Source organism: Macrotis lagotis, chromosome 1 (assembly GCF_037893015.1).
Source record: "Macrotis lagotis isolate mMagLag1 chromosome 1, bilby.v1.9.chrom.fasta, whole genome shotgun sequence".
Lineage (NCBI taxonomy): Eukaryota > Metazoa > Chordata > Mammalia > Peramelemorphia > Peramelidae > Macrotis > Macrotis lagotis.
Window position 1 is genome coordinate 817674533 of NC_133658.1, and position 288358 is coordinate 817962890.

Sequence of the window (288358 nt, forward strand, 5' to 3'; positions counted from 1 at the left end):
ACTTTGTTCAAACTCCACCGTTCTTTATCTGGATACAGATGGTATTCCCCACCACAGATAACCCCAAATTATCCCTGATTGTTGCACTGATGGAATGAGTGAGTCCATCAAGGTTGATCATCACCCCCATGGTGCTGTTAGGGTGTACAGTGTTTTTCTGGTTCTTATCTCACTCAGCATCAGTCTTAGAGTACTTTCTATCAAAAATTCTCCTCTCATATTTCAACCTTTTTTCTTTCATTTACTTTCCCCTTGCCTTACAGTGACATGATCTCCGCTGTCATCAGATGCTGAAAGATTGTCCCGCCGGGGAAAAAAGGTTTAAGATGTTTGTTTTACTTTTGGCTCCAGAAGGCAGAATTAAGAACAAAAGTTAACTCTGCAAAGGGGCAAATTTAAACTTGATGAAAAGAAAATTTTTAATAATTAAAAATGCTGTAATAAGATGCTTCAAGGGTTTGTACAGCAAAGAGGAACCAAGGGAGAATGAAAGCTGGTTGAAGACTTGGAATGTCAAATAATAGAACTTGCATTTTAGCTTATCGGCATCAGGGAGATAGCAAGTTCTGGAGGAGGAGAGCAACAGATCACATTCGTACTTTTGGAATATCAATCTGTCAGTCAAATGCAGCATGGTTTGGAAATGGGAAATAAAGGCATCAGGTAGTTAGCTGAGTGATAATTTTAATACTTAAGGCCAAAGTGATAAGATTTTGAATAATTGCTGAAGCAATGGTTGGAATATAATTGGAGAGAAGGGGCAAACTCAAGATCTTTTGTAGAAGTTAGAATTGAGAATGAAAGAGATTTATATGAATAAGAGTTGACAAAGTACACATCTGTAGTTATTTAGGGTTGAATTGTTGGTAAGGTAGGAATAGCAGGTCAAAAAAATCCCTGACTTTTATCAGTAAAGGCAAGTCTAGATAGATTCAGAGAGACTCATTATCAGAAAATGTAGATCAGCAATTGCTCTTTTTCAGAAGTAGACATGTATCAAACAAGTGAAATGTCAAAGACCAAAGAGAAGTATTAATAAGACTGCTGCTTAGGATTAATATATAGACTTAATAAAATACCATATATAATAATAACAAAGGCATTTAATGCCATATATAATCTCATAGACATATAGCATGATACGACTTTCACTATTTGTTTTCTTAGCCACCATCTCCTTGTGTGGAACCTCTGAGTATTCTTTACTTCTAACATACAAGAATTCTACTTATGTACTGTGACCATTGTAATCTAGTCACAAATGAATTTATAGCTATTAGAGAACAATAGGGTCAGACAAAGTTAGAACTAGAAGAGATTTTGAAGATCATGTTTTGGAGAATATTATTTGATACTGATGTTAGATTTTGGGACCACTGGTTCTTGGATTCTATATCCTTACCAATGCTTTAATGCACTATGTAATAGCATCGTACATATAGCAAGCATGCTGTAGCATTTTTCTCAGAGCCAATCTCTAAATTACCCTTCAGGTAATTCTAAGGGGTTGAAGTATCTTTTATCTAATGTCACAGATTCTCTATCATCTATCTATCTGTCTATCTGTCTATCTGTCTATCTATCTATCTATAATGGTAGGTAATTCTAGGGGTTGAAGTATCTTTAATGTCATAGATTCACTGTATATAATGGCATAGAGTCCCACCTACTTTTTTCCTTCCATTGTTAAGTACTAGTGAAAAATATCAGTTTTTTTATTACAATTGGCTTTTACAAAGGTATATTTACTACCAATATAGATTAAAAACAAATATCTCTCCCTATACTTCAGAGGTACACTCTCTGCTATACCATCTCAGTCTCTGGGGAGAGTAGGTTCAATTTACCTTTTTTCCTATATAGTCTTGATCCCACTAATTTCATGTCCAAAGGTGGCATCTCAGCTGGATGAATCTAAGCTGGGGTCCACAAGGTAACTCCAAAAAGTTACTTAATACTGTTCAGGGCAGCTATTTTCTTTTTTTTTCAATTTCTGATTTTAATATTTTCTTTTTATTTATTTATTTTCCTAATTATATGTTAAGATAACTTTCTTTTTTTTAAAGATAACTTTCTATACCTTTTTTAAAAGTTTTTTTTTTTTTGCAAGACAACGGGGTTAAGTGGATTGCCCAAGGTCACACAGCTAGGTAATTATTAAGTGTCTGAGACCGGATTTAAACTCAGGTCCTCCTGACTCCAGGGCTGGTGCTTTATCCACTACTTTATCCACTACACCTAGCTGCCCCTAAAGATAACTTTCAATATACATTTTTATAAAGTTTTCTCCCTTCCACTTTGCTTTTTACTACTCTAAGATAGCAAATAATCTGATATTGGTTATACATGTGCAATCCCATTACACATATTTCCTTATTAGCCATGCTATGAAAGAATCAGAGCAAATGGGAAAACCATGAGAAGCAAAAACAAAAAACAATAGAAAAAATGAAGATAGTAGCCTTTGGTCTGTATTCAGACTCCATAGTTCTTTCTCTGTATTTGGATGGCGTTTTCCATTGCAAGTCTTTTACAATTGTCTTTGTTCACTGTATTTTGGGAAAAAAAAACTAGCTATACCATAGTAGATCACTGCACAATATTGCTGTTAAAGTATAAAATGTTCTCTGGTTCTGCTCACTTCATTCAGCATCAGTTTATTTCAGTCTTTTGAAGTTTTTCTGAAATCTGCCTGCTTATGACTTCTTAATGAACAATAGTATCCAATTATATTCATATATCACAACTAGTTCAGAGGCATCTCCCAGTTTCCAATTCTTTATCACCACAAAAAAGAACTGCTATGAATGTTCTTGTTTTTGTGAGGCTTTTTCCTATTTTTTTTTTGTTTGTTTTTAGGTTTTTGCAAGGCAAATGGGGTTAAGTGGCTTGCCCAAGGCCACACAGCTAGGTAATTATTAAATGTCTGAGACCAGATTTGAACCCAGGTACTCCTGACTCCAGGGCCGGTGCTTTATCCACTACACCACCTAGCTGCCCCTCCTGCTTATTTTTTAATGATCTTTTTGGAATATAGACCTAGTAGTGCTTTTGCTGTTTTATTTCTATAGCCCTTTGGTTATAGTTCTAAATTAGGCAGCAGTGTTGTATTGATTCTAGGGGCCAGTAAGGTTTTAACCCTTCAAACTCACAAGGTCATAGGTTCTATTTTCACCTAAAAGGGAAAAAGGACAAACACAGAGGCCAAGTCCTCAGATCCTTTCACAGAACTTTATGATTTCAGAGAGGAGAAGGACCTTGGGTATCTTGCTTTACAGCATTGTCTCTTATCAAACTGTGTGAAGGAATCACCACATAAGACAATGAGGAAATGGATGGGGCCAATAGGACTTATTGAATTCTCTACAAGCAAAGAGTCTTATTTTTGACACATAATTAATTGACCAGAATCAGTTACAGAATAATCATGTGTACTTTATAATGTCCCCAAGATATTTTCATTTTGTGATATCATTTCTCTCCTCAAGATCCCAAATTTCCTTTACATGGAGGGTCACTATCTGAGATCCTTTGTGTATGTTACATATTTTTAAATATATGAATAAGTGTATGTATGAAAATATTAACATGATTTTGTGATTAAGTGAATGGGTAAGCCTTATACTGGTAGAAAGATGAGGAATAACTAATGAAGGAAAGGAAGGAGTTCTCAGGAATATCCCACAGAAAGTAATGAAGGAAGTTTTCTGTACCAAGACAGGATGGCACCATATCTAGGAGAAATGAGAGGTTAAGTGCTTTACCCAGCAAGCATGTGGCAGAGATAGGACAGATCAAGGTGTTCCTGATTTTGTAACCAATTCTCTATGGTTTTATTAGATCTACTATATCATTCTGCTAGCATAATGCTCTATTTTTAAAAAAGGTGAAAAATAGTTTTTTAGATGTGTAAAAATCCCCTTATGAATTAAAATAATTTCCAGATATAGAATTTATCCTCCCTACTCTCCTCACTCCTCTCCACTCTCCCTTATAACAAGGAAACCATTTAAAGTTGTATCATTGTCAAGTTTCTTTCCTTCTTTGTGAGACAAAGAAGGTCCATAGTTTCATACAATAGGAATAGCATTGGGTTAGGAATGAGGAGATAAGGGCTTTAATTCTAGTCCTACCATAACTACCTGTATGATATATGACTTAGTCTCTCATCTTAATTTTCTTTCCCATCAAATGAAAAGTTTGACAACAGATGCTCTTGAAGGCTGTCTTTAATAGCTGAGAAAACTTTTGTTGACCATTTTACTTCTACTAAAATTCTCCTTTTATCCCCAAAGTTCTTTAAAACATTGTTATAATTCGTCACTATTCATTTTCTCCTCAGCCTTTGGCAATCTAGTTTCCATCTCTCTAAGAGTGTTTACCCAGAGGTCATGAATGACCTTTTACTTAAAACCAATGATCTTATATTCTCAGTTCTCCCTTCCACTTCTCAAACAAGATGGAGCCTTCACTATTGTTCATAGTGCCCCTTTCTGCATACTCTCTTCTGGGACAAAACATCTTCTTGTTTTTCTCTCCTCCATATCTAAACATTTCTGTGATTCTTTGAAAGCTCTTAAGGTGAATATTTCCAAAGGTTTTGTTTCCAGTTTTCCTTCCTCTATAAATGTTGTCACTTGTCAACCTCATTCAATTACTGACTTTAACTGCTTCTCTCTCTCATATCTATTGCTACTTGGATATCTTATCAATACCTTTAAATCAGTCTGTTCAAAATAGGACTTACCTTGCCCTCATGCCTGTTCCTTCTTTTGATTTTACTATATCTGAATAACACCAACATACATTCTGTCCCCCATACTGAAAACTTTGATCTTATTTTTCTCTTTTTTCTCTTTCATATCTTGTAACCAACCAGTTATGAATTGTGACAATGCTGCACCCTGTTATCTCTCTTGCACACTCCTCAAGTATTTGTGAGGCAATTGGGGTTAAAAGACTTGCCTAGAACCTCATAATTCTTTTATTTTTTGCATTGAACAAACCCATATTTTTTTCTATCTTCCATGTCTCCCCCTACACAAAAACAAAATAAGAAAAGAAAAACAAAACTCTTGTAGCAAATATACATTATCAAGAGAACAAATTCCTACATTAGCTGTGTCCAAAAATGCATATCTTATTCTGCACATTACCTCTTTGTCAGGATATGGATAGCATTCTTTATTTGATTGGTCATTACCCTGAGTTCTTAATACTTTTAAGATTGTTCATTTTAGCTGTTGTAGTATAAATTGTTCTCCTGGTTCTGTTTTACTTCATTTTTCACTTCTATTCCTATATGCAGAACCCTAGAACAGGTCCTCATTACTGCCCACCAGATTTACTGCAATATTTCTCCAGTTTTCCAGTTTCTCTTACTGTTGTAAAACAGAATCAGTGATCCATGCCTATGTGCAGCTCAGCGACTTCAACTTGCTGAGAAATATACTTTTGGGGCTTACATGTCTAATTATCTTCCCCAATCAGAAAGATCAAATACCACTGAGCAAAAGTGCCCCATTTGTCAATGATGATTAGGTGTAGTATAATACTTCTGGAAGCTTTAGTCCATAATCTTCCATTACCTTGCAAGCAAGTCCCAGTTTCAAGTATATATTTTATCTTCTGTCTGAGCAAGTCCCAAGCTTGTCTAGATGAATGCTTGGTTCTCATTCGTCATTCCTCCCAAAGATTAATTTACTCTTTGGATCAATTACCAGCAAATTTATAGTACTATATTGATTTCTCTCTCCTTCACTTCAATATATATGTTCTTCATCAAGACTTCAGGAAGGAAAAGGCTGATACTCTCTTAAAAATGGTGCATCTTTTCTTCTTGATAGTAAGAATGTTTATTTTTCTCCGCCTTCTCTGTGTCCTTGTATAGACACATTTTTCAATATGATGTTGCAAAAATTTATTTTGTTCTTTCTATGTGCAAGACATTATGGGGGATAGTCGAGAAAAGAAGATACAGCCCCTCCTTTAAGAGGCTGAAAATCCAGTTGGAGAAGATGATATGAGAAAGGTATTAATAACTCACATTTCTATAAAACTTTAATTATGGAAAATTTCTTTTTGGTCAACAAACATTTATTTCTTTCTCTACTACTCCCTCGATAGGACAAAAAGAATAGGAAAACAAATGCATAATCAAATAAAACAAATTCCCTCTTGGTTATGCAAAAAAAATGAATGATTCTTATATTCACAGTTTCTCTGACAGGAGATGGATAACACAGTCATCTTGATCTTTTAAGCGACATTGTAATTACATTAATTAGAGTTTTTAAATCTTCCAGTATTTTTGGTTTTTACAAAATTGTTGTTATTTATATTAATTGTTCTGCTGGTTGTGCTCACTTCACCATGTAAATATTCTCCTAAGACTCCCCAGATCTTGTTGAAACCATCTTTTTTTTTTTTTTTTTTTTGCCATTTCTTTTGGCACAATAATGTTCTGTTACATTTATGCTTCAGATTTGATTGAACCTTTTCCCCGCTGATTGGTTCCTCATTTCTCATCTGATTGAACTACTCAGGGACTCCTCCGATGTAACCACCATATCTCAGGAAGCTAATTTTTGGGAAAAATTTCATCATATAAGGTCCCATTAGTTTTTGTACTCTATCTCATCACTACCTTCTGCCCCTCTGATTGAAGAATGGAGTCATGATCTCCAAAACATTCTTCCACTTAATGAAGGTGCTCTGACATCTCATTTTTCATTTGTTTGCACTATTACAGGACTTCTCTGAATTCTCCACCATCCCCCTGTTTTTTTAGTCTCCTTTAGTGTAATCTTCTTTTACTGGATTGTAAGCTCCTTGAGGTCAAGGGCTATCTTTCTTTCTTCTTTTTTTTCCTGTCCACTTTTATATCTTCAGCACTTAGAACAGAGCCTAGCATTGTTGACTAATTGGCATCCCTCTAATTTCCAGTTCTTTTGATGTGTTTCCTTTTTAAAATATTTACCATTTTATTTGCTTAATAAATAATAACAATAAGATAATTTATTCAATAAATAATCTTTCCCTATTATGTATTTAGTAGTAAAAATCACAAATTTATTGATGTATAAAGAACCAAAAAGAGGATTTTATATGAAATCATGAACTTCAGTGTAAAATAAGTATCTGAGACTGGATTTGAACTCATGATGAGTCTTCCTGATTACCAGTCTCATGTTCTATCTACTGTGCCTCTTAACTTTCCCTAATACATATCCTCCTCCTCCCCCAAAATTTGCTATTTCCTATTTCTCCCAAATAGAAGTCATCTCTTAATATCAAATAAGTATGTTCAAGTAAAATAAATTAATACATTTGTCAGTTCTGAAAATATTATATACACCTCTTGTTCTTTATGAGGACTGGGAGGCAGGCCTCATCAACTGTCTTAGCAAAGTCATGATTAATTTGCATATTTCCTGTATCATGGAATCATTAACTTCTTTTATTCTAATTTTTAAAGAATCTATTGAGTAAGGTTTTATACCTTTTGTGCTGTTATTTTCTTTTCAACTCCTTTTCCCCCATAGTTCTCATTTGTCTTTCAATTCTTTCCTCTCTTGTGCTTTCATTTAATATATAAAATATTTTAATATTGATTTTTTAACCTTGTTTCTAAGTGAACTTGTTTCTAAGCTGTGTTTTTCATTAAGGCTTTGTTTGTAGAAATTTCAGTCATTTTCTTTTTCTGAGTTTGTGTCTTAGGCATCCCTAAGATAACTATTATTTGTAGTGCAAATTTTTTGCCTATTTTATTTTTATTCATCATTCCAACTTTACTTCCTGGATTGGAAGGAGGGATTATCTAGATATTTCTTGTTTTTTTAAAAAATATTCTCTTAGGTCTTGTTGTTGTTTTATCTGTGTTTTGAGTACTGTATTCTAAAAGGATTACAGGGACAGCCCAAAGCCTGGGATTTGTAAATTTTCAGTGTGCCCAAAGCTGCCTTATCTAGATCAAAGTCTAATCACCTTTATGGGTGAAGGTGCAAACTTCTGACTAGCCCTTATTTCAGTAGTTGTGGAGAGATCTAGACTGTCATCTTGATTGGTCCTTGAAATAATGATTGGTAAGTATATTGATAGGTATACTGAATTCTTTCAAAATTGTTTTTCTTCAAATCATTATAGTAATAATATGAATCATGCTCCTGATTTTGCTAATTAAATTTTCTCTCAGTTTGGTTTTACAAATTTCTCTAAATACTTCATATTCCTTTAATTCAATAAAATTCTATTACATGTACTTGCCTTAATTTTTAGTCATTCTTTTATTTTAATTTAAAAATTCTTTGATTTATACCACTGTGGAGGTGGTACATAAAAATAAAATTAAACAAAATTAAAATAAATGTATATATTATTCACAAAAGATATAAATTTAATTTATGTAATTCTATTTATAGTCACTTGATAAATATTTATTAAGCCCCAAGACTTTATGCTAGGCGCTGAGGATACAAAAAAAAGGCAAAAGATAGTGCATGCCTTCAAGGAGTTTGCAGTTTAGGGAGGGAGGGAACATGAGATAAATTTATAGAAAACAAACTATTTACAGGATAAATAGGAAATAATTAGCAGAGAGGACATTAGACAAGAGGGATTGGGGAGGCTTCCTGTAAAAGATGAGATTTTAATTGGGACTTAAAGGAAGCAAGGTTAATATGTAGGCAATTGGTTATTATCTGTTATTGAAGAAAACAAATATGACATCACTATGTATTTGAGACACATAGTGTCTGATTGTGGCTGATCAGATCAATATGGGCCCTGAATGCTCTACCACAAGTCAGGCACAAATAATCCATGTGACACCTAGGATGGGTACTCTAAGTTTGTGATGTCATATTTCCTTTGAGTTAATTCTATTCTGTCTTACTTATAGAATGCCACACCCTCTCTGATGAGGGCACACTTTGTGGGCTGTCCTGTGCCAGAGTCTCCCAGGCTGCACAATCAATTCTAAAGTTTTTAAGAAAAACCTTCAGGGTGTCTCAGTATCACTTCTTCCTCTCTTGTGAGTGCTTGCTCTGTTGAATTCTCCCTAAAATAATGTTTTTGGCAACATAGGTCTGGCATTATCACAATATGATCAACCTATTGTAGTTGTGCTCTCTGTAGTGATGTAGTAAGGTTGAGCTTAGGAGGAGAGCATTCTAGGCATGAGGAACAGTCAGAGAAAATACCCAGATCTGAGAGATGTACCATCTTGTTCATGTATCAGACAGGAAACCAGTGTCCCTGGATCAAAGAATACATGATACAGAATGCCAAATAGAGAATTTTGTGTTTGATTATGGAAAGCAATAGGAAGTCATTGGCATTTATTGAGTAGGGCATGGTGGTAATCTGATCAAACCAGTTATCACTCTCATCATTCACTGTCTCCTAGGACAGAACTTTGACTAGGTTAGTAATTCAAGAGAAGAACACCATGTAGAGTTGAATTGGTTAACCAAGGGTTCAAGATGGAGAAAGAAGAAGAGTGGCAAGTGAAAGTGAAGATGGGAGGTTGCCAGATCAAGAGATTGGAGGGCATGGTATGTAAACTGAAGAGTAGGGTTTTGTGAGGTAAGGCAGAGAAGAGGTAAAAAGTCAATAGATTATGGTTGGATAAGAGGATTTAAAAATCCTTAAGCATTGAAGTAGTACATTGTTAGTTAATGGTCTGATCAAGTGTCTAACCATCTTTGTGTTTGGTTGAGGTAGATTAGAAGAGCAGGTTGTAAGAATTGAATAGGTTGGGGAACTGAGTGATTAGGGTATTTGTGAGAGTCAATACATTATATTGAAATCCCCATTATAAGATTAGAGTTGGGGAAGAAAAAAAAATTGTGAACCAGGTACTGAGCTCTAAGAGGAAGGAAGGAGATTGATCTGTGGGGGGTGGGGGGAGAGGAAGATCTATAGGCAACAGCTACCAGATTTTGCTTGGATGGTAGATATGAGTAGCATGCATCTCTAAGGAACCCTCAGTTATATGCTACAGCAGAAGATACTGCTATAAAAATATTTTGCACATGTCTGTCTTTTTTCTCCATTTTTGACCTCTTTGGGCTATATGACTGGTGGTGGTCTCACTAGGTCAAAAGATATTCAAAACTTAATGACAGTTTGGATCCCTAGATGAGGCTTATCACCACATTTATGAACTCCTGACTCCCTTCCATTCTCGCCTTATATGTGTTCATGTAGTCCTGACTCTTTCTAATATTAGTGCTGTGCTCTCATCTTTCAAAGAATTATTTTGTTGTTGTTGAATATATTTTTCATTTACTTATAAGTGCTGAAAAGTTCCATGAGGCAAGAATTTTTTTTTTTTTGGTGTTTTGTATCACCACCACAGTTCCTGACATGGGAGTAGCTATTAAATAAATGGGTGTTGTGTGAATAGGAGAATTAATGTCAGAAGAACTTTTCTTTCTTACCTAGACCAGGATTAAGGGAATATTCAGACACTTTAGAGGCTATAGTAGCCTGAAAACTAATAGAAGAGAAGGCAAAGGGGGCCATAATTGTCAGATCTCGGGTGTATGTCTGTTATACCATAAATAATTCTTCTCATATTGTGATTTAGGGCTTGACCATGAAACTGATTTCAGAATCACAGAATTTAAGAGTAGAAGTAGGCTCAGTGACCATGAGTTTCAATCTATCCCTGAATGGCACTCCTTTCTTTAACATCTATAAGTACTGGTCTTCCAATATCTGCTTAGACATCACCAGAGACTGGCAATTCATTTCCTTGCAAAAATGACCTACTTTGAGGCAGCTTTGGGGGAGTTAGGGTTTATTTACCACATTGAGCTAAAATATGCTTCTCTGAATGTATTGTCCCTACCCATTTTTTTTTTTCCTGGCTATACCTCTTTTCTCATCAGCGGCATTTCATTGTAACTTGTCATTGTTTAAGAGGCCATCTGACATTTTGGATCCCTAGATAAGGCTTATCACCACCCTTATGAACTCCTGACTTCCTTCTAAATTTAGCTTATATGTGTTAATGCAGTCCTTATTCTTTCAAATATTAGTGCTGTGCTCCCACCTCCAAAGAATTATTTTGTATTTGTTGTATATATTTTTCATTTACTTAAAAGTGTTGAAAACTTATTACTGAATAACTGATTGGAGGTTCTTGCTTGGACTAATTCTTTTTGTGAGGGCTGTTCTTTCAGCAAATCCTGTCTGTGGTTACCTGGAACTCTAGGGAAAGAGGACAGCTTCTGAGAGTATTATTCTAAAAACACAATTCCAATCGAGTAGAATCCTGGCCAATAGAAGAGCTTCCGGAATGATCAGGGGAAGTACATATGCTATTACAGTGGTGTGTTGAGACAGAGCCAAGTAATTAGCCTTGTAAATGGTTTGAAAGTTGCTTAGAGTCCTGCTGTTTCTGGAATTACCCTGGATCCTGTGCAATCACTGCACTGGGAGTTCCAAAGGGTTTGTTCTATAGTTCATCAGATACTGGCCAGGCTCCACATAATCTCATTCTTTTGAAGAGCCTCATAAAATAGTTCTCAATGGTTTTTCCACTGAATTTTTCTTGATTTCTTTCATCTTTCTTTTTCTTTTTCCAATTTAACTGAATGAGAAAACACAATAGAAAGTCAGAGGATTGTGAAATTGTTTGATATGACTTTAAAGCTCTTAAAATTTCCTTCTGTTCATTCATTCATCCATCCATCCATCCATCCAGCTAGCCAGTCAGCCATCTGTCCATTAATTTATCCATATAACTTCCCAGATCTGGGATTTCCTCACTTAAGAAACTGCTATTTTAGAAACTCCAAAGTAGAGGCATTGTCTCATCTGTAATTTATGGTCAAAGCACCATAGATCAAGAGTTAGAAGGGAACTCAGAGGCCAAATAGTCCTATCCCCTCATTTTATAGAGAAGGAAGCTGTTAATGGTTAAGTCATTTGCTCAAGGTCACATAGTTAATTAGTTTCAGAAAGAGGGTCTGAAGTCAGACCTTTCCTAATTTTGAATCAAGCATTCTTTCTTGTACCCAATTATACCTTTATAGTCTTAGAGACTTGCCTGGAAAATGGAGAGGTTAACTGGTCATTTTCTTAGGAATTATAAATAATTACTGAAAAATGTGGAATGGTATACTTACATGGAACAATACACTATGTATATTTGTTGTAAAGGCTTTATTTTATTTTTTAAAATGGGAATGTGTATTGTAGAAGAAAATTTAAAAAGAATTTCTATAAACCTGATAAGAGGGCAAGAAAACAAGCATTTGCTAAATATGTGCCACACACTATGCTAAGCATTGGGGATAAGAAAACAAGCAAAAAGAAAGCTAACTCCTGCTTTCAAGGAGCTTTCTTTCTAATGGAGGAAAATAGAACTTGAAAGGTTGGGGAAGTGGGGAAAGAAAAGGAGAAGGGAAGGGACCCACTTAAGGGAATGGTATAAGTTCAGAAAATTAGCTGGGAGAAGAATGAAAGTTGGTTAACTTAGCATCCTCTTCTCAACTCTAACTACCATTGCCTGCCAAATGGAACCTGGGAGGAGCTCACCAATGGGTGAAAAGAGAGCCAAGTTCTGGGATAAGAAGGGACCAGGAAAGATCCAGGGTAAAATACCAACTTAAGCATGTACTAAGATAGAAAAAAGAAGTCTATATTGACTTTGAAGAGGTCTGATAGAAGAGATGAGTTTTGATTTGGACATTGAAGGATCTAAGAAGTGATAAGTACATTGAGTTAGGAAATTCAAGTCACCAAGACCAGATGTACTCCCTCTAAGAGTACTGAAAGATAACTGTGATTGTTAATATAATATAAAAATTTTGAAAAATCATGGCCAGTTGGAGAGGTACTATAAAACTGAAGATAGCTAAGAATTTTAACAATTTTCCAAAAGGTTTCTCTCAGAAGGTTACTTCTTGGAAAAGTAGATTCCCCAAAGTATAGACTGCTGAGTAGGCTTTTGATTACTGGTAAAATTCTCTGATAGATTATTAAAGGGGGTGGTTGGTGAATAAATACATACAAAGCAAAATGACAGCATGATTTTATTATAATAAGTCAGGGAATAGTGTTTTCATTCCCCTTTGGAGTAACAATATTAGAATATTATATCAAAGGAATTCCATAGACAATTTATATTTTGTTTTCAGTGAGTCATTTCATGATACCATCATGGATGAGAGAGATACAGAAGGAATGATGTATAGTTAGGTGGGCTTAGAAATTGATTAAATGATCAGATCCACAGATCTTTGATTAATAGACCTGAATATCCACCAGGGAGTGGTTTCTAGTGGAATGCCACAAGGTTTTTATGCTTGACTTCACTTCTGTGCAGTACTTTTTACTAATATATTGAATAATAAAAATAACTAGCACATATTTGCATATTATATATCTATTCATACATATGCATATCATCTACCTGTCTGTATATATATGTGTGTGTGTGTGTGTGTGTGTGTGTGTGTGTGTGTGTGTGTGTGTAAAAGGTTTGCAAAGCCCTTTACAAATATTATTTCTTTTTTGTTCTCACAATAGCCCTGGGATGTCAGGGCTATTATTACTATTATTACTTCCATTGTACAGATGACAAAATTGAGTCATAGAGAAATTAAATGAGTTGTCTGGTGTTTCAACCTGGTAAGTGAGGTTGAATTTGAACTATGTCTTCCTGAAACTAAGTCCAGCACTATTTGTTGCACCTCCTCACTACCTTAAAGAAATCACTGATGGAATGATCACATAGATTTTAAAAATAAAGGTAGTGCAGGACAAGCTTTCAAAGAGGCAAAGAAGAACAGAAGGTTGTGAACACACATTTAAGGGTTTGAGAAATACATGAGCCTAGTCCTGCTGAGGCCAGGGACGAGGGTTGAGCCCTCATAGTCTAAAGTGGGTTTGGATCCAAGTATTACTTCACATTTTTGACTAGTTAGTGTGGGGGTGGGGTGGGGTGTGGAGAAGAGGATCTTTTGTAAGCGGGGTTTCTCCTAAAGTCCACAAAGAGTGTCAAGTGGACCAATGTTAGTGTAGACTATGGAACAATCTATGTACTATAAAATTTCCAGCTAATATAAAAGGAAAGTTCATTTATTGAATGACACCCACCTAAACAGAGGAATAAGGGACATGGTCAGAAAGTCATTTTTGTGATTGGACTTTTAAAGAGTACTTAAAACTTCAAATGAGTCAAAAAAGCTAATATGTCCTCAGGCTGCATTAACAGGTGTATTGTTTTTAGAGTGAAGGAAGCAAAGTTCTAATGTACTGTTCTCCTTCATTAGACCACTTATGGCAAGTTTAGGGCATCGCATTTTAGGAGGGATATTGACAAAATAGAATGAACCCAGACTAGGCGAATCCATATAGTAATAGGTATAGTGTATCTGGAGTTCTTTTTTTTAAAAAAAATTATTTATTTTTATCCATTTGTACATGCATATTTCCAAGTTACAAAATTTCCCTCTACCCTCCCTTCCTACCCCCCTCCTCTCAAGCAGGGAATGGTCAGGTTAGCATTTTACATACCTATTTTGTTAAATACATTTACAAATTAATAATTTTTGGCATGAGGAATTGGGATTAAGGGAAAGAGATATATAAAATAATTTTTTACCAGATTCAGAAGTGTTGCATTTTTTTCTGTGTTTTGCTTTTTCTTCCTCTGGTTGGGTTTAATCTAGTCCATAACCGGTCAAATACAGTTGTCTAAATCTGGAGTTCTTAACATTTTTTGGGTCATAGAAACTTTAGATAGGTTGAAAAGGCATATGATCCTTTTCCTGAGTAATGTTTTTAAACAATTGAAGAAAATGCTAAATTTCAATTAGAAATTCCCTTGTCAAAGTTCTTGAATTCTCTGAAATTTGAGAGATTCTAGCATAAGAAACTTTCTATAAATCATGCTTTCTGGAAATCAGCTAAAATACCTGGGGATGCTCAGCCAGAGAAAAGACAGATTTAAAAAAATCTTCAAATATTTTAGGGGTTTTAAGATAAAAAATGCATTAGATTGTTTTCTATTTTCTCTCATAGGGTAGAAGTAGAACTAGTGAGTGAAAGTTTCGGGGAACAGATTTTTGCCACAGCATAAATGGAGTTCTTAGTTGTTAAAAAATTGAATAATTACCTTGGTATGCAATAAGATCTATTTATATAGTTCATTAATGCAATGTGATGTTCATGAGAATTGTTGATTAAATGGAGTTTTCCCAATGTACTTCCAAATTACTAAAAAATAATCATTGGTTTTCTTCTGGATATATTCATTTCCATATGAAGCTGAGAATTGGGCAGCTGTCATTGAGTTTTATAAGCTTTGCTAGGCTTTCCCTTATGTCTTGGAAAAATATTTCTGGCAGACAGAATATCTCCTTGTTGTCTATATTTTGTCTGACTATAACTATTACTATACCAATGAATAAAAATAACTCATGACTACATCTGGTCATTATTTCCTGGAGTCAGTTATAGGTTTCAGCAAACTTGCAAGAATCCAGTGGTTCCATGGTGGGTGCCCAACATGTTGCTGCCTCTTTTTCATAAGGTCCAGATTCCATCTCCAAGGGGCAGGGGAATTAGGAGAGAGGGAAACTATTCACATGTATAGTTCTAATGGATGGCACAGACCTTCTTCACATTCTTCTTTAATCTTTATTTTTTCTTCTATGATACATTTTGCAACCAACTATTCTCTTGATAGTGATTTCAGTTCTGAGAATCACAGAGTCAGGGTGAAAAGAACTTAGAGGTCACCAAATTTAACCCAGATTTGAACAACACCCCCCCAGCAATCAGTAATTTGAAGACAAGTAAAAAGAAATTCACTATCTTTTCAAGCAGCTTATTCCATTTTTGCATTGTTCTAATTTTTAAGCAGTTTTTCTTCAAATCAATTTAAATTTGTTTCATTGCCACTTCTACTTAATGTTCCTAGTTCTATCTGCTGTCTTTTCCAGGGATGTACTGAATCTGGTTCTTCTTGATGCACGAGTCAATTGTTAAATTTTCCTTGTGAGCATTTATACATTGGCATTCAGCAATCACTACAAATCAGGACTTGATTCGTTATTTTATTTGTTGTTTAGACTTAACAAAATAATGGTGAAAATGTTAATTAAAAAATCTTAAACTTAAAGTACTGTGAATGCCTTCTGTCTACCCCATGATCTAATTGTTAAACATCTACCAAGACATGTTCATATACTTGAGGGCAGATATGACTTCCCATCATGAGTTTTCCCTTCAACCAATCCTCAAATAATAGGGACCCAAAGTCCTTCACTATCCTGCTTTTTCTTCTTTAGATACTTTTTAACTTGATAATTTTCCTAAAGTATGACTTCATGGCAGATTGCAGGAGGATTGTTTATTTCTATCTGTCTCTCCTTCCTTCCCTCTCTCCCTTTCTTTCTCTTTGTCTTTCCCTGTTCTCCCCAATTTCTGTCTTCTGTCCTCCATTTTCTTTTTCTTTCTCTGACTCTTTTTCTTTTTATCTCTCCCTACCAATCATCCCCAATGCCCTTTTGGATAGGTTTCTTGATGATATCAAAATTTTCACTCAAAATGAGATTGTTCTAAAAACTCATAGATCCTTTTCAGAAGACTTACTTATCTAGCTATGTCTCTCCCATTTTGTACTTGTGAAGATGATTTTTAAAAAATCAAATATAAGATTTTACCTTTTCACTACTAAATTCCTTATTAGATTTGGCCAATGCTCTAGCCTTGAATCTTGTTTCTATTAGTTATCCCTTAGAGATTCATAGCATCTACAAATATAATAAAACATAACATCCTTATTCCTTATGACATCTCAATATTTATACAAGCCACTGTCACAAGCCACAACAATGTGAAGGCATTGAAGCAGGGACTGAATTCCAATTTGACAATGAATTGATTATGAATGTTCTTTGACTCTAGTCCTTCAATCAGTTTACCTAACTGTGCCATCATGTATTCAAGTTAAGTTACAAACATTTATTAAGCACCTACTATGTGCTTAGTTCTAAGTTCTGAGAATACAAAGAAAGGCAAAAGCAGTTCCTATACTCAAGTAGCTTGCAATCTAACCTACATTTCTCAACATTTTCCATCTTCTCAGATTATTTTGCTCCCTTACTTCTTAGGAATTATTTATTCCTTTCTATTTAGGAACTCTTCATGATGTCTGAAGGTAAGACTAAAGAGTGTCTTTCCTCCACTTTTTTTCACTTTAGTTTAAAGCATGTCATTGACCAATGCCAGTATAGATGATGACTATCATGCAAACTATTTGTCACAAATGGTTTCTTTCTTCTATGTTCTTGACTCTTCTCATGTAAGTTCAGGATTTAGATAGAAGGGATAATATTGTCTAGCCTTCATCACTTTATAGATGAGGAGATTGAGACTCAGAAAGGTAATTGATTTGATCAAGGTCCCATGATCAAAGACTGAATTCCAATTTAGGTTCTTTGATTTTTAAATCCAACATTTCTCTCCTCCCCTTTACATGTGACTTACCTTAAGAACTTCATTAGATGAGCTAATTTTCTTCACAAATTGTTAATTTGCTTTGGGGATAATCTTTACTTTCTTCCCCAGGTTTTTTACCAGACCACACTTAGGTGTGATTAACCATCATTTTACTAATGGCTCTCACCAAGTTTTGCATGGACTACAGTTAAGTGGAGCAATAAATACAATGCAGGATTGGGAATCAGGGAGATCTGAATTTAAATCCAGCCTTGGATACTGACTTAGTTGTGTGACTCTGGGCTTTTTCATTTAAGCTCTCTCAGACTCTGTTTCTTGATCTGTTAAAATGGGGATATTAAGAGAACCTCCCCATAGAAATGCTGGCTATTCTTCCCCCCTAGGTAATTCCTGGATATAATCAACAACTCATAACAGACTGCTTAATCTAAATAACTGAAACTCTTTCCTTCTTTGCTTGATCTCTGTTACAAGGAGAAAAAAAAAGTCCAAATCCTTATAAAAGATGAGGGTCCTGTCTTTTCCCTCAGTTTTATTCCCCTGAACCTCAGACAAAAACACAGTGTGACAGAAGGAACATTGAATTTTGAATCAAAGAGGCTTGACTAAAATTTCTGGCTTTGCTACTTATTCTCTGTGTCTCTTTGGGCAAGTTACTTAGCCTCAGTTTCCTCATTAACTGACGTTTGTGAAATTTTGCAGAGCACCTTACAAAATTATTCTCTTTATTAAACCACATAAAAACCTTATGAGGTGTAGTCAACTTTATGAGGTGTACTCCAGTATCAGCATTCCATAGATAAAGAAACTGAGGAAGGTGGACTAGTTGATTTTTGAGCTCCTTTTCTCATTCCAATCATAAATAATTTCTTGGGGCTAAGCCTTTTGTTGGTCATTCATTTCAGTTTCATCTGACTCTTCATGACCCTAGTTGGGGTTGCTTGCCAAAGATACTGGAGTGGTTTGCCATTTCATTTTTCAGCTCGTTTTAAGAATGCTCAGAATCACACAGCCAGTAAGTGCCTGAAGTAAGATTTGAACTCAGGAATATGAATCTTACTGATTCCAGATCCTTTCTTCACTACGCCACTTAGTTGCCCCAGTTAAACCTAGTTATCTTATTTTAGGGCTAGTTACTATCTGAAGGATCAACTCAGGTCAATACTGTCTCCTCTTGACTATCTGCATATAGAAACAAACTGGTAGGAACCCCTTTCTTGGGCCAGAGCTTAAGAAGAAATTAGTTGTCCCAGATCCAGAAAAACACCACTAGAAATGTGTTGATAGGTGTGAAAAATACTAAAGACAATTAAAAGGACATTTATTTACTTATCCACCCATATCTTTGATTTTATTGCAACTCCTAGTGCAGATGTGTTTAACCAATGGTCTATGGGTCACATACAGCCCTCAAAGCCCATTCATACTTCTGCATACCATTACTGGAAAATGAAGGAACAGGTGAGCATATGCTCCAATGTTGAAACATCACAAACCAATTTAACCCTTAACTAATATGGCTTGAATTTTTCATTTCACTGACTTGAGGTCTCAGAGACTTATGAGCACTTTTTTTAACAAAAGATATGCAGATTGGAATTAGGATTTTTATTTTAAAACACTAAGAATGACATGTTCTTATTTTTTGTTTAAAAAGTAAATTTACTATTATATTAATTACTTTTTTATACCTTTGTACATTTTATTATGCTTTATTACATTATTACATTTTATAATTATACTCATTAGTTTACAGTAGGATTGCATTGTATTTATAAATATTAAATTCTCTATGTGATCCTTGACAAGCTTTTGTTGGGGGAAATGGCCCAGAAGAGCTAAAACCCTTGTCCTAGTGAGTTAATGCCTTTTCCCATTGCTGAGGACAACTGTCCTACCTTTTAGAGGAATAGAATTTAGACTCCTGAGAAGTTAAATAACTCATCCCAGAAAACAGAACCAATATTTATCAGAGTGGAGCTTAAATTCAGGTCTGCCTGAAATTGAGACCAGCTCCTTTCCCATTATACCAGTCTGCCTTCGATTGATTATTATATTTATTACCAAACTTATTACCTCAATTCTCTTAAGCCAAATGTCAACAGCAGTCACTTCAATAGTAAGTCCCTTTATATCTTCTCCTAAGAAAATAGCTTCCATAATAGTGGATTATTTCCCTAGAGGGATTTAGACTTAGTTCTGGATAAATATCTCTCTTATTACACTAGAGACTCTTTTAATACCCAACTCTGGTCTTTCATAGTGTCCTTTAGGCAAAATAATTGATCAAATTGCCAGTATTCATGTAAATCCACTGAGGGATGGAATCATTTTGTTTTTACTTCTTGGACAATATCTCTTGATTCCCCAGATTTTGTGGGACAGGGTAAAGTCACTGAAGCATTGATGGGGGTAAGGCAATGTGGGGCAAGAATGCTAAAAAAATGGCTTTAAAGTTATAATCAGGTCTCCATGGTTTAAATCAGCATTCTCAACGTATAACCTGAAAACTTTGAGGTCCCAAGATCCTTTCAGGGAATCTGTGAGGTCAAAGCTATTTTCATAATAATACTAAGAAATTATTTGCCTTATTAAAATACTACAATTTTCAACTATATTATCCACATGAGACCTTATTTTCTTCATATACTTCAACCAAAACAATGTAGTGCAACAGATTGAATGCAGAAGTGAATGTGAGAATCCAGATGTCTTCCATTATGCCAGAAATAAAGATTTGCAAAAAATATGTAAAACCCCACCACAGCTTTCCACTAAATTGTTTCATTTTGGAAAATAGAGTAATTTTCATAAAACTATGTCAGTTATGTTAGCATATAATAGGTTTATCATTATTATTCTGAAATAAAATAATCAATGTTTTAAAAACAACCATTTTAATACCTAATATGCTAAATATTGATGGACATAATTCACATAAACCAAAGCTCTTTGGGTTTCACAATACTTTTAAGAATATGATGGGGTGGATCATGAAACCAAAAAGTTTGAGAACTACTGGTTTAGATAATTTATTAGGTGGCACAACAAAGAACCAGCTGGACCATGACAAAGAGAATGGAAGGAGCTCACTGGCTGAGGTTGTCTGTATTTTTTAGGAGATGATGATTATAGCTAACCCATTGCAAATTAGGGAAGCTTTGTATTAGGGTCTAAGGTGAGGTTTGTAAGATTTTAAAGTATTATAGCAGCTGCTAAAATATTATAACCAGGTCTATAAATACTGACTTGTTCCCAATAAGACTTCTTATTGCCATGTCTGAAATATGTTTACTGTTCTCTATCCCTTTCCTGGGAGCTAAGCACATGATGTTAACAAAGAGTTGGCCTCTAAGGAGGATCAAATTTCCCAGTGAAATGTAGATTTCCTGTTAAAAGGGAAATGTTGATGATGAGAGAAAGAATTCCAGCTGGTCTCATTAGTAGTGGTGAAATTAGGCCAATCTAAGCACATTCTGACTTGGAGTTCACAGCACTTATGTGTGACTATCAATTGAATAAATCTCTTTTCTTCCTTCACATCCTTTTCTGTGAGATGCCATGCCAGCTTTGTTGTCCTCATGGGTACCACCTGCTTTATTTCAGAGAACTGTCCTGCTTGAGCCAGTGACAGGTGGTTTTATGCAGGCTGGTTCACTTTTTTAAAAAATAGTATTTTTTTCCCAATTACATGTAAAGAAAGTTTTCAACATTTATTTTTAATAAGATTTTAAGTTTCAATTTTTTTTCTCCCTCTCTCTCTTTTTCTATTCATCCTCTCCAAGATAGGAAGCAGTCTGAAGTAGGTTATACATGTGTAATCATGTAAACATATTTCCATATTAGTCATTTTGTGAAAGAAGAAATGGAACAAAAGGGAAAAGCCACAAAAAAAGAGAAAATAGTATGCTTTGATTTGCATTTAGACTCCATAGTTCTTTTTTTTGGATATGGATTGCATTTTCCATTATGAACCTTTGGGGATTATCTTGAATCATTGGATTGCTGAGAAGAGCTAAATAAATCATAGTTGACCATTGCACAATGTTGCTGTTACTATGTACAGCGTTTTTCTGGTTCTGATCACTTCATTTAGCATCAGTGCATTTCTTAGAGCTCAGTAATAATATTCCATTACATTCATATACCACTTATTTAGTCATTATCCAATTGATGGGCTCCCCTTCAATTTCCAACATAATCCATTTTGTATTTCAAAATTTTCTCTATCTCTTGTTTGGTCATAAATTCTTTTCTCCATAGATCTGACAGCTAAACTATATTCCTTGGTCATTTAATTTGCTTGTGGTGTCACCTTTTATGTCTAAATCATGTACTCATTTGGACATTATTTTGATAAATTGTGTGAGATGTTGGTCTATGCTCGAATTCTGCCAAACTATCTTCTAGTTTTCCCAGCAGTTTTGGTCAAATACTGAGTTCTTATCTCAGAAGCTGGAGTCTTTGGTTTTATTAAAGTGTAGATTACTTCAATCACTGACAACTGTCTTGTATACCTAATCTATTCCACTACTATTCTATTTCTTAGCCGGTACCAAATGGCTTTCGTGATTGCTCTTATAATAGAGTTTTTAGATCTGGTATGGCTAGGTCATCTTCCTTTGCATTTTTGTCCATTAATTCCCTTGATATTCTAGACCTTTTGTAATGCCACATGCTTTAGTTATAATTTTTTCTAGCTCTGTACAATAATTTTTTGGTTAAGGCTGATTTGCTTTCAATGGCTATAGTTCCTGGAATGTGACCTTGTATACAATATTTGAATGGAGTCACCATTGAAAGTCAGCTTGAAAGAGACCATTGTGAAACAAATAAAAGGAAGCATTGCTTTCAATGGTAGACAGTCAACATATGGGATTCATTAACTAAGAAACAGTACTTACTTTGATGATTCAAGGATCTGTGATTTTTCTCAAGGATTTGTGATTTTCTCAGTGTGAGTACTCTCTCTAATATTATAGATCACAAATCTACCATGATTTAGTAAAGAATATTTAAGAACTTATGCAACTTAAAAAAATAATGCTATGATGACTGACTTGAATATTTTGTGTATCATGCTACAATTAGTGAGGTTGGTTTTCAGACAGCAAATATAAAGGTCATTCCTGAGACCATTTCTTGAAGGCTTTCCATCTTGGTGAGCTGTCCCAAAGTCTGGCTTCACTCATATAACCTTTGAGTTCTAAGTGCACTTTTATACCATAATGATAAGTCAGAAAAGAGAGATAAAAGGAGGTTTTGTGTTGTAGTGGATTGAAGTTTCATTATTCAATCAGAAAAGTATGGATTCAAATCCTGCCTCTGTCACATCCTGGCTGACTGACCATAGGAAAGTCATTTAAATTCTTGGTTTCCTGGATAATTCTTTCAGACAATAAGCTATAGATTTGCTCTTGATCTATATCAGAGCTGTTTCCCTCCCTGGATTTTCCTAAACCAGTGAAATCAAAGTCAGGAGAAAAAACAAAATGAATCAAAAGCACTACAAGCTAGAATGTCAAGAATGTCATGACAAGGTTACATAAATAGATAAAGGTAAATTTCAAAAAGAAGGCTTAGAATGGACTTTGAATTTTACAGTTATGTCAGAGGCCATGTAACATTGAGGACTACATTCTGTAGGACCAGCCCGTGAGGACAGAATCCTAGGAACAACCTGGTTTTCTCCAGAGCAGTTGTGTTCTGGATATTTTTGCTGAGGAAACAAGCTGATTCTTATATTCAACAGAAAAATGGATCATGGCCCTAAACTGAGTGATGGTTCCTCTGTTCTATTATCATAAACATAACTCACAAATATATTTATATGCATATATTATATATTTATAGACTTATAAAGAACCTTTTTAATAATAGTGATCTCTCATTATGCCTTTTGAAAGTACCCTAGTACTCTGTTAGTAAATCATAGATTTAGGAGTTAGAGCTAGAAGGATTCTTAGTGATTTTATAGTTTACCCATGTCATCTTATATATAAGAAACCTACTATTTATCCTTTATTCTTGAAAAGGACTATGCCATCGAGAAGGTGATGTCAAGACCTGCAAGTGAATTGGATTTAAGTGAAGGAGGGCTGTACAAAGTCACCAGTCTCACTCTCTTCTCCAGAGTCATCTGGGTCCAGTGACCAGATATAGATTAGGATGACAGAAAACAACTCCAAATGCAGTAGGAATCCATTTTGACTTAATCTCTTTTCACATCTCAATTGACTGAGACAATGTTCATTCAATGATTAAGTCCCATATATCCAGAGAATGTAAGTGACTTCCTAAAAATTAGAACTCTCCAAAAGAGGAATATCTTGCTTCTGTAAGTAGCGAGTTTGCTTTCATATAAAGGCTTAATGACTCTATTTGTTGTATCTTTTTCAGCTATAGATTGAACTAAAATGGTTGCTGAGGATCCTTTCCAATTCAGAGTGTATTTATAAATGTTTAATAAGTGGCTTTCCCCTCTCTCATGGCACACTTTAAAGTTTAATCTATCTTTATCACTTTAAGTCCTAACAATCATACATAGAGTCTCACACCTTTACCTGAAAATATATATGAATTTTGATGCCCAAATCTGGCAAATTATCTTGGGGGTTATAGGTCTCAAATCACTCTGACTCTCATCAGTTGGCCAACAATAGGTTCAAGGTCAAGCCCCACTTAGTCATTGTTTGAGTCCTGATTGGCCGAGAATGAATGTAAATAAATTCAGAAACCCTGAGAATCCTCCCCAGATTTTTTTTTTTGACTAGGTTAAAGAGGACAATCTTTGCCTCATTTTTTTCTTACCTTAGCCTTAATCACTGAATAGGCATTTCCTCAAACAAACAGAACTGTTAAAGACCCAGATACTGTTGATGTTTGCCCTTCATTCCTGAAGAAGACCATGACACCAGGGCGGTGATACCATGACAAGTGTGAGGGAATGCTGAACTAAGCCCTCAGTCTCACTTTCTCATCTGGAATCATCTGGGTCCAGTGGCCAGATAAGAATCAGGATGACTGGAGATTGTCCTGAATGTGAGACAATCAGGATTAAGTGACTTGTCCAAGGTCACACAGCTAATAAGGGTCAAGTGTCTGAAAGGCAGATTTGAACTCTGGTCTTCTTGACTCCAGGGCTGGTGTTCTATCCTCTGCCCCACCTAGCTAATCCAGATGACTCTAGAGGAGAAAGTGAAACTGGTGACTTTTCAGTCTTCCTTCACTTAAATCCAATCTACTTTCATGTCAAGGCATCACATTCCTGATATCATGGTCTTCTTTGAGAATGAAGGCAAATAGCAAAACAAGTTCCAAAAATCAACAATATAGGTCCAAGCCAGATTTGTTGCATTTTTCAAGTTGCTAATGGTCATAGGGAAAAATTTAACCATCAGCTCTCTTAAACTGGTGTGGACTGACTCCAGCACACCTCTGCTTCTAACTCAGATTCTGGGATTCTGTGACCTTTCCCAGATCTCTTGGGGAGTAAACAGCAGAGCTGGGATTCAAATCCAAGGCTTCTGATACCAAATCCCTAACTCTTTCCAGTACATCTGTGCCTCTATGTTAAACATGTGTTACATGTTAAAAAAAAAAATCTTAACTTGGTTCTAACAGGTTGTTATACTCTTACATTTAAATGTTTAAAAACTGAATTAATATACATATATTTCTCTCACCCTGTTGCCTTGAAGGTCATGCTGAGTCTCTGAGTTCAGTCCTTGAGAGGTACCTGGGATTTCATTTTGTTCATAAACTTTTCTAATGAAACCCAGAACTTGGAATACATCCAGATATAGTCAGGTCTACAACCTAGACTTTGTCTCTCAATTCCCCTTTTCTTTCCTTGCCTTTCATTAACATGTGGAATCATTTAGGAATGTGAAAAGTGCACATGATTCCCAGGTTGCCTTTGGATTAAAAAAAGGCCACAGTTGGTCCTTGGGAAGACTTCCTGGGGAAGGAATAAATTCGTAGATGCATGGAATGTTAGGTCTAGATGGGGTCATTTAGGCTTGACAAAGCCTCTCATTTTCTAAATGAAGAAACTGAGGCCCAGGAAAGAGAAATACTTGCTGGAGGTCACAAAACTGGTTAGTTGTAGATCCAGGAATGGATCCTAGGATTCTTGACAGCTTGAGTTATTGAGACATTCTTTCATTTGAGTCTCAGAATGCCCTTTGAGGAGGGTAGAACAGTTACCATTCCTCTTTAAGGAACCCAAAGACCAATATATTTAAGGATAGAGAATATAGCTCACAGTCCAGCTCTTTAACCCTTGGCTCAGCTGTTTATCACTAGAATACTGATCCTAGAATCTGATCCTAGAAATAATGAGCAGCCACTGATGCTTGGGTTTAAAAAAAAGGATCCTCCCATAGATATACATCCATTCCCATGGTGCCCCAACAAAGTCTTTACTGTCCTTGTCCACATCCCCACTTCCATCTTCCTTGGCTGAAGGAAGTTGTCCAAGCCATGACTCTGAATTCAGGTCAAATGTCTGAACACTTTTGTACAAGTGACACAGATGCTCCTAGTTTGATACATATAAATGCTGAGGCAATGTCTAGAAAGGTAGCTACAAGAAACAGCAGACGTGCCACTCAATGAAACAACAATTTCTTTCTATTTATATTTAATCGATGACTGTTGTCAACTTTTTGACCCTGTTCATAGTTTTCAGTGTACTGGAATTTAAATGACCTCAAAGTCATTCCTTACAAGAATCTGGAGATGTCCTTGCTGGGAGGGGGGCAGGGAAAAAGATGAGTTAGGGGGGACAGGACAACCATCTTCCAGTATTTAAAAGGTTGTCATATTGAAAAAAGATTATACTTGGCCCCAGAGAGAGAGAGAACAATAGAAGACACAAAGAGGCAGATTTAGGGTCAATGTAAGGAAAAACTTCCTAGTAGAGCTAGCTAGAAGCAAAATTAGCTGACTTGCCTCAAGATGCACTGGTGTTCTTCCAAGAAAGGTTCTAAGACCACTTACAAGGAAATTGGAGAGGGGCTTATTTTTCTTTAAGCTATGTCAATCAATTACTCTATGATTCTTCTCCCCATGACTGTGACTTCCTTGATCTTAGAGGCTTCAAAAAGATCTTGGAGAATATTTAACTCAATACATTCAATTTTTAGTTGTGGAAACTGAGACTAAGAAGGGTTAAATAATAACAAAAGGTCAGTGAAAGTGTAAGCAGTAGAGTTTCAAGTTCAAGCCTTCTTATTTCTTACTGCCTCTGACAGCTTCACTGAAGAAATGGTTTAGTTGTCAAATGACTAAAAGAAGTCAAGGAAAAAAATTTTCTCTGTTAAAATCCTTCCTGTCTTCTAACTCAGACCCCATTCTTCTCTAAAACTATCCCTGAATGCCCCAGTTGAAAATGATCCCCCCTACACCATTTTCTCATAATAGTTTGTATCTTTCTGTTACCCTTATCTCCTTGCTCCAGACATACTTGTGTATATGTTGAATCCATTAACTGGATGGTGAGTTCATTACGGCAAGAACTTGTTTCATCCCAGTATTCCTAGCATAATGGCATGAACATAGAGAGGTACTTAATAAAAATTTGCTGCACTTGAATTGGAGAGGCTTTTAAAAACTAAGTAAAGATCATTCTATTTGACCAAAGGAGGTCACTGTTGACCCATTTTAGTGAAGTAACAAGTAAGTGAGAAAGTTGAGACCCAGGAGGCTAGAGCCATGACTCAGTAAAAGCAAAAGAGAGAACCCAAAATAAGGGACTTCTGGGTTCCTTAGAAAAAAAAATTGTGGTGTAAGGCACTAGGTTTAAACATTACAGATAAATGGAATTTTGGTGGAAACCTGGACCACAAGCTGGTTCTTTCATTCCTCTGTTCTGCCCATACAAGATGCCTCTTTAGCAGGAAACAGAGTTTAGAATTCTGGTACCTAACAAATGATTCTGTCATAACGAAGAAATTTTGTCGACCCTCTGGGGTGGAGGCAGGGGAATTGTAATAGGGTTTTCCAATGCCACCTCCTTGAATGATTGCAGGATGCAAAATAAAACAGAGTTGAAAGGGGGTCTCCAAGACATCTGGATCAGATTTTTCCCCTGATAATGACATGGCATGATAAAAGATATTTTGCCTGGATCTTTCTCTTTTTTCAAAAAAAATAATCCTTTGCTACCTTTACCACTCTTCATCACATTTCTTCATATAATTGAAAGCATGGAGTCCAAAAACATTAATCTTTACTCTGTTAGAACATTCTTTTAACAAGCATCTAAGAGGTGTTGACAACCAGAAATGAGCAGATCAGTGGTGAGAAGAGAAGAGAAAAATGACAATTGCTTCTATGTCACATAGGAGGAAAAAAGATGTCAGGATAGATCTGATACTTATTCATAGGCTGTTCATTTTTCTTTTAAACTTTCTGTGGCTCCTTGTATAAACCTATTCCTCTCCTTAGGATAGTAGGAGGAACCATGAATTGAGTTAAGCATCCTTGTTTTGTCTCTTATATTCAATGTGTTCTTTGACTTCCTTCTTCTGGAACTCTTTTTCCTTTGCTGTACAATGAGATTGTGATTAGACAATTTATAAAGCATCTTCCAGTTCTAATGTTCTATGATTTTATCTCTAATTTTTTAGTCAAGGTGGAATGAACTACATGAAAGCATTACTTCCATAACCTGAGGTGACTGATGGGATAGAACTCTCTTTCAAGCATTAACTCCAGTAGCATCTATCCCTTCCATCTCAGCTGTGATTCAGTCTGATTCCACCTCCAGGTCTCAATGGGTGGGTAGATGGGGAACATTGGGCTTGCCTAGTTCATTGATAGAAATTGTGAATAACTTGAGAGAGAGGCAAGCCATATAGAACTTCTCTTGAAGATAGGTGACAGACTTAATCTTAGATAGCTTCATCTGGCTACCATCCACTAGATACCCATAGTCCTTAGTCTGAGCATACTCTGAAGTCACCTACCCCTGCTGCTATGGACAAGAAAAAAGGTGAATTATAGTGGAAAATGTAGAGGCAAATTGCATTGGACATCTGACACAATGTTAATTGACTAGAAAAGAAAGGGTACTAGACAAGAAGGTTGAGATCAAAAGGTAAGAGATAACCCTAGCCTTTAAGCAGAAAATTAGTGGTAATAAAAATAAGAAAAAAAAGCAAAAAAAGTAAATGCATTGGGATGTACAGAATACAATTAATAAATATTATTAAGTGATAGAAGCTCAAAAAAAAATTTGTGTGAACTGATGCAGAATGAAGAAAAGAGAAATAGAACAATTTTTTGATGATCACAATTATCCAAAGGAAAATAATATCAAGAGAACATTGATAAAAGTTGCAACTAATCATGACTTCTGAAAACCAAAAACTATTGCATGGCTCCCATTTATCAGTAGAGGAGTTAAATTAGAGGTATGGGAAAAAGGAATATATTTTCAGACATAATGAATATGTTGATTTATTTTTACTTGATTATACTTATTTTTTACAGGGGGAGATTTTATAGGAGAGGAATCAGAAAGTGGATAGTAATCTAAAGAAAAAAGTCATCAATTAAACACTTAAAAAGTAATGCCAAAATCCTCATCAATAAAAAGGGATAATACATTCTATGATAGTCTCAGAAATAATGAAAAAAAAGGAAATTCCAGAATATCTCAAAATAGAAATAAACAACCAAAAAACTAAAGGAGAAATAAGAGTAAAAATCAGAGACCTCAAAAATGAAAAAAAAGAAATCAATGAGATAAATGATATTAGATAATTGGAAACAGGAGACTAATAATGTCTCCCAAATTGGAGAGGTTATATACATACATACATACATACATAGACATATACATATACAATACATATATATATATATATATTATATATACACACAGTACTAGATCGATTAGCAGTACTAGATCAATTGGCAATTATATTGGAAGAACGTTAGCCAAAGAACTGATCTTTTAAAAATATTTTTATTTCATTAAATATTTCCAAATTGCATGTAAAATTTTTAAACATCTTGTAAATTTTTTTTTGAACTCCAGATTCCTCCCTCATTCTCCCTCTCTCATTTATTGAGGCTAGCAATGAGTATTCATGTGAAGCCATACAAAATATATTAGCCAAGTTGCAAAAGAAAATGCATACTCCCTCCCTCCCACCAAGAGAAATAAAAAAAAAATTTAAAAAGCATGCTCCAATCTGCATTCAAAGTACATCAGTTCTCTCTCAATTTTTCATCATAGATCCTTTGGAATTTTCTTGGAAGATTGTTTTGTTCAAAGTAGATACATTTTTCATAGTTGATTATCCTTACATATTGCTATGGTTTTGCTCACTTCAGTTCATAACAGTTCATACAAATATTCCAAAATTTTTCTGAAACTATTCTTTTTGTCATGTCTTACAACACAATAGTGTCCCATTACAATGATATTCTACAACTTGATTAGTAATTTCCTAAAAAATGAGCATTCCATCAAGGTCCAGTTCTTTGACACCACAAAAGGAGCTGCTATAAATATTTTTGTTCAAATAAGTCCTTTTCCTTTTTCTCCGATCTCCTTGGAATATAGACCTAATAATGGTATTGCTGAAAAGTTATGCACTAAATTTTTCTCCAGAATTGTTGGAACAGTTCACAGCTCCACCATTGATGTCCCAATTTTTCCACCTTTCCAGCATTTGTCACTTTCTTGTTCTGTCATGTTAGCTAAATTCATAGATGTGAGGCAATACCTCAGAGTTGTTTTAATTGCCTTTCTCTAATCAATAGTAACAGTGCATTTTTCTGATTCCAGTGTGTTTCTTGTGAGCAACACATCATTAGATTCTGGTTTCTGATCCTTTCTCTTATTTTTCCTGCTTCTGACCTTCTTTTATGCTTGCTTTATTTACTCTCTCTTTTATTATTCCTTTTGTCATATCTCCTCCTCCTACCTTTTTTGTTGTGTAAGATAGATTCTTTGTTCATGAGTGTGTATATCTTTGTTTCCTATCTATCCATCTATCTATATCTATTTATCTATCTATTCCCTCTTTGAATCAATTTAGATGAGACAGATTCAAACATTTCCTCCCCCCACCCACTTATCTTTCTATTGTAAAAGCTTTTCTTTGCAAGCTTCTTTTATGTGAGATAATCTCCTTTCTTTTCCCTTCCTCCCAAGATACTCATCTTTCTTAACCATCAATTTTTTTTTTTAGAATTTTGCAAGGCAAATGGGGTTAAGTGCCATGCTCCAAAGCCACACAGCTAGGTAATTATTAAGTGTTTGAGACTGGATTTGAATTTCAGTACTCCTGACTCCAGGTCAGGTGCTCTATCCACTGCCCCACCTAGCTGCCCCATTAACCATCAATTTTTATTATCATTCTAACATAGTAGACTCATTCCTTTTCCCACTATCTATGTAGAATCCTTTTAACTGTCCTAATGATAAAACTTTTTGGAAGTTACAAGTTTCATCTTTCTGCATCCAGAAAATAACTGATAAAAAGAAGTATGTATAGAAAGATATATATATATATATATGTATATATAGATATATGTGTGTATATATATGTGTGTGTGTGTGTGTGTGTGTGTGTGTTTGTGCATGTATATGTGTATGTGTGTGTTTACATACAAACTTACAAAATGAAGGGTAAGGAATAGAAGCAAGCACAACAGGAACAAGGTGTATTTGAAAATCAAACTTTCTATTTAACTCTGGTCTTTTCATTAGGAATATTTGAAAGTCTCTATATCATTAAATATCTATTTTTTGAAGGATTATACCCACTTTTGCTTGGTACAGTATTCTTGAGTAATCCCAGTTCTTTTGACCCAGAATACCATATTTCATGTCCTTTGCTCCTTTAATGTGGCAGCTTTTTACATGACTGTAAATTTTGTGTGATCATGACTATAGTTCCATGATATTTGAATGAATTTTGAATTATTGAAATATTTTCTTTTTTAGCCGGGAGCTCTTGAATTTGGCTGTAGTATTCTTGGGAGTTTTCATTTTGGGATCTCTTTCAGGTGGTACTTAGGGAATGTTTTTTTCAATACCTATCTTACTCTCTGATTTTAGGATTATGGAATGGTTTTCCTTCATTATTTATTGAAATATAATGAATAAACTATTTCTTTCATCATAGTGTAGTCAAACAATTAAATTATTTCTCCTTGATCTATTTTCTGGTTCACTGGTTTTTCTGATATTTCATGTTTTCTTCGATTTTTTCATTCTTTTGATTTTGTTTTATTGTTTCTTGTTTTCTCATGTAGTCCATTAGTTTTCATTTGTCCAATTCTAATTTTTAAGGAAATATTTTCTTCAGTGAGCTTTTGTACCATTTTCCCATTTGGCTAGTTTTGCTTTTTAAGGAATTATTTTCTTCAGTGAAGTTTGATTCAACTTTTTCCATTTGGCCAATTTTGTCTTTTAAGGTGCTATTTTCTTTAGCATTTGTTGTGTATGTTTTTACCAACCTGTTATTTTTATTCTTTTTCTCTCATTTCTTTAACTATTTTTCTTTCTACCATTCTAATTTGATTTTTAAAATTATTTTTAACTTTTTCAAGAATTCTTTTTTCCTTTTTGATGCTATACTTATTTGTTTTGACTTCATTGTCTTTTTCTTCCCTGTCATTATAGTCGCTTTTTATTGTCAGGCTCTTTTTTCTATTGTTTTCTGATTTTTTTCCCATTCTATTTTTTGGATTTTGGATTTTATGCTAAAGCTGAGTTCTGTTCCTGGTGTGTGAGAGGAGAGGCACTGCTCTAAGCTCAGTTTTTATATTAGAGCTAATACTGGAGGTTTGGAAGTTTTTAAGACTTCTAAGGAGATGTGATCTGGCAGAGCTGTGGATACTATTCTCCTAGTCTGTACTCTGTTCTCTTGGTAGGGTCCCTGATTCCTTGGAATTACAAAGAATACTCATACTCAGGAGTCCTGATCCCTGGGAACTGGAAGTAAGATGGCTCCTTTGGATCTCTGCTCATTTAGGACCAAAAGTAATAATGCTCCTCAGGGTTCCTGATCTCTATTGACTTGAAATATGATCCAAAAATCCACATAGGCAATGAAGTTGCTAAATAACAACTAATTCTTCCTCCAGACTAGCACAGGAGTCTCCTGTAATCTTTCTGACATTTGCTAGGTACCCTTACCATCTCTGGTTTGAGAGCTCCTGAAGCAATTACTGTTGCTTTCCATTATTTTTGGTTCACCTAGATGGGGTCCAGGACAGTATCCATCCCTAAGTCACAGTTCTCTCTTCCTGATCTCATAAGTTGTCTTGGACTGGAAGAATGATTTATTCTGATCTTTTGTTTGCTCTGCCACTTCAGATTTCAACTGTTATTTTAAGTGTTATTTTAAAGTGTTTTTTAAAAGTTATTTGGAGGGGAATGTTGGGAGAGCTCAGCTGAGTACTTCTCTACTCCATATGTTATCATTGTATCCCAAAATAGCTTTTCTTCCAAAGTTGATCATAATCATTATTGAAAAATTGAATTTCAAGAAAATGAATGCATTTCAGTTAATCCTCCAAGAAAAATGACATTTACCTCAGGTAAAAGAAACACCAGGAAGATAAGTTCAGTTAACAAAATGAAACAGAATAATGAAATCAATACTCATAATTCTTAGGAAATATAATATTATGCTCTTTAAATTGGTGTCATCAAAATAAACTCAAGAACCTTAATACAATATTAATTTCCCAAGATACATAAGATCCAACTTAGAGATTTCTTAACAAATTCTAACTTCTGTAAACACAAATGCTAATTATTTTAAATAAACTTTTGATAAAACTAAAAGTGTTTCATTAAAATGTTCTGTTGAAAAGTATGTTTTTCTAGTCAAGCCTGAATGAGCTCTGTAATTCTAATTATATAAATTGTATCCCACATTGACTTCTAATTCCCCCCAGCTAAAGTTATTAATAAAGTCTAACAGTTTATCTTTTCAAATAACTTCCAGAAAATGAAGAAATAATTTAACACTCAAAGAAATCTCCAGGTTTCTATAAAGTACAAGAATTTGTTATTTCATCTCTGTCTCAAGACTCTTCCCGCAACAGTCCATTCTCCACTTGGCTAGCTAAGGGATCCTCCTAAAGTTCAAGACTGACCATGTCACTCCCCTATTCAATAAACACTAGTGGCTCCTTATATGACTACCAGATCAAATATAACATCCTTTATTTGACTTTTAAAGACCTCACATCCTGTTTGCTTGCTACTTTCCTAGTCTATATATTTTACTTCTCTTCATGTAAATTATGATCCATTGACATTGACCTTTTTACTGGTTTGGCACAGGTACTCCATCTCTCAACTGGGTGCCTTCCCAATCTTTACCATCGCCCATGCTTACGTACTCTCAATTTGTTTCTACCTCCTGCCTTCCATGTTTTTTTTTAAATTATTCCACTCAAATCCCTTCTGCATGAGACTTTTTCTCAATCCCCAACATTGCTTAGTGCCTTCCATTTGAGATTATTTCTGAATGACCCTGTATGTTTTGTATGTGCATGCTTTTTTGGTAATCTATCTCCCCTATTAGAATATGAGCTCCTTGGGGATAATGATAGTATTTGTTTTGTTCTGTATTAGCCTTCAGCAGGGTATTTGGCATCATAATATGTGCTTAATAAAAATCTGTAGATTAAATAAATAAAACATTCTTTAGCAATAACTGTTTTTCCTCACTGAGCCATAGCTTTGACTCAATGAAATCATTATCATTTGACTCAATAAATTCAATCTTAAAAGTCATGTGCCCATCACTTATACACATTTGTTTTTCAAACATCTACATTTTTTTTGTGTTGTGCAGATGCGAAGACTTTGAGACCTTGCAATTTCCTTCCTTTTGGTGACATTATCTTAGGAATCTCACTAAAATTTCCATTACAGGCAGATTGTAGAGGAGGAACAAGCTCACTTCAAAGACTGAAAGCAAAAATCTAGACTTGTTACATGAAACAGTGCCAAGGATGCCTTCCAGTTTGGTGACTTGGCCCTTGTTGCCATCTCGGTCTTTGCTCTAATTGAAGGATTAATAGAATTTTAGCTGCATATTTTTGTATTTTTCCCAAAGCAGGGCCAAAAAGATCTGGCTTTTATACATATTGGCTGACATTTGATTAATTTAATCTGCAGCTAATTCTAGATCATTTGCTAGATGGATGATGGAATTTGTCTTTCATTTTCCAAGAAGACCATGCCATTAAAAAATTGATATCATGGCAAGCACATGAACTGGATTTGAATGAGGGGGAACTGTGCTAAGTCACCAGACTCACTATCTGCTCCAGAGTCATATGGATCCAGTGACCAGATATGAATCAGGATGACCAGAGATGGCTGTGGATGTGAGGCAATCAGGGTGAAGTGACTTACCCAAGGTCACACAGCTAATAAGTGTCAAGTATCTAAAGCTGAATTTTGCCTCAGGTCCTGATTATAAGGCCAGTATTTTATCCACTGCATCACCTAGTTGACTGCTAGGCTGATAATAATAATGACAACAATAACAATAATAATAATAGCTAGCATTCATATTTTCTCATTTGATTCTCAGTTACCTTGGGGACAAAGGTACTATTATTTATCCATATTACACAATTGAGGAAATGGAGACAGAAAAAGGTTTAAAAACTTGTTTACAGATCCATAATTAATAAGTAATTGAGATCTGATGTGAATTCAGGCCTTTCTGACTTAGAGGCAGATAGTTGGTACAATGGATTGAATGCCAGGCCTGTACTAAGGGAGACCTGAGTTCATATCTGACCTCAGATTTTATTAAGTCTACTGTATTAAGTGTATGACCCTGGGCAAGTCTTTTATCCCTGTTTATCTCAGTTTCCTAATCTGTAAAATAAGTTGGAGAAGGCAATGGCAAACCATTCCTATATCTTTGCCACAAAGTCCCCCAATGGAGTCACAGAGTTGGACATGACCGAAAAGACTGACCAACAACAACAACAAATGGTCACATAATAAGTGTCTCAGGCTTCATCTGAATTCAGAATCCCTTGGTCTAAAGTATTTTCTGCATATCCCTTACACTCCCTGCCTATATAATATTCCAATTAGAAATCTTCTAGCATTTATTTGATTACCTCCAATGATGGAGAAAAGAAGAAAATACTTGTTGAATGCTCAATGAGTCTCTGCCCTGACCCTAACCTTTCTCAGACTCTCCCAGTCTACAGTAGTCTTTTTTTTCCTTTTAAGAATTTATAGAACTTAGGATAACAACACTTACAGCCCCCAAAGCATCTTTAAGATAATCTAGTGTGATCCCCCCATTTTATAGATAGGGAAACTGAGACCCATTGAGAGAAAATTATTTAATCAAGGGAACTGTATTTAATCAAGGGACCGTCTGATTCCAAAATCCATTGTACCTTTGTCACTATACCACTTGCAATCTTTGTGCTAAACACTATTTATGGCACAAGTGGGTAAAACATCTGGAATCTTTTTTGCCTTTCCTGGTTCATATTTTCCACCTAAAAAACATAAAAATTCCTGTAAGACACCACACAAGTATTGTCTTCAGTCATTGGACAGTTCTGGTTTGTTTGTTTTTTTTGACAAGGCAATAGAATTAAGTGACTTGCCCAAGGTTACATACCTATTAAGTGACTGAGGCAGGATTTGAATTCAAGTCTTCCTGACTCCAGGGCTGGTGTTCTCTATCCATTGTGCAACCTAGCTGCCCCTACTGCACAGTTCTTACAAGATCCTCCTCCCATCCCAGATTTTCCCTGAAACAGGACCTAACTTTTAATGCCAATGTTCTTATGAAGGTATTATGAAGTTGAAAGTCATGGAATTCTAGTCTCTCTTAACAAATGAAGATCTTTCAAAGATAAATGGAGATCCCCTTGATGGGTGTAAGTAGGGCATGATCCAGTGTAGGTGAAGAATTATGTGGGAGAAGTGTTATAAAAAATGTTATCAGAGACATGCATGACCCCTTTCCTCACCACCTCCAAAAGGTGATCCATTTGCATACAATGAAAGGGAGAGATAAATTCCTATTTATGAAAAATAAATTATGGTTTTTTTGATTCTGTGTTTATGCTTTGTTTCCTCAGATAGTTTATATTATCCATAAGGATATTATACTATGGAACACTATATTATACTATGGAAACAAAGTTCTGTATGTGCCAGGCAAGTCAAACTTCTTCCGTGACCTTGACAGTCAAATTTCCCCTCTAATGGAGGCAGCTCAGGACCCCAAGTCTAAGAGTTACTGGAATAACAGTATCCCTCCTCAAAAAAATCAACTTCCCCCAAAAAATACTCAAGCAGTTACCAATTATCAAATCATTTTTAGGTCAATCTGGGTAGTCATTTTTTAGGGGAGAAACCATTGTGGGAAAAGGGTCCAGCTTTCATACCACCATTAGCAACAATTGCTGATCAAATGCCACCATCAATCAATCAATCAGTAATTATTTATTAAATGTTTTCCATGTACCAGATGGTGTGCTAAGTGCCAGAGATACAAAAAGATAGAAGATAGTCCTAGTCTGCAAGAAATTTACAATCTAATGGAACAGCTTATAGATAAGTACAAGAATCCTACAAGGGTCAGGGACCTTCCACTCCTCAGAACACCAGTCTTATTTCTGGTCCAGTACTTCTAGGCAGCATCTATGGAAGTAACTTCTGTAGAAGAATTAGATGATCCCACCACCTACAAACCAATTGCTACTCTTAGTTCAGGCAAGTCAGTCTAGCTAAGTAGCAAGATATCCTGAGGTAGAGATGGGAGACATCATGTCTGGGCAAGTCATATCCCTAACACAGATGCCTTTGAGTATTATCTCCCCTCAAACCTCAATGTAGACAGCTCAGGACCCTGAAAGCAAAAGCGCATGGAAGAGCAATGCTTCCAAGACAATGCAGTCTGGCAACTGCTTCTGAAGGTGCCACAGCCACAGTCAACAAGCAGCCCAACAAAGAAAAATTCTTTTTTTTTTTTTAAGATTTTATTTATTTTGAATTTTACAATTTTCCCCCTAATCTTACTTCCCTCCCCCCACCCTTCACTGAAGGCAATTTGTCAGTCTTTGCATTGTTTCCATGGTATACATTAATCCAAATTGAGTGTGATGAGAGAGAAATCATATCCTTAAGGAAGAAACATAAAGTATAAGAGATAGCAAGATCAGACAATAAGATATCAGGTTTTTTTTCTAAATTAAAGGTAATAGTCCTTGGAACAAAGAAAATTCTTACCACCAAAGTCTTTGACAATGACAAATAATGCAGCAGTAGAAGCTGAGAGGATCTTATCAATGAAAATAACATTGAAGGAAAAAACATTACCATCTGCTTGGCCATTGTTTCCCAAGGACTGTGAAACTTTCCCATCCAATTTGCCCTTAAAACTTTTCATAAATGTTGTCTTCCCCATTAAAATACTAACTCCTTAAAAGCAGGGATCGTCTCATTTTTCTATTTATGTTCCCAGTATTTAGCATAGTGCTTTGCACAAAGCAAGTACTTAAAATATGCTTTTCTCCCTCATTCATTCATTCACATTTCTTTTTTTAGATAAGTCATTCATTTTATTTTTAAAATTTATTTATTTTCATCAATATGCACATGTATATTATTTATTTTTTAAATAAATTTATTTATTTATTTTTGAATTTTACAATTTTCCCCCAAATCTCACTTCCTTCCCCCCCAGAAGGCAGTCTATTAGTCTTTACATTGTTTCCATGCTATACATTGATCTAAAATGAATATGCTGAGAGAGAAACCATATCCTTAAAAAATATAAGAGATAGCAAAATTACAGAACAAGATAACAGGTTTTTTAAAAATTAAAAGTAATAGTCTTTGATCTTTATTCAAACTCCACAATTCTTTCTCTGAATACAGATGGTATTCTACATCACAGACACCCCAAAATTGTCCTTGATTGTTGCACTTATGAAATGAGCAAGTCCATTAAAATTAATCATCAATCCCATTTTGATGTTAGGGTGTACAATGTTCTTCTGGATCTGTTCATCTTTCTCAGTATCAGTTCATGCAAATCCCTCCAGGCTTCTCTGAATCACCATCCCTCCTGGTTTCTAATAGAACAATAGTGTTTCATAACATATATAAATCACAATTTGTTCAGCTATTCCCCAACTGATGAACATTCATTCAAGTTCCAATTCTTTGCCACCACAAATGGGGTTGCTATGAATATTTTTTGTACAAGTGATGTTTTTACCCTTTTTCCTCATCTCTTCAGGGTATATACCTAGTAATGGTATTGCTGGATCAAAGGGTATGCACATTTTTGTTGCCCTTTGGGTGTAATTCCAAATTGCTTTCCAAAAAGGTTGGATAAGTTCACTGCTCCACCAACAATGCATTAGTGTCCCAGATTTCTTGCATCCCTTCCAACACTGATCATTGTCCTTTCTGGTCATATTGACCAATCTGAGAGGTGTCAGGTGGTACCTTAGAGAAGCTTTAAATTGCATTTCTCTAATAAGTAATGATTTAGAGCAACTTTTCATATGACTATGGATCACTTTGATTTCCTCATCTGTAATTTGTCTTTGCATATCCTTTGACCAATTAGGTAATGGCTTTATTTATTAGGTAATGGCTTTATATAAAATTTTATATAAATTTGACTCAGTTCTCTATATATTTTGGAAATAAGTTCTTTGTCAGAATGCTAGTTGTAAAAATTGTACATGTATAATTTTAAGTTACAAAATTTCCTTCCACTCTTCCTTCCCACCCCCATCCCCTCAGCAGCAGTCAGGTTAGCATTGTACATACATATTTTGAGAAACATGTTTATTGATTAATAATTTTTGGTATGAGGATTTAGGATTAAGGGAATGAGTTACATAAGAGATAATTTTTATAGTCTTCATCAGATTCTGAAGGGTTGTTTTTTTGTGAATTTTGTTTTGTTTTTCTTCCTCTGGATGGGAATAATAAAGTTCATAGCCAATCTAATACAGTTGTTCTATCTCAATGGACTGCTGAGAGGAGCTGCTTCCATCAAGGTTGTTCATCTCACAATGTTGCTATTGATGTGTACATTGTTCTTTTGTTGGTACCCTCCCAACTACATCTCTTCTATTTATTATTTTCTGACCTAAGGGTTTCATGCAAATGACTTTTTTCAATAATTTAATGTCACTCTCTCTAAGTACCAAAACATTTTAAAATTAAAATCTTTGCTTTTTTTTTTTTTTTTGCAAGACAATAGGGTTAAGTAACTCTCCCAGGGCCATGTAGCTAGGTAATTATTAAATGTCTGAGGCTGGATTTGAACTGAGATCCTCCTGACTCCAGGGCTTGTGCTCTATCCATTGTGCACCTAGCTGCCCCTAAAATATTTCAAAAATAAATTCATATATTTCCTTGCTTTATTAAATTACATTAAAGATTATTTACATTTCTCTGAATTTCTTTATTTTATGTCTATAATATATTCTTTTCTATAATTCATTAACAGATGAATACATTAGATGGCACTAGAGAACAATGCAGGCTATTTCCAGGGCATTAGGGAAGAGCAGAAACTTCTTTTTTCCATGAAGTCTTGACTTCCTTTCAGTTTTCTCTCTTCTTGAGTGGGGACTCCTTTCTTTTAAGTCCAGCTGATCAAGAATGGTGACCTTGATTCAAAAATATTTCCCCACACTCTAGGTGAGGGGGCACAATGGTTAAAGCACTGACCCTGAAGTTAGGAGGACCTGAATTCAAATCCAACCTCGGACACTTGACATTTACTAGCTGTGCAACCTTGGACAAGTCACTTAATCCTGATTTCCTCAGATTCAGGACCATTTCCATTCAACCTGATTCATATCTGGTTATTTGACCCAGATGGTTCTAGAGGAAAAAGTGAGGCTTTTGACTTTGCAAAGCACCTGCCTCAATCAAAGCCAATTCACATGCATATTGTAGCATCATCTTCCTGATATCATGATCTTCTTTGAGAAGAAAGGAGAAAAAAAGCCTCCCACATTCCTTGCAGTCTTTTGTTCTCTCCAGCTCATGATATATTTCTGATACAATAATATTTTCCCCCTTCCAAGCACTCAGCTTAGTTTCTTCCCACTGATCAAATCTTTCATTTCCTTAGAACAGGGGTGGGGAACCTTTTTTGTGCCAAAACTCACATTAAAAAATTAGCCTACTATATTTGGTCAAACATTTAATTAATTCACTCCTAAAAAGCTCCAAGATTTCTTAGAGTTTGAGTCCTGAATGTGGTTGCCTTGGTAGCGCCAGTCCAAATGATTTCTCAGCTGGTGGGTGGAATGTTTCCTGCCCCAGCCCTAGAATGAGACATTCTCTCCTTTATCTTCTTCGTCTTTACAAACTTTAAATATCATCCACTCATAGCTTAGTATTTTTACTGGTCAATAAGGTTTTTTTAGAAGGTGACTCAGATCTTTATTGATGGAATAGATATAGAATAAAGGTGAGAATACTCAGATAGCCAAAAGAGGGTAAAACAACTGCAGTAGATGTCCTTCAATCTGTTTGGCCCCTTCTGGACTGGTTCTCACTATCCTAGAGCTAAAAGTTCTGGCTCATATTCCAGATGTGATCTATATAATATTATACAAGAACTGTTCATGTTTTTAAAAATGTTTTTCCTTTTGTGTAGTTTGGCACCTTATAAATACTTAACAGATGCAAGTAGATAGCTTGCTAGAAGATCTCCAAAGTAACTTCCACTTCCAAATCTATGATTGTAAGATCCTGTGTCATTATTATTAGTCACTGTCCTCAAGCATATGAAAATATGTCTTGTTTTCTACCAGGACTTGTCATATTGCTTCCCTTTAGGTCCCCTAGAAAGTTACACATTCGCTTCAGTGTTATCTATCAATACACATAACTGGTAGCCCTGGAAACTCCTCTGAATTAGGAAAGAGGTACTTAGGTTGCTTTTTTTTTCCCATTGATGTAATTCACTTAGGTTCCTTCTTCCCACTTTGTGTCTTGTCTTTGCTTCCTTTTGTTCTTAGCCAGACCAACCTATATTTCCTCCCTGTGACAATGGAGCCTAATTTCTTTGTAAAAGTGTAGTTTCTAACCAATAAATGCACACTACATATTTAGTTGATATATTCAAGTCCTCCTTAGGTGTCTTTGAAATTAAGCTTTCTGTGTTCCCACTAACCTAAAAATACTAGTTATTCTTTGAAATCATCATGCTATCATCTACCTCAATGAATTTGCACTGATAATTCCTTGTGCCTTGGAGTACATGCTTTAGCCATATCCACCTTTTTAGAATTCTTCAGTTCCTTACGATTCAACCTAACTCTTACTTTCTCTCTCTCTCTTAATTTCCTTAATCCTCCATTTTTAAAGAATTTTCTCCATTCACAAATATTCCCACATTAAAGTTTTTGATCATGTCTTTGTCCTATTCTTTCATTATACTATTATATTGCTCGAGTACTCAGGAACCACAATCATGTGCTTGTCGTAGCATCACCTCCCTAATGTCATAGTCTTCTTTGAGAATAAAGGACAAGCATCATATAATTTCCCTGAATGTCATAACCCTTTACTTCAGTAGCATGTAATCTCAAGACTTGAAATTTTTTTATTCTTATCACTAATATTTAATTCAGTGTTTTGAATTTAATAAATTCTGATTGAATTGGAAGTGGCAGATGTATATGGTGGAAGGACTAATGGGTCTGGCATCCTAGGACCTCAGTTCTGACTTTAGATCAGTCACTTAAAACCTAACCTTGAGAATATCACATTTGGGCTATGATTTCCTCATTTGTAAAATGCAGAGATTGAACTAGATGACCAATTGCCAATGAACTCAAAATCTAGGATTCCAAACTTCTCTGCAAAGGTAAAGTTATCAGTCAACAATTTTACTATCTTTCATATACTTCTCATTGAAAACCTCCTCCTATGTACCCCTCAGGGACTGTGATCGTTGAAGTCTCTCATTTCCAATTCATACACAAGTCAAGTCATCCCTCACATGATATCACTGGTCCTCTTTGAGAACAAAGGATGTACAATGACAACTACAAGAGTCACCTAACAGAAGTAAACAGTGAAAGTCTTGCTCTCCAATGACCACAACATTTATTATATACTGCTTTCAAAAACAACACAAAGGTGACTAGCAACATCTCTGCTATTTCTAAGAAATAGACATGCTTTCCTTTCCTAACAGCCAAGTCCCAGGGGTTTAGTTAGATTGAGTTTTTGTTTCGATCTGTAGACTTTATGGACTTGGGACAGAAATATCAACTCTTGATTGTCTCTGAGGACAAGACTATCTATCCTAAATCTATTTAAAGGGGAAATACTTCTGTTTTAAGTTAATTGAAAAATTTCTACTTTGTAGGTTTGATTTCCTTTTGATTGAGCTGGTTCACTTATAGAATTTCAAAAGAATTTGTCATTAGCTTTTAATTACATCCTGCAATGTAATTGCTTCTTTAATAAAAAAAAGGAAGAAACTTCTCTGCATATGAAATGGAGGTAGATGCAATTCAACAATTCCATTTAATTAAGCATTTCTATGCTCTAATAGCCAAATGACTGTAGGAGATTGCATTTCCATAAGGGTGTCATGCTTAGAATGTTGATGCAAGGGTTTTAACACTTGTTTTAGAATTGTCAGTTCCAAGAAGTTTTTCATTTTGGTCACAGATGTAAGCTGATTGTCATGATGTACAAACAAAGACTGCTACTCTATCTCCCATTCAAGTCATATTTGCTTTTTGAGCACCTTTGCCTAAGGATGTTCTCCTCTCTTCTCTTGGAATATCCTCCAAACTTCTCTTCCCCACCCTTTGTTGCAGGACCTAGTTAAAGTATCACAATTCCTGACTTCTTCAGGTCTCTTGTTCCCCTACTCTGAGTTTCTACAAGGTAATATGCACCATCTACAGTTTTAAGCACCGTCTTCTTTGGTTTTTATATATAGCAAATAGGCAACTTTCTGAGAAGTTGCAGAGTAGGTTCTTATATGTTTTGGTAGGGAAAGTCCTTCACTGAGACCTGAAATCACAGGATTGGTTAAAGAAGAAAGAAAGAAAAAAAGAAAGGAAGAAAGAAAGGAAGAAAAATAGAAAATAAAAGAAAGGAGCTAACAATAGCTACTCACATTTCTATAGCAGTGATCGTGGGAGGCAGGTAGTACCAATCTCCCTTCCATTTTATAGTCAGGAAAATTGAAACAGTGAGATGGGTTGAAGGGAGTTTTCCACAGTCACACAACTAGCAAATATCACCTAGCAAATGTTTGAGCCTGAATTTTGAATTCAGGTCTCTCCCAATTCAAGGTATGGTGCTTTTACTACTATATCATATCCTCAAGGCAATAATAATGTCTGTCCTTCATTTTCTTTTTAAAAATTTTTTATTTAAGGCAATGGGGTTAAGTGACTTGCCCAAGGTCACATAGCCAGGCAATTATTAAGTATCTGAGGTTCGATTTGAACTAAGCTACTCCTGGCTCCAGGGCTGGTGCTCTATCCACTGTGCCACCTAGCTGCCCCTCTGTCCTTCATTTTTGAAGATCATGACATCAAGGAGGTGATGTCATGACAAGCACATGAACTGGATTTGTGTGAGGGGGCTGTGCTAGGTCATCAGCCTCACTTTCTTCTCCAGAGCCATCTGGGTCCAGTCCAAATATGAAGCAAGATGACTTGGAAATGACCCAGGATGTGGGGCAATTGGGGTTATTTTCCCAAGGTCACACAGCTAATAAGTGTTAAAGACTGGATTTGAACTGCGGTACTCCTGATTCTAAGGTCAGTGCTTTATCCACTATGCCAAAAGGAAAAACTTTTAAGTGGGAACCTGAGGCATAAAAAAATATATATGAAGCCTTAAGAATGAACTGAATTTGTATAAAACAGATCTTGGGGTCACTTTTGTCCACCCAATAAATTCACAAGTTTCTCAAAGGAAGAAATTAGTTTTCTACTTCTTTTACATCCCTGATGACAACTGAAAAAAATCTTTTTTTTTGTTATGAACCTAAGACATCAATGATTAATATGCAAAGAATAAGAAGGGAGGCCATATGTAAAACCAGGAATCTATTACATGCTGAATATACTGCTAGTTTAAAAAATATCATAAATATATAATAAAAATAATATTTTTATTGTATATAAAATTTATATTATTTATCTACTCATTATGTATTTATATATTTCTCATATAAGTTATATATAAATTACATATATATTAAATATATAATAAAGTGTATCCTAAATATAACACAAGAGTTTCAAACCTGACCTGTTTACTTGTATCTTTCTGATCATCTTTCCGTCCTCTTTTCATGAGAGGTCTTTATAAGTAACAAAGTAAAGTAATTAATTAAAACTAATTATATTTTTGACTTCATTTGAAAGAACATGCAGTATGCCACATCTGTTGTATCATCCTCTTCACTCTTTAAACTACCACCATTTAAATATTTTATTGACTTTTTTTTGTTGGTATACTATCGTCACAATAACAGGTCTTTTGTTTAAGTTCCTATTAATTCCCATTAAGTTTCTATAACATATTTTTTTCAGTAATTTATGGGTGCCACATTTGTTTCCAATTATTTGCTACAACAAAAAGGTACTTCTATAATTTTTTTTGTGTGTGTAACATGGGACCTTATCCACTTTTCTTGATCTCTCAGGTACAGCAAGTAGTGATTTGTCCAGTTGATTTCAGTCAAGTCTGTCTCTTTGTGTCACCATATGGAGGTTTCTTGGCAAAGATAGTGGAATGGTTTGCAGTTTTTTCTTTAAATAATTGTACAGATGAGGAAACTGAGGCAAGCAGTTAAGTGACTTTCTCAGTCAGATTTGAACTCAAGAAGGTGACTCTTCCTACCTTCAGATTCAGAATTTTATCTGTTGTGCCACTGAACTTTGGAGAGAAAAATAGATAAACCCAAGACTGGTGGCAATGTGTGGGAAAGAGAAATATCTATTTCCCATTTTACATGTTGACTCTTGGTTTAGAAATAAAGTTTACAAAGTGCTTTCTTCTTGGCAATCTTGGGAGGCAGGTAGTATCGATCTTCCTTCCATTTTATAGATTTTCTGAAGCACTACCACTTTAGACATACTGAATTACTGAAATGATAGGATGCCTCCACTTCTCATCTAGTGTTGCTTATATGGACTGGCAGTGAAGGTTGATTTCAGAATTTTGTACCCATGAGCCTTATTTATAGAGCACACATACTTGAGAGAGAAAGGAAGACTAGAGAGAGTTACGAGGACTGTAGAGAACATGAATTTGATCCCATTAGTGTTATAGTGTATGAAACTGTGGCTCAGAGGGAGAGAGGAAATTACCTATCAAACATCACTAGTTAAGGCTAGTAGGGAGTAAAAACAAAAATAGAATACAGGTTTCCTGAATTCTAGTCCAATATATTCCCCATCCCACTATTTGATTTCTTGATGCTTTTAAAATGCTTTACTAACTCACATTTCAGGGAGGAAGTAGCATCTTGGAGAACTTCAGTGGAGCTCAGCTGTGTACCAAACTGTAAAGTAATTCTATTATTCTTGCTTCCTCCTGATGTTCTTGCTTAGGGCAATTTATGCCCATTTAAAATAGATTCACCTACTGATCATCCATTTTTCCAGAGATGTCACCATGGTGACCAACAAACCATTCTTTAATGCCACTGACACATTAGCAATTTGTCCTCTAAAGGACTTCTTGCTATCACTGTTTCCCTCTCTCCTTTCTGTGACTTCTGGAGACAAGACTGATGAGTCAGGATTTAATGTCAGCCAGTGAGTTGCCAGCATGAGAGCCGAGCACAATGGCTGGGAGAGCTATATGGGGAAGAGAAATATCTATTTCTCATTTTATTTTCTGACCCTTCCTTGGTGCAGGGACACTTTCTGAAGAGACACACCACTACTATGAGTTTTAATGAATGATTGTGCCTATTTGGCAGTCCTGCTAATGAAGAATGGTTTTCCTAAGCAAATTAAACCTGGAATCAGAAGCTCTTGAATACAGTTTAACCTAAAGACTCTTTTTAAAGTTTTCACCACATTTGTGTATATGCAAATTCATTTAGCTAATTACCAATGAATAATACCCATTCATTAAAGCAAGCCTGGCAGGAAGTCTACTTGGAAAAGGAATGGCAGAATGAGAGTCTCAGAAAGCCAGTCCCCTGATTTAGTTCAGAATAGTGAGAGCTTGAGACAGGAAGGAATTGTCTATCTCTCTATTTCTATGATATCCACCCTTAACAATGATTATTTTGGAAGTAGAGAGAAAAAAATAACAATTCAATTGAGGTCATTATTCAAGTGACCTTAAGCATTAAGTGATGGAGAGGTTAAGTGACTTGATTATGGTCTCTCCACTCATCAGAAGCAGAATTAATCTAAATAGTTCTGACTCCAGGTTCCTAACAATATCTGCTCTACCAAGCTTTCTTTCATAAACATATACACAAATATATACACACATATATTCATATATTAGATATAGATTTATTTATTTAAAATGAAAATTCGGACAAATGAATATTCAAGGAATAAGGCTTTCCCCACCCCCTTTCTTTCCATTTTGTTCCTCTCCTTCCTCCCCCTTAAACTATCCAACATCAAATGTTTTTTCAACCCTTTACTTTGTGCCAAACACTATGTTGAGTGATTCACTCTTTAGTCTTATGTTTGCTATCTGATTTTTTGTTTCTGGAATCTATTGATTAGGTGTGATAAACCCTACAGGATAGTTAGATAGAATGGATGGATAGAATACAGGATGCAGAATCAGGAAAATTTGAGATCAAATTCATCCTCAGACATTTAAGGATGAATGACTCTGGACAAATCACTTAATCCTGTTTACCTCAGTTTCTTTACTTGTAAAAACGAGCTAAAGGAGTTGGACAAGACTGAAATGACTCAACACAGTTAAATTCTAGAGAATACAATTTATTGGAAATGGAATTGACTAGATAAATAAAGTACTTATTCTTCTTACATCAAACTTCTATTTTGCACTCTTAGATCTAGAGATTCTGCCTTCTTGACTGTGTGACAAATAGGACACTCTATCTCTTGATTCTGAACATTCACTCTGGATGTCTCTCATGTCTGAGACATTTTCCTCCCTGGCTTCCTTCAAGTTTCAGCTAAGATCTCATCTTTTTAAAGTTTTTTTTTTTTACAATTGATACTTTATTTTATTTTTCCATTTACATGACATGAAAGCTTTTTAATATTCATCTACTTGCATATTTATGTTACATACTTTTCTTATACCTTCTCTTCTGTCTAGCGAAATTATACATTTGTATTTAACATTTGAATATTAGTCATTTTGTGTATGAGAAATTAAGACTAAAGAAAAAGAGAGAACTATAGGATAACATAAGAGAAATTTTTAAAAAGTGAACATAATGTTTATTGAGATTCTGTGTTTTTTTGTTGTTTTGTTTTGTTTTTTCGTCTGGATGACAATGGCATTGTCTATTACAGATCTCCCAGAGTTGACCTAGCTCTCTGAACTGTGGAGAGGAATTGCATCCATCATAGTTGATCAAGTCACATGTCTTGTTAATGTGTACAATGTTCTCTTGGTTCTCCTCCATTTGCTCAACATTAGTTGTGTAATTCTATCCATGCTTCTCTGGAGTTCGACCATTCATGGTTTCTTAAAAAAAAAAAAAGTACTCCATAACATTTATATACCATAACTTGTTCAGCCATTCCCCAATTGATGGGCATCCCCTAAATTTCCAGTTCTTTGCCACTATAAAAAGAACTACTATAAATATTTTGGAACAAGTGGAACTTTTACAATTTTTATAATTTCTTATGGATATAAGTCTAGTATTGGTATTGCTGGGTCGAAGGGTATGATTAGTTTTACAAACAGTACATTAATGTCCCGATCCTCCTACAACCTCTCCAGTGCTGATCATTTTCCCTTTTTGTCATCTTAGCCAACATGATAGGAGTGAGGTGGTATATCATAGTTGTTTTAATTTGCATGTCTTTAATCAATATTGATTTGGAGTATTTTTTTCATATGACTATTTATAGGTTTAATTTCTTCATTTAAAAACTGCCTGTTCATATATTTTGACCATTTATAAATTAAGGAATGACTTGTAACCTTATAAATTTGATTCAATTCTCTATATATTTTGGAAATGAGACCTTTACAGTACCCCTAGCTGTGAAAATAGTTTCTTTTTTCTTCTAATCTTGTCAATTTTGGTTTTATTAGTGCAAAACCTTTTTAATTTAACATAGTTACAATTATCTATTTTGCATTTTATAATATATTTTTTGTTTGGTCATAAATTTCTCCCCTTTCCATAGGTCTGACAGATAGAGTATTTCTTAATCTGTTAATTAGTCTATGGTAACACCCTTCATGTCTAAATTCTGTACCCATTTTCACCCTAATTTTTCCAGTTTTCTCAACAGGTTTTGTCAAATAGTGAATTAAGGTCTCATCTTCTACAGGTAGCTTTTCCTAATCCCACCTAATTCAAGTGCTCTTTTTCTGTTAATTATGTTCTATTTATTCTCCAAATAACTTGTTTGTATACATGTGTACCTATGTTGTCTTCTCCATTAGAATCTAAGTTCCTAGTTTCTTTTTTTGTATCTCTAGTGCTTAGCACAGCATTTGGCAAATAGGAGATTGTTAATAAATATTAATTGATTGGTTATTCTTTAAGACAGTGTTTAGTATCATTTCAAGAACACTATGCTTCTTCAAGATCTGCCCTGAGTGCAATATTATTTTTCCTTTTCTTAGCACTGATTTAAAAATTTTGAGTACCAACTTTTTTCTTCCCTTCCAGTTCCTCCCCACCCATTAAGAAGGCAAAAAATAAAATTCATATGAAGTTAGGCAATGAAAGTTTCAATACTAGGCATGTTGCCAAAAAAAACCCTAGGAAAATAAAATGGGAAAAATGTTTCAATTTGCACTTATAATTTATTAATTCTCTCTCAGGAGGTGGATAGAATTTTTTATTATTAATTCTTTGGAATTGTCTTGGGCCATTGTTTTGATCAGAGTGTCGCGTCTTTCCAATTGATTAGTATTACGATATGCTGTTACTGTGTACAATGTTCCCTAGTTCTGGTCACTTCACTTTGCCTCAGTTCAGTTAAGTCTTCTCAGGTTTTTCTGTAACCATCTCCTTTGTCATTTCTCCCAATATAATAGTATCCATCTATAACAATCATATTACACAATTTCTTCATCCATTCCTTAACTGATGAGTATCCCATCAATCACCAATTCTTTGCCTAGATGTGCAACTTTCAATAATCACAGATTTTGATTTGTAAGTGACCTAAGTGGTCATTCAATGTAATCTGTACACATAAGGAATCCCCTCTGTAATAAATCGATAAATGATTTTCCAGTTTGAAGACCTCTAAGAAGAGGAAACTTTCCACTTTGGGTTAGGTCTAGTTTATAGGGAGTTTTTCCTAATAACATGTCTAGATTTCTTCTTTGCCCAATGCCTTCTCTTTGCCATCTAGGGCTGAAAAGGAAAAATCCTTCCTTCCATTTGGTAACCTTTCAAAGACATGAAGGCAGTTATTTTGTTTCTCTTTGAGTTTTCTTTAATGTAATCTAAACATCCCCAAGAATTTTGACAGATACAAGCAATTTAACCTCTATGAATTTTCTCACCAGTAATACAGTGATGCTATAATAGTTGTATCAACTTCTTCAGAGAATTGGTGAATGTGTGCATGCAGGTGTGTGGGTGTCAATTGAGATAATATATGTAAAGTGCTTTTTAATTCTAAGTCCAATATAACTGTTAGCTACTACTATTTATTATCACCCTTAAATATCTCAGATAGTTACTTGGGATTCTACTGTTTTCATGAAAGTAAGTCTGAATACAAAGAGCTTTTTCTCCCATTTAAGCATTTTTATTGCTGTTTTGCCAAGATGTTTTGAATACAAATGTTTGAGAAATACATTCGTGTAGACATAAAATCTTTGTTGTTGTGTAGTTCATATTGTAGGTCTTTGAAAGACAGGCATACCTTGCCTGAGAATTCGGATTTCTAGGAAGATAAACCAATAAGGCATACATTTTTCTGCTCCCAACACCACCAACTCTCCATTTCTGTTCCCAAATAATATTTTCTTGAAGTTCTGAGATGTTAGACTTTTGGGAAGCTCAGTGGATAAAAGAAAAAAGGACAGGAGACAAGAGTCTTTGTTTCCCAGTTTTTCTTTCCCACTGATGAAGCAAATGAATTGCTATTGATATTGATACAGCATAGAAGTGCTATCTATCTGTACCTAGAAAGAGGGCTGGATTGAGTCAAAGGATTGGGATTGAATCCTGCCTTTGATACTACTGTTATGACTTTGGGTAAGTTACTTACTCTCTCTGGGCTTTAGTTTCCTTATTTTCAAAAAAAGATGGATTTTTAGGTACTTTCCAACTCTAAATCTATTATCCTTTGATCCTAGAATCTATGACAGTATTTTCAGTTATCCCATCTCATAGAAAACCATAGAATTCATTCTAGAGCAAGAATGAAGTCAGAGTCACAGACTTGCCTTTGGTGACTGATCACTCCTTTCATAGGACTCCCCTCCTTATCCATATTACTACTAGTTAGAATCAAGAAATGGAATGTGTAAACAGTGATGTTTCATTGGAAAATTAATTTGTTTTCCAGAGCAAATGGAACTCCTTTATCCATTCATCCTCTATAAGCATGGCAGAATACAGTGCATGGAACTGTGAAACTTGTAGTTCAGGAAAACATTCTTATAATTGCAGACCAAATTAGGATCAAAAAGATCCTAGATTATTAGAACTTTAAGAGGCCTTAGAAAGTTTCTATTCCAATACTTTCATTTTGTGAATTGAGCAAACTGAGGTCTAGTGGAGTGAAGTGTTCAAACAGGTAACAGAATTGGAATTCAGATTAGGGTTCTATGACTCTGAATCAAACTCTCCTCATACTATCACCATCTTCCTTCAAGATGGTTCTTCATTTAATCCATCTTTGTATTTACTCTTCTTTTCTTCCCTGGATCTCACTGAACCATTTCTAAGACATTCCTTATTCATACAGAAATAAGCATTCATTTATTAAGTATCTACTCTGTGCTCTGCACTGAGTTAGTTGCTGGGGATACAAAAACAAAACCCAAATTAACTGTCATAACATAGGGAATGTCTATAATAGAACTGTACTTTTGAAGGAAAATGAATGACTAATTGAACGTTCCCTCTTCTCTAATGGTCTAAATTTATTTCTGGCATATTTTGATTATTTTCTGTATGGCTCCTCTGACATATGCTGACACAGATGAAACTTTCTTAAAGAGTGTGTGAAAATTCTATATTCATAGAGGTTAAAAATGGAAATCAATAAAGTGAAAAGGAATAAATAAGCCTCTTTGGTTCCATAAAGAGTGATAAGAATGATAAGAGGATGCCAGTAATGAAAACCAACTTTGTAGTTTGGACATAAAATGATGAAATGTTAATGATATCATTACTTTTTTAGAACGTGAATCCCATCAAGGTTCTTCATGGCTCAGGGTGATGATTACTTTGTTTTCTAAATGAAGAAAAAGTCACAGAATTTAAAAAACTTTGCTGAAGTGCTAGTTATAATTCAGACTGGTTCAAAGGACATGAATCATTCAGTCTCATTTACTTACTAATTCCAAGTAGTTTTCTAGAATGTTTGGGTCATAACACTACTTCCCCAATATTGACTCAATGTGCCTATTTTCCATATTGCAAATCCAACACTGACCATTCTCAGTTTTTTTTTGCTATCTTTGCAAATTTTCATGGGAAGAGATAAAATGACAGAGTTGTTTAAATTACTTTCTTCATAGTGATTTGAAATATATTTTCATGTGGTAAACTCTACTCATTCATCTTTCAAGATCTAGCTCATTCCCCTCTCCTACTTATCCTCTGAAATCTTCCTTAATCAAATTTATAGAACTGAAAAAATTTTGTCATTTGAATTTGATTTTTAGATGACTCTATAGGATGATGTTTCTAATATATCTGATGTACATTCTTATTGATCCCCAATCTGTATGCATTAGCAATAACAAAGTACCAGTTTTTAAGGCCTGTCAATCATACTCTGTGTAATTGACTTTAAGTAGGTCCTTAGTTAGTTCTCTTTCTATTATTTTCCAAGTATTTTTCAAATCTAGAGACATCTAAGCTTCAGAGCACCCCAGCCTGGCCCCCAACCAGTTTGTTAATAGTTGCTGAGCCTTATGGTGTTACATGTTGGAAGATTAGCTTCCTGCCATAGTCCACTGATCTAATTCACCTGGGTATCATTGTTTAGTATGTCAGCCAACACTTCCTGAGCCCCCAAAGGAAGCTGAGACCTATTTTGTGGTCTCAAACAGAGGAAATAAGAAATAGTTTTTGCTTTCATTATACTTTGGGACTTTCTGGGGCTACATCTGGATAAGACTTTAGGAATGAAAGTACTCTACGGAAGTCACAAAGGTATTAGGTATTTCAGCTACAAGGGTTATTAGGGATCATCCAGTTGAACTTTGTCATTTCTCAAATGAGCAAACTGAGGTTTTGGAGTGTCTTAAACTACACAGGTATAAATACAAACAGATTTTCAATAGTTCAAAAAGTTATTTGAGACCTTGTTGACATAGGAATGCTTAGATTCTGGTCCATGGAGGGCAATGTTAAGTATTCCACCAGGGTATGCCAGCTACATAGCTACATAGGTTTGAATTTGGCCTTGGGTTCTAGAAGGTGATCTAGGAGAGAACATTTTCTGGTAGGTTCTACCAGGCTGAAAAGGTTTCAAGGCTTGATCTAGTGACATTTGTGTGCTATCATCTTAGGACAAAACTAAGTTCTTCACATGAAGGAGTTTGGCCATAGAATGATGAGTTTTTGGCCATAGCATCTCAAAAGAATACCATTTAAGGCACAGATGAGGGTTACTCTGTCAATGATCCCAGAATCTTAGAGTATGAAGAGAAATGAAAACAACTAGGACATATCTTTGATAGTGTTGGACAGTCATGAGGGCCTCAGTTCAAATCTTACTTCAGAAGTTTGCAAGCTATATGATCTGTACAAACCACCTAACTTCTCTGAACTTCAATTTTCCTGTAAAATGGAAATACCTCACAGAGTTGTGAGTGTTGAGTGAGCTAGTATATGTAAAGCACGTTGAAAACCTTAATTTGCTATATACAGACTAGTAATTATTATGAGAAGAATGGGACTTGCTTCAATAAAACCCATGTTTTAAATATTCAGTTTTACCAAATGTGGCAAGAAAGATAAAAACTTGGGCTCAAATAAAGGGCAAGCATCCTTAGGGCATTGAAAATTAGTCAAGTGACAAATATTCTATTCACAGGTAACTTTTTGAGTTGTTGGAGGAATGTCCCTGCTGCTTATGGCTCTGAATAAGTGGCTTTGGGGATAAGATGGGTCTGTCTTCTGACTGGTCTGAATAAGGGGTTCAGATATAAAAATTCTGTATTTCTAAATGCTTCCTTTTTTCCCCCCTTTCAGAAGTCATCACCAGAAGCACCAAGCCAGAAAGACCTTCAAAGGTGAAATCAGTATGGAAATGCTTACTTCTAGCTGTCCTCCCTGGTTGCCATGATAAATGGTAATTAAAAGACAGTCTCTGCTGATCATAGGGCTGGGAAGGTGTTTCCCTATTGTTAATCTCCTCATATTGTCATACAGTTATAACCTAGCTAAAACTAGACATAGGCTGTTATAATGGATAAAGTCATGATTCAAGTTATCTTTGACACATTGAATGTGTGATTTTTCCTAAGTCCTTTAACTTCTCATCCCTAACCCCACTCTAAGGTTATAAACTTCAGAGTAATTATTCTTTGTACTGGGATGGAGATTTTCCAATGAAATCACAGAACTGGACATATATACATATGAATATCCCAGTTCAAATACTCATACATGTCAAAAAAGTCTTAATTTCTCCAGATCTCTAAAGTGAAGCTTTTGCAAAAAAATAATTTCTAAGATCCTACAATAACATAAAAACATAATTAATTTTCTACTCTACATAAGGCATTGTGTTTTGGGCATATACTGGGGATTCAACACAAAAATAATACCATTAATTCTCTCAAGAAACACATTCAACCGAGGGAGCTACATAAAGCATTTATCAAGTACAAATTATGTTCAAAACCCTGTGTTAAGTTCTGACAACTCAAATTGAAAAGTGAGACAGTCCCTTCTCTCAAGGCACTCATCCTCTTTCTCCTCCTCCTTGTCTGCTTCTTCCTTCTTTTTTACCCTCCTTTCTTTTCTTTCATGTCATTATTTTCATTATTTTTTCCAATGAACAGCTCTGCTTGTGGTGGCTCTGAGAGTAGAACAAAGCTTTGATGGACTCATCTAGACTCAGACACTCTCTGTCTCTGTTACGTTTTTTTATTTTGAGGAGATAATATGTCTCTGTTGAAAAAATTCTGATCTTCTAGCACTCTGAATTAGGATCAAAGGAACTGAGTCCAAAGTCTGACTCTACTACTTATAAACTGTGTACTTTTAGGTGAGGCATTTAAACTCTCTGTGTCTCAATTTCTTCATCTATAAAACAAGGTGAAGGGAGGCTAGGTTGCGCAGTGGATAGAGCACTGGCCCTGGAGTCAGGAGTACCTGAGTTCAGGTCTGACCTCAGACACTTAATAATTGCCTAGCTGTGTGGCCTTGGGCAAGCCACTTAACCCCATTGCCTAGCAAAAACCTAAAAAAATATTGTTTTTATGAAACAAGGTGCTTGGACTTGGAGACCTGCCTAGTATAGCCTAAAGAGTCTTGCTATCTTTTCAGAATAAAAGACATACTAGAGGCAGAGAGTATGAATTTGGCCAGTTACATCAAAGTTTTATTTTGCTCACAGAGCCTCCTCAAGCAGAGTTATTCATTGGACATGTACTGGAAGCTGATAATTGGAAAAGTCTCCCACAACAATAAAGTGATGATGAAGACAACAATGATGATGCTCCTTTTAGCTTTAGGATTATGTTTTATTTCTCCTACTATTCTTAAATAAATATACCACTGAATAAATTAAATTCAACTGTCTCTGGGACACTCTAACTATGTGATTTCCTAAATTGTAAGACCTCCTTCCATGGGAAAAACAACAACAACAACAACAACAACTCACTACTCATAGACACAGACATCCTTTTGGTCACTGCTCCAATGACCTGCTTCCTTTTGAAGGTGTGCAACATTAATTCTTTTCAGGTAATTTAACAGTGAGATGTTGTTCCACAATCAACTACTACTTAATTTTCCAGTTTTATATCTGGTCCTGTTCTATTCATTCATCTTCTGATATGTGCCAGAAAGTTCACTAACACTTCTCCTCTCTGCCTGCTCCAGAATGCATTTCTGAGGAAACAGAAAAGATTACAAAAACTCCATGACTGAAATATAAAGAGTATAGGCTTGTAGCAAGAGTAGCATTAGGTTGATCAAGAAAAGCAAATTGACAGTAACATTGGATTTATTCTTCTTTTTCATGATTTCTTTTTGCTTATTCTCCTATATATTTTAAAATTCAACAGTTAAGAATTCCAACCACCAAAGAAAGTTAAAATAGTATTGCTCAGACTTTGGTCCTCTTATCTTCTTCCCTCATCACCCCCTCCCTCCAGTATATCTCTTATGGATATATCTAGTCATATGATTTATACTCTTACTAAAGATCAAGACTACACCAACTGGGTGCATATTTATACTTGACATCTGGGCTCTATAATATGTCTGTTATCTCCCTTAGTAAAGGTTCTGTCTTTACAACTGTATCTTCTAGACTGCTGAATGTTGGATCTTCTTGTGAAAAGGAAAAAAAAGGAAAAGGAAATCACTAGGAATGATCTAGAATTCCATCCTTAATGCATAATTGCCTTAAGATTGCAAAGGATTTCAAACTAATGAATGGTAGGATTGGGTGGAGCAGAAAGTTCAGAGGTCACCTAATCCTATTCCCTTAATGCATAGAAGAGGATATTTTCTTTAGAAAATAGAGCCTAGGAAAATAGATTTAGAGTTAGAAGAGATCTCAGACACAATCAAACCCATGACTGTTCAACCTTTTAGCTCTTCTGGGCTGTATCATCCAACAAAAACTTCTGAAGTGCTATGTAAAGAATTTATTATTTATTTATGACTACAATGTAATCTATATTATCAATGAGTAATGTAATGATGTAATAAAGTATAATGAAACATAATAAATATAACAATAAAGATAAGTCTAATGATAAAACATTTTCTTTTTAGACAAAAAATACGAGCATGTCATTTAAAAATTATTTACACATTATAAAATTGTCTTGTTGTAAGAGTAAACATAATCCCCCCCTTCCCCTATAAAAAAACAGAAAAATTTCATGAAAAATAAAGTGAGAGAAAAAGAAAAAAAATTGCACTTCCAGTTCTGTTTAGATAGCATCAGCTCTGTCTCTGGAATGGATCACGTTCTTTATCGCAAGTCCAACAGAGAATTTGCTCCAATATTTTTTCCCAGTTACTATTGCTAATTGTATTTCCCTCCATCCATTCCTCCCCACTCCCATTTATTCTATTCTCTCCTCTTTTCACTTCATCCCTTCTTAAAAGTATATTGTGGGGCAGCTGAGTGGTGCAGCAGAGAATTGACCCTGGAGCTAGGAGGACCCAAGCCGAAATCCTTCCCCAGATACCCAACAACCACAAAGCCAGGCAGGCCACCTAGCCCCACTACCTTGTAAAAAACAAAAAAGTGAGTTATATCTGACTATCCTCTCCCATGATCTTCCCTTCTAATCACCCATATCTCTCCCCTTCCATTCCCTTTCTCCCATTCACTTCCTCTCCTTTTCCCTCTAGGGTAAAATAGATTTCTATATCCTATTAAGTGTGTATGTTGTTTCCTCTCTGAGCCAATTTCAATGAGAACAAAAGCTCTCATTCCACCTCACCTCCCCCCCTTTCCACTCCATTGCAAAAGCTTTTTCTTAACTTTTTTTACATTAAAATACCTTAGCCCATTCTACCTCTCATTTCCCTTTCTCCCAGTACATTCCTTTTTCACGATTGACTTCATCTTTATAATATATTGTACCTTCATATTCAGTTCACTCCTGTCTTGTCTATATATGTTCCTTCTAGCTACTCTATTGACATAGTTCATTTGAGTTATCACTATCTTTTTCCCATGTGGGAATACAAGCAGTTCAACATCATTAAATCCCTCATAATTTGCTCTTCCCATCCATCTTCTCTATGCTTTGCCTGAGTCTTGTACTTGGAGATGAAACTTTCTGTTCTTTTCTGGTCATTTCAACAGGAAAGTTTCAAATTTCTGTATTTCACTGAATGTTCATCTTTTCTCCTGGAAAATCATGTTCAGTTTTACTGGGGAGTTGATTCTCAGTTGTGATACAAGTTTTTTTTGCTTTCTGGAGTATCATATTCCAAGCTTTATGAGCTCTTAATGTAGACACTTAATGTAGTTCTGTGTAATCCTGACTGTAGTGTCACAATATGTGAATTGTTTCTTTCTGGCTGTTTATAATATTTTCACTTTGACTTTGGAGTTCTGGAATTTGGCAGTAACATAGCCAAAGAGATCTGGGATCTCTTTCAGGAGGTGATCAGTGGATTCCCCCAATTTCTATTTTACCCTCTGCTTTTAGGATATCAATACAATTTTCCTGACTTTCAGGTAGCCCAATGATTTTTAAATTGTCTTCCTTGGATCTGTGTTCCAGGTCAGTTGTTTTTCCATCACATTTTTCTTCTAGTTTTCCATTCTTTTTGTTTTATTGTTTCTTGATTTATAGCAGAGTCATCAGCTTTGTTTAACTTCATTCTACATTTGAAGGAGTTTGTTTTCTTTTGAGAGCTGTCTTATCTTCTTTACCATTTGGCCAATTCTGCTTTTTAAGTCTTTATTCTACTAATGAGGAGAGTCTTTTGGATTGCTTTTTTCATTTGCTGTAACCTTGTTTTTAACATGTTATTTAATTTGGTATTCTTTGTATCTCCTTCACCAAACTGCTGACTTGGTTTTCATGATTTTCTTGCATCACTCTCATATCTCTTCCCAATTTTTCCTCTACCTTCCTCTACCTTGATTTTCAAAATCTTTTTTGATCCCTTCAATAGCCTGAAATCAATCCCAATTTTGCTTGGAGGTTTTGGATACAGAAGCTTTGAATTTGTCATTTTCTGAGTGTGTATTTTGATCCTCCTTTGGACCAAAATAATTATCTATGATCAGATTCTTTCTTTTTCTGCCTACTCATTTCCCCAACCTATGTCCTGGTTTTGAGGTGCTTCCCAAGCTTTTGAGTGTTATTGAGATGCCCCTACAAGGACATCAGTTCCTTCAAGGTCTTATGAGAGGTTTTGACTGTTCTCCTGATCTGTGCTCAGATCTGTGGATGACCATACTTCCTTCTGCCCTGGAGCTGTGAGGAGGATACCTGTTCTGATATGGCAATGGGAGGCCCTAGACTTGGTCCAGGGTTTAGACCATGCACCAGAGTCCTGTCCCAGGGATGGCAGAGAGATCTTGACAGTCTCCCAAGGCCCCTTTACTTTCTGTGAGCTGAACCCTCTGGAATTAGCTGCTAGGTGGCTCTGAGACCTGCTTCCATTTCCAGGGTCTGGAGATGCTCTGGTCTGGGCTCTGTGCTTACTCAGGCAGAGTTTTCCCATTGATCTTTCAAGTTGTGCTTGGTGATCCCTGGTTTGGGAGATCTACAAACCACTTCCACTGCCATGATCCTAGGCACCCCCAGGGACCCAGGCATCCTGAGGGCTGCTCCTGGAAGACTGGAGTTCATTTGCTCTAGAGCTGCATTACCCTAGCTACACTGCCATCCCTTCTGACCCAAGTGGAACAGAGTCTTCCCACAGATCTTCCAAGTTACCTTGGACTGAAGAATTGTTTCACTGGGTCTTTCTTTGAGTTTCTCTTCTCTTAAAAAATTGGTTTCAGTCATAATATTAAGGTTTCTGGAGTATTTTGGAAGACAGATTCTGGAAATCCCTGCCTTCATGCCACCATCTTGGTTCTACCCCACCCCCCTACACCAAAACTTGCTTTTTTGATACCAGTGCAACTACATCTGGTTTTATAGCAATGAAAAGAATATTTTCAAGATGTTTGTCTGAAATTTTTGTTTTATTTTTATTTTTTGTATGCTTCATGGAGAAAAAGCTGCTCATAAATATACGTACTTTTGAAAGAGATGTCATAAACAGGGCAAGATCAAGAAATGCTAGATATTTTTCTTTAGATAGGTACAACTTATAGGAGTCCAATAAATACATTTGAATAATTTTTTTTCTTTAAGTTGCATATCTGATTGCAACTCTAAGTATTCTATTTGCAAGTTTGCAGGCAATGTGCTGATGTCAACTGAAATGCTTCTAAAATCTTGAAATCTATTCTTAAAGTTCTGTGACAAATTTACCATTAATGCTGCATATAATAAAGTTGTAATTAAAATGTTATATGGAATTTAAAAATAAAGATCCTAATTCCTTTGTGCATAACTTTTGTCAAAAAAACAACCTCTTGCAGTCTACAAAACTGCATGTTAATTATGTGAAAAAGTCAATCAGTGTTAGTTAAGGGTTTAACTGATCTGTAATGTTGTAACATTGATGCATGTGCTCATCTGTTCCTTCATCTTTCTAGTTGCAGAATGTATGCTGCATTAATGGGTCTTGAGGTTACATTCTAATCCAATTCCCTCATTTTATAGTTGAGAAAACTAAAGCAAAAGTGATTTGCTCATGGTCACACAAATAAATATTAGAAAAAGGGTATTAGAACAAAATGCTTAAGTCAAAATGCTCTGTGTGCTGGATGGAAGAACTTGGGTATAATCTTTAGGATCGGGGTGGCTAGGTGGTGTAGTGGATAAAGCACCAGCCTTGGAGTCAGGAGTACCTGGGTTCAAATCCTGTCTCAGACACTTAATAATCACCTAGCTGTGTGGCCTTGGGCAAACCACTTAACCCCATCTGCTTTGCAAAAAAAAAAAAAAAGAAAAGAAAAAAAAGAAATAATCTTTAGGATCCATATTTAGGAAAGAAGCAACTTTAATAATAATTCCAGGATTTTTGTGTATTGAGATGACTAAATGTTGCTGTGAAATTCTTATTGTCTTTGTCAAAGTCCTTACCATTCCTATATTCAATGTGGCTTTTTGGTCATCAATTATTCAACTAACCCCCAGTCAATGCCAACTCTCTTGTGATTTTCCCTTGCAGAGATATTCAGAGAGAATTCATAGAAGCAAAATTTAGCACAAGACCAAATCCTTGATTGCTAAGAAACAAATAGTTTATACAACAAATTTTTTTTTGCAAGGCAATAGGGTTAAGTGACTGAGACTGGATTTGAACTCAGGTCCTCCTGACTTCCAGGCCAGTGTTCTATACTCTGCAGCACCTAGCTGCCCTTCTAAAATGAATTCTGAGAAATAAATGGTTATAAAATGTGCTGTAATCAGTAGTTTCATATCACTAGCCCCCAAAGTCAGGGAAATCTGGGAGGCACAGACACTGTATATTAATTACACAGCGATATTCCCAACAAACATGGCTAGATGAATAGATTTTGGGGTAGAGGTAAGAGATTTAGGAATTAAGTTTGGTGGAAAGAACATAAGAACATTGCAGTACCTTGGACAGTCTTAAATCATTGTTTCTCAGAGAAGGTTATCCCAAGTTTGTTACTCTATTTGCTCTAAAACCATAGTGCATAAGCCCTAATCCATGTGTTTTCTTTCAATATCCATGAGACACAATTAGTTCAAAGAAAAAAATGTTATAGGACAAAAAATAGAAATGAAATATTTCTCCTGTAAACTTTGATTACCTTTTCCCATTAAAAAACATTAAGAATGAAAATATTGCACACACATATGGGATATTTGTAGAGTACATATGAAAGGAATACATGTTTCTAAGGCATACAATAATATTAACTCACATTTATGTAGGGATTAGTTGTGCCAGACACTGTGCTAAACACTTTACAGTTATTATCTCATTTGGTCTTCATGATAATCCTAGAAGGTAAGCGTATTATTGTTGCCATTTTACAGATGAGGGAACTCAGACAAATAGGGATTAAGTAATTTACCCAGGGTCACACAAATGATAAGTGTTTGAGGCCCTCTTGATTCCAAGACTAGCAGAAATCACTGAACTATCTGCATGCCAAAAGGGGAAACATGCTTTTGATATGACAGGACCACCGATATCTTCCAATGATTTTCTTGAATTGTTCCTGCTGAACCTCTATTTTTCCATTTGTTTTGGATTGTATTGTACATGCAAGATGCTACTTTGCTGATACTAATTTGTATTATAGGTCCTTCCATGGATAAATTTATTTGTGCTTTGGGTTTTTACCTTTAGCTGAATTCCTTGGTTGTGTCGCTATTTCTTTCTTTCTTTTTTCTTTTTTTTTTAATTTATTTTTTATTCTCATTTTGTACAAATGTTTTTCTTTACATTAATAAAATATACTTGTTTACAAGTAAACAAAATACCCCTCCCCCCATGAATATAGATAGACTTGCTTGGGCAAAAAAGTAAAGGGGGGAGAAAAAAATTAAAATTAAAAAAAATAATAGTAATAATTGTAGCTATGGCCAGGTGACGCAATGGACGAAGCACCAGCCCTGGAGTCACTAGCACCCGAGTCCATATCCAGCCTCGTAAACCCAATAATCACCTAGCCATGTGACATGCAAGCCACCCGATCCCCACTGCCCTGCAAAACCAAAAAGAAGAAGGAAAAAAAAGACCCAAAATAAAATAAAATAGTAATAATAGTAGGGGTGGCTGGGTGGCAGACAGAGCATTGGCCCTTGAGCCAGGAGCACCTGGGTCTGAATCTGGCCCCAGACACCCAATGACCACCCTGCTATGTGGCCCCAAGCAGGCTACCCAGCCCCACTTGCCCTGTACCCTCCCCCAAATAATAATAACAAAAAATGTGTTTCACTCTTTGTTCCAACACCATCAACTCTGTCGTGAGTGGATCACATTCTTTATGATAAGTCCATCACAAAAGTTACTTCCATATTTTTCCAACATTGCCATTGCTGATCGCAACTCCCTCCTTTCTTATTTCTCCACTACCATGTACCATATTTTCTCTCTCCTTTCACTCTGACTCTGCTGTAGGGTTGCTGAGTGGCGCAGCAGACAGATCCCTGGACCTGGGGCCAAGAAGCCCTGAGCTCCCATACCACCCCTTAGGCCCAGAATCCACCTGGCCCTATGGTCCTGGACAGGCCTTCCAATCCCAGCCCTTTGCAAGAAGTAAAAAAAGAAAATGTGTTATATCTGACCACTATCCCCCCATGGTCCATCCTCTCCTCCTTTATTCACATCCCCACCCCTTCCCCCCTGTTCCCTCCTCCTTCTTACTCCAGTTGTCTATACCCCATTGAGTATATTTGCTGTTTCCTCTCCTAGCCATCTCTGATGAGAGCAAAGGTTCCCTCATTCCCCCTTGCCTCCCCCCTTCCATATCATTGCAATAGCTCATTGTAATAAAAAAATCTTATTATGTGAAATAGCTTGGACTATTCCTCCTCTCCTTTTTCTTTCTCCCATTCCATTTCCCTTTTTTTTCTATTGACTCCATTTTTACACCATATTTTATCTTCGAATTCAGCTTTCTCCTGTGCTTCAACTATAAAAGTTCCCTCTACCTTCTCTATTAACTGAGATGGTTCATATGAATATTATCAGTATCATTTTTCTATACATGCAGTTCATCCTCATTAAGTCCCTCATATTTCCCCCCTCTCCTCCAATCTCCATGCTTCACCTGAGTCCTGTATCTGAAGATCAAACCTTCTGTTCAGCTCTGGCCATTCCAAAAGGAACCTTTGAAATTCCCCTGGTTCATTGAAAGTCCATCTTTTTCCCTGGAAGAGGACATTCAGCTTTGCTGGGTAGTTCATTTTTGGCTGCATTTTAAGCTCTTTTGCCTTCCGGTATATTGTATTCCAAGCCCTACGAGCTTCCAATGTAGTTGCTGCTAAGTCCTGTGTGATCCTGCCTGCAGCTCCATGATATTTGAACTGTGTCCTTCTGGCTGCTTGTAATATTTTCTCTTTGACTTGGGAGTTCTGGAACTTGGCTATAATATTCCTAGGGGTTGGTTTTTTGGGATCTCTTTCTCAGGGGGATTGGTGGATTCTCTCCATTTCTATTTTGCCCTCTGCTTCTAGAATATCAGGGCAATTTTCCTGTAGTAATTCTTTGAAAATGATGTCAAGGCTCTTTTCCTGATCATGACTTTCAGGTATTCCAATAATTTTCAAATTATCTTTCCTAAGTCTGTTTTCCATATCAGTTATTTTTTCAATGAGATATTTCACATTTTCTTCTAATTTTTCATTTTTTTGGTTTTGAAGTATTGATTCCTGATTTCTGGTAAATTCATCAATCTCCCTGAATTCTATTCTTTGTCTGAAGGATTTGTTCTCCTCAGAGAGTTTTCTTATCTCTTTTTCCATCTGGCCAATTTTGCTTTTTTAAAGCATTCTTCTCCTCAATAACTTCTTGAACTATTTTATCCATTTGACCTAAGCTGTTTTTTAGCATGCTATTTTCTTCAGCATTTTTTTGGATTTCCTTGACTAAGCTGCTGACTTGATTTTCATGTTTTTCCTGCATCTCTCTCCTTTCTTTTCCCAGTTTTTCTTCTAACTCCCTCATTTGATTTTCAAAGTCTTTTTTGAGCTCTATCATAGCCTGAGCCCAATTTCTGTTTTTCTTGGAGTCTTTAGATGCAGGAGCTTGTGCTTCCTCATCTTCAGACTGAGTATTTTGATCCTTCTTGGGCTCATTTGCAAAATATTTCTCAATAGTCTTCCTCTTTGTTTGTTTGTTTGTTCATTTTCCCAGCCTGGGCCTGGTTTTGGGGTGCTTCTTGAGCTTTTAGGACACTCCCACAAGGGTCTCAGTGTGTGAGGTTCTGTCCTCCCTCCTGGTCTGTGAATGACCATATGCGCCCCCCCTCTGTCACGGGGCCGAGGTGGGGGGGGCCCTGCTGTTCTATGAGGGGGGCCTAGACTGTGATCAGGATCTGAATGTGGTCAGAGTCCCAGAGTCCTGTTCCAGGGGCAGAGGACAGAGCTTGCAGTTTCTCTTCATTCCCCTCCCTCAGCTCAATGGGTTCATGCCCTGGGGGCTCCTGCTTACAGGCTCCGTCTGCTTCTGGGTCTAGGCTGGGGAAAGACCAAGTTGCTGGCTGTGTGCCCTGAGGGCTGGGCTCCACGTGCTCGCTCTGGCAGAGGTTCCCCGCTGTTCCCCCACTTTGTGCCAGTGCTCCTCAGGGTGCAGCTCTGGAGACTTCCCCGCTGCTGTGAGCTGAGACCCCCAGCGCCCTGGGGCTGCCTCCAGGAGGCTGAAGTTCTTTGGCTCAGGTGGGCCACCCCTCTGGCGGGCCGCCCCTCAGACCCCAGGGAGCAGAGCCTTTCTGCTCTTTTCCAGGTTACCTTGAGTAGGAGAACTGCCTCACTGTGTCCCTTTGTGGGTTCTGTCTCTGGAAAGTTTAGTTAGAGTCCTTAGTTTATGAGTTTTTATCAGAAAGCTCCTAAGACTCGATCCCTTCATGTCGCCATCTTGGCCCCCCCCCCCCCCCATTTCTTAATCATGAACAAAGGGCTTTACAGAAAAGCAGCTGCTTTGGCTTTAGCCAAAGAGTAGGAACTTTCTCTCTAAGGTAGATCCCTCTCTCCTCTTTTCCTTTACCTGTTCCTTTCCAGAAGGTTTTCTAGAAGGTCTTTCATCTCTAGCAGGGCATTCTTTTAAGAAATTATTTATTTTAAGGCAAATGACTTGCCCAAGGTCATACAACTAGGTAATTATTAAATGTCTGAATCTAGATTTAAACGCAGGTCCTCCTGACTCCATGACCAGTATTCTATCCACTGTACCACCTAGCTGCCTCCCTACCAGTGCATTCTTTGCCACTGACAACAAACTTTTGAGAATTCAGAGAGGAGGGTCCTCCTAGCTAGCTCATTCTATTGGATTTATTCTTTCCTTTGGATTGAACTTCCCAGTACAGGGAGATTGGTTTCTTTCAGAGACTTCACTTTAGTCTATGGGAAATAATCTCTATACCTTGATTTTAATCTCTGAAGGTTAGACAGTACCAAAGCATTATTTATTTCACATTTAATAGCTCAGTACTGTCAAAATACTTTGGGGTTGTGTGGGCAGTCTGTTTTTCAGCTCCTTCCTATTAATTCTGCCATGTAAATGAGCTGTCAAGGAAAAGACAAAGAGAGAAAGCCTAAGTTCAAGAGGCAAGTATTGCCTTCTACCAAGGTCATTACTTCCTTTTACCTGTCTACCCCTTACTCCTGGGTTTTTCTTCTCTTCTATGTATGTCTATCTAAATCTCATCTATATCGTCATCTTTATTTATACATATATTGTGTGTATATATTTATACAATCATATACAAGTAAATATATAGATGTGTATATGCATCTGTACATACATACATATGCACATACGTACATATAAAGCATAGAAATGATAGAGTGGATAGACTACTGACCCTGGAATCAATAGGACCTGAGTTCAAATCCAGCCACAACCACTTCCTAGTTGTGTATACCTGGGCAAGTTGCTTAACACTCGTTTTTCTCCTCTTTAAAATAGGAATAAAAATAGCTACCTTCCAGGGTTGTTATGAGGCACAAATGAGACAATATTTGCAAAGTGTTTATTTAGCACAGCCTGTTACATTGGAGATACTACAGAATTTCATATTCCCTTCTCCCATCAATGCTTAGCCAAAATTCCAGAGACTCTGATTAACTTCTTTACTAGGAATCAGAAAACCTGGGGCCATGGTAACAGTTCTGCTATAGGCCAACTGACTGGCAAACCTTTCCCTTTGCTGGTTTTTGATTTTCTTGTCTAGGAAATAAAAAGTTGAATCAGATGATCACTAAGCATTCTTTAAGATCTAAATTTCTAAAGTTCTGAATTTGCTCTTAGGAAAGGAGGAGTGAAAAATAAATGCAAAAACTTTTCTATACCTTTGTAAGTTTTGTGAAATATTTTCCTTAGATAACTAGATGGGAGAATTGATCAACATTTTGTTAAGTCCCTATATTCAAGGAGCAGCCCTTCTAATGTGTCATTGAAGCTGTTTAGTTAATTCAGTCATGTCTGACACTCCATGACTTCATTTGAAATTTTCTTTGCATATATAATTGAAGTAGTTTTCCATTTCCTTCTCCAACTCACATTTTACAAATGAGGGAACTGAGGCAAAGAGGGTAAAGTGACTTGTTCAGGGTTACATAGTAAGTTGTCTGAGGTTGGATTTGAACTCAGGTCTTCCTGACTCCAGGTCTAGTGCTGTATCCACTATACCACCTAGGTGCCTTTCACATTCTAATAGGAGAAGATAAAACATAAAGAGGAGTTGGAAAGTAAAGGGTGTGTGTGTGTGTGTGTGGGGGGGGAAGTCAGCCAATGTGGAAGGGAGCAAATTCAGGCCATAGTGGGGCAGCTTGGAAGGTGAGCTGGAAGTGAAGAGTGAGAAGTGTGACTGAGACTCCTCATGTTCTGGCATGGTACCCCTTGAAGTAGTGAATAATAAAGAAGAAAGAAAATGTAAAAAAGCAAGAAAAGCCCCATCCCAGAAAGAAGACTCAGAGATGCCATTGGGAGAAGTCACATAGAACCAGTTCACTAGCATGAAGGTCCAGGGAAGTTAATTTGAGTGAAAGCAGTGGGTACTACAAATGCCAAAAGCATAATTTCTTTCTTAACGTGGACTTCGTAAACTTTTAGAAAAGATAAATTTTCCCATATAATTGGTTTTATTTCAAATCTATATATTTTATATTATACCTTTAAAATATTATTTTAGAAATGGATTCTAAGGCTTCACCAGATTGCTAGAGGGGGCCATGATACACAAAATGTTTAACTACCCTTTGCCTAAAACAAAAACGTACTGATCCCTAAGAGAGATGAATTAATGTAATTCGTTTTATGCCCCTAGAAAATACCTTGAAAGTATGTACTACTTGTAGGATCTCCTGTAAAGAAAGGTCACTTTATTAAGGACCATGATATTCTAAAAGTAAAAGTCCAAAGGAACTGCCCAATGAGCTCCAACTTATGGATTCTCATATGCTGAGGATTTGGTCTGGCAGAGCTTGTTGGTCACTGAAAGGAAAGAAATTTACTTGCCAAAAGATTCAGTATTTGAGAATTCCATCCATGTCTGGTCTCTCAGAGAACAGATGTCTATTTATCTTATCAATTAAGCAAGCATGGGCCCATGTGAACTGATGGAATTACCTAGCAGGCTTGTGGTGCCTGGAAGGAGAAAGCAAAAAACCAGAAGTCTCAGCTCAGTTTAAAGGCTGAGCTGAGCAGAGTGGGACAATGAACAGAGATGCAAACAGCGTGGGGAGTGCAATTCAATTTGCAGCTAAATTTAATCTTTATGTTTCTGGCTTCCGTTCTCCTTCCTCCACCTGCAGTGACATGATGAAAACGTTTGTGAGTGCATTGGTAGAATGGGCATTCTGCCAGGACAACTCCACATTTTTTCATCACTTTATATAAAAACCCTAATGACGCTGGCTTCAGCTGAAGTATTTTCTCATCTCTTCTTTCCACAGCTACAGATCTGCTTTTCTGAAGCAGACAGCATTATGAAAGCCAACTGCAAATGTAGGCTCTGGAGTCTGCCATTTGCAAAATATGAGGTTTCCCTCTCCCCTTTTCCTCATTTCTGGCCCTTTGCCATGATATGAGTTCTACAAGCCTAAGATTGGTCAGTGGGGAGTTGTTTTCCTTGCTATTTGCAATGAAAAACTATTATAGCTTTTTTAAAAAAATCTATTCTCCATCCTATCTCCAGAAATTGAAGGGCTGACCAACAATAGATACAGGATGATTTCACATAATACAAGAGGTAACCATATGAAGTAAAGTTGGGAATAGAGTGAGGAAGTTAAGCTAACTTGATCAGAAAGCTGAGCATAGAATATAACAATTAAAATTATATGGTTTTAGTATATTCATTCATTCTTCCAATATTGAGTAGCTAGTATTTATATGGGCAGCTAGGTGATGAGAGGGATAAAACAATCAGTTTGAGATCAGAAACACTCATCTTCTTGTGTTAAATTCTGGACTGAGAGGCTGTGTGACCCTGGACAAGTTACTTAACTCTGTGTGCCTCAGTTTCTTCATCTGTAAAATGAACTCAAGTAGGAAATGGGAAACCACTCTTGATCAAGGAAAACTCCAAAATGGGGTCACAAAAGTCAGACATAATTGAAAAGACTCAACAATAATAAACAATTATATAGTTTATGGTTTGCAAAACCTTAATAACAATAATAGTTAATATTAAAATAGAACCTACAGGGTACTCAAAAGTCATAAGTGCTTTACAATAATTATCTTATTTGCTCCTTACAATTACCTTGGGAAATAGGTGGTATTATTATCTCCATTTTTCAGTGAGGAAACTGAGGCAGACAGAAGGCAGGTAGGAAGCATTAGTCTGGATTTGGATTCAGGTTTTCTTACTCTGTGTCCAATTCACACTAGACAATGTGTACTTATTTATTCATCCAACAAACATTAACTTGATGGGAGTTTCAATTCTGGCTAGTTAGAATTTTGTTCTACATAAGTAGCATTGGTCAGTACAAATCTCAATTTCACTATCTATAAAGTGGTGATAACAATACATGTAAGACCTAAATCACAGTAAATTAAGAGGAAATCCTTTTGTAAACTTTGAAGCTCTCTATAAATAAAAGTAATATGGCATAGTGGGAAAAGTGCTGGCTCTGGAATCAGAGCATCTAGGTTTGAATTCTTTCTCGGTGAACTTTGGGTCATTTAATCTAAAATGAGTTATATCTGTAAAACAAGACCATATGGTCTCAGAGGTGTCTTCCAGTTCTAAATCTTTGATCTAATTATTAAGGTCCATTAGGGATAGGCTCTCATCTTTGAGTGAAACTAGCCCTGTCATCTGGAAGTTTTGATTCTACTTTAGCTATTTCCTAGTTATGGGACCCAGTTATGGGACCTCTTCTCTTCTTCTATCCTCTCACCCTTAGTGATATCATCACCTTCCAAGGATTTGATTATCATCTCTATGTGGATGATTTGCAGATTTATTTATCTGTCTCAAACCTCTCTGCAGACCTCCAGTCTCACATCTCTGTCTATTGAACACTTGGAATTGAGTATTTTGCAAACTTCTTAAACCAAGCATGTCTAAAACATAACTTATTACTTCTCCCTTCCCCTAGACTGCATTGTCTGAACTTCCCTGATGCTATCAAAGACACCACCATCCCTGCAATCACCCAAGTTCACAAATCTTAGTGTCATCCTTGACTCATTATGTGCAAGTAAGGACATCTGATCTGTTTGCTTAGAAGTCTCATCTTTGCTATTTTCATTTAACTTGCATGTTTCCTCTTCTCTCCACTCCCATAGTCACTGACCTGATGCAGGCCTTTATTGCCTCATAACTAGAAATAGCTTTCTGATTGGTCTTCTTGCCTCAGGTCTCTCTCTTCCCACTAGAGTGCATTCTTGCCCTCAGCTGCCAGTTATCTTCCTGATGTGGTGCAGGTCTGGCCATATAACCTTTTGTACTGTGCCCTCAATATAATCTGACAGCTCCCTGTTGTCCCCAGGATAAAATATGGAATACTCTGTTCAATTTTTAAAATCCTTTACCACCTGGCTCCTTTCTACCTTTCCAATTTTCTCACATCTTATTACCATCCATGAGTTCAATATAATTCAGTAACACTGGTTTACTTTAAGTTGCTCTAACAGGACACTGCTCTTTCTGACTCTTTGCTGTATCCTATACCTGGTATGACCTTCTTCTTCATTTCTGCTACCTGACTTTCTTGGTTTCCTTTCGAAGTCCCTCAAATCTCACCTTGTAAAATATTTCTTCCTTTCAATTTATCCTGCTATATATTGAAGCTGTGGCACAGTAGAAATAGGGCTAGAGTGAGAAAGACTAGAGTTCAAATCCAGTCTCAGACACTTCCTAGGTGTATAATCCTGTCACTTAACCTTATTTGCCTCAGTTTCTTCATCTATAAATGAACTGGAAAAGACAATGACAAACCATTCCAATATCTTTGCCAAGAAAACCCCAAATGGGGTCATGGAAGTTGGACACAATTTAAAAATGATTAAATGAATAAATTGCATAGTTGTTTATATCTTGATTCTCCCATTAGAATGAAATTTTCTTGAGTTGAGAGATTTTTCCTTTTTCTTTGTATTCCCAGCATTTCCTACATTGCCTGAAGCACAGTAAATACTTGGTGAATAGTTGACTTAATTAATCTCATTTCACTCTCTGTTTCCTTATCTATAAAATGAGGATGATAATAGAACCTCATTTTTTCTTTTGTTTTTAGGTTTTTTGCAAGGCAAATGGGGTTAAGTGGCTTGCCCAAGGCCACACAGCTAGGTAATTATTAAGTGTCTGAGACCGGATTTGAACCCAGGTCCTCCTGACTCCAAGGCCTGTGCTTTATCCACTACATCACCTAGCCGCCCCTAGAACCTCATTTTTGAGGAACAAATAAGTTAACATAAAAATGTGTTTACATACAATCCACATTCATACATGTCTTTTGTAAACCTTAAAGTGATATACAAGTTTTGCTGCAAGTTTGCCCAGTTTTAAGCCTACTAAAGCTTTCTTCTCAACAATCCTGTGGCATAAGTCCTATATTATCCTCCTCTTTTCCCCTCTAAGGAAAAAAAAAAGAAAGAAAAAAGTAAAAGAAAAAAAGAAAACCATCACCAACTATAACCTGAGCATTGTCCTAGGTCCTGAGGATGTGAAGCCGAAAATGAAGAAATTTCCTACCTAAAGGAGCCTTTAGTCCCCTGTGGAGAGCTATTGTGTATAAGACAGGTTTGTTCGAAAGGGGAGTCAGGTAGTCACTCTCCACTGGGGAGTGCCTGGGGTTTAGAGAGAGAAAGGAAAACATTCCAACATAAAATATTTTCCTGCAGATTTTTGAGATGAATAAGGAACATGCTCAGACAAAGGTCTGAGTAATCATTTTCATTTTTATAGCATAATAAAGTTTTCAAAGTCCTTTTCTGGAGACACCTCTAAAAGTGGCAATATAAATATTGTTATCCCACTTTTACAGATAAGGAACCTGAGGCTCCGAGGAGTCAAGAATTAAGTAAACAAGCCTTGTCTATGATGACACAGCCAGTGTGGGAGACATGATTTGGATCTAGGGCTCCTGATATCAAGTTTAATCCTTTATTCATTATATCATGCTGTCTTGCCATGGGCCTTAAGGTCATTGTTTTGATAACAGTCTGAGAGATAGGTAGAAAAGGAGAGAGGCTTGAGACCTAAAGATCATTAAAAGAGTCATACAGTAGTCTAGAAAGAAGTTATAAAGTCCTGAACTGGCATGGTAGTAGAAATAGATATGAAAAGGAGGATTCAGGAGTATGGAAATAAAAGATATTTAAGACATAATCTTTTGTATTGCTTTAATTTAAAAATTAGTTGATATCTTTTGCTTTGTTCTGATTTTTTAACATTTATTTTATTTTTAATTTTTGGAATAAAACAAGCATTTTCATGATAGTACAATAAAAAAAGATATTTTTCCTTTTTTCTTTCTTCTCTATCCATCCAGAGAAGATCACTTCCACAAAGATATATATAATATATATATAATGTATGTATATTTGCAAAATTATTATACTTTCTCTGGACACAGGTAACATTTTTCCTATGTACTTTATAGTTAATTTGAGTTTTTATAATAGATAAAATTACTTATTACTCAAAGTTGTGTACTTAAAACAATATTATTTGAGAATATATCCTGCCTTTTCCTCTCTCATGAACCTTCCCTTGTGAATAAAAATACATTGAACAAAACCAATCAATACATTGTCTAGTATTGATACTTTCTAATTCCAAATGCATAGGTAACATATATTTGGGGGAGTCTTTCTCATTCATTCATTTATCTGTTTATTTATAAAACAATATTTTATTTTCCCCAGTTACATATAAAGACAATTTTTAACATTCATTTAAAAGAAATTAGAATTTGAAAATTCCAAGTGTTCTTTCTACTCTTTCACTTCTCCCCTTCCTGAAATGGTAAGTTGATGTGGGTTTTACCTGTTCAATCATGGATTACATTGTTTTTATTTAGAACCTCATTAAATGAGACTTGAGTGAAGATTAAGAATCCAATATGACTTTGAGGTTATAGGTATAGGTAACTAGGAGTTCACTGATATCATTAATAGAAATAGTTAAGTGATTAGTATTGACAGCTTTATTGGGAAATAGAATTGAGTATGGAACTTGTTGAGTTTGACTAGGTCACTGAGTAGATGAAAATATGAGACTATAACTGAGGGCTGGAGATATATTTAAGTAGAGTCATGGCCATGAGTACTGCCAGGGGAATTAGTGTAGAGAGTAGCTGGAGGAGGAAGTGTAGACACAGAGAAGGGATGATTGCAGAAGCAGGAGACAAATTAGGATAGAGGATTGTCCAAAAACCAAAGAAAGATGCTGAAGGGTATCACAGTCTGAATTGTTGCCAAAAAGTCAAGGAAGAGGATGAACCCTGAGAAGAGTCAACTGAAGAGTAGATTTGGAGTCAGAGGGGTCTAGATTGATTCTGACTTTTTTACTCCTTCTATGACCTTAGGTAAGTGAGGAGTCCATTTTCATCTATAAAATGAGGAGATCATGATCTCTATAAGGTCCCCTTCAGTTTCTTTTTCTTTTTCCTTCCCTTCCCTTCCCTTCCCTTCCCTTCCCTTCCCTTCCCTTCCCTCTCTCTTTCTTTCTCCCTTTTTTAGTGAGGCAATTAGGGTTAAGTAATTTGCTCAGGGTCATACAGCTTGTTAGCATCAAGTGTCTGAGTTAGAATTTGAACTCAGATCCTCCTAATTCCAGGGCTGGTGCTCCCATTCAGTTTTGAATCTGTGATTAGCTACTTGAGTAGAGTGGTGGAGAATGATGATGTATTGTGGGGCTTTGAGAAGTAAATGAAAATAAATGTTGAATCTCATTTATTTATTTAACTTTTAAATTTAATTTTATTTTTCCAAATACATGCACAAATAGTTTTCAACATTCAACCTATTGCAAGCTTTTGAGTTCCAGATTTTTCTACCACTCTCTCTCTTCCTCTCCCTTCCCATGTTGTGAAAGAAGAATTAGAAATGGGGAGGGGGAATCATGAGAAAGAAAGAAAAAACATAAAAGAAATTTAAAAAATGAACATAATATGCCTTGCTCTGTATTCAGACTCCATGATTTTTTTTCTTTGGATGTTGAGGATTTCATTTTAAAAAAAGAAGTTTAGTAGTGACTAGAAGGAGGAAGAGAAGGAGAGAACAACTTAGAGGCGTAAGAAAGTCAAGGAAATTTTTGTTTGTTGCCTATAGGGAGGAAATCAGCACAGATAAATGAATTGAAGATGATAGAGAGGTAATAATAAGTGAAGCAAGATTCTTAAAGAGATGATGGAAAGAAAACCATTCACATTGGTACAATGGAAAGAGTACTGACTCAAGAGGCAGAGAAACAGAATTTGGTCCTGCTTCTGATTCTTAATTCCCATGTGATCTTAGATAAGGCTCTTTAAAGGTGGTACAGTGGATAAAACTCTGCATCTGGAATTAGGCAGACTTCAGTTCAAATATATCCTCAGATACTTGTAGCTAGGTGACTCTGGGTAAGTCACTAATGTCTGTTTCAGATTTCTCTACTGTAAGGTGGAAATAATTTTAGCACCTAATCTCACAGGATTGTTGTAAGAATCCAATGAGAGAATGTTAGCAAAAAACCCTTAACACATTGTAAATAGATGTTTATTCTCTTTAAACCTTCCTTCTCCCCCTTAACCTCCTTGATCCTCAGTTTCCTTGATATAAAAGGAAAGGGTTGACCTCTGAACTCTCTTCCAGCTCAGATAGATGATCTAATTCCAGGTAACCCAATGTTTCCAGTATTCTATAATGCAAAGAGTATTTGAGATCAGAAGACTAGAGTTCCAATGCTACCTCTTTCGCATCCTAGATGAATGACTATGAGAATTTGATTTTTGTTTATCTGCAAAATAATGAGATTAAAATAAAATACAACAAAGGAATGGACAAACGTCTTATCTACCTTATAGAACTGATTTTTAGAACAAATGAAATAATGAATTCAAATCCAGGCTTGGACTAGCCATGTGACTCTGGGTAGGTCACTTGTCCACTGCTTTTTCCTTTTCTGTAAAATGGGTATAATAGTCCTAAATTCTCAGGGTGTTGTGATGATCCAATGAGATAATATTTGGGAAGCACTTTACAAACTTAAGTCACTATATAAATGCTGTCAATTATTATTGAGTGATCACAGATAAGGAATGAAAGATCTTTGTAAAGTATAAAAAATTCTGTATCCATATTCATTATTATTGCTGTTAGTATTATTACATATGATGTTCTAAATGAAATGTTGAAATTTTGGTATACTTTGCTGATATGTTAACTCCCATGTCTATCTTTTGTTTTCATAAACTCCCTTTTGGTGGGATAATTTTCTGGGAGAGTCTACTGGGAAGGATATGGTCAATAGAACAACAATTTCTGCTGCCATACAACCGTACAAACTCAGCCCTCACAAACATGCAATCTGGATTTTCTTTATTAAAAACCAGCAGGTGTCACAATTTATCCAAGAAGAGTTCACTCCTGGCTCTCCCTGGAAACCACAATAATTCCCTAGATGCTGCTCCCACCCAACTAATATGCTAATTTCTCTCTCTTCATTGGTATTCTGTTCAGTCAAAGGTTAACCTTGGCACCTGGGTTTCATTGAGATTTTGATAGCCTAAGGACTTTCTGAGATGCTTTGACCTTGAACTTGTGCTCTCCTCAACTAAGGACATGCAGAGCTACCTTTAGATGCCTACTCTATCTGCTCTTCTTGCCTTCTGTGCTCTCTGTCCCCAGTTTTCCCTCTAGAAAAACTCCATAGGTTGCTCCATATTTTCCATATAAAATTTTGTGTGTGTGTGTGTGTGTGTGTGTGTGTGTGTGTATAATGACAGAGTTGATTTCTGAGCCTTCTTCCAGCTCAAGAAGGATGATTTAATGATCCATTTAGGTAGCCCATTGTCTTCAACTTCAGAAAAATTATCCAGTGTTGCTTCATATTCTGTATCTCATTTTTTCCTATTCATGCTTTGGGATGCCACCTTGCAAAAGTTTAGTCTCAAGGATAATTCACTATTGCACTCCCCTACTCTAGAGAGCTTTCTTCCCTCTCTTCCAATTATATATATATCATACATCTGTGCATACTATGATATATATATATATGACATATATATATATATATATATACAGTATATGCCTAGATAAAATGCATATTCAAAATCCTTTACTGTGGTGATTTTTAAAGAGATACTTTTTTTAAAAGTTTTTTCAAGGCAATGGGGTTAAGTGGCTTGCCCAAGGCCACACAGCTAGGTAATTATTGAGTGTCTGAGGTAGGATTTGAACCCAGGTAGTCCTGACTCCAGGGCCGGTGCTCTATCTACTATGTCACCTAGCCACCTCTTAAAGAGATACTTTTGCAGACTTTCACAAATGATCCTTTGCTAAAGGGAGGCAGTGTTAAGAGTCTGGCTGATTCTACATGAAAGTAGGATGTGACAAATGATTGAAGGAGTGAAAGGGTAGGTGTGCTCCACACTTTGGGGGATTCTTTGAAGGCAAAATCATTGACTTTGGAATCAGAAGACCTATATATGAATCCTTCCATTTCTGCTTACTGGCTGAGTGACTGTGGGCAATTTTCTCTATTCCCTGGGACTTTAATTTTCTCTTTTGCAAAGTAAGAGGATTGAATTAGGTGGGTTTCTAATGCCCTTTGAATGCTCTACATTCGGTGGCATTGTGAATTCTATTGCAGAGAAACGATTTACTAACATGAACAAGGAGAATAAAATCGGACAATATAGAACTAAGTGCTAAGGCAAATGCTTCTAAGTATTAGAGCAGTTAAGAGACAGAACTATAAGCTCCTTGAGGGAAAAGACTGTACCATTTCCAAGTTCTGTACCCTTAGCATAAAGCTTTACACATTTTTGTTGTTATTGAGTCATTTCAGGTGTGCTGGTGTAGTTTGTCATTTCCTTCTCCAGCCCATTTTACAGGTGAGGAACTGTTGCCTAGGGTCAAATGTCTAAAGTCATATTTGAACTCATGATGAGTCTTCCTGATTCCAAGTCTAGTTCTCTATCCAGCTGTAGTACCTGTTCTACACAAAGGAGACAACAAATATTGGTGGAATTGTCCACCATTAAATCTTACTAAGAGGGTGGCTAGGTGGCACAGTGGATAGAGCACCGGCCCTGGAGTCAGGAGTACCTGGGTTCAAATCCGGCCTTAGACACTTAATAATTACCTAGCCGTGTGGCCTTGGGCAAGCCACTTAACCCCATTTGCCTGCAAAAACCTAAAAAAAAAAGATAGTGAAATCTTACTAAGGGATCAGTTGAACTGGAGAAGAGGAGATCACCTGGAGTAGTTTTGAGATGGGACCTGGTGTAAGGGTGGATGGGATGTGCATAGATAAAGAAGAGAAGAGATAAATTTCCAGGTGGGAGAGGACAGCATGAGCTGTCTACCTTATAGGATTGATTTTTAGAACAAATGAATAATGAATTCAAATCCAGTCTTGGACTCCTACTAGTTGTGTGTCTCTGGGTAGGTCCAGTCAGTATGATTAGGGGTAGATTGTGATAGTTAAGGAACAGATATTCTTAATTGCATTTGAGTAGTATAACTCTATTCCAACTCATTTTCCTAAATTCAAATGTGGCCTCAGACATTTACTAGCTGTGTGAGCCTGAGAAAGCCACCCAATCCTGTTTGCCTCAGGTTCTTCATCTATAAAATGAACTGGAGAAGGAAATGGCAAACCCTTCCAGTATTTTTGCCAAGAATATCCAAATGCAGTCATGAAGAGTCAAATATGTCAGAAATGACTGAACAGCAACTAAATTTCTCCATCTTAGACTTTATTTCATCTAGTTCTGTGCTTAACTAATATCTAGAGACCCAGACTTTTTCTTCTTCTCTCTTGTTTTGTAATCTTCATATTTGTATCACCTCCACACCCTTTCTCATGAATCTGTCTGATTCAATGTCCATATCACTGCCTAATTTGGAACCTGTATAGATGAGAGAACTTCCCATGTTGATGACATTTCTTGAGATATTTTGGTAGATAGGATGCTAGATCTAGACTTAGGAGACATTTTTTTAAACTTTTAAATTTTATTTGCATTTAAAAGCATTTTTATAACATAATGTAATAAAAAGATAATTGTACATGAAGCTACAAATCTACTAAGCACAATTTGCTATTCCTTTGAAATATACTACAAAATTATCATGTAAACTTTTTTTCCTCCCTCCCTTAAATTTCTATTCATCAGTTCTTTCTATGGACACAAATAGTATTTTTTCTTCATCTGTCTTTTACAGGTAATTTGAGTATTTATAGTGGACAAAATAAGTTATTCACTCAAGGTCATTCTCAAACCAATATTGCTGTTACTGAACACAGTGTTCTCTTCATCCTGCTCATTTCACTCTTCAATATCGTGTGCAAGTTTTTCCACACTTTTCTAAAATTAGATAGCTCATAATTATATGTTCTAACATGCTTATGGCAACTTTTGTGGTGGCAAAAAATTGGAAATTGAACTGCACCTGATTTTGAATTCTACTTAAGCTGTCTGATGTGAGTAAATCACATCTCAGATGAGGAACACCTCAGTTTTATTTTCAGTAAAGTGAGGTTATGTTTGTATTGCTACTTTTTTACAGCTATGAGGAAAATGCTTTGCAGGTGGTAAGACATTGTATAAGGGTAGATATATATTTTTAAAGCCTTCCCTGTTAAGATTTTGCTCTGTCTCTCCCCTTACATTGCAGGTCACCCCAGAGAGAAGATATAAGGAAAGGAATGGTGATAGAAATGAACATCATGTGATTGGAGTATAAAAGGACACTGGCTCAACGTGTGAGTGATGTAGACTGATATTTGTCCTTCATCCTCAAAAAAGACTATGACATTAGGGAGGTGATGCCATGACAAACACATGAACTGGTTTTGAGTAAGAGGTGCTGTGCTAAATCACCAACCTCACTTTGAATTTCAGAAACAGTTGAATCTAGTGACCAGATGCAAATTGGGACTACTGGAGATGACCCTGGATGTGACGCAATCAGGCTTAAGTGATTTGCCCAAGGTCTCCCAGCTAGTGAGAGTCATGTCTAAGGCCGGATCTGAACTCCTGTCCTCCTAATTCCAAGGTCAGTGCTCTAACCACTGCAGCATCTAGTTGCAGATGATATAGATTATACAGACAAGAAGAAGAATAGAAGAAAGGAAGGAGGAAATGAAGGAAGGAAGAAATGAATGAAGAAAATAAGGGAGAAATGAAAGGAAGAGGAATGGAGGAAGCAAAGGGAGAAATGAAAGGAGAAAGAAAGAGGGAAAGATAAAACAAGGGAAGGAAGGAAGAATGAATAAAGGAGGAAAGATTACCAGGGATTTGAATGTGAATTTAACCTGATTAGAGTCTCCTTATTCTGTGAATAAATCTCACCCCAAATTTGAAGGACAAAATCAATGAAAGAATCTCAGACATCAAAAAAGTGCTCAGAGGCTATCTAATCCAAATTTCATCTACATAAGAATGTCCTCTACCACATACCTGCCAAATGGATATCCAATTTTGCCTGAAAACCTGTAGTGAATGGGAACTTACTAGCTCCCAAGGATACATAGGTGCAGGATGACTTTTTTGAAGAGATTCACTGCAAGCTTAGATTTCTAAGGTTCAGTCACTGGCCTTGCTTTTATGCAGTGTAAGAGCAGTTTTTTAATTGTATGACCTCAAGCATATCATTCCCCCTCTGTAAGTCTCAGTTTACTCATCTGTAAGACAAAGGGTTTAGAGAAAGTGTTCTCTACACCAATTTTAAATCTTGGATCCTACAGACCTTAATGCAAAGAGTGCAGTCAAATGCCTCTAATAGGAAGTAAGATTGAAAACTTGGATAATAGCTTGCTCAGTTAGATAGCCTGATGTTTCCATAGTGGAGGAGGAGGAGGAAATTTATTTTTCTTTTAAAAAGTTAAAACTTAAAGACTTCAAACTTCGTTCTGACTGACACATAAATAGGGCTGGAGAATCAGCTCTGAGAGGGGGTGTCTTATGTACAGAGCAAAAAGAAATCTCAAAATTTGATCATTTGGGGTGATGAAATTATTCTGAACATATAAATATATTCTGAACACATATATCTTTACACATACAGACACATACACACAAAAATATATTTTTTTTTATTTCCAAATACCATAGTAAGGTTGGAATGGACAGCTGACAGTCATTTAGCTGTTGGGTGTAGGAAACCTGGGGGATAAAAAGCTTGGTTAAGTTTGACTGAATGGCATTCCCCTTGGAGCGGCTGATGACAGGTGGTAATTTTTCACCAATCACACCTCCAGGTACCATTTGAAAAAAACGAGTCCCTACTGGTTTTAAAAACTTCCTGTGTGGGTTCTTGCTATTAGCTAGTCAGGATAATCTTTGAAAGACAGTAGGAAAGAAAATGGCAGGTTTTTGGAGTGAATTTAGGCAGAGGGGAAACTGATTGACAGTCATGTTTTATTCTGAGAGAGAACAAGGAAAACACCTGTATTTCTCAGTTCCAATGCATCAATTAAAGGTTGCCTCTTGATTCCAACATTCTGGTCACTTTGGCCAAAGTAATTTAAAAGTGTGTGTGTGGGGGGGTTATGGCAAGACGAAATTATGTACATGTGACTTAGGACTCTGGACCATTTAATTAGCTTGCTAGGAGGTCCACAATTCATTTCAGCCCCCCCACCCCTTGGTTCCTCAATCTCTCTGTGTGGGAGACTTGTTGGCTGTAGAAGCTGACAGATCTTGGAATGCTTTTCAATTCTCCTTCCTTCCTGTGTGTGGCATTAGATTTAATGAGCTCAGATTCCTCTGCCTCCATTCTGTTGAAATAGTTGGGTCTGTCAAATACTGTTCATTTTCAATTCTGGATGTATGTCTCAGAGCACCATAAAGGCAAGGAATTCTGGAGAGATGATTTTGAGGGAAAATATGACTCAGTCAAAGGGATCAACCTAAAAAAGACTATCTTAAATCTCCTAAGGAAGCAAGGAGAGATGCTCAATAAGAATTGTGAAATGAGACCAATATGTTACATAAAAGACAATTTGAAAAAAAAAGGAGGAAAAAGTAGTAATCACAAAAACAGGTTGAATCAAGGATAAGAGCAGGGAGAGATGGTACTCTGGGGTATTGATTTGAACTCATCCTCTTTCTTCTGACTGGACTGTAGCTTAATTCTCCCTTCTGTTTACTCTTGTATATAAATGAGATATTCAGATATATGAAGTCTATCTGCTGCCCAGTTCTCTTCATGCCCTTTAATGTCTCTCACTGTCAGACACTGTTCTTCTCTTGTTTATGAGATCATGTTTTATTTATTTTCTGTTTAGTTGATTGCTTGATACTTTTGCTCTCATTTATTTTATCTGTTGGGAGCCACTGCTTAAAATTCTAGAAAACAACTATGGGGAAAGTTGAGAATTAAGGGATGGCTTCCATTTAAAGGAATTTATTAGAGTGGTTAGGAAGGCTGTATCACATGTGAATGATTTAGTTGATCATTAATTTTCAAACCAAAAAATTAAAGTGAATTTAAAATCTTGGAACTTAGAGGTTATCTTCTCTTCACTTTTCCTTCCCTTACAAGATAAGATTTATCATACTTTAGAGGGGATCCTTCTGCTATCCTAATAGGCTTGGCCAACAATGGGGACTTTACTGAGGCAGATGTTTTTAATATTATCTGGGCATCTTAGGAATTTTCTGTCTCCCTTTACTCCCAATCACTCAGGAAAAGAGAGAAAATATCCCATGAACTTTCTGATTGGATATGAGATTTTGAACTTCAGTGACAGTCTAAAGGAATTTTTAATGGTTTTGAGAGCTTCCAGACCTCCTCTTGAAATAGCCAGCCACCCTCCATCACAAGCAGATTGAGATGGAGATCATTCAAATGAAAGCGAAGCTTGAGTGGAAGAGGATTTCTCCCCTTGGCTATAGAGCCAAGCAGCTAAGGAGCATATTTTTCTCCTCCACTATTTCCTCAACTTTACCATTCCAGAGAGAGATTTATTTTGTTCATTCATTTTTTTGCAGGGGTAATTGTTTTTTTTTAATTAAACTTTCATTGTTTGGTGAAGTTTTAAAAACTAAGTGTACATGAGAGAGATGCCTCTGAAGAGGTTTTGTGTCTCACATGATATTATTATTATCATTATTGTTATTTTATTAGCATTTAATTTACTTCATTTTGGAATTAGGAAGCTAAAAGTTCCCCAAGGAGGCTATTCAACTACAGTTTAGTTTATACAATAATTCTTCTTAATAGGCCCTAAAACTCAAACTCTATAGTCACAAACATTTCTCTTGGAAGAATAAGCTAATTTTAGACAGGGTGTTAGCTCTGGTTTCAGAGGTGAGACTGTTACTGCTGCTGGTGGTAGAATATATGATAGAAACTAGAGGAGAAATTGTCAGCTGTGAGGCAGCCCAGTTATCATAGTCTATGAGGATTTTGGTTTTATTGCTTATGAAGGAAAAGTGAGGAGAGCATAGATGCTCTTCTTCTCCTGTCCCTTGTCCCCCATGCTTTCCAGTTATAGCTAATATGACACTTTTACAGATGGGGTGGAAACATTGGGCTAGATGACTTCTCAGGTTTCTTCTAGCATTAAGACTTTTTATAGAGTCCCACTTCTGGACTCCCTTATCTTTCCCAGGTGAGTGTTGGAGGGCGGGAGACAAGGATGACAAACGAGACAATACTCCATCAAGATCTCCAAGTGCTCCATTTATTTACCAAAACATCAGTGCCTAAATACCTTTCCAGTCTCTAATCCACTCCCACTTCTGTGGCACTTCATAGAACAAGGCTCTGATGTTCAAAGACACCAGGTGAATATAATTTACAATGTTCCTATTCACAACAGTTCCCAACAACTTTGTGAATCTCTTATATTTTCTCCTCTTCTTTGCTTCCTTCTTAGAATCCCTTGGTCATTTCAAATGCCACCTCCCACAAGGCCTTTCAGAATCTTCCATGTTGTTCATCATATACTCCTTTCAGTATTTGTATTTTTTGTATTTGGTTTTTGTAAATCTATTATGGATTTACTTATTTATATCCATTTTTGATTCCCTTGTGTAGAATGTAAACTCCTGGAGGGCAGGAATTATTTTAATAGTGGCCAACACATAACAAACTTCATATAATACTTGTTGGTCATGCTACTCTATAAAATTCTCCAATTTCATTGTGCCAAAATATATCTTTCTCTTACTTTCATTTATTGCTCCTATTTCTTCCCTCTGGAACTATATTTAAAAAAAAAGCTCTAATCCATCTTTTATATCTCAGCCTTTCAGAAATTTGGAAACAACAAATGTGTCTCACCAAACCTCTATCCCAGCTTTCTCTTCTTTAAGATACACATTCTTACTTCCTTCAATATTACCTCACACATCATATTTTTCAACCCCACTACCATTATAGTCATCTTGCAGTGGTTCTGTTTGTTTAGTGTAATTCTTGAAATCTAATACTTAGATATTAATTTAATAGTCCAAAGATATGTTAATCAGGGCCTATGGAACCACTACCTTTATTGCTTTAGACATTATATTGTATTTCTGTCAACATAACCCAAGATGGTCTTTGTTTTTTGGGTCAGTAATGGATTACTGGTTCACAATGAACTTAAAATCCCCTAATAAATCCCTGTGTCTTTTTCCTACTATTAAACCATGCGTCCCTCATCTTGGCATATTTTTTCATTCTTAAATTTAGGAAATCATGTAGTTTCAAGTTCAGACAAAAATGTCCTTCTTGGGACATTGTAGCTCAGTCTTTCCCCAATATAAATGACCTTGTAGGTAGTAAAGAGGTCTTTAAAATTCATTGGGTATCTTGGTAATATTTCTCCTATAACTCTTACAGTCCTGAACAGAATGGAGAACAAAGATTTTGTATCACAAAATGCAGTCCAAGATTGTTGAGAACTATAGTCTGATGATAAGAAATGATATTTTTAACTGTAAGAAACAAGGTCAATGAAACAATCAATAAGCATACCCATGCCTCTCAATGTACTGCATTATATATATATATATCTTATTAAAACCATTTAGGGATCTGTGGTATTACTGGTAAGGCTATTGTTGTGGGCTCCTCTGCTACTGACCTAGAGCATATACAGCTTCTCCATCTTTAACTGATTTTCTTTGTTGTTTTCCAGTGGAGAAATTCATTCTCTATAGTTTCTCTATTAACTGAGATGATCCTTGGATGGAAGAAAACAAACATTTATTAAGTTATTACTAATTACTAAATTAATGAAAAAAATCCTAAAAAAACCAGAAATCACATTTCAGTCCCCCAGATCTCTTTATCTGGAGCAGTAACTTCTCTGTATTTGATGAGGAACCTGGAGCCATTAATAGATCATTTCAGTATATTTTTTTGAAAATCACAATTCTACTTGGGAAGATGTAACTCATTTTATTGGGACTTACATCAGGTTAAGTTCTTTTAATAAATTATCTCATTTGATTTTTACAATAATTATACAAGAAGTTGATGAAACTGGGGTAGACATAAGTTGAGAGACTTGCCCAGGGTCACACTACTAAACATCTGAGCTAGGAAATGTCTGAGGCCAAATTAATCAGGTCATCCTGATTTCAAATGTTCTATCCATTGTACCTCTTACCTGGAACAAATATGGTAAACATGCAATCCACTGCTGATCTGGTATGGGAAAACATCCCGACTTGATAAAACTCTATGAGTTTTTTCTTCATTTCAAAGATCTTGCTGCATTTTGAAATTCACAGTATCTAAGCAAAGTTAAAAATCCCCAGTCCATATTGATTCCCTCAGTTTTCGATTGCCTTCCTAGGCTTTAGCTAAGAGAATGGAGCCTGGTAACACTATAATGTATCAGTTCAGAGGAGAGCTTTAAGGGCAGACAAAGACCCGGGGGGAACAAAGACAAGGTTCAATGAGAAGCTATACTCACAAGAATTTTCCTTTATCTGAAGGGTGCTTTAAAGTTTACTCAGAATTCTCCTCTATGTTATTCCTTTTGGTCTTTGCAGCAACCCTGGGAGGTAGGCAAGAAAGAACTTATAAACCTTATTTTTAGCTATAGAGAGGTTAAATGAATACTTCATGCATAACTATGCAAGTATCAGAGAATGGAATAGATAATAACTCTTATGAGGTAGCTGGTGATACAGTGGATTGAATACTAGGCCTAGAGGCAGAAAGATCTGAATTCAAATTTTGGCCTCAAACATTTACAGGCTGTAGAACCCTAAGTGAAAGTCACTTAACTTCTGTTTGTCTCAGTTTTGCCAACTATAAAATAAGATTAATAATACCCCTTATCTCTCTGGGTTGTGGTGAGGATTAAATGAATTATTATTTGTAAATCAGTGTCAATGTCTAGCTCATCGTAGATAATATTTAAATGTACCCTTTTCCTCAACTGCACCCCAGTTCCAGAAAAGCCCTTCTTTTTTAAAGTCTGACTTTGAGTAACTGCCAAACTTCCTAGCACTGTTTGCTTTGACAAGAATAAGATCTTTTTCTCAAGTTGTTTTTCTGTCTTAGTTTATCAGAGATGGAGAGAACAGAGATCTTGTGAATCCCTGGGGAATCCAAGAAAGATTAAATAAAATATGTTTTAATAAAGGATTCTCAGCCTGATTCTGATTGTTATTAGTGACAATTATGATAATTTTCCCCCTCATGTGTTTCTGAGATCCCCAGAAGGCTGCCTGCTGCAATGCTTTTCAGCTATAAATCAGTCTGGAAATATGAAATCTATTAGATGTTTGTCTCCAACAAAAGTAAGATCATCATGTCCAGGAACAACTGAAACCAGTTCCTCACTCTACAAAGGGGGAAAGAATGTGAGCAAGACTGGAACCATGTATAGACCAAGCTGATGACTGGCTAAAAGATGTGATTTGAAGAAATGAACTGAGAAGATTACAGATTAAAAAAACCAAAAAACTAAAACTAAAACAAATAAAAAAGCATAAAAACCTCCCATGATGCCTGAAATGCAATGAAAAGATATCCCCAACACTTAGTATAGAGTTTGATGCCCTAATAGATGATTAAAAATATCTATTTATGTAAAAAATATATATTTATTAATGATGCCTTCTCCTATTGATGAGTTCTTCCTTGGACCTCCATTTGAGGACTAGCTATTCTTTGTCATTCATGTTTTATCATTATACTTCAGTTACTTTCTCCTTTCTCCACTAATCCTCCCTTCTCCTATTGCCTAGTTCTTAATTCCATTTTCCTTCATTTTGAGGGAGAGCCCAGCACAACCACCTTTCGCTTTGCTGACTTCGTCATTATCCCCTTTCCAAGTATCCCCCACATTCAACACACTTTCAGCTCCGTTTTAGACATTACATTGCCTTCTTCTGTTATCATATAAGCTCATTATGGGCAGCAACTGTCTCTTTTCCCACAGTGTTTGGAACATAAAAAGTGTTTAAGTCTGTAGCCTGGAGTCAGGAAACCTCTTAGAGCAAAAGTTTCCTCATCTATGAATATTATAATATTTGCCTTAATATGTTATAACTGTGACCATAGCCAAATCTCTCCCTGAACCATCTAGAACATGAGCCATAATAACCGATGTTCTAGGATTGTTGGGGAGAAAGTTCTGAATACATTTTAAAACATTATATAAATTTAAATTTATAGTTATGATCATCACAATCATCATAATTATTAGCATTATTGTTCAAGCACCTGTTGATATGCAAAACATTGTATGACTACTCAGGAAGATATGAAAATAAATAGCCCATAGGACATAATAAAGTACCCAAATACAGAGAAGAGAGAAAAAAGGGAAAAGAATAAGCATTTATTCATTTATTACTATGTGTGAGGCACTGGGCTAATTATTGACAAATATCATTTCATTTTGGGAGTCATGAAAAAAGATGTTACAAGACAGTTTGTAGGAGGAAGGAATTACTTCTGTTGGCACAATAAGGGAATATTGAGAAAATTGAACTACACAAACCATATTTGACCTGGGGAGAGAAGGAAGGATAATATTTCAACAAGTGGAGATGGTACAAAAAACACTCCCAACACCTTTAGGAATGATTTGTATGATGATATTCAGATCGGAAAGCTCAAGAACAGTTTGGGAAAAATTGAATAAATCATTTAAGGAAGAGTGTGGTAGTTATTAGAGTACTAGAAACAATTGAGGTGTGAGCAAAACTGAGAAACTTAGTTCCTAGTCCCAGTTCCCTGGACAGCTAGATAGTGCAGTGGATAGAGCATCAACTCTGAAGTCAGGAGGACCTGAGTTCAAATGTGTTCTCAGATACTTGATATTTATTAGCTATATGACCATGTTTGCCTTACATCCAGGGCCATCTCCAGATATCCTGATTCATATCTGGCCACTGGACCCAGATGACTCCGGAGGAGAAAGTGACTTGACATAGCACCCCCTCCCTCACTTAAATCCAATTCACCTACTTGTCAAGGCACTACCCCTCTGATATCATGAGCCTCTTTGAAAACAAAAGACATCATCATTGACCAGAGCTTAGAGAGACTTTACCACTGGTTCTAGTAAAAACACCACAACTATCATGAATGTTACTGTTAAGATAGATACCTTACCTTTCTTTTTTTTTTAAAGGTTTTTGCAAGGCAAATGGGGTTAAAGTGGCTTGCCCAAGGCCACACAGCTAGGTAATTATTAAGTGTCTGAGGCCAGCTAGGTAATTATTAAGTATCTGAGGCCAGATTTGAACCCAGGTACTCCTGACTCCAAGGCCAGTGCTTTATCCACTGTGCCACCTAGCCACCCCATACCTTATCTTTCAATCAGCTAGAGCTAGCAAAAAATTGTCAGCATATGGTTCAAGAAGGCTAAAGAGTATAATGTGACACATTGAGAGTTGGGTCTCTGGGAGGATGGGACCCAACTAACGACATAGTTTTGACCAAATTAAAAGTCAGCTCTATGGATACAGATTTGATGAATAAACTAATGGAGTGAGATTCCATTAGATGAAACAGGGATAAAGACATAGGTGCCTCAGGTGAAACAGCACAAAAAATGAACTTTTAGAGAAAAGTACATAGAAAGGAAGTTGTAATTTTAATCTAGAATAAATGCTGATATTATGTAATGCATTAGTTCTTCTTTACTTCTATTATTATTATGATTTATATGTATTAAATATGTATTTCAATTTTATATATCTATTCACTTATTATTATCAGGTTTCTGTTAAATTTTGTAAGCAATTATTATATGACAAAGTACCTGTAAATCTCTGCACTTTAAACACTAATTGACCAGAGGTAAAATATCTGAAGTAGTAGGAGGTCATGTTGGTCAAGAGAGTTGGAGTCAGAACAAATGGGACCTTGAATTTCAGACTGTATTGAGACTATTCAATAGGGAAGGGGGCAACTATTCAATGTTTTGAGGAAGAGAGTGATATGATTGGACTAGTGCAGTAGGAAGAGAAGCTTGGCACCTATGTGAAAGGAAAATTGGAGGAGGAGAGACTGGAGAATTAGATGTGCTTGTATTCTCTTTTCATAATCTAGGTTTCAGAAAAATAAAGGCCCAAATTGGGGTGGGAATAGTGAAAATTGAAAAACTTATTCTATTAAAATTCAAATGTCCTTGGAGGGGGATAATAACTTTAACCATCTTCAGAGAACACTTCTAGAGACTAGGAAGAAATGTCCAAGTTGAGCTAGAGTTAAAGGGGAAATGAGGCTGAAAATGGAGCTGGTTCGGCCAAAGTCAAATTCTCTCTCTTTTTTCCCATTTTTATATAAGACCTGCCCTGAGAGACAGGGAGTTTGGTGCATTGAAAGGATATTGGATTTAGATTCAGCAGATCTGGGTTAAAATTTTAATTCTGCTTATGACTTTATGATTTCCCTATAAAAATATGAGAAAAATTGAACTACACAGTCTAAGTCTCTTCCAATTTGAATTCTGTTATCACTTGGCATCTAAAAAAGATTCTAAAATCTTTTGATATGGTAGCCAAAAGGAGGCCTTTCAGATTCTATTCAGGTCAGGCTTATGTCGAAGATTTGCAGTTTAATGAGGAAGAGAGGTATAGTTTACCTGAAATTGGACAAAAGCAATTTTCCTGTCTGGAATGTCTCCAATCCTCAAAGAACCTGCTGGAATGAGCTTCAAACTTTGAAGTGAGCAGTGACAAAAAGCTTGCTGAGGCTGCTATGAATCATGCACCGAACCTTCAGGTCTGTCCTAGTCGTGGCACAGGTACAGAAATGAGCATTATTCTCAGTTAGAGCTGAGGATGAAACTGGACTGGGTCCCAGAATCTATCTCAGATTCTTTTGTTCACACACCTCCCTCTTTAGGATGCAGAGAAGTCCATTATCAAAGTGAGGATTGTATTTGATGCAAATAGGCCCTTCACTGCATTCCTATTTAAGAGCTAGATTACTTTAGTAACTGCATAGTGTAATGGAAGAATTTGTATTTGAAGGATCTGGGTTCAAACTTTGGTCCTACTCCTTACTATCAATGCAACCATGGACAAAATGTTTAACCTTTGGGCCTCAGTGTCCTCATCTGTAAAATCAAGGAATGGGAGCAAATATGAATTTCTCAACTTGTATCAGGACCTATGAATTCATAAGTGTTCATATTCTCTCCATCAATGCAAATTAGTAGCCTTCCTTGAATTAAATTATAATAAATCTTAATATGGGGGTTTATGAACTTATTTTTAAATATATTTGAATAACTATATTTCGATTATTTTGTTCTCTTTATAATCCTATGCATTTTATGTATTTAAAAACTTAATTCTGAGCTGGGATCCATAGGAGTCTTTAAACTTATCAAAGCTAAAATATTTCTGGTTTAGAAGATGGTCATCTTTGTTCTTTATCCTTCCCCACCTTCTACCACCTCAGTTATCTCCTGTTGATCTGTCTTCTCCAGAGCCTCTTTGAATTTAACTGGACTAGATTATATTAGATGAAAGACTTCCTGGAGTTATTTGCCAGATAGGACAAAGCTTGTGCTTTGCAAACATTGCAAGGCCATATACACCACTCTGAAACAACTGAGCAGGACTTAGATGGAAAAATGGGGGGAAAAGAAAGTAAAATACCCATTTGCAGGTTATTTCTTCACTTTTCATTTATTCAATTGTCTATTCATTCATACATATATTGAATACCTATCTATGCTAGATATTTAGAGGAAACATTAAGATAAGGGAGAATACTTTGTATTAAAGAGCCTTCGTAGTCATTGGAGCTGGAAGGGAGATCAGAGGTCAGCCATCGTACCCCATCTCAACAGAAATCACCTCTATATCCCCAACAAGTAATCATGCAAAGCCTGCTCAAAGATTGCTAGTCAAGCAGGAGCCACTACTTCTCAAGGCAGCCCATTCCATTTCTGAGCATACTTGATCATTAGGATGTTTTACTTGTGTGAAATCCGGGTTCCATAGTTCTATTCCTTTCAAAACCAACTAAGTTACAGGAACCAATATGGTATCACTCTGTACTGTTATCCTCCATATTCACCAGAGTTGGTTCTATGAATGACTTCTGGCAATTTCCAAAAATCAAATCCATCTACAGGATGGAGACTTTTCACCACTTGAGGATATTTTAGTTAACTTGTTCCTAAACAAGTATATAAAGCAAAACAATTAGTATTGAATTCCATGAGAGTACAAATCAAGTACCACAAGAGCTAGATATTGACCTGGAATTAGAAAGACTCCTTTTACTGAGTTCAAATCTAGCCTCAAAAATTTATTTCCTCTGTGACCCTGGGCAAGTCACTTAACCCTGTTTGTCTCAGTTTCCTTATCTGTAAATTGAGCTGGAGAAGGAAATGGCAAACCATTCCAGGATCCATGCCAAGAAAACATCAAAAGGAGTCATCACTAAAAAAACAGCTAAGCAATAAAAACAGCATCTTGCCTTCTCTTATCCTGGGTGAAAACAATGATAGTGTGTATGTGTGTGGGGTGGGGTGGGGTGGAGCAGAGCAATTCCTGATGATTTTAGCATAGAAAAAAAAATTGAGAATTCTTTTCCCATCTCCTAGAATCAGAGTGAGTCTTTGGCAAAAGGGAGAGGTCACTCAAGAGATAAAGGGACTTATCCTTTGTGGCACTGTCTTTTCCTTTCTTTGACCATGTTATTCAAAATCTGGAGAGATATAGGAGTAGCTGGTGTGTCTAGGAGCTACATTAAAAGACTAGGATACCATGACTAATACTTCTTAGAAACTGCAACATCATGAAATGAGGCAATCAGGGTGAAGTCAGTGCATATGGAAAACACTTCTGAGTGAGATGCAGAAGCTGTTGTATGGAATAATTTCATATAAGAAACAGTAAAAATAATACATTTTAGAAACCCTATGGCTGGCAATTTGGAAGGTTGGGGAAATTTTGTCCTTTCTGTTTTATTTCTTTTTTCTTTTTTTAATTTTTAAAAATTTATTTTATCTTGTCAACCACATGTAAAATTTTAAACATTTGGTTTAAAAAAATTGAATTCCATTTCTCTCTCCCTTTGATCCCTTCTCCTTGAGAAGGCAAACAATTTGAAATAGATTATATATGTGAAGTCATACAAAATATATTTCCACATTAGCCATGTTATAAAAGAAAATGAACCAAAAAAGAATATTAATAAAGTATGATTTGATTGCATTAAGGCTCCATCAACTCTTTCTCTGGAAGTAGAAAGAATTTTTCATCATATGTTCTTTAGAATTTTTTTGAATCATTGTATTGCTCAGAATGGTGAAGTCATTCACAGTTGCTATCATATGACATTGCTACTATTGTGTATTTTGTTCTCCTGAGTCTTCTCACTCTGCATTTCTTCATATAAGAGTTGCAAGGTCTTTCTGAAATCATACTGCTCATCCTATCTTATACCCCAAAAGTATACCATCACAATCACATAACATAATTTGTTTGGCCATTCCCAGCTTGACAGACATCCCCTATAGTTTCAATTCTTTGCCATCACAAAAAGAGCTATAAATTTTTTGCAGGTATGCATGTATATTTATACCTCTCTCTTTCTCTCTCTCTCTCTCTCTCTCTCTCTATATATATATATATATATATATATATATATATATATATGTATATATATATATGTATACAAACACACACACACAAATTGCTTTCCATAATGGTTAGATCAGTTCACAACTCCACCAACAATGTATTGTCCTAGTTTTTCCATATTCCCTCAAACGTTTGTCATTTTCTTTTCTCTTATGTTATCCAGTCTGATAGATTTGAAGTAGTACATTAGAGTTGCTTTGATTTGTATTGCTTTAATCAATAGTGATTTAGACCAATTTTTAAAGCTGTGATCTGTTTTTTGTTTTTTTAATTTATTTTGTGGGGTTTTTTTTGAGTCAATTGGGGTTTAAGGACTTACCCAGGGTCACATAGTAAGTATCTGAGGAAAGATTTGAATTCAGATCCTCCTGAATCCAAGACTGGTGTTGTATTCAATTCACAACCTAGTTACCCCTAGGGCATTTTACATATAACTAGAAATGGCTTTAATATCTTTTTCTCAAAACTCTCTGTCATATCCTTTACTATTTATGTATTGGAAAATGACTTGCATTCTTATATATTTGATAGATGAAGCCCATAAGTAACATAAAGCTACTTGAATATGCCTTTAAACCCAGATCACTCTGACTGTCATTGATTGTTCAATAATAAGTCCCAGTCCAAGCTCCACTTGTCTTTTTTTCTTTTTCTTTTTCTTTTTCTTTTTCTTTTTCATTTTCTTTTGCAAGACAAAGGGGTTAAGTGACTTGCTCAAGGTCACATGGCTAGGTAACTATTAAGTGTCTGAGGCTGGATTTGAACTCAGATCCTCCTGACTCCAGGGCCAGTGCTCTGTTCATTTCTCCACCTAGCTGCCCCAAAGGCCTTACTTGTGTATTGTTTGTAGGTTGATGGTTCAGAGTGAATGTAAATAGTAATTCTTTCTGTTCTATCCTGAAACTCTGAGGGTCTTTCTTTCATATATACACACACACACACACACACACATACACACACACACATATATATTTATGAAAACATCTTTGCTTTGCTTTAATTCTTACCTAGTCTTTATTCAATGAGTGGGTGTTTTCTCAGACAACCTGAGCCCTGGCAAAATCCCTAGGTTAAAAAGTCCTAGGTCTTCCACTGCATCCAGGGGGTCATCAACTATCTATGACTTGCCACTGGACTCTGATGACTTTGCACAGCCCTGTCTCACTTAAATCCATTCAATTGCAAGTCATGACATCATTCTCATGATGCACTGTCCCTTTTCAAGAACAAAGGACCAACCACAAAAAACAAAATTACAATTGTTTAGACTAGGGAGTAGGGGATAGGGCAACCAAATTATCTCTGGGCTAATAACCAGTAGAAATATTGAAAATTCTTTGAAAATGGCTGTTTCTCCTCTCATAGACCAGAAAGTATATGATAGATCTTGGGATGGTTGCCCAAACAGCATGCAATTTAGTAGGTAATCCAGATATACTTAGCTAACTAAATTTCCTTGCTGGATGATTAATACAACTAGCTATTGTTGGAGGAAAGTTCTTAAACCACTCCACTAAAGGGGCTCATGTCTTATAGAAAGTGCTTTGTAAACTGTAAAACACTAAGTAAATGTTCCTCCTTATTTATTCCCTTCTTTTTTCCAGTTCTGCCCATCAGCTCAGTCTTGTGTCTTTTGGCTGCCATCCTGGAGGACTATGAATGCCCTTATTTCTTTCCTCAAGTCTAAAATATATTGGCATACCTGAAAAAAAGTGCCTTTGGGCATGTCACTTAAACCTGATTGCCTCGTATCCAGGGCCATCTCCAGTTGTGCTGATTCATATCTGGCAACTGGATCTAGACGGCTCTGGAAGAAAAAGTGAGACTGGTGGCCTAGTACAGCCCCCCCCCTCCAATCCAATTCATGTGCTTGTCATGGTATAACCTCCTTGATTGATATGATTTTCTTGGAGAATGAAGGACAAATATTATTATTATTATTATTACAATAAGCATTTAAGTGCCTACCATTTATCAGTCACTGTACTAAGCACTGAAAATAACCCACAACAACATGCAATGTGTTTTCTTCCTTTTTTAACATTGCTGTTGTATTGATAATAAGAGAATTCTCATGAATAAAACCATTTGCCATTCATTCATTCATTCATTCATGCATTCATTCAATTAACAATCATTTAAGAACCTACTCTATGGAATTCACTGTATTAGGCACCAGGGAAGATTAAAAAAGTAAGATATATCCCTTACGCAGAAAGCACTTACCTGAAGCAACCCACTGCTGAAGGATGAGTGACTTTAATTTGTAATTTTGTTTTTTCTGTTTCCTGTTATTTTTCAAGTTATCATTATTACACTTTTTTTCTATACCATCTGGGAAACAACTGCTCATTCACACTTCATTCCCTACCACTGAGACAGACATGATGTCCTGATTCCCATGGAAATTCAAATCCTGGCTCAATCCTGCAGCAAACTCAATCTTACTTCCTTTGCCTCCATCATGATGACTTAAAATAAATTCTTGGGCATCCATATTTCTGGAGTTTTCCTAAGAATTCTAAAGCCTCATTGGGTGTTGGGTAGGTTGTGTATTTTTGCAAATTCCTTTGTCCTCTGTGGATCACATGATTCTCCTCAAAAACATATTAAAGGATATAAGAGTATAGGATTGGGGTACTCAGTAGACATGGCCTACTATTAGATAAATGTCAGACTCATAATAGGTTTTCAATTAATTTAAAGGTTACTATTTGAGAAAAAGGATTATACTTATTCAACTTGACTCTCTTAGGAAGTCAGTCAATCAATCAATGAGCATTTCATTACCTAGTAGCCAACTTTCCAGTTATAAGGCAGTTTTTAGCGAGTTATTTTTGGCAAGTAAATGGGGTTGCCCAAGGTCATACAGCTAGATAATTATTAAGTGTATGGAGACAGCATCTCCTCACTCAAATCCAGTTCATGTGCTTGTCAGGGTATCACCTTCCTGATGGTGGTTTTCTTCAAGAGTGAAGGACGAACATAATCATCATCATCATCTTTATTATTATTATTATTATTACAATAAGCATTTAAGTGCCTACCATTTGTCATCCACTGTACTAATCATTGAAGATATCCCACAACATTGAATCAACAGAGAATAAGCTATCTATAAAAGGTGAGATTTTAACTGGAATTGGAAGAAATTTCAGGAGAGACAAAGAAGGAAAACATGTAGGTATGGGATTCAGCAAGCAAAAATGCCCAAAATTGGGAGATGGAGCTTGTTTAAAGCACAAATAGACCAGTGTTACCAAGTGGCAGAGTACATAAGAGAGAGAAAGATGTAAAAAGACTGGAAAGGATGGGGTTGGAGCAGGTGATGAAGGATTTTGAATGTCAAAGAAATGAATAGCTAGGAAAGGCAGAGTGGCATAGTCAATAGAGAGTTGGCCATGGAATCAGGATGACTTGGTTTGGATGCTGCGTGAGAAATTTCTGTCCAACTCTGAGCATGTGCTTAACTTTTCTGGGCTTCACCTTCCTCCTGTGTAAAACAGAATGAGGGAGGGGGTGACTCCAGTGTTTCTTACAGCTCTAGGATCCTATGACTAATGGATAGAAGTTGAAGAAAATTAGATTTCAGCAATATATAAGGATAATTTCTTTATTTATTAGTGCTGTCCCCAAATAGAATGAATTTTCATGGTAAATTATGAGTTTCTTTTCACTGGATATATTCAAATAGGAGTTATGTGACAACTTGTCAAGTATAATGTAAAAGTAATTCATATATTGGTCAGAGAGTTGTACTAGATGATTTCTATGTATGCTTTCTAGATTTATAATTCTATATCTAAATCTCCTCTATCTCTGGAGAGTCCCTGAGACTTGGTAGTTTTCCCAACACTTGGAGGATAGGATTGAATTCCCTGTCCCAAATTGAATCAAGTGACTCATATGAAGATCAGTGTCTTGACTTCTGAGTTTGACCATAGCCTCCATTCTCTAGAGAATTCCCCAGGCTGAGTTCTTTAAACTTCATATTGAAATAATGGATTTGTACAACTCTTCTACAATGTATTATTAATGGAAATTTGATATGTTAAGAAAAATATTTCAACTAAATCTACAAAGGTTTTCATCAATAGAACATTCAAGGTAATATCTAATTTTTTTTATTTATTTAAGGCAATGGGCTTAAGTGACTTGCCCAGGGTCACACAGATAGGAAATTATTAAGTGTCTGAGACCAGATTTGAACTTAAGTCCTCTTGACTTCAGGACCAGTGCTCTATCCATCATGCTACCTACCTGGCCCCTTAAGATAATTTTAGAAAATAACAACTGACCAGTTTCTTTCCTGTGTACCTTAGGGCGGAGACTGGAGAACAAAAATGACAGTAAGGCATTGTAATGTCCATTCAAATTGACTTCATGATAAATATGTGTAATAGGTACATATTTCCTTAATTTTAATGAAAAGCACAATTGTTGTGATGAATTCAGTTTAAAAGCAATAATAGCTATCGTTGGGAATGTGAAACTATTATGAATGAATTGCTTTGCAATTATAAATTACCAAATATAGCAATTATTGTAGTAGGACCTCAATAATTAGTTTGTAGACACTAATCCTAGAATCTTGCAATATTTCCCAACCAGAAAATATCACCACCTCTATCCAGCCATGGACTGTTGGTTTTTCCTGAAGATCTATGTTCAATGTGACCTCTGACATTGCAGTCAACTTTGCCCACACTATGAGAGAGTTTCCAGGTTGTCTTTTACAGTTAATGCCAGAAATGTCCGGTTCAGGAAGATGAGATGATAACACATTGTGGACAAGCCTCTATAAAATAATTTGTTTGCTGAGTCTAGGATTTAGACATTTTAAATGAATGTAACGAAAGACAGTCTCTGCTAACATCCTCTTCTGATGGTTCAGAGGTGATACTATGTCATCATTGGCATTTCCCATCAAACTAGGAAGTCTTAGAGTACAAATCCAGGGATATAAATGTGTAATATCTCTGGAGCCGTCTTCTCACATCTATAGCTTCCATCATATCCTAAGCTAAGCAATCAGTAAGGGGTTGCCAATCACCAAAAATAAAAATGTTCCTTAAGATTCCACCACCTGCCTGATGTGTCTTTTTTGAGAATGAAAGACAAACATCATCACCATAATATAATTTTTTCTCTAGTCATCAGAAAAGATAGAACTAATTAATATATCTATTTCCAGATTTTTTTCACCTCAAGAAGCATAACTATGAATATTTTGGAATATATATTTTTGGAAGTGACTTTTTGCAGTTTTTATTGATATCTTTTTTTAAAAAGCCTACCTTTTTGAATATACTCCTCTTTCCATTTTGCTACCAGTGATCCTTCCCATGTAGCAAATTATTTAAAGGAGCAATTCCACAACAAATAACTGCCCATCAATTGAATCTGACATTATGTGCAATGTTCCATACTCACGGTTCCTCATTTCTTCGAAGAAAGGAGGTAGGTGCATTTTCTCATCTCTTTCCTGGGGGCAAGCTTGGTCAGCATAATTAGTTTTCAAATTAATTTTTTGTTTTTTTCATTTACAATATTGTAATCATTAGGTTTATTGTTTTCCTACTTTGACTTTTGTTCATATTTTCTTTTATTAATCCAATTCTATATATGCACCATTTCTTATAATGTAATATTATTACATTACATTCATATTTCCCATCTTGTTAAGCCATTCCCCAATCAACGAGTATCTACTTTATCTCAAGTTTCTACTACCACCAAAAATTGCCACTACAAATATTGTGGTATTTATAGAATCTTTCTATCATTGGCCTCCTTGTCATAAAAGTAGAATTTTCAACTCTAAGGATATGGAATTTTTCCAGAATTATTGGCCCAATTCACATTAATGTATTAGTAAGAATCTTTTTTTCTGTATTTGACCATCCTGATAGACATGAACAATACTGGCTTCTTTGGGATAAATGTTTTGAAATAATTATTCCAAATTGTTTTCTAGAATTGGGACAATTCATTGTGTATTAGTGTACTAATTTCCCCATAGCATTTTCAACTATGATAGTTTCATCTTTTGTAATTGTTTTAACCTTGTTTTTAAAATCACTTTTTCTCACCAAGAGAATCACACTGATTACCTATTAAGGAAAATTCCTATAAAAATGACTTAATTCACAGACTATTTTGTGAGCCCAGAGACATGGTTGATGCTCATATTTTATAAAAGATATTACATTTTCTTTGGTTTTTAAATCTCTATAGTTATGGAGATACATTGAGAAGTTTATTGGAAGCCCAAAAGAGATGAGATCTTTCATCCTAATTCCTTCTGTGCATAGAAAGATAGGTAAGAACTAAAAAACTGATAGATTAAAAAGGGTAGATTAATAGGACCTATGTATCTTTAAAGAAAGGCCTTTATATGTATTAAAGGCTGTAAGTGGAAGCATTAAATAATTGAATGAGAAGCACATCAATATCGGGGTGAGAATGTTTGAGTTTGAGTTCCAGCTCTATGAATTGCTTGTTTGAGCCTGGACAAGAAAGCCACTTAATGACTCTGTTCATCAGTTTTCAGATCTATGAATTAGAAATAATGATAATAATAGTACAGCTGATCTCAAGGAGATAATAAAGAAAATTATATAAACCTTAAAGCTCTCTAAAAATAGTAATATTATTGTTGTTATTGCTGCTATTATTATAGTTATTATTACTTTAGAGGAAAGTGGCTTAAGAATGAAGACTAGTCTTCCCATGACTCCCCAGATTACCTCTTGACCTCTTTCCCCAAAGCCCCCTCACTTGGGCAATGCTTCCATTCCCATGACCTCTGCTTCCAATTGATGAACTCTCTAGAAACTCCATTTGAGGAAACACCCACTATACCTATGCTCACTTCTAATCCAGGCCAATCCATGACTTGCTGGAACCCATCTCTAATTTAAACCACAATGTATACATTATAACATCCTTTTACTTTTAAGTTGTGCTATCCTCCCTCATATAATATGTATATAATATATATCACATAATATGTATAATATATAATACATATATAATGTATATCCATTAAGGGTAAGAACTGTCTTTCTTTTGGCTTATATTTATGTTCCCAGTGCTTAGCCTGGAACATAGCAATTGCTTAATTAAAGATTTATCTATCTTTCCCCATTCATCTGGTACATGACAATTTCTCAGTTTGCATCAGTTTTATTACTGAGGCAGATAGGGTTTTTTTGTGAGGATCAAATAAGATAATTTGTAAAGACTTTAGCACTGCTAAATTTATGTATTTATTTATTCATTGATTTATTTATATATTTGCTTATTTGGTGTTTTTTTTTTTTGCTTGACACCAAACTTAGTGAGTTTGGTGAGTACTTAATAGTAGGTGCTTAATAAATACTTCTTTTCTTCACCTAGGGAGAAAAAGTGAAAAAAAATAGGGAGAGAAAAGTGTTTTGCTTATAATTTGTGTTGATTTATTATTCCCCTTCAAATAACAATGAAAGAAACAAGGACAAAAACTTAACCAACCAACAAATTGAACTGGAAATAAAGTAATACCCACTGACTGGGAAATGACTGAAGAAATTTTGTTATATGAATATAATGAAAAATTTTTGCCTATAAAGCTATGGGAACATAAAGGATTCAGAGTTTTTCAGAGACAGAATGAAGTAAACAAAACCAAAGGAGCCATATGTCGAACGACTACACAAAAGAACATGAAACAGATCAGTGTTTCATCCTTTCTACAAATAACTCCCCACCTTTCTCCTTTGGGGAGAGAGAGTGTGGATTCTAGCTATGGTATAGGTATATGCTGCTGATCATAGTAAACTGATTTGTTTAAAAGGAAGAGTGTTTTGGGGAGGGAAAGTTATTATATATATATATATATATATTTACTATTATATGTTATATATTTACTACATATATTGTCATCTATATTTATTTTATAACATTATATATTTTTGTTATACATAATGGCTAATAACATAAGTACCACTATTAATAATATAAAAAGCATTAATTTTTTAAAAAAGATCTTTCCCAGTGTTTTTCTGTATTTGAGACCAAGGATCAGGCAGCTATACTGTTTCCTCCTAATAAATCTGGTTTCAGGCATATAAATTTGCAAATGATTGAACAAATAAATAATTAAATCAGTAAATGAATCAATGAATAAATATATGCATAGATAAATTAAAATATTTTCCTTAGTTTTGTCATCTGTCTTCTAGGGCATTTGTATCTCCAAGTATGAAGCCTTGATCATTCTATGGATAAATAAAATCATAGACTACAAGATTGAAGTAAGAGGACCTGGATTCAACCCTCATCTCATCTATGTGACTTTGGGCATGCCACTTAACCTTTAGGGGCCTCTGTTTCCTTATCTATAAAAGAAGAGGCTTGGAATAGGTAGTTTTTGAGGTTCCTTCTTGTCCTAAATCTATTGCTATTTTCCCAACTGACAATATATTTTATGTCTGTAAGAGGAAACTAAAAAAAAAATATGTTCACATTCCAGTGAATTTTTTTAAGATTTTTAAAATAGTAAACATTCTGTCACTGCTGTTTCTAAGGGAGTATATATATATATATATATATATATATATATATATATATATATATATATATATATAATTTTAAAAAAGGCATAGACAGTTGAAATCTATAGTTCTAGGAGTTATTGAAATGTCAGTCATGTCAGACAAATAGTTACTGCAGACAAGCTCAGTCCTCTTATGGTCCTGGAAAAGGCAATTTACTTCACATGAATACTTTATTCCCAAGATGGTGTTTGTCTAGAGTGGGTCTGACATAACCACAGGCCAAGAGGGACTACTTCCATGTTTAGTGCTTTCAGCAATGCTAACAAAGTGTTTTTTACGATTAAGGACAATTGAACCATCACACCTGACTTGTAATACCACAGTTCTAGATGTGGATATGAAGGAGATAGAAAAGCTCTAAAGAGAAAAAAGATGAGAAAAACAGTCAGATTGGACCAGTGGTATGCAGTAGAGTTTCATACTAGAATGAGATACAATTGTGGGAGTGTAGGGTTACTGATATTCAAGTTTTCTTAAGAAAATGAGAACAACAAAGGCATGGGGGGAAAAGACGGCACTTGAGAAAAGGGAAATGGACAAATACGAGCAATTATTATCTCTGTCTACTTTAGGATCTATATAAAATGTTTAGATTATAAGTAGGACCACTTATTTGTCATTTCACAACTGACTGATACATGTAGATAAAACAAAATCCTCTTATATTTGTTGTTTGCTATAAAAGCATTTGATTCAGTAGAGCTAAACACCTAAGAGGCTCTCTTTCAAAGTAGTGTTCTCCATCATCCATTACAATAATTCAAGATTCTTTGAAACATTAAATAACAAAAATATCTGATTCAATGACCTTCTGATTGTAAAATATAGGTAAAGCCACAAAGCAAGAGAGACAAAAGGTATTTTTCTCTGGACATCCCTGTGGATGGTGTGATCCTCTAAATATTCTTGTCTAAGGATGCCTTTGGGTTGATTGAATCAAAGTGAGAACATTATTGAGTTTCCTGGAAGAAATCTGTAATCAGTTTGATCTAACCATTCACATAGAAAAATTAAGTAGATGAAGAAAGTTTATTTCTATGTTATATGACATGCATTTGGATGTTTAGCTTTTAGAACTTGTTTATTTAACTAATGTATACATATATGCACACATCTATATCTAAAATAGACACATGTGGGTATGTATGTATGTATATATATCTTGTTTCTACAAAGATTTTAAATGTTCTCTCCTTTTAGACTGAAATTCTTAAGAGCAGGAACTGTTTTTTGCCTTTCTTTGTTTCCCTATTGCTTAACACAGTGTCCAGTACAATGATAGTGCAGATGGATGATGAATTGGGCCCATAGTTGAAGGGGGAGGGGAGTAGAGCAACCTAGATTGTTTTGGAAAGATGAAGTGCTCCCTGAATGACTACAAATTTCACCCAGGAACAAAGGCTCATTGTGAAAACCACAATTTCGTCATATGTTAGTGTGTGGTAGGCAAGGAATGAAATGTGACAACCTCAAAAGAATTAAAAATGAATATTACAGAATGGGAGATAGAGATGTAGATGATGAGTATGAACAGGACACAGTTTATAACATCTGAATTTCAAAGAAAAATAGCCATAAAAGATGCCATTATGAAAGGAACAGAGATGTTCACATTGTTCATGTTGAAAGTTCTAGGATTGATGGGTAGACTGAATTTTTCTCTGATATACTTTTGATATCAGGAGACATTAAAAAAACTTCTCTAGTATATTGGATGGACCTCTAGTATATTGGATTGAACTCAGGGATAAAAGTTGCTTAGAATGGATAGTGATCTTCATCTTCTGAGGGACCATCAATTCAGTTCACAGATCCCTGTGAATAATGAACTATATTCATAAGTGAAATTTGAGGCTAGCGATGTAGAAGCAGAAAGTGTGATTAGTTAATATGAGTCTGTTCAAGTAACAGGACTGTGAAACAATGTGTTATCAGTATGGTATAAGTAGTTTTACATGGTAATGGTTGCAAGTTGTAAGAGAGTGGAGGTATTAATTAGATGTGGATCAAGGGAGGCTTTGGGTTGTTTCCTCAAGCAAATTTCCATTTAGGATAAATGAGAAGTAAAAGTGCATCATGGCAGGTACTTCTTGTAACACTTGATAAGTGAGATTTCTAATGCCACTTTTTATAGGATAAGTCAACATTTGAGAGACTTTGACGTTGAAACCCTAGCAGATGGAAATGTTTGGTTGACACTGTTCTATTGTCTTGTATTTTATAAATGGGAAAATATATTTGAGAGAAAGAGAGACAGAGACAGAGAGAGGGTAGTCAAGAGTAAAGTCCCTCTTGACTTTACAGATTATCTTCTTCAGCTTGCTCATATTATAAATGAGGAAACTAGATGAACCAGAGAGGCAAGTTTTCCGTACCTAGGTCACACAGATAATAAAGAGCAGAGTTCAGATTTCCACCTTAGCTCCTCTAATCTCTAAATTCAAGGCTCTATCATTTTTTCACAAGATCACAGGCTCAAAGATTTAAGCATAGAAGGGAACTTGGGGGCTTTTGAGTCCAGTCCTCTTGGCGATTCTTTTATTTTGATGGAATCTGAGTCAGGGGGTAGTTCTTTGTTCTGAAGTGAGCCTAGCTCTAGCTGATGAAATTCTGGGATCACTGCTCTGCTAGAAATTTTATGAAAGTCCTCAAGAGGATGAGAAATAATCTCTCATTTTGCCTGAGCCCCTCGGACAACTAATATTCATTGCAGGGTCCAGTTTGAAAATTGTTGCAATAGGTCCTCAGGCTTAATTGATTTGCATCAATTATGCACTGTTTATTTGACTATATGGTTGGCCATATGAATTTGTTTATTTTTAAATCCTACTCTTTCTGAGTTCCTGAGAACCCTGAAGTTGCAAGGTTTTCTGGATCCAAGGTGGTCAAAGAAAGGATGTAATCACTTTCTGAAGAACCTCAAACTGAGCAGTAGGCAGATAATGTGGGACTCCAAGATGGAAAGTATGGTGTTTGGGCATATTGTATAAGTGTAGCCACTTTAATAAAAATCTGGTAGTTCCAATTTAATAACAACTTTTTAGATTGAAAAATAAAAGTCTGAAGAAAAAAGTGCTAATGTCCATTTTGGTTATAATTTATACTGGATAGTTTCAACCATAGAACTGATCTTTGGTCCAATCTTACTTTTCTTTTGGTTTGGAATTGCTTTCATATTGTCTCCTTATTAGATTGCAAACTCCTTAAGGGAAGGGACTCTGTTTTGCTTTTCTTTGCATCCCCAGTTCTAAGAACTTAGTATTCCTTGATGCCCAGTAGATGTTTAATAAAATGCTTATTGACCAATTTACAGATTAGAGATAGCAAAAATAAGAATGTGCTTCCCTTTGGAATAATAAATTTCCTCATTGCTGGAAATCTTAGAGTGGGGAAGGAGACAGGCAGCTAAGTGTGATGAACCTGAAATCAATATGGCCTTTATTCAAATTCTACCTGAGATACTTTGTGGCTATGTGACCTTGGTCAATTTAGTTAACAACCTCTACCTCAGTTTCCCTACCTGTAAAGTGGGAATACCAATAGGTCCTACACCCAGAGATATTGTGAGGATCAAATGAGATAATATTTATAAAGTATCTAGCACTTTACAGTGTTTTGTCTGACACATGGTAGGTACTTTATTATTATTATTACTTGTCATAGATGACTTAGCGGTTCTTTTATTTTAGGTTTTTTTTTTTTGGCAAGGCAATGGGGTTAAGTGACTTACCCAAGGTCACATAGCTAAGTAATAATTAAGTGTCTGAGGCCACATTTGAACTCAAATTCTCCTGACTCCAGGGCCAGTGCTTTAACCATTGTGCAACCTAGCTGCTGCTTAGAAGCAATTCTTGCCAAAATGTGAGTGGAATTAAATGATTGTGAAGTCCTTACCAACTCTGGTAATTCTGTAGTTGTTAGCCCATAGCCTATATTCAATGTCATCATGTGTATGAACTCTTTCCTGAATTTCTCAGTTGGAAATAATCTTCCTTTCTCAGACTTATTATAAAAATCACAACTGACAGCTTGGTAGTATCTGGATTTAGGGTCAAGAAATATCTGAATTTCAAGCCTACTTCTTTCTGACACAGTGCTGAAGTCACCTTAAATATAATAATTGATTGCTAGGTGGCATAGTGGGAGAAATATTAGATTTGGATACAGAAGGATCAAAGTTCAAATCTTTCCCCATATACTTATGACCCTGGCTAAATCAATTAATCTTAGATTATTTCAGATTATTTCAGTTTTCTCAGCTATAAAGTAGGGGATAATAACAATACCTACCTCTCAGAGCTGTGAGAATCAAATGAAAGAATATTTATAAAATTCTTAGTGCAGTATCTGGGGAATATTTGGTGTTTTATAAATGCTTATTCCTTTCCATTCCCTACCACCTTCCACTTCCCCTTAGCTTCATCTATAAAATAGGGATGATAGTATCTTCTAGGAATATTGTGAGCATCAAATGAGAATCTATATGACATGCTTGGTAAAACTTGAAATGCAATTTATGTTACTGCTATTAATAATTAATATTAGTAATCACAAATATCATATAATCACCATTATTATATATTTAATAATTATTATGTAATAAATTAATATTAATCATTAATACTATCAATATTATTTTAAAAAGTACTCTGTTAACTATTTTTATTATCATGCTTTAAATGTATAAAATTTAAATACTTCTTTTCTTTCAAGCCTCCCTGAATAAAATCCATAAGGAAGATACTATAGGAAGTATTATTCCTATTTTATAGATGAAGAAAGATAAAGAGACTTATCTTTGTCATATAGTTCACTAGTATTAGAGGTGAAATTTAAACTCATATATGAAACCTACTCCAAGTCCAGAACATTTCCTATTCTGTCACATGGTCTTAATAGAAAAACAGCAGAGCGCTTTTCATATATGCTAATCACATTCTATTTTGTATGATAATTTTTTTGTCACAGATTCTTTCCATCCCAATTGTATTAATTTACTTAAAGGCAAAGATCATGTCCTATTCCATCTTGTGTTTCTTTTAATGACTTGCAGTCATTAAATCATTCTGCTGGTAATGCTCAGCCAGTAACTGTTGCGTTGAACTAACCCAGGCAGTGACCCATTACTCGATGGCAACATACCTAACAGAAGGCTCTGGTTTTAATATGACTCAGTCGCTTGAGAGCTGAATTTGCAAACTAACAAAATAAAGTAATGCCAGTAAGTAACAACACAGGGAGTAAATAACTAGCCTTATACCTGATTAGTCAAATAAGAATTAAGTTGATGACAATGTTAAGAACAAAATCCTGGGAGAAGACTGGAGAATTATTTTTAAATTGTTCCCAAGGTTAACCTGTATTTTTTTAATTGATTTTTCAAGGTATTGGGGTTAAGTGATTTGTCCAAGGTCAAACAGCTAGGTAATTATTAAGTTTTTGAGTCAGGATTTGAACTCAGAGCCTCCTGACTCCAGGATCAGTGCTCTATTCATTGCATCACCTAGCTGCCCCAAACCTGTACTTTTAAAAAACTTATTATTTACTTTATGTACCAATTCATCCTTGAGTCTTCTTCCTGTCCTTGATCTAACTCAACTCTTCTTTTCTCTGGCTTTTACACATAGCACTCTATCCCTTGCCTTCAGACTTTTGCATCAGCTATCCTCTATGACTAGAATGCTCTTTTTCCTTAGCATAGAATGCACAGTCCTTTACAGCAAGGCTGATTTCATTCTTTGCTTTTTATTCATATGTCTTTTTAACTTTATTTTTTTCCATATTGTCTGGCATCTAGACACCTTATAAATGCTTATTCATTGATCAATAATAGATGCTTGATAAAGGAAATTTAAAAAAAATGTTTTTGAGTTTTATTGGAGGGAAAGGGCCTGGAATGCTATAGGACAGAAAGTTTGTCTTAACCAGAGATAGTAGACTGATAGACAGATAGACACTGATCCCCTTCTCCTAGGCTGAAGTGTTGTATCTTGAAAAGGGATTAATTCTCAGTCCCAATCATCCCACTTTTCATCTGCTCCCAGAAACACAAATGTGGCAGAATAAATTAGACACCAATAATACAGAAGTTGCCCTTTTCAGATTCAGAACTAGATGGCTACGTGGGCAGATTTCTTGCTTCTTAGTTCAGATAAAAGAAGTATCTTCCTGCTTTGCAGCTGGCAGGGCTTTTAGAAGCAACTAGGGTGGAGGAAGGTATCTTTCTTCTATCACCCAAGAAATCAATCAATTGTTCTGCAGCTTTCCTAGCAGCATGCAAAGTTTCTCTGTCTTTGTAGAGAGAGAAACATTATCTGCAACTAACCTTTATCATTACATATTTTACGTAGCCTCTTGTCTTTTGAAGTATTTTGTGTGCATATACATATACATATTTAAAAACTATTTCTCAAACCCAGACTCAGAACTATTGCTACATTAATTTAATGGAGGGACAGAGCAGCATCAAGATGAAGGGACAATTAAACTCAATTTCACAAACACTTATTAAGTTCCTATTTTGTACAGAGTACTGGACTAAAAATAGTTGGGTCTATAGTTTAGCTAAAACTAGGCTCCTGTACTCATGAAGTTTACATCTCCTTCCTTTAGGATACATGCACAAATTATTGTCATATAAAATAATGCATTATCAGTTTATTAATGAGGCATGTGCTAAACATAACTGTGACAGGGTATTGGGGTAAATTACTTGTTTGAAGAAATCAGAAATAGGTAGGGCTTGAATTTGGCTTCAGAAAATAGGATTCAACAGGTTATGGAGGAGGAAGGCATTCTAGGCAGAGGGAACAGCTCAAATAGAAACACATGTGTTATGTCATGAAGTCTATAATCTATTAATAAATACTCTTTAGTAGAGACAGGAAATTGAATTTTAAGATCAACAGTGAAATTCAGATAAAGCTTTCATCATTGTTTGCTCCTATACTTGGGTTCAAAGAGATAAACTTCAGCGATACAAAATGGAGCAGTGAGGTCTCTTGGCAACAGTTCATCTTAAAAACAGCTTGGCACTTTAATGCCTCAAGTTCAGTATAAACCAAAAGTATGATAGGTAGGTAAAAAAAAAAACTAAGGTGATTTTTAAAGTGCATTAAGAAGGACAAATTTTGCAAGTATGGCAAATGATCATTCCGATGAATTGGTTTCTATCCTGAACTTAGTCCACTAATAATCATCATATTATCTTTCTCATTTCCAAAAGTTACTGGTTTGCTCCAAGATATAATAACACTATCATGGCATGGTTTCTTATTTTTCTGCCATATTGGATAGTTTGGACAGTTGCTGATGTTGCTTCTGGAGAACAATTGCTTACAATGACTTCTCAGAGGCGGCTAGGTGGCGTAGTGGATAAAGCACCGGCCTTGGAGTCAGGAGTACCTGAGTTCAAATCTGGTCTCAGACACTTAATTACCTAGCTGTGTGGCCTTGCGCAAGCCACTTAACCCCATTTGCCTTGCAAAAACCTAAAAAAACAAACAAAAAACAAACAAACAAACAAACAATACAATGACTTCTCAGCAGGTAGATTCTTTACCTCTTTATATTGATTGAGTTTAGGAGGGATGGATAGGATTGGACTAAATCATAAGGAGTTAGATGCCTTAACTCTCAAGCATGTAGCTATGTTGGATCCACTTGTCCCGTGATTTAGTATGATAGTGTTAGCACAAAAAAGGAAGACTAAGGATGGCAATTGATTATAGACTAGGAAGGGGTAACTCTTACCAAAATCTGTCATCAATGAATCAGACTCTTTTAACTTCTGACTCTGCCCATACCCCACATACATGGCAATCTTGGATTTTGACAATAGTGTTTCTAAACTAGGACAGTAGAGATAACTATTTTTTGGAAGAACAAGAGTCAACTTAGGTATCAGTGCAGCAGAGCAAGGGAAGTTCAGGAAAGTCTGGTTTCTAGGTGACTCATAGGATGGGTCTGGATTAGGGTTCCACCCTGTTGTATGTATTCTCTGGGAATAGTCTGATGCACTGGGCTGTACTATAAACTGTTGGATGTCTGAAGGCACAGCATGCAGCCAAATGTTTGGGCAGTGATGAGGCTAAATCCTGTTCAAAATATTTCATACCTTGACATATGAAATCACTCTTTTGCTATGAATGCTGGAGGCTAACTCTGAAATAGACTATTAATTGCCTCCTTAAACTCTTGGAGTCAAAATTTTCTGAGAAAACTGAGTTCCCCATCCATAAAATCGGAATAATAGTAACACCTACCTCTTAGTGCTTTTGTGCAGATCAAAGGAGATAACATCCTTTGAAAAATCTTACATTGTTATATAAATGTGTGTTGTTGTAGTTCAGTCATTTTCAGTTGTTTTCAATGCTCTATGACCCCATTTGGGGCAAAGGTACTAGAGTGCTTTGCTATTTCCTTCTCTAGTTCATTTTACAGATGAGGAAACTGAGATAAACAGGGTTAAATGACTTGCCCAGGATAACACAGCTGTTATTTGAGATTGCATTTAAATTTGAGATTTTTTGACTCCAGGTTTAGCATTCTATCTACCTTACTATTTAGCTGCCAAGGTTTTGTATAGAAGGTTAATAATCATTGAACTGAATTTTGAATGGAGTTTGGGATTCACAGAAGTTGAGGTGATCAGGTATATCTGATACAAAGCAGTACCCAAATATGGAATATTATGAACAGGAAAGAGTAACTAAGTCTGTTTGAATGACACATATTTGAAACTACATTAGAGAACCCATGGTGGATTAGACAAGAACACTTGCTCTGCTTGCTCCCACAGGAAAGAATGAGGAACATAGCAGATTTCGGGTAGAAAGAGTTTCTTCATAATTAGGGTTGCTCAAAGGGAAAAGGACTCATATGCCCAAAAATATTTATAGTAGATTTTTTGTGGTGGCAAAACCTGGAATTTGAGGAGGATGCCCATCAATTGTGGAATGGCTAAACAAATTGTGTTATTTGATTGTGATGGAATACTACTGTGTAATAATAAATGATGATAACACAGATTTCTGAAACATTTGGAAAGATTCATATGAACTGATGCAAAATGAAGTGAGGAGAACCAGGATAACATTGTATATCATAGTAACAATATTGTATCATGATCAGTTATGAATAACTTAGCTCTTGTCAGCAAAGGAATGATTAAAGATAATTCCGAAGGACTCAGGATGGATATTTTTTTTCATTTTTGGTGTGTTTTCCCATTTGATCTATTTTTTCTTTCACAGCATGATTAATATGGAAATGTTATATATGATGGCACATGTAAAACTAATATCAAATTGTTGTTTTGGGGAGGGAGTTAAGAAGGAAAGAAGCAAGAAATTCGTAACTCAAAAATTTTTTAAATGAATGTTAAAGTTGTATTTTAAGGTAATTGGAAAAATAAAATACAATTTTAAAAAATATAATAGGATTGTCCCCTCATTAGCTGATGAGTATTGTGTCACTTGACATGAATAGGTAAAGCCTGGATGATCAGTGGTTGAGAATATCAGAGAGAGGATTTAATTTTTAGGGGATTGAATTAAATGACACCTGAAGTCATCTATAGCTCTGGTTTAGCTCTAGTTTCACTTGTGATATATGCACACATTGTCTTACCTGATAGAAAACAAATGTTGTTAAAGTAGGGATCAATTCAATCTTTTTTTCTTTGAATCTAGCATGGTGACTTTCAAAGAGAAGGTACTTAAAATTTTGTTTTTTAAATAATTTCTATGAATTTTTCCTCCACTAAGAAGAAAATGGGCAGTTAGGTGGCACAATGGATAGAGTGTTGGTCCTGGAGCTAGGAAGACATCTATCTCCCTGAGTTTAAGTATGGTCTCATACACTTACTAGTTCTGGGATGCTGGGCGAGTCACTTAACCCTATTTGTTTCAGTTTCCTCATTTGTAAAATGAGCTGAAAAAGGAAACAGAAAATCACTAGCTTTACTGAGAAAAACCCCAAACAGGGTCCCATGAAAAATGATTACCAATAATGATTAGCAGCAAGTAAATAGCATTTGTTGTAGTTGCTAAATGAGTGAGGCTAGATACACAATACTCATTCTCTCAAAAGCTTCCCCTAGATCTATGAAGTCTTTCTCTTATGAAAATATCAGTTTGCAACACAGATGATATCAATGTAATATTCTGTCACAGAATCATAACCAGTCACAAAACAGTGTGAGGGAGAAGCGATGTGAAGATAAATCTGCTTTTGAATCTTTGTCTTACCCACTACCACTATACAATACTCCCCCCTCCAACTTCGGGGTTCTCAAAAGCACTGAGGAAATAAACTCCCAAATATAGATAGTGAGACTGTCAATTTAGTGCTTAGAATCGGTCTAAATGTGTTTTAAATGGGCTCATGATAAATAATACTTACATTTAGGTTTTTTGGTGAAACCAGCATTCTGCAACTGGGTTGACATTCCCTTCCCTGTCATCCACTAGTTGTCAATTCTGAACTCTGAAAGGTGATGGCGCAGCCCTGGTCCTCTTGCCAACCTAATATGTAGGTTAAGTTTAAGCAAAACAACCTGCCCTCAACTCTCACCAAATTCAAACCCTAATGGTTTAAAAAACTCCAATAATAATAATACTCTCTTTATTGGGCCTCTCTATTAGTTGGAAAAAGTTGGAGATCATTTTGACAAGATCTGGGCTAAGACTTACCTTTCCTTAGTAAAGGCTTCCTTCCTTAAATGCAAATGAAGAAAGTAAACAGTTTTGTCAGAGAGAATGTGAACCAAGTGGAAGATAAAATCTAGATAGTTTTCAAGTGCTCTTTAGGTCATGAACTCTGTTACTGCGATTTAAAAAAATATCACAATTGGATTTTGTGGTAGATCAGACCATACAAATCATCAATCATCTAATTTTGCAGATAAGAAAACCCATTTCAGAAAGGTACAAGAGTCCTTACAAGCCTTTAAAAGCTGGAGGGGGAACTCAAAGACTATCTAATCCAATCCCTTTATTTTACAGATGAAAAATAGGTCCATAGAGTTGAAGTGACTTGCTCAGGATCACATAGGTCCTTGTTTTCTTACAATTAGGCAACCTCCCTGAAAAGATTTCTCCATGACCATTTTGGTAATTAGTGACAGAGCCAGAATTATATTCTGAAACTCATGAAGGGGTGTGTGTGTGTGTGTGTGTGTGTGTGTGTGTGTGTGTGTGTGTGTGTGTTTTAATCACACCATGTTACTTCTTTTTATCAATTCATTAAAGCTGCTTTACCAGATAGAACTTTGTTGGTCTATTGTGAGAATTACATGTTCTACCTTTTTGTTAAGGCTAGACTTTTCATAATGTCTGGCATGAACTTGATAGATTTCTCTTTTTTGATCTATTCTCCTAGAACTTCTATCTATTGTTCCATGAGACCTTCTCACTCTGGAACGTATCTTGCTAGTCCTTTTCCTCCATTGATGAGTCCCTCATGGGACTCCCATTTTGGGGAGGAGACCAGTTATTTGACTTTTGATTTGACTTCTTGTTTTTCGGGCTTTGCTAGCATGCTGTACTGCCATCTCACTCTATAATCCTGAAATGGCCCACCAGGCCCTCTCCCCCCATTGACAAGTTCTTCTATTTTATAGGGGTCCAAGCCAGTCATATTTTATTCCTTTTTTGGTTCTTCAAACTGTCCTTGGACTTTGTTATGATGGCCTTTCCCCTTCTCCCGTTTCAGCTCCATATTGTGTACTATCTTCTGCCATTCGAATGATAACTCTCTGAGTGCAGGGATAATTTTTTTTATGCTTGCATTTATATCTCTATCACTTAGGATAGTTCTTTGTACATAGTTTGCACTTAAATAATGCTTATTGTTCTACTTTTCCTTGCCTAAGGACATGTCTCACTAGAAGTGGTTTTAGAGCATCCTTAATTCTTTAGGAAATGCTCTAATCCAACCTCCTCCTCCTCCTCCTAATTCACATATTTGAATATGTAATCCAGAATCACCTGACCACCATACTCTTATTGATCTGAATTGGTAAAACTTTACAGAATTCTCAATGAACCTTTATTTAGGCATTTTCTGCACTCTAGAAATTGAATTTAAGATTTAGCAAGTTTAGTGAGATGGGAGGCATTGAAGCAGTTGTTTGTGAAAAATGATGAACAAGTTTCATTATCAGCATCATCTTCTTGGTACATCAAAAGGAAGATATTTCATCAATATTATTTGCCATGTGATGGTAATTGATGTACATAAGGATGACTGAATTATTAGAATCCTCTGAAATATCTTCTGAAAAGGAGTAAAATGGTGGCCAGTGTAGTTATATCTTGGCATTTTAGACACATTGTTTGGATGCTAGTCCTACTGGTCTGAAGACTTGTGTTGGGAAATTGAGGGAAATAGAATGGTAACTACAGAGGATTGATCAGGGTTTTACTCCAAGGCAGATAATTGATAGGGTTACTGGACACTTTTAGGAAGAAGGCAGGGAAAGACTTTTAAGGGATAATTGGGGCAGAACTAGACAAGGCAGAATGGATATCAGAAGCATACATCAGGATAGAAGCAGGTTCTGGCTAGGGTAAGCAGTTCATTTACCTCTTAGGGTAACTTAGGAGAGGGGGAGAAAAGATTGAATCTGAGGCAGGCAGGACCAGCCTAGGAATAAGGAGGGAAACTCAAGTTCTCTCCTAGGGCTGCTAGTAATAGGTCTTCAGCAGTTACCTTGCAGTTTATGAACCACCTGAAAACGAGTGGTGGCTTATAATTGGTACCTTTATCCACAAATGTCCTAGAAAGTAAGAGATAAGGTGGGGGGGGAGGCAGCAGTGCTTCAACTACTCTGGAAGGTTATGTTTTCCTAGGAATGCTTCTGCCTCCCTAAATCCTGGGGATCTCTTCTTTTCCTTCAAATTTCAGGCTCTTTTTAAAAAAAAAATTTGTTTAAGACAATGGGATTAAGTGACTTACCCAAGGTCACACAGCTAGGTAATTATTAATTGTCTGAGGCCTCATTTGAACTCAGGTCCTCCTAACTCCAGGGCCTGTGCTCTATCCATTGTGCCACCCTGCTGCCCACAAAGTTCAGACTCTTAAAGTGTTTGTATTTTTTCTTTTATTACTGCTGGAGGGTGAGGGACTGAAAGAAACAATATTGAGCTTCAGTTCAAGCTACACATGGATGGAATAATACTTCTTCCTCACATCTTGCTCAGATTTCTTTCCTGGGATATGAAACTAGAGGCTGCTGCTCCCCAAAATGCTACTGTTTTATTCTCCAAGGGAAGCTAAATTTTGGCAACTGGCTAAATAACATAGACTAGAAGTCAGGAGCCCTGTGTCATTGGCCCTGCCCTAAATACTATTCCTTTTGTAAAATGGGAGAATGGATTAGGAGGTTCCTGAGGTTCCTTCCAGCTATGAAAGTCTATAATTATAATATGGGGGGGGAGGGGAAACAAGATTAGGAGAAAAATTGTAAAATTCAAAGTAAATAAAATCTTTCTAAAAAAGAAGCTTATATTCTATAAGGGGAGATGTAGATATAAGAAGAATTTAATATAACCTAATATGTCATACATATAATATGTATAATATACAATATGATTTATGTATATATAACATGTAATTTGCAATAAATTAATTATTAAATTAAACTAAAAATTCAATAAATAATATAGTCTATGATGATATAATATGTAATAAATTAAAGCTAATTTGAGAAGAGAAGAATTGGTAGCTGGGGGGAGTCATCAAATAGGCAGTAGTTGGGGAAGATATTTTACTTGAACTTTGAAAGATATTAGGAATTCCAGGAAGCAGAAAAGAGAGGAAGGACCTTCTAAGCAGGAGGAATAGTTTTTACAAAGGCGCACATGTGGGTGGGAGGTAGAATGTTCCATGTTGTGAATTTTTGATTGGACCACAGATTATGTAAAAAATAACAATGTTTCATTAGTTTGGTAACATAAATTGGAGTTAGGTTGTGAGACCTTGGGCAAGTCCTTTAATCTCTCTAAGTCTCAGTTTATGTCATCTACCTCCAAATTTATGATTCCTGGGATTTGGGATCCCTCGTTCTAGATCCATCTTTGTTCCTGATTTTGTTAAGGTAAAATCATAGAATTTAGATCTGGAGAGGATTTTAGAGATTATCTGGCTAAACCTCTTTATTTGACAGATAAGGTCAACTGAGTTCCACAATGGGGACATGACTCATCCATGGTCATTTGAACAGTTTGTGACAAAGGAATAGGTAATTTAGGACTCTCTCCATCCACTATGTACCCAATATTTTAAATTCTTGTCTCAAATCTATTGGTTTGCTAGGAATTCATGTCATTTCTCTGCTGATTTACAAAGGCAGGTAGGATGGGGAAGTAACCTTTCTGGGAGTTGTGTTTTTGTTAGCTAATTAGTGATTATAAAGAATATTTAAATTATGAGGAGGAGACAGCAGTGCCAAGTTTATCATCCTCTCTTAAGACGATATTTAAATGCTGCTAAATTTCTGGGCCCAAATCAAAACTGATCTCTAAGAGCATAAATTATTGTGACTCAGAGAAGGCTAGAAACCTTCAACTGAATTAAATTACTTTTTTTCACGAAGTCTGGGCCATCTCAGTGTAATAAAAGTTTATTCTTTTGACAAGCCCTTTATTAAGTATGAGGTTGGCTGTGGCATCATGAAAGGTTTTAGTTTTTCCACAAGCTTACAGTATGCAGGAAAAAATGTATTCAATTTCTAGACTTGAAAAGGCTGGGTAATAATCAGCTTGGAGATGAAAAAGAGAGAAGAAGGCTCACAAAATGAGATGGTGGGTTTTGAAAGCAAGTCTTAGCTACTTCAGTATTTGGCTTCAGTCTGACCTAATACACAATGAGGAGATCTGGGTAGTAGTTCAAGTTTTGCCATGAACTGAGTAACCTTAGGCAAGTCATTTCCCTTGAATCTAGTGTTTATTTACCTCCTCTGCAAAGGGTGGTTTGGATGATCTTTAAGATCTCCTCTAGCTCAACATCTGTGATTCTAAGACAGCACCATACGTAAAAGTTGATGAAGGCAGGTTGAATTGCCCAGACATATTTGTAGAAATACAAAGTGCATAAAAGATTCCTGGTTCTACCCCCGGTTAGAGAGAAGAAACTTTAACAACAGGATCTCAGCCCTTAGCTAGGAAAGGTCACTCTTCCCTACGTAGTTTCCAGAATTGCCCTGTACACTCATGCTGTGGGGGAAAAAATACAGACCCAAGAAATACAAAAAACAAATGTAGGTGAAAATGGGATTATATTTCTCAGATTCAATCTTTAACAGAATGAAAGACCACACTTAGAAATAATTGGCAGTGACATATAACTGAAGTGAAAGAAACAACTTTCCCTCATCCAATTGCACCCTCTTCCCAGGCTCCAATCACCTGAGTGAATGCTAACATTAAAAAACAAAATCAAGTCTTTTATCTTACTTGCCCATTTAGTTTTCACCTGACCAGTTTCTCTGGAGGCAGGGGGTTTTGTGAAATATCAGAAATAGTATTGTATTGGAGTCAAAGAACTAAATTTAAAGTCAAATTCTGTCATTCATTACCTGAATGATCTTGGGGAACTTCTCACAATAATGATTTAAAAATTCATAAAAGTGAATGCATAGGAGTATAGTCATCAGAGAAATATAGTCATCATAATATTGAAAAGCAAAAACAAATGAATGGATACCAGATTAAGAATACTTGAAAAAAATTGCCACTTTAAAATTTACACATGTAGTTATTCAGGCTCTTCTATCAGACTTCCAGTGATGGGCCATCTACTAGCCCCTGAAATAGTCTTATACATTTTTGCCCTCATATTTAAGGGTTTTTAAACATGAGGCCTGAATTGGCAGAATTCTCTGCTAATATCACTTACTGTGATTCTTATTGTGTTCTGACTTCTGGTCATGTGAAAACTAAATGGGCAAACAATATAGAGGATTTGTTGAGAGTCCTATACATAACAGTTAATAGAAATTTCCATAATCTATAATAGGAAAAGAAGTTGCTTTCCTCTCAAACCAATGTGAGTGGGGAATCCCTCACCATCCTTTGTTTCTTTTTGTTCCATTTTGCCATTGGTATAAAATAGTTTTATAGATTTTGAATTCCCAAGGTCTACATTAGACACAGTTAATGTGTCAAGTGCCTGTATCTCCATTAAATGATGGCACCATTTTTCACAGTGCCTCCTCAGCTGAAACAAGTTTTCTCTGCAGCACATTTGAGGAGCTCCACTGATTAATCTTGCCATGGTGGTTGTATTCTTAGATCCCACTCAGCAACCTAAAGTGATTGTCTTTGACAGTAAAGAAGATGTTTTTGAAAAATATCTTTTGTAAGTTTAGAGACTGAAATGATATTCAGAGAAACCTTTGGGGAAGGAAGAAGAGTTAGATCTGAAATCTGATTCCTGGTGTCATGTTGCCATGGGCATCCTTCCCTGTCCTAATGGTTCTCTAACCATTAGACTAGATTAGTAAGTCATTAGACTAGGAGATGAGAAAGGAATTCCACCCCCATCCTCTATATACCATTCCCTACTTCCTCTAATTATATCCCAGTAAATTTATTAGAGAATCTTACTTCAATATTTTAAAGGATCCATCATTTCATCATTGTGATTACTCAAATGAGTGGAATGTCTGGCGGTCTTACCTCATTGCTTAGAAGATACTACAGTATAGCCCACAGATGTGGATTCAGTTGATAATAGACTATATGCTGCCCTCCCTTTTAATAACTGATTAAAGCTCTTGGTAGTAAGATTTACTTGCTAGTAAAGTCAACAAGCTTTTTATAAAGCATCTACTACATTACAGATCCTGTGCTAAGTACTAGAGATGCAAAGAAAGGCCAAATAAAAGGGAGTCCCTTCTCAGAAGGGGGTCATCGTCTAATGGAGAGACAAGGAAACAACTATATACATACAGAACAACTATATGTATTTATGTCTCTGTCTATGTCTATATTAAGGCATGTATTAGAGCCAGCCTGAATGGCTTCATGAGAGATAATTGTGAAGTATAAAATGTGAATATTTATATTATAGAAAGTAGCCATCAAGTCTTGGGTTATTGTTTTGTTGATTGTCTAATCCAGACTTAAGAAAGTAATGAAGAAAATATTAATAACTCAAAATTAAATGTGTTTCCTGAATGTTTTCTTTGGAGATGAGCAACAGAGGGAGGGCACCAGTGTTAAAGGGTTCTCCTTTTTTATTTTTCATTTTAAAAATTCATTCATTAATTAATTAGTTTAAAAGGATTCTTGAAGAAGGCAGGATTTAGTTGGAACTTGAAGGAAGTAGACCAGGAGGAGGAGGAGATAAAGATTGAGAAAATTCCAGATATGGGGAACAACCAGTGAAAATTCTCATTGTTTAGGGATGGAGTATTATACATGAGGAATAGTCAGGAGGCCACAGACATTGGATCACATCATATGTGTGGAAGAGAGTGAAGCATAAGAAATCTGGAAAGATAGTAAGAGATCAATTTATAAAGGGCTTTCAAAGTCAAACAGAGGATTTTGTATTTCATTTTAGAGTTAATAGAAGGCCTCTGGAGTCTATTGGATAGGGAGGTGACCTTTAGGTCAGATGTGACCTTTAATATGAACACTTTGGTAGCTGATCCATACCATGTTATATCTCTTAAGTCTTCTTTAGACTCTGAATCCTTGATTTTTTTTCTGAAAAAAGGCTCATCTTTTATTGACAGGTGTCTACAATCTCTTTTTTCTCCCTCCCAAAAATCTTTTCCTAGATTTATTTAATCTCTTTGATCTCACTTTCTTCTTTGCCCTGATGAGATTAATAATGGTTATTCCCAATCCTATGCATAGGATAGTGGAGGTTGTGAGCATTCTTGCCCCTTTTAGTCAGTGTGGTCCTGTTGAAAGAGCACTATGCTTTGTCTATGGGATAATGAGATTTAGATTAGCCCCATCCTCACTAAGGTGGGCAAATTACTCCAATCGCTAATCCTCAATTTTCTCATTTGTAACATGAGAACCTCATCTACTCACTGGCAGGTTCATTAGTTAGTCTCAAAAGTGATAATGTATGTAACATTTTCATAATTATAAAGGATTTTGCAAATGGAATCTACCTTTATTATTATCTTAGACAAACTTGTGAAGTCCTTATCTAGGTTTCTGTGATGGGAAAGAATAGAACATGAAACTCTAAAGGGGGGAAGGTGATTATAATCTTCATTTCTATCACAGGCCTGAACATTCAATCCTTTCCAACTGATTTTTGCTTTAAAGATGGCAGGGAATCATAAGAATGTTAAGGTTGGGATGAGAGAATTTTCAGAGGTGAAAGTCTGGCTTTGATTTTGAGTGTTACTTCTTTAAAGGCTTTGCAGAAAGGGTGAAATGATTTGGGATGTGATTGTACTCTGTTGCCTCTCTAGATGCTGAGCAATTAACTCTGCTTTATGCTTATCTGCTTTTAATGTCAGATTATGGCTATAGATGACAGTAATGCTTATTTCTCTAAGAAAAATCACTAACACCATTTCCTGCATCATCAGAATGGGACAAAAACTTTGGATACAGGAAAGGAAAACAGCTTGATTAAAAATGAACAAAAAATTGTGCAATCATCCTAATATGTGGTCTCTAAAACAGAGCAGCTGGGCATTGCATTGCCTTCAAATAGAAACAGAGAATTAAGGGAGTAAAAGATACCATCATCATCATCATCATCATTATCAACAGCAAAAACAACAACAAGAAGCATTTATAAGTTACCATTAAGTTACCATTGGGGATATGTTAGAGACCAGCTGATCACTAATCCAGTCTTCTGGTGGATGAATTAATCTTTTCGAGAAATATTCCAGACCAGTGGTTGTCTAGTCAGTCAATTAATAAGTACGAATTAAGTAGCTATTCTGTACCAAGCACTGTTCCATGGACTCAAATGCAAGTCCTTACCCTCAATTCAGGTGTAATATCTTAAGAGAGAGGCAGCTCACTACCTTACCAGGTGCCCCATTTCATTTTCAGATGACTACAATTGATTGATGTTTTTTCTTCAATTGAGCTGAAAGTGTCCTCCATGAAACTCTCACTCTCTGGCCTTAGTTCACTCCATAAAAAGGAAAATTCTTCTTTCATATCATAGTATTTAAAATACTGAAGACAGCCATTTTGTCCCTGTCAAAGTATTTTCTCCTTTAGGCTAAATGTAGCCAATGACTCCAACAAATAACTTCATATATGATGAGATTTTGATTCTCGTCATCATCAAAGTCACCATCCTTTGGAAACATTCCGGTTTGTAATTATCGCTCCAAAATGTTTCCACAAATAAACAAAATACTTTTCTGGTTAGAGAAAAGAAAGAATATTGCCTCCAATGTCCTGGGCACTATATTTCTATTAGTTTTGGTTTAAGACTTCATCTTTCCAGTAGCAATGTATGATTGATTGTGATAAAAGGAAAGTTGAGCTCTCCAGAATCGATGCTTTCAAATTGTAGTGCTAGAGAAAGCTTTTGAGAGTCCCTTGGACAGCAAGAAGATCAGACTATTCCCTGGAAGGTCAAATACTGAAGATGAAGCTTAAATACTTTGATTATATAATGATTATATAATACTTTATTTATATAAAGAAGATGGGACTCATTGAAAAAGATCCTGATATTGGGAAAGATTGAAGGCAAAAGGAAAGGGGGATGATTACCTAGTATCATGGATACAATGAAGATGAACTTGGACAGACTTTGAGAGATAGTGGAGGATAGAAGAAGGACCTGGCATGCTATAGTCATAGGAACATGAATACTGGAACATGACTAAAGGACTGAACAACCAAAAACAACCAAGAAAATTTCATTTTGGTGTATGATTATCAAGAAAAGAAACAAAACATATTAGTGCAATTAATGGATCATTTATTAAGTACCATTGAGGTAGGTTCTGGGGACACAAAGAAAGCCAGGCTGACCTTGAAAGTCAGATTTATATTTTACTGGAGGGATATAGTATATATAGTATGTATATAGTAAGCAATTAATTTTAAAGTCTATATGAATTTCAATAAGCAGAGTGTTAGTGTCTGGGGAAGTGAATGGGCATATTAGGGTAGATAAGGAAAGTCCTCATGCAAGAGATGATCCTTGAACTGTGCTTAGAAGGAAGTAAGCGATTGTGCTCTCCAGAGTTGGAGGATCACTTGGGAGGATCACTGTGCAAAGATATGGAGGTAGGAGAAAATCAAATGTCTGTCATGTATGGGGAGAGCTAGCAGGCTAGTTTAGTTTAAATAGGGGGAAAAGGTAGGGGAATGGAATAAAATATGAAATAATCCTAGAAAGGTAGGTGGGAAGTAGATTGTGGAGGATTTAACATAACAGATTGAGGATTTTGTATTTTCTCCCATAGACCACAGGGAGTCAATTTGCAAGAGGGAGATTTTTGAAGTTTAAAGGAATAAGAGTTATAAATAAATAGAAATAATAGAAATATATAAAAATATACATAATATAAATATATAAATAAAACAAATAAAAAATAAAATAATGAAAGCAATAGAATGAACCTTACAAAATTAAATTTAGGTTGACGAACAAATCAGAGAAGGTTTTAAAATGGATCTCTGCTTGAATTGGTTTTATGTGGGTCTTTTATATGAACAGAATCTTTGAAACCATATCTTTTCTTAAATTGGCCTTAAAATGGGTCCTATGGGAATGTTATCAGTTATGGAGACCCTATAAAGAAGGAATCAGATGGACTCCCAGGATCATGAATGTAGAGCTGGAAGGGACTTCAGAGACCAGCTCATCTAACCCCTTCATTTTAGAGAAGAGAAAGCTAAGTCTTTAAAGAAGTGAATTGCTTGTTCACGGACACAACGGAGTAACTATCAGAAGCTAGGAAGGAATGTGGGCCTATTATGTAGCTAGATCAAGGCAAAAATTCTTGATAGTTCATACATATTTTCTATGTACTCCCGATAATATAAAATATTAAAAGAGGGATGTCTCTAATACATGGATGCATGTATGGAAGAATTATGCAGGATGAGAATTCATAAATTTGCTGTAATCTTCATCAATTGAGTGAGCCTGCCCATTAATGATATTACATATGAATGAAAATATTGAAGCAAAGCTGTTCTTCTTGGTAATATTAACTCTTTACTTAACTGAAAACAACATGATTGTTGGAATCTTACTTATAATGAGAAGTACTAGGAGAATCCTGGACTTCCCTAAATTAGTCAAGTCACCAAGTATGGACAAACACCTGTCACAAGATACTGAATAAATTGATGAGTTAGATTATTGAATCACTGACCATCATTTTTGAAAGATCTTAAAGACACCAGAGAAATGTAACCGGAGACTACAAATGTGCCGATTTTCCAAAAAAGCAAAGACTATAGACTTTTATGTCTTGTGAGGGCAGGTGAGTTTGATTTGTGTTCTTACCAAAGTTCAAGAATTATATATATAAAAAGGATGGCTTGTAGCCCCTTGGAAAGGAAAAAGTGATTCTGAGGAGACAATGGCTTCATCAAGAACATGTAATGGTTTATCAGTCTCATTTACTTTTTAGCAAGATTTCTAGGTACATATATTAGAAGAATGCTGCAGGTGTACTTGATGTATATTTCATCAAAACATTTGACAATGTTCATACTGTCTTTATAGAGAAGATGAAAATATATATGAAAGATTAGGTAGTTGCTAATGAATCAACTTTTTCTTAGAGTGAAAGTTTTCAATGAATTGACCCAGGAATAAATATGTTCTTATGTTCTTATATTGTCCAACACAATAAAATTATATAAAGAAATGAAAGGACCTTAGAGATTTTCTAAGCTAAACTGTTCATTTTACAAATGAGACAATGTGACTTGTTTAGCATTATAAAAGTTTATGGGGGCAGCTAGATGGCACAGTGGATAGAGCACTGACCCTGGAATCAGGAGGACCTGAGTTCAAATGTGACCTCAGGTACTTAATAATTACCTAGTTGTGTGACCTTGGGCAAGTCACTTAACCCCACTGCATTTTAAAAAACTAAGAAAAAAAGTTTATGACAAAATTAGGGTTAAAACTCAACTTGTATGACACAAAATTTTGCTTTTTCCCAACATCTCTTCCTCCAGCCTCCCAAAGATGGAAAGCTGACAATGGATCCAAAATTATAAATAAATCTATAAATAAATAAATAAATCTATAAATCTATCAACAAATAAATAAATAAAAAATAAAATAATGAAAGCGATAGAATGAACCTTACAAAATTAAATTTAGGTTGACTATCAATCTTAATAGGTTGAATCAAATAATATTCAATTAAATACATATAAATGAAAAGTCTTATACTTTGTATTGGCTAGAATTAAAGGATGGATGAAAGAAAAAATGAAATACATTGCCAACTCATAGTTACAGAATCATAGAGAATGAGAGTTGGAAGCAACCAGGTAATTCATTCCATATATGAAAAAAGATCTCTACTAAAATATACCCCCAAGTTGCCCATACAGCCTCTACTTGAAAACTTGCCTTAAAGGGGGAACCTATTGTTTCTTTTTTTTTTGAGTTGATTTCCATTTATTTATTTGCTTGTTTGTTTATTTTTAAACATATGCACATATATATTTTCAAGTTACAAAAATTTCTTCCACCCTCTCTTCCCATCCACATATTAGAGACATTCCTCTTTTAATATTTTATACTATTGGGAGTACATAGAAAATATGTATGAACTATCAAGAATTTTTGCCTTGATCTAGCTACATAATAGGTTCACATTCCTTCCTAGCTTCTGATACTTACTCCCCTAGGTCTATTCTCAGCTGAGAACAGTTAGGTTAGCATTGTATATACATATTTTCGATAAATATGTTTACAGATTAGTTATTTTTTGTTATGAGGAATTAGGATTTAGGGGAAAAGATATGTAGGAGATAATTTTTATAAAGAGTTCATCAGATTCTGAAGGGTTGGTTTTTTTTGTTTTGATTTTTTGAGTGTGTGTGTTTTGTTTTGTTTTTCCTTGCTCTGGATGGGGATAACATTGTCCATAACTGGTCTAATACAGTTGTCCTAGCTCTCTGAACTGCTGAGAGGAACTTCTTCCATCAAGGTTGTTTATCTCCCAATGTTGTTGTTAATGTATTCATTGTTCTCTTGGTTCTGCTCCCTTCATTCAGCATCAGATCCCTTAAGTTGTTCCATCCTTCTCTAGAGTCCGACCATTTTGGTTTCTTATAGAATAATAGAGTATGTACCAAGACTTGTTTAGCCATTCCCCAATTGATGAACATTCCCTAACTTTCCAGTTTTTTGCCACTACAAAAAGAGTTGTAATGAATATTACGGAACATGTAGGACTTTTCCCTTTTTAAAAATAATTTCTTCTGGATATAGACCTAGTATTGGAATTTCTGGGTCAAGGGGTATGAAAAGTTTTATTGCTCTTTGGGCATAGTTCCATATTGCTCTCCAGAAAGGGGGGATCTGTTCCCAACTTCACTAGCAATGCATCAGTAGCTAATCATCCCACATCTCCAACACTGATTATTTTCCTTTCATCTTGACCACTCTGATAGGTGTGAGATGATACCTCATTGTTGTTTTAATTTTTATTTCTCTAGTTGTATGAATATAATTACAAAGCACTTCTCACTCAAATGAAGTCATCTAAATAATTGGGAAAATGTCAAATGCTCATGGTTAGGTTGAACTAATATAATAAAAATAACAATTCTATCCCAATTCAATTTCTTATTCAGTGCCATATGAATCAGATTACCAAATAACTACTTTACCGAGCTAGAAAACTAGTAACAAAATTCATCTAGAACAACAAATGGGCAATAATAGCAAGGGAAATGATGAAAAATATGTAAAGGAAGGTGGCTTAGCTCAATCAGATATAAAACTATACTATAAAGCAGCAGTTATCAAAATTCCCTGGTACTGATTAAGAAATATATTAATGGGGGCAGCTAGGTGGTGCAGTGGCTAGAGCACCGGCCCTGGAGTCAGGAGTACCTGAGTTCAAATCCAGTCTCAGCTGTGTGGCCTTGGGCAAGCCACTTAACCCCATTTGCCTTCCAAAAACCTAAAAAAAAGAAATATATTAATGGATCAGTGGATTAGGATAAATTCAAAGGAAACCACAGTAAAAAACTATAGCAACCTACTATTTGACAAACCCAAAGACATCAGTTTCTGGAATAAGAACTCACTATTTGACAAAAATTGTTGGGAAAACTGACAGAAATTAGGAATAGATCCACATTTCACACCCTATACCAAATAATATCAAAATGGGTACAGGATTTAGACAAAAAAGGGTGATACCATAGATAAAATAATAAAATAAAAAAATAAAATACTCTAGCTATCAGAACTATGGAAAGGAGATAAATTTATGACCAAACAAGAATTAGAGTACAATATAAACTGTAAAATAAATGATTTTACTATATTAAATTAAAAAGGTTTTGCATAAAATCAATGCTGCCAAAATTAGAAGGAAATCAGTAAGTTGGGAAATAATCCTCACAACTAGGAGTTCTGATAAAGGTCTAATTTCTCAAATATATAGAGAATTGAACAAATTTTATAAGGTCACAAGTCATCCCCCAATTGATAAATGGTCAAAGGATGCAAACAGACAATCTCCAAATGAAGAAATTAAAGCTAAATATATAATCATATGAAAAAATGCTCCAAATCTATAGTTTCTGGTGGTAATACTTAGTAACTACTTTTCAAAAGCTGTAATTATTAGGAAAAAAGCTTCTAACATCAAACTAAAATTTCTGTGTTTTCAAACTTCCACCCACTATTCCCAACTTGAGGACCATGGAATAAATCAATTCTTCTCCATAAAACAGTCCTTCAAATATTGGGATACAGACATTTCTTATATACAGGGAATATCTATCCTTATATTAAAATATCATTTTTTCTCCAAGTTAAACATTCCAGGTCTTCATTCAGTATAGTCTCATAAGAACCTTTTTCTTAGCCTGATGGTCTTCTGCACACTCTCTACCTTACTAAGGTTTTTACCCCAAATTGTAGTGTGCAGAGTTAAACACAATGCAATGTATGAGACCTAACCAGGTTAGTGTACAGTGGCACCTGAATCAATTCTTCATTCCTGAATATTTTGTCTTCCTTTATGTCCTCCTAAAAACATTAACTTTTTTTAGTCTTCCTTATTGAATTATAGACTAATATTGAACCTACAGCACACACTAAAAACCCCTGGGTATTTTTCAAATAAATTGTTGACCTACCCATTGAGTTACTTGGGAAATTGATTTTTTTAACCCAAGTATAAGACTTTATGTTTATTCTTATAACATTTTATCATATTGATTAAGCCAGCCCATTATTCTTGCATGTTGAGATCTTTCTCAGATTCTAACTTGGTGAACCAGGGTTTCACCTCTCCAGTTCAATTTCTTATCATTTGTGAATTTGTTGAACATATCTTTATCCAAAGTCATTGTTCAAAAATGTGCAACAGAAGATAATCAAGCAGAAATCTCTGAGCATGTCTCTAGAGACCATCTGCCAAGATGACATTAAACATATAATGATAACTCTTTGAGTACAGCTATTCAACTTATTATAAATCTAATTGCACAGTTCTTTAGAAAGGCATGTCTTTATATTTACAGAGACAATTAATTAAATGATTTGTTAAAATCTAGGTAAATTAAAATCTACATCATTCCTTCTGCTGTCTCAGTGTACCAATCCTATTAAAGAAAGAAGTAAGATTATTTGGGTATGAAGTTATGATTGCTCTTAGTGATCCCTATTTCTCTATTCTTTAAATATCTCTTTAATAATGAGTTCCAGATTTTTCCTATGAATTTAAACTCATCTTGCTTTAGTTTGTAGGTGATTTACTTCCCCTTTATTGAAAAGCAGGATTATATTTGCCCTTCTCCAGTCCTGGGGTATTTTTTCTACTCTCCATGGCCTTTAAAATATCACTGACATTCTCTCAACAGTCACATTTACTAGTTCTTTCAGGACTCAAGGATGCAGTTCATCTAGGCTACATGACTTACATTCAGGAAGGGCAGCTAGTTGGTTTCTTATTGCCTTCTTACCTGTCTTGGATATCAACTCTCTATTCAATCTATCTTTGTTCTGTCTTTTCCCATCCAAAGGTCATTCTTCTTGGCAGAGTAAATAGAAGCTAAATAAGATAAGCTAAAGAAGAGAACTCAGCTTCATGAGAAGCAAAATCCAGGCCCTGCAATAGTTCTGCTATGTGAAACCAGGCCTTTAGAAAATGAAAAGATTTTTTTTTGCCTTTTATCAAATAAGTCCTGGCCCCATTATTATTCCCTCCTTGCTTCTTATTTAAGACTCTTAGGTTGGAAGCATATCAAACCTTGTCTGTAACAAGACAATGACATTGAAATATTTGACTTGCAAACCTATCTTGGGTGTTGAAAAATGTGGGAGTTATTTTAAAAATTCCTTTTGCAATGGTTGAAATCCCAGTATTCATTCATATTCATTTCTGAAGACAGAGCCCATGGCTCCAGGGACTAGAAATGAAACTGACAATATGCTGAAGATGAATTTAGGCCAATATTATTGACTTTAACTGGGATAATCTAACCTGGATCACTAACAGAGGCGAGGTTTTAGCAATTGATTTTCCCAATTCAGAGAGATGTTTTTTAAAGGTATATCTTTTTTTTTAAATGTATTTATTTATTTTTTTTACAAGGCAATGGGGTTAAGTGACTTGTCCAAAATCACACAACTAGGTAATTATTAGGTGTCTGAGGTGTCATTTGAACTCGGGTTCTCCTGACTCCAGGGCTGGTGCTCTATCCACTGCACCACCTAGCTGCCCCTGAGATTTCTTATATTATTTGTTTTCATTTCTTGATAATTCCTTTTTTTTTAAAGTTACTATATAACAACTTTCCATTGTGAGATCATTTCCTTTTTGGGTATCACATTTGCAAAAGAGAGGTAGTAGATGTCTAATTGGCACAGAGAGAATTGGTCCTAGAATCTAAAGAATCTGAGTTAAAATCTAGCCTAAGATATTTATTAGCTGTATGATCCTGGTTAAGTCAGTTTTACCTCAGTTTTCTAATCGGTAAAATGAGAGGGAAATGGCAAACCATTTCAGTGTCTTTGCCAAGAAAACTCTAATTGAGATCATGAAAACTTTTCATGATTGGAAAACACTAGGTCCCTCCAAACAGTGCTCTGATACAAGCACCTTCATGGCCCCTCATGGAGATGTTTCATTAGTGCTCACCCTTCTTAAATTGGTTAGGTCAGTCTTTTTGACTGTTTTCTTTTACTCTAATTGTTCCAGGGCCATGGGGCTATCATGGAGTACTTTCTAAAGGATTTCCATCTTCATATGAACATACAGAGAAGCCACTGTTATCTGGACCCAGACCTGAAGATACAGTTATTCAATTCAATTCACCTCTCTTCTAGATTATTGCAGCAGCTTCCTTAATGTTTTCCTTGCCTCAAGTATCTCATCACTTTCACTCATTCCACACACTGCTGACAAAGTAATTTTCCTTCTCTTTAAGTGCAGATCTGATTGTGACTCTCCTACCCAGCAACTTCAGTTGTTCTCTATTGCCTCTTGAAAAAAAATATCAACTCCTCTGTTTAGCTTTTTAAGTTCTGTTTAGGACTTAAATTTGGCCCATTTTCCAGTCTGGCTGGAATATTTGTCTTTCCACTCCCTGTGATCCAGTCAAAGTGACTTTTTCTGTATTTTTCAATAATGTAATTATATTTCCTGACTATAAGCCTCTGCAATGGTTACTGCCTCCTTATTTCTGCTTCATTGAATCCTTTATTCCTTCATGCAAGTCAAGCATGATTCTCTGTATGTGATCTTTCTCCCAATAGCCACTGTCCTCCCTCACAAACTACCACCTATATGTGACCCCTTTTTATATTTATGCTGCATATATTTATATAGTAGCTAGCATTAAATAATGTTTTAGTGTTTAGCAAAACACATTAGAAATATTTCATCCTCATTGCAACTCTGGAAAGCAGGTGTTTTTATTATCACTATTTTACAAAAAAAATTGAGAAAGAGGATAAATGGGTCACATAATAAATACTGAAGACTGGAACTCAAGTCTTCCTGACTCTAGGTTAAGTTTTTTTTTTTGGCAAGGCAATTATTGAGTGTCTGAGGCTGGATTTGAACTCAGAACTCAGGTACTCCTGACTCCAAGGCCAGTGCTCTATCCACTATGCCACCTAGTTGCCTCCCAGGTTAAGTTATAAGTTATTTATCCACTGTACTATTAGATATGTATTTGTTTTGCTTTTAAGTTGTTTTTCCATTATTTCCAACTCTTCATGATTCCATTTGGGTTTGGGGTTTTTTTTTTTTGGTAAAGATACTTGCGTGTTTTGCTATTTCCTTCTTCAGCTCATTTTTGCACATAAGGGAAACTGAAGTAAACAAGGTAAAGTGTCCAGGGTCACTCAGCTAGTGATTTGAACTGAAGCCTTCCTGCCTCCAGACCCTCTACCCTATCCACTATCCTCCATACTTATTTACCTCATTAGAATAAAAATTCATTATGAGTAGAGATTCTTTCATTCTCTATACTTGTCTTCTCAGTGCTTAGCAATCTGTGGCACAAAGTAGGCACTTAATAAATGCCTGTTGATTGACTGAATTAAGAAACATTATTAAAAGCCTACTTCATGTAGAATGGGGTCAGCAAGGTAGTGCTGGGATTGGGATCAGGAAGTTGCATCTTCATGGAGGACTGTATGTGTGGACTTTGGGGAAAAGGCTGAGGGGTAGGGGTGTTGCTTGTTTGGAGGAGACCATTTTTCTGGTTTTCTTTCTATGAAGAGTTGGGTGCAACTAGAAGCAGTCAGTTTGGTCCCCTTAAGTGGGGACTTGTGATAAGAGTGGGTGCGACCACTGTGTTACTTAGTGTAGAAGTTTTCAGACCCAAAGTCTTATTTGTGTCCCCCATGAGAGGACACAACTCAGGAATACATAGAAATTCTCCCACTCTGAGGGCTTCTCATCCCAGAACATCCATATGCATGCAAAGAAACAGAATGTCAGCTCTGGAAAGGGTCTCAATGGTCTCATGAAATCAAATCTATTCCTGAGCAGAAGTCTAATCTCTACAGTGGAACTGACAAACTGTCAAAGAGCCTTTCCTTAAAAACCTCTGCTTAGGGTGAACTCAACTCTTCTAAGTCAGTTCACACCTCTTTTGAATGACTAACTTTTAGGAAGTCTAATAGAATGGGGGGAGGCAGTAGAGGTACAGCTCAGAAACATTTAGAAAGAACTAGGCAATTTTTTGAATGCTTTCTTGTTATCTAATAGGTACAAGTATTATTATTCTGAATTTAAGGGTGTGGCAGCTGAGGCTCATAGTCATGCACAGTTAGGGCCTGGGACAGGCAGAATTAGAAACTGGAGTTGGGGCTGGGGCAAATGAAGTGAAAACAGTTTGTCTTGGTTAGATACAATTTTGTCAGAAGGGGATGACCCATCCTTCAGAGAATCTAGATTGAATTCCTGTAGAATGGCTGAGAAACGGTGACTTCCTCAATGCCTGAAAAGAGATGAAGGGGTTGGGGGAGTCAGTGAGTGGGTTCATAGGAGTGGGGGAAGGCAGACAGGCCTTCTAAAGAAGACCCATGGTAAAAGAAGTATCAGGATGGGGTGGTCTGGAGGATTAAGTGAGGAAGCTAGGTTGGATGCATCTCATAGTCTATGTCTGGTTGAGGACCGTGGTTAAGGAATTATGTGCCAGAGAACCCTCAGGTAAAGAAGCACAACAACCCACGTTAACTAACAATAATCTCCTGAAACAAAGTCTCCATCTCTCCACCCTAGTTACATTTTTTTTTTAAACCAGATCTTCTTTTCAGAGTCCAGTGATTATTTATAGATTGCCAGAATTATAAAAGACATTAGAGATGATATAGGACTCCTCCTCTCATTTTAAGGAGGAAGAAACTGTGATACAGAACGACTCAGGGACTTGTCCACGGTCCAAGTCCTGGTAGATGGCTGAGTTAAGGCTCCAACCTAAGTCTTTGCATCAAGATGAATGTCTTTTAGGCTACACATTTTCTTTTCCCCGTGTTCAATTTGTCATCTCCTTCCTTCTCATTCAGACATATTTAGATTCTTCTTTCTTACTCTGGGAAGGCAGCATTTTATCACTGTGAGTTTGCAGGTTCAAAGGAAAGCCATTTTAACTGATTGCCAAGTTTCCTTTGCTTTCACATTTTCACTAAGGGCCTGAAATGTAGTTTTTGTATTACCTTTATTAGAGACCCAAAGCACCCAGGGAGATACTATTAACCAGTTATTCAAAGTGGTTTCCGTAGAAAGCCTGAGAAAAGTATTTAAGGGATTGAATTCTAAGGCTCTTGGGCAAAGCAGAGTCTGATTAAAAGAAGCAGTGCCAGAAGGTGGTAAAGAAACACAGTCTTCACCCTGTGATTAGATTCTTAAGCAGCTGTGTGCAAAGAATGGGAAAGGGAATTAGGAAATGGTTGTGATGGGAGTCCGTGAGATAGAGAAGAAGGCCATCTCCCCAGGTTGTGGAGAAGTGTGGATCTGGCTTCTGTACTGCTGAAGTAAGTGGCTATCTTCTGAAAGTATACTGCCCTTTCATCTGAGGAAATCAAAAGATTTTACCTGCATTAATTCTCTAGAGCCCTCACTTCCTGGGGCTTGGTGGTTATCGACATTTCTTGTCACTTTACAGGTAACCAAAGGGGAACAGAGTAATGACTTATTATAAACACACATGCAGATATTTATTATATGCATTTATATATTTATATATGAAAATAAAACTACTACTTTATTAATCATACATATTTATATATGTATGTGATTTATATTTGTAGATACACACATACACATTTATATGTAATGTTTACATATTTTCCAGGTAGCTAAATGGACATATACCTTTCTCTTTCTGTCTCTTCTGTCTCTCTCTATGTGTTTCTCATTTCCTTCTTCTTCTCTCATTTCACTTTTGTAGGGAACACTCAGTGAAGAAATACTGTTGACCCTAATTCTTCAACTTGAACCAAAATTATCTTGTTTGAAATTCGGTCTTGATAAATTTATTATTTTATGCTGTTTCTTTTGTTCATGCACAGATAAGAAGACTAGTAAATGTATAGGAGGCATTATATAATACTTAGAGAATGAATGAATTAAAATAAGGTTTATCACCATGGTTCAGTCTCCTGATTCATTTGAGTTACTCTTTAGTCTATGACAGCAATGCTGCAGGATGGAGGATTGGAAGGTTATACATATTTACTCTCAAAGAACTTGGCTGCAAAAATTACCAACATATTCTAAATATCATAAACTCCTTTTTGAAATCATTTCTCCAAAGGCTCATGTTTTGGAGTATACAGAAGAGCATTAACTATCAATAATCACTGGTAAAGTGTAAGAATATTGAAGTTAGAGTCAGAAGAATTGGGCTTAAGGCTGACTCCAGTACTAGATGTATGTAGGCAACTCATTTTTGCTTCAGTTGCCTTATTTGTAAAGATACACAGGATTTCCCTCCAAATGTTTTTGGGAAGTTTTGATTATGTGATGGAAACAGAGGTTTTTAAAACTATAAAATGTCATATCAATGTGAGTTCTTATTTTAATTGGATTCCCAAAGTATTTCAAGGAGTCCAAAATGCACAGAAAGGAACAGTCCAAAGTCCTTTTAAACATTAAAAGGTGATACAGGGGTGGCTAGGTGGTGCAGTGGATAAAGCACCTACCCTGGAGTCAGGAGTACCTGGTTTCAAATCCGGTCTCAGACACTTAATAATGACCTAGCTGTGGGGCCTTGGGCAAGCCGCTTAACCCCATTTGCCTTGCAAAAAAAAAAAAAACCCTAAAAAAAAAAAAGGTGATACAGCTAGTTGTGGAAACTTTCTAGTAGAAGTTAAGGACGGTGATAAAAAGTTGCTTCTCTGATTTATGTTCTTCCCTGAGCATTTTAGCAATTTATCTCTAACATTTCAATGTCTGGAAGATTAAATGAAACATTGCACTGATGGGAGAATAACTTTATTTTAAATATATGCAGAAGTAGGGTAGTCTAATGCCTGCCAAGTTAAGACATTAACTTCTGCTGCCAAATTTGAGTGATTGTAGGAAGGGCACCAGAGTCAGTTTCTGCCATTCATGATACAATGTCAAGATGACTGGTCTGGAAGCCAAAAGACCCACAAAAATGGCATTCTCCTCATATTTGCAAATGACTAAAATATGAACAGAGATAGCACTGTGGATGACAAAGTCGGTACCCAAAATGATCTTGATAGATCAGAGTAATGGGTCTTTAAAATAAAATTAATAGGAATAAATGGAAAAATTATGCCTGGTAGTGGGAATCATATTGCTTGCTTTCTCAATGAGTAGGGAAGAGACTGGAGGGAGAGAATCTGGACCTCAAAAAAAAGAATATTTTGAAAATAAATAGATAATATTTAAAGCAAAAAGTTCAAAGTCAACTTCACAAGCACAAGTTGGGATAGTAGTAACCAGACTCCATTTCAATTATTAAAATACATGGGGATTTTAGTATATTGTAAGACTAAATGAGTCAACAATATAAAGTAGTCAAAGCAAAGTGCTTAGCAAATTTTTCTGTGCATGAGTCATATCAGTCCATCTGGTGCTTCATGATCCCATTTAGGATTTTCTTAAAGATATTGGAGTGGGGGTAGCTAGGTGGTGGATGCAGTGGATAGAACACCAGCCCTGGAGTCATGAGTACCTGAGTTCAAATATGACCTCAGACACTTAATAATTACCTAGCTGTGTGGCCTTGGGCAAGCCACTTAACCCTTGCAAAAAACTTAAGCCTTGCAAAAACTAAAAAGAACAAAGAAAAAAAGAAAGATATTGGAGTGGTTTTTCATTTCCTTCTCTAGCTTAATTTTACTGATGAGAAACTGAGGTAAACAGGGTTCAGTGGCATGTCCAGGGACACTCAGTTTAAAAGTTTCTGAGGCCAACAGGTCCTCCTCATTCCAGTGCTGGTGCTCTATCCACTTTAAGTAGTTGCTCTGCCTGGAACAAAGTAGGTACTTGATTGATTGGTCGAAAATAAGACTAATACTTTACTAGACATCTTTAAGAGATCCACAGGGTTCAGAAGAAGAAAGGTTTCTCTTTCTTAATCAAACCACATCTGCAATACTGAATTCCTTTCTGGGTGCCATATTAAAGGAAGACTGTCTATAAACAAAAGTATGGCCATAAGAGGATGACCAAAATAAGAGGGAAACTAGAAAATATTCAATTAGACAGATAGAGGCTGTTTAACCCAGAAAATAAAAGACTTAGGTGGGGCAAAAGATATAACACTCTTCTGGCACTTGAAGAACTCTCATGTGGAAGAAGGATTTGTCTTCTCCCACTGGATATCAGAGGACAGACCTATGAGAAAGAATTGATCGAAACTGCAGAGAGGCAGATCTCAAGTTATATAACAGTAAAATATAAGATTCATTTTAAAAATGAGAGTTATCTAAAGGTAGAATGGGGCAGCTAGGTGGTACAATGGACAGAGTATTGGATCTGGAGTCAGAAAGACTCAACTTCCTGAGTTCAAATTTGACTTCAGACATTGGGCGAGTCACTTAAGCCTCTTTGCTTCAGTTTTTTCAACTGTAAAATGAGCTGGAGGAGGAAAAATAAAATCATTCCAGTATCTATGCCAAGAAAATCCAAATGGAGTCAATGAGCATCAAATACTACTAAAAAACAGTGATCAATAAAATGTACTTTCTCAGAATTGTAGTGACCTTCTCCTTCATCATTACTCAAACTTTTGGAGCAAGAATTCTATGGTTGCTTGTTGAAAATATTGTGTAAAGGATTTCTATTCAGATAAAGGTTGAACTAGAGGGTTTTTTAGATTTCTTAGGTTTCTTCCACCTCTGACAGTTGGTTCTGACAATGTTATCTCACCTGTCTTGACCACCATATTTTTCTTCTGCCAAAGGAGGAAACTGGAGTAGGTAATCTCTAAAGTCCTTTCCAACCTGAGAAGCATATGATTCAAAAGACATGAATTACCTTTTTCGTACAACTAATAAATAATTCAAGAACATTTATCAACTGTGTTATAGAATGACTGGTATTTAATGATGAAAATTGGAAAGGAAGAGATAAATTGATTTGAGAATGTTTCTATGAAAAACACATTAAGAAAAAGACAGATCCAAGAAATATTTTGGTTCAAGATTGGAAAATGCTCTAAATATATTGACTCATTTGTGTAAAGAATATCCCTGAGAGAGGAGGAAGCAGGCATGTTTTTACCCCTAATTTGTAAATCAAAAACTTGAGAACCCCAAGAAATTTAATAATATTTCTAAGTGCTAAGACTCAGAAATTGAAGAATGGAAAACTGAATGAAACTAGTCACCCCCCCCAAAAGAGTTGGAAATAATTGGTAAGATTATATAAATAATTACAATAATTAAAAATTTTTCAAATTTAGATTTTCTTATTTCTCATTTTCTTACATCATCAGAATCTCTCCTAATATATTTCCTTTTTTCCCCTTGAAAAGAATATTTTAATATAGCAAACAGTACATTTAACAAGTTGAAAAATAAGCTGTAACTAACAGCCTTCAATAATTTTCTCTATCCATTCATTCATGCATACATGCATACATTTGTTCATTTGTTTTAAAAGGGAACTCTTAAATCCATATCTATAGAATCTGACAAAATAAATTACCACATTGACTATGTCTGAAATAACCTTCCTTTGAAACCTTTCTTTGAAGTTTAAGGTCATCTCTCTTCTGTCATGAGGTAACAGATTTTTTTCCCCCTTTCATTTTGATGGATTCAAGGTTTATCATTGTGCTGATCAGAGTTCTAAATTCTTTCTAAGTTGTTAGAGATAATTAGGGGGTGCAATATATAGAGTACTGACCTGATCAGTAGGACCTGAGTTCAAATCTGCCTCCCAACACTTACTAGCAGTATGATTCTGGGTAAACCTCTTTTTGCCTCAGTCTTCTCATGGGTAAAGTGAGAATAATAGCACCCACTTTCCAAAGTTGTTGTGAAGATTAAAATCAGAAAACTATAAAGCACTTAGCACAGGATTTTGCACACTGTAGGTGCTTAATAAATATTTGTTTCTGTCCTTCCCTTTTGTCTGTATTTTGTTGTTATCCTTGGTTAGATTGTACATTTAATTCTACTCATTTCATGCTATATTAGTTCATAAAAATTTTCCTAATTTCCTCTGATATAGTTCATTTCATATTTTTATAGCAAAATATAATTTCAATGCCTTCATATGCCCCAGTAGGAGGGCAATCCTTTGGTTTCTAATTTTTGGATACCACAAAAGGAATGGCTATAAATATTTTGTACATAGAAAAACTTTTCTTCCTTTAATTTCTTTAGGAGCAAAAGTCCTAGTAATGTTAGAGCTATATTAAATAGCATGCACAGTTTGGAATCTCTCTCTCTTCCACTTCTCATACAGTGATGTTTGCAAAGGAACAGAGAAAGAAAAGAAAAGAGTTCAGCAAAACATTTAATACATCCAAAAATCATGGAGATATAAAAAATATTCCATACCTGTGGACCTTCCACCTTTGCAAAGAAGTTCTTCTTTGAGATTATGCTTATTCTTTGTAATTTCACAAAAATCAATTTTGATGTTTTCTGTGTTTTTACTTACTGTTTTCTATTGTTGTAATTATTGTCTATATTACTTTCTTGACTCTTACTTACTCTTCATGCTTACTTTACTCTGCACTATTTCTTTTTTATGCTACTCTGCATTTTTCATATTTATCATTTCTTATAACATAGTAATATACCCTTGCATTCATTTGCCAAGTGTGTTTAGTTATTACTCAACTGATGGATATTTATTGTGCTTCTAGTTCTTTGCTATCACAAAAAATGTTGCTATAAATATTTTGGTATGTATGGGAACTTTCTTCTCAATTGCATAATTTCAAGTTACTTTTTATAATGGTAAAGAGATTAGAAAATATGCTATATAAAACTTATTTGTTGAAGGATGTAAGAAGTGAGGATGTGTTGAGGACTGCAGACGAGTAGAACTCTGTCCATGATGGTTGAATAAAGTCTCTCGGTAGAAGGAGCCTGCTCTCTATGCCTGGATTGGTTCCCCGCCATGAGGATGGTGAGGACCACTGGTGAGTAGAACTCTGACCATGATGTCTGAATAAACCCTCTCTCGGTGGAAGGAGCCTGTTCTCTATGCCTGCATCGGTTCTTCATCCCAGGAAGCTTTAAGCAGTTACTTTCTAAGCATATAATGTTTCAGGATGATAAACAGTTATGCAGTTATGACACACTTGATATGCCAGAACATACAGCATGGCCTGGGACCAAAGGATGTACTCAGTGTTCTCAGGGGATTAGATAAAGAAGGGACCTGGTGGTTTTTGCAGTATATAAGCTTGTGCACAGCCCAATAAATCAGACTCTTATTCCCATCTTGTTGGAGTCCTGTCTCTTTGTTTATCAAAAAGCTTTCAGTCACATAACTCTTTCCTTGCTCTGCTGGGTCGGTGGGACCCCCAACAAGGAGGAATACTTCATGTATTTGATGAAGTATCATATAGAAAGGGAATACATTAGCTTTTTGGAATAGAATCTTAAATTGGTTTCTCTTTTCCAGTCCATCTTCAATGCTTTATAAAAGAGGTGATATTTGACTTGCAAGGTGAGTAGGACTCAATTATAGCTGATGACACCTGGTGTTGACAGGACGGTAAAAGGAAAAAGTAAGAATTAATGTCCCTCTAAAAAATAAAGAGTTTGACCCAAGGGATCTTCAACTGTTAATATTCCATGTTTTTTTCTTCAACTTCTTGCTGTTTGCTGATGTTGTCAGTGTTTTTCAGTTATGTCTGATACTTTATGACCCAATTACAATTTTCTTGGCAAAAATACTGGAGTGGTTTGCCATCTCCCTTTCCAACTCATTTTATAGATGAGGAAACTGAGACAAACAGGGTTAAGTGACTTGCCTGGAATCACATATCTAGTACGTGTCTGAGGCTAGTTTGAACTCAGGTAGACGAGTCTTCATATGCCCAAATAAGAGAGCAATCCTTTGGTTTCTAATTTTTGACTATCATCATAAAAGAAGCTGAAATAAATATTTTTTCACATGGCAAAACTTTTCCTTCTTCTTTGATTTATCTGGGATTAAAAATTCCTGTAGTTATAGAACTGGGTTAAGGGGTATGTTCAGTTTGGTATTTCTCTCTTTCCCTTCTCATAGAGCTATCTCATATAATAAAGGATTTTGATACTTTTTATCCTGAAGTCTTCCTGGTTCCAGATCCAGCACTATATACACTGCAGCACTAGCAACTTCTATAGCACTTTTTATTATTGCATATTTTACTAAAACATATAGTATTTATTATTCACTAATTCTCAGATGATAGCCTAGAAATTACTAATACTAAGAGTCAAAACCTTCAAGTACTGATTCTGATGCTGGTTAAGAACATACTTTTACAAAAATGCTTCAAAGAAGTTCTATTTAAATGTTGAGGATGATATAGGGGCCAATGCAGCAATTGGAATGAGTTTTTAGATTGTCCTGATATTCAGGATGATCTTATTCCAAAGGTCAAGTAAGTAGTTGCTGTGCTGTGATTTTAGGGCAGAGTCCCTTCATTCCCTAGTACTTCTATCTGCTCAGTGATGCCTCCAATTCTGCCAACCTTCTTGTAGTTGTCAAATGGATAAAGCAAAGTTCTAACCCTGCCAGTCTCCTAGTAAAGCAGTTTCTATGGTTCCCCCTTTTGAAGGATGACAAACAACCAACTCTCAATTTATTCTATACATGTCTCATTTGTACATAGTTTTTTTGAATAATAATGAGCTAACATTTAGATAGCGTGCTAGGAACCCTGTTAAGTATTTTACAAACATTATCTCTTTTAATTTTCACAACAGTCCTGGAAGGTAAATGCTATTATTATATCCACTTTACAGTTGAGGAACCCAATGCAAATATGGGATCACAATAACATCACTATATTGGAATCCAGTGAGTGAAATTGATTCTTAACAGATAGAAAAGAAGAATAAGAAAAAGGAAGCATGTTACTTGTTCATAATTAGGTCAAATAAATATAGTAAATATATCCATCTTTCCATATATATATATATATCTTAAAATGTAATACTAAACTAATAGATAATTTCATAGACTTAAGATTGTAGAAAAATAAGATAAGAATATTAAAGAGATAAGAAAGAATAAAATCAGAATAGAGAGGGTTTGTTCTACTAGGTCCTAAAATACACTATAAAATAATAATTACAAAAGCCATTGAGAACTTGTAAAAATGAAGAAATCAATCAATAGAAGAGAATACAAAACTCAAAAATAGAGCCCAGGTTACAGAAAAGATGCTTCTAATGAACCCACATTTCAAAAGCACTGGGAAAAAGAATAATTATCCTATAAAATTATTTGAAAAACTAGATAGCTTTATGGCAAAAAAAAATTTGGATCCACAACTAATATCATAAATCATACTAAAGTAATTGAATCAATAATCTAAACATAAAAACAATTAAAATGAAAGAGAAAAGTAGTAACATATCTCATCCATGCAGGGGAAGGAGATTTTATTAAACAAATAAATATATATAATTAGAGATAAAATCAATGGTTCTGAAATTATAAAGAGAAGAGATTTTCTTCCAAAAGAAAGCAGTACTTGTAAAGTTAGACAAGAAGCATATTGAGAAAATTATGGTATATGTATTGAATAACAGTCTGGCATTCATAGTTTGTCAGTGCTGATCTTGCATTCAGGAGGGCTTGCCTTCTAATACCAGTTTTGACATTTGTAAGTCTTGTCATAAATTGTGACTAAGAGGAGGTTATTTAATCTTTCTGTGCCTAGATTTCTTTATCTCTAAAATGAGCATTATGATAGCATCTACCTTCAGGTCACGATCTATTGTGATGATAAAGTAAGGTAATGTATATAAAGTACTTTGAAATCTTAAAGCATTTAATAAATGATGCTTCTTATTATTGTTTTTAAGGTTTCAATTCATATTTACAATGTTATTAAATCATTGGAGGGCATATTAATGGAGGACATGAAAGGTTAATAAGTGTATGAAGAGATTGTTCACATTTTCTCATCAGAAAATACAAATGAAAAAGTATTTTAAGATTTTTATGAACATTTTATGAACTTTAGAGGTTCAAATTATAAATTTTAAAAGGAAAAATCCAATGTTTGCAAGACTGGGAAAAGAAATACTATTTGATCAACTTTGGATCTTCAGACTGGTACCAATGTTTTGGAAACCAGTATGACAATATACAATGAATCACAACTTGATCACATCTTTAATCCAGTTATTCTATTGCTATAATTATATAATATCACTAAATAATATTAATACTACTACTACTAATAGTAATAAAATGACATTCATATGAAATATCAATAACTGCTCAATTTCATAATATCAAGAAATTGTTAGTATTACATTATCTATAATTGGAGTTTAATTTCATAAAGAACTGATAAATAGAAGTATGTATAGAATTATTTTGCATATATATTTACATATATTTGGGTAATGGTAGCCTTCTTTAGGGTAAGGAGAAGAAGGGAAAAAATTTAAACAATAATTTTATTATATATATATTAAAAAGGAATAACAAATTGTATGAAATACTTGTATTTTCATATATAATCATCTTTTTAATTATACTTTATTATAGAAATCTTTATCCCATAATTAAAAATGAAATAAATAATAAAAGGAAAAATTATGCCTAATCATTTTGAAAACCAATCTGTACTTATACTCAAAAAGCTGTTTAAACTGCCTAGACCCTTTGATATAGCAATGCCAACAAAATTGATTAGGAAAAAAAGGAAACGAATCTATATTTTCTAAAATATTTATAGTGCTTCTCTTTATGATGACAAAAATCTTGAAGTTTCTGAAATGCCTGTCAATTGGAGAATGGTTGAGCAAGTTGTGATACATGATTGTAATGGATTACTACAGTGCTATAAGAAATTATGAGCTTGATGATCTTAGAAAAATATGCTAAGACTTGCATGAAATAATGAAGAGTGAAGTGAGAAGAACCAGGAGAATATTTTATATAGTAAAATAATATTGTTTTAGGAATGACTTTGAGCAAATGTCATTTTGATTATTAAAATACCGAACTTAAGTACAAAGGACATATGGAAAAAATGCTATCCCAGCACGCAGAGAACTAATAAATAGAAGAATGTAAAGAATAATTCTCTCTCTCTCTCTCTCCCTCTCTCTCTCTCTCTCTCTCTCTCTCTATATATATATATATATATATATATATATATGTATATATATATATATATATATATTTATATTGAATGGTGGTCATGTCTAGAATGGGGTAAAGAAAGGAAAAAAATGAGAAAAATAAAATTTACCAGATAATTTTATTACATATTTTAAAGGCATAGCAAATTGTACATAATAGATTTGCATTTCCAGGTGCAGTCATTTTTTTTATTATACTATGTTATAGAAATGCTTATTTTATCTCATAAATTAAAAATAAGATTAATAAAAATAAAGTATGGTTTATAAATATAATATTATACTGTATTAAAACCAATAAATAGATTGTATGAATTATAAAAGAAAATGCATAAAATATTATATTAGGAAAAACTGCAAATCAGTAGAACCACAACTATGGCATATATATATATATATATATATATATATATATATATATATATATATGAAAAAATCTTCTCAACACCAATGTTCTTCCACTATATCTATATATATGAAAAAAATATATATAGTGACTTTAAATATATATATGTATATATATATATATATATATATATATATAGTGACTTTAACAATGTAAAAAGAAAAGAAAAATGAAAGACAGAAAGGAGTCAAAGAAATTTGGAGAGTTATGGAAAGGGATGAAATTCTGTCAAATACAATTCAAATTAATTCAATTCTAGAAGCATTTATTAAGGACATGTGTTCAATAATGGCCTGCCATCCATAATTTATCAGTACTGATCTTGGATTAAGGAGGATCTGAGATCTGTTTTGTCATTCTGTGTTCATCTGTGCAAGGAGCTTTGGATATGAAAACACAAAGAATTAGCCTCTGCCCTAAATGTGCTTACCATCAAATTCACTGTACATAAATAAACGTGCAGTCTCTCTCTCTCTGTTTCTCTCCTTCTCTGTCTTTTTGTCCCTGTCTCTGTCTTTGTCTCTGTTTCTGTCTGTCTGTCTGTCTGTCTCTCTCTCTCTCTCACACACACACATGCATACATACAAAATTAAAACAAAGTAATTGATAATAGATTGGGTACAGTAACACGGGGGAAATCAGGAGATGTCTCCTATTTTTCTTTATCTTCATCAAAGTAAGTATATAATAAATGTTTTTTTATTTACTGACTGACCTTAGTATGCATGAATGGTATTTTTGCTATTTGTTAGAAATCCTTTTGGGATTTCTTGCCAATGATACCAGTCTTGCCATTTCCTTCTCCAAATCATTTTATAGAAGAAGAACTAAGGCAACCAGAATAAAGTGATTTGCCTGGGGTCATACACCTAGTAAGTGTTTGAGACTAGATTTGAACTCATGAACATGAGTATTCTTGATTCCAAGCCCAGTGTTCTATTCACTATGTCACCTCTCTCTAAAACAAAGAAAAATCTTCTCAACACCAATGTTCTTCCAAGTATTACTGTGTGGTTGTGAGTCATGGGACATTCTAACTGAAGCTGAGGAGCAATAAAGGGACAAAAGAGAGTTGTGTGATTGAAATGAGCAGACTGAAACACAATTCAAAAAGGAATTATAGGGGCGGCTAGGTGGGCAGTGGATAGAGCACTGGCCTTGGAGTCAGGAGTACCTGAGTTCAAATCCGGCCTCAGACACTTAATAATTACTTAGCCGTGTGGCCTTGGGCAAGCCACTTAACCCCATTGCCTTGCAAAAACTAAAAAACAAATGGAATTATGCAGGAAAAGTCCCTTAAAGGATGCTGTCAGAGAAGTGTATTATTAGATTGAAATTGAGTTGATTACAGTATATCAAGAGGACCCAAGGAATACCTCTTAATGCACTTAGTGGTTTTCCTTCTAATCTTGGCAACATTGGTTTCATCAGTGCAAAAAATTTTCGATTTAATATAGTCAAAATCATCCATTTTGCATTTTATAATGTACTCTTTGGACATAAATTTCTCTCCTTTCCATAGATCTGACAGATAAGAGTATTTCTTGATCTGTTAATTTGTCTGTGGTATCACCCTTTATGTCTAATCCTGTACCCATTTTAACCTTACTTTAGTATAGGGTGTGAGATGTTGGTCTATGCCTAGTTTTTGCAATATTGTTTTCCAGTTTTCTCATTTTTTGTAGAATAATGAGTTCTTATTCCAGAAGCTACTTTCTTTGGGTTTGTCAAACAATAGATTACTATAATCATTTACTACTGTTTCTTTGTACTTATCCTAATCCCCTGGTCCATTACTCTATTTTTTTTTTTTACGTTTTTGCAAGCAAATGGGGTTTAGTTGCTTGTCCACAGCTAGGTAATTATTAAGTGTCTGAGATCAGATTTGAACTCAGGTACTCCTGACTCCAGGATTGGTGCTCTATCCACTGTACCAACTAGCCATCCCTCATTACTCTGTTTTTTTTTTTTTTTAGATTTTTCAAGGCAATGGGGTTAAGTGGCTTGCCCAAGGCCACACGGCTAGGTAATTATTAAGTATCTGAGGTCAGATTTGAACCCAGGCACTCCTGACTCCAAGGCCGGTGCTCTATTCACTGTGCCACCTAGCCGCCCCTCACTGTGCCACCTAGCTGCCCCTCATTACTCTATTTCTTAACCAGTACCAGGAAGTTTTAATGACTGCTACTTTATAGTTATAGCTTTAGATTTGGTACAGCTAGGACACCTTCTATTACATTTTTTTTATCAGTTCCCTTGATATTCTTGACTTCTTGATGCCCCAGATAAATTTTGTTACTATTATTTCTATCTATGTAAAATAGTTATTTGGTAGTTTGATTGGTATGACACTGGATAAATTATTTAGTTTGGGTGGAATTATCATTTTTTATTATATTAGCTTGACTCAACCATGAGCAATTGATGTTCTTCCAATTGTTTAGATCTGACTTTATTTGTGTGAAAAATGTGTTGTAATTGTTCATAAAGTTTCTGGGTTTGTCCTGGGAGGTAGATTCCTAAGTATTTCATGTTTTCTTCAACTACTTTAAATAGAATTTCTCTTTCAGTCTCTTGCCCTTGGGTTTTGTTTATATATATATATATATATATATATATATATATATATATATATATACATATATATACATATATATATGCTAATGATTTATCTGAGTTTATTTCATATCATGCTACTTTGCTGAAGTTTCAAAAATGATTTTTTTTGCAAGGCAAATAGGGTTAAGTGGCATGCCCAAGGCCACACAGCTAGGTAATTATTAAGTGTCTGAGACCGGATTTGATCAAAAATGATTTTCTAGGAATCTCTAAGTATACTATCATATTATCTGCAAAGAGTGAAAGCTTTGCTTCTTCATTGCCAATTCTAATTCCTTGAATTTCTTTTTTTCTCATTGTTAAAGTTAACATTTCTTTTTTCTTTTTGGCAAGGAAATTAGGTTAAGTGACTTGCCTAAGGTTGCACTGCTAGGTAATTAATAAGTGTCTGAGATCAAATTTGAACTCAGGTCCTTCTGACTCCATGGCTGGTTCTCTATCCATTGCATCACCTAGCTGCCCCAAAGCTAACATTTTTAATATTATATTGAATAGTAATGGTGGTAATAGGTACCCTTGTTTCATCTCTGATCTTATTGGAAATACTCCTAGTATATACCCATTACATATAATATTTGATAATGGTTTTTAGATAGATAGATACTGCTCATTATTTTAAGGAAAATTCTGTTTGTTCCTATACTCTCTAGTGCATACATAGGAATGATGTTGTATTTTTATCAAAGGCTTTTTCAGCATCTATTGAGATAATCATAGGATTTCTGTTGGTTCGGGCTATTGATATGTTAAATTACATTGAGTGTTTTCCTAATGTTGAACCATCCCTCCCTGCAAGTTATAAATCCTACCTGATCGTGGTATATAATCTGAATAATAACATGATGTAATCTCTTTGTTAAAATTTTACTTAAGATTTTTGCAACAATGTTCATTAAGGAGATTGACACATAATTTTCTTTGCCTGTTTTGATTCTTCTTGGTTTAGGTATCAGTACCATAAAGGTATTATAAAAGAAATTTGACAAAACTCCTAGTTTTCTAAATAGTTTATGTAGAATTGGAATTAATTGTTCCTTAAATGTTAGAATTCACTTGTGCATTCAACTGGACCTGGAGATTTTTTTCTTAGGGATTTTATTGATGGTTTCTTCAATTTCTTTTTCTGAAATGGGGTTATCTAAGTATTTTACTTCCTCTTCTGTTAATGTGAGTAGTTTGCAATTTTGTAAATATTCATCCATTTTACTCAGGTTGTCAAATTTATTGGCAAGGATTTGGGAAAAATAGCTCTGAATTATCTCTTTAATTTCCTCCTTATCAGTGGTGAGTTTATTCTTTTCATTTTTGTTACTGGTAATTTGATATTTTTTTTAAAAAAATCAGATTAACCAAAGGTTTATCTATTTTATTGGTTCTCTTCATAAAACTAACTCAGTTTTACTTATTAGATCAATAGTTTTCTTGCTTTTAGTTTCATTAATCCCTCCTTTGATTTTCAGAATTTCAAATTTGGTATTTAATTAGGGATCCTTAATTTGTTCTTTTTCCTAGCTTTGTAGTTATATACCCAATTCAATTGATCTTGTCTTTCTCTATTTTATTCATATAAGCTTTAGAGATATAAAATTTCTCCTGAAAATTGACTCCATCCTATAAATTTTGGTATGTGTATAATTGTTATCATTTCCTTGGATAGAATTAATGATTATTTCTATGATTTGCTGTTTGATCCACTAATTCTTTAAAATTAATTCTTTTGGTTTCAAATTAATTTTTGGTTTATCTTTCTATGGCCCTTTATTACATTTAATTTTTATTACATCATGATATGAAAAGCAAGCTTTTATTATTTCTGCTTTTCTGCATTTAATTATAAGAGTTTTTTTGCTCCAGTACATGATCAGTTTTGGTATAGGTGCCATATACTTCAAAGAGAATATTCTTTTCTATTCCCATTCAGAGGTCTATTATATTTAAGTTTTCTAAAATTTTATTCACCTTCTTAACTTCCTTCTTGTTTATTTTATGGTTAGATTTATTTAATTCTGAGAGAGGGAGGTTGAGGTCCCATAGTATTAAAGTTTTTCCATGACTCCTTTAATTTCATTCAGCTTCACCTCTAAGTATTTGGATGATATATCACTTGGTGCATATATATTTAATAATCTATAAGTTAATTGCCTATGGTACCTTTAAGAAGATGTGGTTTCCTTCCTTAATTGTTTCAATGAGATCTATTTTTCCTTTTATTTTGTCTTAGATTAGGACCACTAACCCTGATTTTTTTAAAATTCTGCTGATGTATAAATATTTTGCTTTGGCCTTTTACCTTTACACTATGTGTATCTCTGCTTCAAATGTGTTTCTTGTAAATAAAATACTATAGGATTCTAGTTTTTAATCACATTCTACTGTGTGCTTCTGTTTTATGGGAGAGTTCATCCCATTCACATAGTTAAGATTACTAATTCTGTTTTCTTCCCTCCATGCTGTCTTTCCCTCTTTATACTTTTCCCTTCCCTTTTCCTTCTTCCTGCTTACCAGTGTTATGCTCCTTTTCCCCTTTAACTTTTCTTTTAAATTTTAACTTTCACTTTCACTTTCTCCTTCCCTTTTATCAGTCTCTTCTTCCTCTTTATTCCCCTTCTCTCCCTCTCCATTTCCCTGTAGGGTAGGTTAGAATTTTTAAATCCAATTGGGAATGCTTGTTATTCCCTATCTGTATTGGGTAGATTTGGGTCACACCCACCCTTCTTTCCCTCTACTGTAAATCTTTGTGCCTCTTTTGCTGTTGTTTATCCACTAATGCCTAGCCTTCTCTTTTATAGTCCTTGTTCTTATGTTTTTTTATTATTTAAACTTGTCTTATACTTAACAACTCGTTTGTCAAAATATATACCTTTTATCTGTCCAGATGGAACTATTGTCAAAGATTGCTTGATTGCTTGATTGATAAGCAGTATTGCTTCATATTCACTAGGAACTCTCCCCTCTTCTGTCTTGTTAGAAATCTACTTCTCAAAAGTCATAAATCACATCAATTTATAATCACTGTATACCTTACCTCCCATCAAGTACCCTCCAAGGACACACAATCTTCATGAACCAAAGCATCATACAAAGCCAAATCATTTTAAGAACCATTTATATTACCACCACCCCCCAAGTCCACTCCCTCTAACTGTAGCCAAACTGTCAAGCAAAGAAAAGTCTCTTCGGGATATTTTCATGTTCAGTCCTTCTAAGTACACTCTCTCCCTCCACTATAGTATTCCAACCATAGCCAGACAACCCTCCCACACCCAAAGAATGAGGTTCACTCTCTCCCTTTGTCCCTTTAGCACCCCATAGTACTAAAAGTATGGATTAAGTCTGGAGTTAAAGTATGGATTAAGGTAAGATTACTTCCTAAACTATTTATGTCCAACCCTTCTACATAAGCTTCCATGCTCTGCCCCCTACAACCCTCCTTAGCCAATATTTCTAGTGAACTAAAGTCACTTCTGATTTAATTATGTATAGAGCCTCTAAGAACTCTAATGACTCAAAGGTCTCTTAAGAACTTTTGAATTGATTGTAAGATATAGGAGACACTGGTACAGGACAGCCCAGCATAGGGTACCCTTATCAAAGAAAGTACTGACTTTATGAGCGAGGCAGAATTAAAGTAGCCCAAAGGAAATGTAACATATGTAAATTCACCCGGACTATTTTTACCCAACCTGTGGCAGAGCATTCTGAGCTTGTACTGATCTGATCAGCAACAGTTGAATATACTGGAATTTGGCTCAAACATAGTGATGCCATTTTTGTCTTCATTAAAAAAGAACAAAAACTAATTATACTCATATTCATGAAATATAATCCCTTCAAGTATATTCAACTCTTTAACTATCCTAAGAGAAATAAAATTCTCAAGAATTAGAAGTGTTATCTTCCCTTGTAGGGTTGTATACAACCAAATGATCTTGAATAGCATTTGTTTCCCCCCCCCTTTCTATTTACCTTTTCATGTATCTCTTGAGTCTTGTATTTGGTGATTGAATTTTCTGTTCAGTTCTGGTCTTTTTATCAGAAAATTTGGAAGTTCTCTATTTCATTAAAACTTCTTTTCCCCAATAGAATATGCTGAATTTTGCAGAACTGTAAATTCTTGATGGTAATCCAAGGTTGTTAACTCTCTGAAATATCATATACAGAGCCTCCAATCCTTTAATGTTGAAGCTGTTAAGTTCTGTGTAATTTTGATTGTGCTTTCTTTGTATTTAATTTACTTCTTCTTGTAAGTTATGGTTAGATTTATTTAATTCTGAGAGGGATGTGTTCTTTGTCTTCTATTTTGTCTTCTTGATCAAGTATATTAGACAGTTTTCCATAAGAATTTCCTGAAAGATTTTTTTCAGGCTCTTTATTTGATCTAGGCTCACTGGTAGACAAATTAATTTATAAATTATTTCTCTTGGATCTATTTCCTAGATTGCTTGTTTTTCCTCAATTTTTTCAGCCAGCTAATTTTGTTTGATGGAATCTCAGTGACTCATAGATTCAGTACTTTCTATTTTTCCAATTTTAATTTTTAGAGTTTTTATTTTCTTCAGTTAGTTTTTGGGTTTTCTTTTTCATTTGGTTAATTTTACTTTTTGCTGAGTAGCATTCCCTTTCCAGTTGGATGATTTGACTTTATGATAAGTTGCATTCTTTTTCCAGGTAGTTGATTTTATTTTTTGATGAGTTATATTCTTTTTCCAGGTAGTTATTTTTACTTTTAAAGGAGTTGGTTTCTTTACTCAATGTTTCATAATTTTCTTGTAGAGTTCTCTTTTCTTTTTTTCCATTTTTCTTTTTCCTTTCTTCTTTATTTCATCAGACTTTCAAAGGATACGTGACACAAAAAGGTTAAGAACTCTGGAATAGATTAACTTTAGGGTGCTTTATACCTAAATTTTTTTGAATCTATTAATAAAACAATTTGTTTTACTCTTCTGTGCAGCTCTTCAAATAATTTAGAAAAGATTGAATACTCCCTCTAATTCCTTAATAAAAATATGTGTAAATCAGTGTGTCATCAATCTTCTGATCCTAGGTTCTTCCCTCTGCACATGCTTCAGTAGATAGATGTTGATCTTATACCGCCTTACTGGGGCAGAGTGGTCTAGAATCTAGTCATAGATTTAGAACTGGAATGGACCTTAGCTCCCATCTAGTCTAAATAAGATGGCTAATGAGGAATCTGAGACTAGAGATGAGTAACTTGTCTGGTGCCATAGCTACTAGTTTTCTGAGACAAGATTTGAATCTGAGTTTTCCTGATCCTAAGTCTAACTTCCTATACACTGACTGTATTATGCTGTTTCCTCATCATTTCATTCTTATTCTTGGAGACTCTTCTATTTATGCAGTATGTGAACTGATTTTCATCTTGGTTGCCAGAGCATAATAATTATTGTTCCTAGTGGAAATTTCTTTGCATTTGCATGTGAGAAAATATGTATATAGGAAAGGTCTGGTGAAAGCCAGTGTGTGATATAGTAAGGAATGGCAGAATGCACATGGGGGAAAGATTGATTGTAGTAAATGGAGCTTGTAGTGTTCAGTCAAAAGTATTCCTTTCTTTATGTATCATGATGTTTTGTTGGAGAGTTCTGGACTGTTGTTTTTTTATTTAGATTATGTGTCAAGTTGCTAATGAACCTATGACTATTATATACTAAAATGGATATGTGTACATATGTATATGCATGCACGCATTCAAGTGAGCATAATAGTGAAGCTATGAAGTATGATTCATCTTTGTGCCAATTATGTATTCTCCAAATTTGTTTCTGACTCTGTCCTTTGAGGACACTAGGATCACTGGACATGTAAATCTAAGATTCTAAATCAAGTCTCCTTAATCTCTTTTTGTGTGTCATGGATTCCCTTTAGCATGATGAAGATTTTTCTGAATGATTTTATAAAAATTCATAATAAAAACTAAATACCTAATTTCAACTGGAGATAAGTGAAAATAAAAATACAACAGTTTTTTTTTTTCTATCCTAGTTAATGGACTCCCTGAAACCAAGGAATCCATAGACATCAGATTAAAAACCTCTATTGTAAGTGTTGTTGCAAGCCTTTGGAATTTACATACCAATAATTTATTCATTTGTTAACAGTATTTATTAATTACTTACTATGTGTCATCTCCTTTTAGGATCTGAATATACAAAGATAAAAGCAAACTATTTTCTTCCCTCAAGGAAATTTCATTTTATTGGGGGAAAACAACATGAACCAGAAAAGTAAGTATGAAATATCTATAAAAATTAGAAGCAAATGGGGAGAGGGAGTGAATAACATATACTATGAAGGAAAGAGGGAACAAACATTTATACAGCACCTACTGTGTGCAAAGGTCCTGTGCAAAGCACTTTACAATATCATCTCATTTAATCATCAAAACAACATTGAGAAGTAGGTGCTATTATTAGACTCATTTTCAGATGAGGAAATTGAGGTTAGGTGACTTGTGCAGGATCACACAACTAATAAGTACCTAAGTTCTAATTTGAGCTCAGGTCTTTCTTACTCCAGGCCCAGTGCTATATCCATTGCACCACCAGGAACCCCAAGGAGAGTAGTTTTACCAAAACTGCTTTACCAAAGAATGCTTGAAGGACAGTAATGGACTGGAATAGTAGAATGGTCAATTATGAAAAGATTTAAAAGCAAAACCAGAAATTAGATTTAATCAAGGTTTTTACAACTTGTTAGTGGTAGAGCTGAGATTAAAACTCATATCTCTCAATCTCAACATTTCCCTTTAATGAAATTAATTTGTCATCCCCATCTACTTTTCCTTTAAATGTCATCTTCTTTCCTATTTCTCACTAAGGATTTGATTTGTTATCAGAGTTACAAATATCCTTCTCCAATCATCTTTGAATCTATTTTGTATCTGGTTTGTATCCAGCTACAGTAATATGTAGCTGTATACAAACCGTATACAAAATAAATCTCTATAATAACTACATATTATATTTAGCAAAATAAAATAAATACATAAAACAGTAGTAAATTTATATAATAGCTAACAATTTTATAATATTAAGCCTTTTATCAGGTACATATGTGTTAAATACTTTACAGTTATTATCTCATTTGATCCTCACAATAACTCTGAGAGGCAAGTGCTATTATATTTCCTTTCTTACAGATAAGAAAACTGAAGCAAATATTAATTAATTTGCCTAATGTCACACAGCTGATAACTATCTAAGACTGGATTTGAATTCAGTTCTTCCTGACATCAGAACTGGAAAATTATCTACTGCAATAACTTATATGTATATCTAGATATATGTATATGTCTCTCTCTCTCTCTCTCTCTCTCTATATATATATATATATGTAAAACAACATGCATATAAAATACATGTACATAATAAATTATATATGTTGTTTCCCTTGGTTGGATTTCAAGGCTAGACCTTGAAGGCAGGAGTTGGCTCTTTGTTTTTCTTTTGTTTTGATATTCTCAGTTCCTTGAACTGTGTCTGCTACAAAGCAGGTGCTTAATAATTGCTTGTTGATTGACTGATGGGTGATGCTAGCCTTAAGAAAAGGTCAAGAGTTTTTTAAGAGTATTATGACTTTAATAATTGACTGAAACCATTTCAGAAGCACTTTGCTAGTCAACACTATGTTTCCAGTGATGCCTTGCAAGTGTGAATTGTTTTAAAGTTGCCAAAGCCCTAACCCTCCATGATCTCATTTAATCTTCACAACAACTCTATGAGAGAGAGCAGCTGCTGGTCTGATTTCAGTTTTCTTAAAACCCAGACAACCTTCAGTGACATGCCCTGATGGGACTGTGGCAGAGTCAGCTGTAGGGTCTGTTTCCCAATTTTTAGTCTAACAACTATCCCACCCTGCTATCCAGACTGTCTCCCTCTTCAGTCTGGTCTTCTTGTCTAAGTAGAAACATTAGTGGCTAGACTTCATTTACCATGGAAATAATAAACTCAATCAATGAAATTTAAGTACTCAGTGCATAAATCAACCTCACAGGTGTCTCCTCTCATAAAGGGGCAATAGGAGATAAGCCCTGCCAGGTCTCCTCTGTGGTCAATTAAGCATTTCTCTGTCTGGGGATGTGCTCCCTGGCCAACTGATACTGAGCTGACAGCAAGACTGAAGGAGGTCCCAGACGGCTGGGAGGCTGACAGGCTACTTTTCACAGCTGTGGACTGGAAATATAGACTCATGTGAGATTCTCAAAGTGAAAATACAATTACATGGACATTTTTTTTGAATAATAAAAAAGTTAAGCATGCACCATTAAATATTTATTATTGTGCTGGTTACCTAAGTGGTCATGTTGTGTTTCTCATGTTACCCAAATTTTTAATTTACCTTAATATCCAAGCATGCTTCTATTAGTACAAAATCTTGGCTCCCATGGTCTTGCTGTATTGCATATTAAAAGCTCTGAAAGGAGGGGCTATGGGCTGCCTGGGAGATGAAATACAGTAATGTTTGCTGGTTGTGGAAATTTTTGGGTTTTGTAGGAATGCTATCCTGCTCTCTGGATAGGTTCCTTCTAGTCTTTTGTCTAGGGTGTGCTGAATGTCATTTTCTCCTTAGTCTTTCCACTTAGAAAAGTTAGATCCTTAAATTTTCAACTCAGAAATCACCTTTTTTTTTGTCTGTATGTCTGATACCACAGAGGTTAAAAGGAGTAAAATCACACACCTATTAAGAAAACTACAAACATCTTTGGCTCTCCTTCCAGACCCAGGAATCTCCAGGAGAGTTAAGAACACAGTTTAGATTGATAACTCAGGATCTGGGATGCTTGTTAAATTCTTCTTTCCCATCAATTGTTAATATTTTCTCCTGCCTTAAAAATTCTTGCTTGTTCTTTTCTCTATATATTGAGTTCATCAAAAGAAAGTAAACCTCTAATCTATTGTTTCATTTTTGTCTTTGAATCTTCAGTGCTTGCACATAGTAGGAGTTTAATCTATAGAATAAAAGCATACTGGATTTGAATCCTAATTAGGTTGTGTGACATTGCATTTGTGTCTCGATAATTTTCCAGACAGTTGTAAGATAATAAGCCAGAGGGGGCGGTTAGGTGACGTAGTGGATAAAGCACCGGCCTTGGAGTCAGGAGTACCTGGGTTCAAATCTGGTCTCAGACACTTAATAATTACCTAGCTGTGTGGCCTTGGGCAAGCCACTTAACCTTGTTTGCCTTGCAAAAACCTAAAATAAACAGATAATAAGCCAGAGAAGAATTTTTTTATCTGTACTAGAGGGAATTTTTTTCCTCTAATGAAATCATGAACACAGTTTAAAAAATTGTCAGTCACTATAATTATTTTAAGAGAAAGATCAAGCTAGATGATAGCTAAGGTCCTTTCCAGCTTTAAATCTTATGAGTTAAGTATTCATTCTGTGATGCTCAGGAATTGTTGAATAAATGTATTTTCTGTAAGAATAAAGGTTTCTTTTACTCAAATGTAGGCATGTTGGATAGCTAGAGAGCAGAACTTCATACTAGGCAGTGCCTCTAGAATTTCCTGGTTGTGTTAATAGGGGCAAAGCACTTGCATTCCCTGAGCTTCAGTTTACTAATCATTATCAATGTGGATAATAAGACCTTTGGTCCTTACCTTACAGGATTGTTGTGAAAGCTATTCATAAATAGTAAAGCCCTTTATAAATATCAGTCACCATTATTATTTCTAAAAGGTTAACCACTGAAGTCATCATGCATCACCTCAGGAGTAACATCACTTTAGGTTCATCAAATTGGTGAAGATCTTCTTAAGGAAATGGTCCTACAATAGAAATAATATATCAAATCAGGAAAACGATTAGTTACATAAAATTTCCCCCCTGTCCTCTGCAATTCTCTTTCTGCTCAGTACTTTAGGTTAATCAAAGATCCCAAATTAAGCAGAAAGAATCAATTCATGGTTTGGCCAAAAAAAAATCTTATTTGTTCTTGCTAGGGTGACATTTACAGAGAAGACCCCAGGATACCACTGTTTGTGGTGAAATTTGTCTTGAAAATTAGAGCAACTCATTTTAATCAATTGAGGCAACTGCTTTTTCAAGCTCAGTGAGATAAATGTCTGACTTCTCGATACCTGACCTGGGATATTGAAACTATGAGCAGACCTGTATTTAAGGGACATTCAATAGTCTGTAGAGGAGAAACAATAATACAAAAGGAGCCAAGCTGAGACTCTAAAGAATGGGTATGAGAAAAGCTTAAGACTAACTTGCTTTACTCCAGTTTTGAGGGAAAGGTGTGGTTTAAATACAAGCCCATCCTTTTAAGGCACCATTTGACAGAGAAACATTTTCTTTTACCATCACTTCCATAAGTCACTGCTCTTTTGTTCAAGTAACATAGACTGCCCCAAAGTTGAGGTTCAAAGCAGTTATTGAGATGTATTAGTCTCTAGTAATTCACTACACTGTTTATTATTGAGTAATAATTAACAATTATGTCTCACTTTAAAGTTTGCAAAGAACTCAATTTTTTTCAATAGCCCTACATAGCAGGTGATATTATTAAGCCTATTTTAAAAATGAGGGAGCTGAGGCAGATAGTGACTTGTCAAGTGTCATATAGTTAGTAAATATCTAAGACTGGGTTTTCCTGATTCTAGGTCCAATGCTCTAGCCACAGTATTACCTAGCTGTCTCTATGAACTCCTGCCACAGTGAACAGCTTATTCATTTATTTCTCTGTATGTTTTTGTTCATTTTTTGTTTTCAAAGTGGACCAATGATATCATAATGGTGGAATTAAGGCACAGTATGGCTGACTATGACTGATCAGTACAATATGAACAAAGAAGACTCTAACACAGGTTGAGCTCAAATCATCCATTTAAACATTTGGAATAGGGATGTCTCTAGAGTGGTACATCTCAAGTTTCCTTTGTGTTACTGCAATTCTATTTTTTTTTTTTGTAGAACACAGTTCTTTATTTGATGATAACATGGGTAGTCCTGGGCCAGTGTCTCTCATGTTCTTGCAACTGATGTTAAAATTCTTCAGAGAGAGATATATTGCTTCTTCTGATCTCTGTATTTGTATATATTTGTATAAAATATAGGCTATTTACATTCTCTATATTGCATTAACATTGAAAAGATTGGGTGGTCTCTTCATATGATCCTTGCCATAAAAGGCTGATGTTGAAATTTTTCTAGTACTTCCCATTTACTAAAGTATAGAAACAGATTTAGAGCTCAAATGTGGAACAATGTTTTTTAAGCTACAGTAATGAAGTTACTGGAGAATTCTTTGGTTTTACTTTTTCTTTCTTATTAATAATTATATCTCAATCATTTCCTGGAACACTCACTTCCCTGTTCCATTTCCTTGTAAAAATAGTTAAGAAAATGGATCACACAACTTGTGTGAAAATGTGTGCACCATTATTCACTTGTCTCCCATCTCTTTGCTGAAGTAGAGAGAGGGTACAATTTGTCTTCTAGTTCCAAGATTTTTAGGTTGGAAAGGTTTGAGTGCCTCGATCAACAGCAAGATTAAAAATGAGGAATTTCTAGAAAACTATTTTGAGCTAGAAAATACTAAGAAACATTAGATACTTCATATTATTAACATTTCTGATTTATATGCTTAACTTTGAATAAGAGTAAAATTGTTGGTAAAATCTGTGGCATCTAGAATTTAATGGATCTGGAAGTCCTTGAACCAATTCCAGGAAGCCCATTTGGTGGCTGCAGATGAGATAATAACAGAAATATTTAGCATTTATATAGCATTTTGGGGCAGCTAAGTAACCCAAAGTATAGAGTACAAAACCCAGAGAGATTTCTTTCATTACTTGTTTTCTTACTGACTAAAGTCAAGAATATTCATCTTCATGTATTTAAATCTATCCTCAGATGCTTAATAGCTATGTGACCCTGGACAAGTCATTCACTTCAGTTTGTCTCAGTTTTCTTATCTGTAAATTGAATTGGAAAAGAAATTGGCAAACTTCTTTAGTGATTTTTCCCTGAAAATACAAACTGGGATCTTGGAAAGTCAGACATGATTAAAATCAACTGAACAACAGTATTGCACATTAAAATTTATAATTCACCTTATAAATATTATCTCATTAATCCCCATAACCTCGGAGTTGAGTAACATTACAATTGAGGAAAGTAATACTGTTAGAGGTTAAATTATTTGCCTTGGTCAAAAAAATAAAGCTATCTGAGGTCAGATTTGAACTCTGATCTGTTTTTGGTTTGTTTTGCAAGACAATGGGATTCATTAACTTGCCAAGTTAACACAACCAGGTAATTACTAAGTGTCTGAGGCTGGATTTGAATTCATGTCCTTCTGACTCCAAGGGCTGGTACTCTATTCACTGTGCCACTTAGCTGACCAGAATTCTGGTCTTCTTGGCTCCAGGTTCAATAATGTAACCATTTCCTGGTATATTACCTGGTAGAAGTAATTTCTACCTGGGGAATTTCCTAGACCTGATAAAATCTAATAAGGTATCAATTCTTATCAGAGTGGTAGAAGATTATGGAAATAGGATATGCCCATTCTGTCAGACACAGTAGCTTTTGGTTTTGTTTACCTGTTTTTCTTTGTTATGAAGGAAGGGTCAGTTTGAGAAAGATGATGTAATTCTATGTACAGAAATGAGTGTGATATAAAAATAGGAGGCATCAATGAAACTTTTTTTGTCTTAAATGAATACTAAAGGCAAGAGTAAGACTGCCTGGTGGATAGGACTTCATAATGATTGCAGATAACAGCTACCTGTATGAACATGCAAGGCAGTTGTTAGGACCCTCACTTACTCATATTCATGTTAAATCCTGCCCCACCCTGTTTTTGCTTTAACTTTAAAAATCCCTTTACTCCTTCCTCCAAATATATATTACTCACTCTCATAGTAAATAGTTAAAACAAAACCAAAATCTCTGATTTATTTCACTGATTGCAACAATATCTGATTGAAAAATATTAAGAATAATACTGAAGGCTAGATTTAGGGTTGGGAGGGACCTTAGTCTGATTACCCCCCCCCCCCCAGTTCCCAAATTTACAGGTGGGCATAATGAAATCCAGAGAGTAGATTTGCTCAGTGTTATAGAGAGATTAAGTGTGTTTTTAAAAAAAAAGTGATTTGAACCTGTCTTTCCCCCCTTCAAATTCAATCCTTTTTCTATTTTTACCTTTTATATACTAGGCAATTATAGAAACATTAAGAGATAGACTCCAATTTTGGAGATATGTCTTCCTAGTTTGTTTGCTCTGAAGAATTTTCTTCAGACTCTTGAGTCCAGTTTATTTTGGTCTAAGACCTTTTGCTTTAATCCTTGAGAAATCTGAGTATATTCCCTTTGGTCTCTGAAACATCTGCTCTCTCTAACTTATCCCAATCCTATAAACTCAAAAATTTTTCCTTTTAATAAGTTTCCTGATCATTTTATCCTTTTCTTCAGCTCCTAAATATTCTTTCCTCAGCTCCAAAATACCCATTTCCAAAGTGACTTTCTGACCTCACTACAAATCTATATTTTTTTTAACCCCAGACATTTCTCAGTACTATTTGGGACTGTATCATGATTATTGACAATTTATTCAACAAACATTCATTTGACAAACGCTGTGCAATACACTGAAAATGCAAAGAGAAAGGTGAAACAGTCCCTGTACTCAAGGAATTGCATTTTATTGGGATATATGTATAATATATATAATATATTTATATATATATGTATACAGACATTTTATACAGAGTAATTTTGCTAGGGAAGAGTATGGGGAAGGGCAGATGAAGACTGGCTTTCTGTAGAAGCTGGATGAACTTTGAAGAAATTTTAGATTCTACAAGGTGTATGCTATTCTAAGCAAGTCTTTTTTTTAAATTCATTGTTCATTTCCCCCAAAATATATTTAAAGACAATTTTCAACATTCATTTTTTTGTAAAAATTCTTCCATCCCCACCCTCCCCAAGACAACAAGCAATTTGATATAGGTTTTACAGGAACAATTCTGTTAAACATATTTTCATATTTGTCATGCTGTGAAAGAAGAATCAGAACAGAAGGGGAAAGCCATGAGAAAGAAAAAAACAAATAAGAAAGTAAAAATAGTATACTTTGATTTGTATTCAGACTTCATAGTTCTTTCTCTGGAAGTGGAGGGCATTTTTCATCACAAATCTTTTGGAATTGTCTTTGATCATTGTATTGCTGAGAAAAGCTAAATCTATCATAGCTGATCAACATACAATGTTGCTGTTAACTGTGTTAAATATTCTGGTTTTGCTCACTTCACTCAGTATCAATTTATATAAGTCCTTCTGGGTTTTCCTGAAATTTGCCTTAAATAAGTCTTTTCAAAGTCACAGAGATGTAAAGCCATACATGGGCAAGAGCAGGCAGGATGGTTTTGCTAGTATGTATAGTGCTTGAAGGAGAATAATGAGCAAGTAAGTTTGGAAATGTAATTTATAAATTCAGATTGGGGAGGGTTTTAAAAGCCAAACAGAGGAGTTTGTATTTTATCCTAAAGATAATAGGAAGCTATAAAAGTTTCTTGAGTGGAGAACAACATCATCATATCAGTGCTTTATAGTGAGATCATTTTGTTAGCTGTTTAAAAGAAGTATTGGAGAGGGGCTGAACAACCGATTAGAATAGATTATTAGAAAGAGAGCATATAAATCATCTAGGCCTAAGACCCTCATTTTAAAGATAGAGAAACTGAGACTCCTGGTGTCCTACTAACTACAAATCATTAGCGTGTTGACCCATGAGTGAAGACATTCAAATCTCTAAAATGGAGCTCACTTCGTGCTCCCCTGGAAAATGTAACTTTATAGAGCTTTTGGCTGTAGTCTTTATTTTTCATTTTCTACCTCAGTTTAAACTTTAGCAGAAACTTGGATAAAAAACATGTCATCTTTGAATCTGACAAGGCAGCCTCCAAGTCTAGTATGGAGTTCTCCTTTTCCTTTGTTTTATGCCTTCTCTTTACAGGGAATTGACTGCTCCCAGATAAGTTGACATCAAGAGACAGAGAGAGAGAGGGAGAGACAGAGAGGGAGAGAGAGAGACAGAGACAGAGAGAGAGAGAGAGAGAGAGAGAGACAGACAGACAGACAGACAGACAGACAGATAGACAGACAGACAGAGTCAGATACAGACAGACAAAGAGATGGAGACAGAGACAGAGAGCAAGAGAGCTAGAGCAGTAAAACAAAAAGAAGAGTCCTTTTATTGCAAATGCTCTCCTCTCTCCTGACCCCTCTTCTCTTTCCTGAGAAGACAATATTTTGCCTTCTTTTCCATTTAAAAGGTCATTTTTGAGCAGAGGTAGCCAGATTAGGTGGAGACTTAGTCTAGTGAACTGAGAGAAAACATAATTTGAGTCAAATATAATGGTCAAAGTTGTTATTGTTACTATGATACATAAAGTAAAGGATACATATTTTGTTAGCAATCTGAATCACAAAAATGTAAAGAGACACACCATCAGGCAGTTGTCTTTAATCTTTCATGAATTAATGAAATCAACCAATCTACAAGGCTTTGTTTAACCTTGTGCAGACGCTCAAGACTACAAAACCAAAGTCAAACATGGTTCCTGATCTTAAAGACCCTACATTCTGCTAGGGAGAAATAACATTTACAGTTATCCGTTCCACATCACAAGGGTTAGGGGCTACAATGCCCATCCCCTAAAATCTGGAAAATCCCAGAAATAATTTTTTCATGTCAGAGAAGAAATCTTATTTTTTTCTTTTACTTTCATGGAATGTAAAATTTGACTTAAGTCTTTGGACATAGTTTCTGCGTTGTCTGCTAGCATCTGTGGCATCTGAAAAATTGCCCATCTTACTCCCACAATTCCTATTTGATTTCTTAAGCTTACCCACACTATATCAACACTGTGATGGGGAAATTCCCAATGTAGAAGAGATAATTGAACATATTTAGCCCCTCTCCAATATTGCCATAGAGACTCAGGTGATGGAAGATAGAGATATAGAGTTTTATATGTATCACAAGATAGTTATATTGTCTTTCCTGTCCATCTATGTATCTATCTATGTATGTGTGTATGTATGTATGTATGTATATATATATATATATGTATGTATGTATCTATTTATCTATCTATCTCTATTTACAAAGACAAAGGAAGCTCAGTTTCATTGGCAGCAGTTGCTGGTTTCCTGTCTCTTCCTGAAGCTCAACTTCCTTGTCTTCCTGATTGTGGAAATAATACTCCATAGTCCCTCTCTCTTGAATCTTCAATCTCTCTTCAATCCTTCTAACCAGGGGTTCTTACTGTGATGTCTGTGACCTTTCTTTCTTCCTTCCCTCCCTCCCTCCCTCCCTCCCTCCCTTCCTTCCTTCCTTCCTTCCTTCCTTCCTTCCTTCCTTCCCTCCCCACATCTCTTTGTAATCACACATATACACATTTGTTTGAAATTCTTGGTGTTTTATTCCCTACACAGTATTTCTTTTGGGAATCTTATTTATTCCTGTGATTTGCACTAGTACCTTTCTGTATGTGACTCCTAAACTATAGCTCTAGCTCTGACTCCTCTTGATTCTGAGGCTCACATTCCTTATTCAAAATTATGCACTATCATCTTGCTGTCACATGATACCTTAAGGTTTATATCTTAATTCACAAGATTTTTATCCCAAAGCTTATCCTCTTCATGTTCTTTTATTTTTGTTAATGACACTATTATTTAACTAATTATTAATACTGGAAACCTGGAAACCATCCTTGATTCTCTCTTTCTTACTCCCTTTTATCATATTCAGTCAGTCTCAGAGTCATTTTTCTTTTACTACCAGAATATTTCTTGTATCTACCATCTCTTTTCTATTATTAATACCCTCATTATTTCAATTGATGAATAAACATTTATTAAACACCTTGTATCAGGAATTGTGCTAAGTACTGAGCATATAAAAGGGGCAAAAGACAATCCCTGCCCTCAAGGAATTAATGATCTAATGGAAGAGACAACATGCAAACAAATATAAACAAAGTAAGATACACACATAGGAAACAATCAGGAAAGTGAAGGCACTGAAATTAAGAGATTTTGGAAAAGGATCTTGTAAAAGATATGATTTTTTTTACAACTTGTTTTTTAGGTTTTTGCAAGGCAAATGGGGTTAAGTGGCTTGCCCAAGACCACACAGCTAGGTAATTATTAAGTGTCTGAGACCGGATTTGAACCCAGGTACTCCTGACTCCAAGGCCGGTGCTTTATCCACTATGTCACCTAGCTGCCCCAAAAGATATGATTTTTGTTGGGACTTAAAAGAAACCCTGGGAGGCAATGGGTAGAGTTGAGGTGGTAGAGCATTCTAAGCAAAAGTGATAGCCAGAGAAAATTCTAGTAGCTGAGGGATAGAGTGTCTTGTTCATGGAGCAATCTTAAGGCTAATATTACTGAGTCTATGAGTATATATATCAGGAAATAAGGCGTAAGAAGACTGGTAAGGTAAGATACCTTTATTTTTCACCTTAACAATACAATAGACTCCTTACTAGTGTTCCATTTTAGCTTCTACCTGTCTCTTTTCCAATCCCATGCATCCTGAACCTAATTTAATTTTTAGTCCTAATTGAATACTATTTCCTTTATAGAATATATAATATAATGCTTAGAGGACATCAAGTCCAGCCAGTTCATTTTTAGCTGTGGAAACTGAGGCTAGATGGATAATGAGGGAATTAATCAAAGTTGACTTGTTCTCTTTTTTGCCTGCTTTATACGTTTTTCGATTCTCCCTTTCTCTGTCCCCTCTCCTCCTCCCCTCTTTGTCTTCATCCTGTATATATATTTCCCTTTATTTTATACCCTAGATATAGAACTTTCCAAGGTTCCATCCTCACAACTGTTTTCTTAGGTTCTATCCTCATAACTGTTTTCTCTCTTCACTCTCTCCTTTGGCAATCTTATTCATTCCTGTGGCTTTAATTAATACTTCTCTGAACTCATCTCCTTAATCTTTATCTCTGGCTCTGGCTTTTTCCTTTTAGCTCCAGGCCCACATTCCTAATCATATTTCCAATTTTAGGGCATTGTAACTTTTGAAAACAACATTTGAATTTGCAATGGATTCAAGCCAGAAAAGACAGGTGTTAAGGAGACCAGTTTGTTGCAATTCTATCATGATACAGAGATGATTTTAGAAAACAGGTCAATTCTAAGAGAGTCAAGATGAGACTTTTTGATAGAGATGACATTTGAGTGGAATCTTAAATAAAAGGAAGGATTACAACAGGTTGAGATGAGCTGAGGAAGGTTAAATGAGGAACTTGAAGGCATATAAAGCATTGTAAACAAAAATAAAGGGCAGGAAACCTTGAAAATGGAAAACACTATCCTGTAAAGTCATCATTGGATCATCTAACGTCTGCATTATCTTCTGCTGCTTCTGGCTTTAATTTAGTCCATTATATCCTCATCAAATGCTATTTTCATCAATTACATTCCCCTATAAAAAAACTTACAAATAATTCCCTGATGTATTCTAAAAGTCACTTTAATGATTTTTGACTCTTCCCAATGAGACTCCTCCCCACCATAGAACTATCCTATGGAAGAGAGAAAGTTTAGTAAAACAGACCAAGATATTGTCCATGTCTGTCAATACATGTTTCTTTGTAAACCAATAGTCTACCACCTCTTTGCTGAAAGGAAGGAGACACACTTCATTGCCAGTCCTCAGAATTCAAAATTTGTCACTTTCCTTATATCTTTTAAAATCAAATCCAAATTTCTCTACTTGGATTTTTATCAACTTCCCTACCACAGGCTAGCTGCTATCATTCTCCTTATTTCTCAAAGTGAATTTTCTACTTCTCTCTAAGTAAATTTACCTACATTTCCTCAAACAAAATATATTCATAATTTCACAATTTCACAACTTATTCCTATTATCCATAATTTATTTGTTAAAAAAGTCATTGCAATCAATAATATGGCAATGTGGCAAAGTGGGATGAACTTTGGTTCTTGAGGTAAGGATGCCCTAAGTTTCAATTTTACCTCTGACTCTTATTGGTTGGATGATTGCAGATAAGACACACTTTTCTTAGTTATAAAAGCTAAATTATGCTTAACAAAATATCTACAGTGCCTATTCTCCTGGGTTGGAAGCTGAAATAAAATGGAAGCAAATACTCCTCCCCTTTCTAGAGATAAAAGGAATGTGTTTGTGGGCCTATGCCCACAAGGAGAAATGTTTGGAAATGGGGTTATTTCTATATTTTTGAAGTAAATATTTCTCTATAAAAGATAAACTGATTATTATGGTTAAATAAAATGGGTTCTGGGACCTTTAAATTGAATAAGCAATGAACTAGCAATGAACATTTCCTGAACATTTATCACTTGTAAAATATTGAAATGTTTCTGTACATTTTCCATTATTCTTACCTCAAATGGCTCCTTTTCTCTATTCCCACAATCCACTTCATTCTACCAGTCTGTATTCCTCTCCTTTCAAATTTGACTTAAAATATTTTTTAAAAAGAAAGGAAGGAAATAACTTTCAAGAAGTCCTCATTTAATTTCACCTCATTCTGATCAATACTTTTTTTCATATCACTTTGTCATTAACCTCTACTAAGCTATGACACAAGTCTAGAAGTAGCATTACAAAGAGAATAGTGTACTGTACCTGGGGCCAAGGAAATATGGCATTTGAGTCCTGTCTCAAATATTTACTGGTTATGTGATGCTAGAGAAATCACTTAATTTTTCAGTTTCAATTTCCCTGTCTATAAAATGGATTTTTAAAATAGCACCTCTCACATAGTCATTATGTGACTCAAATGAGATAATGTATATGAATTGTTTTGCAAATTTCAAAGTTCTAAAAGCATTTCAACTAATGTTAAAAAGAAGTTTGGAAGAAGACTCAGAGAAGGGGTTTGAAGATCTTTAAAGATTCATATTACAATTCTGTCTAATGCTTATGATTTCCTTTATTTTTGTGTCAATTCAGAGACTTGGTTTCAAATACAAGCTGCAACTTTCCTATCAATATGATCTTGAATAAGTTAACTCTTCTCTTTGGATCTTAGTTTCCTTACCTGTAAAATAAAAGGGTTAGGAGGCAGCTAGGTGGCACAGTGGATAGAGTGCTGGCCCTGGAGTCAGGAGTACCTGAGTTCAAATGCGGCCTCAGACACATAGTAATTACCTAGCTGTGTGGCCTTGGGCAAGCCACTTAACCCCATTTGCCTTGCAAAAAAAACCTAAAAAAAATGAAAGGGTTAGGTAAGATCATCTTTATCATTTGATCATTCTATGGTCCTAAGATTCTGCATAATGTCTTAGGCCTAATTCACCCATAATCCTTTGATTTTATACACACACACACACACACACACACATATATATATATATATATATATATAATTTATGTCAGGATTAAAATGCTGAATTTAAAGAGCTCATTAAAGAAGATAGGATAGATAGAGCAGGAAAAACATTTATCCTGTTATATTTTGAACAAAATCATTTACTAATGCAAACATTTTAATGAAGGAGAAAGAGGAAGAAAGAAGAAAGAAAGAAGAAAGAAAGAAGAAGAGGAAGAAGAATGAGGAGGAAGAAGGAAGAAGAAGGAAGAAGAGGAAGAAGAAAGAAGAAGAAAAAGAGAAAAGAAGAAGAAGAAGAAGAAGAAGAAGAAGAAAGAAAGGAAAGAAAGAAAGAAAGAAAGAAAGAGAAAGAAAGAAAGAAAGAAAGAAAGAAAGAAAGAAAGAAAGAAAGAAAGAAAGAAAGAAAGAAAGAAAGAAAGAAAGAAAGAAAGAAAGAAAGAAAGAAGAAAGAGATAGGCTGGGCTAAATATTCTTTAAATAAGGTTCTGGAAGGAGTCCTCCACCCTCTAATTAGAGTAAGGGACTCTAGGGGCAACAGGGTGGAATGATAATAAAGGTTCAGTTCAAATCTTGCTTCAAATATTTATAAGTTGCTTGATATTGGGAAAATCATGTAATCTCAGCCTCAATTTCTTCATCTGTAAAATGAAGGAACTGGATTCCATAGGGTCAGAATTCTCTTCTAGTTCTAAATATATACTCTTATGAGGCATACCATGTATAGTCTTAGGAAGAGTGAGGATTCTGTGGTGGAGAGAATACCAGAGGCAGCTTGTGGCGCAGTGGCTATTGCAATGATTCTAAAAACCTGACTACGAGTTTTGTGACTCTTGGCAAGTCAATTAACTTCTTAGTCTCAACTTCTTCAACTGTAAAATGGGGAATACTAATTGCACCCTTCTCATAGAGTCATTATGAAGATCAAATGAGATATTTGTTAAAGTATTTGGCACAGAAGGCACTGTAGAACTTCATGTTCTTATCCCTCATTCTTCTTGCTTCTGGATTTAGAGTCAGGAGACTCAGTGCCATATCTTGCTCTCCCACTTTGTTTTTGAATGCTTTTGGGTAAGTCACTTCTACTCTTTTGCTCTTAGTTTCCTCTTCAGTAAAATGATGTGTGGACTAGATAACATCCAAGGGACCTTCCAGTCCTGAGACTATGGGTTTATAATCACAGTGCCTCTCATATTGTTTTGTAAATAGTAGATTCTTAGTAATTGACTACTGGATGAATATTAATCAAATGAAAAAAAATCCATTCCCCAGACTTAAGTACTCCAGTGCCAACATTTGTACCATAGACTTACTTCCAGTATTTTACTAATGGTACCTCAATAAGGTATGTCTCTGGATCCTGGGAGGTGAAAGGAAATATCTGCTCATTAGATAAAAGAAAGTGGCTGCTCCATGACTGTCTCATGAGTATTTGACTAGGATGTCTGGGGGGCAAGAAGAACAAAATAAATAACCAGAGTGAGGCTGGAATACAGTGTGGCAGCATCTCCCCTAAGAAGCAATTTAGCATTATTCGTAGTTCCTTTCGATTTCCTTGGTTTTTGGTATTCATGGACAGACTTTAGCATTTCAGCCTCTAAATTTTTTTTAACAAACTTGAAATCTGAATTCTCCCTTCTATTGATAAGAATTGGTCTCTCTTTGGTTTAATTTATGTAAAACTTTGCAAATTTTAAAATGTTATCTAAGTTACAATCTCCCCATGCCTGTTGGGACTTCCTTGATCAAGATGGAATGACTTTTAACCACTGCTTTGTTAACTTGTTGGCTCCCATGATACCTCATTGTTACTTACTTGATATAAGATTGGAAGGAGGAAAGTAGTAGCTTATGGTTTTGACAGGGAACTTGGGAGTATAGGAGGTTGAATTTTAGATGCAACTGCCACAGACTGCTAACACTTGGGAGGAGGGAAGGGGACAAGAGAGTCTGGAAATAGTTTAAACTGTGGTCTTTATCTTCAGGGAGCAATCTTATTATGCTTCATACCAAATTTCTCACTGATTATGGTGCAAATCATGACTGTCTGGGTTCAAAAATGTTTATGATTACTTCTGGGTGATCAGTGAGATGGAGACCTCACCATTTTCTCCTGTCCTTTTGACTTCTCGAACATCAAGGGAAAGAGATAAAGCAATTTCATTTGTCTTCAGTGTCAAGGCAACAAGAACCCCCAAACAGTAAAAATCCAATGAACAAATCAAAGAACTTCCCTTTAACAGGTAATATTTTTGTATATTGCTTTAAGATCTTCATATTGTTTTAAAATAAATCTTCTCATTTGCTAATCCCAACAATCTTGTGAGTTAGTTCTATTATTACCTTTATGTTATCAATAAAGAAATGGAGGCTGAGAGAGTTTAAGTAACTACACAATCTCGCAGTTAATAGCTAATAAATGTGTGATTCAGGATTAGAATACAAATCTTCCTGACTTCAAATCTAACACTGTCTCTCCTTTGCCACATCATTAGCTGCCCATAACCAAAAATATTTTGGTATAACTTTTTTTAAAAGTAAAGGACTGGAAGGAATTCAGGTATACAATGTTTAAGGAATGAATAAGAAGACTGTATGTTCATAGTATGAAATGTTATTACCATTAAAATGAAAACTGCACCTGTGATTTCATTGATCTAGACAATCTGTAGGAGAGGAAACTGTATCAACTCATGCAAGTCAGAACCATTTTTTTGGAACTGATTATGTCTTATAAAGTTGCCCAGAGCATTTGATATTAAGCAACATGACCAAGTTCATCCATTCCATATACATCAGGGATGGGTCTTTTCTAATGCTTTCCTTTTCTTCCATCCCATATTTTCTAATTCCTAGGCCAGCTCTCCATTGAATTTAAAAGGTAGTAGTCACAAAATGATAAACATGAAAAGTTCAGAGAAATTTATAAAAACTTGCATGAACTGATGCAAAGAGAATGAAGCAGATCCAGAAAATTTACAAGATGACTGTAATGATATCAAGGAAATAGCAGGCATTGCAACTCTGATCAATGTAGCAATTAACAGAACAATAGCTGTGGAATGTTGTAAGATTTTCAGAACTGGCTAATGTGTTGCAATATTTTGCTCCACCATAATTATTTGCTATAATGCAGGCTTCTGTGGTCAATGGGATTTATTGAGAAGTGAGAGTGTTTATGTTAAAAGAAGAAAAAAGATAAACATTTAAAATTGACTCCTTTGCATAAATTACATGTATGAACTTAGGTGATACTCTAAGTTAGAGTTTCTTGATACCTTTCCATGTACTATATGCTAACAATACCTAAAATTCAGATAAATAAAATCAAGTTACCAAGTCTGAATGCAAGAGTTACCAAATGCCAATGCATGCTGCTGACCCATACTCTTGAATGAGTGAGAACTTTTCTAGCAAGAGAAAAAGTATCTTCAGAAGTAGAAAACAAGATAAAAAGTTGTATTATTCCTTTTAAATGTCCCACTATTGCAATACATCTTAATTCACCTTTCTTACAAAATTATACAATTACTGTTCAGATCCACCTTTTCCATTTATTTATTGCCAAATGGAAAGTAAGGGGGGTGTGTGGATGAGATACTTTGGATCACAAAGGACTTTTGTATCAGGCTGTATGACATATTAATATTCATTATGGATGGATAATGATGAGGATCTGTTCACGTGACATTACTTTCTCATAGACAACAAGGGCAAGTAAAACATGGTGTCAACTGGGGGGAACTAATACCAGAAAATTGTGCATGGGAGTCCTCTTGGAACATCTGTGCTCAGACCCAGTTTAATAATTTTGCCCTCTGTGTCAAACAAGCTAAAATATGGAGCCTAAATTTTTATGAAAGAAGGGTCTGTGTCCATGCCCTAGAACTATTAATTAGGTGAAAGTAGTATTGGACATGACATTGGAAATCATAGGAAAACAAATTAACCATACCTCTAACCATACCTCTCTGTAGTTGCTATTTTTTTTGTTGCTAAACACTTAATTTCTTAAATTCCTAGGTCTAGCACCACAGACAGAATTCTACAAATCAAATTTGGACTTCATTGATAAACTGGAATCTACTCTTTCTCTTGAAAATTTGTTATTAATTGATTTTTAAACTGATCTAGTTTTGGTTTTATAATAGATTTTTTGTTTGTTATTGATTCTGGGATTTGTTTGGTTGTCATCTCCATAATGCCTTTAGGACTCCCATTATAGAGGCTTTTATCTCTGGGTCTGGCACAAAACTAGTGGTATCTGATAACTCTCTTTTAGTGAGTTCACTTCAATTTTGTATCTCCTTTCTTATTGTTTTCCTTAGTCTCTCTGTTCTTTATGATATTGAGTATGTTCATGAAGAGAATTTGGACTTGTTTAACTTTGGCTTCCCTCTTTGAAGACATATAATACTGATAGAGAGATTTTGTCTAAAATTCCTTTAGTACTCAAGCAGTATAATGCAATTCCAATTTGCTGTGTTATTAAAGGATGATGCAGTCAATCATTGACTTGAAGGTAATTCATTTTCCCATAGTTTTCCCATAAGATGTGCAAACAATTGGCCTGTGATGAAGCCTTGGCATCATTTACTATGAGAACCTGCTGTTTAATTCTTCCCCTGTCATAATTCATCAGTTGTTTTACCTTGGAAGGATGTCTTTTTATACTTATACATATGATGGATTTTTCTCTCATATAAATCATTTCTCAAGAGGGTATTGTTTCTCATATTAATTTCTATAAAAATGATGACATTTTATACCTTGGGTATGATATGAGACCCAGAGAGAGTTAGTAACTTGCTTAAATTCATATTACTAGCTAGCATAATGGCTAATCTTGAACTGGAATCCATATCTTGACACATAATTCACTCAGCTTTCTGTTTTTAGACTGAATATAGACATCTCATCTTCAATCATGCACATGGGTTAATTGTGTATGTGGCATTCAATTTATACTCATAGGTTTATATAATACTCTGATACTGAACCATAAATCATATGTCAAGGACCTGTCATTTCTTTGGTATGGGAAATCCCTTAACCACCAGATCATAACCTATGACTTTTACTTGTAGAAAGATACCTAATGACCCTGAAAGGTCAATTGATTTGCCTAGAGACATTCAGTCAATAAATGTTGGTTTTAGGATTTGAACCAAAATCATAATTGCTGTAAATTCGGTCATCTTTCTACTGATTATATATATATATATATATATATATATATATATATATATATATATGTATATGTATATGTGTATGTGTATATATATGTATATTCAGATGTATGTATATATTCATATATATGTATATATATGTATATTCAGATATTATATATATGTGTACATACACACATATATATAATATCTGAATATACATATATATATTATAAACATACAAACATTACAAAACATACAAATCCAACTCCTAATCTATAAAAAAGATAGATTAGATGATCATCTATTCCATAGAATTGTAAACAATGGAAGACAGAACTGTATCAGTGGAAAAGGACCTGAACTTGAATCAAAATATCACTTGACAGCTGTTTGACTTTGGCCAAGTCTTTAAACTTCAGTACCCTTGGCATTCTTGGTGGGATAGAAGATATCTCAATAAATATGGTTGTGAGTCAGAAAGGGAATGGGAAAGTTGAAGAAATATTTGCATGTCCAAAATGGTGCAGTTCTAGTGATATCAGAGAAAGGACATTAGATTGGAACTCTGAAGATATGGGATTCAAATATTATTTCTGTTGCTTCTTATTTGTGTGACAGGAAAGCTATTTCCTCTAATAGTTCCCTCATCAGTCAAAGGAGTGAACTAAATGATGACATGAACATCCTTTCTAGATTTAATCAATGATCCTATAAAATGAAAGCTGGGATAATAAAACTTGTCCTACTTGCTTCATAATATTTGCCCTTCATTTTTGAAGAAGACCATGATATCAGGGAGGTGATAACGTGACAAGTCCATGAATTGGATTTGAGTCGGGGGGTGCTGTGCTAAGTCACCAACCTCACTTTCTCCTCCAGAGCCATATGGGTCCAGTGGCCAGATATGGATCAAGATGACTGGAGATGACCCTGGATGTGGGGCAATCAGAGTTAAGTGACTTGCCCAAGGTCACACACAGCTAGTAAGTGACAAGTATCTTAGATTTGAACTCCTGTCCTGAATCCAAGACCAGTGCTCTGTCACTGTACCACCTAGAAGTCCCTAATGGGGTTATTGTAAATATTGGCCTCTGTGTTAGAGAGATTGCTCCAAGTCCTGCTTTAGACAGATATTGGCTATATGACCCTTGATAAGTCCCTCAGGGGCTTCAGGAAACTTGTGGAGGGAGTTTCTTAAATCAGAAGTCTAATCAAAGAATAACTGACATTTACATAGCACTCTAAGAATTTCAAAACTGAATAATGATATCATAACAAAATGACTGCGTTTGGAGTCTGAGGCCCCTGGGGCAAAATCTTTTACAAATACTGACTCTTCTTAAGTATATTGGGTAAAAAATGCTATAGTTTTTATATATGATAATGTTTATCCTCTCTCTCAAAGAACATGGCATCAGGGAGTTGATGGCATGACATGCAGGTGAATTAGATTTGAGTGAGAAGGGTGCTATACTAAGTCACCAACCTCACTTTTCTTCTTCAGAGCTATCTGAATCCAGTGGCCAGATATAAATCAGAATGAGTGAAAATGGTTCTGGATGTGAGACAATCAGGGTTAAGTGATTTGCACCTAGTAAGTGTTGAGGATAGATTTGAACTCAGGTCCTCCTGACTTCAGGATTGGTACTCTTCCCACTATGCCATCTGAGTCCTTCCTTTTTCTTCCATCCCATTTTATAGATGAGAAAACTGAGTCTGAGAAAAGTTAAGTTGCTTCTTGAATGTGAAAGAACTATAAAATGTCTGATACAAGATTCCAAAGAAGTCTTTTTTTTTTTTAGATTTTTCAAGGCAATGGGGTTAAGTGGCTTGCCCAAGGCTACACGGCTAGGTAATTATTAAGTGTCTGAGGCCAAATTTGAACTCAGGTACTCCTGACTCCAAAGCCAGTGCTCTATCCACTGTGCCACCTAGCTGCCCCCCAAGTCTTCTTGATACCAAGACTAATGCTTTATTATACCACATACCCCTCTTTAAATGTAAAGTACTTTGCAAACAATGAGTGCTATATGAATATTAGAAAATATTGCAATCTCTAAGGTCCTTTCTAAGTCTAAAATTATGTGTATCTCTGAATGACTATAGGAATGGAAAGAAAATTTAATCATTCATTTAGTCAATTCCTTCTGATTTCAAGGAGTCTACCTAATTTTCTCCAGTAGGTGAGATTCTTTCTTTCATAATTCATTCCTGTCTTTCTGCTCACAGTTTTTCAGTGAATCCTATTTATTTCTTGAATATAGTTTTAAATGTTACTGAAGTTGGTGGTAGTGATAGTGGTGGTGGCAGAGATAAAGAGAGAGAGAGAGAGAAACCATTAACTTCAGAATTAACCTGTAGTTGTATACTCAGTATTATACCTACAGCTGCTGATGCCATGTTTAAAAAGGAAAAAAAAATCAAACTAGATTATGTCACTGATCTTAAAATTCTAACCTTAGAAATAATTTTGAGGGGCACCTAAGGAGGAACAATGAACAGAAAACTGAGCCTAGAGTCAGGAGGGCCTCAGTTCAGATCCAGCCTCAGATCTTAGTTGTATGATACTGGGCAAATTGTTTAACCTCTATTGACTCCACAGAAAAGAAAGAAATAATCTCATCTGAACCTCCCATTTTCCAGATGAAGAAAGTGTTTTTTTTATTAAGAACATATCAATTAATAACAAACACATTTTATATTTGAAATCAGGTCTGACTTCAAATCAAGGATTCGTTTTGCTGTCCCACTTTGGCGTTCTGGGACCTGGGACCTAGGGATAATAGTCTCTACAAAGATAATCCTTTAAAAAAGTCATCTATAGACTTTTGATATGCATGATCTCATTCAACGTTCACAAGAATCCTGAGTGAGACATTGGGTGTATATAGACTTGACTCCAGGGAAACGTCACAGAAGGAGCTGTTAGGACTGTTGGAGAGGAAAGAGCTTTAGTGAGAGTCATTTGAAAGTAATTGGAAACAAAGGAATTCCATTGAAAATCCTCTTTCAATGTTTATGCCTAAGAGGCAGAGTGAAAATGGAACTTTGGGGGAACAGAGCCATATAATGGTTTGATGTAATGGTCCAACTGGTGCTAAGGAGAGATTAACTCTAATAATGCAGGCTAAGTACTCCTTGGAGAATAATGTGAGAGAGCAGGGATTCCCATCTTTACCTATTTGTTATTAGTTCTTTTGTTCTATTTTTTCTCTTAGTTCTTAGTAACCCGTGTAGAAGTTCTAACAAAAAAGCTCACATTCATATAGTGTTTTAGGGTGTGTAATTTATGTACATTACCACTTTTGATTCTTAGAATAAACCTGAGAGATAGGCGCTATTACTAGTCCTGTTTTACAAATTAAAAAAATGCAACTCAGAAAAGTTAAATGACTTCCTGGGGCCATACAAATAAAGTTTCTTTCCCAGTGATGCACTTTCTTTTCATTTCGTCAACATTACCATTCTGATGTTTTTTTATGATAGAGGCAGTGGATTGAGTTAATAAAATGTATCCACATACCATGAAAGCAATATTGATATAGTGGTTACAGCTCACGGACCAGGCAGGCCAAGGGCACTGACTGACTGCTGCTAGGGTCATAAGATGGAAAAATTGCTATATAAAAGTTTATGAGAACCAGAAGCCAGAGATCTATCCTAGGTGAGAAGGAAAGCAGTCTGCATAGTATCTTAGAAGAGATCTGGGAAATTCAACCTCTTCAATTTTACAGGTGCTCAAACTGAGGTAAGAGAGGTGAGGAGATATTGTCTAAGGTCACACAAGTAGTAAGATACAGTATCAGAAACCCAATGTTTTTTTTATTTTATGCTGTGCTCCTTTTATAATGAAATTTATTAATCTTTTTATACCTTATATACCTTACCTTTTATACCTCCTGACATTCCTCCATTCTACTTTTTTGAAAGAAAAATTTAAGAAATTATAAAATAAGTACCTACAAAGTAACCTTGTTTCCTACCTTCCCCTTAAACAGTTTTATTATCTATTCTTTCAAATAAAAATTAACTATCTAAACTAATCTAACTTCAGCTGACTTTTTTTTAGGATTTTGCAAGGCAAATGGGGTTAAGTGGCTTGCCCAGGGCCACACAGCTAGGTAATTATTAAGTGTCTGAGGTCAGATTTGAACTCAGGCACTTCTGACTCCTGGCTGGAGCTCTATACACTATGCTACCTAGCTGCCCCTACAGCTGAATTTTAATGGTTAATCACCTCTTCCATCCTCCCTCTACTTATATTATTATAGCACTGTATAGTTTCTTGGTTCTCCTTTATTTGCTCTGTATCACTGTATACAAATTTTCCTATTTTTCACTGAATTCTTGTATTATTTCTTGTGATCATGAACATTTGTTTAGTACAATCTCTTCAGTATTCTCTCAACTTACATAATTAACAAACTTTATTTCAATTGGCTGCTACAAAATCACTATGATATATGTACATATATATATATATATTTACATTTTATAATATAAGGGATTTTTCTTATTGTCATTAACCTTCTTGGGAATTTATGACTAGTAGTAGGAATACTACTAGTACAAACCAATAGCAACATTTCCAGAATATTTCTAGTTTATTTTTCAGAGTGATCTGACTAATTTATAGTTCTGCTATCAGTGTGCTTTTTTGCCTATTGTTTCTCCAGTACTATCATCCTTTATCATCTTTGTTAAATTGATGAGAGAGAAGTGAAACCTCATACTTGTTTTATTTAAATTATTTTATATTTAATGCTTAGTAGCAATTTCTCAAATGGTAGTTGATTATTTACTTTTCAGTTGAAAATTGTAGCATTTGGGTTCTTTCTCTTGGGCAATTGCATTTAATCTTAATTTTGCTACTTCATCTCTCTGGGTCCCAGATCCTAATTTGCAAAAGGAGAATGCGATGACCTTTAAGATGCAGTCTAGCTCTAAATCAATGATCTTTGACCTGTAGATTATTTGTCAATTCCTTCCCATACTGGATATAAGAATTTTATCAGTTATTTGATGTACAGATTATATTTCAATTGAAAACCTTTCTTCTTTTTAATTTTATTAATATCTTTTATTTTGATATTACCTTTATTCCTAAATATATCTTCTCCCAGTTTCCTATCTATTCTCATAATAAAAGGAAAAAAAAATTAAAAGTAGTGCAACAAAATTACCCAACACATTTACTATATCTGAAAATATATAGAATATTCTATTCCCAAAGTATCCCCACCTCTGCAAAGGAAAGGAACAAAATACATTTTCTGCAACCAAGTCTAAGTTTATTCATTATAATTTTACAGCATTCAGTTTTTGTCATTGTAATTCCTTTTTTACAATATTGTTACACTCATGAATTATTCTCTATCAATTAATATGTCTTCCCAGAATTCTCAAAATTTTTCAAAATCATGAATTTGCATTGAAGAGATTGCTCAATTACCTTCATGTAATATAATTTGTTTAGCTATCGCTAAAACAATCTTTACTGCTTCTTAGTACTTTGCTGCCCCAGAAAGTGGTGATAAGAATATTTTTTGTGAATGTAGGCAGCTTTTCCTTTTTATTACAGTTGCACTGGTTTTTTTCTTGCAATAACTTCTGAATCTTATAAAATTGAAATTATGGTTTAAAATTTTATTTTATGGCCACTTCTAAAACTTTCTTGCCTATGATTCCCTTCCTCTAACTATAGATCTTTTTTGAAATATATATATATATATATATATATATATATTTGTACAAATGATTTTTATACATTTCTAAAATATTCTTGTTAAAGAGTAAACATAATACCCCCTCCCCCTCCCCCCTAAAATATAGACCTTCATGAGCAATAAAGGAAAGAGAAAAAATCAAAAAAATATGCTTCAGTCTGTGTTCCAACACCACCAACTCTGTTGCAGGTGGATCATATTCTTTATGGTAAGGTCCATCACAAAAGCTACTTCCATGTTTTTCCACCATTGCCATTGCTGATCACAACTCCCTCCATTCATACCCTCCCCACAACCATATACTATATTTCCTCTCTCCTTTAACTTTGTCCCTCTTCTTAAATGTGCTGTAGGGTAGATGAGTGGTGCAGCAGACTGATCACTGGCCCTGAGGCCAAGAGACCCTGAGCCCACATACCACCCCCTTAGGCCCAGCAACCACCTGGCCCTATGGTCCTAGACAGGTCATCCAATCCCAGCGCCTTGCAAGAAGTAAAAAAAAAAGAAAAGGTGTTATATCTGACCACTCTCCCCATGGTCCACCCTCTCCTCCATCACTCACATCCCTCCCTTCCCCTGTGCCCCTCCTCTCCTTTTTAGTCTAGATGTCTATACTCCATTGTGTAAATATGCTGTTTCCTTTCCCAGCCACCTCTGATGAAAGTGAAAGTTCCTTCACTCCCCCTTGCCTCCCCCCTTCCATATCATCGCAATAGCTCATTGCAATAAAAAAATCTTATTATATGAAATATCTTAGCTTATTCCACCTCTCCTTTCTCTTACTCCCATTATATTTCCCTTTTAGCCATTGACTCCATTTTTTACAATATATATTATATCTTCAACATATTATATACTACAATATATTATATCTCTCCTGTGCTTCATCTATAAAAGCTCCTTCTACCTGCTTTATTAAATGAGAAGGTCCATATGAGTATTATCAGTATCATTTTTCTATGCAGGAATACATGCAGCTCATCATCATTAAGTCCCTCATACTTTACCCTTCTCCTCCACTCTCTGTGCTTTGCCTGAGTCCTGTATTTGAAGATCAGACTTTCTGTTCAGCTCTGGTTGTTTCAACAGGAACAATTGAAATTCCCCTGGATCATTGAAAGTCCATCTTTTCCCCTGGGAAAGGATGTTCAGTTTTTCTCAGTAGTTGATTCTTGGTTGTATTCTGAGCTCTTTTGCCTTCCAGAATATTATATTCCAAGTCCTATGACCTCTTAATGTAGTTGCTGCTAAGTCCTGTGTGATCCTGACTGCAGCTCCATGATATTTGAATAGTGACCTTCTAGCTGCTTGTAATATTTTCTTTTTGACTTGAGAGTTCTGGAACTTGGCTATAATATTCCTTAGGGGTTGTTTTTTTTTTTTTTTTTTTTTGGATCTCTTTCTTGGGGAGATTGGTGGATTCTCTCAATTTCTATTTTTCCCTCTGCTTCTAGGATATCAGGGCAATTTTCCCTGCAGTAATTCTTTAAAAATGAGGTCAAGGTTCTTTTCCTGGTCATGACTTTCACATATCTCAATAATTTTTAAATTATCTTTCCTGAATCTGTTTTCCAGATCAGTTGTTTTTTCAATGAGATGTTTTACATTTTCTTCTAATTTTTCATTCTTTTGGTGTTGAAGTATTGTGTCTTGACTTCTCATAAAGTCAACAGCCTCCTTTAGCTCCATTCTACATCTGAAGGATTGGTAAGAGCTTTCTTATCTCTTTTTTCATCTGGCCAATTCTACTTTTTAAATCATTCTTCTCCTCAATAACTTTTTGAAGTGTTTTATCCATTTGACTTATGCTAGTTTTTAAATGTTATTTTTTTCTTAAGCATTTTTGGATCTCCTTGTCTAAGCTGCTGACTTCTTTTTCATGTTTTTCCTGCATCTCTCTCATTTCTTTTCCCAATTTTTTCTTCTATCTCACTTACTTGATTTTCAAAATCTTTTTTTGAGCTCTGTCATAGCCTGAGCCCAATTTCCATTTTTCTTGGAGTCTTAAATACAGAAACTTGTACTTCCTCATTTTCATATTGAGTATTTTGATCCTTCTGGGGATCATAGACTTCTTGGGATCATAGGACTCAATGATGTTCCTCTTTTTTCTCTGTTTACTCATTTCCCCAGCCTGTGCCTGGTTTTAGGGTGCTTCCTGAGCTTTTGAGTATTATTGGGACATGCCCCCCTACAAGGATCTCAGTGTGTGGAGCTCTGTCTTCCCTTCTGGTCTGTGAATGACCATAAACTTACCCCTCTACCATGGGACTGAGGTGGGGGGGGGGCCTAGACTGAGATCAGGATCTGAATGTGGTGAGAGCCCCAGAGTCCTGTTCCAGGTACAGAGGACAGACCTTGGAAGTCTCTCTCTATTTCCCTACCTTTGGTAGGCTGAGAAGGCTCAGTTGCCTGGGGGCTCCTGCTTACTGGCTCTGCCTGCTTATGTTTCCTGGATCTGGGCTGCCCAATGCCACCTCTACTTGCTGAGTGCCCTGAGGGCTGGGCTTCACTCTGGCAGAGGTCCCCTGTTGATCTTCCAAGTTGTGTCCAGTGCTCTCTGGGGTGTAGGTCAGGAAACTGCCCCTGCAACTATAAGCCAGGGCTCCTAGGCTGGGAGGCTGAAGTTCCTTCACTCTGGTGGGCTGCTCCTCTAACCTCATGGAGTGGAGCCTTTCCACTATTTTCTAGGTTACCTTGTTCTGGAGAATTGTCTAACTGGATCCCTCTGTGGGTTCTGTCTCTCAAAAATTTAGTTAGAGTAATAATTTTATTATTTTTGAAATATTATGGCCAGAGCACCAAAGAGAGATTCTTCTTCTGTCACCATCTTGGCTATGCCTCCTAATTATAGATCTTAAAGCTACTTTCTGTTCTCTTCTATTTTGTTTTAGTATGCATTCTTTTCCACAATAACAGAAGGATATGCTAACAAAATTCCTTCATTCCTCAGTTTTCCCTTTTAAAAATTAAAAAAAAGAATCAAACAGAGAAATGCTAGAACGAGATCAAACTGGCATCTGAGAGCTTATTGTTGAATTTTCAGTGTGAGCATTTATAAAACACTAAAAGCCAGAGAGTTTGATTTATTCATTTGTTGATTACCTAGACATAAGAAATTAATGGAGAAAATGTTAATAAATCAGATTAAAATTTAAAATGTATCATTGCAAGCCCATTGTTAAAATTTACTAGCATATTCTTGATACTAGCCTACTGTGAAAAATGAAGGTTAAAAAAATTCTCAAAGAACATGATGAAAAGGAAGTCAGACTCAATGGAACCTGGATTATATTCCTGGATCTAAGACTAAGAAACTCAAGTTTCTTTGTCTTTATGAACTGTTGAATCCTAGGTTCCTTTTCTAAGTTTATTATCTAATGATCCTATGAACATAATGACAAATTTTCTGGTAACAGAAAGATTCTATCAATAACTCTTCAGTACTTCAAGTGTCTCTATAACATGGGGTAGATATGCCCTTCCATAAAACAAATTATAACCTTTCTGAATGTAGTTCATCTTTGTGAGTTAATACAGCTGAAACATACATCACCCTGCAAACAAATTGGTGATTGCCAGCTAAGCTAGACTGGTTTTCAGCTGACAGTTTATCTGCAGATCTAGTTTTAATGACTTTCCATCTGTGTAGAAACTGCAGGAACCAGATGTCCTGGCAGTGTCATCAAAAATCTAGGTTCAATGCCATACCACAGTGAGGACATCATACAACGATTAATTCAATATTAATTAATATAGAGCAATCCTTCAAGTAATAGGTAAGAAACAGTTTGTATTTACTGTGCACAAAATGTGGGAAAAGTACTGTGGTTTGTCTTAGAGATCTTTTCCCAAGTGGAGAGAAAGCCAAGTATTTTTATACATGATGTGTGCAAGAAGCCAGGAATCTGTTTAGTGTATGTAAAGAAGGCCAGGGATGTCTCTCTGGAGTAGAGGTGGATGTCAATGATCTGTCTTAGGTGAAGGAGGACAAAAAGTCATTCCGAGGGTCCAAAGTTCTGACCCAGTGAACATAGGGTGCTCCTATTGTTAAGTCAAGGTGGAAAGGGCAGATATGATGATTCTCATCAGGCAGAGAGAGAAACAGAAACACAGACAAAATAAGTATGCAGTATAAGATGATGTACTTAACCAGTTCTATAAAATATCTGGAAACTCTATTGAAATGATGGATTCCATGCACCATAAAATGATTTTACTCCCTGCTTGTAAATAACCACCAGGAACTTCTATTACTTCTTTTTTCAATGTAAGAATGAGTGATTAAGGGAAGAGAATTGACTTATAAGAAACTCTGCCAAACAATTTAGACTGGAGAACAATCTGATTAGCATTCATGAAGATTTAAAGAAAATAAACACCAAGCAGAGAATGGGATTGTTTAAGATTAGAGTCCAAACAAGGATAATAATAATGAGAAAAAAGGAGGTGAAAGGGAAGAAAATTGAGCCAGAAAAAGGGGAGGCTAACTACCAGGGGAAGAAGATAGGTACAAATGACAAGAAATCAAATCTATAAGACTGGGGAATCCTCCAAGAGGAATTATGGAAATCACATTGTATATGGAATGCTATAGTGTGCTATATAGTCTTGTATTGTACAGCAAAGAGATATTTACTTTAGCATACAAGTATTCATCAGGAGCTTCTCTGGCTCAGAAATCATTCTCATGAAATCATGATGAAGCAAGAGTCCACTGGGTACTGAGAAATAACTGCATAAAAAAGTTGGCATTTCTAAAATACAATCCAGAAGAACTTCCCTTCTCATTGCTTCTGGCATTTTGTCTTTGATGGGGTCTGATAACTGTATGCACTAATAGACTGAATATGGGGACCTCTAAGGAGAGAAATGGCAGGACAGGTCAGTCACTGAGCTTATTTTCCTCCAAGTCTGATTCTGACTTTCTGAACTTCAAAACCATATTTGTTGCTATATTATTTCAGAACTTCTCTCAATAACTAGGAACTCCTCACTCCCAAATAGCCACCTATCGCTGTGGACTGTGAGAGAACACTCTGGAATCTCCCTCCATCAGAACCTCTTTTCTCATTGGTGAGTTCTTCCTGGGGCTTCTATTTTGGGGAATGGCTAGAACTGGCATGTTTAATTTTCTTTCTAATTATATCAGAAGCAACGGAATTTGCTGTTATGTGTCTTACCCATACTACTGTTCAGTCTTTTTTATATAATCTTCTTTCATAGAGTGCAGTTTTATGGATGACAGAGACAGTCCCTTAATAAAGATCTAGTTCCTTTCTTTGATCTCTCTGGACTTTATTTTCCTAATCTGTAAAATGTAAAAAAAATCTGCAAAAAAAGATCTACTCCATTTTTAAATCTATGATTTAATTAAGTTCTTGTGATATTTCCTATATATAGGTTGTGACAGAATTAAATAGAGTAATGTGAAATGCCTGAAAAAATAGTCTGAAGGCAGATTATGAAGAGCTATAAATGTTAAAAAAAAAAAAAAGAGAGATCTGCATCTTGGCCTCAAGTAAATAGGGAGATACTAAAACTTCTTTCTAAGCCTTAGAAATCTCAAGTTTGCAACTTTCTGAAGGATGGATTAAAGAGGGGATAGTCAGGAAATAGGAATTATCAGAATGAGGAATGATAAGGGGTTGTTGCCATATGATTAAAAAAAAGGGGAAGTATGTGAGAGATGCTTTAGAGTTAGAATTAAGAAGACTAACATGTACAATGTGTCCCTTATCAGTAAAGGACACTCGTTTTAGGACTCTGATCAATACAGTTACAACCCATTTGTGACTAACCTGCTATTTCCTAGGGAATGGTTTTAGGATCCATAGAACCAAAAAAAAAGGTTTATGGAGGATTATGCAGAGGGTGTGTGAGAGTGAGCTTTGACCTCTCAAATTTTCTTTACTTTTCACCTAATACTTTGTCCCCTATGCCACACTGCCTTTCACTGTGTCATATACTCTGACAAATTATTATGACAAAGTCCTTGAAAGTGATTTATCATTAACATTGTCTTGTCTGTTTTTACGCTTGTGAAATAAGGGGCAGTGTTAGTAAAAAAGAGTCAAGATAAAAGTATGTCTTCCACAGGATGGAGCGGCGGGGGGCTCTTCTTTCAGGAGCCAGACATAATGTGAAGTTTCATTCCTTTGCCCCACAATAGTTTTGTGAAGACTCCCCGATGGATAGAAGAGACTGGGGTTTTTGGTCTCCTGTTACTAAGCAACTTACTCATGGAGAATGAAATAGTCTGCCTCTATCTGTCATGCTTGATTTTCCTTCACTCCTGGGGACTCATCTTCCAAGGACCAGAAAGATTTAAAACACTGTGGAGAAGACATGTTCTCCTGAGGTTTAGCACATAACACACTTCACTGGACTGGGGAAGTAGCTGTAGGAAGAATGAATTTCTGAAGTTTGCTCTTCTCAAATATTCTTCTAACTCTTAAAAAACAATCTCTTGTATAAGTGTGGAGTTTACTCTACCATCCAGAATTTTATGATTTGTCTTCTTTCATCATTTTTCAAGGAGCTCATGGCTCCCTGGAAATATTCATATTCAGTTATTGGCAATTATAACTTTTGTGTTCATTTCTGTTTGTTGGAACATGTTCTAACAAAATTTCAATATCCCTTGTACTGACAAGAAAACCAACACTTTTTAGCTTTCTTAAAAAAGAAAACAGGGGCAGCTAGGTGGCGTAGTGGATAAAGCACTGGCCCTGGAGTCAGGAGTACCTGGGTTCAAATCCGGTCTCAGACACTTAGTAATTACCTAGCTGTGTGGCCTTGGGCAAGCCACTTAACCCTGTTTGCCTTGCAAAAACCTAAAAAAAAAGAAAAAAAAAGAAAACAAAATTCATGTTGTTCCTCTAATCCTCATGCAGGGAAATAGACATACATATACACACAAAACCTAGCGAATATAATTAAGAAGTTATCAATAAAAAAGAAACTCAAAAACTGAAAGTGACATAAAACTTAATGAAAATATATTAATAGAGCATATTTTATGCTACTGTTAACAGCATTGATAATTTTGGGAAAAATGATCTTTCATTGACCCTGCTATAAATAAAGCTGATAGCATAAGCAATCTGCAATGTAGAGGCACATTCTAAAAAGTCTATTCCAGCGACTAAAAAGGATAAAAATTTGCCCCCCACTCAAGAATTTCGTAATAGCTTAATATATTATACCCATTTGTTACTATAGTAAAGTACTTCAAAACTAGTTGTGAATTCCTTGGTATACATGAATACAACTTTTCTCATTTCTGGTCAACAGTCTTCATAGGTTGTTATAGTCATAACTATTCATCTCCCAGGGACTAACTTCCTGATCTTGAACCCTTATAAATTTAGATAGACTTGTCTTCAGATAACAATAATCTTTATTGTAAACACATCATGAATGTTATGTTTCTTTTCTCAAATCCTATTTTCATATCACTGTCAAACTAATCTTTCTAAGGAATAAATTTAAAAATTTCATTTCCCTCTTCAAAAGCCTTCAGGTGGTTCTCTATTGTGAGAAAGATTTTTTAAAGTCTTTCTAACATGTCAGTGTCTGCTTAAAATCGTATTCCTCTATAGCTTTCAATAATCTAAGGCAGTGGATCTTGGCATTCAAATTTTATACATTCAAATACCAGTCTCCCTAGCCTTCTTTCATAATCTTTTCTCCATGCATACTACATTCTGATCAAATTGGACAACTAATTCTTTCCCCAATTCGACATTTCATCTCCTGTCTCTGGCCTTAGGGAAAACCATCTCCCATGTGGGAAGCATACTTAACTGTGTTATATACTCTGACAAATTATTATGACAAAGTCCTTGAAAGTTATTTGTTATTAACATTATCTTGTCTGTTTTTACACTTGTGAAATAAGGGGCAGTGTTAGCAAAAAGAGTCAAGATAAAGTACATTTTCCACAGGATGGAGTTCTAATCTTTAAAAACACAGCTCAGAACCATTTTTTCCATGAAATGGACTTTGATTCCCCAAGTACTAACACAAACTTCTTGAATTACTTTCTTGAATGACCTTTTTTATAATTATCTATGTATAATGTTAAATCCCTACAGTAGAATGAATTAATAACAGTGAATGACTTTTTGGTTTAATATCCACAGCACTTCATGTAGTGTTTAATAAATATTTGTTGGAGTTGTTGAATTTGGAGATAGAAGATATTTAAGGGAATATCTATTTAAATGATTCTTCATATGGAGTTCATATAATTTCTTAAAAGAATTGATGGTGGGGGTAGCTAGGTGGCACATAGATATGCACACACAAACACACACATATATACAAGTTCATGTACATATGTATAGAGTCCCAGCTATAGGAAGACAAGTAACCCCATCAATCTCTTCCCCCAAATTGTTGAGTCTTTTGTTTTTAGGGAGATGTTTAGAGTTTCTTTGTCACTGTTATTAAGATGTCATTTCATCAGTGAGGGAAATAAATAGGATAGAAACTCTTCTCACCAACACAGCCCAGTCTGTAATTCATTGTCTTAGAATATTTCCAGGATAATGGAGGGGTTGAGTGATTGACTTGGGTTCACAAATAGAGTCAAGACTTGAATGCAGTCTTTCTGACTCCAGACCCAGGCTTCTATATTCTATTCCATTTTTTTTTTTTTGCCAGGCAATGGGGTTAAGTGGCTTGCCTAAGGCCACATGGCTAGGTAATTATTAATTGTCTGAGGCTGCATTTGAACTCAGGTACTCCTGACTCCAAGACCAGCACTCTATCCACTGTGCCACCTAGCCACCCCCCCATTCTATTACATTTTGCCTAGAAATAATTCCTAAATCAAAGCTGCTAAAATTTTGTATTCCTCTTCCAAAAATGTTTTAAATAACAAATTGGATTTCATTAAATGGTATGTAAGAATAACCTTGAAAAAATAATGCAAATTAAATTTGAAAGTGTGTTGTAAGGGCAGATGAGTAATCCAGTGGATAGAGCAACAACCCTGCAGTCAGCAAGACCTGAGTTCAAATGTGACCTCAGAAACTTGCTAGCAGTGTGATCCTGGGCAAGTCATTTAATCCTAATTGCTTCCCTCCAACTTCCGAAAGATTAGTGTATTGGGCATTAAGTTTGATTTGCATATAGGTTTGAGTATTAAACATTTTCCAACACACAATTAAATTATAGATAGTAAATCATAATAATAGTTGGCATTTTTATAGTGGTTTAAGGTTTACAAAGGCTTTACAAATATTATCTCATTCAATCTTCACAAGTTTTGGAAGTAGATGCTACCTTTATTTCCATTTTACAATTGGGGAAACTAAGCCAAATAGAAGCTAAGTGATGTGCCCAGGGTCATATGGCTAGTAAATGTCATAGATTAGATTTGAACTTAGGTCTTCCTGATTCCACATCTGACACTCTACCCCCTGTGCCACCTAGTCTCCTCACTTAGTTTCTCAGTATACGCAGAATGTTATTTTTTTCAATCTTCACCTTTTTTTTCTTGAAAGGAAATCTGAAGGCAATAGCATATAAGATAAACTGCTCTCAAGTTTGCTTCAGAGAAGCAAATAAGAGGGTCTAGGGAAATGTGTTCTATTGATCATCCAATATCAATAAACATGATTTTATCAGGACATTTTGCCATGTCATCTTCTAGTTCTCGTGATATATATTTTTGAAAAAAGCTACCATAAAGATAATTGCACAGCATTTGCTGTAGATTTTGAAAAAGAGAAATGCTTCCAAGACTTCAATCAACTATATCAATATATATACTTTGATAAAAGTTGTGGTTGTTGTTTGTCCTTTTCCTCTTGAAGAAGACTATGACATCAGGGAAGTGATACCATGAAATGCAAGTGAATTGGATTAAAGGATGTGTGGGGCAGGTTGGTGCTGTGCAAAGTCATGTGATTATTTCAATTCAAAGGTGAAAATAGGTGAAAAATTGCTGGAAAGGAGCTTAGGAATGAAGGAGGTTAAAGATTAGTAATGGTCTCCTATAAGATACAACATCAATACTTTAAAAATTAAAATTAATTAGTAAAGTACTGAACCTGAGAGCACCACAGCATGTCACAAAAAAATAGATTATATTTTAACAGTATATAAATGACTTACTATCAATATGGGAGCCATCACTGGATCAACTATGTACAGTCAGATCACTGATATATTAAATATCAAAATGTGCAAAAAACTGAATTTAAGAATAAAAATTAAATAAAAACAACTCCTTTCTGATCTATCTTGACAAGTTTTTTTGCTAATGAAACTGGAAACAAAAAGACAAAGTCACCAATTACAATAATTTCAAACACCGAACCATTATGAAACAGCTCCCGTACAAGGAAACAAAAGAAAGTCTAAAAATCTCATTAATTAGCAAGTACTCACTTGATTTCTCTTCCAGTGGAAGTATATTGCAGGCAAGGTGAACACTGATTTATTCCACAATCTCATTTTGTTCAATCCTAAGAGAAGGATGGCAGAAGACTATGTGCAATATTGTTTTATAAAATAGTGAGAAGTAGTAGGAAAGCAAAAAAATAGCTTAAATGAAGCTTGCAGAGAAATCCCCAAAATAGTCATCCTGAGTATATAAAACTAAGACAATAATTATTTGAAGGAAGTAGTGGAAATTTACATATTATAGGCAGTATTTTTTGCTGTTGTTGTGTAGCTGTTTCCAGTCATGTGTATCTCTTCATGACCTCATTTGGGGTTTTCTTGTCAGAGGTACTGGAATGCTTTGGCATTTCCTTTTCCATCTCATTTTATAGATGAAGAAACTGAGGCAAACAAGGACAATTGATTTGTCCAGGGTCACACAGTGAGTAAGTGTTTGAGACCAGAGTTGAACTCTTAACTCTAGGTCTGGCACTCTATCCACTTTGGGGTTACCAAATAGAAATAGACCCCAAAAAAGTCATCAAAGAAACACATCATGAAAATAAAATTGAGTAGTCTTGTGGCAATACAAAAGATAATGACAGATTAATGACCCAAAACTAAGACATCTGGCTAATTGTTGATGGCTCTTGAGTTGGAATGAAAAAGGAGTCATACACAGGACCACCCCCAGACCAAGGGTTATTATCATGATATTTCAAATTAATATCTACTAAATCCAAAGATAGTGCTCTTTCCTCTAACTACATCTTCTGTGACTATGTTGTTTTTTGTTCCCAATTAATTGTCAAAAATTTATCATGTTAGATAGTTAGGTGCTCAGTGGATGGATCACTGACCCTTGGGTCAGGAGGACTTGAGTTCAAATGTGTCCTCAGACACTTAACAATTTCTTATGTGACCTTGGGCTAGCCACTTAACTCATTGTCTTGAAAAAAACAAATAAATAGATTTTTAAAAATTTATCATGCTACATAAATTTATATTTAAAGTTATTTCTATGTAATGGATTCTCCCACTTGTCCTTTGCTATGATAATACAAATATTATCAAAATAAAAAAAACAAAGAATGATTATAAAATACATAAACTATCTGGGATAAAATCCCTGAAGGTACCCTCAAGAGTTATAAAGATAAAATTACAGAACATTCCTTTAAAAAATTACTTAAATGACTGGAGGGATATTCAGTCAGAATTACTCCTCTGAGCCAAAATAATAAATATCATCATATTACCTAAATTAATTTACAGATTTAGTGTTTTACCAATTAAATTGTCAAGTGAATACATTTAGAACAAGGCAAAATAAAAACAGAATTCATTTGGTGAAGGTAAGCTTTAGAATCTCAAGGGAAATAATGGAAAAAAGAAGGAATACAGAATAGCACTTCTAGACCTTATATCATACTCTAAGATAAAATCATTAAAAAAACAAAACAAAACTTTTTATACTGGTTAAAAATAGAAAAGAAAATCAGGAGAAGATACTAGATAATCATAATCAGAAGTGCTTGGGTGCAATAAGTCTGAGAACATACTAAATATTAAAAATAATATAATTAATAAAATAAGAGAGATTCTGATCAGATAACTTTCAAAGTTATGGTTTGGGTAAAAAGTCTTAACCAAAGAAGGAACAGAATCACTTACAAAATATTTGAGAGTAAAAACCTTTTGCATAAACAACATTAATATACCTCAGGTTAAAAAACATTATATGGAGAAAAATCTTTGGACTAAATATTTTTGATAGAGGTCTGATATTCAGAATGTATATAGAATTAATACTAAATGTCAAAGACTGTAAGTAATTCTCCAACAGAAAAGTGATCAAAGCTTATCCTCAAATGTTTCCTAAAGGAAGAACTACACACTATTTCATACACACACACACACACACACACACACACATACAAACACACACATGCACAAATATATATGTGTGTGTGTGTATTTTAAATTTTATTTAAGGCAATGGGGTTAAGTGACTTGCACACCTAGGTAATTATGAAGTGTCTAAGGTCACATTCAAACTCAGGTCCATTTGTGTGTGTGTGTGTGTGTGTGTGGTTTGGGGGGTTCTACTTCACATAATTTGAGGTAGGTTTTCCATGCCTCTTTTCTCTCATTGTATTCATCTTTTCTTATAATATAATGTTTCATTATATTCAATTACATTCATGTATCACAATTTATTTAATCATTCACCAAATGATAGACTTCTATTTTTTCTTTTATGCTACCATAAAAATTCTGTTGAAATATTTGAATATATATGAGAGATATCTTTAATTAGAGACTTTGAAATATGTACTTAGTACCTTTTGGTAAAAGGGTATGACCTTTTTAGGAATTTCATTTATATAACTTCAAATTGCTTTTCAAAATGATTGTGTGATTTCATAGCTCTACCAATGATGCATCAAGTATGCATTTCTTTTGTCATTTTTGCCATTTTCTGGATACGAAGTAAAACTTTGGGATCATGATTAATATGAATTGCTTTTACAATTAGTGATTTGCAGCATTCTTTCACATGTTTGTTAATATTTTGCAATTATTTTAAGAATTTTTTTTTCATTTTGGTCTCATCTATTAAGACTTAAGGTTTATATATTTCTGTTAGTTGTTTGTATATATGGGATATAATGCCTCCAAAAACCTTGATGAAGATTTTTTTGTGCCATTTTAAAATTTCCTTATCCAAAATTCATTAATTCTGTTTGTGCAGAAGCATTTCAATTTCATGTAATTAAAATGTCCTATTTTATCTTTCTAATAGATTCTGTACCTTGGTTGATTAGATTATGCTTCTTAATCATATCAGTGAAATATAAGTGACATGCTTTTCTTCTACTTTCCTAATTGTACAAGTTTTGACATTTAGTTGATGTATATTTGAAATTTGTTCTGGAATATAGTGTAAGAAAGGGACAGCTTGGGGCCGCTAGGTGGCACAGTGGATAGAGCACCGGCCCTGGAGTCAGGAGTACCTGAGTTCAAATCCGACCTCAGAATAAGCCACTTAACCGCATTTGCTTTGCAAAAAGCTAAAAAAAAAAAAAAAAAAAAAAAAAAGGGGACCGCTCAGTGGTAAAGGGGATGGAGCATGCCAGACCTGGAATCAGAAAGACTCGAATTTAAATTCAGCCTCATATCCTGTGTGACCCTGCACAAGTTACTGAACTTGGTTTCCCTCAGTTACCTAATCTGTAAAATGTACTGCAGAAGGAAACAGCAAACTACACTAGTATTTTGCCAAGAAAAACCTAAATAAGTTCACAAAGAGCTATACGTGACTGAAATGGCTGAAAACCAGCAATATAGTGCAAGATGCTAGTTTAAGCCTAGTTTCTTCCAGAATGCTTTCCAGAGGTTCTTACCGAATAGAATTCTTTTTTTAAGTGGTTTATATCTGCAGGCTTAACCAGTGCTGGGTTGTTGAGTTTCATTATTTCTGTTTTTCCTTTATCTTGTCCATTTCATTGATCTACTTGAATACCATTTAACCAGAATCAGATGTTTTTATTGCTTCTGGTTTATATTATAATTTTTTTTCTCTGGAAGTATTATCCCCTCCTTATCTAAAAGTACTATTTCTCTTCATCCCTAACTTTTTTTCATTGTTTTAAATTTTATTTTATTTTATTTTCCTTTCCAATTGCATGTGAAGGTAGTTTTTAATATTCATCCACTTGCAAGTTAATGAGTTTTTTTAAAACACCCTCCCTTCCTTTCCCCCTTACCATAGTAGCAAACAATCTGGTAAAAATTGTATATGTTGCATTTAACATATTCTCATATTAGTCATGATGCAAATTTTGTTTTTAATATAAATAATTGCTATTAATTTTTTGGAATGTTTTGTATCTTGCAATTTATTGTTTCAATTGGTATCTTTGCTGGTCTCCAGAATCTTCTAAGTGAACCATCATGTTTACATCAGTAATCTTTTAATCTAACTTTATACCAAAATTTCTTTCTCTTTTAGCTATTTTTTTAGACTTTCTGAAACTATATCAAACAACACTGAGGAGAATGGATATATGCATTTATTAGGAAAACTTCCAATATATCCTCATGGAATATAATGTTTGGTTTTAGATAGATATTCTTTATGCTATTAAAAAATTCCTTTATAGGGGCGGCCTTGGAGTCAGGTTCAAGTCCAGTCTCAGACACTGAATAATTACCTAGCTGTGTGACCTTGGGCAAGCCACTTAACCCTGTTTGCCTTGCAAAAACCTAAAAAAAATTCCTTTATGGCTATACTTTCTACATTTTCACTTTAGTATACAATAGGAATTCTTCATGTAGTTGGTCTTTTTGTTTGTAAATGAATAGGACAGACTCTCTTATATGAGATCTCTTTGAGGAGGTTCTACAATGCCCCAATCTTAATGTCATTAGCACAAAGTCATTGATAAAAGGAAGGATGTGGAGGACCTCAATAATTAAAGAGAACCCCTCCTTTATTTCCAATTTGACAACTTCAAGTTGGATATTTTCCATTATAGTAGTGAATATTTCGTAGAGTATACATCTCTCTGTCTTGCTTTATTATCAGAGGATCATTAAACAGGTATTATATTGATTTATGGATTGGAAATGCAACAAAGTATGGTTGATTCTCTGCTGCTTGTGCTAATTTTGTTCTAACAGTTAACACCAAGAAAACACAGATGCTCCATCAGTCAACACCACACCATTCATATTTGGAACCATCAATTACAGCAAATGGAGAAGTTTTTGTGTATTGTACACAAATTCACTTACCTTGGCAGTGTCCTTTGACAATGAGGTTGATACACACATTGCTGGAACTTGCTCAGTATTTGGGAGGCTCTTGAAGGAAATGTGGGAGAGAAGAGGTCTTAGACTGATTACCAAACTGAAGGTCTATAGAAATGTTGTGCTGACCTCATTGCTATATACCTATAAATCCTGGACAGTCTACCAGAGCCATGTCAGGAAACTGAATCATTTCCATTTAAATTGTCTTAGGAAGAGTCTGAAGATCACCTGGTAGGAGAAGATAACAGACAGGTCCTTTTTTGAGCTAAACTACCTAGCATTCCAACATTACTATAGAGAGTACAACTAATGATGGGCTGGACACATTATTAGAAGGCCAGACATACATATACTTGCCAAAAAAACCAAAACTGTTTTATGGAGAAATTACACAGGACAAGTGTTCATAAGGGGTCAGAAGAAACCATACCGAAACATCATGAAGTTCTCATTGAAGAACTTTAGGATTGATTGTACACCATGGGAGACACTGGCACAGGACAGCCCAGCATGGTGTACCCTCATTGGAGAGAGCTACACTATATGAGGAAGGCAGAATTGAATCAGCTCAAAAGAAAGGTGACATCCATAATCTTAGAGTACCCACCCAAGGTGTTCACATGCATTATTTATGCCTGACCTGTGGTTGAGCATTCTGAGTTCCTATTGGTTTGATTGGAAACATTGTAATTTGTCTCAAACAAAGTGTTGTCATTTTGGTCTTCTTTAATAATGGACAAGAACCAAGGAGATACTGTGTTATAGAAGAGTCTGTAATTTGGAATTTTGTTGTTGTTATTTAGTCATTTCAGTTATGCCCAACCCTTCATGATTATATTTGGGGTTCTCTTGGCAAAGACACCAGGGTGGTTTTGCCATTTCCTCTTCAAGCTAATTTTTTAGAGATTAGAAACAAAGTCAAGTAGGGTTCAGTGACTGACCGAGGGTCACAAAGACACTGAGTGTCTGAGGCCATAAAGTTGAGTCTTGCTGACTCCAAATCTGGTACTTTATCCACTGTTCCACCTAGCTGACCTTAGTCAATTTTCTACTTAGTTAATTTTCTCTTTTTATCTTGGTAAACATAATCAATGGGGGCAGCTAGGTGGTGCAGTGGATAGAGCACTGGCCTTGGAGTCAGGAGTACCTGAGTTCAAATCCAGCCTCAGACACTTAATAATTACCTAGCCATGTAGCCTTGGGCAAGCAACTTAACCCCATTGCCTTGCAAAAATTAAAAAAAACACACACACAAAATCATCAATAACAAAAAACACAATAGAATCTTGTACTTCCTACTTTTTTCATCAATCGTGAGATAGAAAAATATGGTCTATTGATGAATATAGTTTATGAAAGCCTACTTGTCTCCTATTAACACCTCAATGGAGGATGTCCTCAAATTGATTATAGAAGATTTTATATAGATGAGAGAGAAGGTGTATAAATTAAAAGCTGTAAGGTTTACGCTGTAATCTTTTTTGGAATCAATAATGACAGTTTTTTTTCCATACCTTTGGTATCTTTTCTTTTCAGAAGTCTTGTATATTTTTTTTAAGAAAGACTGTATTTACTTTGAGTTTTACAATTTCCCCCAATCTTGCTTCCCTCTGCCCACACCCCCCAGAAGGCAGTCTGTTAGTCTTTACATTACATTGTTTCCATGGTATACATTGATCTAAGTTGATTGTGATGAGAGAGAAATCATATCCTTAAGGAAGAAAAATAAAGTATAAGAGATAGTAAAATTACATAAGATAATGCTTTTTGTTGTTTTTTTAAATTAAAGGTAATAGTCTTTGGTCTTTGTTCAAACTCCACAATTCTTTCTCTGGATACAGATGGTATTCTCCATCACAGATAGCCCAAAACTGTCCCTGATTGTAGCACTGATGGAATGAGCAAGTCAAAGCTGATCATCAACCCATGTTGCTGTTAGGGTGTACAATGTTTGTCTGGTTCTGTTCATCTCACTTAACATCAGTTCATGCAAATCCTTCCAGGCTTCCCTGAATTCCTATCCCTCCTGGTTTCTAATAGAGTAATAATGTTCCATGACATGCAAATACCACGGTTTGTTAAGCCATTCCCCAATTGGAAGACAGTCATTTAATTTCAAAATTATTCCCACCACAAACAGGGCTGCTATGAATATTTTTGTACAAGTGATATTTTTACCCTTTTTCCATAATCTCTTGGTCTGTACATTTATTACCTTTGGGCATCATTCCAAATTGCTCTCCAGAAAGGTTGGATGAGTTCACAGCTCCACTAGCAATGCATTAGTGTCCCAGATTTCCCACATCCCTTCCAACATTGATCATAGTCCTTTCTGGTCCTATTGGCCAGTCTGAGAGGTGTGAGGTGGTATCTCAGAGATGCTTTAATTTGCATTTCTCTAGTAAGTAGTGATTTAGAACAATTTTTCATATGACTATAGATCTCTTTGATTTCCTCATTTGTAAATTGCCTTTGCATATCCTTTGACCAAATGTTAATTGAAGAATGGCTTTTTTTAAAAATTAGACTTAGTTCTCTGAATATTTTAGAAATGATTCCTTTGTTAGAAATACTAGTTGTAAAAATTGTTTCCAAATTTACATTTCTTTTGACCTTGGTTACAGTGGTTTTGTCTGTGCAAAAGCTTTTTAATTTAATGTAATCAAAATAATCATTTGTATTGGGGGCAGCTAAGTGGCGAAGTGGATAGAGCACCAGCCCTGGAGTCAGGAGTACCTAAATTCAAATCCGGCTTCAGACATTTAATAATTGCCTAGCTGTGTGACCTTGGGCAAGTCAGTTAACCCCATTGCCTAAAATAAAAAAGTAAAAAAAATAATCATTTGTTTTTAATCATGTTCTCTATCTCTTCCTTGCTCATAAACGTTTCCCTTTCCATAGATCAGACAGGCAAACTACTCTGTGTTCTTCTGGTTTGTTTTTAATGTTGCTTTTTTTATGTCTAAATCTTTTATCCTTTTTGACCTTATCTTGGTATAGGATGTGAGATGTTGGTCTAATCTAAGTTTCTTCCATACTAACTTTCAATTTTCCCAACATTTTTTATCGAAGATGGAGTTTTTAATCCCAATAGCTGATTTCTTTGGGTTTATCAAACAGTGGATTGCTATAATCATTTACTGTTATTGCACCTAGTCTATTCTACTGAACTACCACTCTATTTTTTGACTGATACCACACAATTTGGCTAATTGATGCTTTATAATATAATTTTAGATCTGGTAAGGCTAAGTCACCTTCTTTTGCACTTTTTTTTCATTGGATCCCTGGAAATTCATTTTTTTTAAGATTTTATTTATTTTGAGCTTTAGAATTTTTCACTTAATCTTACTTTCCCCCCCCACCCCCACAGAAGGCAATTTGTCAGTCTTTACAATATTTTCATGGTATACAGTGATCCAAATTGAATGTCATGAGAGATAAATCATGTACTTAAGGAAGAAACATAAAGTATAAAATATAATAATTAAAGTTTATCATATATAGATTTTCTAAGAATCTATTTCCCTCAACTTCTTCTGATTAGATTTATCTTAATCTAAGAGTGGGAGTTTGAGGTCTCCCAATTGTAGAATTTTCCTATGTCTTCCTGTAACTCTTTCTACTTCTTCTCTAAGAATTTGGATGCTATACCATTGGGTGCATACATATTTAGTATTGAAATTATTTTATTATCTATGGTACCTTTTAGTTTCTTTCCCTATCTCTTTTAATGCTATCTATTTTTGCAGCTGTTTTGTCTGAGACCCCTGCTTTTCTCACTTCAGTTGAAACAAAATATATTTTGCTCCAACTTTTTACCTTTTCTGTATATGCATCTCTCTGCATCAAATGAGTTTTTTGTAAGCAGCATATTGTAGGATCCTGTTTTTTAATCCACTCAGCTATTCACATACATTTTAAGGGAGAGTTCAACCCATTCACATTCAAAGTTATAATTAGTAACTTTTTATTGCTCTCCATGCTATCTTCCTTCTGTTTGTATTTTCCTTTATCCATGTTCCCCAGTATTTTGTTTCTTAATACTGCCACCTTAAGTGTGTTTGCCTTCCTATATCAACCCCCTCCCCTTTTCTCCCCCCTCCCCTTTCCCCTTTTGAAAGGTAAGATGAGTTTCTCAACTTAACTAAGTATGTAAGCCAAGTCTGATGAGAGGAAGATTCAGGTGGTCTCACCTCCTTTCTAATTCCTCTCTATTATAATAGATCTTTTGTACCTCTTAATGTAATGAGTTTTACCTCATTCAATCTCCTCCATCCTCCCATCTCCTTACTGTCCCCCCTTTTAATGAGGTATTGTTTTTTAAATCATTCTATCTGAGTCACAGAAAAGTCATAAGTGTCCATCACTTCTGGCTCAACATATTTTCTCTAATAGAGTTCTCAAGAGTTATGAGAATCTTTTTTTCCCAGGTAGGGTTATAGCCAGTTTCATCTTTTTTCTTTACCATTTTTTTAACCTTTTCATGTGTCTCTTGAGGCTTCTGTTTGGTGTCCAAATTTTCTATTTAGCTTTGGACTTTTGATCAGGAAATGTTGGAAGACTCCCATTTCATTAAATGCCCATCTTTTCCCCTGGAAGAGAAGGCTCAGTTTTTCTGGGTAGTGGATTCTAGGTTGCATTCCAGGTCCCCTTACTCTTCAGAATACCTCATTCCAGGCCCTTTGATCCCTTGATATTGATGCAGCCAGATCCTGTGTAATCCTTACTGTTGCTCCTTGGTATCTAAATTGTTTCTTTCTGGCTGCTTGCAGGATTTTCTTTTTTATCTGATAGTTTTGGAATTTGGCCACAAAATTCCTTGGTATTTTCATTTTAGGAACACTTTCCAGAGGGGATCGATGTATTCTTTCAATAACTATGTTGCCTTCTGTCCCTGATATCAGTGCAATTTTCCATCACTAAATCCTATACTATGAAGTCCAGGCTTTTTTTTCTCTTCAATGTTTTCAGGAATAGCTATAATTCTCAGGTTATCTCTTCTCAATCTATTATTGAAATCAGTGGTTTTGCTGATGAGGTATTTTACATTTTCTTCTATTTTTTCATTTTTTTTGGTTTTAACATATTTTTGCTGTTTCATGAAGTCATTAGTTTCCACAGACTCCATTCTTTTTATTTTAGAAAAGAATTTTCTTCATTTATCTTTTGCCACTTCTTTTCCAATTGTTCAGTTTTAGTTTTAAAAGAGTTTCCCATTTGACCAAGTGAGGTTTTGAGAGAATTCTTTTCTTTTTGCATTTGTCCAATTGTATTTTCCAAGGATTTGTTTTGTTGCTGCAAGGTGTTAATTTTCTCTCCCAACTTTTCCAAATTGATTTTTAAACCTGATTTAAACCTGTGCTGGAGACCAGATCATATTCTCCTCAGGGGTTCTAGGTCTCTCTGAGTTAGGTTTTTTTCCTTCTAGGAATTTTCCTATGTCCCCCTCTTCTGGCCTTTCTTCATTTTCCTAAGATCTTTTGTTAGGGAGGGGCTGGTTCAAAGAGGTTTGGTGTTGGGATCCCTAGAGGCTTTACTCACTGGGTTTTGTAACTCCAAATGGGCAGACCAGTAGGCTGTGTTGGTTACTTTCTCTGGTGTGTCTGTGACCTTGATTTGAGGCCCTCTCCCTTGGCCTGGAGGGCATGGTTGAAGCTGCTGAATACTCTTATCTTTGAACAATGGTGGATTTTGTACTTGAGTAAGGTAATTGCTCTCCCTATTCACATCTGATGGAGCTCTGCTGCTCACACCTGAGCCTGGGGTGGAGGTGGGCTATAGCTGTGTTTATTCTGGGAAGAGGCTTCAGCTGAAATGAAGGTATGGACTCTTGAGTTCCTGGGGACCAGAGCAATTCTTGGATTGATGTCTTCAACTCTTCCATGGTGGAACTCACCCTCCAGCCCTGCCAGCAAGCTCCAGACTGTCAGTGCCACAACCAATGTCTCTACTCCCTAGTTGGCCCATGTCCCCTGGCCAATCAGCCCAGTCCTACCCTCAGGCTCTAGCCCTGCTGCTGATCTGGCTAGTCCCACTTTCAGGCTCACAGGTTCTCACCCTGTCATGTGCTCTAGGCAGTCTCCCTCTGTTCCCTGGTTCACCTAAGATCCCAGAATACAAATCTTGAGGTAAATGTTCTTGTAATAGCTACTCTTTCTTGGCTTTGTAGATCAGATTTCTGTTAAGAGGTTTGTTTCATATTATATATGAGAGAAGATCAGGAGACTTTAGCACTGTGCTGGCTTCTCTCCACCATCTTCAAAACTTGCTACAGAACTTTCAAAGGTGACTAAATTACTGTCATTTAGCTCTCAGATAGTTTCTTTTTTAAACACAAGGTGGTGATTTTTTCCTATCAAAGACCTTCCCTCCCTCTTTTCAAAGGTTCTTGAGGGCATAAAGTCTACATTTACTAAACCTTAAAGTCTCAATTAACATAAGTTGAATATAGCTGTCAATCAGTATTAGGTTAACAAAAGCTTAGCTCACAACTGAAAGCATTTCACAAACTTTGCAACTTATAAAGTTTCAAATAGTATAAGGGGACAAGTTCAGATACCAACTTCATTAATTAATTTTAAATGATACCTTTTTAAATGATTAAATTCAAAACCCAAACTAAAAAGGAGTAACATTTAACTCAGGTAACTGTGTAACTATTTCAGATCTGAATTACACACACACACACACACACACATACACAAACAAACAAACACAGAAAACTCTTTCAAATTTCAGATTTCTAATTTACCAAAGTGAGATTTTTTGGACACCTTGGCTGGCACAAAAATCTCAAAATGTAGAAACATTTTTCCACCTCTCCAGGTCAGTGGTGAGATGTGAAGTGTTCTATTGATGTTTAAAATACACACACACACACACACACACACACACACACACACACACACACACTCACATATTATAGTATGTATATTTTGAATGTACCAATTAAGATGAGTCAAAAATAATTTTTTTTAGACTCAATTAGACTTTCTTGAGAACCATTTTTATATTCATTAAGGGTTAAGTGGCTTGCCCAAGGCCACAAAGCTAGGTAATTATTAAGTGTCTGAGACCAGATTTGAACCCAGGTACTCCTGACTCCAGGGCCCGTGCTTTATACACTATGCCACCTAGCTGCCTATTAAAAGTATTCTTTAAGAGAATAGAATAAATGAGAGCAGGAATAGAGTGGAGGTACAGCTAGTAATAGCAACTGAGGGAAAAATATTGAAGCAACTTCCCTGGTGGACTTATGATAAAGAAAGCAACTCACCCCAGAGACAGTGCCATTGAAATCTGAACACAGACTAAAGTACAGTTTTTTTTCTCTCTATCATTGAGGTTTCTCATCTTCTGGGGGGGAATGGGTTTTTTTATTCATATGTTAACTCTTATAACAATCAATTTACATCAATGTATAGCATGGAAACAATGTAGAGACTGTCAGATAGCCTTGGAGGGGGGAAGGGAAGGGAGGAGGTGGTTAAAAATTGTAGAATTTGCAAAATTTGCCTTGCAAAAAATGATGGGTACATATTACTACTGTATATAATTGAAAAACAAATAAAATGAAAAACAAATAAAAAATAAAAGTATTCTTAAGTAACTTTATCAAGTGCAAATCCTGTTACTCTATTACAGAGATATTAGTTATTAGCACAGGCTTAATTAAAAGCTGAAATCTGAATTTCCTAGTCCCAGAAAAAGTTATCTCCCCTCCCCCCTTTTTAACTAATTGACCATGAGGCTTCTCAGTCAAATTGCCCATTTCCCCTTCCCAGCTCCCAAGGGTGGGGCTTTCTCAACCCAGCTAAAGTCTTTAGGGAATGGGCTTTGCAATGGATAAACAGGTGTAGTCTAAGGAAAATGTGGTTGTTCACCCCCCCCCCCCCAAACCAGGAAGAAGGCATGGGAGCCCCCTATTTTAAACAATGGGGCTAAAATAAGTTTTCGGGGGGGGATCTTATCCAACCTGTGGTGAAGCATACATTCCATCTGAGACATAGGCTTGAGTTTCTGAGTTCTAAAAAGGATGATTTTCTTTCTCCCTTCCCCTGTCCCCTGCAGAGGGTAGGGGCCACAGAGAATGAGGAAGAGCATTTCAAAGAGAAAGAGAGTTCCACCCAGAGATAATTTCCAGGAACTCAAGTGTTTGGCTAATAGGTAGCTTTTGTCAAATCTAATTCCTTCCAAGGGGTTAGCATACAGCTGGGAGGGCGTCTTTGGTATCAAGCTTTCCCCATTTTTTAAGTCTCCTAAACTTCTAGATAGGCAAACACTTCTAGATAAGCCAAACATCCTTCCTTAAAACACCTCAGCACTGCCATCACTGGTCAGCCTGAACAAAACACAGGGCTGGCCCACGTAAGGGCTACTGTGAAACACCACATGGGATCAACATGTGGGTCAATGTCTGATACCACATCTTGGTTGACTCCTCACAAAATTCAACCTTTTTTTGTTTTCCCAGGCAGAAAAAGGAAACACCCCACAGAAGGAGGGATAGAGGTTCAATAATTTTCCTACTCTTCTTATAATCTAGGATCTAAAAAAGGAGTATGCTTCTCATCTTTAGAACTCAATCCTGTTTCCCAAGTCTGGGCAGAAATTTTCTCCTGGTTGGCTCATCAAAATATGTAGCCACTGGCTACTTGGGTTCCTTACTGCCATGTGAAGAATCACTTTCAGACCCAGGAAAGCTAGAGTAGAAAGAAAATAAAAATTTATTAAAAAAAAGTTACAATGCAAAAGAAAATCATAGGGAAGGAGACAGACAGAGAGAGAGAGAGAGAGAGAGAGAGAGAGAGAGAGAGAGAGAGAGAAGTGAAGCAGAGCTGACCAAAGACAGTCAGAGATGACTGGCCTTGAGGAGAGGTTCAACCCAGATTTTTATGGTCTTGCCCCTTATCCAGAGGGCAAAAGATGAATTCCCCCCCTCCCCCCTTACTGGACCTGTAATTAGGTAAATGGTTGGAGAAGAGATCAGGATACAAATTTTACATTAAACAATGAAACAATGGTAGTTGATTTACATCTCAAGAATAGGGAAACTCCACTCAATTTAACAAGATTTAACAGCCTTTAAGATTATAAATTTTGTTTCTGGTAGTTCACAATTCTCTACATCATCTCCCTGTATCAATACCTCATTGTTGTTTTAATTTCTCTAATCATTAATGATTAGGAATATTTTTCCATATGATTATATATAGCTTTAATTTCATCATTTGAAAATGTTTATTTATATCCTTTGACCACTTATCAATTGGGGAATAACTTGATGTAATTCTCTATATATTTTAGAAATGAGACCTTTATCAGAATTCCTAGTTGTGAAGATTATTTCCTAGCTTTCTGCTTTCCTTTTAATTTTGGAAGCATTGATTTTATTATTGTAAAACTTTTTAATTCTATATAGTCAAAACCACTCATTTTGTATTTTATGGTGTTCTCTAATTCTTGTTTGATCATAAATTTATTCCCATTCCAAGAGTATTTGTAGGACTAGCTGTGTATTCTTTCAAGGACTATTTTGTCTTCTTGATCTAGCATATTGGGACAGATTTCCCATGGTATTTTCCAAGGTCTTTTTTTTATCTAGACTTTCTAGTAGACTAATTTATGAATTCATAAATTATCTCTCCTGAATCTCATTTCCTGTTTTTTTTTTCTTAAAAGGCACTTTACATTTTATTCAATATTTTTTACATTTTGATTTTGTTTGATTGTAATCTTGGTGTCTCACAAATTCATTAGTTTCTATTTTTTCAATTCCAATTTCTAGGCTTTTATATTCTTCAGTTACTTTTGTGTTTCCTTTTCCAGTTGATTAATTTTACTTTTCAGTGAGATGTTTTCCTTTTCTAGGTGGTTCATTTTACTGTTTGCTGAGATGCATTCCCTTTTCAGGTGGTCAATTTGACTTTTAGATGAATTGAATTCCTTTTCTTGATGGTCAATTTGAATTTTAGCTGAGTTGTTTTCCTTCTCCAGTTGGTGAATTTTATTTTTTAATCAGCTACAGTCTTTTTCCAGTTGGTTATTTTTACTTTTAGAGGAGTTGATTTCTTTGACCAAATTTTCATAACTTTCCTGCATATCTCTCATTTCTTTTTCCCACTTTTCTTCTACTTTTCTTCTTTGGTTTTTAAAATTTTTTTAAATTCTCCCATGAGCTTTTGGGTTTAAGTCCTATTCATAAACTCCTTTGAGACTTCCCATGTAAGTAATTTGTCACTGCTTTCTTCTTCAGAGATGGCATTTTTATCATTATCTGAAAAGTTGTTTTCTATGATTAATATTCTTTTTGGACTATTTTTGCTCATTTTTCTTGTTGAACTCTGCTCCTAGATGGAGGGAGTATAGTGCTGAGCTTTTTTGTGACAGGGTTTGGGCTTGATTGCTGGTTTATTACTTGCCAAGATGTTGGCTATGTACTCCAGGTATCACCTGAAAAGGTTTGTTTCCTTGTTTGTGTCCAGGCTCTGCCTATGCAGTGGTTTGCTCCCAACCCAGATCTGTTTGTTGCTTCATTGTTCTCAGGGTTCAGATTTTGTCTGGGGTTGGGTCTCTTCCTGATGACCAGCTTTCTAGCCAAGGGGACCTGAGAAGTCTAGTTGAGCTTTTTTTCTCTTTTCCCCCAAAGACAGACCATCAGTGAAGATCCTCCATGATATCTACAATAGAAAATTTGGGGGTTTTTGGGGTGGGATTTGTAGCTTTAATGTCTATATAGAGGCTTCATTTAATGTTGTGTAGGCAAAAATTCCAGGAGCATGTTACCTTCTTGCTGCCATCTTACCTCCACCCTGGAAGTCTCTAATATAATACAATTAGAAATATTAGGAAAAATTTAGTTTCAACCTTTCTCCTTAACATTTATCCATTAATAGTTACTATATAGCCAAACTCTGACTGCCCAAGCCCAAATTCATACCTAGACCTGAGTAGATATCTTTTTTTTCCTAGTATAATTCAACCTGAACTTTGACATCAAAACCAAACACATGCCTAGCTATATGTACTTTATACTTCAGATAAGATTTAGCATAAAAAGCAATTTCAATTCCTTGTAGATACACTATTTCCAACTTAAAGAATTATTTCTTTGACCTTTCCATAACCTATTTCTAAAATAATTCTAGAAGACATCAGGGCCCCTTTTCTTTAGAGTTCTCCTTTTTCCCTTTCTAGAAGTTTGGTACAAGTCAAAAGAAGAATTATCACAAAGGTCATTTCTAAGGCTTCTGATATAATTCTTTTGTATGGTATTAGGTTTTTTTTGAAGAACTTTAGAAAATATCTAAGTGTAAAGCTGATTTTAAAAAAACTTTTAAAAATGATTATAAAGTTGCTTATACCTGCTTTTCATTTACTTAGTTATTTTTCCCCTTTCCCTTGATTAGTAAGAGAAGAAATAACTTGGAGCAGGATCCTTAATTTAAATCACAGCTTCAGAGATGGCAATGGCCTCAAAGGTGAACTAATACATTTTTTGCAAATGTAAATACTGCAATTCTGAGAGGTGAAACAACTTATTCAAGCTCACACTTAACTCAATGTCTCATCTAGGATTTGAATTCATGTCCTTTTACTCCAAATCCATCAAGCTTTTCACTGTACTTAACAACAAAAAGATTATATAGAACTATGCTCTGAATATCCATAACATGTCTACGACATCCTAATTGTTTATATGATATGAGTTGGGAGGGGTAGAATGGACATATTCTCTCTCCCTAACTTTCTAGTTGGACAAATCCCAAATTGTGCAGGAAATGGTATTTTTTTCTTAGGAACTTTAAGAGAATTAATAATAGTAGCATCACTTTCCTGGACAAGAAAGAAAGAAGCAGTAGGTCTTACATCTTTTTTAGACTCTTCATCTGATGACTGTCCTTTTTTACATTTTGATGCTCAGAACTGAACATATTAATTATTTCAGCTGAACACAGGAGGACCAACACCATCTTTAACATAGAAGTTTCTTCTTTTGTTTTTGACATAGTTTCATTTCATATGTTTCTTCCTGACAAAGAGTTATCCCATTAACAAAAAAAGAAAAAAAAGTAGAAGGAAGGAAGGAAGGAAGGAAGGAAGGAAGGAAGGAAGGAAGGAAGGAAAAGGGGGAAAAAAAGCTCATTAATAATAATCAACAACCAAAACTGAAATGGCATGCAAGTTTCCACACTTATAATCCCCTACCTCTATAAAGAATAGAAGAAGGTGCATCTCTTCATCTCTGGTCATTCTAATTTCAGAGATCTAGTTTCAATTCTGAGTTTGCTAGTTGTTCAATTCACCTTGTCCTAAATACATTGCTTTAATCTTTTTTTTTTAAATCCAGTTTGCATTAGTTCTCATAAATAATCCTTGGTTTCTTTGCATTCCTCATAGCTATCATTTTTATAGTACATTATATTTATGTATGATAATTTATTTATCCATTTCCCAGTTGATAAACATCCACTTTGTTTCTACTTCTTTGCCACTACAAAATATTGGTACAAATATTGGAATATAAATGCCACCTTCTCTAAGCTAAATATTCATACTCAACCAAAATGGCAGCCCCAAGTAAAATGACTACTAGCAGAATTAATGCCAAGAGAATTAATGCCATTAGTGCCTCTCTGAGCAGGGACAGCGTGTTGTTAATTTGAAGGGAAAAGTGAATCAGCACGCAGTTGGCAATAGTGGAGCAGAAAAACAGTAGGCAACTTTCAGAGATCTCATATATAACACTGCATTTGTTCATCTGAGCCAGAACACTCACAAACATCAAGAATTCTTTGATAAAAAGTATGGAAAAATGCAGAAGCTGCTAAATGAAAAATGAAAACTTTACAGGGTTTACCTGCAGGATAGTTTCTCCATTTCTAAGAAAGCAGCATTTGATTCCATCAAAAGTAAAGTTTAAAGAGATGTAGCTCTCAGTTTTATGCAGACAATAAGAAACCAAATTGTTTTTATGATGCCCTGAAGGATATTTATGGGCCAGAGACATATGCTGCATCTCAACAACTCTGCTAATGGATTCACATTGATCAACAATAGGAACATGAACCTAGAGAGATGGGCTTAATGCTTCCAAGACCATGATCAATCAATGTGGAAGCCATTGACTGTTTACCTCAAAGTTGAAGTCAATCAGTCCCTAGCTGAAGCTCCAACTGAAGGTTTGTATACATTTGTAGATCTGACCAAGGTTTTTAAAACTGTCACTCATAAGGGTTTATGGAAAGTTATATCAGACTTTGATTGCCTGGAGAAGTTCATCAGTGTTGTACATCACCTTCATGATCGCATGTTTGTCTGAACTCTGGATAGTGGATGATGTTCTCGAGATTTCCTGGACACCAATGGGGTGAAACAAGGATATGTTCTTGCTCCCATGCTTTTTATCATGATGTTTTCAGTCATATGATCTTCATTGAGGATAAATGTGGTCTCAAGGTCACTACTGCATTAATGGCAAATTCTTCAACTTGGAAAGACTGCAAGCCAAGACCAAAGAGGGATTGATGGTGCATGTTCTACTGTTTGCAGATGATTGTGCACTCAATGCAGCCTCCGAAGCTTAGATGCAACAAAATATGGATCAATTCTCTGCTGCCTGTGCTAATTTTAGTCTAACAATTAACACCAAGAAAACACAGGTGCTCCATCAGTCACACCATCCATATATGGAACCATTGATTACAGCAAATGGAGTTTTGAGTACTATGGACAAATTCACTTCCTTATAGAGTGCTTACAGATTGGTTAGAAATGGAAGATACTAAAGTCATTTATTACATCCTGGGACATCATCAAGGAAGTACACATTGACAATGAGATTGACACAGGCATTGCCAGAGTTAGCTCAGTATTTGGGAGGTTCTGTAAGAAAGTGTGAGAGAGAAAAACTATTAGACTGACTACCAAACTGAAGATCTACAGAATCCTTGTGCTGACCTCATTGCTATATGGCTATGAAAGCTGGACAGTCAACCAAAGCCATGTCAGGAAACTGAATCACTTCCTTTTAAATTATCTTAGGGGTGACTAGGTGGTGCAGTGGATAAAGCACTGGCCCTGGAGTCAGGAGTACCTGAGTTCAAATCTGCCCTCAGACACTTAATAATTACCTAATTGTGTGGACTTGGACAAGCCACTTAACCCCATTGCCTTGCAAAAAAAAAGCCTAAAAAATAAATTATCTTAGGAAGATTCTGGAGATCACCTGTCAGGAGAAGATACCAGACACTGAGGTCCTTCTTTGAGCTAAATTTCTTAGCAATCCAGCATTACTACAGGGAGCACAACTGTGATGACCTGGTCATATTGTTAAAATGCCATATGTGCACTCACCAAAAAACTATTTTTATGGAGAACTCACACAGGGCTACAGCTCCCAAGGGGATAAGAAAAAGCAATTTTGGGACACTGTGAAGGTCTCTCTTAAGAACTTTAGAATTGATGGTAAAGCATGGCAGACATTAGCATAGGACCGCCCAGCATGGCATGACCTCATCAATGAAGGGATTGCCCTCTATGAGGAAGGCAGAATTGAAGAAGCTACCTAAGTTTAGAGTAAACAGCCCACATGTTTATATGGACTATTTTTGCCCAATTTGTGGTAGAGCATTCCAAACTCATATTATTCTGATCAATCATAGTTGAACATACTAATTTGTCTCAAACAAAATGATGACATTTTTGTCTTCTTCAATAATCAAAGAAAAGAACAAACCACCACAGTGTACATACATACATTTAAACATATATATGTGTGTGTGTGTGTGTGTGTGTGTACATACACATATGTAAATGTAACATTATGCAACCCTGTTTGCCTCAGTTTCCTCAGCTGTAAAATGATTTGAAGAGGAAATGGCAAACCACTCCTGAATCTTTGCCAAGAAAATCCCAAATGGAGTCTGAATCAGACATGACTGAAAATGACTTAATGACACCACCAAGAACTTTATGAGGACAGGAGGGCCCAGAGAGGCTAAAGTGATGTCCTTATCACTTTCTAATTGACAAGGGACCAATGCTTCTTCCACTCCACCAAGATGCCTTTATATGCTGATCATTTCCAGAGCCTTCTTTCTATTGATATAACCTTTGCAATTCAAAATAGGAAAGGCAGAACTGTCTTCTTTAATTTAATCTGTGTTTTTTGTACCTCTCTGAAAATTGAGAGGAGCAAAACCTAGGAAGAGCCTTCAGCCATCTGACTCCCAGCACTTGGCTCTGAATTTTACTCTTGAGAAATCCACAAGTTGTGTTCTGCTTTGTCACTGTCATTTCCGAATACAAGATTCTGCAGCCCTAGGGCTTCTCAAGTTGCATTTGATATCATGCACCAGCAAATCACTTTGAAAATCAGGGAACTGGAAACACCAAGGCTGCTTCCCCCCCCTTTCTTTTTCCTTCAATAATGTGTAGTGAATGGGAAATGAGAGAAGGGAAGGTAAAATGTGACCTAGATAAATCTAGCTGTCATTTATTGCTCTAGAATGGCCTTCAAGAGCAAAAAACTCTACACCATCCAGAAGCACCCCAGGGTGATTCTAATGAGTGTGTGCTTTTTTTGACCCATTTTCTTAGTTTCTGAGAGAAATGATATTCAGTTCAATTCAACAAATATTTATTAAGCACCTACTCTGTGCCAGATATTGTATGAAGATTTTGGGAATAAAATACAAAAGCAAAGCATTATTTGCCTTCAAGGACTTGATATTAAGCTGGGAAGAAATTACACAGGTGTTTATATATGTATATATATTGTATAACTATTTTAGGTGCATATGTGTGTATGTGTCAATACAAAATATATAAAGGTTTAACAGAAGAAATGCCAACAATCTGGGTTTAGGGCAGGTTCCTATTATTACATGGAAAATATACTGAAACTTGCCCATCAATTGGGGAATGGCTAAACAACTTATAGTACATGAATACTATGGAATATTATTGTTCTATAAGAAACCATAAATGGTTGGACTCTGGAGAAGCATGGAATGATGTTCAATGAAGGGAACAGAATCAAGAGAACAATGTATACCTTAACAACTACATTGTGAGATGATCAACCTTGATAGAAGCAGCTCCTCTCAGCAGTTCAGAGAGCTAGGACAACCATTTTCAACCAGCTATGGATAATGTTACCCCCATTCAGAGGAAGAAAAATAAACAAAACAAAAAACCAACACTTTAGAATTTGATGAAGACTTTTCAGAAATTATGTCTTGTATCTCTTTCCTTTAATCCTAATTCCTCATGCCAAAAATAACTAATCTGTAAACATTTATAAAAAATATGTACATACAATGATAACCTGACTGTTTGCCACTGAGGGGAGGGGCGTGGGAAGGGAGGGTGGCACAAAATTTTGTAACTTAAAAATATACATGTGCATATGGATGGAAAAAAAAGTAATAAATGAATTTTCAAAAATATACTGAAACCTTGAATAGAATTTTAAAAGATACCACTTAAATGTAAACACATGGAATTCCAGTTCTAGTTTAGTCACTTGGCATGTGACATTTGAAAAGTCATTTTACCTTAGTTTCCTCATATGTAATATGATGATAATGCCTACTCTATTACTACAAAGTTTATTAAATAGTGAGGGAATTACGTAGTAAGGAGGGGCTACAGCCAACATCCATTCCAACTTTTACCTGAAAATGAATCACCTCTACATCATCGCCTACATGTAATCATCTATTATTCATCCTTAATTCCTCTTAGGAGATCAATGATCTCATGGATGAAGTCTTTACTTAAACATGAACTGGATTTAAATAGACAGAATTTTTGTATGAAGAAATTAGTCTCACTTTCTCTCTTCCAGAATAGAAAAGTTCAGTGACAGGACAAAAGTTGGGATGACTGATGATGACCCAGGATATAATGAATGACTTTAGTATCTTCCATGTCTAACCAAGCTCTAAGCACTCTATAGCACCTGCTTTAACCACCTTCATGACTATTGTGGCAAATTGTTTTCATTCCCTATTGCACGCCAGGGAAGTATTTACATGCTTGGGGCACATTCCCCTAACTCACCAATAGGTATGAGGCTTGTGAGTTACCCTCAACTGGTTTAGTCCATCTTCTGAGATAGTTATACTATGGTGACTACTGCACATGCTACAACTTTTTGGAGCCTCTATAGTAGCTGCCCTCCCTTAATATTCCATACATTTTCTACCTGAAGACCTACAGTGATAGAGAAGCTCACTTTAAATTTGTAGGGATCACATGAGAAAATTTATTAAAAGCACTTAATTATAAAGATACAAACATAAGTTATTCTAGGAAATGGATTTAGTTCAGGATTAACTACATTAAAGGAAGAAGTAAAAGAAGAGTGGATAAAAGTTTTGAACCTGTGATTTTCAATGATGTAGGGAATTCCCTATTGGGTGTTGTCCTTCATTCTTCAAGGTGACCAAAATGGCATCAATGCATGTATAGCATCTGACTAGTGTCTGACTGATGTATTACATGTGTCTGACTAACTGATCTTGGAATATGCACTTGTAATACCTGAGGTGGATTTGCCCATTTCATGTGTCCTTTGAGCTACCTCAATTCACCTTTGCTCTTAGACCACAACCCCCTCTCTGATGAGGGCATGTCATGCTGGGTGGTTCTGTGCCAGTACATCTCATACTGTACAATCAATTCCAAAGTTATTAAAAGAAACCTTGAACTATTCTTTTTTTGCTTCTTCTGACCCCCCACTCCTCACCTCCCCACCCCCCCCACCCCAGAGTAACTGTTCTGTTTGAATTCTCTATAAAATAGTCTTTTTTGGCAACTGTATTTTTGGCCTTCAAATAATGTGACCAATTCATTGGAGTTTCTCTCTCTCTCTGTAGAAGTGTTATTGTTGTTTTGTTATTTGTCCTTCATTCTGGAAAAAGAGCATCACATCAGGGAGATGAGACTGTGACATGCATGTGAATTGGATTTGAGTAAGGGGAGTACTATGCTGTCACCAGACTCTCATTCTCCTCCAGAGTCATCTGGGTCGAGTGGCTAGCTATGGATCAGGACAACTGGGATGACTCTGGATGCAAGGCAATCAGGGTTAAGTGACTTACCCAAAGTCACCCAGCTAGCTCAGTTCCTCCTGATTCCAGAGTTGGTTCTATATCGATTGCACCACCTAGCTGCCAACGTTGTCATTTGATGTTACCTTTGAGTTACTCCAATTCTGCTTTGTAGTAGTAGATCAGCAAATATTTTATTTTCAATTCTGTGGAAAACAAGAAGTCCCTCCCAGAATTAATTTGTCACTTCTAATCTCATCCCGAGCTAGCTTAAACCTAGAAACTTCCTCCCTTAGCCTCATCTTCTCCTTGACTATAAGTCTGGAGGGTGTAGAGTACCAATCCCTAACTCAAGTCTTTACAGAGGACAGAAATTATACTTTCATCTAGTTTGACTTCACAACTGCTGCACTGCATAGTTTCATCTTCAATGAACAAGATATCCCTTTGGGTTGCCCTCCATACACATTTTCCTGTCACATTTTGGGTGTTGTCTTCCCCCATTAGATTTCAAGTTCCTTGAGGGCAGGGATTGTTTTGTTTTTTTCCTATTTGTATCACAGTTCCTGGCCCATAGTAAATAAGAATGTTTATTGAAAAATTATAGTTGTAAAGAGTTGCCTGGTGCACCAATTCTTATTAAAGTCAATCAACTAGTTTGTGTCAAAGTTAAGACTAGAACTGAGGTCTGCTTAACAACTCTAAAGCTTTTCTTCTATTCACTATACAACTGGGGGGATCTTTTTATTCGTTATTGTTGGTTAGTCAATTAGTTGTTTCTGACTCTTTGTGATCCCATTGGGATTTTCTTGGCAAGGATCCTAAAGTGGTTTACCATTTCTTTCTTCAACTTATTCCACAGATGAAGAAACTTAGGCAAATGTGGTTTAAGTGACTTGCCCAGGGTCACTTAACTAGTAAGGGTCTGAGGTCACATTTGAACTCAGGTCCTCTGACTACAAGGTTAGCAATCTATCCATTGTTCCATCTAACTACCCTTTATTAGGCATTATCACTTTTTAGAAGATTAGACATAGAATGATGGAGAATTATAAAAATACAGACTCTAGAAACTAGAGTGAACCCCCAATGTTAACTATTCAAAACCTGAACAGAATCTATTCTGCAATATCTTTAAAGGTCATCTTTCAACGAGAAGAAACTATTATTTCCTAAGTCAGCTCATCGTATTTTGGGACATCTCGATTTGTTAGGAATTTTTTTTATAACATCACTCTCCCTAAAACTTCCATCCAAAATGTCACAAGGTCCTCTCTAATGGCAAGAAGAACATGTATAATCCCTCTTCCAAATTCAGCTTCACTCTCTTTCTGAATTGTCTTCCTTTAATGGTGAGCCCACCCATGGGTCTAGATCCTGAAATTGCCTCAACATCTTTTCATGTTAGGAGATATAAGATTTTCAACCCCAGGTCCCTCACCTGAGTAGCATAGAAGAAGACAGAAGTGAATACTTCTGGATTTTATTTACTTTTCCTTTAGGTACAGGGAAGCCACACATGCTGCTTCATTCCAGTTCTTCCATTTGGGAATAATTCCAGATTGCTCTCCAAAATGATTGAATCTGTTTACAGTTTCACCAACAATGAATTTTTCCACATCCCTTCCAACATTTGTCACTTTCCTCTTCAAAAATTTTAGTCAATCTGATATGTGTAAAATATTTCATGTTTGTTTTAATGTGCATTTCTCTAATAAATAATGATTAAGATTACTTTTTCATGTGACTATTAATTGTCTTAATTTCTTCATTGGAAAATTGCCTATTCTTATCCTTTGAATATTTATCAATTGGTAAATGACATATTCTTGTTTATTTGATAAAATGCTTTATATATTTAAGATATGAGACTTTTATCTGAGAAACTGCTTATAAAAATGTTTCCCAATTTTCTACTTTTCTTCTGATCTTAGCTACATTTGTTTTATTCATATGAAAACTTTTTAGTTTAATATAATCAAAATGATATATTTATACCTAACTTTGCTCTCTACCTCTTTTTTGATTCATAAATTGTTTACATATCTATATTTGATTGATCATATGTTTCATGTTCTCCAATTTTCTTATAATATCTATCCTTATATTTAAGTCTTCTATCCATTTTGATCTTATCTTGGTAAATAGTGCAAGATATTGGTCTATGTTTCATTCTTTTTTCTTTCATTTCTATGTTAAAAATTTTCCATTCTTCAACTTCCTGTCAAAAGTTATTCCCTTCTGCCTCTCTACATCATTCCTGACCCCATTTTTTAAATTCTTGAATCACATTCCCTCCTTTCTCATATTTTGAGGAACATTTCATTCTTCTAGATAGTAGAAATGTATTTTTCCATTTCTCTCTTTTTCTCCTCTAAGATTAAAAGCTATAGATTTCCCAGGGCAGAGTCAAGATGGCAGCCTGAAGTTAACATACTCCCAGAGTTTTTCCCTAACAAAAATAAATGAAGCTTCTGTGCTGATATTAAAGCTATAGATTCCACCAAGAAAAAGAGAAGATTCAAAAAAGTTTGCAGTGGTTGACATCATAAGGATCTTCAGTGAAAGTCTGTCTTTTTGGGGAAAAAGGGGAAGTAAAGTCCAGTGAGGCAGGAGAGTGGGAAAGATAGTAGGAGGTTTTTAGTCCCAGTGCAGTCTAGATCCCAATAACTTGACAACTGGACAGCAAGCTGACACCTGGGAATCCTAGGAACCCCTGGGGCAAAAGACAGGACTAGGCTGGGAACAAACCACTTTTAAGTCAGAACCTTGATACAATGGAGGAAATAACCTTCTGCAAAGGCAAGGCCTGGGCTGCATAGGCAGCATCTTGGCCAACAACAAGCCAGGACTTAGACCTTGGACCCAGAATAAAAAGCTTGGATGTATGTTCCCTATATTCCAGGAGCAGAGCTCAAACAATAAAGATCACAAAAAAAGCTAAAAGAGTGCTCACTTTGTACTGATGTTATGGAGATGAGCATAACCAGAAAAACATTGTACACCATAACAGCAATATGGGGCTGATGATCAATTTTAACGGACTTTCTCATTCCATCAGTGCAACAATCAGGGACAATTTTGCAATATCTGCAATGGAGACTACCATCTGTATCCTGAAAAAGAATTGTGGAGTTTGAACAAAGACCAAAGGCTATTACCTTTAATTAATTATCTTATTATGTAATTTTGCTATCTCATATTTTTTTCCTTAAGGATATGATATATCTCTCAACACATTTAACATAGATCAATGTATAGCATGGAAACAATGTAAAGACTAACAGACTGCCTTCTGTGGGGGGTAGGGCAGGAGGGAAATGGGAATAGGGGAAAACTGTCAAATTAAAAAATTAATTAATTAATAATTAAAAAAGAAAGAAAACTACTTTGCAGATAGATGATAACAATGCCATGTCAGAAGAGGAAATCAGTGAAAAATTACTCACAATGGAAGTACCAAAAGAATCTATGAATTGGATTCAAATTCAAAAACTCATTGAAAATAATTTAAAAGCCCAAGAAAAGAGGAAGAAGACAACTGGACAAAAGAAAAGAGAGTCATGCAGAAAACCAATGAAAAATTGACCAAAGAATTCAACTCCTTTAAAAGTAAAAATAACTAACTGGAAAAATAAACACAAAAGTTGATTGAAGAATATAAAATTTTAAAAATTATAATTGAACAAACAGAAACCAGTGCATCTATGAGTGACTCCAAGATTCCATCAAACAAAATAAAAAGCTGAAAAAAATTGAAGAAAACATAAAGTATGTTTTAGGAAAAATAAATGACCTGGAAAATAGATCCAGGGAGATAATCTATGAATCATTAGACTCCTAAAACCTTAGATCATAAAAAGAACCTGAAAGACATCATGAAGTAAAGTATCAGGGAAAACTGTCCAAATCTGCTAGAACAAGACAATTAGCCATTGAAAGAATACACAGAACAGCTTTAGAAAGAGACCTCAGGATAAAAACTTTAAGGGCTGTTATAGCCATATTCCAGAACTCTCAAATAAAGGAGAAAATACTGTAAATAGCATAAAAGAAACAATTTAAATACAAAGGAAACACAATCAGACACACACACACAGGACCTATCTGTCTTAACTAAAGGACCAGAGGACCTGTAATATCATATATAGGAGGGCGAAGGACCTTGGATTACAATAAAAACTTTACTGCCCTGAAAAATTCAGCATATATTGTTAGAGGAAAAGATGGATGTTCAACAAAACAGAGGACTTCCAAAATTTCCTGAAAAAACAACCAGAACTGAATAGAGAATTCAATCACCAAACATACAATTCAGGAGATGCATAAAAGATAAATGAAAAGGGGAAGGAAAAAACAAAACAGAATAAAACAAATGTTAGTCAAGATCATAAAATCGTATATATAACCCTAAAAAGAAAGTTATATAATACTTATTATACCTCTTCAGAATTGGACTTCTCTTAGGATAATTAAAGTGTCAAATATAATCGAAGAGATTGGGTTTAGAGGATATGAATATGGTTTGGTCTTGTCTCTCCATTGAAGAGTTCCAAGATGACATCACTATGTTTGAGACAAAATTCCTGAATGAAAAGCAGGGGTGTTTACTTTAAATTTATGTCTCAGTAACCTTTGACCTATTTTAATTCTGCTATGCTCACAAAGTTTAGCACTTTCTCTGATGAGGGCATCATAAACTGGGCAGTCCTGAGTCAGTGTCTCTCATAATTTACAATCAATTGTATAGTTCTTAAGTGAGACCTTATAGTTAATTGAGGGTTAGATTGAATCCATACTTTACTTAACAAGGGTTTAAGTATCCTGGTTGGAGAGGGGGGGAGAAAGTGTGGGAGAAAATAGACTTGGGGGAAGGGGTACATGTAGTTCATGAAATGATTTGTCTTTGTAGATTTTATTTATTTTGAGTTTTACAATTTCCCCCAATCTTACATCCCTCCCCCCACCACCCACAGAAGGCAATTTGTCAGTCTTTACATTGTTTCCATGGTAAATGATTTGTTTTTGGATGATAATTTGGCTCATGAGGATTATGTATCCTTGGAGGGTACTTGAAAGGAGAAAAGTAAAAAATGATTATAATTTGATGTGATTCAAGACTCTTGAAAAGTATAGTTTTATTGAGATTGAAGAGGGGAGGGGTGCTTAGTGACTTTGAGACAATGCTCCTGATCAAACAACCAAGCTATCAATCGACCAATCTGTGATGGTACTTTGATAACATTTTGAGTTTATCAAGAAATCAATGAAGCTGTGATTTGTAATACCTGATTAAAAGCACTTGAGTAATAAATAACACCAGGTGAAGAGGCACAAACATTTATAATTTTAGAGGGAAAGAAGCGAGGGTGTGAACACTAAATAAATTCTGTTCAGTAGATTTGGACCAGAGAGGGAATAAGATACATTTCCACTTGGATTTAAAAATCTGTCCTACTCTACAGGGAAGGGGTGGGGTGGGGGGGCTGGGGGAAAGGAAAGATAAGGGAAGAAAGGCCTGATAAAAGGGAAAGTGAAGGTATAAATGAAAATAAACTGAAAGTTAAATTTTAAAGGGTTAAAGGAGAGAAAGAGTAAATTTTGGTGAGGAGGAATAAGAAGATAGGAAAACGAAAAACAAAAATGGGGAAAGATAGCATAGAGTTATATAAAGAATGGGATGAACTGTCCCATAAAATGGAAGCAGAGAGAAGAATGGATTAAAAAACCAGAATCCTAAAATATGTTGTTTACAAGAAACACATTTGAAGCAGAGAAATATATACACAGAGTGAAAATAAGAGAGTGGAGCAAAATATATTATGTGTTAGCAGAAATAAAAAAAGACAGAGATAGCAATCCTGAGCTTAGATGAAGCAAAAGCAAAAATAGATTTCATTAAAAGGGATAAGGAAGGAAACTACATCTTCTTAAAAGGTACCATAGATAATGAAACTAAATCATTATTAAACATGTATGCATCTAATAATATAGCATCCAAATTCCTAGAGGAAAAACTGAGTGAATTATAAAGAGATATAGACAGCAAAAGTTTAATAATGTGGGGACCTCAACCTCCTGTTCTCAGAACTAGATAAATCTTTTTTTATTAAAGATTTTATTTATTTTGAGTTTTAAAAATTTCCCCCATCTTACTTCCCTCCCCCACCCCCCCAGAAAGCAATTTTCCAGTCTTTACATTGTTTTCATGTTGTACATTGATCCAAATTGAGTGTGATGAGAGAAATCATATCCTTAAGGAAGAAACTTAAAGTATAAGAGATAACAAGATCAGACAATAAGATATCAGTTCTTTTTTTTCTAAATTTAAGGTAATAGAACTTGGACTTTGTTCAAACTCCACAGTTGTTTCTCTGGATACAGATGGTATTCTTCATTGCAGACAGACCCAAATTGTCCCTGATTGTTGCACTGATGAAATGAGCAAGTCCATCAAGGTTGTTTTTCTGGTTCTGCTCATCTCACTCAGCATAGTTCATGCAAATCCCTCCAGGCTTCCCTGAATTCCCATCCCTTCTGGTTTCTAATAGAACAATAGTTCCATGACATACATATACCACAGTTTGCTAAGCCATTCCCCAATTGATGGACATTTACTTAATTTCCAATTCTTTGCCACCACAAACAGGGCTGCTTTGAATATTTTTGTACAAGTGGTGTTTTTACCCTTTTTCATCATTTCTTCAGGGTATAGACCCAGTAGTGGTATTGCTGGTTCAAAGGGTATGCACATTTTTGTTGCCCTTTGGGCAAAAGAACTAGATAAATCTAACCACATAATAAACAAGAAGAGGGTTAAGATGGCTAATGAAATCTTAGAGACCTCTGGAGAAAACTTAATGGGGATAGAAAAGAATATACCTTTTTCTTGACAGTACATGGCACCTATACCAAAATTGAACATGTACTAGGGCATAAAAAAACCTTTTAATCACATGCAGAAAGGCAGAAATAATAAATGCACACTTCTCAGACCATGATGCAATTAAAATTAGGGGAAACGGTATATCTCTAAATGCTTATATAAATAAAATAGAGAAAAAGGAGAGCAATGAATTGGGTATGCAACTAAAAAAGTTAGAAAAAGAAAAAATTAAAGATCCCCAATTAAATACCAAATTAGAAATTCTGAAAATCTAGGGAAATTTTCTAATCTAATAAATAATCTAACCTAATAAATAATCTAATCTAACAAATAAAAATAAGAGTTGGTTTTATAGAGAAATAAATAAAATAGATAAACCTTGAGTTTTATCAAAAAAATTAGAAAATAACCAAATTACCAGTATCAAAAAATGAAAAGTATGGGCTAACTACCAATGAGGAGGAAATTAAAGAGATAATTCAGAGATACTTTGCTGAATTGTATGTTAATAACTTTGATAACCTGAATGAAATGGATGAATATTTACAAAAATACAAACTGCCCAGATTAACAGAAGAGGAAATGACATACTTAAATAACCCTGTTTCAGAAAAAAGAAACTCCCAAAGAAAAGGTCTCCAGATCCAGATGGATTTACAAGTGAATTCTGTCAAACATTTAAGGAACAATTAATTCTTATTTTACATAAACTATTTTTTTAAAAAAGGAGTTCTTTCAAATTCCTTTTATGTCACCACCATGGTGCTGATACCTAAACCAGGAAGAATCAAAATAGACAAATTATAAACCAATTGTTGCAAAAATCTTAAAATTTTAGCACTGAGACTAAAGCAAGCTATTACTACAATAATATGCCATGATCAGGTAGGATTTATACCAGGTAGGTAGGGATGGTTCAATATTAGGAAAACACTCAACATAATTGAAAATATCAATAGGAAAACCTACAGAAATCATATAATTATCTTAATAGATGCTGAAAAAGCATTTGATAAAATATAACATCCATTCCCATTAAAAACACAAGAAAGTTTAGAAATAGATGGAGTTTTCCTTAAAATAATAAGTAATATATATCTAAAACCATCAGCAATAGTATTTGTAATAGAGATAAACTCGGAGCAATTCTAATAAGATCAGGCTGAACCAAGGATGCCCATTATCACCATTACTATTCAATATAGTATTAGAAATGCTAGCTGCAGCAATAAGAGAAGAAAAAAAAGAAATTGAAGGAATCAGAATTGGAAATGAGGAAGCAAAGCTTTCACTCTTTGCAGATGATATGATTGTATATTTTGAAGAACCCAAGAAATCTTAAAAACTCCTTGAAACAATTAAAAAATTCTGCAAAGTAGCAGGATATAAAATAAAATCATGTAAATCAACAGCAATTCTATAGATGAACAACATAGCCCGAGAGCAAGAAATAGAAAGAGAAATCCATTTACAGTAACTGTAAACCACATTAAATACTTGGGAATCTACTTCCGAAGACAAACTGAGAAATTGTATAAACACAATTGTAATATCAGATCTAAATAACTGGAAAAATGTCAATTGTTCATGGTTAGGTTGAGCTAATATAATAAAAAATGACAATTCTACCCAAATTCAATTACTTATTCAGTATTGCCATACCAATCAAACTAAAAAAATAACTATTTTTACCAGTCTAGAAAAGAATAGTAACAAAGTTCATCTAAAGCAATAAAAGATCAAGAATATCAAGGAATCTGATGGAAAAAAATATATAAAGGAAGCTCTACCTAACTTGGCCTAGGTCTATCAACAACTATACCATAAAGAGTCAGTCACAAAAACTGCCTGGTACAAGTTAAGAAATAGAGTAATGGATCAGTGGATTAGGATAGGTTCAAAAGAAATAGCAGTAAATGACTACAGCAGTCTAAAGTTTTGACATAGCCAAAGGTAAGAACTCATTATTTGACAAACTGGAAAAAAAGTACATCAAAAACTCAGTATAGACCTACATCTCACACCCTCTTACCAAAATAAGGTCAAAATGGGTATAGGATTTAGACCTAAAGAGCAACACCATAGATAGACCAAGAAATACACTGTCAGATCTGTGGAAGGGGGACAAATTAATGACCAAACAGGAAATAGAATATATTATAAGCTGCAAAATGAATGGTTTTGACTTTATTAAATTAAAAATGCTTTGCACTAAAAAAAAATCAATGCTGTTAAAATTAGAAGGAAAGCAGAATACTGAGAAACAATCTTCAAAACTAGGAATACTGATAGTCTCATTTTTAAAATATATAGCGAATTGCATCAAATTTTAAGGTTATCAGTCATTTCCCCAATTGATAAATGGTCAAAGGATATGAATAGATAGTTTTCAAATAAAAAATTTAATCCATATATAATCATATGAAAAAATGCTCCAAATAATTATTGATTAGAGAAATGCACATTTAAAGTATCTCTCACCTATCAGAAAGGCTAAGATGACAAAAAAAGAAAATGATCAATGTTGGAGGGATTGTGAGAGGACTGGGACATTAATGTATGCAGGTGGTGATCCAAGTATTTTGGAGAGCATAGTTCTCCATGGAACTATGCCCAAAGACCAATAAAACTGTTCATACTCTTTGACCTAGCAATTCCAATTTTAGGCCTATATCCAGAAGAAATCATAAAAAATAGGGAAAGTCCTACATGTTCCAAAATATTCATAGCAGCTCTTTTTGTAGTGGCAAAGAATTGGAAATTGAGAGGATACTCATTAATTGGAGAATGGTTAAACAAGTTATGGTATGTGAATATTATGGAAAATTATTGTTCTATAAGAAACCATAAATGGTCGAACTCTAGAGAAGTATGGAAAGAATTACAGGATCTGAGGGAAGAGAGCAGAACCAAAAGAACAATTTACACATGAACATCAGCATTTTGAGATGCTCAACCTTGATGGAAGCAGCTCCTCTCAGCAATTCAGAGAGTTAGGACAACCCTACTAGACTAGCTATGAACAATGCTATCCCCACCTAGAGGAACAAAAACAAAATAACCAAACCAAACCAAACCAAAAAAAGTCCCTTCTCAATCTTATAAAAATATCTCTATGTATTTCTTTCCCTTGATCCTAATTCCTTATACCAAAAATGACTAATCTATAAACATGTTTAACACAAATGTTAATGTACAATATTAACTTGAGTGTTCACTGCTAAGGAGAGAGTGGTGGGAATGGAGAATGGAAGAAAATTTTGTAACTTAAATATATACATATATATATATGCACAAGAACAAATGTTGAAAAAACTTTCATAACATGTATATGGAAAAATAAAATATAATTAAAAGATAAAAGCTAGTTGTACATGCAGATATAATAAAGAACTGTAAGAAATATAAACATAGCCAACTCTCTATAACTAATACCAAATGTTCCTAAACCCTCTATGCCTACATTTGATTTGTTTCCTTAGCTCTTCTTAGATTGCAGTAGTAAAATTAGCAAGCTGCAATAAAAGTAAATCTCCTAATTAATATTTTAGTTATATAACTAGTTAATCCAATGAACTTTTCTTAATGTAGATGCCAAGTTATGATTATAAGATAGAAATAAATTTTATTATAATGTACAACATATGAAGATTTTATGAAACTATATGGTTCATGTCCTATCATTCTTTTCAATATGATTTTACAAAAAATCCTACTGCTTTTTTTGGTGATCACATTATCTATTTGTTATGTAAATCAACTATATACTGACTTAAAAAAGTCTACATTTTTTTGGTCTCCTTTTTTATAGAAATGGATTTATATAATTTAAATTTCTGAAATTTAAGTATTTTATTATAATCAACACATTGAAAAGTAGATAATTTAATATATATTTATTTACCTATATTTAACTGCTTTTTCCATCTTCATTATCCTTAGTTCTATTTGTACTTCCTCTATAAGCAATTCAAGGACAGTGAAGTAAGATTCAACCATGGTATTTCTACCATTGTTGATAGAGAAAACAATTTATTAAAACAACCTATGTAAACATTTTCCATTTTCCCTCTGTTTTGTAGTTCCCTTAATTTTCATCTTTGAATGCCCTTGGGATGACTTTGCTTAGTTAAATATCTTGCTAAGCTGTCATGAAACTATTTTTATGCTCCATTGCTTGCCTATTCTTTGTGGGATAATACTGCTTATAATCATCCCAAACCTTTCTTTGAATCATTTTACAGGCAATTTTACATGTTATATTCCAAGTATTATCATTAGCCTTCATCTCCCTGTTTAGCAAATAAATCAGATGTTTGCTGACTAAGAATCTTTCTAGGTTCTTTTGGTTTCTTTGTTGTGAAAATTGATTTACTTTTGTTAAACTTTAAAATGTAGTTTTGAGAGTTGATTTGTCAATCTTGTTTGTAAATCTACTATTTTTGATTTTTAGTTAATTGCTTAAATAGTTAATGATCAGTCTTCCTAATTGCCCTCCATGTCTTTTTCTCATTATTAGTGGTTGCAATCAAGGAACTGAAGAAGAGAGGCTGGGTTTGGGAGAAGAAAATAAGCATTTGTATAGTCTCTACTATTTACCATGCCTAGCAAGTGCTTTTCATGAATATGTCATCTGATCCTCACAACAACAACCCTGAGAGGAAGCTGAAGTTATTATCACCCTTTATACTTAAGGAAACTGAGGCAAGCAAAACTTAAGTGACTTGTCCAGCATTAAACAACTGAGGCTAGATTTGATCCAGGTTTTACTGACTTTAAACCTATAGGCCATGTGGCAAGATTGGAGCTGAAAGATGGCATGCTAGAGTGAATGCTCTCCTGTCCCTTACCATGTTAGGAGACAGGTAAGGTGTGACTTAAGTAAGTTGGGTAAACCCCTTGTGATGAACTTATGGGAAAATATGAATGAGTTTTGAGTGTACTCTCATTTTTATTATTGAAGGGAATTCTCAGATGAGATAACAGTTTTTTCATTATCATTATTATTATTATTATCATCATTAGGGACATTCAGATGATACAATGAATAGCACCCTAGGCCTGGAGTCAGGAAAACTTATTTTCCTGAGTTCAAATCACACAGCTTACTATGTGACCCTGAGCAAGTCACTCATTCCTGTTTGTCTCAGTTTCTCATATAAAATAAGATGAAAAAGGAAATGGCAAATCAACCCAATATAGCTGCCAAGAAAACCCCAAATGGGGTTATGAAGAGATAGACATGAAAGAAAAACAGAATAGCAACAAAATTATTATCATTATTAATTATCTCATTCTTTGCATCTTTTTCAAAGAGATTCAGAGAGAAGCTGTCCTGGGACAAATCATTTTTATTCTTTTATACTGAATATTTTATGAACTAGTGCAGAGATGTATAAAATTATTGAGTTTTCTGTTTCAATAAAGCATTAAAATATAAACACCCTCTGTAGAGCCACTAAAAGCACAATCAGTGTAACTCCAGTAGCAGACAGAGAACAAGAATGATATACATTTCCCTGACTTCCTACTCAATTTTGATCTCTTCAGTCAGGGTCTATATTTTGAAAGTTTTTTGTTCCAAATAGTTTTCGGAGACTTTTCCTATTGGGGATAGTGACATCTATTTAAAATGTTGTTCATAAGTCTTTTTTTCTGAATCAATGCTAGCTCTGGATGATTGTGTGAAATAGCACAATCTGTGATAGTGGTTGAGTTCCAGTATAATTTATTGACTGAGGTCTCCAGAACATTTTGAGATATTATTAGTATAAGTATTTGTCACCTATATAGCAAAGAATTTTTGAAGAATAATTTTAGACCATAGGCCACAACTTTCTAGATAGCTGGTGGGTGTCATTACTATTAGTAGTACTAGTAGCCTTAGCAAAAATAATTAAGATGAATGTCATAGAGAACATCCATAGTAAAGGAAGAATTTTTGTAGAGGTGCCCAGTATATCATAACATCAAACATAAGGAAGGAAACAATTAAATATCTGTCCTCAGATATCACTAAGAAAATGAACTAAATAAAGGAAAGTAGAGATCTTGGTCCCAGGATGCAAATTTTACCTAATAAATCTGTAACATACTTCAAAAGTATTACTAAATAGCAGGACAGCTAGGTGGCACAGTGAATAGAGCACCAGCTCTGGAGTCAGGAGCACCTGAGTTCAAATCTGGATTCAGAAACTTAATAATTACCTAGCTGTATGGCCTTGGCCAAGTCACTTAACCCCATTCCTTTGTAAAAAAAAAACCCTAAATTTTTTTTTTAAAAAAAGTGTTACTAAAGAGGGAGAATGATGTCATCTTCAGAATGATAGGCTGAGAGACAAGAACTATGTTGAAATTCTACCTCTGACACTAGCATTGTGACCCTAAGCAAGTTACTTAACTTCAATAGTTTTCAGTGAACTCCTTATCTTAGGCTAAGGTCTTATCTACTAAATCCAAGATAAAATATAATCTATATCAGTAGAAGAAATTCCTATTTTTAGAAGATTTCCATGTTGACAAAAATCATATATCTCTTCATGTATTATGTAATTCACTATGTATTCATATTGACATTGAAGCAATTGGCAGAATAGTGTGTTCAGAATATTATGTAGCTAATATGGAAATATGTTAAACATAATTTTATGTGTTCAGCCTATTTAAAATTGTTTGCTGCCATGAGGTATGGGGAGGGAAGGGAGAGTGGTAAAAAACTGTGGAACCCACAAGCTTGCAAAAGAATAAATGTAGAAAGTTTCCTTTGAATGTAATTGGAAAAAATAAACATTTTTTTAATTTTTAATTTTTTTAGGATTTTTCCTTGCAAGGCAATGGGGTTAAATGGCTTGTCCAAGGACATACAGGTAGGTAATTATTAAGTGTCTGAGGCCAGATTTGAACTCAAGTACTCCTGACTCCAGGGCCGGTGCTCTATCCACTGTGCCACCTGGCTGCCCCCTATTTTTTTAATTTTTAAAAATAGCATATGTATTTTAGAAAATCCAAGAACCAGAAACAAAATAAAAACATACCACCAATCATAAACCTTACCAAGGACACTAGAGAAGCAATAAAATCAAAGCAGAGGGAATACCCCAAAGGAGAAGGATGTGGAAATTTTCTGGTTTTATTTGTGATCAAAAATCTTTCAACACAATGAAAATTGTTGGGTCAAAAGAGAAACAAAATTTGCATGCAGTTATTTTAATGAACAATAGAACAATTACTTCTCTAAATCTCTAGATTTTCAGCAAAACGAAAAAGCAGTGGGAACAGATAAGATCCATTGGCTCAAATGGTCTCACTTTGGCACAAGATTTATTAACAAAGCACTTTATCAACTTCTCAGATATAAATCCAACCCCACCTTTTTCAGCAGAAAGTATCTTTTGAGTCTTACCAAAAGATAAAAACACTACTGACCCTATCAAATTATTACACTTATTATGTTCCTTATGCAAAGTATTCACATCTTATGTCACTAAATATGTATGTATATTTACTAAGATAGCAGTACATTAATGTAGGAACAAGAATGGTATGCCAAACATTCCCAGAAGTTTAAAGAAATTTATTATCAGTGTGGTCTTTATTGAACAAGTTTCTTTTAAAATGCTGCAATAACCTTAATGCTTTTATTATCATAAACACTTTGACTCAGTGCCACACCAATGAGTTCTTTGGACATTGAAAATATACAAAAGAGATCCAAGAACAGAGAGAATCATAGAGCATTAGGTTTTCACATAGAAATTATCTATTAAAATACATGATGCTAAAACAATAATAAGAAAAGTGATTCTTATAAAATATGATATTTTTTCAGAGATTAAATTCATTGTGGTTTTTAATCCATTATCTTCTCTCCTAAATAAAACTATGACTTCCAAATTAAAGAACTAGAACCAAAACTCTATATGAGTGACAACACTGGGAGGTAAGTGTTATTATAATTTCTATTTTAGAGTTTAAGAAATTGAAGTAGGCACTTTATATTTTTTAAGCCATCAGGGAGATTATTGTGGGTGTATGTATTGAGACTTCCTGGAATCCAAAAATCAAAGCTAAATGGGAAATAATACATTTATAGAAATCTATAGCTATATAATTCCCTTCTAGTGTGTACTTTCAGAAGTGTATAATAGATTAATATAGAAATATGGAAAGTATTCTAACAAAAACCCAAACAATATTAAGCATAAACATACCCAGAGTCACTCAGTTAGTACCTAAGACCAGATATGAACTTGAATCTTCCTAACTTGGCACCCTATCCACCAAGGCATCTAGTTATCTCTAGGTTAGTCCTTAAACTCATTTAAGTCTTCTTTAAATAGTATCAAACTGGAAATTCTAAGGGAAAAATTCTTAATATATATTTGGGAAAGTTAACAATTAAAGATTTGAACTTGAATCCTGGAAGTTAAATTAAATGAAATGATGAAGGTGACATTTACAATTGTTATCTATCAGTCAAGACACTTTATATTTTTAAGCAATCAAGGAGATTATTGTGGTTGAATATATTGAGATTTCCTGGAATATAAAAATCAAAGGTAAATGGAAATAAGACACTTAATGTAATCAATATCTATATAATTCCTTTCTTAAGAATTAGAAGATCTCTATGTTGACAAAAATCATAAATCCCATCATGCATTATGTAATTCACTATGTATTCATGTTTCATCAAGTATATAATGGACGATAACCAATATGGAAAATATCTTAACAAAAACCCAAACAATATTAAACATAGATGCCTCACTAGTAGCATTAAAAGTAGGAAGAGGATAGACAATCCGAGAGCAAACACATCCACTTTGGAAGAAACATATATGTCACTTCACAGAATTGTGATAAAGACTGATTATAGGGCCATACCATTGGATTTGACAAATGTAACTACAAATGGTTTAAATACTGTTGGTACCTATGAAACACATAAAATCTAATGCTTGAATCAAACAGCCTTCAAAAATGAAATCTGCTTGAACTTAGTCAGCATTGTGTTGACATTTTTTTAATGGCTGTCATGTTTATGGAAATGGAAGAGATGATGATGATAATTTAAAACCAAGTCACTGTCAGCAGAAATAAAAAAAAAGTTATTTTTTGGGAAACCAGTTTTAGTGATCAATTAAACCTATGCAAGGAAATGATGGAAACTGCGTAACTCGTCACTGAGGTTTGCAAAACTTTTGTACCTAACAAATACCTAGCAAGATGTGATCTGGTTGATGGAACTGACAAAACTATGCTGGTGAATTGTTTGGGACTGATTTCTTTTTGAATTCTATCAGATATGAGGATGATTTTAACAGGACACTTTTAATTTAATGGACACATATAATGGGTAATAATGGACACTTAAAATAGCGTAGGGAAGGTGACATTTGTATAGCATTTACTATATAGCAGACATAGCTAAGCACTTTTACAATTATCCCATTTGATCCTCATGACAATCTTGTGAAGCAGGTATTAGTATTACATGCATTTTACAATTGAGGAGACTAAGGAAAATTTAACTGGAGTCAAGGGATTTGCCCAGAGAAACATAGCCAGATTATGAACTCAGATTATCCTGATTTATGTCATAGTGCTGTGTCCACTGTGTCGCTAGTTGCCTCAGAAACATAAAATATTTCACAGATTGCAAAGACTTTTATGTATATAATTCCAGAGGGAAGATTTGTAATTTCTTTTAATTTAAATTTATTTATTTATTTATTACTCCAACTACATGCAAAGATAGTTTTTAACATTCATATTTTTTTGTAAGATTTTGAATTACACGATGATTTTTTCTCTCCCTCCTTTCCTTCCCCGCTCCCATTGAAAGCAAATAATATGATATAGATTATTCATGTATAACTGTGGCCACTGGCTACTTGAATTCTTTTCTGCCTATGAGGAATCATTATTCAGACTTGGGAAAACAGGGGTAAAAATAAAGAAAAAATTTATTAAAGAAGTTACAACACAAAAGAAAATGGTAGGTATGGAAAGAGAGAGAGAGAGAGAAACAAGGGCCAGGGAGTCAAAGAAGACTGGCTCAGAGAAGACTGCCCCTGAGCCGAGGTCCCACCCAGGTTTGTATAGACTTATCCTTAACCTGAGTACAAAAGTTGTATTCCATTCCCCTTTACTGGACCTGGGAGAAGGTAAAGACTAAGGAGATCAGGATACAAATTTTACATTAAACAATGAATCAATGGTAGTTGATTTACATCAAGAATTGGAATCTCCACCCAATTTGACAAGATTAGCAGCTTTTAAGGTTACTAATTTTGTTTCCATTACAATCAAAATTCTCTCTATCTTTTTCATGGTAGTCAATTTACATCTCAGAGTAGGTGGCAGTCAATTTACATCTCCACCCAATTTCTATATTCATAATTCTCCACATCTTTTCTCAGCATCAGTCCCCCCTCAAAATTATTCGAGACCCAGATGCTTCTGGGCCTTTCAGCATCTATTTGGCAAGGACTTCATTGAGGAGAATGATTGACTGGAACAGCTGGATGGCATCCTGCAGTGGCTGGTCTTGGAGATATAAAGCTAGAGAAACAAAACTTAAGGAAAAAATTGAGCCAGCAAAAATCAGAGATATTGAAACAGAGAAGGCTATTTAACAGAGGTTTAATAGCTACAAAAAAAACTAGAAGTCTATAAGGGGCAAGAATTATACTTTATCATCTGAAGCCAGTATCAAAATACCTTTTATTAGAACATGGGTTTCAATATAACATGGATTCATTAATGGATGCCACATAAGGTGTAAACAAAATTCAAAAATAGTATAAACAAATGTACTGAATAAGCATTTTAAAAACTGCATGTGTCCAAAAAAGCAATTTGCAACAAAATTTTCAATTTTAACTTTGGTCATGTTTAGAATGAGCAAAATTCCAGTTGAAGAATGGATCTCTCTTTTAAAGCAGTTAGAAAAATATGCCAATAGGCATTATCCTGATATAAGCAAGCATACTGATATTTCTTTTCCTCAAAAATAGAGTTTCAATAGCTCACTCTCATATTTAATTATGAATCACCTGGAATGAGCATAGCAATTTGCTATTACAGAGCAGAGAGGGACTCAAGGGCATGTTCCCTTATGAAGTCATACAGACAGTCCTTTTCAAGGAGCCAGATAAAGGATTCCTTTAAGAGAATGCTACCCCAGTTGAGGCTAGGGTTGTTCTTTCAAAGGTCACTTATTTCATTTGCAACATTTAACATAAAACCCCATAGGGCTAAATGGCTTCACAGACATATTGTCTTTCTATTTTATCATACCTGTATCAGGCAGATCAATTACCAATTACTTGTAATACAGCAATTACTTATAACCAGAGCTTCAGGTGGCTTGAGTACTAAGGAGAACCAAGAGAGTGCCAGGCTGTAATTTGGTATATAAAAGATCCAGGGAAACAAAAATCATAATTCAATTGTTGCTTAAAGTACCTAAGGAGAGTGCTATAAATGAAATACAATAAACAGATTGAGATGTAAAAACACAATAATCCTAATTCATATTGTTATGAAATCAATCTTTTGCAATGAACCCATTTAGTTACTAATGATGTTTAAAATAACTAAACATCTCTTTTTGGCTAGGAGGTTTTGCATCATCTCCATAATGCTCATATCAAAAATTGGCTAGAGATTGCCACAGAGAAATCTCAAATCATCAGCATTATTTTATCTTCCTCTTCCTCATGTTACATACATAGGTGCTTTTCCCTCAAAACAAATAAGCAGTTTATTCCTGGTTTGCATATATATATATATATATATATATATACATATATATATATATATATATATGTTTCTATACATAAACTTTTACAAATTATTACTTTCAGAATCCTTTAAAGATGCATTAGGACATCTTAGGTAACCCTAAATTTCTAACATGTGTTATTGATTCCAATGCAATAAAACAATAGTAAAAACAACCAGGCATTCAAGTCAATTAACAACATGAGTTATCATGCATGAATCCATAGATTTATCCCAGAAGGGGTCATAATTTGTGATACTTCCCTTACCACCCCTTCAAAGTAATCACATCTTAATTCCTGTCTTTAACATTACAGTATTCAAATTGCTTACATGTTCATAAGAAAACCAAACACTATAAATATTATTTCTTTTAAAAAGAATATCCTATTCATCAATAAGTTACCTTAAAGTGAAACCATACAATTGCTATTTGTTCATTAGTCAGAGCTTCCTGCAGTTACCATGACTTCTTTAAAATTAAACATTCATTACTAATTTACGTTTAACATAAGATTCTTATTTAAATATCTCATTCCCCTTAAAACCAAAGCAAAATGCTATAAATACTAAACAATGATAATATATTTTCTTATTTTCAAATAACAGATATATATATACCTAAAATACCTTATTTTCAAATAACATATATATACCTAAAACACATATATATACCTATATACATATACATATGTATGTATATATTCCCTTCCATAAACATGTGATGATAGATGATGAGACAAATATTATTAAAATTTTCTTCCTTTTACCAACAAAAGACCTGTGAGATTGTTAACAATGTATTATAAATGTATTATTATTTGATTTAACATCAAAGCAAATCAGATTACAAAATGTAGTACAATATTTCTCTCTCCCAAGAGAAATCAGTAAATATATTATATGATTCAATATTCCCAAATTCCTTGACATAAAATTTATCCCAATTATATTTTCCTTCTTAATAACATATAAATTCTCAAGACTTGTTATAGAACTTTCAAAGGTGACTAAATTACTCTCATTTAGCACTCAGATTTTATTTTTAAGCAATTAAATTCAAAACCCAAACTAAAGGGAGTAACATTTAACTCAGGTAATTTTAACTATTTCAGATCTGAATTACACACATACACACAGACACAGGCGCAAACACACAGAAACAACTCTTTTGTAGAAAGATTTCAAATTTATCAAAAGTGAGATTGTTGGATACCCTGGCCAATACAAAAACATATATATACATATATATATATATATATATACACACACATCAAGATTTTTAAGTAGCCAAGTAATAGTTAAAATTAATACATTCTTAAGTAACTTTATAAAGTTCAAATCCAGTTACTCTATTAGAGATATTACTTATTTTAGTACAGGTTAAATTAAAAGATGAAATCTGAATTTCTTAATCCCAGAAAAAGTTATCTCTCCCCCTTTTTTTTCCTTAACAAACTGACTATGAGGCTTCTCAGTCAATTTATTCATTTTCCCCTTCCCCCTCCCAAGGGTGAGGCTTTCTCAGTCCAGCTAATGTCTTTAAAAGGGAATGGGTCTTGAAATTGGAAAACATGGTCCTTGCCCACCCCTCCCCCCAACTAGGAAGAAGGCATGGGGGTTCTCTATTTTAAACAATGAGGCTAGAATAAGTTTTTGTTGATCTTACCTTTCCGGCAGTGAAGCATCTGAGACATGTTTTTGTTTTGAAGTTCTAAAAAGGAAAATTTTCCTTCTCCCTCTCCCCTCCCCCAACTGTAGAGGGTAGGGGTGGCAGGGAATGAGAGAGCATTTCAAAGAGAAAGAGAGAAAGAGTGTTCTACCCAAAGATAATTATTTCCAGGAGCTCAGGTGTTTTGCTTTTGTCAAATCTAATTCCTTCCAAGGTGCAAGCACACAGCTGGTGGGGGGGGGGGGTCGTCTTTGGTGCCAAATTTTCCCGATGTTTTAATTCTCCTAAACTTCTAGATAAGGGAACAAAATTGGATATACTCCAGTCCTTCCTTAACAACCTTCCTCTCCACAGTAGGGGTTCAAACACCTCAGTCCTGCCAACACTCACTGGTCATCCTGAACAGAATACAGGGCAGGACCACATAAGGGCTACTGCAAAACACTACAAGGGATGAGTGTAGGGGCCATGTTTGATGCCATGCCTTAGCTGACTCCACTCAAAACTCAACTTTTTTTTTTTTTTCTGGAGAAAGGGAAACATAGAAGGAGGGCTAGAGATCCAATAACTTTCCTACTATTCTAAAAATCAAGGATCTAAAAAAAAAGGGGGTGTGCTTCTCACCAGTTTCCCAAGTCTGGGCAGAGATTTCCTCTTCACTGGGTCACCATTATGTGGCTTCTGGCTACTTGAGTTTGGATCTGCCTATGAAGAATCATTATTCAGACTCAGGAGAGCAAGGGTGGAAATAAAACAAAAAATTATTGAAGAGGTTACAACACATAAGAAAATAGTAGGTATAGAAAGACAGAGACAAAAGAGCAGTCAAAGCAGAGCTGACTGAGCCAGGGTGTCAGAGAAGACTTGCTCAGAGAAAATTGACCCTGAGCAGAGGTTCCACCCAGATTTTTTAGGTTTATCTTTTTCCTGAGGGCAAAAGGCGGATTAATTTCCCCTTTACTGGACCCTGGATTAGGTAAAGGGTGAAGCCTAAGGAGATCAAGATACAAATTTTACATTAATTTACAATAAATTTTACATTAATCATAATTCCCTATATCTTTTCCATGGTAGTCAATTTACATCTCAAGAGTAGGAGGTAGTCAATTCACATCTCCGCCCAATTTCTACATTCATAATTTTCTATATCTTTTCTCTGCATCAGTTCCAAATTACTTTCCAGAATGATTGGATCACAATTCCTCCAACAAGCATTAGTGCCTCATATTTCCATATCCTTACCAACATTGTTTTCTTTTGTTTGGTGTGTGTGTGTGTGTGTGTGTGTGTGTGTGTGTGTGTGTTTAATCTGGGTTGTTTTAATTTACATTTCTCTTATCAATAATGATTTAGAAGATTTTTTCATATCATTATATTTAACTTTATTTTTTCATCTGAAAACTACCTGTTCATATCCTTTGATCATTTATCAGTTGGGGAATGACTTGCATTCCTATAAATTTAACTCCTTTTTCTCCTTATTTTTGAGTTGAATTCTTTATCAGAAATACTAGTTGTAAAAATTGTTTCCAACTTTGTGTATTTCTTCTAATCTTGGTTGCATTGGTTGTATTTATGCAAAAACTTTTTATTTTAATGTAATCAAAATTTACCCCTTTTACACTTCATTATGTTCCCTTTTTCTTTTATTTATTTTTATTTTTTTAGGCTTTTTTTTTTTTGCAAGACAAATGGGGTTAAGTGGCTTGCCCAAGGCCACACAGCTAGGTAATTGTTAAGTGTCTCAGGCTGAATCTGAACTCAGGTACTCCTGACTCCAGGGCCAGTGCTCTATCCACTGCACCACCTAGCCGTCCCTTTCTCTTGTTTGATCATAACCTCCTTCCCTTTTTGAAGATATGAAATTTCACTTACATAAGAGAATTCCTGATAGGAAATTCCCTGAACTGATGCAGACCAGCCACTTTTTGCAATTTATAGTCACAAAGACAGTTATCTGGGGGGGGGGATTGAGAAATTAAGTGTCTTTATCAGTATCATACAGTCAGTAATTGTTAGTGGTTGGACTCCATTGCTGACTCTCTTTCCATTATATCAACCAATACTCTTAAGGATACAGTCCTTTGGTATTGTCATGATATATATGCAGAGAGAGAGAGAGAGAGAGAGAGAGAGAGAGAGAGAGAGAGAGAGAGACTCTTAGAAATTCGTTGTTCCAAAAAAAGTGTCAATGAGTCAACTAACATTTACTATGTGTTTAGCATAGCACTTGGTAAACAAATAAAGACCCCCTCCCAACCCCCAAAAAGTTCCTGGTTTTACAGGCCAGTAATTGTGAAATAGATTTAAGATGGCATTACTTTCTTTTTTTTGTTTTTAGGTTTTTGCAAGGCAAATGGAGTTAAGTGATTTGCCCAAGGCCACACAGCTAGGTTATTATTAAATGTCTGAGGTCCGATTTGAATTCAGGGACTCCTGACTCCAGGGCTGGTGCTCTACTCATTGAGTCACCTAGCCACCCTTACTTTCTTTTGAACTAGTTTAACTTATTTAACTTTATTTCCTAATTTTTTATTTAAAATGTTTTATATCCATAAGAATATATACAAAGGAAGAACCTGAAAACTGCTTTCTTTCTCTACTAAATTCTAAATCATATCATGATAGAATTTTAGGCCTGAAATGTTCCTTAGAGATCACCTAGTCTAGCTTCAGATGTGCTAATTATTCATTTTACATAAGAAAAAAAGTTACATCTACAGACTTAAATGACTTAAATGACTTTTCAAGGTCATGTTGCTGATTAGCAACCAATTGGATACTTCTCAGGCATAACACTTTAATTTTGTACCATTATGTAGGATTCAGTTAACTTTATGAAGCAATAGATCTACAATCTAATAGTAGATTGACAAATCAGTTTTGTTCTTTTCACTGTGCTTCAAATAACAATCATGGAAAAAATATCAAGTTAATGGAGAGTAAAACCAGTCTTTACAAAGCTTGGCTAAATATCTGCATAAGAAAAGACATTCCAAGGACGCTCCAATAAAAACACAAGGAAATAAAAGGAAAAATACAAATTGATTTCTGTATCAAGTATGGGAGAAATAGTAGTTGGACCCTAAGATAAGAGTCCCTGAAGTGTTTACAAAGAAAATAAAAAAAAAACCAGGAAAATCAGTCATAGTGTAACAAATTTATATACAATGAAGTTTCACTATACAAAAAAAACCTCATAAAATGTGAGGACATTAAAAAACTGATATACAACAGCCAAGATGGCAGAGATAAGACAGGCACTGTGTTAAAGTCTCCTGATTTTCTCTCATAAATAATATGAAACAAACTTTGTAACAGAAATCTGATCAACAAAACCCAGAAAGAGAAGCTAGGAGAAGAACATCTACCTCAAGGTTTGTTTTCCAGGATCGTGGGTGAGTCTGGACACAGAGGATAGACTCTGCTGGGAGCACAGGACAGGGTGAAAGCCTGAGAGCCTGAAGAGCAGGACTGGCCTGATCTGCCTCAGGGGTTGGGGCTAACTGGGGAGCGAGGCATTGGTGGTGGCACTGTCTGGAGCTTGCCTGCAGTGCTGGAGGGAAAGTTCCTTTGCTAGGGAGTTGCAAACATCAATCTCTGGACTCCTCTGGTCTGGAGGAACTCAGAGTCCATACCTTCATTTCAGCTGAAGCCTCTTACCAGGACAAACCCAGTTACAGCCCACCTGCACCCCAGCTCCATCAGCTGTGAATAGGGAGAGCAATTACCTTGTCCTAGGGTAAAATCCACCATTGTTCAAAGATAAAAGTATTCAGCAACTTCAACTACTCCCTCCAGACCAAGGGAGAGGGCCTCAAATCAAGGTCACAAACACTCCAGAGAAAGAAACTAACACAGCCTACTGGCCAGCCCATTTGCAGTTAAGAAACCCAGTGAGCAAAGGCTCCAGGGATTCGAACACCAAACCTCTGTGAACCAGCCCCTGCCCAATACAAGATCTTAGGAAAATGAAGAAAGGCCAGCGGGAAGGGGGGTGTCCATAGAAAAATTCCTGGTAGAAAAACAGAGAGACTTAGAAACTTTGAGGAGAATATGATCTGGTCTCCAGCACAGAAAGACTTCCTTGAAGAAATCAGGAAGGATTTTAAAAATCAATTGGAAAATTTGGGAGAGAAAATATACACCTTGCATCAAGAGGACAAATCCTTGGAAAAATACAATTGGACAAATACAAAATGAGAATAATTCTCTCAGATCTTCAATTGGGGAAATGCAAAAAGAAAATAATTCTCTCAAAACCTCAGTAGGTCAAATGGAAAATTCTTACAAAAATGGAATTGACCAATTGGAAAAGGAGTTGCAAAAGGTAAATGAAGACAATTCTTTTTTTTTAAAAAAAAGAATGGAGTCTGTGGAAACTAATGACTTCATGAGACAGCAAGAGACAGCTAAACAAAACAAAAAAAATAAAAAAAAATAGAAGGAAATGTAAAATACCTTATCAGCAAAACCACTGTTTGTAAAAGTCAAAATAAATAGTCTTTCTAAAAAAAATAAAGCTTTCCAAACTCTGGGGAGCATTGGAAAATACTTAACAAATAAATAAAAACAATGTAACATTGTTAATGCTAAAAAAGCCCCCAAAACAAGTTTTGAGAATTTATATGTGTTATTAAGTAGGAAAATATAACTGGGATAAATTGTATGTCAAGGAATTTGAGAACATTGAATCATATACATGATATAGTTATTGATTGTTTGGGGAAAGAGAAATATTGTACTAAATTTTGTAATCTTTTTTGTTTTGATGATAAATTGATATTGAAAATACATTGTCAGCCATCTCACAAGGTCTTTTTTTGGTAAAGAAAAAAGTTTGTAATAATCTTTGTCTCATGACATATTTATAGAAGGGTATATATATACATATGTGACTATATATATATATATATATATATATATATATATATATAAAATGACTAAAGGTAAAATCTACTTATTTGTTATTTGAAAAATGAGAAAATGTATTAATGTTGTCTAGAATTTATAGCATTTTGCTCTTGTTCTAAGGGAATGAGATGTTTAAATAAGAATATTATGTTCAAAATAAATTGATAATGAATGCTTAATTTTAAAGAAGTCAGGAACATGGAATTTCTCCTGATAACTGCAGGAAGCTCTCTGACTGATGAACAACTAGCAATTGTGTGGTTCCTCTGTAAGGTAAGATATTGATGAGTAGGATGTATTTATCAGTTATGTGATATTCTTTTGTAACTTCAAAAAAATGATATTTACAATGTTTGGTTCTTTTGTGAACATGTAAGCTATTTGAATACTGTAATGTTAAAGCCTGGTCACATGCATTTAAAAAGGCCTTTTCAATAGATTTGTTTATACTATTTTTGAACTTTTATTTGCAACTTCGTTTTAAATTTTTTCAGTATATTTTTATTTTCTTTCCACGCCTGAATTCCCAGGTCTGAGTCACATTTATTCCTGTGGCAGAATCCAAACCTAAGTAGCCAGCAGTTAAAGTATTACCTCACAACTATCAGATTGGCTATGATGAGAAAAAAAAGGAAAATGATCATTGTTGGAGAGGTTGTGGGAGGATTGGGACATTAATGCATTGCTTTTGGAGTTGTGAACCATTCTGGAGAGCAATATGGAGCTGTGCCCAAAGAGTAATAAAACTACTCATATACTTTGACCCAGCAATTCCCATTCTAGAGCTATATCCAGAAGAAATTTTTGAAAAATGGAAAAATTCCTACATGTTCCAAGATATTTTTAGCAGCTCTTTTTGTAATGGCAAAGAACTGGAAATTGAGGGGATGTCCATAAATTGGTGAATGGCTTAACAAGTTATGATATATGAATAAGTAGGGAATATTATTGTTCTATAAGAAACCATAAATAGTCAGACTTTAGAAAAACATGGAATGACTTACAGGATCTGATGCTGCATGAAGGGAGTAGAACCAAGAGACATATTACCAACAACATTGTGAGATGATCAACCTTAATGGAAGCAGTTCCTCTCATCAGTTCAGAGAGTTGGGACAACTCTATTAGACAGGCTATGGGCAATGTTACCCCCATCCAGAGGAAGAAAAACAAAACTAAACAAAAAAAAGAAAAACCAACCCTTCAGACTTTGATGAACACTTTATGAAATTATCTCTTATGTATCTCTTTCCCTTAATCCTAATTCCTCATACCGAAAATGACTTATGTAAGCATGATTCCAAAATATGTATGTACAATGCTAACCTGACTGTTTCTCCTGAGGGGATGGGGATGGGAAGGGAGGGTGGAAGTGTAGCTGCTGGCTACTTGGATTCAATTACTGCCACACAAAGAATCGCACCTGGGAAAGGAAGTGTGGAAAGAAAATAAAAATTTATTAAAAGAAGTTACAATGCAAAAGAAAATGAGAGAGAGAGAGAGAGAGAGAGAGAGAGAGAGAGAGAGAGAGAGAGAGAAAAGAATAGTCAAGCAGAGCTGATTTGACCTGAGAGAGTCAGAGACAACTGGCTTTGAACAGAGGTCCAACCCAGATATTTATTTCCCTTAGCCATAGGGCAAAAGGTGAATTTCCTTCCCCCTTCCTGGACCTGGAATTGGGTAGAGGAGAGGATTGAGAAGATGATCAGGACACAAATTTTACATTAAACAATGAAATAATGGTAGTTAATTGATGCAAATCTCAAGGGTAGGGAACCTCCACCCAATTCAACAAAATTTAACAGCCTTTAAGACCACAAATTTTGTTTCTGCTAGTTCATAATTCTCTAAATCATTTCCCTGTATTAGAAGGATATTTTGTAACTTAAAAATAAACATGTGCATATGGATGAAATTTTTTTTTAAATTTAAAATTTTTAAATTTCTTTTTTTAAAAATGAAAGAATATGCAGAAAGAAACCCCAGGACAAATACTTCAAGGACTATCATAGCCAAATTCCAGAACTTTTAAATAAAGGAGAAAATGCTGCAAGCAGCCAACAAGAAATAAGTTAAATAAAAAGGAAGCACAATCAGAATTATAGAGGATTTATTAGCTTCAACTCAGTTAAAAGTCAAATTTATCATCAGGAAAATGAATGCAATTCATCCAAAAGTCAAATTCACCACATGGAAAGGGAATGCAACTCAGGTAACAGTAAAATTAACCACTTGGAAAAGGAAAATATCTCACTGAAAAGTAAAATTAACCAACTAGAAAAGGAAACACAAAAGTAACTGAAGAATATAAAACCCTAGAAATTAGGGCCTGGAGGACCTGGATGATATTTCAGAGGGCAAGGGACCTTAGATTGCAACTAAGAGTTCACAAAATTCAACATATTCTGTCAGGGGGAAACATGGATTTTTCTTTTAGGTTTTTGCAAGGCAAATGGGGTTAAGTGGTTTGCCCAAGGCCACACAGCTAGGTAATTATTAAGTGTCTGTGACTGGATTTGAACTCAGGTACTCCTGACTCCAGGGCCGGTGCTTTATCCACTGCACCACCTAGCTGCCCTGAAACATGGACTTCCATAATTTTCTGATCAAAGCATCAGAACTGAACAGAAAATTTGATCTGCAAATACAAGACTCAAGAGATGTATAAGAAGGTAAACAGAAAAGAGAAAAAAACAAATGCTAATCAGGAACATTAAATTATATACATCCCTACAAGAGAAGATAACACTTGTAACTCTTGAGAATTATATTTCTCTTTTGATGGTTAAAGGGTTAATATAGTTGAAGTGACTGTACTTAAGAGGATATGGGTGTTATTGGTGCTTGTCCATCATTATCAAAGAAGACCAAAATGAGATAGCTATGTTTGAGCCAAATTACAGTAGGTCCAACTTTGGCTGATCAGACCAAAATGAGCCCAGAATGCTCTACCACAAGTTGACACAAATAATCCATGTGCACATCTGGGGTGTTTACTTGAAATATATATGTCATATTTCCTTTGAATTACTTTAATTCTGTTTTGCTTATAGGGATTAGAATTTTTTATGATGAGGGCTGGGGTGTCTCTCTCATGCCTTGAAATGAATTCTAAAATTCTTAAAAGAGGTCTTCAGGGTATCCCAGTACTTAGATTACTTAGAAACTCTATGCATAATCGCATCAGAAGTGGTCTTACTTTACTAAATATCTTAGATAAGGAGTGTTGTAGTATAAGGGACAGAGGATGGGAGCTTACTTGGAAGATTTAGACATAAATAGATTGGGAAGTAATCTTGCTTTAATCAATATTTTAACTCTACAATTAATCCATATTTTTAGAATCATAATTGGGGGGCTAAAGGTACAGAGAAAGAGAGTGCACCTGATTCTTTTGTTGGAGAGGTCTGTAGGGTTCTCTTTGGAGAACTATAGGGAAGGAGGGGGAGAGAGAGTACTTAGAGAGGCTGAACATGAAAACATCATGAAGAGATTTTGCTTTGCTTGACATTTTGGCTAGAATTGGAGGGAATGGTCTTGTAGGGGTTTTAATGTTTCATGAAAGGATGTGTCTGTGTATGATGCTTTGATTCATGAGAATTCTGTGTCTGTGGAGGGTACTTGAAAAGGGAGAAAATGTATAAAGCGATTGTAATTTGATGTAATTTATGATTCTTGAAAGTGAATTTCTGATGAGACAGAAGAGGGGAGGGTATTTAGTGACTATGAAGAGATTCTGTTTATCAATCAATCAGGCAATTTATCAATTAACCTTTGAGACTAGGGCTTCTATCAGGACAGATAAAAGAATATTTTGACAAAGAGCTTGTAAGTACAAAACAGGCTTAAAACAATAAAAACAAAAAAAGAAGGACTATACTAGGAGAAGGCTAGGCATTAGTGGATAAATAATACCAAGTGAAGGATCTATTATAGTTGAGGGAAAGAAGGGAGGGTGTAAACACTGAGTAAGTAGTATTCAATAGATTTGCCCCAAAGTGGGAACAACATACATTTCCAATTGGATTTAAAAATCTGTACTACCCCACATAGAAATGGGGAGGAGGTAAAGGAAAGAAAAGGAAAGAAGGGGTTGATAAAAGGGAAGGAGAAAGTGTGAAAGTAAAAATGAAAGTAAAATTAAAGTTCAAATTGAAAAGTTAAAGGGGGAAAGGGAACAAAATATTAATGATGAAGTATTCCTCATCATTAAAGGAAATTAAAGGAAAGAGAAAAGTATAAATGGGGAAAGAAAGCATGGAGGAAAATACAGAAATTGTAATCTTAACTTTAAATGTGAATGGGATGAACTTTCCCCTAAAATGGAAGCAGATATCAGAATGGATTTAAAACCAGAATCCTACAACTTATTGTTTTCAAGAAAAAAAATCGAAACAAAGAGATACACACATGGTAAAGGTAAAAGGCTGGAGCAAAATATATTATGCTTTGGCAGAAGTAAAATAAATCAGGGTAGCAATCCTGATTTCAGAAAAAGCAAAAGCAAAAATAAATCTCATTAAAAGAGATAAGAGAAATACTATTCCCAAAGGTTGATTGGTTGATTGGTTGGTTAAACAAAATCGACCCATAGTCATTTTCTTATAAAGCACCATAGACAATGAAGTTAGCATTATTAAATATATATATGCACAAATTGTTTAACATCCAAATTTTTAGAGTAGAAGTTGAAAAAATTACAAGGAAATACAGGCAGCAAAACTTTAATAATGGGGGACCTCAATCTCCCACTCTCAGAGTTAGATAAATCTAAGAACAAATAAACATGAAGGAATTTAATGACTGCTGGAAAAAAAACTGAATGGGGATAGAAGAGAATAAACCTTTTTCTCTGCAGTACATGGCACTTATACTAAAATTGACCATGTACTAGGGCATAAAAACCTATCCAATCCAATGCAAAGAATCCAATGCAAAAAGGCATAAATAATAAATGCATTCTTTTCAGATCATGATAGAATAAAAGTCACATGTAATAAAGGGTCATGGAAAGATAAACCAAAAATTAATTGGAAACTAAATACCTTACTTTTAGGATTTTTTAGGGGTTTTTTTTGCAAGGCAATGGGGTTAAGTGGCTTGCCCAAGGCCACACAGCTAGGGAATTATTAAGTGTCTGAGGCCAGATTTGAACTCAGGAACTCCTGACTCCAGGGCCTGTGCTCTATCCACTGAGCCACCTAGCCACCCTAAATACCTTACTTTTAAAGAATGAGTGAATCATACAGCAAAATCATAGAAATAATCAACTATTTCATCCAAGAGAATGATAGCAATGAGAAATTATACTGAAATTTATAGGATCAAGACAAAGCAGTTTTTAGGGGAAACTTTATATCTCTAAATGCTTATATGAAAAAAAATAGAGGAAGAGGAAATCAATGAATTGGGTATGCATCTAAAAAAGCTAGAAAAAGAACAAATTAGAAGTCTCCAATTAAATACCAAATTAGAAATTCTGAAAATCAAAGAAATTACTAAAATGGAAAGCAAGAAAACCACTGATCAATAGAAAAACTGAGTGGGTTTTATGAAAGACCATAAAATAGATAAAAATTTGTTTAATGTGTTAAAAAAAAGAAAGAATACCAAATTTCCAGTATCATAAATGAAAAGGGTGAACTTACCACTAATGAGCAGGCAATTAAAGAGATATTTCTTAGCTATTTTCTCCAATTGTATGACAATAAATTGATAATCTGAGTGAAATTGATGAATATTTACAAAAATACCAACTGCCCAGATTAACAAAAGAGGTAATGAAATACTCAAATAACCTTATTTTAGAAAAAGAAATTGAAGAAAAATCAATAAACTCTCTAAGAAAAAGTCTCTGGGTTCAGATGAATTTACAAGTGAATTCTACTAAACATTTAAGGGACAATTAATTTCAATTCATAGAATATTTAAAAAATAAAAGGAGTTCTGCAAAATTCCTTTTATTACACCAATATGATGCTGATACTTAAACCAGAAAGAGTCAAAACGGAGAAAGAAAATTATAGACCAATCTCCCTAATATACATTGATGCAAAAATCTTAAGTAAAATTTTAACAAAGATATTACACCAAGTTATTACTTGGATAATACACCATGATAAGGTAGGATTTATACCTGGTAGGCAGGATGTTCATGTTAGGAAAATACTCAACATAATTAAACATATCAGTACTAAGCCAACATAAATCATATGATTATCTCAATAGATGCTGAAAAAGTCTTTGACAAAACACAACATCCATTATCTATTAAAACATTAGAGAATATAGGAATAAATAAGCAGTATTTATCTAAAACCATCAGCAAATGTTATATGTAATGGGGATTAAACTAGGAATATTTCCAATAAAATCAGGGGCAAAACAAACATGTCCATTATCACTATAACTATTCAATGTAGTATTAGAAATGTTAGCTTTGACAATAAGAGAAGAAAAAGAAATTGAAGAAATCAGAATAGGCAATGAGGAAGCAAAACTTTCACTCTTTGTAGATGATATAGTGATATTCTTAGAGATATCAAGAAAATCATCTTAAAAATCTACTTGACACAATTAGCACCTTCAGCAACAAAGCAGGATATAAAATAAGCTCACTAACATAAATCATCAACATTTCTATATATGAACTACAAAGTCCAAGTACAAAGGATAGAAAGAGAAATTCTATGTCAAGTAACTGAAGACAACATAAAATACTTGAGAATCTACCTTCCAAGACAAACCCAGAAACTGTATGAACACAATTACAAAGCACTTTTCATATGAAGTCAGATCTAAACATTTGAAAAAATGTTAATTGCTCATGGTTAGTTCGAGATAATATAATGGAAATGACAATTCTACCCAAATTAAATTACTTATGCAGTGCCTTACCAATCAAACTATGAAATAATTACTATACAGAGCTATAAAAATAGTAACAAAATTCATCTGAAGCAACAAAAAAAAATCAAGGGAACCGATGAAAAAACTGTAAAGGAAAATAGCCTTGTTCTATCAAATCTAGAACTATACTATAAAGTGGCAGTCATAAATACTGCCTGCCACTGGTTAAGAACCAGAATAAAGGACCACTTGATTAAGATAGGTACAAAAGCCACAGTAGTCAATAACTATAGTAATCTACTGTTTGAAAAACCCAAAGACATTAGTTTCTGGGATAATAACTCACTGTTTGGCAAAAATTGGGAGAACTAGAAAAAAATATGGCAAAAACTAGGAATAGACCCAAATCTCATACCCTATACCAAAATAAGGTAAAAATGGGCATAGGATTTAGACATAAAGGGTGAGATCATAGATCAATGAACAGATCAAGAAATATGCCATCTAAGAAAAAAAAGAAATATGCCATCTGTTGGATCTATGGAAAGGGAAGCAATTTATGACCAAACAAGAAATAAAGTGCATTATAAGTTACAATATAGATGATTTTGACAAAATTAAATTTATTCAGGTATTCACATGAACTATTTTTTCCTAATTGGGACAAAGAATTGTAAGCTCATATTGGTCTAATCAATTACATTTGAAAATACAGAAACATAGTGTTGTCATTTTCATCCTCTTTGAGAATAAAGTACAGCAACTAATCAGTGGCAGAAGCAACAGTAGCAGCAGCAGGAGTAAGAAAAACAGTAGCAGCAGCACTAGCAGCAGCAATTGTAGCAGCAATAACAGCAGTAACAGTATCGACAATTGTAGTGGTTGCAATAATAATAATAATAAAAGTTTGCACTATGCTAAACTCAATCAAATATTATCTCATTTGATTCTCATTAAGAACCTTGGGAAGTGTTACTATTGTCCCCATTTTACAAATGAGGAAGCTGAGGCAAAAGGTAAATGACTCATCTAGGGTCACACAGTTAGTACCTGTCTGAGGTAAGATTTTAACTTAGTTCTTACTGACTCCAACTCCAGCACTTAATCTACCATGATCCTAAACACTCTCAGCATCATTGACTTCACCTTAGAGGCTATCTAGTAAAACTCTTTACTTCTACAGAAATGAGTTAGAAAGAAACTAAGAGACTTTCCCCAAAGTTACACAGACTTCATAGGATTCAAATTATATTTTATGGATCTGAATTTAGCTCCAAATTTGGTGCCCTGCTTCTTTAAAACACACATTGTACAAACTATTTTGCCCAATTTACAGATGTAAAAACTGAGACCAAGAAAACACTAATAAATTTGTACAAGATATCAGAGGTACTACATGGCAGAATACAAGTCAAATATACTTTTAATTCCCAGGATTATTCAAGGTGTTAAAAGAAACCTCATTAGTGTAATTAGAGTTCTTGAAATTATAAATGAAAGAAAGGAAATAGTCAAGTTGTTCTTGGAACAAATGTGATATTTTTCTTGCAAATTCAGATGGTGAAAATTTTTGATTGATGAGCCAGATATGGAAAGTTTCACATTTTAATTTTATCACAGGAAGAACTATAGAAAGGAAGAAGCTTAAATGCCCTGTCCTTTTGACCATCTGATAAAATGACTCGCACATCCTTTCCCTTTTTCAAATTCTTCCACATTTTGTTGCTTCTGCAGTCTAAAACAGATCTTCATTTGAAAGATTGTACAAAAGTAACAGTTTTACTGAATCTCTGAATATCACATCCTCACTTAACGACTTTAAGAGAAATGAAAAGACGCAAAAGAAGGCATTTTCCATGTGTGAGCTTTCCCCCAATGTAGCAAGAGAACATATGCAACTGATTCTATGTATTAGAGAAAGCTCTGTTCTTTCCTTTTTTATGAGGAGCAAAACATAAAGACCGTCTGTTCTAGGATTTTCCTTTATTTCTGTACCATAAACAGCCCCTCAAAAGCCATAGATACACAATAAGCCTTGGGATTGTAAGTGGAGCATCATACAAATGCTTTCTCTAGGAAATAAGCAATCAGTTAATAAATTTCTGAGTATCAAATAAAATTTTTGATTATCAAAAGAATTATGTATGCTCTCAGGACAATTGGTGATTAAACAGAAATTAGCTTAACATAATGGAAATAGTTCTTACTGGGTCTTAAGTCAAATAACAGATCAAATCTCCCTACTTATGGTTACTACCAGTGATTTTGGATAATTTATTCAATTTCCTCAGGTCTCAGTTTCCATAAAATGAAGGAAAGTGCCCTTCACTGAGAATGATTTAGTTAATCTCAGAAATACAATGATCCAAGACAATTCCAAATGAGTTATAATGACAAGTTCTAGCCATCTACAGAGAACTGATAAATTCTGAATGCAGATTGAAAGCATATTTTTTTAAAAAAAGTCAAACTTTGTTTTTCTTATTTTTGTTTGCATTTCTTTTCATAACTAAGATGGTGATATGTTTTGCATGACTGAACATTTGTAACCTATATTGAATTGCTTGCCTTCTCAATGAGATGAGAGAAAATGGAAAGGATTTAGAACTCAAAATTTAAAAAACCCAACCAACTGAATGTAATTACATGCAATTAGGAAAATATAATATTTAATAAATAAAAAATTAAAAAAATGTAAATTCATCGTAAAAATGATGGAGTAGTTATAGATGGTATCTAAAGCCACAATCTTCTGGTCAGAAACCCTTTGATTGAATGCTTGTTAATTGAAGAATTTCTTGTGTGTTTTCAGAAAGAACACTGGATTTAAAGTTAGGAGACAGATTCAAATGCTGGCTCATTTACTTATGTCTTGTGTGACCATGGACAAATTAGTTAACTTCTGAGATCCTGTTTCTTCATCATAAAATGGAGAGAAAAACACTTAGCAGCTTTTTTTACAGGGATTTTGTGAATTTTGTGAACATAATCTATGTTCTTTGTAAGCCATAAAATACTATATAAATGCCAACTATTATTATTTTATGTTGATAAAATATATTCATCTAATTTCCTGACTTATTAAGTAGTCTAGTGAACCTAACAAAATATTTAATGATTGAAATTCTGTTACAGTTGAGTTACCATAAGTATTAATTTTCATTTTTCCATTTTCAGTAAAAAGTTTTTGAAATTCATCTACCTTTCATCGATGCCTCAAGTCAGAACTCATTTTTCCTTCCTCAGGATTGTCCTAGAACTTTCCTTGACACTGACTCTATTTTTTAAAGTCAGATATGTGATATCAAATTGCCAGGCACAGGCATTCCCATTCCTGCAAGTGCACATTGGCAACTCCTCTACAGTTATTGTCTTAAAGAATTTATTGGGAGCCATAGGGAGGTTAAGCGATTTGCTCCATGTCACATAGCCAGCATATTTCAGAGGCAGAACTTGAACCTAGGTCAGCTGGCCACTATCCTTATGCAATGATATTCTATGCTCTTATTGTGCCCCATTTCATGTTATTGTTTGTTTACAAGTCTTATCTCTCAACTGGAAAATAATATATATTTGTATTTTCATTCTATGGTGCCTGACAGAGTAGGTGCTTAAGAAATGTCTATTTTAAAAACTGTCACTCTTTGTAGACAATATGATGATATGCTTAAAGAATCCTAGAGAATTAAGTAAAAAAAACAGGTTGAAATAATTAATAACTTTAGCAAAGTTGTAGCATACAAAATCAACTCATAGAAATCATCAGCATTTCTAATACCAACAGTTCACCAGCACAAAAAAGAAAGAGAAATTCCATTTAAAATAACTGGGGGCAGTTTAAAATACTTGAGAGGCTATCTGCCAAGAGAAACCCAAGAACTAAATGAACATAGTTACAAAACACTTTTCATGCAAATAAAATCATGATTAGATCCAGCAAATATAATAAAAATGACCATTACTAAATTAACCTACTTATTCAGTGCCATACCAATCAAACTACAAAAAGTATATTTTACAGAGCTAAAAAAAATCATAACAAAAGGTGAAGGATAATAAGGGAATCAATAAAAAAATTTAAGGGAGGTTGCCTAGTTATACCATACCTAAAACTGTATTATTGGTATTATTAAAATAGTTTGATACTGGTTAAGAAACAGAGTGATGGATCAGTGGAAAAAATTAAGTTACAATAGCAAGTGATCATAGCAATTTACTGTTTTATAAATCCAAAAATGTAAGGTTTTGGGACAAAAAAGTCATGATTTGACAAAAACTTCTGGGAAAACTGGAAAACAGTATGGCAGAATTATACCAACATCTCACACTATATATCAGATGATTAAAATGGGTACTTGATTTACATGTAAAGGGTGGTACTATAATCAAATTAGGAGAGTACAGAATAGTTTACCTATCAGATATACAGATAAGGAAAGAATTTAGAAACAAACCAGATATTCAAAGTCTTACAAAATATTAATCAGATAATTTTGATTATATAAAATTAAAAAAGGTTTTACATAAACAAAACAAATGTAACCAAAATTAGAAGGAAAGTGGGGAACTTGGAAAGAATTTTACAGTAAGTATTTCTCTCCAGAAAGGTTGGTTGAATTCAAAGCTCCACCAACAATTTATTAGTGTCCCAGATTTCCCACATTCCTTCCAACATTGATCATTGTCCTTTCTGATCATATTGGCCAGTCTGAGAGATGTGAGGTGGTACCTCAGAGATGCTTTAATTTGCATTTCTCTAATAAGTAATGATATACAGCAATTTTTCATATGACTATGGATTGCTTTGATTTCCTCGTCTGTAAATTATCTTTGCATATCCTTTTGTTAATTGGGGGATGGCTTTTTTTTTTGAAAATTTGACTGAGTTCTCTGCATATTTTAGAAATGAGACCTTTATCAGAAATACTAGTTGTAAAAATAGTTTCCCAATTTACTACATTTCTTTTGATCTTGGTTATAGTTGTTTTGTCTATGCAAAAGCTTTTACATTTAATGTAATCAAAATTATCTAGCTTCTTTTTAATGATGTCCTCCATCTCTTCCATGGTCATAAACTGTTTCCCTTTCCATAGATCTGACAGGTAAACTACTCCTTGATCTTCTAGTTTGCTTATAATATTGCTTTTCATGTCTAAATCCTGTATCCATTTTGATCTTATCTTGGTATGGGTTGTGAAGTGTTGGTCTAATCTAAGTTTCTTCCATACTAACTTCCAGTTTTCCCAACAGTTTTTATCAAAGAGAGAGTTTTTATCCCAATAGTTGAACTCTTTGGGTTTATCAAACAGCATATTATCATAATCATTTCCTGCTATTGCATCTAGTCTATTCCACTCATCCACCACTCTATTTCTTAGCCAATATCAGACAGTTTTGATGACTGATGCTTTATAATATAATTTTAGATCTAGTAAGGCTAAGCCATCTTCTTTTGCACTTTTTTCATTGAATCCTTGGAAATTCTTGACTTTTTATTTCTCCATGTAAATTTATTTACAATTTCTTCTAACTCATTAAAGTAATTTTTTGGAATTTTGATTGGTAGAACACTAAACAAATAGTTTAGTTTTGGTAGAACTGTCATTTTTATTATATTAGCTCAATCCATGAGCAGTTAATATTTGCCCAGGTATTTAAATCTGATTTTATTTGTGTGAGAAGTGATTTGCAATTGTTTTCAAAAAAGCTTTTAAGTCTGCCTTGGCAGGTAGACTCCCAGGTATTTTATACTGTCTGAGGCTATTTTGAATGGGATATCTTTCTAGCTCTTTCTGCTGTATCTTGCTAGTCATATATAGAAATGTTGAGGATTTATTAGGGTTTATTTTATATCCTGTGACTTTGCTAAAGTTGCTAATTATTTCTAGTAGTTTTTTAGATGACTTTTTGGCATTCTCTAGGTATACCATCATGTCACCTGCAAAGAGGGAGAGTTTTGTCTCTTCCTTTCCAATTCTAATTCCTTCAATTTCTTTTTCTTTTTTTTATAGCTGAAGCTAACATTTCTAATATAATATTGAATAGTGGTGATAATGAGCATCCCTGTTTCACCCCTGATCTTATTGGGAATGCCTCTAGCCTATCTCCATTGCATATAATACTTGTTGATGGTTTCAGATAGATACTGCTTATTATTCTGAGGAACAATCCATTTATTCCTACACTCTCTAGTGTTTTTAGTAGGAATTGATGCTGTAGCTTTTTCAGCATCTGTTGTTATAGTCATATGATTTATGATAGATTTGTTTTTGATAAAATTAATTATAATGACAAGTATTGGAGAGGGGCTGAACAACCGATTAGAATAGATTATTAGAAAGAGAGCATATAAATCATCTAGGCCTAAGACCCTCATTTTAAAGATAGAGAAACTGAGACTCCATGGTGTCCTACTAACTACAAATCATTAGCGTGTTGACCCATGAGTGAAGACATTCAAATCTCTAAAATGGAGCTCACTTCGTGCTCCCCTGGAAAATGTAACTTTATAGAGCTTTTGGCTGTAGTCTTTATTTTTCATTTTCTACCTCAGTTTAAACTTTAGCAGAAACTTGGATAAAAAACATGTCATCTTTGAATCTGACAAGCAGCCTCCAAGTCTAGTATGGAGTTCTCCTTTTCCTTTGTTTTATGCCTTCTCTTTACAGGGAATTGACTGCTCCCAGATAAGTTGACATCAAGAGACAGAGAGAGAGAGGGAGAGACAGAGAGGGAGAGAGAGAGACAGAGACAGAGAGAGAGAGAGAGAGAGAGACAGACAGACAGACAGACAGACAGACAGATAGACAGACAGACAGAGTCAGATACAGACAGACAAAGAGATGGAGACAGAGACAGAGAGCAAGAGAGCTAGAGCAGTAAAACAAAAAGAAGAGTCCTTTTATTGCAAATGCTCTCCTTCTCTCTCCTGACCCCTCTTCTCTTTCCTGAGAAGACAATATTTTGCCTTCTTTTCCATTTAAAAGGTCATTTTTGAGCAGAGGTAGCCAGATTAGGTGGAGACTTAGTCTAGTGAACTGAGAGAAAACATAATTTGAGTCAAATATAATGGTCAAAGTTGTTATTGTTACTATGATACATAAAGTAAAGGATACATATTTTGTTAGCAATCTGAATCACAAAAATGTAAAGAGACACACCATCAGGCAGTTGTCTTTAATCTTTCATGAATTAATGAAATCAACCAATCTACAAGGCTTTGTTTAACCTTGTGCAGACGCTCAAGACTACAAAACCAAAGTCCAAACATGGTTCCTGATCTTAAAGACCCTACATTCTGCTAGGGAGAAATAACATTTACAGTTATCCGTTCCACATCACAAGGGTTAGGGGCTACAATGCCCATCCCCTAAAATCTGGAAAATCCCAGAAATAATTTTTTCATGTCAGAGAAGAAATCTTATTTTTTTCTTTTACTTTCATGGAATGTAAAATTTGACTTAAGTCTTTGGACATAGTTTCTGCGTTGTCCTGCTAGCATCTGTGGGCATCTGAAAAATTGCCCATCTTACTCCCACAATTCCTATTTGATTTCTTAAGCTTACCCACACTATATCAACACTGTGATGGGGAAATTCCCAATGTAGAAGAGATAATTGAACATATTTAGCCCCTCTCCAATATTGCCATAGAGACTCAGGTGGATGGAAGACAGAGATATAGAGTTTTATATGTATCACAAGATAGTTATATTGTCTATTCCTGTCCATCTATGTATCTATCTATGTATGTGTGTATGTATGTATGTATGTATCTATATATATATATGTATGTATGTATCTATTATCTATCTATCTCTATTTACAAAGACAAAGGAAGCTCAGTTTTCATTGGCAGCAGTTGCTGGTTTCCTGTCTCTTCCTGAAGCTCAACTTCCTTGTCTTCCTGATTGTGGAAATAATACTCCATAGTCCCTCTCTCTTGAATCTTCAATCTCTCTTCAATCCTTCTAACCAGGGGTTCTTACTGTGATGTCCTGTGACCTTTCTTTCTTCCTTCCCTCCCTCCCTCCCTCCCTCCCTCCCTTCCTTCCTTCCTTCCTTCCTTCCTTCCTTCCTTCCTTCCCTCCCCACATCTCTTTGTAATCACACATATACACATTTGTTGAAATCTTGGTGTTTTTATCCCTACACAGTATTTCTTTTGGGAATCTTATTTATTCCTGTGATTTGCACTAGTACCTTTCTGTATGTGACTCCTAAACTATAGCTCTAGCTCTGACTCCTCTTGATTCTGAGGCTCACATTCCTTATTCAAAATTATGCACTATCATCTTGCTGTCACATGATACCTTAAGGTTTATATCTTAATTCACAAGATTTTTATCCCAAAGCTTATCCTCTTCATGTTCTTTATTTTTGTTAATGACACTATTATTTAACTAATTATTAATACTGGAAACCTGGAAACCATCCTTGATTCTCTCTTTCTTACTCCCTTTTATCATATTCAGTCAGTCTCAGAGTCATTTTTCTTTTACTACCAGAATATTTCTTGTATCTACCATCTCTTTTCTATTATTAATACCTCATTATTTCAATTGATGAATAAACATTTATTAAACACCTTGTATCAGGGAATTGTGCTAAGTACTGAGCATATAAAAGGGGCAAAAGACAATCCCTGCCCTCAAGGAATTAATGATCTAATGGAAGAGACAACATGCAAACAAATATAAACAAAGTAAGATACACACATGGAAACAATCAGGAAAGTGAAAGGCACTGAAATTAAGAGATTTTGGAAAGGATCTTGTAAAAGATATGATTTTTTTTACAACTTTGTTTTTTAGGTTTTTGCAAGGCAAATGGGGTTAAGTGGCTTGCCCAAGACCACACAGCTAGGTAATTATTAAGTGTCTGAGACCGGATTTGAACCCAGGTACTCCTGACACCAAGGCCGGTGCTTTATCCACTAGGTCACCTAGCTGCCCAAAAGATATGATTTTTGTTGGGACTTAAAAGAAACCCTGGGAGGCAATGGGTAGAGTTGAGGTGGTAGAGCATTCTAAGCAAAAGTGATAGCCAGAGAAAATTCTAGTAGCTGAGGGATAGAGTGTCTTGTTCATGGAGCAATCTTAAGGCTAATATTACTGAGTCTATGAGTATATATATCAGGAAATAAGGCGTAAGAAGACTGTAAGGTAAGATACCTTTATTTTTCACCTTAACAATACAATAGACTCCTTACTAGTGTTCCATTTTAGCTTCTACCTGTCTCTTTTCCAATCCCATGCATCCTGAACCTAATTTAATTTTGTAGTCCTAATTGAATACTATTTCCTTTATAGAATATATAATATAATGCTTAGAGGACATCAAGTCCAGCCAGTTCATTTTTAGCTGTGGAAACTGAGGCTAGATGGATAATGAGGGAATTAATCAAAGTTGACTTGTTCTCTTTTTTGCCTGCTTTATACGTTTTTCGATCTCCCTTTCTCTGTCCCCATCTCCTCCTCCCCTCTTTGTCTTCATCCTGTATAATATATTCCCCTTTATTTTATACCCTAGATATAGAACTTTCCAAGGTTCCATCCTCACAACTGTTTTCTTAGGTTCTATCCTCATAACTGTTTTCTCTCTTCACTCTCTCCTTTGGCAATCTTATTCATTCCTGTGGCTTTAATTAATACTTCTCTGAACTCATCTCCTTAATCTTTATCTCTGGCTCTGGCTTTTTTCCTTTAGCTCCAGGCCCACATCCTAATCATATTTCCAATTTTAGGGCATTGTAACTTTTGAAAACAACATTTGAATTTGCAATGGATTCAAGCCAGAAAAGACGGTGTTAAGGAGACCAGTTTGTTGCAATTCTATCATGATACAGAGATGATTTTAGAAAACAGGTCAATTCTAAGAGAGTCAAGATGAGGACTTTTTGATAGAGATGACATTTGAGTGGAATCTTAAATAAAAGGAAGGATTACAACAGGTTGAGATGAGCTGAGGAAGGTTAAATGAGGAACTTGAAGGCATATAAAGCATTGTAAACAAAAATAAAGGGCAGGAAACCTTGAAAATGGAAAACACTATCCTGTAAAGTCATCATTGGATCATCTAACGTCTGCATTATCTTCTGCTGCTTCTGGCTTTAATTAGTCCATTATATCCTCATCAAATGCTATTTTCATCAATTACATTCCCCTATAAAAAAACTTACAAATAATTCCCTGATGTATTCTAAAAGTCACTTTAATGATTTTTGACTCTTCCCAATGAGACCTCCTCCCCACCAATAGAACTATCCTATGGAAGAGAGAAAGTTTAGTAAAACAGACCAAGATATTGTCCATGTCTGTCAATACATGTTTCTTTGTAAACCGATAGTCTACCACCTCTTTGCTGAAAGGAAGGAGACACACTTCATTGCCAGTCCTCAGAATTCAAATTTGTCACTTTCCTTATATCTTTTTAAAATCAAATCCAAATTTCTCTACTTGGATTTTTATCAACTTCCCTACCACAGGCTAGCTGCTATCATTCTCCTTATTTCTCAAAGTGGATTTTCTTACTTCTCTCTAAGTAAATTTACCTACATTTCCTCAAACAAAATATATTCATAATTTCACAATTTCACAACTTATTCCTATTATCCATAATTTATTTGTTAAAAAAGTCCATTGCAATCAATAATATGGCAATGTGGCAAAGTGGGATGAACTTTGGTTCTTGAGGTAAGGATGCCCTAAGTTTCAATTTTACCTCTGACTCTTATTGGTTGGATGATTGCAGATAAGACACCACTTTTCTTAGTTATAAAAGCTAAATTATGCTTAACAAAATATCTACAGTGCCTATTCTCCTGGGTTGGAAGCTGAAATAAAATGGAAGCAAATACTCCTCCCCTTTCTAGAGATAAAAGGAATGTGTTTGTGGGCCTATGCCCACAAGGAGAAATGTTTGGAAATGGGGGTTATTTCTATATTTTTGAAGTAAATATTTCTCTATAAAAGATAAACTGATTATTATGGTTAAATTAAAATGGGTTCTGGGACCTTTAAATTGAATAAGCAATGAACTAGCAATGAACATTTCCTGAACATTTATCACTTGTAAAATATTGAAATGTTTCTGTACATTTTCCATTATTCTTACCTCAAATGGCTCCTTTTCTCTATTCCCACAATCCACTTCATTCTACCAGTCTGTATTCCTCTCCTTTCAAAATTTGACTTAAAATATTTTTTAAAAGAAAGGAAGGAAATAACTTTCAAGAAGTCCTCATTTAATTTCACCTCATTCTGATCAATACTTTTTTTCATATCACTTTGTCATTAACCTCTACTAAGCTATGACACAAGTCTAGAAGTAGCATTACAAAGAGAATAGTGTACTGTACCTGGGGGCCAAGGAAATATGGCATTTGAGTCCTGTCTCAAATATTTACTGGTTATGTGATGCTAGAGAAATCACTTAATTTTTCAGTTTCAATTTCCCTGTCTATAAAATGATTTTTAAAATAGCACCTCTCACATAGTCATTATGTGACTCAAATGAGATAATGTATATGAATCGTTTTGCAAATTTCAAAGTTCTAAAAGCATTTCAACTAATGTTAAAAAGAAGTTTGGAAGAAGACTCAGAGAAGGGGTTTGAAGATCTTTAAAGATTCATATTACAATTCTGTCTAATGCTTATGATTTCCTTTATTTTTGTGTCAATTCAGAGACTTGGTTTCAAATACAAGCTGCACACTTTCCTATCAATATGATCTTGAATAAGTTAACTCTTCTCTTTGGATCTTAGTTTCCTTACCTGTAAAATAAAAGGGTTAGGAGGCAGCTAGGTGGCACAATGAATAGAGCACTGACCCTGGAGTCAGGAGTACCTGAGTTCCAATGCGGCCTCAGACACTTAACAGTTCTCTAGCTGTGTGGCCTTGGGCAAACCACTTAACTCCATTTGCCTTGCAAAAAAAACCTAAAAAAATGAAAGGGTTAGGTAAGATCATCTTTATCATTTGATCATTCTATGGTCCTAAGATTCTGCATAATGTCTTAGGCCTAATTCACCCATAATCCTTTGATTTTATACACACACACACACACACACACACATATATATATATATATATATATAATTTATGTCAGGATAAAATGCTGAATTTAAAGAGCTCATTAAAGAAGATAGGATAGATAGAGCAGGAAAAAACATTTATCCTGTTATATTTTGAACAAAATCATTTACTAATGCAAACATTTTAATGAAGGAGAAAGAGGAAGAAAGAAGAAAGAAAGAAGAAAGAAAGAAGAAGAGGAAGAAGAATGAGGAGGAAGAAGGAAGAAGAAGGAAGAAGAGGAAGAAGAAAGAAGAAGAAAAAGAGAAAAGAAGAAGAAGAAGAAGAAGAAGAAAGAAAGGAAAGAAAGAAAGAAGGAACGAAAGAAAGAAAGAGAAGAAAGAAGAAAGAAAGAAAGAAAGAAAGAAAGAAAGAAAAAGAAAGAAAGAAAGAAAGAAAGAAAGAAAGAAAAGAAGAAAGAGATAGGCTGGGCTAAATATTCTTTAAATAAGGTTCTGGAAGGAGTCCTCCACCTCTAATTAGAGTAAGGGACTCTAGAGGGCAACAGGGTGGAATGATAATAAAGGTTCAGTTCAAATCTTGCTTCAAATAATTTATAAAGTTGCTTGATATTGGGAAAATCATGTAATCTCAGCCTCAATTTCTTCATCTGTAAAATGAAGGAACTGGATTCCATAGGGTCAGGAATTCTCTTCTAGTTCTAAATATATTACTCTTATGAGGCATAAACCATGTATAGTCTTAGGAAGAGTGAGGATTCTGTGGTGGAGAGAATACCAGAGGCAGCTTGTGGCGCAGTGGGCTATTGCAATGATTCTAAAACCTGACTACGAGTTTTGTGACTCTTGGCAAGTCAATTAACTTCTTAGTCTCAACTTCTTCAACTGTAAAATGGGGAATACTAATTGCACCCTTCTATAGAGTCATTATGAAGATCAAATGAGATATTTGTTAAAGTATTTGGCACAGAAGGCACGTAGAACTTCATGTTCTTATCCCTCATTCTTCTTGCTTCTGGATTTAGAGTCAGGAGACTCAGTGCCATATCTTGCTCTCCCACTTTGTTTTGAATGCTTTTGGGTAAGTCACTTCTACTCTTTTGCTCTTAGTTTCCTCTTCAGTAAAATGATGTGTGGACTAGATAACATCCAAGGGACCTTCCAGTCCTGAGACTATGGTTTATAATCACAGTGCCTCTCATATTGTTTTGTAAATAGTAGATTCTTAGTAATTGACTACTGGATGAATATTAATCAAATGAAAAAAAATCCATTCCCCAGACTTAAGTACTCCAGTGCCAACATTTGTACATAGACTTACTTCCAGTATTTTACTAATGGTACCTCAATTAAGGTATGTCTCTGGATCCTGGGAGGTGAAAGGAAATATCTGCTCATTAGATAAAAGAAAGTGGCTGCTCCATGACTGTCTCATAAGTATTTGACTAGGATGTCCTGGGGGGCAAGAAGAACAAATAAATAACCAGAGTGAGGCTGGAATACAGTGTGGCAGCATCTCCCCTAAGAAGCAATTTAGCATTATTCGTAGTTCCTTTCGATTTCCTTGGTTTTTGGTATTCATGGACAGACTTAGCATTTCAGCCTCTAAATTTTTTTTAACAAACTTGAAATCTGAATTCTCCCTTCTATTGATAAGAATTGGTCTCTCTTTGGTTTAATTTATGTAAAACTTTGCAAATTTTAAAATGTTATCTAAGTTACAATCTCCCCATGCCTGTTGGGACTTCCTTGATCAAGATGGAATGACTTTTAACCACTGCTTTGTTAACTTGTTGGCTCCCATGATACCTCATTGTTACTTACTTGATATAAGATTGGAAGGAGGAAAGTAGTAGCTTATGGTTTTGACAGGGAACTTGGGAGTATAGGAGGTTGAATTTTAGATGCAACTGCCACAGACTGCTAACACTTGGGAGGAGGGAAGGGGACAAGAGAGTCTGGAAATAGTTTAAACTGTGGTCTTTATCTTCAGGGAGCAATCTTATTATGCTTCATACCAAATTTCTCACTGATTATGGTGCAAATCATGACTGTCTGGGTTCAAAAATGTTTATGATTACTTCTGGGGTGATCAGTGAGATGGAGACCTCACCATTTTCTCCTGTCCTTTTGACTTCTCGAACATCAAGGGAAAGAGATAAAGCAATTTCATTTGTCTTCAGTGTCAAGGCAACAAGAACCCCCAAACAGTAAAAATCCAATGAACAAATCAAAGAACTTCCCTTTAACAGGTAATATTTTTGTATATTGCTTTAAGATCTTCATATTGTTTTAAAATAAATCTTCTCATTTGCTAATCCCAACAATCTTGTGAGTTAGTTCTATTATTACCTTATGTTATCAATAAAGAAATGGAGGCTGAGAGAGTTTAAGTAACTACACAATCTCGCAGTTAATAGCTAATAAATGTGTGATTCAGGATTAGAATACAAATCTTCCTGACTTCAAATCTAACACTCTCTCCTTTGCCACATCATTAGCTGCCCATAACCAAAAATATTTTGGTATAACTTTTTTTAAAAGTAAAGGACTGGAAGGAATTCAGGTATACAATGTTTAAGGAATGAATAAGAAGACTGTATGTTCATAGTATGAAATGTTATTACCATTAAAATGAAAACTGCACCTGTGATTTCATTGATCTAGACAATCTGTAGGAGAGGAAACTGTATCAACTCATGCAAGTCAGAACCATTTTTTTTGGAACTGATTATGTCTTATAAAGTTGCCCAGAGCATTTGATATTAAGCAACATGACCAAGTTCATCCATTCATATACATCAGGGATGGGTCTTTTCTAATGCTTTCCTTTTCTTCCATCCCATATTTTCTAATTCCTAGGCCAGCTCTCCATTGAATTTAAAAGGTAGTAGTCACAAAATGATAAACATGAAAAGTTCAGAGAAATTTATAAAAACTTGCATGAACTGATGCAAAGAGAATGAAGCAGATCCAGAAAATTTACAAGATGACTGTAATGATATCAAGGAAATAGCAGGCATTGCAACTCTGATCAATGTAGCAATTAACAGAACAATAGCTGTGGAATGTTGTAAGATTTTCAGAACTGACTAATGTGTTGCAATATTTTGCTCCACCATAATTATTTGCTATAATGCAGGCTTCTGTGGTCAATGGGATTTATTGAGAAGTGAGAGTGTTTATGTTAAAAGAAGAAAAAAGATAAACATTTAAAATTGACTCCTTTGCATAAATTACATGTATGAACTTAGGTGATACTCTAAGTTAGAGTTTCTTGATACCTTTCCATGTACTATATGCTAACAATACTAAAATTCAGATAAATAAAATCAAGTTACCAAGTCTGAATGCAAGAGTTACCAAATGCCAATGCATGCTGCTGACCCATACTCTTGAATGAGTGAGAACTTTTCTAGCAAGAGAAAAAGTATCTTCAGAAGTAGAAAACAAGATAAAAAGTTGTATTATTCCTTTTAAATGTCCCACTATTGCAATACATCTTAATTCACCTTTCTTACAAAATTATACATTACTGTTCAGATCCACCTTTTCCATTTATTTATTGCCAAATGGAAAGTAAGGGGGGTGTGTGGATGAGATACTTTGGATCACAAAGGACTTTTCGTATCAGGCTGTATGACATATTAATATTCATTATGGATGGATAATGATGAGGATCTGTTCACGTGACATTACTTTCTCATAGACAACAAGGGCAAGTAAAACATGGTGTCAACTGGGGGGAACTAATACCAGAAAATTGTGCATGGGAGTCCTCTTGGAACATCTGTGCTCAGACCCAGTTTAATAATTTTGCCCTCTGTGTCAAACAAGCTAAAATATGGAGCCTAAATTTTTATGAAAGAAGGGTCTGTGTCCATGCCCTAGAAACTATTAATTAGGTGAAAGTAGTATTGGACATGACATTGGAAATCATAGGAAAACAAATTAACCATACCTCTAACCATACCTCTCTGTAGTTGCTATTTTTTTTTGTTGCTAAACACTTAATTTCTTAAATTCCTAGGTCTAGCACCACAGACAGAATTCTACAAATCAAATTTGGACTTCATTGATAAACTGGAATCTACTCTTTCTCTTGAAAATTTGTTATTAATTGATTTTTAAACTGATCTAGTTTTGGTTTTATAATAGATTTTTTGTTTGTTATTGATTCTGGGATTTGTTTGGTTGTCATCTCCATAATGCCTTTAGGACTCCCATTATAGAGGCTTTTATCTCTGGGTCTGGCACAAAACTAGTGGTATCTGATAACTCTCTTTTAGTGAGTTCACTTCAATTTTGTATCTCCTTTCTTATTGTTTTCCTTAGTCTCTCTGTTCTTTATGATATTGAGTATGTTCATGAAGAGAATTTGGACTTGTTTAACTTTGGCTTCCCTCTTTGAAGACATATAATACTGATAGAGAGATTTTGTCTAAAATTCCTTTAGTACTCAAGCAGTATAATGCAATTCCAATTTGCTGTGTTATTAAAGGATGATGCAGTCAATCATTGACTTGAAGGTAATTCATTTTCCCATAGTTTTCCATAAGATGTGCAAACAATTGGCCTGTGATGAAGCCTTGGCATCATTTACTATGAGAACCTGCTGTTTAATTCTTCCCCTGTCATAATTCATCAGTTGTTTTACCTTGGAAGGATGTCTTTTTATACTTATACATATGATGGATTTTTCTCTCATATAAATCATTTCTCAAGAGGGTATTGTTTCTCATATTAATTTCTATAAAAATGATGACATTTTATACCTTGGGTATGATATGAGACCCAGAGAGAGTTAGTAACTTGCTTAAATTCATATTACTAGCTAGCATAATGGCTAATCTTGAACTGGAATCCATATCTTGACACATAATTCACTCAGCTTTCTGTTTTTTAGACCTGAATATAGACATCTCATCTTCAATCATGCACATGGGTTAATTGTGTATGTGGCATTCAATTTATACTCATAGGTTTATATAATACTCTGATACTGAAACCATAAATCATATGTCAAGGACCTGTCATTTCTTTGGTATGGGAAATCCCTTAACCACCAGATCATAACCTATGACTTTTACTTGTAGAAAGATACCTAATGACCCTGAAAGGTCAATTGATTTGCCTAGAGTCATTCAGTCAATAAATGTTGGTTTTAGGATTTGAACCAAAATCATAATTGCTGTAAATTCGGTCATCTTTCTACTGATTATATATATATATATATATATATATATATATATATATATATATGTATGTATGTATATGTATATGTGTATATATATGTATATTCAGATGTATGTATATATTCATATATATGTATATATATGTATATTCAGATATTATATATATGTGTACATACACACATATATATAATATCTGAATATACATATATATATTATAAACATACAAACATTACAAAACATACAAATCCAACTCCTAATCTATAAAAAAAGATAGATTAGATGATCATCTATTCCATAGAATTGTAAACAATGGAAGACAGAACTGTATCAGTGGAAAAGGACCTGAACTTGAATCAAAATATCACTTGACAGCTGTTTGACTTTGGCCAAGTCTTTAAACTTCAGTACCCTTGGCATTCTTGGTGGGATAGAAGATATCTCAATAAATATGGTTGTGAGTCAGAAAGGGAATGGGAAAGTTGAAGAAATATTTGCATGTCCAAAAATGGTGCAGTTCTAGTGATATCAGAGAAAGGACATTAGATTGGAACTCTGAAGATATGGGATTCAAATATTATTTCTGTTGCTTCTTATTTGTGTGACAGGAAAGCTATTTCCTCTAATAGTTCCCTCATCAGTCAAAGGAGTGAACTAAATGATGACATGAACATCCTTTCTAGATTTAATCAATGATCCTATAAAATGAAAGCTGGGATAATAAAACTTGTCCTACTTGCTTCATAATATTTGCCCTTCATTTTTGAAGAAGACCATGATATCAGGGAGGTGATAACGTGACAAGTCCATGAATTGGATTTGAGTCGGGGGGTGCTGTGCTAAGTCACCAACCTCACTTTCTCCTCCAGAGCCATATGGGTCCAGTGGCCAGATATGGATCAAGATGACTGGAGATGACCCTGGATGTGGGGCAATCAGAGTTAAGTGAACTTGCCCAAGGTCACACACAGCTAGTAAGTGACAAGTATCTTAGATTTGAACTCCTGTCCTGAATCCAAGACCAGTGCTCTGTCACTGTACCACCTAGAAGTCCCTAATGGGGTTATTGTAAATATTGGCCTCTGTGTTAGAGAGATTGCTCCAAGTCCTGCTTTAGACAGATATTGGCTATATGACCCTTGATAAGTCCCTCAGGGGCTTCAGGAAACTTGTGGAGGGAGTTTCTTAAATCAGAAGTCTAATCAAAGAATAACTGACATTTACATAGCACTCTAAGAATTTCAAAACTGAATAATGATATCATAACAAAATGACTGCGTTTGGAGTCTGAGGCCCCTGGGGCAAAATCTTTTACAAATACTGACTCTTCTTAAGTATATTGGGTAAAAATGCTATAGTTTTTATATATGATAATGTTTTATCCTCTCTCTCAAAGAACATGGCATCAGGGAGTTGATGGCATGACATGCAGGTGAATTAGATTTGAGTGAGAAGGGTGCTATACTAAGTCACCAACCTCACTTTTCTTCTTCAGAGCTATCTGAATCCAGTGGCCAGATATAAATCAGAATGAGTGAAAATGGTTCTGGATGTGAGACAATCAGGGTTAAGTGATTTGCACCTAGTAAGTGTTGAGGATAGATTTGAACTCAGGTCCTCCTGACTTCAGGATTGGTACTCTTCCCACTATGCCATCTGAGTCCTTCCTTTTTCTTCCATCCCATTTTATAGATGAGAAAACTGAGTCTGAGAAAAGTTAAGTTGCTTCTTGAATGTGAAAGAACTATAAAATGTCTGATACAAGATTCCAAAGAAGTCTTTTTTTTTTTAGATTTTTCAAGGCAATGGGGTTAAGTGGCTTGCCCAAGGCTACACGGCTAGGTAATTATTAAGTGTCTGAGGCCAAATTTGAACTCAGGTACTCCTGACTCCAAAAGCCAGTGCTCTATCCACTGTGCCACCTAGCTGCCCCCCAAGTCTTCTTGATACCAAGACTAATGCTTTATTATACCACATACCCCTCTTTAAATGTAAAGTACTTTGCAAACAATGAGTGCTATATGAATATTAGAAAATATTGCAATCTCTAAGGTCCTTTCTAAGTCTAAAATTATGTGTATCTCTGAATGACTATAGGAATGGAAAGAAAATTTAATCATTCATTTAGTCAATTCCTTCTGATTTCAAGGAGTCTACCTAATTTTCTCCAGTAGGTGAGATTCTTTCTTTCATAATTCATTCCTGTCTTTCTGCTCACAGTTTTTCAGTGAATCCTATTTATTTCTTGAATATAGTTTTAAATGTTACTGAAGTTGGTGGTAGTGATAGTGGTGGTGGCAGAGATAAAGAGAGAGAGAGAGAGAGAAACCATTAACTTCAGAATTAACCTGTAGTTGTATACTCAGTATTATACCTACAGCTGCTGATGCCATGTTTAAAAAGGAAAAAAAAAAATCAAACTAGATTATGTCACTGATCTTAAAATTCTAACCTTAGAAATAATTTTGAGGGGCACCTAAGGAGGAACAATGAACAGAAAACTGAGCCTAGAGTCAGGAGGGCCTCAGTTCAGATCCAGCCTCAGATCTTAGTTGTATGATACTGGGCAAATTGTTTAACCTCTATTGACTCCACAGAAAAGAAAGAAATAATCTCATCTGAACCTCCCATTTTCCAGATGAAGAAAGTGTTTTTTTTATTAAGAACATATCAATTAATAACAAACACATTTTATATTTGAAATCAGGTCTGACTTCAAATCAAGGATTCGTTTTGCTGTCCCACTTTGGCGTTCTGGGACCTGGGACCTAGGGATAATAGTCTCTACAAAGATAATCCTTTAAAAAGTCATCTATAGACTTTTGATATGCATGATCTCATTCAACGTTCACAAGAATCCTGAGTGAGACATTGGGTGTATATAGACTTGACTCCAGGGAAACGTCACAGAAGGAGCTGTTAGGACTGTTGGAGAGGAAAGAGCTTTAGTGAGAGTCATTTGAAAGTAATTGGAAACAAAGGAATTCCATTGAAAATCCTCTTTCAATGTTTATGCCTAAGAGGCAGAGTGAAAATGGAACTTTGGGGAACAGAGCCATATAATGGTTTGATGTAATGGTCCAACTGGTGCTAAGGAGAGATTAACTCTAATAATGCAGGCTAAGTACTCCTTGGAGAATAATGTGAGAGAGCAGGGATTCCCATCTTTACCTATTTGTTATTAGTTCTTTTGTTCTATTTTTTCTCTTAGTTCTTAGTAACCCGTGTAGAAGTTCTAACAAAAAAGCTCACATTCATATAGTGTTTTAGGGTGTGTAATTTATGTACATTACCACTTTTGATTCTTAGAATAAACCTGAGAGATAGGCGCTATTACTAGTCCTGTTTTACAAATTAAAAAAATGCAACTCAGAAAAGTTAAATGACTTCCTGGGGCCATACAAATAAAGTTTCTTTCCCAGTGATGCACTTTCTTTTCATTTCGTCAACATTACCATTCTGATGTTTTTTTATGATAGAGGCAGTGGATTGAGTTAATAAAATGTATCCACATACCATGAAAGCAATATTGATATAGTGGTTACAGCTCACGGACCAGGCAGGCCAAGGGCACTGACTGACTGCTGCTAGGGTCATAAGATGGAAAAATTGCTATATAAAAGTTTATGAGAACCAGAAGCCAGAGATCTATCCTAGGTGAGAAGGAAAGCAGTCTGCATAGTATCTTAGAAGAGATCTGGGAAATTCAACCTCTTCAATTTTACAGGTGCTCAAACTGAGGTAAGAGAGGTGAGGAGATATTGTCTAAGGTCACACAAGTAGTAAGATACAGTATCAGAAACCCAATGTTTTTTTATTTTATGCTGTGCTCCTTTTATAATGAAATTTATTAATCTTTTTATACCTTATATACCTTACCTTTTATACCTCCTGACATTCCTCCATTCTACTTTTTTGAAAGAAAAATTTAAGAAATTATAAAATAAGTACCTACAAAGTAACCTTGTTTCCTACCTTCCCCTTAAACAGTTTTATTATCTATTCTTTCAAATAAAAATTAACTATCTAAACTAATCTAACTTCAGCTGACTTTTTTTTAGGATTTTGCAAGGCAAATGGGGTTAAGTGGCTTGCCCAGGGCCACACAGCTAGGTAATTATTAAGTGTCTGAGGTCAGATTTGAACTCAGGCACTTCTGACTCCTGGCTGGAGCTCTATACACTATGCTACCTAGCTGCCCCTACAGCTGAATTTTAATGGTTAATCACCTCTTCCATCCTCCCTCTACTTATATTATTATAGCACTGTATAGTTTCTTGGTTCTCCTTTATTTGCTCTGTATCACTGTATACAAATTTTCCTATTTTTCACTGAATTCTTGTATTATTTCTTGTGATCATGAACATTTGTTTAGTACAATCTCTTCAGTATTCTCTCAACTTACATAATTAACAAACTTTATTTCAATTGGCTGCTACAAAATCACTATGATATATGTACATATATATATATATATTTACATTTTATAATATAAGGGATTTTTCTTATTGTCATTAACCTTCTTGGGAATTTATGACTAGTAGTAGGAATACTACTAGTACAAACCAATAGCAACATTTCCAGAATATTTCTAGTTTATTTTTCAGAGTGATCTGACTAATTTATAGTTCTGCTATCAGTGTGCTTTTTTGCCTATTGTTTCTCCAGTACTATCATCCTTTATCATCTTTGTTAAATTGATGAGAGAGAAGTGAAACCTCATACTTGTTTTATTTAAATTCTTTTATATTTAATGCTTAGTAGCAATTTCTCAAATGGTAGTTGATTATTTACTTTTCAGTTGAAAATTGTAGCATTTGGGTTCTTTCTCTTGGGCAATTGCATTTAATCTTAATTTTGCTACTTCATCTCTCTGGGTCCCAGATCCTAATTTGCAAAAGGAGAATGCGATGACCTTTAAGATGCAGTCTAGCTCTAAATCAATGATCTTTGACCTGTAGATTATTTGTCAATTCCTTCCACATACTGGATATAAGAATTTTATCAGTTATTTGATGTACAGATTATATTTCAATTGAAAACCTTTCTTCTTTTTAATTTTATTAATATCTTTTATTTTGATATTACCTTTATTCCTAAATATATCTTCTCCCAGTTTCCTATCTATTCTCATAATAAAAGGAAAAAAAAATTAAAAGTAGTGCAACAAAATTACCCAACACATTTACTATATCTGAAAATATATAGAATATTCTATTCCCAAAGTATCCCACCTCTGCAAAGAAAGGAACAAAATACATTTTCTGCAACCAAGTCTAAGTTTATTCATTATAATTTTACAGCATTCAGTTTTTGTCATTGTAATTCCTTTTTTACAATATTGTTACACTCATGAATTATTCTCTATCAATTAATATGTCTTCCCAGAATTCTCAAAATTTTTCAAAATCATGAATTTGCATTGAAGAGATTGCTCAATTACCTTCATGTAATATAATTTGTTTAGCTATCGCTAAAACAATCTTTACTGCTTCTAGTACTTTGCTGCCCCAGAAAGTGGTGATAAGAATATTTTTTGTGAATGTAGGCAGCTTTCCTTTTTATTACAGTTGCACTGGTTTTTTTCTTGCAATAACTTCTGAATCTTATAAAATTGAAATTATGGTTTAAAATTTTATTTTATGGCCACTTCTAAAACTTTCTTGCCTATGATTCCTTCCTCTAACTATAGATCTTTTTTGAAATATATATATATATATATATATATATATATATATATATATATATTTGTACAAATGATTTTTATACATTTCTAAAATATTCTTGTTAAAGAGTAAACATAATACCCCCTCCCCCCTAAAATATAGACCTTCATGAGCAATAAAGGAAAGAGAAAAAATCAAAAAAATATGCTTCAGTCTGTGTTCCAACACCACCAACTCTGTTGCAGGTGGATCATATTCTTTATGGTAAGTCCATCACAAAAGCTACTTCCATGTTTTTCCACCATTGCCATTGCTGATCACAACTCCCTCCATTCATACCTCCCCACAACCATATACTATATTTCCTCTCTCCTTTAACTTTGTCCCTCTTCTTAAATGTGCTGTAGGGTAGATGAGTGGTGCAGCAGACTGATCACTGGCCCTGAGGCCAAGAGACCCTGAGCCCACATACCACCCCTTAGGCCCAGCAACCACCTGGCCCTATGGTCCTAGACAGGTCATCCAATCCCAGCGCCTTGCAAGAAGTAAAAAAAAAAGAAAAGGTGTTATATCTGACCACTCTCCCCATGGTCCACCCTCTCCTCCATCACTCACATCCCTCCCTTCCCCTGTGCCCCTCCTCTCCTTTTTAGTCTAGATGTCTATACTCCATTGTGTAAATATGCTGTTTCCTTTCCCAGCCACCTCTGATGAAAGTGAAAGTTCCTTCACTCCCCCTTGCCTCCCCCCTTCCATATCATCGCAATAGCTCATTGCAATAAAAAAATCTTATTATATGAAATATCTTAGCTTATTCCACCTCTCCTTTCTCTTACTCCCATTATATTTCCCTTTTAGCCATTGACTCCATTTTTACAATATATTGTATCTTCAACATATTATATACTACAATATATTATATCTCTCCTGTGCTTCATCTATAAAAGCTCCTTCTACCTGCTTTATTAAATGAGAAGGTCCATATGAGTATTATCAGTATCATTTTTCTATGCAGGAATACATGCAGCTCATCATCATTAAGTCCCTCATACTTTACCCTTCTCCTCCACTCTCTGTGCTTTGCCTGAGTCCTGTATTTGAAGATCAGACTTTCTGTTCAGCTCTGGTTGTTTCAACAGGAACAATTGAAATTCCCCTGGATCATTGAAAGTCCATCTTTTCCCCTGGGAAAGGATGTTCAGTTTTTCTCAGTAGTTGATTCTTGGTTGTATTCTGAGCTCTTTTGCCTTCCAGAATATTATATTCCAAGTCCTATGACCTCTTAATGTAGTTGCTGCTAAGTCCTGTGTGATCCTGACTGCAGCTCCATGATATTTGAATAGTGACCTTCTAGCTGCTTGTAATATTTTCTTTTTGACTTGAGAGTTCTGGAACTTGGCTATAATATTCCTTAGGGGTTGTTTTTTTTTTTTGGATCTCTTTCTTGGGGAGATTGGTGGATTCTCTCAATTTCTATTTTTCCCTCTGCTTCTAGGATATCAGGGCAATTTTCCCTGCAGTAATTCTTTAAAAATGAGGTCAAGGTTCTTTTCCTGGTCATGACTTTCACATATCTCAATAATTTTTAAATTATCTTTCCTGAATCTGTTTTCCAGATCAGTTGTTTTTTCAATGAGATGTTTTACATTTTCTTCTAATTTTTCATTCTTTTGGTGTTGAAGTATTGTGTCTTGACTTCTCATAAAGTCAACAGCCTCCTTTAGCTCCATTCTACATCTGAAGGATTGGTAAGAGCTTTCTTATCTCTTTTTTTCATCTGGCCAATTCTACTTTTTAAATCATTCTTCTCCTCAATAACTTTTTGAAGTGTTTTATCCATTTGACTTATGCTAGTTTTTAAATGTTATTTTTTTCTTAAGCATTTTTGGATCTCCTTGTCTAAGCTGCTGACTTCTTTTTCATGTTTTTCCTGCATCTCTCTCATTTCTTTTCCCAATTTTTTCTTCTATCTCACTTACTTGATTTTCAAAATCTTTTTTTGAGCTCTGTCATAGCCTGAGCCCAATTTCCATTTTTCTTGGAGTCTTAAATACAGAAACTTGTACTTCCTCATTTTCATATTGAGTATTTTGATCCTTCTGGGGATCATAGACTTCTTGGGATCATAGGACTCAATGATGTTCCTCTTTTTTCTCTGTTTACTCATTTCCCCAGCCTGTGCCTGGTTTTAGGGTGCTTCCTGAGCTTTTGAGTATTATTGGGACATGCCCCCCCACAAGGATCTCAGTGTGTGGAGCTCTGTCTTCCCTTCTGGTCTGTGAATGACCATAAACTTACCCCTCTACCATGGGACTGAGGTGGGGGGGGGCCTAGACTGAGATCAGGATCTGAATGTGGTGAGAGCCCCAGAGTCCTGTTCCAGGTACAGAGGACAGACCTTGGAAGTCTCTCTCTATTTCCCTACCTTTGGTAGGCTGAGAAGGCTCAGTTGCCTGGGGGCTCCTGCTTACTGGCTCTGCCTGCTTATGTTTCCTGGATCTGGGCTGCCCAATGCCACCTCTACTTGCTGAGTGCCCTGAGGGCTGGGCTTCACTCTGGCAGAGGTCCCCTGTTGATCTTCCAAGTTGTGTCCAGTGCTCTCTGGGGTGTAGGTCAGGAAACTGCCCCTGCAACTATAAGCCAGGGCTCCTAGGCTGGGAGGCTGAAGTTCCTTCACTCTGGTGGGCTGCTCCTCTAACCTCATGGAGTGGAGCCTTTCCACTATTTTCTAGGTTACCTTGTTCTGGAGAATTGTCTAACTGGATCCCTCTGTGGGTTCTGTCTCTCAAAAATTTAGTTAGAGTAATAATTTTATTATTTTTGAAATATTATGGCCAGAGCACCAAAGAGAGATTCTTCTTCTGTCACCATCTTGGCTATGCCTCCTAATTATAGATCTTAAAGCTACTTTCTGTTCTCTTCTATTTTGTTTTAGTATGCATTCTTTTCCACAATAACAGAAGGATATGCTAACAAAATTCCTTCATTCCTCAGTTTTCCCTTTTAAAAATTAAAAAAAGAATCAAACAGAGAAATGCTAGAACGAGATCAAACTGGCATCTGAGAGCTTATTGTTGAATTTTCAGTGTGAGCATTTATAAAACACTAAAAGCCAGAGAGTTTGATTTATTCATTTGTTGATTACCTAGACATAAGAAATTAATGGAGAAAATGTTAATAAATCAGATTAAAATTTAAAATGTATCATTGCAAGCCCATTGTTAAAATTTACTAGCATATTCTTGATACTAGCCTACTGTGAAAAATGAAGGTTAAAAAAATTCTCAAAGAACATGATGAAAAGGAAGTCAGACTCAATGGAACCTGGATTATATTCCTGGATCTAAGACTAAGAAACTCAAGTTTCTTTGTCTTTATGAACTGTTGAATCCTAGGTTCCTTTTCTAAGTTTATTATCTAATGATCCTATGAACATAATGACAAATTTTCTGGTAACAGAAAGATTCTATCAATAACTCTTCAGTACTTCAAGTGTCTCTATAACATGGGGTAGATATGCCCTTCCATAAAACAAATTATAACCTTTCTGAATGTAGTTCATCTTTGTGAGTTAATACAGCTGAAACATACATCACCCTGCAAACAAATTGGTGATTGCCAGCTAAGCTAGACTGGTTTTCAGCTGACAGTTTATCTGCAGATCTAGTTTTAATGACTTTCCATCTGTGTAGAAACTGCAGGAACCAGATGTCCTGGCAGTGTCATCAAAAATCTAGGTTCAATGCCATACCACAGTGAGGACATCATACAACGATTAATTCAATATTAATTAATATAGAGCAATCCTTCAAGTAATAGGTAAGAAACAGTTTGTATTTACTGTGCACAAAATGTGGGAAAAGTACTGTGGTTTGTCTTAGAGATCTTTTCCCAAGTGGAGAGAAAGCCAAGTATTTTTATACATGATGTGTGCAAGAAGCCAGGAATCTGTTTAGTGTATGTAAAGAAGGCCAGGGATGTCTCTCTGGAGTAGAGGTGGATGTCAATGATCTGTCTTAGGTGAAGGAGGACAAAAAGTCATTCCGAGGGTCCAAAGTTCTGACCCAGTGAACATAGGGTGCTCCTATTGTTAAGTCAAGGTGGAAAGGGCAGATATGATGATTCTCATCAGGCAGAGAGAGAAACAGAAACACAGACAAAATAAGTATGCAGTATAAGATGATGTACTTAACCAGTTCTATAAAATATCTGGAAACTCTATTGAAATGATGGATTCCATGCACCATAAAATGATTTTACTCCCTGCTTGTAAATAACCACCAGGAACTTCTATTACTTCTTTTTTCAATGTAAGAATGAGTGATTAAGGGAAGAGAATTGACTTATAAGAAACTCTGCCAAACAATTTAGACTGGAGAACAATCTGATTAGCATTCATGAAGATTTAAAGAAAATAAACACCAAGCAGAGAATGGGATTGTTTAAGATTAGAGTCCAAACAAGGATAATAATAATGAGAAAAAAGGAGGTGAAAGGGAAGAAAATTGAGCCAGAAAAAGGGGAGGCTAACTACCAGGGGAAGAAGATAGGTACAAATGACAAGAAATCAAATCTATAAGACTGGGGAATCCTCCAAGAGGAATTATGGAAATCACATTGTATATGGAATGCTATAGTGTGCTATATAGTCTTGTATTGTACAGCAAAGAGATATTTACTTTAGCATACAAATATTCATCAGGAGCTTCTCTGGCTCAGAAATCATTCTCATGAAATCATGATGAAGCAAGAGTCCACTGGGTACTGAGAAATAACTGCATAAAAAAGTTGGCATTTCTAAAATACAATCCAGAAGAACTTCCCTTCTCATTGCTTCTGGCATTTTGTCTTTGATGGGGTCTGATAACTGTATGCACTAATAGACTGAATATGGGGACCTCTAAAGGAGAGAAATGGCAGGACAGGTCAGTCACTGAGCTTATTTTCCTCCAAGTCTGATTCTGACTTTCTGAACTTCAAAACCATATTTGTTGCTATATTATTTCAGAACTTCTCTCAATAACTAGGAACTCCTCACTCCCAAATAGCCACCTATCGCTGTGGACTGTGAGAGAACACTCTGGAATCTCCCTCCGTCAGAACCTCTTTTCTCATTGGTGAGTTCTTCCTGGGGCTTCTATTTTGGGGAATGGCTAGAACTGGCATGTTTAATTTTCTTTCTAATTATATCAGAAGCAACGGAATTTGCTGTTATGTGTCTTACCCATACTACTGTTCAGTCTTTTTTATATAATCTTCTTTCATAGAGTGCAGTTTTATGGATGACAGAGACAGTCCCTTAATAAAGATCTAGTTCCTTTCTTTGATCTCTCTGGACTTTATTTTCCTAATCTGTAAAATGTAAAAAAAATCTGCAAAAAAAGATCTACTCCATTTTTAAATCTATGATTTAATTAAGTTCTTGTGATATTTCCTATATATAGGTTGTGACAGAATTAAATAGAGTAATGTGAAATGCCTGAAAAAATAGTCTGAAGGCAGATTATGAAGAGCTATAAATGTTAAAAAAAAAAAGAGATCTGCATCTTGGCCTCAAGTAAATAGGGAGATACTAAAACTTCTTTCTAAGCCTTAGAAATCTCAAGTTTGCAACTTTCTGAAGGATGGATTAAAGAGGGGATAGTCAGGAAATAGGAATTATCAGAATGAGGAATGATAAGGGGTTGTTGCCATATGATTAAAAAAAGGGGAAGTATGTGAGAGATGCTTTAGAGTTAGAATTAAGAAGACTAACATGTACAATGTGTCCCTTATCAGTAAAGGACACTCGTTTTAGGACTCTGATCAATACAGTTACAACCCATTTGTGACTAACCTGCTATTTCCTAGGGAATGGTTTTAGGATCCATAGAACCAAAAAAAAAGGTTTATGGAGGATTATGCAGAGGGTGTGTGAGAGTGAGCTTTGACCTCTCAAATTTTCTTTACTTTTCACCTAATACTTTGTCCCCTATGCCACACTGCCTTTCACTGTGTCATATACTCTGACAAATTATTATGACAAAGTCCTTGAAAGTGATTTATCATTAACATTGTCTTGTCTGTTTTTACACTTGTGAAATAAGGGGCAGTGTTAGTAAAAAAGAGTCAAGATAAAAGTATGTCTTCCACAGGATGGAGCGGCGGGGGGCTCTTCTTTCAGGAGCCAGACATAATGTGAAGTTTCATTCCTTTGCCCCACAATAGTTTTGTGAAGACTCCCCGATGGATAGAAGAGACTGGGGTTTTTGGTCTCCTGTTACTAAGCAACTTACTCATGGAGAATGAAATAGTCTGCCTCTATCTGTCATGCTTGATTTTCCTTCACTCCTGGGGACTCATCTTCCAAGGACCAGAAAGATTTAAAACACTGTGGAGAAGACATGTTCTCCTGAGGTTTAGCACATAACACACTTCACTGGACTGGGGAAGTAGCTGTAGGAAGAATGAATTTCTGAAGTTTGCTCTTCTCAAATATTCTTCTAACTCTTAAAAAACAATCTCTTGTATAAGTGTGGAGTTTACTCTACCATCCAGAATTTTATGATTTGTCTTCTTTCATCATTTTTCAAGGAGCTCATGGCTCCCTGGAAATATTCATATTCAGTTATTGGCAATTATAACTTTTGTGTTCATTTCTGTTTGTTGGAACATGTTCTAACAAAATTTCAATATCCCTTGTACTGACAAGAAAACCAACACTTTTTAGCTTTCTTAAAAAAGAAAACAGGGGCAGCTAGGTGGCGTAGTGGATAAAGCACTGGCCCTGGAGTCAGGAGTACCTGGGTTCAAATCCGGTCTCAGACACTTAGTAATTACCTAGCTGTGTGGCCTTGGGCAAGCCACTTAACCCTGTTTGCCTTGCAAAAACCTAAAAAAAAAAAAAAAAAAAAAAAAAAAGAAAACAAAATTCATGTTGTTCCTCTAATCCTCATGCAGGGAAATAGACATACATATACACACAAAACCTAGCGAATATAATTAAGAAGTTATCAATAAAAAAGAAACTCAAAAACTGAAAGTGACATAAAACTTAATGAAAATATATTAATAGAGCATATTTTATGCTACTGTTAACAGCATTGATAATTTTGGGAAAAATGATCTTTCATTGACCCTGCTATAAATAAAGCTAATAGCATAAGCAATCTGCAATGTAGAGGCACATTCTAAAAAGTCTATTCCAGCGACTAAAAAGGATAAAAATTTGCCCCCCACTCAAGAATTTCGTAATAGCTTAATATATTATACCCATTTGTTACTATAGTAAAGTACTTCAAAACTAGTTGTGAATTCCTTGGTATACATGAATACAACTTTTCTCATTTCTGGTCAACAGTCTTCATAGGTTGTTATAGTCATAACTATTCATCTCCCAGGGACTAACTTCCTGATCTTGAACCCTTATAAATTTAGATAGACTTGTCTTCAGATAACAATAATCTTTATTGTAAACACATCATGAATGTTATGTTTCTTTTCTCAAATCCTATTTTCATATCACTGTCAAACTAATCTTTCTAAGGAATAAATTTAAAAATTTCATTTCCCTCTTCAAAAGCCTTCAGGTGGTTCTCTATTGTGAGAAAGATTTTTTAAAGTCTTTCTAACATGTCAGTGTCTGCTTAAAATCGAATTCCTCTATAGCTTTCAATAATCTAAGGCAGTGGATCTTGGCATTCAAATTTTATACATTCAAATACCAGTCTCCCTAGCCTTCTTTCATAATCTTTTCTCCATGCATACTACATTCTGATCAAATTGGACAACTAATTCTTTCCCCAATTCGACATTTCATCTCCTGTCTCTGGCCTTAGGGAAAACCATCTCCCATGTGGGAAGCATACTTAACTGTGTTATATACTCTGACAAATTATTATGACAAAGTCCTTGAAAGTTATTTGTTATTAACATTATCTTGTCTGTTTTTACACTTGTGAAATAAGGGGCAGTGTTAGCAAAAAGAGTCAAGATAAAGTACATTTTCCACAGGATGGAGTTCTAATCTTTAAAAACACAGCTCAGAACCATTTTTTCCATGAAATGGACTTTGATTCCCCAAGTACTAACACAAACTTCTTGAATTACTTTCTTGAATGACCTTTTTTATAATTATCTATGTATAATGTTAAATCCCTACAGTAGAATGAATTAATAACAGTGAATGACTTTTTGGTTTAATATCCACAGCACTTCATGTAGTGTTTAATAAATATTTGTTGGAGTTGTTGAATTTGGAGATAGAAGATATTTAAGGGAATATCTATTTAAATGATTCTTCATATGGAGTTCATATAATTTCTTAAAAGAATTGATGGTGGGGGTAGCTAGGTGGCACATAGATATGCACACACAAACACACACATATATACAAGTTCATGTACATATGTATAGAGTCCCAGCTATAGGAAGACAAGTAACCCCATCAGTCTCTTCCCCCAAATTGTTGAGTCTTTTGTTTTTAGGGAGATGTTTAGAGTTTCTTTGTCACTGTTATTAAGATGTCATTTCATCAGTGAGGGAAATAAATAGGATAGAAACTCTTCTCACCAACACAGCCCAGTCTGTAATTCATTGTCTTAGAATATTTCCAGGATAATGGAGGGGTTGAGTGATTGACTTGGGTTCACAAATAGAGTCAAGACTTGAATGCAGTCTTTCTGACTCCAGACCCAGGCTTCTATATTCTATTCCATTTTTTTTTTTGCCAGGCAATGGGGTTAAGTGGCTTGCCTAAGGCCACATGGCTAGGTAATTATTAATTGTCTGAGGCTGCATTTGAACTCAGGTACTCCTGACTCCAAGACCAGCACTCTATCCACTGTGCCACCTAGCCACCCCCCCATTCTATTACATTTTGCCTAGAAATAATTCCTAAATCAAAGCTGCTAAAATTTTGTATTCCTCTTCCAAAAATGTTTTAAGCAACAAATTGGATTTCATTAAATGGTATGTAAGAATAACCTTGAAAAAATAATGCAAATTAAATTTGAAAGTGTGTTGTAAGGGCAGATGAGTAATCCAGTGGATAGAGCAACAACCCTGCAGTCAGCAAGACCTGAGTTCAAATGTGACCTCAGAAACTTGCTAGCAGTGTGATCCTGGGCAAGTCATTTAATCCTAATTGCTTCCCTCCAACTTCGGAAAGATTAGTGTATTGGGCATTAAGTTTGATTTGCATATAGGTTTGAGTATTAAACATTTTCCAACACACAATTAAATTATAGATAGTAAATCATAATAATAGTTGGCATTTTTATAGTGGTTTAAGGTTTACAAAGGCTTTACAAATATTATCTCATTCAATCTTCACAAGTTTTGGAAGTAGATGCTACCTTTATTTCCATTTTACAATTGGGGAAACTAAGCCAAATAGAAGCTAAGTGATGTGCCCAGGGTCATATGGCTAGTAAATGTCATAGATTAGATTTGAACTTAGGTCTTCCTGATTCCACATCTGACACTCTACCCCCTGTGCCACCTAGTCTCCTCACTTAGTTTCTCAGTATACGCAGAATGTTATTTTTTTCAATCTTCACCTTTTTTTCTTGAAAGGAAATCTGAAGGCAATAGCATATAAGATAAACTGCTCTCAAGTTTGCTTCAGAGAAGCAAATAAGAGGGTCTAGGGAAATGTGTTCTATTGATCATCCAATATCAATAAACATGATTTTATCAGGACATTTTGCCATGTCATCTTCTAGTTCTCGTGATATATATTTTTGAAAAAAGCTACCATAAAGATAATTGCACAGCATTTGCTGTAGATTTTGAAAAAGAGAAATGCTTCCAAGACTTCAATCAACTATATCAATATATATACTTTGATAAAAGTTGTGGTTGTTGTTTGTCCTTTTCCTCTTGAAGAAGACTATGACATCAGGGAAGTGATACCATGAAATGCAAGTGAATTGGATTAAAGGATGTGTGGGGCAGGTTGGTGCTGTGCAAAGTCATGTGATTATTTCAATTCAAAGGTGAAAATAGGTGAAAAATTGCTGGAAAGGAGCTTAGGAATGAAGGAGGTCAAAGATTAGTAATGGTCTCCTATAAGATACAACATCAATACTTTAAAAATTAAAATTAATTAGTAAAGTACTGAACCTGAGAGCACCACAGCATGTCACAAAAAAATAGATTATATTTTAACAGTATATAAATGACTTACTATCAATATGGGAGCCATCACTGGATCAACTATGTACAGTCAGATCACTGATATATTAAATATCAAAATGTGCAAAAAACTGAATTTAAGAATAAAAATTAAATAAAAACAACTCCTTTCTGATCTATCTTGACAAGTTTTTTTGCTAATGAAACTGGAAACAAAAAGACAAAATCACCAATTACAATAATTTCAAACACCGAACCATTATGAAACAGCTCCCGTACAAGGAAACAAAAGAAAGTCTAAAAATCTCATTAATTAGCAAGTACTCACTTGATTTCTCTTCCAGTGGAAGTATATTGCAGGCAAGGTGAACACTGATTTATTCCACAATCTCATTTTGTTCAATCCTAAGAGAAGGATGGCAGAAGACTATGTGCAATATTGTTTTATAAAATAGTGAGAAGTAGTAGGAAAGCAAAAAAATAGCTTAAATGAAGCTTGCAGAGAAATCCCCAAAATAGTCATCCTGAGTATATAAAACTAAGACAATAATTATTTGAAGGAAGTAGTGGAAATTTACATATTATAGGCAGGATTTTTTGCTGTTGTTGTGTAGCTGTTTCCAGTCATGTGTATCTCTTCATGACCTCATTTGGGGTTTTCTTGTCAGAGGTACTGGAATGCTTTGGCATTTCCTTTTCCATCTCATTTTATAGATGAAGAAACTGAGGCAAACAAGGACAATTGATTTGTCCAGGGTCACACAGTGAGTAAGTGTTTGAGACCAGAGTTGAACTCTTAACTCTAGATCTGGCACTCTATCCACTTTGGGGTTACCAAATAGAAATAGACCCCAAAAAAGTCATCAAAGAAACACATCATGAAAATAAAATTGAGTAGTCTTGTGGCAATACAAAAGATAATGACAGATTAATGACCCAAAACTAAGACATCTGGCTAATTGTTGATGGCTCTTGAGTTGGAATGAAAAAGGAGTCATACACAGGACCACCCCCAGACCAAGGGTTATTATCATGATATTTCAAATTAATATCTACTAAATCCAAAGATAGTGCTCTTTCCTCTAACTACATCTTCTGTGACTATGTTGTTTTTTGTTCCCAATTAATTGTCAAAAATTTATCATGTTAGATAGTTAGGTGCTCAGTGGATGGATCACTGACCCTTGGGTCAGGAGGACTTGAGTTCAAATGTGTCCTCAGACACTTAACAATTTCTTATGTGACCTTGGGCTAGCCACTTAACTCATTGTCTTGAAAAAAACAAATAAATAGATTTTTAAAAATTTATCATGCTACATAAATTTATATTTAAAGTTATTTCTATGTAATGGATTCTCCCACTTGTCCTTTGCTATGATAATACAAATATTATCAAAATAAAAAAAACAAAGAATGATTATAAAATACATAAACTATCTGGGATAAAATCCCTGAAGGTACCCTCAAGAGTTATAAAGATAAAATTACAGAACATTCCTTTAAAAAATTACTTAAATGACTGGAGGGATATTCAGTCAGAATTACTCCTCTGAGCCAAAATAATAAATATCATCATATTACCTAAATTAATTTACAGATTTAGTGTTTTACCAATTAAATTGTCAAGTGAATACATTTAGAACAAGGCAAAATAAAAACAGAATTCATTTGGTGAAGGTAAGCTTTAGAATCTCAAGGGAAATAATGGAAAAAAGAAGGAATACAGAATAGCACTTCTAGACCTTATATCATACTCTAAGATAAAATCATTAAAAAAACAAAACAAAACTTTTTATACTGGTTAAAAATAGAAAAGAAAATCAGGAGAAGATACTAGATAATCATAATCAGAAGTGCTTGGGTGCAATAAGTCTGAGAACATACTAAATATTAAAAATAATATAATTAATAAAATAAGAGAGATTCTGATCAGATAACTTTCAAAGTTATGGTTTGGGTAAAAAGTCTTAACCAAAGAAGGAACAGAATCACTTACAAAATATTTGAGAGTAAAAACCTTTTGCATAAACAACATTAATATACCTCAGGTTAAAAAACATTATATGGAGAAAAATCTTTGGACTAAATATTTTTGATAGAGGTCTGATATTCAGAATGTATATAGAATTAATACTAAATGTCAAAGACTGTAAGTAATTCTCCAACAGAAAAGTGATCAAAGCTTATCCTCAAATGTTTCCTAAAGGAAGAACTACACACTATTTCATACACACACACACACACACACACACACATACAAACACACACATGCACAAATATATATGTGTGTGTGTGTATTTTAAATTTTATTTAAGGCAATGGGGTTAAGTGACTTGCACACCTAGGTAATTATGAAGTGTCTAAGGTCACATTCAAACTCAGGTCCATTTGTGTGTGTGTGTGTGTGTGTGTGTGGTTTGGGGGGTTCTACTTCACATAATTTGAGGTAGGTTTTCCATGCCTCTTTTCTCTCATTGTATTCATCTTTTCTTATAATATAATGTTTCATTATATTCAATTACATTCATGTATCACAATTTATTTAATCATTCACCAAATGATAGACTTCTATTTTTTCTTTTATGCTACCATAAAAAATTCTGTTGAAATATTTGAATATATATGAGAGATATCTTTAATTAGAGACTTTGAAATATGTACTTAGTACCTTTTGGTAAAAGGGTATGACCTTTTTAGGAATTTCATTTATATAACTTCAAATTGCTTTTCAAAATGATTGTGTGATTTCATAGCTCTACCAATGATGCATCAAGTATGCATTTCTTTTGTCATTTTTGCCATTTTCTGGATACGAAGTAAAACTTTGGGATCATGATTAATATGAATTGCTTTTACAATTAGTGATTTGCAACATTCTTTCACATGTTTGTTAATATTTTGCAATTATTTTAAGAATTTTTTTTTCATTTTGGTCTCATCTATTAAGACTTAAGGTTTATATATTTCTGTTAGTTGTTTGTATATATGGGATATAATGCCTCCAAAAACCTTGATGAAGATTTTTTTGTGCCATTTTAAAATTTCCTTATCCAAAATTCATTAATTCTGTTTGTGCAGAAGCATTTCAATTTCATGTAATTAAAATGTCCTATTTTATCTTTCTAATAGATTCTGTACCTTGGTTGATTAGATTATGCTTCTTAATCATATCAGTGAAATATAAGTGACATGCTTTTCTTCTACTTTCCTAATTGTACAAGTTTTGACATTTAGTTGATGTATATTTGAAATTTGTTCTGGAATATAGTGTAAGAAAGGGACAGCTTGGGGCCGCTAGGTGGCACAGTGGATAGAGCACCGGCCCTGGAGTCAGGAGTACCTGAGTTCAAATCCGACCTCAGAATAAGCCACTTAACCGCATTTGCTTTGCAAAAAGCTAAAAAAAAAAAAAAAAAAAAAAAAAAAAAAAAGGGACCGCTCAGTGGTAAAGGGGATGGAGCATGCCAGACCTGGAATCAGAAAGACTCGAATTTAAATTCAGCCTCATATCCTGTGTGACCCTGCACAAGTTACTGAACTTGGTTTCCCTCAGTTACCTAATCTGTAAAATGTACTGCAGAAGGAAACAGCAAACTACACTAGTATTTTGCCAAGAAAAACCTAAATAAGTTAACAAAGAGCTATACGTGACTGAAATGGCTGAAAACCAGCAATATAGTGCAAGATGCTAGTTTAAGCCTAGTTTCTTCCAGAATGCTTTCCAGAGGTTCTTACCGAATAGAATTCTTTTTTTAAGTGGTTTATATCTGCAGGCTTAACCAGTGCTGGGTTGTTGAGTTTCTTTATTTCTGTTTTTCCTTTATCTTGTCCATTTCATTGATCTACTTGAATACCATTTAACCAGAATCAGATGTTTTTATTGCTTCTGGTTTATATTATAATTTTTTTCTCTGGAAGTATTATCCCCTCCTTATCTAAAAGTACTATTTCTCTTCATCCCTAACTTTTTTTCATTGTTTTAAATTTTATTTTATTTTATTTTCCTTTCCAATTGCATGTGAAGGTAGTTTTTAATATTCATCCACTTGCAAGTTAATGAGTTTTTTTAAAACACCCTCCCTTCCTTTCCCCCTTACCATAGTAGCAAACAATCTGGTAAAAATTGTATATGTTGCATTTAACATATTCTCATATTAGTCATGATGCAAATTTTGTTTTTAATATAAATAATTGCTATTAATTTTTTGGAATGTTTTGTATCTTGCAATTTATTGTTTCAATTGGTATCTTTGATGGTCTCCAGAATCTTCTAAGTGAACCATCATGTTTACATCAGTAATCTTTTAATCTAACTTTATACCAAAATTTCTTTCTCTTTTAGCTATTTTTTTAGACTTTCTGAAACTATATCAAACAACACTGAGGAGAATGGATATATGCATTTATTAGGAAAACTTCCAATATATCCTCATGGAATATAATGTTTGGTTTTAGATAGATATTCTTTATGCTATTAAAAAATTCCTTTATAGGGGCGGCCTTGGAGTCAGGTTCAAGTCCAATCTCAGACACTGAATAATTACCTAGCTGTGTGACCTTGGGCAAGCCACTTAACCCTGTTTGCCTTGCAAAAACCTAAAAAAAATTCCTTTATGGCTATACTTTCTACATTTTCACTTTAGTATACAATAGGAATTCTTCATGTAGTTGGTCTTTTTGTTTGTAAATGAATAGGACAGACTCTCTTATATGAGATCTCTTTGAGGAGGTTCTACAATGCCCCAATCTTAATGTCATTAGCACAAAGTCATTGATAAAAGGAAGGATGTGGAGGACCTCAATAATTAAAGAGAACCCCTCCTTTATTTCCAATTTGACAACTTCAAGTTGGATATTTTCCATTATAGTAGTGAATATTTCGTAGAGTATACATCTCTCTGTCTTGCTTTATTATCAGAGGATCATTAAACAGGTATTATATTGATTTATGGATTGGAAATGCAACAAAGTATGGTTGATTCTCTGCTGCTTGTGCTAATTTTGTTCTAACAGTTAACACCAAGAAAACACAGATGCTCCATCAGTCAACACCACACCATTCATATTTGGAACCATCAATTACAGCAAATGGAGAAGTTTTTGTGTATTGTACACAAATTCACTTACCTTGGCAGTGTCCTTTGACAATGAGGTTGATACACACATTGCTGGAACTTGCTCAGTATTTGGGAGGCTCTTGAAGGAAATGTGGGAGAGAAGAGGTCTTAGACTGATTACCAAACTGAAGGTCTATAGAAATGTTGTGCTGACCTCATTGCTATATACCTATAAATCCTGGACAGTCTACCAGAGCCATGTCAGGAAACTGAATCATTTCCATTTAAATTGTCTTAGGAAGAGTCTGAAGATCACCTGGTAGGAGAAGATAACAGACAGGTCCTTTTTTGAGCTAAACTACCTAGCATTCCAACATTACTATAGAGAGTACAACTAATGATGGGCTGGACACATTATTAGAAGGCCAGACATACATATACTTGCCAAAAAAACCAAAACTGTTTTATGGAGAAATTACACAGGACAAGTGTTCATAAGGGGTCAGAAGAAACCATACCGAAATATCATGAAGTTCTCATTGAAGAACTTTAGGATTGATTGTACACCATGGGAGACACTGGCACAGGACAGCCCAGCATGGTGTACCCTCATTGGAGAGAGCTACACTATATGAGGAAGGCAGAATTGAATCAGCTCAAAAGAAAGGTGACATCCATAATCTTAGAGTACCCACCCAAGGTGTTCACATGCATTATTTATGCCTGACCTGTGGTTGAGCATTCTGAGTTCCTATTGGTTTGATTGGAAACATTGTAATTTGTCTCAAACAAAGTGTTGTCATTTTGGTCTTCTTTAATAATGGACAAGAACCAAGGAGATACTGTGTTATAGAAGAGTCTGTAATTTGGAATTTTGTTGTTGTTATTTAGTCATTTCAGTTATGCCCAACCCTTCATGATTATATTTGGGGTTCTCTTGGCAAAGACACCAGGGTGGTTTTGCCATTTCCTCTTCAAGCTAATTTTTTAGAGATTAGAAACAAAGTCAAGTAGGGTTCAGTGACTGACCGAGGGTCACAAAGACACTGAGTGTCTGAGGCCATAAAGTTGAGTCTTGCTGACTCCAAATCTGGTACTTTATCCACTGTTCCACCTAGCTGACCTTAGTCAATTTTCTACTTAGTTAATTTTCTCTTTTTATCTTGGTAAACATAATCAATGGGGGCAGCTAGGTGGTGCAGTGGATAGAGCACTGGCCTTGGAGTCAGGAGTACCTGAGTTCAAATCCAGCCTCAGACACTTAATAATTACCTAGCCATGTAGCCTTGGGCAAGCAACTTAACCCCATTGCCTTGCAAAAATTAAAAAAAACACACACACAAAATCATCAATAACAAAAAACACAATAGAATCTTGTACTTCCTACTTTTTTCATCAATCGTGAGATAGAAAAATATGGTCTATTGATGAATATAGTTTATGAAAGCCTACTTGTCTCCTATTAACACCTCAATGGAGGATGTCCTCAAATTGATTATAGAAGATTTTATATAGATGAGAGAGAAGGTGTATAAATTAAAAGCTGTAAGGTTTACGCTGTAATCTTTTTTGGAATCAATAATGACAGTTTTTTTTCCATACCTTTGGTATCTTTTCTTTTCAGAAGTCTTGTATATTTTTTTTAAGAAAGACTGTATTTACTTTGAGTTTTACAATTTCCCCCAATCTTGCTTCCCTCTGCCCACACCCCCCAGAAGGCAGTCTGTTAGTCTTTACATTACATTGTTTCCATGGTATACATTGATCTAAGTTGATTGTGATGAGAGAGAAATCATATCCTTAAGGAAGAAAAATAAAGTATAAGAGATAGTAAAATTACATAAGATAATGCTTTTTGTTGTTTTTTTAAATTAAAGGTAATAGTCTTTGGTCTTTGTTCAAACTCCACAATTCTTTCTCTGGATACAGATGGTATTCTCCATCACAGATAGCCCAAAACTGTCCCTGATTGTAGCACTGATGGAATGAGCAAGTCAAAGCTGATCATCAACCCATGTTGCTGTTAGGGTGTACAATGTTTGTCTGGTTCTGTTCATCTCACTCAACATCAGTTCATGCAAATCCTTCCAGGCTTCCCTGAATTCCTATCCCTCCTGGTTTCTAATAGAATAATAATGTTCCATGACATGCAAATACCACGGTTTGTTAAGCCATTCCCCAATTGGAAGACAGTCATTTAATTTCAAAATTATTCCCACCACAAACAGGGCTGCTATGAATATTTTTGTACAAGTGATATTTTTACCCTTTTTCCATAATCTCTTGGTCTGTACATTTATTACCTTTGGGCATCATTCCAAATTGCTCTCCAGAAAGGTTGGATGAGTTCACAGCTCCACTAGCAATGCATTAGTGTCCCAGATTTCCCACATCCCTTCCAACATTGATCATAGTCCTTTCTGGTCCTATTGGCCAGTCTGAGAGGTGTGAGGTGGTATCTCAGAGATGCTTTAATTTGCATTTCTCTAGTAAGTAGTGATTTAGAACAATTTTTCATATGACTATAGATCTCTTTGATTTCCTCATTTGTAAATTGCCTTTGCATATCCTTTGACCAAATGTTAATTGAAGAATGGCTTTTTTTAAAAATTAGACTTAGTTCTCTGAATATTTTAGAAATGATTCCTTTGTTAGAAATACTAGTTGTAAAAATTGTTTCCAAATTTACATTTCTTTTGACCTTGGTTACAGTGGTTTTGTCTGTGCAAAAGCTTTTTAATTTAATGTAATCAAAATAATCATTTGTATTGGGGGCAGCTAAGTGGCGAAGTGGATAGAGCACCAGCCCTGGAGTCAGGAGTACCTAAATTCAAATCCGGCTTCAGACATTTAATAATTGCCTAGCTGTGTGACCTTGGGCAAGTCAGTTAACCCCATTGCCTAAAATAAAAAAGTAAAAAAAATAATCATTTGTTTTTAATCATGTTCTCTATCTCTTCCTTGCTCATAAACGTTTCCCTTTCCATAGATCAGACAGGCAAACTACTCCGTGTTCTTCTGGTTTGTTTTTAATGTTGCTTTTTTTATGTCTAAATCTTTTATCCTTTTTGACCTTATCTTGGTATAGGATGTGAGATGTTGGTCTAATCTAAGTTTCTTCCATACTAACTTTCAATTTTCCCAACATTTTTTTATCGAAGATGGAGTTTTTAATCCCAATAGCTGATTTCTTTGGGTTTATCAAACAGTGGATTGCTATAATCATTTACTGTTATTGCACCTAGTCTATTCTACTGAACTACCACTCTATTTTTTGACTGATACCACACAATTTGGCTAATTGATGCTTTATAATATAATTTTAGATCTGGTAAGGCTAAGTCACCTTCTTTTGCACTTTTTTTTCATTGGATCCCTGGAAATTCATTTTTTTTAAGATTTTATTTATTTTGAGCTTTAGAATTTTTCACTTAATCTTACTTTCCCCCCCCACCCCCACAGAAGGCAATTTGTCAGTCTTTACAATATTTTCATGGTATACAGTGATCCAAATTGAATGTCATGAGAGATAAATCATGTACTTAAGGAAGAAACATAAAGTATAAAATATAATAATTAAAGTTTATCATATATAGATTTTCTAAGAATCTATTTCCCTCAACTTCTTCTGATTAGATTTATCTTAATCTAAGAGTGGGAGTTTGAGGTCTCCCAATTGTAGAATTTTCCTATGTCTTCCTGTAACTCTTTCTACTTCTTCTCTAAGAATTTGGATGCTATACCATTGGGTGCATACATATTTAGTATTGAAATTATTTTATTATCTATGGTACCTTTTAGTTTCTTTCCCTATCTCTTTTAATGCTATCTATTTTTGCAGCTGTTTTGTCTGAGACCCCTGCTTTTCTCACTTCAGTTGAAACAAAATATATTTTGCTCCAACTTTTTACCTTTTCTGTATATGCATCTCTCTGCATCAAATGAGTTTTTTGTAAGCAGCATATTGTAGGATCCTGTTTTTTAATCCACTCAGCTATTCACATACATTTTAAGGGAGAGTTCAACCCATTCACATTCAAAGTTATAATTAGTAACTTTTTATTGCTCTCCATGCTATCTTCCTTCTGTTTGTATTTTCCTTTATCCATGTTCCCCAGTATTTTGTTTCTTAATACTGCCACCTTAAGTGTGTTTGCCTTCCTATATCAACCCCCTCCCCTTTTCTCCCCCCTCCCCTTTCCCCTTTTGAAAGGTAAGATGAGTTTCTCAACTTAACTAAGTATGTAAGCCAAGTCTGATGAGAGGAAGATTCAGGTGGTCTCACCTCCTTTCTAATTCCTCTCTATTATAATAGATCTTTTGTACCTCTTAATGTAATGAGTTTTACCTCATTCAATCTCCTCCATCCTCCCATCTCCTTACTGTCCCCCCTTTTAATGAGGTATTGTTTTTTAAATCATTCTATCTGAGTCACAGAAAAGTCATAAGTGTCCATCACTTCTGGCTCAACATATTTTCTCTAATAGAGTTCTCAAGAGTTATGAGAATCTTTTTTTCCCAGGTAGGGATATAGCCAGTTTCATCTTTTTTCTTTACCATTTTTTTAACCTTTTCATGTGTCTCTTGAGGCTTCTGTTTGGTGTCCAAATTTTCTATTTAGCTTTGGACTTTTGATCAGGAAATGTTGGAAGACTCCCATTTCATTAAATGCCCATCTTTTCCCCTGGAAGAGAAGGCTCAGTTTTTCTGGGTAGTGGATTCTAGGTTGCATTCCAGGTCCCCTTACTCTTCAGAATACCTCATTCCAGGCCCTTTGATCCCTTGATATTGATGCAGCCAGATCCTGTGTAATCCTTACTGTTGCTCCTTGGTATCTAAATTGTTTCTTTCTGGCTGCTTGCAGGATTTTCTTTTTTATCTGATAGTTTTGGAATTTGGCCACAAAATTCCTTGGTATTTTCATTTTAGGAACACTTTCCAGAGGGGATCGATGTATTCTTTCAATAACTATGTTGCCTTCTGTCCCTGATATCAGTGCAATTTTCCATCACTAAATCCTATACTATGAAGTCCAGGCTTTTTTTTCTCTTCAATGTTTTCAGGAATAGCTATAATTCTCAGGTTATCTCTTCTCAATCTATTATTGAAATCAGTGGTTTTGCTGATGAGGTATTTTACATTTTCTTCTATTTTTTCATTTTTTTTGGTTTTAACATATTTTTGCTGTTTCATGAAGTCATTAGTTTCCACAGACTCCATTCTTTTTATTTTAGAAAAGAATTTTCTTCATTTATCTTTTGCCACTTCTTTTCCAATTGTTCAGTTTTAGTTTTAAAAGAGTTTCCCATTTGACCAAGTGAGGTTTTGAGAGAATTCTTTTCTTTTTGCATTTGTACAATTGTATTTTCCAAGGATTTGTTTTGTTGCTGCAAGGTGTTAATTTTCTCTCCCAACTTTTCCAAATTGATTTTTAAACCTGATTTAAACCTGTGCTGGAGACCAGATCATATTCTCCTCAGGGGTTCTAGGTCTCTCTGAGTTAGGTTTTTTTCCTTCTAGGAATTTTCCTATGTCCCCCTCTTCTGGCCTTTCTTCATTTTCCTAAGATCTTTTGTTAGGGAGGGGCTGGTTCAAAGAGGTTTGGTGTTGGGATCCCTAGAGGCTTTACTCACTGGGTTTTGTAACTCCAAATGGGCAGACCAGTAGGCTGTGTTGGTTACTTTCTCTGGTGTGTCTGTGACCTTGATTTGAGGCCCTCTCCCTTGGCCTGGAGGGCATGGTTGAAGCTGCTGAATACTCTTATCTTTGAACAATGGTGGATTTTGTACTTGAGTAAGGTAATTGCTCTCCCTATTCACATCTGATGGAGCTCTGCTGCTCACACCTGAGCCTGGGGTGGAGGTGGGCTATAGCTGTGTTTATTCTGGGAAGAGGCTTCAGCTGAAATGAAGGTATGGACTCTTGAGTTCCTGGGGACCAGAGCAATTCTTGGATTGATGTCTTCAACTCTTCCATGGTGGAACTCACCCTCCAGCCCTGCCAGCAAGCTCCAGACTGTCAGTGCCACAACCAATGTCTCTACTCCCCAGTTGGCCCATGTCCCCTGGCCAATCAGCCCAGTCCTACCCTCAGGCTCTAGCCCTGCTGCTGATCTGGCTAGTCCCACTTTCAGGCTCACAGGTTCTCACCCTGTCATGTGCTCTAGGCAGAGTCTCCCTCTGTTCCCTGGTTCACCTAAGATCCCAGAATACAAATCTTGAGGTAAATGTTCTTGTAATAGCTACTCTTTCTTGGCTTTGTAGATCAGATTTCTGTTAAGAGGTTTGTTTCATATTATATATGAGAGAAGATCAGGAGACTTTAGCACTGTGCTGGCTTCTCTCCACCATCTTCAAAACTTGCTACAGAACTTTCAAAGGTGACTAAATTACTGTCATTTAGCTCTCAGATAGTTTCTTTTTTAAACACAAGGTGGTGATTTTTTCCTATCAAAGACCTTCCCTCCCTCTTTTCAAAGGTTCTTGAGGGCATAAAGTCTACATTTACTAAACCTTAAAGTCTCAATTAACATAAGTTGAATATAGCTGTCAATCAGTATTAGGTTAACAAAAGCTTAGCTCACAACTGAAAGCATTTCACAAACTTTGCAACTTATAAAGTTTCAAATAGTATAAGGGGACAAGTTCAGATACCAACTTCATTAATTAATTTTAAATGATACCTTTTTAAATGATTAAATTCAAAACCCAAACTAAAAAGGAGTAACATTTAACTCAGGTAACTGTGTAACTATTTCAGATCTGAATTACACACACACACACACACACATACACAAACAAACAAACACAGAAAACTCTTTCAAATTTCAGATTTCTAATTTACCAAAGTGAGATTTTTTGGACACCTTGGCTGGCACAAAAATCTCAAAATGTAGAAACATTTTTCCACCTCTCCAGGTCAGTGGTGAGATGTGAAGTGTTCTATTGATGTTTAAATACACACACACACACACACACACACACACACACACACACACACACACTCACATATTATAGTCTGTATATTTTGAATGTACCAATTAAGATGAGTCAAAAATAATTTTTTTAGACTCAATTAGACTTTCTTGAGAACCATTTTTATATTCATTAAGGGTTAAGTGGCTTGCCCAAGGCCACAAAGCTAGGTAATTATTAAGTGTCTGAGACCAGATTTGAACCCAGGTACTCCTGACTCCAGGGCCCGTGCTTTATACACTATGCCACCTAGCTGCCTATTAAAAGTATTCTTTAAGAGAATAGAATAAATGAGAGCAGGAATAGAGTGGAGGTACAGCTAGTAATAGCAACTGAGGGAAAAATATTGAAGCAACTTCCCTGGTGGACTTATGATAAAGAAAGCAACTCACCCCAGAGACAGTGCCATTGAAATCTGAACACAGACTAAAGTACAGTTTTTTTTCTCTCTATCATTGAGGTTTCTCATCTTCTGGGGGGGAATGGGTTTTTTTATTCATATGTTAACTCTTATAACAATCAATTTACATCAATGTATAGCATGGAAACAATGTAGAGACTGTCAGATAGCCTTGGAGGGGGGAAGGGAAGGGAGGAGGTGGTAAAAATTGTAGAATTTGCAAAATTTGCCTTGCAAAAAATGATGGGTACATATTACTACTGTATATAATTGAAAAACAAATAAAATGAAAAACAAATAAAAAATAAAAGTATTCTTAAGTAACTTTATCAAGTGCAAATCCTGTTACTCTATTACAGAGATATTAGTTATTAGCACAGGCTTAATTAAAAGCTGAAATCTGAATTTCCTAGTCCCAGAAAAAGTTATCTCCCCTCCCCCTTTTTAACTAATTGACCATGAGGCTTCTCAGTCAAATTGCCCATTTCCCCTTCCCAGCTCCCAAGGGTGGGGCTTTCTCAACCCAGCTAAAGTCTTTAGGGAATGGGCTTTGCAATGGATAAACAGGTGTAGTCTAAGGAAAATGTGGTTGTTCACCCCCCCCCCCAAACCAGGAAGAAGGCATGGGAGCCCCCTATTTTAAACAATGGGGCTAAAATAAGTTTTCGGGGGGATCTTATCCAACCTGTGGTGAAGCATACATTCCATCTGAGACATAGGCTTGAGTTTCTGAGTTCTAAAAAGGATGATTTTCTTTCTCCCTTCCCCTGTCCCCTGCAGAGGGTAGGGGCCACAGAGAATGAGGAAGAGCATTTCAAAGAGAAAGAGAGTTCCACACAGAGATAATTTCCAGGAACTCAAGTGTTTGGCTAATAGGTAGCTTTTGTCAAATCTAATTCCTTCCAAGGGGTTAGCATACAGCTGGGAGGGCGTCTTTGGTATCAAGCTTTCCCCATTTTTTAAGTCTCCTAAACTTCTAGATAGGCAAACACTTCTAGATAAGCCAAACATCCTTCCTTAAAACACCTCAGCACTGCCATCACTGGTCAGCCTGAACAAAACACAGGGCTGGCCCACGTAAGGGCTACTGTGAAACACCACATGGGATCAACATGTGGGTCAATGTCTGATACCACATCTTGGTTGACTCCTCACAAAATTCAACCTTTTTTTGTTTTCCCAGGCAGAAAAAGGAAACACCCACAGAAGGAGGGATAGAGGTTCAATAATTTTCCTACTCTTCTTATAATCTAGGATCTAAAAAAGGAGTATGCTTCTCATCTTTAGAACTCAATCCTGTTTCCCAAGTCTGGGCAGAAATTTTCTCCTGGTTGGCTCATCAAAATATGTAGCCACTGGCTACTTGGGTTCCTTACTGCCATGTGAAGAATCACTTTCAGACCCAGGAAAGCTAGAGTAGAAAGAAAATAAAAATTTATTAAAAAAAAGTTACAATGCAAAAGAAAATCATAGGGAAGGAGACAGACAGAGAGAGAGAGAGAGAGAGAGAGAGAGAGAGAGAGAGAGAAGTGAAGCAGAGCTGACCAAAGACAGTCAGAGATGACTGGCCTTGAGGAGAGGTTCAACCCAGATTTTTATGGTCTTGCCCCTTATCCAGAGGGCAAAAGATGAATTCCCCCCCTCCCCCCTTACTGGACCTGTAATTAGGTAAATGGTTGGAGAAGAGATCAGGATACAAATTTTACATTAAACAATGAAACAATGGTAGTTGATTTACATCTCAAGAATAGGGAAACTCCACTCAATTTAACAAGATTTAACAGCCTTTAAGATTATAAATTTTGTTTCTGGTAGTTCACAATTCTCTACATCATCTCCCTGTATCAATACCTCATTGTTGTTTTAATTTCTCTAATCATTAATGATTAGGAATATTTTTCCATATGATTATATATAGCTTTAATTTCATCATTTGAAAATGTTTATTTATATCCTTTGACCACTTATCAATTGGGGAATAACTTGATGTAATTCTCTATATATTTTAGAAATGAGACCTTTATCAGAATTCCTAGTTGTGAAGATTATTTCCTAGCTTTCTGCTTTCCTTTTAATTTTGGAAGCATTGATTTTATTATTGTAAAACTTTTTAATTCT

General features: G+C 35.1%; 1 long non-coding RNA gene across 1 annotated transcript; it reads left to right on the forward strand.

Moving 5' to 3' along the window:
• The first annotated feature begins 8039 nt into the window (after positions 1-8039).
• Positions 8040-150962, forward strand: LOC141508443 (uncharacterized). The gene is made up of 6 exons (XR_012474418.1): positions 8040-8084; positions 54087-54186; positions 78657-78744; positions 78884-79037; positions 150140-150195; positions 150294-150962. It is a non-coding gene; the product is annotated as an uncharacterized LOC141508443 (long non-coding RNA).
• Positions 150963-288358: the final 137396 nt, after the last annotated feature.